General features: G+C 38.5%; 4 protein-coding genes across 18 annotated transcripts; 1 reads left to right on the plus strand and 3 right to left on the minus strand.

Annotated features, from left to right (window-relative positions):
- Positions 1–9,646: 9,646 nt before the first annotated feature.
- FANCF (FA complementation group F) lies at positions 9,647–11,388 on the minus strand. Its single transcript, XM_055581370.1, has one exon. It carries the CDS (start codon positions 11,349–11,351, stop codon positions 10,272–10,274), a length of 1,080 nt encoding a protein of 359 aa, XP_055437345.1. The 5' UTR covers positions 11,352–11,388; the 3' UTR covers positions 9,647–10,271.
- On the plus strand, positions 11,214–187,652 carry GAS2 (growth arrest specific 2). 14 transcript variants are annotated; one of them, XR_008714615.1, is made up of 11 exons: positions 44,751–44,905; positions 51,523–51,687; positions 63,467–63,588; positions 86,641–86,782; positions 99,358–99,421; positions 113,914–114,055; positions 121,685–121,792; positions 123,068–123,108; positions 136,085–136,129; positions 138,513–138,566; positions 138,873–138,943. XR_008714615.1 is itself a non-coding variant. In XM_055581372.1 (9 exons), the coding sequence occupies exons 2-9, from the start codon at positions 51,543–51,545 to the stop codon at positions 186,845–186,847; spliced, it is 996 nt and encodes a 331-aa protein (XP_055437347.1). In that variant the 5' UTR covers positions 11,214–11,705; positions 51,523–51,542; the 3' UTR covers positions 186,848–187,652. The 14 variants fall into 14 exon arrangements, 7 of the variants coding, with proteins under 7 accessions (XP_055437347.1, XP_055437349.1, XP_055437350.1 ...); XR_008714611.1 differs by lacking the exons at positions 123,068–123,108; positions 138,873–138,943 and adding an exon at positions 186,629–186,709 and having other exon boundaries at positions 44,750–44,905; positions 136,085–136,208; positions 138,510–138,566; XR_008714613.1 differs by lacking the exons at positions 123,068–123,108; positions 138,873–138,943 and adding an exon at positions 186,629–186,644 and having other exon boundaries at positions 44,750–44,905; positions 136,085–136,208.
- A 4,460-nt stretch (positions 187,653–192,112) lies between these two features.
- On the minus strand, positions 192,113–200,288 carry SVIP (small VCP interacting protein). The gene is made up of 4 exons (XM_055581379.1): positions 200,075–200,288; positions 197,972–198,022; positions 197,184–197,297; positions 192,113–193,629 (listed from the first exon to the last, which is right to left on the minus strand). Exons 1-4 carry the CDS (start codon positions 200,126–200,128, stop codon positions 193,615–193,617), a joined length of 234 nt encoding a protein of 77 aa, XP_055437354.1. The 5' UTR covers positions 200,129–200,288; the 3' UTR covers positions 192,113–193,614.
- Positions 200,289–205,361: 5,073 nt separating this feature from the next.
- On the minus strand, positions 205,362–216,950 carry CCDC179 (coiled-coil domain containing 179). 2 transcript variants are annotated; one of them, XM_055583500.1, is made up of 4 exons: positions 216,839–216,950; positions 216,194–216,238; positions 213,076–213,180; positions 210,562–211,023 (listed from the first exon to the last, which is right to left on the minus strand). In XM_055583500.1, the coding sequence occupies exons 1-4, from the start codon at positions 216,881–216,883 to the stop codon at positions 210,844–210,846; spliced, it is 375 nt and encodes a 124-aa protein (XP_055439475.1). In that variant the 5' UTR covers positions 216,884–216,950; the 3' UTR covers positions 210,562–210,843. The 2 variants fall into 2 exon arrangements, 1 of the variants encoding a protein (XP_055439475.1); XR_008715221.1 differs by lacking the exons at positions 210,562–211,023; positions 213,076–213,180 and adding an exon at positions 205,362–206,114 and having other exon boundaries at positions 216,839–216,904.
- Positions 216,951–288,358: the final 71,408 nt, after the last annotated feature.

Below are 288,358 nucleotides of genomic sequence, written 5' to 3' on the forward strand. Positions count from 1 at the left end.
ATAATACCTTTAACAAATTGCAGAAACTGCCGTTCTTCAAATCTCCTGCTTTAGCTAACGTCTATAATGACAAACAGTGAAAACATTCAAATCTACGGGGACCAATTTACTGGTGCAGTGCACAGGTCCAGTGCTTCTAGCTATAATTAGAGAATGGCGCCTGCTCTCCATTAGTTATGGTTACTATAGTAATTCTATATGCCTGCTGACTAGTGAACTAGATCGTGTATCTTCTGTAAATTGCTCTTGTTAGTCACTTGTAATTTATTTTATGTTTCCAACAACAATTTCAAAGCAGTAGTGTCAGGAACACATGTTTTTGCAATTATTGGAAAAACAAACCAGAGAACGTGTACCTTCAGCCTTATCCCTCTCTCGGCTATTAATGTTTACATACACTACTGAATATTTTTGAAGATCATCAAAGATTGTCAATATGATTTTTTTTTAAGCAAGAAAAGAAAACATACTCTCTTTCTGCCAAGAATGTTACTTACAAAATTTTGAGATCTCTCAAGACGATAAAAAAACTTATAGTCTTATAAGTTATAGTCTTACAAGTTCTGCATTGTTTTTCATATCTGCATTTTAGTAGTCAATTTATTAGTGATAGTTTATTTGAAATCTGATCTTAACATCTATTGTGGATTCAAATTCAGTTAACATTTTTTAAGGTATCTAATGTGTCTGAGATTAACAAAGAACGTTTATTCATTCTTGTCCATGACTACTTCTGTATTCAGTGAAAACTAACAATATGCTGTATTCTTATTCCACTGTGACATATTGTCAATGCTCATAAATACATGTATAGCTTCAAACAGAATATGTTACCAAATAAGTATTGATAATGTGTCAGATGCTTGGTATAATGATGATCATTTCAACAGCTGCCCTCAGAGCTTTGAACAATTAAGGAGGATAAAAGATCCATTATTGATCTATGCATATATCTATACCTTCACATTGTTTTCCAGATGTATTTTTTAAGAAATAAAAAATTTGGTTTATAACATCAAAACATATATTAAAATGGTTTATATCATTTTAGTGCATTAAATCATAGATATAAGTAGCTTATTGAATAAATAAGTACATTTTGCAACACAAATATCAAATTGAAAGGATACATATAAAAGAGGTGAGAAGCATTTTCATAGTGATAAACAAATTTAACTTTAGAAAAAATTTATTTTGAATATTGATGTATAAAACTCAAATATCAAATATATGCTTGACATCGAGATTATCGTAGACTTCATTGAGAACATGACAATCCTGTTTGTATTATATGTATAAATATAAAATATAAACTAATTATTCACATTTTATATCCCTATGGTTATACTTCTGAATTACTACATCTAAAAAATGTCTACGATTTAGTCCTGGTCCTTCATGACATAAAAGAATAAAAGCATAATAAGATTTTAAAACACTGAAAGCTCTTTTGAACTCAAACCTTTACCCCAATATTGAGAGTAATGAAGCTTCAAGAGACAGTTGTATGCACATTAATTATTGTAATTATTCAAGCTACTTTCCCTTAGGGCTACCGTATTTCTAAGCCAAAAGGGTATTCTAGGTCCACTATGACAATTAGCATCTGATAAATGATGCTACTGCCACACTACTAACACAGGGATTGATTATTTCCAATTAATTCCTGAGAGAAATCAATGGTTTCTTCCTAAAGCATATGCATTAACTAATTTATGTTAATATGAATACCTTATATCCACAATGTGCAAGGGAAGATGGGACATTCAATTTATAAACTAGTTACTATTTTAGAGCTTTGATACACTATTTCAGAGCTCAAAAATGCATAAAAGAGGTATAACTGGGCAGTTTAACCACAGCAACTAAATCTGACATTGATGAATGTTGATCCAACTCAAATGCAGCAAAGAAGCTTTTGGAGATTTTTCAGTTTGATTGGTTCTTGTTTGGAAACATTGCCATATATTGGGGGACCCCATTCTTGTTGTTTGGATTGATACTTCTCATAGCCAGCACTAAAATGGTTTATGGTTCTTAAAGATATGACCTACAGGGTGATCTGTAATCAAATGTTTGCTCCATTCCTATGTATTCATAAATAGGTATCAAATACATGTAGATCAGCTGGTAAAGAATCCACCTGCAATGCAGGAGACCCTGGTTCGATTTCTGGGTTGGGAAGATCTGCTGGGGAAGGGATAGGCTACCTACTCCAGTTTTCTTGGGCTTCCCTTGTGGCTCAGCTGGTAAAAAAAATCTGCCTGCAATGCTGGAGGCCTGGGTTCGATCCCTGGGTTGGGAAGATCCCCGGGAGAAGGGAAAGGCTACCCACTCCAGTATTCTGACCTGGAGAATTCCATGAACTGTGTAGTCCATGAGGTCACAAAGAGTTGAACATGACTGAGCTTTCACATATATATGCCAGTATAGTGTGAAAACCTTGAACATTCAAGCACAACAGTTTTGTCCTTACTAAACTAACACTCTAGTAGAAAAGACAGACACACATGAACAACACAACTATAGGAAAATGGGTGGTCTGAAGGAAAATAACAGGGTGAAACATGTCTAGATAGAGGCATCATGGTGAGAGAATGAAATTAAGCTGTGAAGTGAAGACTAGGTGAGAACATTCTTGGCTGAACTAACAATATAAGAAGTTTCTAAGACAGAATAAAGCTCAGCTTCTCTACTCCAAGAACTGGAAGAATTCCCATGAGGCTGAAGTGTATAGAAATTGGCTTAATATAGAATAGCTTATTACTGTCAACAGACAGAAGAAGAAGTGTGTGTGTACAGATGCTAGTATAGATAGACGTAGTAATTAAAGTCTGTGTAACTTTTCTCCCATTGACTTTAAATTTCTCAGTGAACATGACTGAAAATTGACTACTTGAGCTTTTCGGTGGAGAATGGACTGTAAAATATGCTAAAAAGCAAATAAATAAGCCAGCTCGTTGTGGTGATCTGGCGGAGATGTGATAGATGGGTGAGCATATGAGTAATCAGCCAAACAAGGGAATTTTGAGAATGAAAAAGCATACTGTACTTGTATCAATTATGCCAGGACAACAGGCATAACCCCCATCTGCCCTGGGAAAATAAGAATCTGTGGTCACCCTGTCCTATCCTAGAGTAATGAGTAGAAATTTAGATAAGGTGAAATATGTTAATAAATTGCCTATGAGGGCTAAGTGAGTGAAAGGATTCAAGAATAATTCCCAGGTTTCTGGCTATTTAGTGAGAAATGCATAGGGATAAGCAGGCTTCTGTGGGGATATGAAGAATTCTGTCTTGCATATATTTGGCTTGAGAGGCTTGTGAGACATTGAGGTGAGGACATTCACCTTGAAGTTCTGATGAGAGCTCTGGGTTGCAGATGTAAATTGGGTGGTTGGAAGCATACGGGTAGTATTTAAAGCCGTGGAAAAGGGATGAGATCACCTGGGATGAGAGCATGTACAAGAGAGGAAGCAGACACTTTGAGAAATCCTGGGGAAGATTGATTCAGGGAGAAGGAGCCAAAAAAAAAAAATCAGAATGAGAAAAATATAGCTAGAAATGTAAGAGGAAACCAGGATAGAGGAATGTCACACAAGTTTTGAGAGCAGAATTTCAAGCCTAGCTTCAAAAAGTAGAAAGGGGTCAAAACATCTAATGCTACTAAGTCAAATTACTTGAGATCAGAAAAAAGTCCTTTGAATTTGGGATGATAACGATGATGGGTGACCTTGACTTCTTTAAGAGGAGTACTGGGAAAATTCAGAGCGGCAAGAGTGAAAGCAAAAATGAGGCCTTCCGCTTTTGGCAAAGCTATGACTATATGTTCAGTAGGACTCAACTGCTGTAAACATTTAGATTCTCAATAATATATGCTTCGAATTCTTTGTTGAAATTTTAAGAAATAAAGGAAATTTCCAGAATATCTTTCTCCGTCAAATATATATATCTCCAAAAGCAAAGAGGCGTGAACAGTATGCAAATCAGATTTATAACTTATAGTTTGAGCAAGCCACAAGGTAGGGAAATTGAAGTCAAATTTCCTTGCTTTAAGCCAAAAACCTTGCCAAAGTGCCCCTACGTTACATGTGTTCACTACTGACAGAAACTATTGAAAATGCCCTCATGGGGAAAGAATACCCTATTTAGACATCTTGGTTTCCATAGATTAAACCAAACAAATGTGAACTCACAATATATGTAAAGAAATATGTAAAGAAACAAATTATCATGAGTGAGAATCATAGAAACAACAAACAGGATTAGATCCCCAGGGACTTGAGGTTTTGAAATTATTACACTGGCCTTACTACAGAATATAAAATAACAATGTAAAAAAAAAATGGAATCACAAAAAATAAGCATGTAACATCAGATTATACAAAATGACCAGACAGATTTGAGAGGGTAAAAAGCCAAAGAAAACTTATAGGAAAAAAAATGTTTGTTGAAGTTTAAAACATAATGGATTACTTAAACATCAGATAGATAAGAGTGGATTATAAGAATATACCAATATATTTACTGAGAATATAGGCAAAGTTGATGTGACAGCTACACCTCAAAGCAGTAATTTGGATAAAAGAAGGGTAAAAAGAAACGTATTTCTCTCTCTAATAACAAGATAAATGGGACAAGTGGGCTCTGGTCTGCCATCCTGAACACTGGCCTTATGTTTCTCAGCAGTTGTTCCAGTCTTTCTCAGGCTTGTGATTCAAGGTAGCTCACCAGGACCACATGACCCTTCAGCCAGTTTGACAAACAGAGCATTAAAGGCAAATGATTTCATATTTCTGGAGTGTGAACCTTCAGTTGTGCATATCAATTCTGCTTATACACAAGTGGTCAAAGTCTAGTGTTATGGCCACATGTAACTAATTGCAAGACAGACTGGGAAACTTACTTTCTGGCTGGGTGGCCACTTCTAGCAGAAACTTGGGGCTGAGCCGTGCCATGCTCAGTCGCTCAGTCGTGTCCAACTCTTTGTGACCCTTTGGACTGTAGCCCACCAGGCTCCTCTGTTTTCCAGGCAAGAATACTGGAGTGGGTTGCCATTTTCCTCCTCCAGGGGATCTTCCTGACCCAGGGATCGAACTCACATCTCCTGTGTCTCCTGCATTGCAGGTGAATTCATTACCACTGAGCCATCAGGGGCTGAGATAGGATTACCAAAATGAAGATAGGGAAATGTCTTCTAGGAGGTAACAGCAGTTTCCACATAAGCATAGAGTAGTAAGGAGATAAAAACTATGAAAGAGAGAGATTGTAGGAATAAGAGTAGTGTAAGAAGATTTAATATAGGCCTAATCAGAATCACAAGAGACATTAGAAAAAGTGCAGGAAAGGAAACATTGGGGGATAAAGCCAGATTTTACAGCAGAAAGTCTCACTACAAAACAAAAGGTTCAGGGCTTCCCTGGTGGCTCAGTGTAAGGAATCCACCTGCTAATGCAAGAGACACGGGTTTGATCCCTGGTCAGGGAAGATCCCACGTGCTGTGGGGCCACCAAGCTCATGTGCCACAACTATTAATTAAGCCTGTGCTCTAAAACCCAGAAACCACAACTACTGAGCCCATGTGCCAAACTACTGAAGCCCGAGCAGCCGAGAGCCCACGCGTGCCTCACAGCAAGAGAGGCCACTGCAGTAAGAAGCCCGAGAACCGCAACTAGAGAGGAGCCCTCCCTCGCCACAACCAGAGAAAAGCCTGTGCAGCAACGAAGACCCAGCACAGCCAGAAATAAATAAACGAAGACCTACTGTAGAGCACATGGAGCTCTGCTCAATGTTATGTGGCGCCCTGCATGGGAGGGGAGTTTGGGGAGAGTGGATACCTGTGTATGTATGGCTGACTCCTTTTGTTGTTCACATGAAACTGTCACAACATTGTTAATTGTCTATACCCCAGTACAAAATTAGAAGTTTAAAATTTAAGAAAATAAAAAATGAAATGTTATTTAAAAATTTTATAAATAAAAGTTTCAATTTATTATAACAATTCTGTATTTGTCTGCATGTCATAAACTCACTCAAAATATAATACAATAAAATACTAACTGATAAAATTTCTTGAACCAGGATCATATTGGGGAATTATTTTAATTGAAGTATAGTTGATTTAGTATTGTATAGCTGGAGAAGGAAATGGTAACCCACTCCAGTATTCTGGCCTGCGAAATTCCATGGATAGGAGGGCCTGGCAGGCTACAGTCCATGTGGTATCAAATAGTCAGACACAACTTAGCAACTAAACCACCACCACCATGGATGGTTTGGGAACTTCCCAGGTGGCTCTGTGGTAAAGAATCTGCCTGCCAATGCAGGAGACACAAGAGATGTAGGTTTGATCCCTGGGTCAGGAAGATCCCTTAGAGTAGGAAATGGCAACCCACTCCAGTATTCTTGCCTGGAAAACTCCATGGGCAAAGGAGCCTGGTGTGTTACAGTCTGTGGGGTCACAAAGAATCAGTCATGGCTGAGCATACACACACTTAGTTGATTAATAATACATTTATTAGTTTCTGGTATACAGCAAAGTGTTTAAGATATACACATATATTCATATTCTTTTCTATTATGACTTATTACAGAATATTGAATATACTTCCCTGTGCTATATGATAGGACCTTGCTGTTTGTCCATTCTAGTCCCAAATATCCCAATCCAACCTCCCTTGCCATTCTGCCAGACAACCACAAGCTAGAATTTTTCCATTTTATAGATGAGGAGACTCTGACTCTGAAAGTGAATAAACCAGGTTAAAGTTATAATAGTAGATAATAACCTGAATTTAAATAATATTTGATAAATATATTTTCTCCTATGTGCCAGTTCTGTATTGATTTTCACATCACCAATCTACCCCCCCCCCAAAAAAAAAATGATTTGTGGAGTGAATTTAAGTTAGAGGAGATCCAGATCCTTGTTGACTTTACCACTTAAAGAGTCATTATTTGTTGTTGCTATTCAGTCGGTAAGTTGTGTCTGACTCTTTGCAACCACATGGATTGCAGCATGCCAGGCTCCTCTATCATCCACTATCTCCCAAAGTTTGCTCAAATTCATGACAAATTGAACTGTAGTCTCAACTCTTTGATTAATAAAATTTGAAGTTCATAGCACATTCCCCTAACAGTTATATCAAGAGGTTCTGCTAAGATTATTTAACTGTAGAACTTTGTATACTATATGACAGCATACAAATGCAAAGCCTTATTTACTCAAATATTACACATTTTACACTCAAAGTCAAATATTACACATTTTCCATTAGAATCAGAACCTAAGTAAGTAGCCAGCTCTTAGACAACAGCATTTAGATTTAAAAATTTTAATATACTTAATAAATATACAGCCAGCCTGAGGGAAGTTCTAACAGAGCATTGATATTTGTCCTCCATAATAGTAACAAAAAACAACATACATATGCAGTCATTTTATCTGCTGTTTCATAAGTATCCTGAATTCATTTATTCAATTTCCCATTCCTTCCTTTCACTTTCTTCCTAGATATATCTGGAGTGATAATAAAATTCCTATATCAGTATCATCTTTTTAAGTCCTTAACTTTAAGTTCAACTTTGTTTGTTCAACATTCAGAAAACTAAGATCATGGCATCCAGTTCCATCACTTCAAGGCAAATAGATGGGGAAACAATGGAAACAGTGACAGACTTTATTTTTTTGGACTCCAAAATCACTGCAGATGGTGACTGCAGCCATGAAATTAAAAGACGCTTACTCCTTGGAAGAAAAGCTATGACCAACCTAGACAGCATACTAAAAAGTAGAGACATTACTTTGCTGACAAAGGCTTGTCTAGTCAAAGCTATGGTTTTTCCAGTAGTCATGTGTGGATGTGAGAGTTGGACTATAAAGAAAGTTGAGCACCAAAGAATTAATGCTTTTGAACTGTGGTGTTGAAGAAAACTCTTGAGAGTCCCTTGGACTGCAAGGAGATCCAACCAGTCAATCCTAAAGGAAATCAATCCTGAATATTTATTGTAAGGACTGATGCTAAAAGCTGAAACATCAATACTTTGGCCACCTGATGCGAAGACCTGACTCCTTGGAAAAGACCCTGGTGCTGGGAAAGATTGAAGGCAGGAGGAGAAGGGGACGACAGAGGATGAGATGGTTGGATGGCATCACTGACTCTACTGACATGAGTTTGAGTAAGCTCCCAGAGTTGGTGATGGACAGGGAAGCCTGACATGCTGCAGTCCATGGGGTCCCAGAGTTAGACATGACTGAACAACTGAACTTTGTTTGAAAATAAGATCAAGAATAGAAATTAAAGGGAATTCCCTGGATGCCCAGTAATAAGGACTTAGGGCTCTCACTGCCCTGCCGAAGTTCGATCCCTGGTCTGGGAACTAAGATCCCGCAAGCCATGCCAGGCACTGTTCTAGGCTCTAGGTGGGGGGAAATAACAGATTAGCTTCTACTTTCATGTTGCTTATTTTCTGTGTGCTTGGGTATTGTAGTTAATTTTCTTTAGCCTATATCTATATTTATAACAATACAATCTTGATGTGAAGACTAAATATGGTTACCTATGTAATGAACATAGCATGGAGACTAAAAATAAAAATAGATTTAAAATTTTTCTTTACTTTAGTCTATAACCATTTTTATCATTTTATCTTAAATAAAAGTGCAATGTAGCAGCAGAAATAGGGAAATAAATTTACAAAGTCTCACTCTTTAAAACTAAATTTTATGGTTATGAGTCAATATTACAAATTGTGTGAATAGAACTCTTCACTGAGTTGTTTCCTGAAAAAAGACCTTCAGGTAATGAACAGAAGGAATTGTCTTTACTATTGTATCATGGCAAATTAAATCTAAAATATGGCCTACATGGATTAGAGCTAGAAAAGTGAATCAAATTGCAGGAAATACAAACTTGTTTAGTGTTAACACAGGATTATCTATCTGGGAAAGTGTACTTGCTAGTGGGACAGTACTTTCTTCCAGATTTCACTACAGAACAAAAAAATTCTATATTATACAAATTTTTTTGCTCAAATCAACTTGCTGATTTTTTACATTTCCTGAAGAATCTTGCAACCAACTAACCTGGATATGGAAGAAAACATCTTGAACAGGAAGTAGTATCCTCCCTAATAAAAACGAATACATTATTCTTAAATTTGGTGATTGGGAATCACTCTGCCAGGTGTGGAGCATCTGGGTAAACTCACAAAATTAGGTTCCTACATATACTAAACAAATATTCTAAACTGCCCCCATAGGGCAATCACCAAGGGAAAAGTGCGAGAACTTTATTTTTATACTCAACACTTAACATAAGGCAATTCTAACACCAAGGTTGTGATGTATTAACCTCAATGGCAGAAGCAGTACTAATTTAGAAGTCTGTTTTGATTCTTTGGCTATCAAATCCAGAGGCATAGATTTGCATTTTCTATGCTTTAAAAACTTTTTTCCTTGTCTTTAAGGCAATGCTTTAAATAATTGGTCTTTCAATTTGCAGAAATGAAAAACAAAATTTCTGAATAACACATGTTCCAACTGCCAATGCAGGAAAATGTAGGTTTGATCCCTGGGTCGGGAAGATCCCCTCTGGTAGAAGTGGTAACCTACTCCAGTATTCTTGCCTGGAAAATTCCATGGTCAGAGAAGCCTGGAAGGGGGTCCCAAAGAGACAGAGGCAACTGAGCACGCAGGCACACAAGACTGGTTAACTTATTAGAATGTCAGGTTAACAAGGCCAAAATCCAGGGTTTAAAGTCCAACTGGGCCAGTTGGCTTTCCAAACCATTTCTGACAACACATGTTGTTGGTTAAAGAAATCTCTTCACTTCTGAGGACTTAAAAAAAACAACAACAAAAAACCTACAAAATTAAGGCATTAATAATGTAAAAACGGTGTCTTGTTGGTCACTGGAAAAGTACTTTTTCTGGGACAAGCACATATATTTTCAGGATTATTAGAAATGCACGTTTTAAACACTATTGTTAATTCTATGGTTTTAGGTAGGATACTTGCAATGTTACCTCCTCTATCCAGAAAATCCATGGCACTACAAGGCAGTTAGTTTACATATTTGTAATTAAGTTACAATTACTTTATTATATATTAGGACCTAAAATAATATTTTGGACACATGAAAGTACAGGAGATGTGGTGAGAAAACAGGAATTTTAATTTTGTAAACCATACATTCGAGTAATCAGTAACACAATGTTGCCCACAGAGAACTGGGGCCTGGGCTGAAAACTTCTCTTCCCCAGTGCAATATCATACACGACTCTCAAGAGCTAACAACAGGTCTGTCCAGATGCTAAGACCAGGGACTTCGAAATCTCCATCTTGAGCCTTATAGGACTTCAGGGCAGTTAGAACTTCATCTTTCAGAGGCGGAGGGGCCTGACAGAGGCTTTGAAACCTGCTGAACAGCTCCTCCCAGGGCACATCCTGGGGCTCAGTTCCAATCCAAAGGCCTTTCGGAAGGTCATAGTGCAGTTGGCGACCCCAGTTTGTGAGCAGACCCAGGTAGACAGGGGACAGCTCTGGATGGCGCCCCGCCACCGAAGTTAAAAGCTCGGCTGGGAGGTTGCGGCAAAAGGCAACCACGATATCTGATTTCCCCAGAAGCCAACGAAGCAGTTCTTGACGCTCGTCTCCCGGTGTTTTGGGGCTGCCTACTCCCAATTCCTCTTCTTGGAGCCGGGGGGATGCCTGCGGCAGCAGCAGCGCGGCCGCCACCACCTTCAGGAAGTTGTTCTGGGGCAAGCGCTCCCACAGGCGGCTGAGAAGCCTGCCAGGACCCTCAGCTTCGGCTTCCCCCACCTCCTGGAGACGCCTCAGAAGCAGCTCCGCCTGCGTCTTCATCACTGAGTCCTTCTGAAGGACCGGGTTCTCTCTGTAGGCGTGGGAGCGCAGCAAGTGGGCAGCGGCCCGGCAGCGGGCGAAGCGGGCCAGGCTGCCCTGGAGCGCCTCCTCCTCGGCTTCCGGAATGCCGGCGCCGGGAAAGAGCTGCTGGAGCAGGCAGTGAAAGGAGGCATCCCCGAGGGCCGGGTTCGCCAGCAGTCGCAGAGACAGCAGCTGGTCACAGTGCCCCAAGGCCTGAAAGTTCGCCAAGTTCGGGGCTGGAGCGGGCCCAGAGTCACCCTCCTGCTTCCACTGGTTTTGCAGTCGCTGCTCCAGAGCTTTGCGAATACGAGCATGGCGGCCAAAGCGCCTGTGGATGTGGCGCAGGTAGCCAGCCCACTGTAAAGCCCTGCGAACGGTTGCGGGGTCCCAAGTGCTGACGTGGGTTGTGCGGGAGACAGCCAGAACCTCAGAGAAACGATCCAATTGCTCCAGGAGTGAGTCCATGGGGCGCTGCAGGGCTTTACTTCCGTCTTCACCGTGGCGACGGAGACTCTGCGTGCTGATTGGTGCGTCGGCCAAATGATACGCCTCTCTGCAATGCTATTGGGTAAAATGCCTGTCAATCTCACAGCGGCCTTATCTCGGGTACCTGGAATCCGGGAAATTTAAGCCTGAGCAAAGGCCTGTATTTCACCATGGATGTTGAGGGGATTTTTAAGCAAGGAAGATTGAATGAAGGGCTAGGACTGGAGAATTACCGGATCCACGTGGGAGATGCTGCTGCTGCTATTTACGGAGGTCTCCGTGCTTCCTTTCGCTTTAGAAAAAAATCTCTAGTAGAAATTTCCTGAGTTTTGCGTGAGTAAAACTGTGTTAAGGTTTATCATAATTGGGGAAAGCCAGAGACGTGCTGTTACATATAAGAAAATGTTATTAAATGAAAATTTAAGTTCATTTCAGTTTAGTAAAAAGGTACTGACTCAAATAATTAATGCCAGACACTATGCTAAAGCCTGGGCCTTGACCTTACCTTTCATTATTAGAACTTGAATTCTAGGTTAAGTGAAACTTAAAGATTAACACTTTCTTAAAATGTTAAAGGAATTTAAAATTTTATTTCAAAGTTTCACTGTTGTTTTTGTTTTTGTAATTTCCAAGGCAGAATAGCTAAATTGACTCTTACTTCACCCAACTTATTGAACTAAGTGGCATTTAACTGTGGGAGTTAAGCATTTATAAACAAGCATCAGAAAAAGAGGCTTTCATAAAAAGCCTACCTCATATGATCCTGGTGAGGATTAAATAAAATGATAAATGTGAAATGCCATCTTTAGTATTTTGGCGGTCTTTTAGTATCCATTCTATCATTACCCTTACTCTCTTTGCATAATAAAGATGAAGTTTTGAGTACTGATTGAAGCTCACAGTGGAGGGGTAGGCCGCTTTGAGCTAATTGTGTTAATCCAGCCCTCTCTTAATTTAGTAATTAATTTAGGAAACCCAGTCTTAAGCGGACCAATGTTTAGTGGTTCCTAAGGACAGAAATTTGTTCAGAAATGGCCAGGTGAATCAATTCTAATCAGTGAGGCCTATATGATTACTTTTCTTACTCTTCAGAGTTGGTAGATCATGAACATTGACCAATATGAAGTGATAGTTGTATTGGACAATGCAGCTGTATACAAGCTGGGTATCAAGCATGCTTAAGAAATTGTTTCTTCCTCTTGATGCTGTTGAATATTTATATGAAGCCTAAAGCTACCAGATCCATCTCTTCCCTGAACCAATAGAATTTCAGAATCACAAGGAATACATTGGATTAAGACAACTCTCAAATTAACCCTGTTTAAGATTATAACACTATATATTCCCATTTCTTTGGCCAGTTTTATTTTCTGTTGCTTTCAACTAAATATACCGAAGTAATACCAGCTCTTCAGAACACTGGTGTATGGGGCATATAAACACTCTCTGAACACTGCTATTATTGTTAATGTTATATAAGCCTCCGAGTGAATATCTTCTCATGTCTGCTCCAAATTCTGTTCCTCCCTAATATAAAAGAGCAACCACCAACACTCTATGGTCAAAGGTGGAGAAAATTTTAGCGAAGAAACACACAGCTTGATATTGCCGTATTTACTGTTGGTCCTGAGAGATTTCTGATGCATTCTTTTCCTATGGACTATTAAGACTTGAAAAATCAAGTTGTGCCATGCTCTAGGGTAGGTTTCATATTTTTAGTTATTTTAAGATATGCATTACATCAGAAATTATAGGACACTATGGAACTGGGAGACCAGTGAAAACATAGGATTCTGATGCCCCTTTGTATTACTCTGAACAATATTATATTCACATATTGACACTTATTTCAGTCCTCTGCTTGTGGAAATAATGTTTTTTATAGGAACAAGCAGACCTGGACTCTACATCTTCAGGCAGAGCAGACTTAGAGGGTTTTTTTCTCTCATTCTGGAATCAGTTTCATGGAAGGAAAGTGCTTTGGCATTTTGCAATCACTCTGAGGGCAAATACTGTGGGCAGTGGTTACACCTGATCCTAACTCAGTTACTTGACTCAAGACTGAGTTTTGAGTAGGTCTCTTTATATTCTGTAGTAGCAACAATAAATAACAAGCTGACACAACTTTTGAAGACAGATTTCTTATGGAAACTTTACAAACATACTTGGCACTTTTTGTGACAATGCAAACTCTTTTTCTCAGAGGTGATTATATGTCTTAGTGGGAGTTATTTATATAAAATCAAAAATTTCTTTGTTTTACTTGCTTCCCTTTCAAAGGGGGAAAGTCATCAAATGAATTTTAATGGACAGAGGACATTAGATGTGTACAGGGTAATTTGACAATGAAGTCCAGGAACCAATGGCTTTATCTTGCATCCTATGTTCCTATACCTAGACTCTGATCAGATTGTAGAATATCGTACCAAATCTCAAAAATATTACATTTATATATCTTATAAAAAAAAAACAATGTTGATCTTTTTACTCTTTGGAATTGTTTTCAGAAAGGTAACTGACTATAACTAAGCGAGTGTTTTTCTGGATCTTAAACTTTTCGATCAGTGTACGGTGGGAAGGTTTATAATTGTATGTCAGAAACATTGATCTTCTTTGGCCTTGGGGAGTCTGAGTGGAGTTTGGGAGACTGGAGTCATTGCTTAGATCATGAGAGATCTGATAATCCACTCTTCAGTTCTTTGGACGTGGTCTGCCACCTGGGCATCTATTCAATGACTAGAGAGAGTGCACATCGCAGCCCATCAAGAAGTTAACAGTGGAGTTCTAAATGTCCAGAGAGACAGGGCAAACACTTGTGAGTTCAGAGGAAGGTGTTGGAGGAAGGATTAGAAGGTGAGATCTGTGGGCATGGATCTAGATGGTGGCCCTAAATCTCTGTTTTCACAAATTTGAGACACTTGCAGTGGATGTGATTTTAAGTGGCCTCAAAGCTAGCAGCATAAGGACTGCCCTGACAATGCATGTTTATTCTGAAATTTAGAACTTGATTAAAACTTTGGGACACCTGACTTGAAGTTTTTTTTGGACTTGACATTCACTTCCATCATTATAGTAATGTTTAACATATTCACAACATTTATTGCCTTTATAAGGAAAGGAAAAAAAGATCTTTTCTTTAAATACAACCACATTCCATATAAATTTTAAAAAGCTATAAAAATGGTTTTACCTATTTCATCAACAACATTTCTAGTCAGCTGTCTTAAGAATAAGAAGAGAACTTTGTTAAGGTCTTGTTCAGGAATTGTGACTGACCCTTTCAAGCATCAAAACCAAGACTAAAAAAATATGAAAGAAAGCATGATTAATTTTCCTATGTGAAAATTTTAGTCTTAAATATTGTTAGGAAGTTTTGTATAAACTTAATATGTAGAATCATCTCTATTTAAAATATCATATAAAGAGAATGCAAAAAGAATTTTTTTCACCAAGCCTTTTGTATGTAGATCTTTCTCAACTTATGGTGGGATTGTCTCATTAAACCAGTCATAAGCTTAAAAATATCTTAAGGCCATCCCCAAGAAAAAGAAATGCAAAAAGGCAAAATGGTTGTTTGAAGAGGCCTTACAAATAACCGAGAAAAAAGAGAAGCAAAAGGCAAAGGAGAAAAGGAAAAGTATACCCATCTGAATGCAGGGTTCCAAAGAATAGCAAGGAGAAATAAGAAAGCCTTCCTCAGTGATCAGTGTAAAGAAATAGAGGAAAACAATAGAATGGGAAAGACTAGAGATCTCTTCAAGAAACTTAGAGATACTAAGGGAACATTTCATGCAAAGATGGGCACAATAAAGGACAGAAATGGTATGGACCTAACAGAAGCAGAAGATACTAAGAATAGGTGGCAAGAATACACAGAAGAACTATACAAAAAAGATCTTAATGACCCAGATAACTGTGATGGTGTAATCACTCACCTAGAGCCAGACATCCTGGAGTGTGAAGTCGAGTGGGCCTTAGGAAGCATCACTACAAACAAAGCTAGTGGAGGTGATGGAATTCCAGTTGAGCTATTTCAAATCCTAAATGATGATGCTGTGAAAGTGCTGCACTCAATATGTCAGTGAATTTGGAAAACTGCGTTTAATACTCCTAACCTGCCAAACACTATAGCTTATCCTCACCTACCTTAAATGTGCTCAGAACACTTACAGTAGCCTACAGTTGAACAAAATCATGTAACACAAAGCCTCTTTTATAATAAAATGTCAGGTATCTCATGACATTTATTGAGCACTATATATAAAAAAAGAAAACATAATGGTTTTATGGGTACAGAGTGACTGTCAGAGTATTGATGGTTGACCCTCGTGATTGCATGGCTGACTGGGAGCTGTCACTCACTGCAGCTGCCCAGCATCAGGCGATGGAATCAGACCACATAGCTGTAGCCTGCAAAAAGATCAAAATTCAAAGTATGAGTCTACTGAATGCATATCACTTTTGCACCATTGTAAAGTTGAAAATTCTTAAGTGAAACCCTTGTAAACTGAGGACTGTTTGTATGCATACGAAATTCGCTTTGGTTGACTGATATGTGCCATAACACACAAAGATTTTGGATAGCACTGCTCCAATATAGGCTTTCTAACACAATTAGCTAAGGAAAGGGGGCAAAATAAAGACTACTGCAATTCAAATTAGCTTGCCTTAAATTTTCTGCAAATAAGCCAGGAAGAAAATTGGTTGATTAGATATTTTCCTTTTGCCTTTCCCATATTTCCCTAGCCATGTTCTTTTCTTTTCCCTGTTCTGTGCAGAGAACTGGCATGATCCTTTCTGAAACTGTCAGCCTTGTCCCCCTGGCCCTCTGGCTTGCTGCTGAGTTGACCAATGAGAGACATTGACCATCAGAAAAAGGCAAGGGATGTAGCTTTTTTCTTTCTTTGCTCTCTGCTAAGGGCTCAGGATTCTGGTTCTTTCATTTACATTTCCTTGAGGCCTCCCTTAGCTTCTGATACATTCTAGTATTCCATGCAGCCCCAGGGACTTCCTGCTGTTGCTAATCCCTGGATGCTCTAACAGACCTTGTTGATTTCCTTAACTCTGACCTTGCTTCTGCTCTGTTAAATTACCTTCAGAATCCCTGCTGACTGTGCTGGTTTCCTGCCAAGGTCTTGACTGATACAGTCATCTGTGTTTTCAACCATTCTCATAATTAATATAAGTCTGTGAGTCATAATATTATCAATCAGTGTGTGTTTAGGGAATGATGACTAGTCTACTGCAGTGATTCCCAAATACCTGTCAGTTGCCAGACACTCCTGCCAATCTATGACAAAGTCATCATTATTATAGTGATATATGAAAAATATCTAGATGACAGAACAAGGTGAAGTGTTTTCATAAGTATGCTAAATTTAAGTGAAGGGAAAAAGTATTTCTTAATAAAGTTGATGTCTTAAGGCAATTTTGTGTTTTCTTTATTTGAAAAAAAAATTAAAGTTTGCAGTTATTTTCTTAAACATCTACTTTAGAAAGTTTATATGTGTTTATAGGTATCCATTTGTAGATATATGCATATATCTATGGGCTTCCCTGGTGACTCAGTAGTAAAGAATCTGCCTGCAGTGCTGAAGCTGCAGGAGATGTGGGTTTGATCCCTGGGGCATGAAGATCTGGAGGATTGCATGGCAACCCACACCAGTATTCTTGCCTGGAGAATCCCATGGACAGAGGAGCCTGGCAGTCTACAGTCCATTGGATCTCAAAGAGTCAGATATGATTGAAACAACTTAGCATACATCCATATATCTATAGCTAGATAAAAGATAGATAGATTGTAAGCCTGTGAAATCTATAATTCTGAAAGTCTCCTGTCTGATGTGTGGAAAATGGAGGGTTTGCAGATGGACCCAGATTGTGAAGAACTTGGAATACTACAATAAGGAATAGGGTCTGTTCAATTGGCATTCAGATTCTGTTGACAAGTTTTAGAGCACAAGAATGACAATCATATCTGTTATAAAGCAACATGGAGAATTGGTTGTAGCCAGCTGGCACAAACGACTATAAATGGAGGTCCACTAGAGATACATTGCAGTAGTTCAGGTGTACAAAATGACAGTTTCACTAAGGAAGTAGCAGAGGAAACATTTAAGAAGGGGTGGGGAGTGAGTGGTGCTCAGACTTGAAAATTCCTTCTGAAGAAGAATCATTAGATCTTAATGGAGGGAAGAATCAAAATTACTCTGCATATTCAAGTGATTGAGTGAAATCCCTTTACCTTTGGAATGGAATGTGAATTGGTATTGATTTCAACTAAAGCCTATACATGGAAAAGAAGGGAAAAAAGAGTGAATCACGGCTCAGTGGAAACTCATATGAATTTGTTTTTTAATCTCAGATTGCTGTCTTTCCTCACACCTTCAGGATCCCCTGGGTTAGCGAATTAGGTAATAGAGTATTTTATTAGTGATTAGTGAATACTATGGTAACTCCAGAGGATATCTTGGTTGCATGAGAGTAATGAAAAATATGGATTGAATTATTCAAAAGGCAGAATTTAAACAAGAATTTCTCCCCTTCCTTAAATAATCTCTCATCCAATTCCTAGAATCTTAACATTTAACTTAATATCTCTTGGATTGCTAATATTCAGAAAGAAAGGAAATAATCCCACTGGAAGAAACTCATCTGACTTATCATTATTCTATTTTTTCCACTGCTTGGACACCCTATTGGAAAATATCGGTATCTAAGGGCCAATGGTGAGATTCATATTAACAAAAACTGATTCTATATAGTTTTAACATTATATGTCAATACACAGATTGTGCACCATCCTCTGTATGTGTGTTTATGTGTGTATTTGCATAGAAGTAATTCCTAAGAATTGCATAGAAGATGTAATTCCTAAGAAGATACTTGAACTAAATAATTGAACTAAATTTATTTTTAAGATTTAATTTTTCTTTTACAACTGGTAATTTTTTTCCCTAATGTTTAAACCAGAAAGATAAAATATGAATCTGATTCTCTCTTTACCTTTGAGTTAGAATTTTGATTTCATGGAGGAGAACTGTAATAATGTCTAGGTGCCTTTATTTTTATCCTACAGTTATCAGTGTATTGCTATATAGGTACCTGCCAGGAAGGCCTTTTTTTTTTTTCCTGGTTCAATAACTTTTTGTGTCTGTTGTTCCCATTTTCAAGTCTCCAAAACTTTTATGTGAATTCTTTCAGCACATTTTTTTCATTATTTCCCAGCCTTCTTTTTTTCTGGATGGCTGAAGTTTCCAGACATATAACCAGAAATGTCCTAAGAGAATTAATATATAAAAAAGAAAGCTAAGAAAAATAGGCCTTTTAGTACATGCAAATACACACCTCATTTTATACTTTCTTTAAAAAGGTAGTAAATGAATTGATCTTCATAATTAATATTCTCTCACTGGGTAGCAAATATGGTGGAAAAGTAATCAAGAAACTTTTTAATACCTTCCAGACTTAATCTAAGTTCTTAGATTGAGCTAGTCTGCTAATATCATTAGTGTCAAGGAGTATTTTACCCACAGGTTCCTAGCATTTCAAAACAAACTGGCTGAAGTAAGACAAATAAGTGATTAAAACAAAATTCACAATGTCACAGAGACATTTTATGGGTATGTAAAAATTCTTTCTGGTAATGCTTTTATCATTTAGTTACCAGATTTTAAGCATAAAGAAAGGCTTTAAAGGGAATATTCCCCTGGATTTGATGAAGCACTCCACTTAAGGGGCAAAAAGAATGTTTAAAGCAAAAGTGCCATAGTTAATATTTCTTTTCCCTTTTTTCTTTTGAGTGGATTAACGAATGGTGTTTTCTAGCAGTTTGCCTATCCCTATTTAAACAGATCCATTGGGTAAAACTCCCTATTTTTGGTTATCTTAGAATATGGTGTATCTTCACTTTTCCCCTACTTTTAGTAATTCTTGTATTCATATGTTTTTTTGATGCTGGACGTAGAGGAGGGAATGTATACAACCGAACATCATCTCTGTTACCAGGATGTTGGTAAAAGTCAGATCCTTTAGAAGACATTTCAGTATTCCATGGCTAATTCAGCATGTTAGAACACGCCAGAAGTTCAGGCAAAATTTACAGAGGATTCTAAAGCAGAAAGTGGAAGGTAGTAAAAATAATAAAGACAAGATTTAAAAAATAATATATATACACACATAAATATATATATGTAGTAGATTAAACTTGACTGTGTAATAGGAAGTATTGAGAAAATTTTCAGAGATACATTTTCCTAAATAATAATTAAAATATGATAAAGTTAGGGATGGCAAGCAACAATATAATTTAAGCAAATAAAGAATGCCAAACCTTATAGTAAGAAAAAAAGATGTTAGTAAATATTATGATTTTTAAAGCATAACATTCTTAGGAGAAAAACAGTTTGGTGTTCTTATCCTTCAGGCAACCAGAGTATCAGTTAATATCTGCAATTCTGTATAACAAGAAATGATTAACGTGAACATTATGTTCTTCTCCGGCTCTCTGATGTGATGATTTTACTTAGTTTGTTTACAGATTTTAATGAAAAGGGTGGGGGAGCTTAATTTAACAGGATGACTGAATACCTCTAACTGTGTGCTTTAAGATCCATTTACCTTTTATTGCCTGTAATGGCTGCCAAATTTCCCCTTTTTCTTCTCTACTTTTTAGAGCCCAAAGGACACTAAATCTAGCACTAAACTTCTAACAGTCCAAGTATTTTCTATTTTAAATCTATGCATTCCTGCCTTTTATAATCTCATTAGGTATATAGTTGAGGAACATAAACTATGAATACTAATCTGATACCCAGATGATAAAACATTGGAAGAATGGCCAGCACAGCATTAAAAGAAATAGGCAATTGAACTGCCAAAAGAAAATTCTATTTTGAGAAAAGTAGAGTATTTGGAAACAGAGTCATAAGACATTTGACTACGCTAAATTGTTTTTCTATGGCATCTCTTTTAGACAATAACCCCGAAATCAAAAAGCCTGCTTTATGCTCTACCCATGGTAAGTGGCTTAGTTAAGTAGTATTTGTACACTGCCAAGTTTGCTTTCTTATGCTAAAATTTCCTTCCTTCTTTTTGTCTTCCTTCTTTCTTTTTGACTTTTTTTTTTTCCATTTCTGCTCTCATTTGTTTCCATAGATGGTTAGAAGACTCACCAGCTGTGTTTAATACTAAGCACTCAGTGAAAGGGTGCTAATATTTTAAGTAGTATAGGAGCTCAAAAGGTTTTCCTAAGTGGTGTGCTGTGGTAAAGAATCTGCCTGACAGTGCAGGAGATGCAAGAGATGGGTTAGATCCATGAGTTGGGAAGATCCCATTGAGTAGGAAACAGTCCATGGGGTGACAAAGAGTCAGACATGACTGACAGCATAGCATAGCACATGAGCTCAAAAATAGTTAGAAACCTATGCAGGCTTTATTTTATAATGTTTCCTTTAAAATACACCTTACCTCTAATTTTACTAAACTAGCCTGTTTCTGTGCGTGTGTGCTAAGTTGTGTCATTCGTGTCCGACTCTGTGTGACCCTGTGGACAATAGCCTGCCAGGCTTCTCTGCCCATGGGAATTATCTAGGCAAGAATACTGGAGTGGGTTGCCATGCCTTCCTCCAGGGGATCTTCTCGACCCAGGGATTGAACCCATGTCTCTTATGTCTCCTGCATTGGCAGGTGGGTTCTTTACCACTAGCACCACCTGGGAATCCCCAGCCTTATTTCTAGCCCAGCACAGTCTTGTTCTTTCGTTTCTCAACTACTGTGGCTAGTGTTTCTTGCGTCTGGAATCATTGTCTTCTCTTCTGCTTCACATGAAACACTTCCTTTTATGCTCCAAAACCCAAACCAAATCCTCCCTCTTTTATGAGCCTTTCCAGGTAGTTCCAGCTGAAAGTAATCTGTTTCACTTCCAGATTCTTTTAACATTTGTAGTTGGATTGTTAATTTGTCATTTACCATTTACTGTCTTTCAGTAGAAGTTAGGTTTGTTTTATGATCCAAATGTTTAATGACATGAACCAACTGGATCCATCTCCATGCTGGTTGTATTGCGACCACCCGGATTGAATTCAGTAGTCATTCACTGTGCAGGTCCCTCTCCCACAAAAAGGGCAAGAATACATAGGCCAGTTACATTTTCAAGTGGATTTGTGCATCTCTGCTCCAGCTTAAACTTTTTGAATGAGATAAGTGTCTTTACTGGTATTTTTAATGTCCACAGTACTTTCTGTAGTACCTTACAGGACAGAGGAATGCAAGGTGATGGGATGGGAGAAATACGTACTTTCTATGATGGTTAGACTTCTTTTCATTAGACTTTGAGCTCCTATAAAGTAGGGGCTAAGTTTTATACCTTTGGTTCCTAACATAACCACTGATACATGGTGTTCAGTAAGTGTCAAGTTCAACAAAGTTGGATTCAGGGATTAACACCTGGGATTAATCCTTTTTTTGCTTTTACATTTACCTCAGGTAAGGGGTCGCACAGAGTCAGACACGACTGAAGCGACTTAGCTGCAGCAGCAGCAGCAGGCAAGTTACTTCAACTTTTGAGTCCATTCATTCACAAACAGGAGATGATAATATTTGTCACAAAGTTGTTTTGACTCAATACAATCATGTTTGCAGGGCACCTAGAACAGCTACTCAATACAATTGATACTAGAGAGTTCTCTTTCTTATTGAAATACTATATCTTTGTGACCCCATGGATTGTAGCCCACCAGGCTTCTCTGTCCATGGGATTCTCCAGGCAAGAATGCTGGAATGGGTTGCCATTCTCTTCTCCAGAAGAATCTTCCCGACCCAGAGATCGAACCCAGGTCTCCTGAATTGCAAGCATATTCTTTACCATCTTAGCCACCAGGAAAGCCCCATATATATTCATATATATATGAATTGGTAGACAGAGGAATGAAAAGGATATTCTACCCATCAGGACTGGCAAAACAAAAAAAATGAGGCAAGCAAAATCCTTTTGGGAAACAGTTTATTCATTTTTTTCAACTAATATTTTTTTAAACCTGTGCTATGTGCCAAATTATGCCCTCGGGTTAAAATAATGAATATAATAGAATCTGTTAATGATGTGACCGACAAGGGATGATGTGACCAAAATTTACAAACAGCTCAAGAGACTTAGTATAATCAAAACAAAAAACCGAGTCAAAATAGAACCTGCATCAGCAAGACCCAGTCTAAGAGAGAAGAAAATTTCAAATAACCAATTGTTTTTGCATGGACTTAACATTTTCAGTTTTTATGGATATGTACAAAAGAGTGACATTGCTGGATCATATGGCTACTCTATATTTAATTTTTGAGGTACTGACAAACCACTTTTCCAAAGTGGTTGTACCATTTTACAGCAATTGCATCAACAATATATGAAGATTCCTTTTCTCCACATCCTCTGCAGCACTTGTTATTATTCTTCTTTTTGATTATAGCCAACCTAATGGGTGTGAAGTAGTATCTCACTGAGACTGATTTACATTTTCCTAATCATGTTAAGCAGTACTTTTGTGATTGGCCATTTGTATATCATCTTTGGTGAAATGTCTATTCAAATTCTTTTCCTGGTTGTTAAATGTTGTTTTTTCTGTTGTTGTTGTAAAAAACATGTAACTTAAATTTTACCATTTTAACCATTTTCACATGCTAAGTATTTTACACACTTTCATCAGCCTTTTTGGAGAAGGAAATGGCAACGCACTCCAGTATTCTCGCCTGGAGAATTCCATGGACAGAGGAGCCTGGCAGGGTACGGTCAATGGGCTCTCAAAGAGTCGAACATGACGGAGGACTGTCACTCACTGAGTTAGGATTAAGATACTAGGTATGGCAGTTTTAAACATGGCCTGGAAATATTTGATGGTCTTCCATCCAAATATTTAAAGGATAAACTTGTGGCCAGTTTGACTAATAATGTATGATAGAAAGGATGCCATGTGACTCCTGGGGCTAGATCCTGAAAGGCCATGCATCTTCTTTCTGGTTCTCTTTGACTGCCTGCTCTCAGGACATTCCTCTAACGGCATTCCCTCTGGGAATCTGACCATCATGCTGTATAGAAGGCCAGTTTGCAAGGAGAACCCTTCATTCATTTAACCCCAGGCACCAGATATGAGAGTGCCAAAGCCTTCAGATTGTTCCAATCCTTAACTGTTTGAGTTTTCCTACTGTTGCATTGTTAGTCGCTCAGTCATGTCTGACTCTTTGTGACCCCCATGGACTGTAGCCTGGCTCTGTCCGTGGAATTCTCCAGCCTAGAGTACTGGAGTGGGTGGCCATTTCCTCTTTCAGCTGTTGCCAGGAGAAAGCCAATTCTGACTCCATGTTGGAAACTGTTTCTTTGACTTGCTTTTCTTTATAACTAATGGCTTGTCTAGAGGATCCTGCCCCTCTGCTTGACTGTAAACTAAACTTGACTGTAAAACTAAAGTGCTTTTGTCCAGCTTTTCTTCCCCACTGCCTCTCCCTCTCTGTTCTGCCTTTTGACGTTAGTTCCTCGTTCCTTCTTTCTCTCTGATCTCTGTGGGACAGAGATGAGCCATCTAGGCAGAGCTCTGTCTAATATTTTCCGTAGAATTCATTAGCAAAATTATATGGTAGTTATTCTACATCAGTAAATGTGGGGTGGTTTGTTATACAACAGTTGTAACTGGAGCCTTAGATGATACCCAGGTGAAGGTGCTTAAGTCAAAACCTGGCTGAACACTGTGAGGTCTGTGGTGAGCCAAGGACGAAAGAGCAGGTAAAACCAAGGAGGATCTTGGAAAGCAGGAATGGAAAACCCAGACCCTTATCGTCCTTCCCTCCCCCATGTTGTAACTATTAATGGAACAGTATAACCTGTCTCCCCTCCTATCCCTTAGGGAGAAGGTATTTGCCCTACTTTTCCCCCACCCAGCACATGTGGCTCTTCTAATCAAGAAATGACCCGCAAGACCCCATCCCACTCCTTGTACCCTGGGTATAAAAGTGGACTAAGGACCTCTGTTCAATGTCAGTTCTCCCTTGAGCTGGCCCGCTGTTCTAACAGCCTCTCCTATTCTAATAAACTTTATTTCCCTCTCATTCTGTCTCATGTCTGGAAATTCTTTTCCAACCCGTGCCTGGACCATGACAAGGTCATTATCACTTAATGGTCCAATAATATTTTAAACCCCTCTACTTGAAATTATTTAAGTGGTTTTCTTTCTAAGTAAGCGTAAAATAACCTGTAAGAATGCGTAGGTCAAAGTGATGAGAAGTAATTAATATAATTTTTACTTATTTTTTTTTCCTGCTAAAGCAGATTCCTTCTCAATGTGAAGTGCATTCCTCAATCTTTATATTATGAAACAAAAGAACAGACCATAAAGAGTTATGGTCAATGGAGAGTTTTATAACTCTTTCTAGTGGTTAGAAAACGGAAGTTTTCATCAGAGGGAAAAAATGTAGCTGTGTGATGTTTACCTCTGAATTAATAACCAAATCTGTTAGAAAATTAATTGAATTGAAACTTGAGTTACGCTATTAAGAGACCATCTAAAATCTGGGACTTCCTTGGTGGTCCAGTGGTTAAGACTATACCTTTCAATGCAGAGGGTGTGGCTTTGATCCCCGGATGGGGAGCTAAGATGCCACATGCCTTGTCCCTCCCCCCCCAAAAAACAACTTAAAACAGAAACAATATTGTAACAAAGTCAATACAAAACCTTTAAAAATGGTCCACATCAAAAAAAAAAAAAAATCACTATCAGAGCCTCATCTGCATTACTACCCTCTATCATCTGAATCCCCAGCCTCCCCAGACTGCCTCTCATTCCCTGAAGACTGTATATACTTCCACACCTCCATGCGTGGATTCAATTCCTCTACCTTATCCTCTAAGTGAAGTGAAGTCGCTCAGTCGTGTCCGACTCTTTGCGACCCCATGGACTGTAGGCTACCAGGTTCCACCGTCCATGGGATTTTCCAGGCCAGAATACTGGAGTGGTTGCCATTTCCTTCTCCAACGTTATCCTCTAGGGTCACTCTTATTACAACTACACTTACCCTGATTCCAGAGACAATGCTGATCTTGCTTCTGTTTGCTCTTCTCTAGAATCTGCCTTCGGAGAAGGCAATGGCACCCCACTCCAGTACTCTTGCCTGGAAAATCCCATGGATGGAGGAGCCTGGAAGGCTGCAGTCCATGGGGTCACTAGGAGTCGGACACAACTGAGCGACTTCACTTTCACTTTTCACTTTCATGCATTGGAGAAGGAAATGGCAACCCACTCCAGTGTTCTTGCCTGGAGAATCCCAGGGACCGGGGAGCCTGGTGGGCTGCCGTCTATGGGGTCGCACAGAGTCGGACACGACTGAAGCGACTTAGCAGCAGCAGCAGCAGAATCTGCCTTAACCTAAGTCTTCATTTGTCTGTTTCCTTCACCCAAGGAAAATTCTTCAAGGGAAATAGTTTGTCTGATTCATCTTTGTAGTCCCATAGTACCCAACTTAAGTACTTAATAAAGATTTTCCTAATAGTTAAAAAAGTATATAGGAAACCTTCTGAGATAAGTTTATAATATGGCAAGAAGCATTCCAAAAACATTACTAGAGTCTCCACCCATTCTTTAATTCCAAAATTGAAAGCAAGAATAAAAACAAAAATTACTGTATTTTGTTGAAATTATAAGCTCCCCAAATTGTGGAAATTGGCATTTGTTTTAGAAAAAATGACTGTCTCTATTTACAGAGACATCTGTATAGTTCTCATATATAATTTGGTTCCACTTATAAACTCCGCTTCATTGAAAAAATTAATGTATGTTCTGGCAGGTCTCATAAATGCCGCCTCTGCTGGTTCAGCAAAGAAACCAAACCATAAGATGTAAATCATATACTTTTTTTGGTACAGAGCCTAGCTGTATTTCCTTACCTTTCATGTCTCTTTAAGACTAACTACTGAAATTAGCAAAATTAGTGCAATACTTAAGACTGAGTATATGAGATTTTATAAATTAATAATTCTGAAGAAGAGTATTATGTAAACATGTCTCTAGTATATCTTTGTACTTCCTGTGCTCCTTGGATCATACTTTCCTCTTGTTTCATAGAAATATTTTTATTTACTAGACGGTAAAAATATCTTTACGAGGTGTTGATCTAGGGTGGCCTCGGCCTGCAGTGCCTTGGAGCGGGCTTGGGTTCCCAGCGGAGATTGGGCTGGGTTGTGGCGGTGAAAGCAAGGGATGGTAGCCATTAGACCAGTGGTCAGTGACAAGGGCTCTGGCCCTTCGGCTTTGCAGGAAAGAATTCCCACAAAGAGGGACAGGAGTGAAGCAAGTGAACTATTTATTAAGAGGGAAAAAGGTACAACACGTGGATAGACACGGGTGGACTCAGGGAGAGAGAGGTCATTGAGTTGCATCCTCCTAGTGGTTTGAATTGCTTTTATGGGGCATTTCTTCTGAATTTCCTTTGGCCAGTCATTCTGATTTTCCCATTTCACAGTCCATATTTGGCACACCTCAGGATCCTCCCACATGTGTGTATGCATCTCTTTAGCCAGGATGGATTTTACCCAAAAGACATACGGGCAGAGAACATCCTTTGACATCACTCCCCTTTGGTCTCTGAGGAGCCTTTCCGTGCACGTGTAGTCTAGGCGTTCTCCTGACTTTGAGAAGAAGAAATGTGTGATCTAGGCAGGGCCCAGCCTTTTCCCTTAATTGTCCTACCAGTCTCGTCATGGAGTTTAGATCCATAGGGAATGAGTCTCCAATTGCTTTACTCTGGCGTGGGTGGGGGTGGCAGTTACTCATCTACCTTCTGTCTCAGTGTCCTATTATCTGAATAAAACTGCGGATCAAATTTGTTCATGAACAAGAAACTAAAATATTTGAAAACAAATTAGAAATTTTTAATTTCAATCCCCATCTATACCTTCTATGAACTATAAAACCATAGCATATACTAGTTGCTGATGTCTCTTCTGATTCTGGGTTTAGGTTTTTGGGTCTTAAACTTGGCTGTATTTTATGAAACTTCAAGTTTCCCATCATCTTGTGAGTTGCAGCAACACGTCATTAATGAGAAGAGTTGGGTAACTGCCTTCGCTGTTGTTCTTAATTCAGTACATGACAGACAGTAGCACCAATTAAGAAGATCTGCCTTAGGCATAGAACACTGAAAATATTATCTGATGATGCAAAGAAGATTGATGTGGGGGGGGAAAAGGGAGGAAAAAATAAAACAGAGTTGTGTAAAGGAGAAATTGAATGTAAAAAGGGTATTCATATATTGGAGGAAAAAAAGAAACGTGTAAACCACGTAAACTATAAAAAATGACTGGAATTAAAAAAAAAAAACTTAAAAAGCATCTAGAAGTAAATTTTATGCTTTGACAAATCCACAACAAAGGGTAAAACAGTATTAACAAATGAAAACCATCTCCACGCTTTATTCATAAGCCATAAGATGTTATAAGCTAGAGAAAATTGATTTTGGTGGAAATAGGCCAAGGTAGTTCAAGTTACAGTGGATATCATGCAAAGGTATTGCTTATTACTCCCCCACTAATGATGTCTGTCACTATTGTATGTGTGTATATGTGTGCACGTGTGTGTTATAGCACTTTCAAGCTTTAATGCCCGACATCGTCATTTTTATTTTTACCCTAGTAAGGTTTTAATAATCTTTACTCATGTCTTCTCTTTTAGTTTTAACTTTGACAATGTATTCTGAAATAAATTACAGAAATTCATGAGCACAGGGGCTTATGATTGTTGTATTTCTATAGTGAGGAAATAGAGATAGGAGATAGACGGAAGGAACATTTTAAGAGAAAGGACAAGAAAGTAGAAAAAAATCTAGAAATTATTTAAGAGGAGAGTAATTCTAGGAGTGTAGATGTGAAGAAAGGGAAGTAGCGAGGATAAAAACAGAGTTCTCCATCCCTTTTTTCTTGTTTTTGTAAAACGTAAGGATTCTTTTCATGGCAGGACACATCAAAACACCTTGACCCTTGGATAGATGAAAGTCAGAATCCTTTGTTGCAGCTCCAAGCGAGAGAAGGCTGCCAGGCAGAGCCACAGAAGCAGTTTTATCCTGGCACAGGGTACCAGCAAGCTGGAGCTGTAGGGGGCAGCCTCTGTATGGCAAACTGCTGGGCTGAGTTAGTTTTTGCTCCCTGTGAACTGGCTCATTTGAAATCTTTTGTGGACCCCCAGGGTATTGGCGAGGGGATCTCCCGGGTTCTGATTCCTGGCCCCATGAAGATTAGGGCAAGTCCACTGTGGTTCAGAGTATGTGAGCCCAATAAGGGAAGTGGTCAGGGTGCAGACGTAATTGGCTGCTCAGAGGGGAACTGACCAGACTCTCAACCCAGAGCCTGGAAACTGGGTCAAGACAGCATAAAAACAGTCAATTGCAACTATGGTATATTTTCTTGGACCAGAAAGGGAAATGAGCATATCCATGTGTGTGCGTGCTCAGTCACTCAATCATGTCCGACTCTTTGTGACCCCATGGACTGTAGCCTGCCAGGCTCCTGTGTCACGTACACACACACATGCACACAGAGAGAGTAGATTAAATATAAAGAAGGGAAAGAAGAACAGAGAAAGCTGTAGGGAAGGAAAAAGCGGGTTATCTCCTGAATCACAAATTCTTTATGAGCTTATTTTCTTTCTTAACCTCTAGGTCACGACTACTGTTTCTTCACACTCTTTCTTCCCCAAGGCATTGGTTGTCAAATGCAGCAGCCAATTATGTGAGCCTTATACCTTGGTCCATAATCATCCATTATTCCTAAAACATTTTGTGAAGATTTAAAATCACAATGTAGGAATGAACTAGGTCTCCCCAAGAGTTCTAAAACAATTGGTAACTAAACAATTAGAAATGAGAATATTTTTACTTTTGTTCAGCAATTCCCCAGTTTTGTAGGTGAGAGCCTTTATATAATCTGATGTATTTGTGAGGAGGAGGAATAGAAACTGAATACTTGTGTGTATACATAACATTTGCCTTTAAAAGACTCCGTTGTTTTTGATTCACACTCTTACTGGGCTCCACTGACCACACAAGAGCTTCCTTTGAATATCAAATAGCAATATCAAATTTATGCAAAACTAGAAACCTAGTTTCCACCCCACTCAAAACAAGATAAGGCAAAACAAAACAAGATGACTTCTTCCAAAGTCTTTTCCACTTCAATAAACTACAGCATTCCTTACAGAAAAAATTTAGGGGTCCTCATCGTCTGTTTAGCACACTGCCTCGTCATCCATCATTGATAAAATTTAAGTCATAATATAAAATAAAATTCATAGTGGAATATGTCATACGTGATGTATTATAGACTGGGATTTGATGCTCACATAATTCATCTTCATTACAAAATGTTTAAACTGAGAGAAAAGTGTGAAGCAAAGAGAAAAGAAGAACCATTCAAAAGATATCCAGGATTCGATTCCTTACTCTAAGTCCACTGCTAACCTACTCATCCAAGTCACCATTACCTCTCACCTGGATTATTACAATAGATATTAAACCATTTTCCCTGAACTTAATCAAACTCTTCCTGCAGTCTGTTCTCTACCCAGGAGTGAGTGACAGCTTTAAACTGTAAATCTGATCAAGTCACTCTGTTCAAATGCTGAAAGGCGAGTTCTTTACAAGGCCCTATGGGATCTGGACCACTGCCCTCCCCCTAATCTCTCTGACTTTTCCTTCTACTCACCCTTTACTCATCTCTGCCATAGGAGCCTTTTTGATTTTCTGGAACATTTGATTTGCAGCATTCCCCTGCCTCAGTGACTTTGCATTGGCTATTCCTCTGTCTGCAGTGGTCCTTAGGGAATCTGCATAGTGCACTTACTTCCTTTGGGTTTCGGCTCAGATGTCACTTTACCAGTGAGGCCTTCCATGACCACCTATAACATCTGCCATCTCTCAGCAATTTCCATCACGTTTACCCCATACTTTATTTTTCTGCAGAGCCCATCCATTGTCACTTGATATGTTGTATATTAGTTTTATTGGATTATTTGTTTAATTTCTGTCTTACTTTGGGAAAATATAAGTTCTATGCAGTTAGGGACTTTGCCTCAGAAAAAAACAAGGCATGCCTCATTATTTGTTGCTAGCAGAATAAATGATACTTTAAAGGGAAAGATGTTTCAGAAAAAAGATTCTTCTTGATTTTCTATTCAACATATGTAAAGAGATACAAGATATAATATTGATTTTCTATTCAATGTATGTAAAGAGATAAAAATCCCAGTTAATATATGTAAATGAACAGTGGCTACATTTGTTATGTTGGAGAAGGAAATGCGACCTACTCCAGGATACTTGCCTGGAAAATTCCACGGACAGAGGAGTTTGGGGGGCTAGAGTTCATGCAACTGTAAAGAGTTGGACAGTGCTGAGCATATCCGCATGTATGCACATTTGTTATATTGCAAGATTAGTTGAATATTTACATTTATTTTGTATTCATTGACATCTTTTGGTGCTTAAACATGTACTGAAAGTATATGTCAGAACTCGTCATTATACTTCATTTCAATTAGAATATAGTGAAATATTGGCTTTCCTCATAGCTCAGTCTATAAAGAATCTGCCTGCAATGCAGGAGACCCGAGTTCAATTCCTGGGTCAGGAAGATCCCCTGGAGAAGGAAATGGCAACCCACTCCAGTATTCTTGCCTGGAGAATCCACGGGCAGAGGAGCCAGCAAGCTGTAGTAGATGAGGTCACAAGAGTTGGACATGACTTAGAAACTAAACCACCACAGTGAAATACTACTTTCATTTTGTTTCTTTTTATTTTCAAGCTAATACATGATTATTTTCATCCTAGCATCTTAATTTGCATGGAACATGATGAAATTTAGATTGCTGAGAATCAAGGATTAGAATATTTAAATCAGCACCAATGCTTCTTTCCATCTGTTTCCCCTGTGATAGTTAATTTTATGTGTCATTGTGACTGGGTCACAGGGTGCCCTGATATTTAGTCAGACATTATTCTGGTGGCTCTTTGAATGAGATCAACATTTCAATTGGTAGACTGAGTAAAGAAGATTGTCCTCCCTAATGTGGGTGGGCTTTATCCAATCAGTTGAAGGCATGAATAGAATTAAAAAGCCTGAATCTCCTCAGAGTAAGTGAGAATTTCTCCTACCTGACTGGACTTTGAACTGGAACATTACCCTTTTCCTGCCTTCAGAATCAAATTGAGACCTTGCTCTTCCTGGCTCTTGAAGAAACTGCTGGTCTTCACACTGGAACTACATCATTAGCTTTCCTGGGACTCCAGATTTGCCAGCTCACCCTGCAGATCTTGGGATGTCAGCATCCATAATCGTATAAGCCAATTCTATTTAATATGTGTCTTTCAGTCTCTAGGCTATTTAGTCTGTTTAGGTTGCAGGAGCCAATTAAATAGCTGCCTGCCTAGACTCCCATCTGTCTTCTCCTACAGCTAAATCCAAAAGATGAGATGATTTTGTCTAGAGTTTGAAACCTTCTCTTGACTTTTCTTACTCTGAAGCCTTTTCTCAGTGTCTCCTGCTGTGTTCTTTGTGTGAGTTCTTTCTCATACTGCTATAAGGGATTTGGCTTAATTCTATGTGATGTGGAACCTCTAGCTGAGTTAGGATACCTGACAGAAACAGTGTGAGTTAGTTGTTCAGTCGTGTCTGACTCTTTGTGATCCCATGATCTCAGGAGATCACGGGGGAGCCCGCCAGGTTCCTCTGTCCATGGAATTCTCCAGGCAAGAATACTAGAGTGGGTAGCCATTCCCTTTACCAGGGGATCTTCCTGACCCTGGGCTCAAACCCGGGTCACCTGTAACGCAGGCAAATTCTTTACCAACTGAGACACCAGGGAAGCCCAACAGAAACAGTACCCTCTTTTAAAAAATGATTCGACTTTTTTTTTCAGAGTATTTTATTATTACTTTCAAACATTTGAACATAAATTCATTTAATGTGTAGACTCTTCTCCCTCCTTATAAAGAACTAGAAAAGAAAACAAGGATAGAAGGAAGAAAGAAAGAAATGAAAAAAGGAAGGGAGGAAGGAGGGAAATGAACCCAGACCTTCAAACCAGTCAAACTCAGACATGAATCTGACTCCTACCTGTGTGGTTTAATGGCTCATTTTTCCTATTAACCTATGATCTGATCCTGCAACTTCATCTATATAGAAAAAATACACAGAGGAGATAGAAGAATGGATGATTAATGAATGTCAAAATATGGATTTCTAAAGGGTGTATAATGTAATGTCATATTCAGAGAAAGGATACATAAAATTCTCTGATCTTCCCTATTTTTAATGATGATAACTTCTTTATCCCAGAGAATTCTTTATAATGAGTCAATAAGATGATTTAGTTACTTGATTAATAATAAAATACCTAGCTTTTTTTTCTGAGCTTCTCACGTGACTCAGTGGTAAAGAATCCACCTGCCAATGCAGGAGATTCAGGAGACACAGGTTCAATTCCTGGGTTGGGAAGATACCCTGAAGGAGAAAATGGCAACCTACTCCCATAATCTTGCCTTAAGAATCCCATGGACAGAGGAACCTGGACCTGACAGGCTACAGTCCATAGGATCACAAAGAGATGGACATGACTGAGGACACAGCCTTAATGTCACACTTGCAATATGTCAGACAGTAAACTAAATATTTTTGGCTTCCCTGGTGGCTCAGTCAGTAAAGAATACAGCTGCATTGCAGGAGACCCAGGTTTGAGGTCTCCTTCAGGAGGAAATGGCAACCCATTCCACTATTCTTGCCTGGGAAATCCCATGGACAGAGGAGCTGTAGTCCATGGGGTCACTAGAGTCAGACATGACTTGGCGACTCAACTACCACTACCAAACTATTTTACATGTATTATTATTATTTTATATAATGTTCAAGAATGCTCAAACTACCACACAATTGCACTCATCTCACATGCTAGTAAAGTAATGCTCAAAATTCTCCAAGCCAGGCTTCAGCAATATGTGAACCGTGAACTTCCTGATGTTCAAGCTGGTTTTAGAAAAGGCAGAGGAACCAGAGATCAATTGCCAACATCTCCTGGATCATGGAAAAAGCAAGAGAGTTCCAGAAAAGCATCTATTTCTGCTTTATTGACTATGCCAAAGCCTTTGACTGTGTGGATCACAATAAACTGTGGAAAATTCTGCAAGAGATGGGAATACCAGACCACCTGATCTGCCTCTTGAGAAATTTGTATGCAGGTCAGGAAGCAACAGTTAGAACTGGACATGGAACAGCAGACTGGTTCCAAATAGGAAAAGGAGTTCGTCAAGGCTGTATATTGTCACCCTGTTTATTTAACTTCTATGCAGAGTACATCATGAGAAATGCTGGGCTGGAAGAAGCTCAAGCTGGAATCAAGATTGCCAGGAGAAATACCAGTCACCTCAGATATGCAGATGACACCACCCTTATGGCAGAAAGTGAAGAGGAACTAAAAAGCCTCTTGATGAAAGTGAAAGTGGAGAGTGAAAAAGTTGGCTTAAAGCTCAACATTCAGAAAACGAAGATCATGGCATCTGGTCCCACCACTTCATGGGAAACAGATGGGGAAACAGTGGAAACAGTGTCATACTTTATTTTTTGGGGCTCCAAAATCACTGCAGATGGTGACTGCAGCCATGAAATTAAAAGGCTCTTACTCCTTGGAAGGAAAGTTATGACCAACCTAGATAGCATATTGAAAAGCAGAGACATTACTTTGCCAACAAAGGTTCGTCTAGTCAAGGCTATGGTTTTTCCAGTGGTCATGTATGGATGTGAGAGTTGGACTGTGAAGAAGGCTGAACGCCGAAGAATTGATGCTTTTGAACTGTGGTGTTGGAGAAGACTCTTGAGAGTCCGTTGAACTGCAAGGAGATCCAACCAGTCCATTCTGAAGGAGATCAGCCCTGTGATTTCTTTGGAAGGAATGATGCTGAAGCTGAAACTCCAATACTTTGGCCACCTCATGCGAAGAGTTGACTCATTGGAAAAGACTCTGATGCTGGGAGGGATTGGGGGCAAGAGGAGAAGGGGGCGACAGAGGATGAGATGGCTGGATGGCATCACTGACTTGATGGACGTGAGTCTGAGTGAACTCTGGGAGTTGGTGATGAACAGGGAGGCCTGGTGTGCTGCGATTCATGGGGTCGCAAAGAGTCAGACAGGACTGAGCGACTGATCTGATCTGATCTGATCTGATATAATGTTTAACTGATGCCTATGAGAGGGGCTATTTGTTAACTCCACTTCACAGATGTGGAAATTGATAGAAAGGTTAAGTAATTTGCTATGGTTTTCAGCAAGTGAAGAAGTTAGAACCTGACCTGTCTGTCTCCAAATCTGGACTCGGTTATTATTTTAACTGCCGTGACAATTACTAGCATAATTAGTATGTCTGTTCCTCGGCAGCTTCAGTGGGAATAATGGTCACTGAAATCTCTTTGCAAATGGCTCGAGAGTCCATGTGGCTATGGTGGTAACAGCGGGAGGGCACCAGTTCCTAATGCCAAGAGAAGCCCCAGTGACCCTGACCCTTTCCTGCACAGTTCATTCACTTCGATTTAGATGTACTATTTTCTTGGCTTGTTGCTCACTCTACTCTTTGATACTAGGAAAGCCCTTTGATAAGTTTACGACTCATTTCTCTAAATGTTTCATATAAATCAGCAGTAGCAAAGATTCCATGTTTGTGTAAGTTACAGTCTCAGTAATGGAAGTTTCAGCAAGTTTTCTCATCTTTCAGCAAAATACAGATGGTCCTCAGCTTTGGATGGTTCAACTTATGATTTTTTGATTTTAAGATGGTGCCAAAGCAAAACACATTCAGTAGAAAGCAGGCTTCAAATTTTGAATTTTTATCTTTTCTCAGGCTGGTGATATTCTGTTACTCTCTGATGATGCGGGGCAGCCACAGCTCCTCATCAGTCATGTGACCATCCATGTAAACAACTGCTACAATCACAACCATCCTGTACCCATGCAACCATTCTATTTTTCACTTTTAGCACAGTCGTCGATAAATTTCATGAGATTTTCAATACTGCATTATAAAATAGGCTGTGTGTTAGATGAGTTTGTCCAACTATAAGCTAATGTAACTGTTCTGTGCGTGTTTAATATAGGTTAGGCTAAGCTATGACATTTGGTAGGTTAGGTATATTAAATTAACTTACAATATTTTCAGCTTAAATGACACAAGTAACCCCATTATAAGGGGAGGAAAACTTATCCTAAATTTATAATTATCAGGGTTAAAAACAAATGGATAACTGTACCAATGTCTACTTGCAGTAGAGTCCCAAGAAATGTGACAGTAAAATTTCACTTATAATGTAAATGTGTCTATCCACAATGATGCAAAATTAATAGCTGTTGCCATCTTTACAGAGGGATTTCCATTTAGTTCCCTTTTGATGGGCACAGTTCCCCCTTCTGTCTCATCAACCTGCTTGAACCTCGTCAACCTTAGGGAGTTCCTGCTCTCTAGAGACTTACAATTTAGTACAGGAGATAGATGCATAAGAAAACAATCACAATACTACATTCTCAATGAGGTATAAAAGAAATAGAAAATATCCCAGAGCCTTGGACCCAGAGGTACAGCAACGTTCTGCCAGGGAGATCAAGAAAACCACAAAGAGGGTGATGATTAAGCTGATCTTCATGGAAGAAGAAATCTGATTTCTTCAAAGGGAGAAAGTAAAAGGTAAAGATCATTCGAGTCAGCATGAGCAAAGGCATGGAGGTGTGAGGTGTACAGTGTTGGGGATATTGTGACGGACATTACATCATGTCATCTACTGCTGAGAATATATGTATGCACATCTGTTCTGTTCTTTATAATGAAACCATCTGTTCATTGATGTCCTACCTCAATTTTGATTGATTTTCTCCTCAGCTTAGTTTTTAAGTCACATATTTTTTTTTTTCAAATTGTGGGTTATGAAATAAATTTAGTAGCTCCACAGCAGCATTTCTTTTCAACTGAATGGCACAGAAAAGATTAAAACCAAACAGAAAAATATCAGAGTGCATTAATTGGGGAAGGTAAGTACTGTTTTGTGAAACATGTTTTGGTTGTGTTCTGAGTGTGGTTTCATATGTCTTTTCCATAATTTATTTCTTATTGTGGATCATGGTAAAAAAAAATTTTTTTTGAAAGCCCCTGAAGTAGTAATATTTTCTATTACTTTTTACTCACTCATAGTATTGGTTATGATTAAACCTTGAGTCCAAATCAACCTTGGTTTTTAATGAAGTGACAGGTGACATAGACTGACCTCATTTATAAACCTGGCACAGAGGCATGCATCTGTTTTACTGAAATCTACTTGCATTTAACCAGATGAAATGATTCGAACTTGGAAATGAAACCATCATTTATACTGTTATTTTAACGTTAGTTTTTTCTATTCCAGTTCCAAACTACTAAATTCAAAACAATATATAAAAATCTAACCAATTAAGTAGTAAGCCTCCTAATAGATTGGCTTCTTCTATAATGGTCATCTGTCCATTCAGCAGTTATTTATTGAGCGCCTACTCTAAGGCTTAATGGTATTTAAGATGCTGGAGATGAAAGCAGTGTTAAAAAAAACAAAGTTATAAAAATATTTCATTTAGACATTAAATTCAAACTTCTTTCAATTAGGATAGCATGATATTTTAATAAAAGATTTAATAAAAGAAACAAACCACACAAATTTTGGAAAAATAACACAACTCTGACCTACACAAGAAAATCACATAACTGTATATATTGCATAGGATATTTTTAAACTAGACAAGATAAATGATATATTTCATGAAATGATTTCAATCTATCCCCTGTGTAAAAATTAGAAGACATATGCTCATACATAACACACATTTTGCAAAAATATGGGTTTTGCCCAGTAGGGAACGGATATCTGTGCTACTGTTGTGTTATACTTACAAAGTTTAAAGTTCTCCATTGAGAGTAAGTTGCATATCAAACTGATAGTAAATCTTAAACTTTTCCTGAGAAATTTCTCCCATTTAATTTATCCTTTGTAGTTTTATATATGAACAATGATGAAAAGTAATAGCATTGACTTTTTATCCCTAACAGTATTTGTAATTTTCATAGTAGGACTTATAAAGTCCACTTTGTTTGTCTTACGACATTTGAAAAATTTTATTTCAATGTAAAGCAATTGAAGGCCTATATCACAGGCCAAGACACTAGCTAGGTAGGAAAATATATTTTGCATCCCTAATAAATTATTTCAATAAAACATAAATAAATGTTTTCACTTATTACATTGCTTTAAGTTAGTGAATCATCTAATTATTACATTTCTTCAGCACCATTGCTTGTCTTTATGCTGCTTTCTGTATCATTTTTCTTACATCTAAAGCTATCACTTGTCATCTTTACATGCCCTTTTGAAGCTATTCAGAGATGGAAGAACGTCTTGGTCACCTTTGGAAATTTATTTTACTTTAATCCAGTGTCTCTTCCCACATTATTTAACTTATTTCAAAATTCTCGGTAATCTCCATCATGTATTGAAGGTTTTTCCCACTTTTTAGAATAAGTGAGTGTAATTATTTACATGAGTGGGGAGTTGGGGTTGAGGAGTGAGGGGAAGTTAGCCTATAAATAAGGAAAAAAAAATAATTGTATTGATCACTTTAAACATATATGTATATATACACTCATATGTATATATACTTACATTTAGAGAAAAGGCATGGTTCCTGTTCAAGACAACATTGAAAGTTGAGACACCTGAAACACATAGTAACCCAGGAATTCTCAATATTAGAGTCTCCAAAACTGTGATAACTTAAAGAGGAAAAAAAAGTTTGTTTTCTTTAAATTTGGTTTGACTTTTTTTTTATTAACTAGATTGTCTTTAGTTTTTCTTATTAACTAGATTGTCTTTAGTTTTGATTATTAACTAGATTGTCTTTAGTTTTATTAACTAGATTGTCTTTAGGCAATGCCAAAGAGTGCTCAAACTACAGACAATTGCACTCATCTCCCATGCTAGTAAAGTAATGCTCAAAATTCTCCAAGCCAGGCTTCAGCAATACATGAACCGTGAACTTCCAGATGTTCAAGCTGGTTTTAGAAAAGGCAGAGGAACCAGAGATCAAATTGCCAACATCTACTAGATCATCGAAAAAGCAAGAGAGTTCCAGAAAAACATCTATTTCTGTTTTATTGACTATGCCAAAGCCTTTGACTGTGTGGATCACAATAAACTGTGGAAAATTCTGCAAGAGATGGGAATACCAGACCACCTGATCTGCCTCTTGAGAAATTTGTATGCAGGTCTGGAAGCAACAGTTAGAACTGGACATGGAACAACAGACTGGTTCCAAATAGGAAAAGGAGTACGTCAAGGCTGTATATTGTCACCCTGCTTATTTAACTTATATGCAGAGTACATCTTGAGAAACGCTGGGCTGGAAGAAGCTCAAGCTGGAATCAAGATTGCCAGGAGAAATATCAATAACCTCAGATATGCAGATGACACCACCCTTATGGCAGAAAGTGAGGAGGAACTAAAAAGCCTCCTGATGAAAGTGAAAGAGGAGAGTGAAAAAGTTGGCTTAAAACTCAACATTCAGAAAATGAAGATCATGGCATCTGGTCCCATCACTTCATGGGAAATAGATGTGGAAACAGTGGAAACAGTGTCAGACTTTATTTTTGGAGGCTCCAAAATCACTACAGATGGTGACTGCAGCCATGAAATTAAAAGACGCTTACTCCTTGGAAGAAAAGTTATGACCAACCTAGATAGCATATTGAAAAGCAGAGACAGTACTTGCCAACAAAGGTCCGTCTAGTCAAGGCTATGGTTTTTCCTGTGGTCATGTATGGGATGTGAGAGTTGGACTGTGAAGAAAGCTGAACACCGAAGAATTGGTGCTTTTGAACTGTGGTGTTGGAGAAGACTCCTGAGAGTCCCTTGGACTGCAAGGAGATCCAACCAGTCCATCCTAAAGGAGATCAGCCCTGGGATTTCTTTGGAAGGAATGATGCTAAAGCTGAAACTCCAGTACTTTGGCCACCTGATGCGAAGAGTTGACTCTTTGGAAAAGACTCTGATGCTGGGAGGGATTGGGGGCAGGAGGAGAAGGGGACGGCAGAGGATGAGATGGCTGGATGGCATCACTGACTCGATGTACGTGAGTCTGAGTGAACTCTGGGAGTTGGTGATGGACAGGGAAGCCTGGCGTGCTGAGATTCATGGGGTCGCAAAGAGTCGGACATGACTGAGCGACTGAACTGAACTGAACTAAGATTGTCTTTATTGTCTAGACAATAATTTACACTCACTGAACACTTTTTTTTTAATTTGTAGAAAATTGCCTTACAATTTTTTTGTTGGTTTCTGCTGTACAGCAGTGCTAGTCAGCCATAATTTTAAATATATATATATATATATGTAATTATGTGTGTGTGGGTGTATGTGTGTGTCTGTGTGTATAGATATGTATAAGTATAGTTTTATATATATCCCCTCCTGAGCCTCCCTTCCCTCCCCTCATCCCATCTCTCTAGATCATCACAGAGTGCCAGATGTTCCCAGTGTTATTTAGCAACTTCCTGCGAACAATCTGTTTTAAACATGATAATATATATGTGTCAATGCTACTTTCTCTATTCATCCCACCCTCCCCTTCCCACTCTGTGTCCAAAGTCCATTCTCTACTAGGTTCATCAGTAACATTTTTCTAGATTCCATAGATAGATGTTAATATATGATAGTTGTTTTTCTGACTGACTTCACTCTGTATAAAAGGCTCTAGGTTCATCCACCTTCATTACAACTGACTCAGATTTGTTCCTTTTTATGGCTGAGTCATATTCCATTGTATAAATGTACCACGACTTCTTTATCCATTCATCTGTCTATGGACATCTAGGATGCTTCCATGTGCTAGCTATTATAAACATTGCTGTGATGAACATTGGGGCACATGGGTCTTTTAGAATTATGGTTTTCTCAGTGTGTATGCCCAGTAGTGGGATTGCAGGTTCATATGGTAGATGTATTCCTAGTTTTTTAAAGAAAAGGCCATACTGTTTTCCATAGTGGTTGTATCAGTTTACATCCCAACTTATGCCATTATGTTTCAAGAATGTATTTAGACACTTTTCACTCCATTAGGTGAGACATTAGCTTCCTTGACCTTCACATGAGGGAAGTTATCATCGAGTCACTAGGATTTCCTAACACAAATGTGTTTAGGTCGAGAACAAGGCAAGACAATTCTCAGACAAAAAGGTTTTCTGAAAAATTTTTATAAGTAACTGATTGGAATACATAAGTAGAAATTTGATTTTCAAAAACACAAAATAAAGATCAAGTGGAAAAAATCAAATGAAAATCCATTTTGCTGCCTCTTCAGAAATCTTTTGTGTTACTTCTCTTTTGTCACCAGAAGAATATTCAGTATTCAGTATCAACTCTTAGATACTAAAAGAGAAAATACATATTTCTCCTAGTATTTTTCTTTTGGCTTTTGCTCAAAGGACAGAGGGTCTGATATAATGGAGAATTTAAAATGTAAAATACCTGGAAGAAAGAGGCATAAAAGGGAGTAATTTGAATGATGATCCTCTCCCAGTGCTTCTGGAAGACTCCTGATTGTCCCAAGTTGGGATTAACAAAATCCCTTAATCAACAAAATTATTGTCTTTGCACTTCACTTTTTAAAATATCAATATTGAATGATGTGACAAGAAAATTTAGATAGTAGAAGAGATTCTGAGCTTTGAAAATCTAGGTGTTAAACTTTTTAAACTTTTATTATATGCTTTGGATATACTTAATTTATTGGCTGGTGATATTTTGATCATGAAAAATTGTCAAGGATGTTTGATTTTACTTCCATTTTGTAGGTTTAGAAACTAACAGTTCTTTGTTGGGGCTCTAGGAACACTCATATCTATCTGGTTAAATTTTGAAAAAATGTTATTTTGACAGTGATTACTCAAATTCATCAGTAATCCATTCTGTATGTTTTGTTCTTATTGAGGCATATGTAAGCAGTAAGGTAGGCCTTTTTATGATGCCGTTTCTCCTTAAAATGAGGAATGGCTTCCCCACCCCCCCTTTTATGGGGACGCCCAAGGAGAAATATGGAGCTAACGGCAATACCCAATTGAACTAAAATAAAAAGCTTAGAGTTCAGTTTCACCAAACTTTTCCATCTGTTTTCTCCCCTTCTTCATGATTTGCCCTGCTACTACAACCAAAGAACTGATTAAGTTTCTAGATGTTTTAGAGCAAATAACCATTTCCAGATGAAAGCAACAATAAGTGCAAAATGCATTTTTCCAATTATATCTAAAATTATCCACATCACTTGGCTGGTGTCCACACACGGGTAGTTTCTTTTGTGTGTGTGAGGTGTGGGGGAGGTTGGGGTGGGCTGGTGGTACATTGTGCTTAGTCGCTCAGTTGTGTCGGACTCTCTGTGAAGCCATGGACTGTAGAATCCATGGGGGTTCTCCAGGCAAGAATACTGGAGTGGGTTGCCATGCCCTCCTCCAGGAGATCTTCCCAATCCAGGCATGGAACCCAGGTTTCCCGCATTGCAGGCAGATTCTTTACCGTCTGAGCCGCCAGGGAAGCCCAAGAACACTGGAGTGGATAACCTATCCCTTCTCCAGGAGATCTTCTCCACCCAGGAATCAAACAGGAGTCTCCTGCATTTGTAGGCACATCCCTTATCAGCTGAGCTTCACCGTTTTAAACATGGTATCCAAGACAAGATTAGAATACCTGTGCCATACCATCCTTGGATGGAGATGCTTGTGAAACTGATGAACAGATGAACAATAACAACAACAAAAAGTGATCCTTTTCAACAACATTCCAAGGAAAGGAGTAACTGGAGGGAATTAGGACCCTGAGTTCAAGAGGTCACATGCCTACTAGAGGTGAAGGAGACAGACAGTTGCACGTCTGTCTGCTTCACAGGAAGACTTTTCATCTCAGAATAGTGCCCTAATAAACAACAGTTGGAGAAAATTGTCTATGACATTCAACGTAATGCTGAGCCCAGACTGAGAGAAGGAAAGGTGGAATTGTATTTCCTTGTGTAAAGCAAAAACAGCCGCCATGAATAACAGCCTCTTATACAATCTGATATTTAAAGGGAATTGTAAGAAATCAAACTGTTCAATTTGGAACGAAGAGTGGCCGAAGTTACTGGAAAGCTCATGTCTCCGAGTCTGCAAAAATCACTGGCCAGGAAAGCAAAACTTTTCCAACACCCAATTTTAATATTGTGCTAAAGCCATTGCCTCTGTGAAAAACCCCGAGTTAAATATGATCTCCACCCGCCCCCCCCACACCCCCGCCTCTCCCGCCCCCTTCTCTCTTAGGTTAGTGTTTGGGGGACCTGGAGGGGGCTGGAGCTTGGCCCCAACCTCGGAATTGCTGCCAAGGGCTTGTAATACAATCTCTCCCCGTTTGAAGGGTAAATCAGTGTCAACTGCGTTTGCTGTCCACCAGAAAAAGTAAGCATTTGACTTCCGCTCGGTCTGCGTGGACTGATGAAATGTAGGAAATCTGTTTTCTGGCAGCGGGGCGGGGGTAAAAATCGTTTTCCCAAACAGCACCGAGAGGAGCCATCAGAGAAGTATGAAGAGGGGCCGTGCGGCTGGAGCTGCCGCCGCCGCCGCCGGGCTGCTTGGGTGCGGAGAGCTGCTGCAGCAGCACGCGCGCAGGGAGGGGGCCGGCCCCGAGACGCCGCGCGAGCCCAGCCTGCAGCCCCGGCGCCGCTGAGCGCCGCCAGCAGCCCAGCTCCGGACGTGGGGTGAGCAGGCGGGCGGGCCCCGCTCGCAGACGCCGCCGCCGCCACCCGCTTGCCGCCGCGGTGCGCGCACTCGGCATCCCAGCCCGGGGGACGGCGGGGGCGGTGGGGGCGTCCTGGCAAATAACCTCGGGGACGCGGCTGGGAAGGGTGGCGTGCTGCGGACTGCGGGACGGGCTCTGGCGCTGGGTGGGTGATCACTGCGGTGGGGGACCCTCTGACTCCCCGGAAGCAACCATGTGTTCCTCATCCCTATTGTGGAGGAGTCCCAGCGACCGCCGCCTAGAGAAGCCCCCGCTGGGGGCGGCTCAGCCAACCAGCTACCGAAGTAGGGACTTCTAATTAGCACGATCCAAAATGCACACTTAGGCAGTCGTGCAGAAGGGTCCGTGTCTGCTTGCTCAGCGTTGTCTCTCATGGAGGAGAGGAGGGCGGAGGGGGGATGGTATTAGTGGATTGATCCTGAGTGTTTTACTTGAGTCCGGGGGGGAGGACGGGATGGGAGGAAACAATGCGACACGCGCGATTTGGGGTGATGCTGTGTCCCATTGATGAATTTGACAGAGTTGAGCTTTTATTACATGGATAAACAAACGCTAGGTTAGCCTATGAATCAACCTCCTTTGGGGAGATTTTTGGATCCAAAGAGCAAGGTTTTGGAATCTGGAATTGTTTGGGGAGCCGAAGAGCCAGCTTGGCTTTGGAAGCATTAACTATCCTGGCAAGATTAAATTCTATAAGCAGAATAAACTGCCATTAGCCTAGCCCAGGGACTTCCTGGGGGATCAGATGGCAAGGCATCCGCCTGCAATGCGGGAGACCTGGGTTCCATTCCTGGGTTGGGAAGATCCCTTGCAGGAGGGCAGGGCAACCCACTCCAGTATTGTTGACTGGAGAATCTTCATAGACAGAGGAGACTGGAGGGCTACAGTCCATGGGGTCGCCAAGAGTCGGTCGTGACTGAGAGACTAAACACACACACACACACAGCCTAGCCCAGACATCCATAGAGGAGACAAAAGCAGAGGTTAACAGATTGTTTTCTACCTTATGGTATAATGGGGATTCTGTTTTCTACCTTATGGTGTAATGGGGTTAGGGAGAGGGAGTGGTTGTCCATTTTTCTCTCGTTAAACTTTTTGGAAATCAAAGCCTTTCCTCCCTACCACCCTTTTCATCTTCATCCTCTCAGCCCCTGCATCTTCATCCTCTTACAGTCAAGTGTTTGCAAAACTTTACCATCTCTCTTGTCATCTTCTTCCTCTCCCCAGGATCCCTCTCCAGGAAAGCCAGATCAACTCTGGGAGATCTTTGCCCAGGAAATAAGATCTGCATGTGTACAGGAACACCCATTAGGCTGCCTAGTGTTAAATAAAGGCTCAGACAGGTCGGAGGTGCCAGGCAGGCAGAGGAAGTCCACCTTCCCTCCCCACCTATCCCCTGAGATTCACAGAGGCCAGGCTGAGAACCATCCCATCTGCTCACTGCCTTTCTCTCCCAGCCTCTTAGCAGTGTGGACACTGATTAACTCCAGCTGGAATCTGGTTTGCCCAGCCTGTCTTTGAAATTGATCAATGAGTTCCTTCTCAAGGAATGCTCCCCCCTAACTGTGGAGGAGGAGGAGGTGGTGACTGTGGTGGTCCTCTCCAACATGGGCATCCTGGTTCTCAGTGCCTAAGACAAGGTAAGGGACAGATATCCGAGGCATGGGACAGGCAGCCTTTGCAATGCACACTGCAGGCTTTGCATACGCTCCCTGAGTGGGCTCTGAAAGCTTGCATTTCAGCTTGTGTGCTGCTAAACTTGGGGTTTAGTTCTTCATTTTAGCCCTAACCACCATACTTTGTGATGTGGGCTGTACTTTGCTGGGAAATAAATTTACAAGACACACTTTCATCTGGTACAAAAGGTTATGTGACTGCCACTGAGTTTCCTAGTATCTTGGTAGGAAATCTTAGTTAAACTTGCAGTTATGGCACAATGTCAGTTCTTCTATTTAAGTATCTTATGCATAATTTTAGGAAGGCCAAGGTTACCTTGGTTGAAGTCAAACAATGAGACTCTAACAAATTTGTTTGCAGAGGGAGTTAAAACTGGAGCCTGTGGTAAGGTTATTTTGGTATCTTTGTGGTTTTGATATGGTGGTACAGAGATCCTGCTGTTTCCTTTAATTTCTGCTAGACAGCTATCAAGATTTTCCACTCAGTGTTTTCTGACTAGAGAAAAGAACTGGAGAAAGGTAGAAAATATCTCTTGGCAAAAAGAGTAAGATGCTTGTGTAATGTTTCTGTCCTAAATCTTTTCAGAGTCAAGTCAGTTGAGTTTTTACTTACGCTCTCCCCTTACATGAGAGTACATATATATTCAACAGAATGTAGAACTCTGCTAACTCTCAACTACATTATAGTTATGGAAAACAGAAATCTTTTTTATTGCAAACAATGCACACACACACATACGTACACATACAACATCATCTTTTTATGAATTAAAGTTCAACTTAGATGAATTTGGATGTAAGTCCTTAAATATTCTAATTGATTAATGACTTTCAGATGGCTTTCTATTCAAATAAAGTCTGAAATTTATCTGGTAGGAGTCCAAGAACGAGCTAAATTGTTTGAAAAAATGGTTTAGTAGAATTTAAAAAAACAGCAAAGCTTTAAATATCTTTTATGCCAAGAAAATATAAGAAATTAATTCCCACTCAGTCTTAATTTTTTGGTTATGATTTGAGATGGAATTATTATTGCAGGTGTACCATCATTTGGTTCAAGGCAAATCATCATGGGGCTGAACGGTAAGAAAGAAACTCCTGAAAGAGAGTTAGCATTCTTTGAGTGTTAGCATATCCTAGCAGGAGGGCTTGGATAGGATACCTTTAATGACTGTGACTAAATAGACTTGTTACTTCGGCCAAAACATCTTAAGCCTACAGTCCCTTTTTAATTACCAGGAATTTGGCTGGTAAGTCTAAGATCCATTTGAGTTTAAAGATTTCATTACATAATTAGAAAAAGTAGTAACTAGTGTCATTTTGCCTTTATGCTTGGCACTTTTCAATTTCAGACAAGTTGCTCACTCCCCTTAGCCAGAAGCAAAGGTCCATTTACAAGATCTAAAATTACCTTCCTGGTTAAATTTTGGACTTTTATTCTCTGTAAAATTTTGCATTCCTGACATTGGTTGAGAATATATAGCTTTGTAGAGCTATTATTGGTCAGCCAAAATGAATCCCATAGATGTAAAGAACTCAGAATGATGAAAGAGCCATCTAGAGCCACCCTTGGTTGTTAATTTTTGAGTCTAACTTGAAAGATAGCATTTTCTACATTGGGAATTTTGAAGGGTGTTTGACTTAAGGTGTTTTTATTTATTTATTTTTCATTTCAAAAGAGTGTTATTGGCCTATTAAATTTGTTTTCTTCATGCTTTACTCCTATAGCACACAAAACTGACTAGATAAAAGTGAGGTCAATTCTCTAAATTAGAACAAAGGTAGCCTTTAGTGATAGGACCCTTGACTGTGGGTTCATTAGCACTCTGTTTTAAATGGCCACAGTTAGGCATCTGTGTGTGTGTGTGTCTGTTGGGGGGGGGGTGACATCTGTCACATTTAATTTAAAAGATACGGCATTCCTCGATCTTAATGGCTTATAAGTCTTTGCTGCTAAAATGAAGTGTAATATGTTACCAAAATTTGCTGTCAAAAACACATGTAAATTACCCATCTTGGAGCTCAACATTTCATTCATCATCTTGGGGTCTTCATACCTCTCAATATGAAGAAAAGTTGGGATTTTCAATTATTTATGGTTTTATTTCACCAATACTTTATCTTTTTTTTTGGCTGTACCATTCCTTTTCCAAAATCTTAGTTCCCTGACCGGGGATTGAACCCGCCCCTCAGTAGTGAAAGTGCAGAGTGCTAACCACTGGGACTGCCAGGAATTCTTCATCAATACTTTATCAGTTTTCATTTCTCCCCCTTATCCTTTGTCTTTTCTTAGTGATTTAGAGTTCTACAAAGTATCCCTATTTTGTTACAAAATTTCTTTTCTTTTAAAAATAAGTCAATGGAAGCTTTATTTTGGCATCTTTCCTATGGTGATGATTTCAATTTAGCAAGTATTTGTTGAATATAAAATATATGCCAAATACTAACACAAATATTTCATTTTCACAAGTATATGTGAGGTGTTAGCCTCCAATGTACATACTGGAGAACTCCAGTACAAAGAGAAAAAGTCACAGGGCTAGAATAGAACAACTACTAAATAGCAAGGTGGTACAGCTAGTATTTGACTTCAGAACTTCTGATTCCAGCTCTAATATTCTATTAATAAGGCTTCTTAACAGAATTAAATATCAGACAGTAGGGGTACATGTTTCACTTTGTTCTTATTTTTCTTTCTTTCCAATTTATTTTCCATGCAATAATGTGATTTTTTAAAATAACATCAACAAAGACTAGAGATAGATCAGAAACCATTTTGATTATAATCAAAGAACACCTCTAGGTGGCAAAAGTCTAGGTAACTTTTCTTCAGAGTCAAAACTGATGTCTTCAGCTGGGATTCTGAAACAACAGACTAAACCAAGTCTTTAAACATGTGATATTTTACTTACAGAGTCATTAATTTTTTCTTCTTCCCCCTGGGCTAGTTCAAGTCTCATCATATTCATAATGATTATTCCAGAATCACGTCTATGGAAAGAAAGAAAAAAAATACACACACACACATTCTTTGAAGAATTTTGTATTAAATTTCTGCATGTTTTTCCCTTTAAGTTTTATTTTTCTGAATTCCGAATCCTGAGGGTTGATTTATCCATTTTTCGATAGACCCATAAAGTTTGGAGAAGCCATAAAAGAAGCTTTTGAATCCTTACTCCTTTTTTTCAAAGCATAGATTTTGCTTTGTATTACCAAAGTTACTTACCAAGTTTTAAAATATTTAGATTATAGAAATTTTAATAGTAACATCTTCCAGTATTTAGATATGTTCTAGAAGAAAGTTTTTTCTTTCTTCAAAACCTATTTTTTTTCAAGTCAGTGTATCGTTCATCATTTCATTTCCTATCTTTAAAAGCTACCCCTTGGCATCTCTAGTGGTTTTCACATACTTTTGAATATATTCAAAAGATCAGAAATGACATTTTCCTTGTAATCTGTTCTTTGTGAGCTAATTCAACTCATTCAGATGGATTAAACATTTGTTGAAAATTATAAAACATTTATAATCCTGTAGTGATCTTTTTATCTGGATAATTTAAATTTATTTGAACTTTGCTCACCCCAATTTAATCCTTTCATTTGGAAACTGCTTCACCATGGGTAATTCTTTCACAGTCCAAATTTTGGTCCTGCTAGTTGGGTCCATGCCCATCGTTCCTGTTCATATCTCAGCTTCATTTAAATCCAAGACCACCAAGTAGTGACTCTCAGCTAAACCGTAGAGTCAAGCCAAGTTTGACGATGTTTTAAAATGTGAAAAAAGGATCAGAAGAATTTGGATGAAAATCCTAAGTTTTTTTCAAAAGGGACTTAAACAAGAAGAGTTCCTTAAACAAGAGTCCCTATCTATGAGTGACTTTGCTGCTGCTGCTGCTGCTAAGTCGCTTCAGTCGTGTCCGAATCTGTGTGACCCCATAGACGGCAGCCCACCAGGCTCCCCTGTACTTGGGATTCTCCAGGCAAGAACACTTAGATGTCTACATATTTGGCATATGTTTAATCGTTTAACTTCTATCAGATGCCAATTGCCCACTAAACTTTTCTCCACCTTTGTCACCTGGGAAAATATGATTCTGTTTTTTTTTTTTTATTTTTTAAATATAATTTTGATTATACACAAAGCAGTATAACAAGCATTGCTGAATTATTGTTTTGACTTAATAATCATCTGTAAATATTAGAAGATAGTTTGAATTACATTTCTGGCAAAATATGGGACAGACTACATGAGAAATAAATGTGCCACTGTCAAGGAAAATAAAAACTTCACTGTTTAGAAGTATTGAGGGGACAGATTGTGTCCCTCTGGCTCATTGAAACTGTTACATGCCATTAGGCTTACTGTAAACTATCCCTTGATGAATTCTCTGCTGGACAATGAGCTTAAGAATTTGAGGTGTCTTCTTGCTTTTACAAAGCAGAATAGGACTCTGATGCTTCAATGGAAGTTGCAGAGCCCATAATAGGATGTAGGTAAAGTTACTGAACTCCCACTTCTCACTTTCAGGAGAGTAGTGGGAGAGATTGTGTCTTGAGAAGAAAGGCATTTTAGAGGTAACCCTTTTAAGATTTCAATTAGTTATTTAAATGTATGAATCATGTGCTTAAATGTATTATTAAAATGCTTGTTTCTGAGGCTAGCTTAGCTTGTAGGGATCCTAAACACCTACTGGGAGGTGTTTTGTTTTACTGGTATTAGACCTATTTTTTAAAGAACTAGGGCAAAAATATTTTAGGCTTCTGGTTTAGTCACAGGTTTTGGAGAAAACTTTTAGGACTTTATATGAATAATCTCATGATAAATTGCAAAATAAAATAGACAATTGCAATATCCTGGCACCTATAATGACAATTTAGTAGAATAGGGCAAGGGGTGATAAAATATTGCACATTTTCACTAGTTACCACTTTAGAGATTTACAGAAGATATTTTCAAAGAAAATTTATAGTAATTCGTTTTGTGCAAAAAAAGAATTCAAAGCATAATTTGTTTGGAAATGAAATTGTGCTTTTAAATTATATATTGATGGCACTTTTTAGGTATTTATCGTGCTCCCTGCAGCCTTTTCTAAGGCTGCAGCAAAATGTTTGGAAGACCATCACATTTTACATTTTTGTGAATACCAATGTCTTATTTTTTTTTAAAGCTGTCTTTAAAAGACAAAAATTAACCTAGGCTGAGAAACGTTTGAGATTAATTCGAAAAGAATGCTATGTAAGGTTTCAAATTTTAAAACCAACAAGGCTATATACAACTTATACCAGTAAACTTAAAGTACCATTAGTAATAAATATAGCTGAAAACCCTATTATAGCATATAAACCTTACTTCTTGCCAGTTGCAAACATTTTCCTTTTATTCAGTCATAATACGTTTGGTTATTTTATAGGCACTATTTGCATATAGAATGGAGTTAAACACATAGTTAAACTTATGAGTTTATTACTTTACTGCCCCATTATTATATCTATAGTCTAAGGTCGTATAAATAATGCAAAAAATGAATGTAGTGTTACATTCAAGGCCAACTATATATTCATACATTTTTTCCCCCTGCAACCCACTTTGAGGACTGTGTTACTCATAGGTGAGTGAATTTATTTCTTGTTGTGTAGATATATGTAATTACTTTTATGCTAAAGATGATTACAAATAAACCCTGGTATGCAAAACTTATGAAGTGGGAAGGTACAAAGTAAGACAAAAGAAAGTCTGTGATGATATTTATTAGAATTAAGGTGTAATTCCTGAATTACAATATGGGTACTTGATGAAACTGTTATAAAATGTGTCATTCTGAAAACAGTAATGGTCTTAGAGTATGAAGACCCAAGTTCAAACCTGACTCTGCCATGATCTAACCCTATGATTTTGGTTGAGTCACCATTCCTCTTTGGGTTTTGTTTCCATTAACTATATATGCATACTTATAGCAGATCCATGTTTTTGCCGCAGAAATTAACACAACACTGTAAAGCAATTATTCTTCAATTAAAAATTTTTTAAAAAGTGCAAGCTCCCCTGTGTCCCACCCAACTCTTTTAAAGTGTAAGTACATGATCGCTTGGCCATCTCTAAAGAACCAAGTGCTATGCTTAATCTCATAGGTAATAGTTGGAAGAGTAGTGATCATATGTTGATAAGAAATTTTCTAAATACTGTCATTGCTAGTATTCAGTCCTAAAATTCTGTGGAAATTTATGGCTTCAAAAATTAACCCAAACAATGGAGGTTTACAATTTGGATACCAAAATTTTAATGGAATTTCTTGCTTTTAAAACTGACTTTTTTCCATATATGATGTTTTCTACAAGCATAGAGCTTACTGTTTGATTTTTCTATTTGACCTTTGATTGCTGCTGTTTCTGACCAAATAGTTGGTCAAAACTAACAAGGGCCAGTACTGATAGAGCAAACGGTTGTTTCCTGGGGGGTTAATAATTAATAACCTGACTTGTCATCCAAACGTCTGCAGATCGTGTTCCTTACTGTGCCATTTTTAGCAAGGTTTTAACAAGAGAAGTCTGTATAAAAAGCAATTGCTCTTTTGTTTCCAAAACAGGTATTACAAGTGGATAAATAATGTGCACTGCTCTGAGCCCAAAGGTACGCAGTGGACCTGGCCTTTCTGATATGCATCAGTATAGCCAGTGGCTGGCCAGCAGACATGAAGCTAATTTGCTGCCGATGAAAGAAGATCTGGCCTTGTGGTTAACCAATCTGTTAGGTAAGGTTATAAGACCTTGTTTTGTCAGCAAAGATAACAAGTTTATTCCCCCTGCTCCTGTAATATCCTTCTCCTAAGCATGTGACAGCACCTTAGAAAGAAAAACTTTCATCAGTTTCATTTTGCATCTGGGATACCTGAAGCACATGGAAAATTTAAATGGATTTCCCAATGTCTCTTACATTAACTGTGCTTAGTTATTCCAATATAATGCATTGGATTGTGGAACTATGTGGTCAAATTGCTTATTTTATCTACACGCTTGCTGATCTGATTTATTTTTACTTTTCTTTCATGCAACTGGCCAGTTTGGCCTATTCTTTCGACACTGCACAAGAGCCACAGTCTGTAAAATCTGGCTTCTAAAACTTGGTTTCTTTGCTCTCATTTTATAATACATCTTCTGTTGTTTAGTCGCTAAGTCATGTCCAACTCTCTAAAACTGCTGAAAACCCAGACTCTGGAACAATGACTCCTCTCCTTTGTCCAAATGAGCTGACTGGAGTCATCCAACCTTGAACTAAAATTTTTCTTTTCATTGCACTTTTATTTTTAAATACTTTTCCAAAAGGACTGTCTTTGAGAAAAATATTGCTTCCTGCTAAGGCTGCCTCTTTTTTTTTTGTTTTGTTTCTACTGTGCTGGCATAGTCATAGAATACAATTTCAACCATGTGCAGAGTAGAATCATACAGTTAAAGGATCATCATATAAAACAATACTATTTCACTAGTAATTTTTCACAGAGGACAAAAATGATTTAAGCCCTGAAAAAAGGATCCTTATAGAGTTCATAAAATATAAGATTTGAATATTGAATATACATAGGATTTGCATGGTGCTTTATCATTTACAGAAAGGATTTCACCAACATGATCTTATTATTGAAAGGATTCCTTCAAGGTAAATGTTGTTGTTCTCACTTTTTAGCCACTGAAATGAAAGAGTTTAAGAGAAGAGCACCCTGCGGATCTGAAATTTAACAAGGTTTGGTGAGGTTTGAGCACACTTTAGCAAGATTTTTGTTTTTGCTCACCATGGCCCTGGATTTTTATGTTGCTTTTCATTTTGTAAGCCTTTATCCTAGAGTTTCCTTTTTCTTCACGTTTTCAACAGTTTTATATCATCTAACCAGAGCTACCACATATATAAATGCAGGTGGTATCTTTTGTGAGGAAGCCTAATTAAGGGGTGAGAGGAGAAATGTAGAAGGCATCCTTAACATCCATCATGCCCCAGAAATAACCATCACTGTGCTATGGAACTGTATCCACCAGAAGGAAGGGCCATCTTTCATTTATTCAAGGGAAAAGCATTTATCTCCATTATACAGAGGAACTCAGTTTAACTTAAACAGATGGGTTTCCTCCCTCTTTTGTGTGTTCACTGATTATTGTTTTATTAGCATTTTATTGACTTCAAGCTGTTTTCATTTATGGGCTCTCACAAGCATGGCAGTGTATAAAGTAAGGCACAGACTTGGCATAAACTGCCTGTGTTTGAACCCCAGATCTGCCAATTACTAGCATTACAATCTTGGGCAAGTAATTTAATCTCTGTGCTTCAGTTTCCTCATTTATGAAGTGGTAATGAGAGTAGGGTTGCAGTGAGATTAAATAATTAAAATATGTACACTACTTAGAATAGTGCCTGACATAAACTCTATGTGTGGTGGTGTTATTCCATTTATTCAGCCTGGTGATACAATTAATTTGATTTGGTGAGTAAGTTTATTCATTTATTCAACAAATATTTGCATATGCAGCAGCATAATGTATTATTTGAATAAAATGGACTCTGGAATCAGAATGCTTGAATTCAAATCTCATTTCCATCACTTACTAGCTTTGTGATATCAGGTAAGTATCTGAATGTGCTTGGGTTTTGTCATCTGTTAAATAAGTGTAATACTAGTATTGGAAAAGACTCTGATGCTGGGAGGGATTGGGGGCAGGAGGAGAAGGGGGTGACAGAGGATGAGGTGGCTGGATGGCATCACTGACTCGATGGACGTGAGTCTGAGTGAACTGCGGGGGTTGGTGATGAACAGGGAGGCCTGGCGTGCTGCGATTCATGGGGTTGCAAAGAGTCGGACATGGCTGAGCGACTGAACTGAACTGAACTAGTACCAACCTCAGGAGGATTGTTGTAGAGTCAGCTGAGATCATCAGTTTTAGAACAACGTCTGGCATATAGTAATCAGCTAACTATGGTAAATACTAGCTTTTGTGTTTATTGTATTGCAGCACAGTCTTCTGAGTACTACAGGGTGGAGTGGTGATTAGGAATAGGCAGATTGCCTGTTCTTATAGAGCTTGGAGTAGATTGAATATGAAATTAATATTAAATAAGTGACAATGAATAATTAATTGGATTTGCTATAAACTGTATAAGATATAGATTGTAATAAGAATGTAAAAACAAGGAGGTGGGAGTGAGGCAAATAAACAAATAAGGGCTTGGGGGAAATCCTTTTTAAGGCCCTTCGTTGTTGGCTCAGATAGTAAAGAATCTGCCTGCAATGCCAGAGACCTGAGTTCGATCCCTGGGTTGGGAAGATCCCCTGGAGAAGGGAATGGCTACCCACTCCAGTGTTCTTGCCTGGAGAATCCCCATGGACAGGGGAGCCTTGCAGGCTACAGTCCAGGGAGTTGCAGAGTCAGACATGACTGAGTGACTTTTGCTTCACATATTGGAAACTGAGATCTAAAGAATAATTAATAGCTAAGCAGACAAATCATGGGAAAGAGCCTGGATAGAGAGAAAGGTATGTGTTGGATAGGAAGGAGTTTGGTGTGTTGTAAGAACAGAATGAAAGCTTGTGTCAACAGCATAGATTAAAGGAGAGGGGCAGGGAGATATATGAGATTTGTTGGACCTAGAGCATGTGCTGCTTTGAAGACCAGGTTGAGGAGCTTATAATTTATTGCGTGATCTATGAGGAGTCCCTGAAATGTTCTAGGCAGGGAGAAATCATGATTAATTAGAGTATAGCCTGATTACACAGGTATGTTTCAAAGTCCCATGATTTTTCATCAGAAGCATTTTATTTGGTGAATGTGATCTTTTACAAAGTAGCTTGATCAGTGTGAGCAGCCCACGACAGCCTCGAAGAATAGAGAGTCAGTGTATGTGTAATGGAAATATCCTTGGACTAAAAGTCAGGAGACCTGGCTTCTAACTGGGAGTCAGGAGACCTGGCTTCTGGTTCTGGCTCTGGCACTGGGTAGGAAACTTGCCCAAAGTCACTCAGCTATCTTTTCTGGGCTCAGTGTCCCCAACCATAAAATGAAGGGATTGGAGTAGACAATCTCTAATGTCCATTCCAGTTCCAAAAGTCTAGGTTTCCAAGAAATCCATCTCTTAAGACCCAGTTTAAAATCATCAATAGGCACAAACAAGGAGAAACCAATTTACATAAATGAATAATCGTTCTTTTAAAGAATAAGAAGGCTAATGTTTTCAATATTAGTTGTTGGTAACACAAATGCAACCAACAGCTTGTGAAATTTTCTCAGAAAAAAAAAAAATCTTAAAAGAATCTCAAAGTACCACCTTCTGTTAACTTGAATTTATAAGAGTAGAAAATAATAAATTTTAAGTAAATATCCTCATGGTGACCTGGAAAGTAGACCAATAGCTTGAGATTATTTAAAATGATAAAGCATTCAGAGGTAATAAAATACATTATGTTCTAGAATGGTGATAATAAGGAAGGGAGAAAAATATATGGCTATGATATATTTTTATTACACATGATAGATACAATTAACATTCGTATATTTTAGAAGGGAGCCATTAAAGCAAATTTTAAGATTATTTTTACTAGTCATTTTGTCACCCCAGAAATATTTGCAAATTTTATTATACAACCTTCTTTCAATTTTTAATTTTTATCTTCTTGAAGGTTAGGGATAGTTGGTTGAAGCCTAGAGACAAAAGGTTAAAAGTAGTTTCAAAATTCATCCAATCTCCCAATAAAGCATTTGAATTTTTTGGTGAGGTAGAAATTCACATACTAAATTAAAGCTTTTAATAAGATTTTACCATTGTAGTTTGGACCTTACTTGTAGAAAAATTTCTTATTTCTTTTTAGTAATACTTGACTAAACTGTAACTTTTTTTCTTCTATGTATTTCAATAAATATTAATGATATTCTGAATTCATATTTTTTGTTCCTACATATCAAGTGTCCATTAAAAGATGGAGCTTCTTAAAGAACACTCATTTTGCATTCAGGTTTTTGGGTGGATAAAAATTATTTGATAGAGAAGAAAGTTGTTTCACTGATTCATGCTGCTGCTGCCGCTAAGTCGCATCAGTCGTGTCCGACTCTGTGCGACCCCATAGACGAAAACCCACCAGGTTCCTCTGTCCCTGGGATTCTCCAGGCAAGAACACTGGAGTGGGTTGCCATTTCCTTCTCCAATGCATGAAAGTGAAGTGTAAGTGAAGTCGCTTAGTCAAGTTCGACTCTTAGCGACCCCATGGACTGTAGCCTACCAGGCCCCTCTGTCCATGGGATTTCCCAGGCAAGAGTACTGGAGTGGGGTGCCATTGCCTTCTCCTCACTGATTCATAGAGCAATATTAAAATTTATGCCCTAAAGTAACAATAGCAAATTTGTAATAGCTAATTTTTAGACTAAAATTTGGACTTCCCTGGTGGTGCGGTGGTAAAAGAATCTGCCTGTCAAATATGCACGAGACACAGGTTTGATCCCTGGGTTGGGAAGATCCCCTGGAACAGGAAATGGCAACCCACTCTAGTATTCTTGCCTGGAAAATTTCATGAAGAGAGGAGCCTAATGGGCTACAGTCCATGGAGTAGCAAAGAGTCAGACACAACTAACCACGCACGTATAGCAATGGCAGACTAAAAATTTTATATTATGATATAAACCTGTCTTACGATAAATAGTGAAGGTGAATAAATTGTCATAATAGTTAGGATTTGTTTATAGGGTAGCATACCAGTCTGATTCATGAGAAAATCACCAGGTGATATTTACTGACTACTCCTATATCTTTGTAGTCCAAGTATGGTTTCTAATAGCTGGCACTGTGGAGTTTTATGACCAATATTTAGAAAAGACAGCAAAATAAACCTGAAGCAAAAGAATCTTGCCTCTTAAACATTTATCTGACCATTATCCCTTGCTATATATTAAATATACACATTTGATTTCTGTTTTTGTTTTTGTTTTGGCTTTCTGTTTTTGTTATTTTTGTTCATGATTTGTTAATTATGTCCTTCAGACATATTTGAACATCAAATGATTATACAAATAAACCTTGGGGAGAGACTTGTCACTTTGAGTAAGCAGTATGTTATTAAATTAATAGTCCCAGATTATAGCAACTACTTATCATTTAAATAGATGAGACACATTCTATGTATTTCATGATTTTGGGGCTTAGGCTTCCCTGGTGACTCAGTGGTAAAGAATCTGCCTGCAATGCAGGAGACACAGGAGGCACGGGTTTGATCCCTGAGTGGGGAAGATGCCCTTGAGGAGGGCATGGCGACCCACTCCAGTATTCCTGCCAGAAAATCCTGTGGACAGAGGAGCCTGGCGGGCTGTGAATAGGACATAACTGAAGTGACTGAGCATACACGCACACATCATTGTTGATGGTCTACTGAAGACTGTTGTTGACTTAACTTTGAAATAAATATAGTAACATGCTGCTGCTGCTGCTATGTCTCTTCAGTCATGTCCGACTCTGTGCGACCCCATAGACGGCAGCCCACCAGGCTCCGCCGTCCCTGGGATTTTCCAGGCAAGAGTGCTGGAGTGGGTTGCCATTACCTTCTCCATATACTAACATAAATGTTCTCAAATTATTTATTTAATTTGTATTTCTTTAATCATTTGAAAATGATGGTCTACCTTTATCTTCAATTATTTGTTTAATAACACCACATAAATCACATGGGAGTATACTTTTGAAAAAAGATTGCAGGTGTTAAACATCACAGAAATTGATATTGTTCTTAAGGATTTTAATTTGTTAGAGTATAGGTGTATATGTTTGGATATATGCAGGGACTTTGAGTAAATCAAAAGATATATGACAAATCAAGCTAAGCTAAATTGATTTTACTTATAATTAGAAATGCATTATGACAGTTGATGTTATAGTGATTTCCCCTTTCTTAGACTTTCCTAGATGCACATAAAAGAAAATTCAGTTGTTATATGCTTACTGTGATCAATATATTGGGTTGGCCAACAAGTCTGTTTGTGTTTTTCTGTACCATCTTATGGAAAAACCTGAATGAACTTTTTGGCCAACCTATTTTAATATTTTTATTTTTTCAGTTATTTCTAAAAATCCCATTTTTAGCATTAAAAAGTTAAGCACCTATTTAGTGGAGTTGCTGCTGTCTAACAAGGTAGGAACAGCTCTCTTTTCTTTTTTCGTAAAACCATTTTACTAAGTACTTATCCTGCAGAGAGCTCATATTCTTGATGTAGTCAATAAAAATTCCTTAGGAAAGGTGGTATCTTATGCTAGTTCAGAAGTTTAAAGAATCAAGTTTATGTTCACAAGTTGACAGCTTTCAGAGCAGTTACTCCCTAATTCTTTTTACCCAACTTTTCCAGTGGAAGCGACTCTGTCTTTTCTTGATACAAATGAGGGGTAGACTCTGAATCTGTGTGGAGCAGGTGCTGATCTAGGGTTTCTGGGTATAATCCATCATTTCCTATCTTACAACCTTTGCATTTCAGTCTCAAGACACTAATTTGCATTGATAGCAGACAAGTTGCTTTGAGTTCTCTAATTGGATAAGTAGACCATGATTGAGAGGTGCAGTGGAGACTGGAGTAGAATTTGATCATATCTGGATCACTCTTAAGATAAAATATACCAGTTTTCTTATGCAATGAATCAGGCTACATATCAGGGCATGCGTGTGTTTGTGTTAAGTTGCTTCAGTCATGTCCGATTCTTTGTGACCCTGTGAACTGTAGCCTATCAGGCTTCTCTGTCCATAGGATTCTCTAGTCAAGAATACTGCAAGGTTGCTATTTCCTACTCCAGGGGATCTACCCAACTCGAGATGGAACCTGCATCTCTCATGTCTGCCCTGCAGCGGCCAGTGGGTTCTTTACCACTAGGGCCACATAAAAAGCCCTTGCATATCAGAGCATGCCTAAATGGTATTCTCCATCATTCACCAGTCTGAAAGCTGGACTGCTGTTCATTTCTTGGCACCACTATCTTCAACCCCATTCTGTCTTGTTTTGTTTCTGAGGGAGTTTCGTGAGAGAAAGATTCTGTGAAGTTTTCTACAAAGAAAAAGACAACTGCATTAGAGAGAATGCACTATTATAGGAAATAGTCATTTGTATATTTAGCAAATGCTAACCAAGCATGGTGGTTAAGAACATAGACTCTATAACTAGACTTTTTGGGTTAAAGAGCCAGATTCACTGTGTGAGCTTAAGCAAGTTATTTAATCTAAATACATCAATTTCATCATCTGTAAAATGGATACAATATAAATGCCCTGCGGTTTTGTGAGATTAAAAACATGAATTCATGTAAAGTGCTTGACATATAGTGAGAACTCAAATGTTAAATATCATTATTAGATTCTGTCATATTTTAGGAAACTGCTAACTTACTAGGAGGAAAACATTATTTCCTAGCAAAATAAAAGATAAAGGTGATAATCTTTATGGAAATGATGGCTAGCACACATTTCTGGGAGAAATACACTTGTATGTACAAGTATGTGCTGATTTTACTTACCTGACAAAATATTTCAGTAGATGATTATCTCATATCATTGTGCCCTCATATTTTAAGAGGAAGTGACTGATCATAATATTTAACCAACCTCCCTGATCTCTGTCTGCTGGCACTGGTCATGACTGAACTGATGGTATGAAGATCAAAGTCCAGAATTATGAACCCAGAAAATAAAGATATTTCTTCTAGACTTGGCTATTTTGAGTTAACCTTCAAGCCAATAATATAGACAACCCAGTGTGGGCTGGTACGCCACCATCATTTAATTGTATCTATTCATTACCCCTTCTTTCCCTAATTATGCAAAAAAAAAAAAAAAGGAAAGATAGGATTGGGGAAGAAATAAATCTATGATACTAGAATACTACTATTTCTAGCATGCATCATCTAATGTCTCAAGCCAGCTACACAATTTATATTAAAGATCTGGTTCTGCCTGACAGAGATTTTACCTTTGTATAGAGTTCCCTTGAGAAATTGTAATTAGTAATTCGTAGTCTATTCTGTTGGATTTGTTATGATTAAAATCAATCAACTTTATATTCTGTTTTTAATATATTTTTGGTAATATTAATGCAGAAAGTATGATAATATATCATCCCATATAAGGATTATAGTTGATTTCTTAAAATTATACACTATATTTAAAGTATATATTTTATGATTCTTAATTGTTGGATGGAAAATATGTTATATGTGAAGGTTTAAAAAAATTCTCTGCTTGCACTTTTCCTTCATTTGAGTCATACATTTCAGCCATGAAGTATGTAATAGTGTCTGCTTTAGCCAAAAGAAAAAGTCCCACCTTTTGGAGCTATAAAATTTACAGAATTGAAAGCTGGCACCTAATATATTTTTCATTAGGTACAGATGTTTAATGTAAAATTCCTCAAATATTCATGAAAAGCAGGATAACAAAAATTTTTTCAGGTATAATTCAGAAAAAATAAAAGTCATACCTTTTGGTAAATTGCTAATGACTTTTTAATGAATGTCATTTTTCTTTTTATGACTTAGAAGTTCTTTTAAATTTACTGTACCCTTGTCACTTAACATTATAATAGAATCTTTAAGTTTAGGTAAAGTTTACCTTCTTTACCTTGACATATTAAAAAAATATTTCTAATATTTATTTTTTATGCTTGTTTGTAAAATAACTTTCTTATTATTGTTAGAAAATACAATCCAATATGGTGAATATATAATAAAAATTCTGTTATGCTGGCTTTTTATATCTTGAGACTACTACTTTAATTCCTTAATTGAGTTGAACTGCATACAGTTTTGAAATAGTAATAGTTCTGTATAGACTATCTCTGTGGTGAGTACTTAGAGCTACTGATGTTTTGCCACCTGCAGAAATCATTATCCTAACTGAGGGCTAAAATGTGAACTATCCAGTAGGGAAAAAAGAACATAAAAAAAGTAATTCTTTTTCCTCTTTCACCTGCCCTTCCCCCCCAAACTATAAAAAAAATCATTTAAAACAGATGTTTCTTAAAGACCAAATGAATTAGATATTGTGAGTTTAACTTTAAGCCAGTAGTTTATCTCTTGTTCCAGTTGGTTTATATTTAAGTGTTTGCAGAATTGAACTACATACATTTTTCTCAAGATAAAATGTAATCCTATGACTCTCTGTGTAAAACTTTAAAATACCTCCTTTTTATTTTTTTGCCTTAACTACTTTTCACAAAAATAATGCCCAACATTTTCTCAGAGTTTTACAAGAGTTTGTTTCTTCATTTGTTAATTCACATGCCCACTGAACAAATTTACTAGGTTCATTCTATGTAAGTAACATTCTGCTTACCTCTCTAGGAACACACATGCAAAATGATATATACCTCTAAAGGTTTTTAATGTACTGATGATGACAGGAACTTTATGCAAAGCATATCAGCCATAAAGGAAGTTTGATGAGTGTCAGACTGAGTGATACTCATGAGTATGAACATACAGAAAGGCAATCAATTGTATGCTTGGAGAATCTCTCTGTATTTCTGATTAAAAGTAGAATTTGGCTAGGCAGATAAAAGATAAGGGGGTGTTGCAGGCAGAGGCCATGCCTAGAACAAAGGCATCAGAGTGGAAATGGCAAGGTCTGCTAATGGACCTGTGAAGGCAGGGTGCAGACCAGGAGCAAGGTATAAGGCCATTCAAATAGAAAGGTGGACTAGCAACATATGAGAAGACTTAGGATACTGGATTACAGTGTATATGTTTTATCTTTTAGGTAGAAGAGAAGATTAGGGACTATGCCACAAAGATGAAGATTGACTCAGTGAGGATTGTGTTTAGCAATATTAACTTTGGTGGTGATTATATGTTCTGGAGACAGAAGTTGAGGATTTGAAGACTAGTCATTGATCTTGTTGATTGAGTTTAGGTATCAGATTATGAATATTTTTTATTAAGATTATGGTTCTAGAAACAGAAGGAAACATGCATTCTGAGAATTACAAAACTAGGAAAAGTAAAGCGCATTGGGAAGGGAGTTTTGAGGAACATTTAAGGAAGAGATTAATGGTTTTATAGAGCTGAGGGGATGAAGCAATCAGGAGAGATAAAGAATACAGTTTCTTTGGGGGGTTGACAAAAATGTACTAACATTGAGTGTGATGATAATTGTACAATTCTGTGAATATATTCAAATTCATTGAATTATGTACTTTGACGGAGAAGGCAATGGCACCCCACTCTAGTACTCTTTCTTGGAAAATCCCATGGATGGAGGAGCCTGGTAGGCTGCAGTCCATGGTGTCGCTAAGAGTCGGACACGACTGAGCGACTTCCCTTTCACTTTTCACTTTCATGCATTGGAGGAGGAAATGGCAACCCACTCTGGTGTTCTTGCCTGGAGAATCCCAGGGACGGGGAAGCCTGGTGGGCTGCCGTCCATGGGGTCGCACAGAGTCGGACATGACTGAAGTGACTTAGCATGTACTTTGAATGTGTGAGTTGTAAGATATGTGAATCATATCCCAATAAAGCTTTTACAAAGTGAAAGAAAAACAGAAGAAAGAAAATATACTTTGGGAGCATGTAAGAAAGAAGGAAAATAACTTTTACCCATTGAAATGTCAGGGATGGATAACTGTGAATTATGTTCATAAGACTGGTAATTGAAGCTATGGATGTTTGTGAGGAGAGGCAAAAAAGCAGGGATATGAACTTGCTAATTCCACACTTGAAGCACTGGGTCAGAAAGGGGAGGAATGGTTAGAGGGATAGTGATTTCTTATAGAGAGTTTATTACTTGCATTAACTTTACCTGTATTATTGTGTCGACTTAAAAAAATGGACAAAGTGAGAGTTGTGAGTTAAGTTTTATGTGGGGCAAAATGAGGACTGCGGCCGAGAAGACAGCACCTCAGATAGCTCTGAGAGACTGCTCTGAAGAGGCAGGGAGGAAAGGTCAGTACATATGTGATTTTGGTGAAAGGGAAATACATGCAATCAAGTACATATTTTTCCAGAAGGTTTCTGCTAGTCTCATGAAACTTTTTGCTAGTCATGAGAAACAGTGGCCACTGTGAAGGATTTCAGTGTTTTTCTAGATATGAGGGGTTTTCCCTGGTGGCTCAGAGGGTAAACAATCTGCCTGCAATGAGGAAGACATGGGTTCGTTCCTTGGGTTGGGAAGATCCCCTGGAGAAGGAAATGGCAATCCACTCCAGTATTCTTGCCTGGAGAATCCCACGGATGGAGGAGCCTGATAGGCTACGGTCCATGGAGTCACAAAGAGTCAGACACAACTGAGTGACTTCACTTTCCTTTCCTAGATATGAGGAGATAAAAGAATTGGGCTCATAAAGAGATCAAATTGAGACCAAAGGAAAACATAAAATTCCAAAGAAGCCATTTTTTTTTTCAGTGATCTCTTATCCCAGATATGTAACTCAGCGGGAAATGGAATTTTGGTGATTAAAACTGCATCAAATATGTTGGCATGAATGTCACATTTGTGTTGGGGAATGATTGTGCTTTTATAAGACTTCTTTTTGTTATTGCAGGGAAGGAAATTACGGCAGAGACTTTTATGGAGAAGTTGGATAATGGTGCCTTGCTCTGTCAACTTGCAGAAACTGTGCAGGAGAAATTCAAAGAGAGCATGGACACTACCAAGCCCATCAAGGTAAAAGATCCCAAGGCAAAATCACTCACTGTCAGATGGCGGACTGCGTTTGCGATAGCTTACAAATTGAGTTTAATTGGAGGATTTTGTTGTGAATGGATGCATTAATTCCTCTATTAACAACAAAACATGGAGGGTGCTTTCTAATTAGGTAATATGTTATTTGCACTCTAATTACAGATGATCCTTTTGGTTAAGTTTAATTAAATAGAAGGTTATGGAAATTGGCATTAATAGGAAACAAATACTGTATAAAAACTGGTTGAATCTGATATATTGATTTAAAATGTAGCAGAGAAATAATATGTCATCAGTCAATGAACAAAATCTAGCTAAGAAAGACATCCTGAATAGGTCTTTGTTTCCAAATAGAATTATTATGGCTGTATATTGGAACAAAATATCTGGAATATGTAATTTTTTTGCTCTTTTTAAGTAAGCAGTAGATTGAACTAAGTAACTATGGACAAGTTATTTTCTTTCTGACTGTTCAGATTTCTTTTTTGCACATTGTTCTAATACTTTTCCTAGCTATTATAAACACATAATAAAAGTGTGTGTTAGATATTTTTGAAGGGAACAATGTAGATGAAACTTTTCTTAATTTTACACAGAGAAGGAAAAGAGGTAAGAAAAAATGAGGTTAAAATAATATTAAGACAGCTTAAAAGAAAAAGAAAAAAAACTTTCTGCAACTCTGGCAAAAGAAAAAGAAAAGCTGATTATGTAAAGTTTCTTTATGATTACTGAACTAAAAATCTAAACAAAAGATCAAGCTCCTTGAATTAATATATTTCTTTTTATAGCACTGTAGTTAGTTTGGGGATAAATTTTTCTTTAGTTTTTTATATCACTCTGTAAAGTATTACATAATATACAAAGCCCCTCCTTTTTTTTTTTTTTTCATCTTAAAAACAGCCCTGTGAAAGTGTTAGTTCAGTGGCTCCCAAACCTTGCTGGGCCAAGGAATCACTTGAAGATCCTTAAAAACTATGGGGCCTGGCTCCTTTACCTGAACATCCCGATTTAATCCGTATGGAGAGGGATCTGAGGGTTGGGGTATCTAAACAACTCTGCAGGTGATTCTGACGTGCAGCAAAGTTTGGGAACCACTGAGTTCATTTTTCTGCATTTAGATGCAGATTAGATGATTTGTGAAAGATCACCCTGCTAGTAAATGATGGAGCAAGAACTTGGCATAGCGGTCCTCTTTCCAAGTCAAGTGCTCTTTCATTTTGGTTCTCTGTGCATAGCTTAGACATGAAGAAATTGCTTATGAAAATACAAATTTAATGTTAGAACTGTTAGGACACCTATTTTTCTCTGTGGCTTCCATTATAACGTAATTGGCCTCTACTTCTGATCACTAATGAGAAAACATGATGCCTAGAAGGACAATGTGTATAGAAAATTTACTCTCAAATAATTAACAGAGGAAAAAAAAGTGTTGTGCCTAGACTTGTTTGAAAGCATAACCTTAGTGTTGGCTAGATCCTGCAACCTCTATTTGTATTATTTATTGTTGAGAAAAGAAAGCTCATTTTCTCCTTATTAAGATCGTGAACTCTTCCAATTAACAAAGTGTAAACAAGGTACAGTTTTCTGGTTTTATTTTGTAAATTTCTGATTTTTAAAACAGAAACTAAGATCCCTGAATAGAATTATAAGACTGTCAAGGGTAAGACAGCCCCCAAAGCATTACTCTATTGCACAAAGGCTTTGATATTGAACAGATTTTGCTTGGGTTCTAGTTTTATTATTTATTAAGTGGGTGTGTCTGAGCCTTGGCTTCATTATATGTAAAGTAGGATTAAAAAGCATGTATCTGTGCCTCCCAGAGAGTATGACACAAAAAAACTCATGATAAACATTACCTCTCTTCCCAATTTGAGAGAGTTAAAAGATCCTGATGAGAATTTTAGATTAACTAGAGGAAATCAGAAGAAAAAGTATTTTGTGAAAGTTTAGAGTTAGCATGTAGCTGTTATATCCAAATATAAGTATATTTGCCCCAAATCTCCATAAAAGTATGTGATATTGAGGATAGCTAGAGGTCAAGAATTTGTTAGCTATTTCCTTTGAAACATTTATTTCAAATTATATTATTTTTATAATAAAACTATAAAACATAAAAAGAAACAAAGGAAAATTTTCTTTCAAAGTGAGTAAAACTGCAACAAGATTTTATTAAACAACTTTCTTGACCCTAAGTCATTTAAGTGAATAAAAAACTCAAGTGTATTTTGATTATGATAAACATATTTTAGCATAAAAGCTCAATCGTCATAATTAAACAAGTGTAGATTTTTAAAAACCTATTATGACCTAACTTTCAATGCTTAGAAAGTCAAATTTATTCTGAGTTAGAAGTTAACACAATTGCTTTTGACTGAATTGCCTTCTGTGCCCTTGGCAAAATTCATATATTTCACAACTTACTTCCAAAGCAGCTTAAATCAAAATAGCATGTGCTTTATTTTATGAAAAATGCAAAGACAGCTAGTTTTTCTTTTTTTGAGTTTTACGAGAAATTTTCCAAAAGATGAAAAGCCAAATGGCTAATATCTTCATAGCTGTTATTGTTCATAAATATAATTTTGTCACAATTCATGGTTTTTCATTCCATCTTTGTCTATAAACAGAAATAGTTGTTATATGAAATTCTACAACATTTTGTTATTATTAAATCTAAATTTAAACTAGCATAGACTTACTAAAACCCAGGTAGTTGAGTTTAAATGGACTATTTCCCTTAGGAAAAAAAGGAGACTTTCAAATTGAAGGTTACAATATTAAGGTCACAATATTAAGTTTGCTTACATGTGTAAGTAATTATTTTCCACCTTGGCATTTTGAAATTTAAGAACAACTGTGGAAAAGATAGATGAGCTGACCAATTACTTTGCTGAATTAGTGAAACTATTATGTTTAGGAAGATGTTAAAACAGAATTACTTAAAAAAATCAACAACAAATTTGATCCCATCTGAAGTCACGTTGTAGGAAGTCCTTTGTAATTTTTTTACAGCAGCTTAAATCTCATGTTCTTATTCTCGTAGTAATATTTTTACTTTTCCTGATTGATAGTTAATTTGGGAATTTTACAGCTGTGTAAACACATTAGAGTGAGTAAGTTATGTCTGGTATGTGTGAAGCATGTCTGTGTTAAGAGTGATTTAAACACTATTAATATTTGCAAGTAAATTGAATAAATAGGTTAGACAGTTTACATATTCAATATTTTAGTTATAAATGCATGACTCATAGCCTATTCTGACTTAATAAAATACCCTGAATGAAAATAAATTATATCCTATGATTCTTTCCAAGCATTAGTGGATCAATTTAAAAAACAGCCACTCTATGTTTTTAGCTGTGAGTAGTTAATCTTAGCCTTTGGGTTTTCTCATTTTGCATGGGAGCAATGCAGAGATTTCACAAAATTAGGCCATAGTTGGGTAGAAGCATTTGAGTCCAGTGGGCTGCAAGTGAGTGTATAATTTGGTTTTGATTAGTTTAAATATACCATAATCTGATCAATTCATTATAAAAAATAAATTTTAATAATCCAAGAGCTGAGGAACTTTAACAGCAAAAATCTGAACAGAATTAACTTTCCAATACCCTACTGAGATGTGAAAACCAAAACAAGTGATAAGTCCAAGGTTACGTTTTATGCCTTTCGACCCTTAATTGCCTGACTCAACTTGGCATCTCCAATCAAAACAAAATAATCATTACATCTTCCATGTAATCATTATATTACATATGAACTTTCATGTCCTGGTCTAAAGAGTACAATTGCAGGAACGCTTTCTTATTGTATATTTACTGGTTTTCTTTCCAGTCATAACTTGCTGATTTGTGTACACGATTCTCTGAACCACTGGGGCATTGACATGGTGCAAAAATACTCAAAAGATTCAACCTCTCTTTTTCTCCTAACATTCCTTTCTGTTTGTCTCATTTATCTTAAGAGACTCTACCCCAGACATCAGAGTTCCCCTAGGTTCAGAGCTTCCTTTAACTTCAAAGAGCCCTGGGTGGTTAGATCAGGTTTGAAGTACATGAAGGGAAAAAGAAAAAAAAAAAGAAGTTCTGTTACTTGGTAAATGCTGCATTATGCTCCAAGGAAGGAACTGAGCTTTCAGTGTCTAAATGTGGAATCCAGCCCTTGTTTACCGCAAAGGGGAAAGAACATCCTAGTCAGATAGAATACCCAGAGTACATTTGCCCATCGAGAATACCTGAGATCGCAGTACCTGAGGATGTTGTATCATCCAGGAATTAAATACAACATAAATATTAGAGTTTTTCCCCTCAAAAATCAATAGCACATTTTGTTGAGAGAATATCTTATCAAGATTGAATTCAGAGAAATTGAGAAATTTGTGTGTATGGCTGATATCTCGGACAGAACAGGAAAATTTGGTAGAAGTGATAAAAGGTTTTTGAAAAGAAAATCTCAGCTGTGATTATTGTACAGGAATCCGTATCTAGCTATGCAACTAAAATAATTGAATATTTATTAATAAATCCATGATTTTGAAATGCCAATATATTGCCAGTATTAAACCAACAGAGTAAATCATGACAAGAAGAAGGAAATATAGATAGAATGATATAGAAATAAATGATTTTTGATGGGCTATCTTGCTGCCTGGGTTTAAGAAGAAAAAAATAGGAAAGTCAGTAATAAAGTCAAATTCCTTAGAGCTAAAGGAAATAAATATAAATATCTTCAAATTTGGAATAAAGTCAATTATTTCCTATTATAAAAGTTAAATTCTCTTGTCCTTATTTCTCTGAGTCCCTGAACACTGGACAAAATTTTCATTTCTAGCTTAGGGATAACGAAATGTCTTGCTTAAGGTTTTTATCTTTGTGAGTTTTTTCTGTTCTGTGCCTTCTTACAGGGCTCGCATGCTTAGTTGCTCAGTCATGTCTGACTCTCTGCGATGCTATAGGCTGTAGCCTGCCAGGCTTCTCTATTTATAGGGTTTTCCAGGCAAAAAGTGATACACATGAATGGGGCTTATGTGCTATAGCATAAATGATTGTTTTTTCACCCATTGCCAACTAGGCATAGAAGACTTGATGTGGATTTATATGTGCAGACTGAGGAAGAAAAGTAGTGTGAAAAGGTGGGTAGGATAGGAAGTGAATAATGTGCTAATGGAATTTACCTGGATCTTCAGGCCTGATTGAACTAATCCCATAGGTGACACTTTTACTCCATGGTAGAGTATTGCTGAGTACAACTGAAAATACCGCCAAGTTGATTATCTGGCACTAAGTTTGTTATAAACCATTCAAGTTTCATTGGCGTTAGTATCCTAAAACTGAGATTCAACCTCCATCAGACAACCATAGCTAGCTAGGAAGCCTTGAATGATGTCCTTTACAAACAAGGCAATTTTCCTACATTGTCTACTCTGCTGGACTCAGAAACTTTTTTTTGTTGGCAAAACTCCCTTCCTGGATACTCATGGAATTTATCTTACACCTGATAGAATGAATATATTTTATGAAGTCATCTAGATTTCCTTCTATTTCTGCTCTTCAGTATCAAATCAGTAAAATATCATGATAGTGGAAGAGCTGATATCTTGTGGGATGTTGAAATCCTCATGGTTCCTATAGGTTATGTCACAGAGCTGAAGCTGATGTGCAAGATCGTAAGTGCTCTGTTATTTTTGTCAAGTATATGTAAACTGCTTCTGGAGTTTTCTATTTGTCAGGATTTCCTTACCAATAGTTGCATGCCAAGTACCAGAATATTTATTCTTACATTTCAGTGAAAAGACCACATCTGGAGCAACTACATCTGGATAGTAGTATGAATTCCTGAATTTTTTTCAAAATTGTGATATCTTAATTGGTCCTTCTATCAAATATGAATTTATTCCCTGTCTCAAGGAATAAAAATTCTGAAAACTGCTAAGAATACCCATACCAAATACATGTTCAGGAAAAAAATAAATAAAATTAACCACTGATGTGTTCATAGGCACAGTAGTCATAGTGTAACATGACTTAGGTCAGGTACCTGTCTATCTCCTGATCCCCACAAGGCATATCTGTCTCCCTAAAGCATAGTAAACAGTTGAGGTCACTTTGATTATTAGAAGGAAGCTTTACAGTAAAGGCTTGAGATCGGCATTCCTTTCATTCACTGGGCTCAGGTCTACAAATTGGCTCTAGTCTGTTAGAGCACCTGCACCATATTATGATATTTAGCTATTGTCTTGTTTTGTTCTTTATTTATTCCTTTATTCCACTCTAAGATCCTTGAAAACATGGTTTGTGTTTCATTCATATATGGGTCCATTATAATAACTGGCATATAGGTGCTCAGTTGACATGTTTTGGATGAATAAATAAGTGAATGAGTGAATCAATGGACTAATGCAGACATTTACTTGTAGATCCAGATGTTATTATGAGATGATTTTTTAATCCTTAAGACTTAATTCTTATCAAGTTGGGAATTCCTTCCTCTGCTGCTTTTGCTTGGCTCAAAAGTCTTTGACCTATTAATACAAAATCATATGGAACAAAATTGACTTTCTAAGGAATGGACAAAGCAGGAGATTGGAGAATTTTAGGGTGGTGCAGTGGAAGAACAAGGGTCTAAGGACATTAAAAGTACTCACGAGTGATGGCCTGAGCAATAGACCACGGAGGTCTAGACTAGTTAGTAAGGGAATGGTGGAGGAGGTTGGTTCTTTAGTCAATTGTAGGTGTTATTTTATATTCACATGTCACATTTATTATTTGAGTTCAGAGTGTTAGCTACAACTAAAAATGATGATACAAAGAACATATTAATATCCAAATGTTTTATTCACTTTGAGGATTTTATTTCAATGCCTGTTTATAATGTTTGCCATAGTTCCTGAAAAATAAAATAAAGATGAGATGAGTGATAACCAATAGTTTTATGAGTTTGTTCACCATTGAGTATTAAGAAGAAGAATAATTGTAGGGCCTTTCATGTAGTAGGTTCTCAAGAGATAGTTTTGACCTGAAATGAAGTATTGTTATAGCAATTAAGGATTGTGTTTTTCAATCACAGAAGAAGCCATAAAGATGAAATTGCCATGTTTGTTTCTTATTTTTCTTTGCATCTTTTTCTCAATAACTGCCCCTCTAGTCCAATAAAACAGTTGGTGAGCGAAATGGCACTATAAGAACTATTGTTTCATCTCAGCCCTTAATTAGCTATCTACCAAAACACTATTTAACAACCAAGGTAAAAGTAAAGTTTCTGTAAAACTGTAAGAGGGAATCAGAGAATTTCATTGCTCAGGAATAACAAGCATTAAATATTGCTATTGGCTTTCCAAAATTGTGTTATTTTATTTACAATAGATAACTCAAAAAGAAAGATAAAAATGGTCATAAAGGGTAGCAAGTTCACATATTATCAGCCTTTAATAATATAGAATATTATAAACTGTAAATATTTCATAATAATTGAGTCCTACTTATGTATGTCATTTTAAAATTTGATAGATAATTGGTGAGTTTATGTTAGGAACAGGAGATAATATTATTCATTTGGATATTTATGTATATATGTGTTGTTGGTGAGAAAGAGTATGGCATAAAGATAGACCCAGGGAATTTACTCTCAAGGAATATAGTCTACTCCAGGAATTTACTCTCTGTTAGGGAGAATATAAAGGGCTTCCCAGGGGGCACTAGTGATAAACAACCTGCCTGCAAATGCAGGAAACGTAAAGAGACGGGTTTGATCCCTGGGTCTGGAAGATCCCCTGGGGGAGGGTATGGCAACCCACTCCTATATCCTTGCCCGGGAAATCCCATGGACAGAGGAACCTGGCAGGCTGCAGTCCATGGTGCCGCAAAGAGTCAAGACACTACTGAAGCGACCTAGCCTGCATGCAGGGAGAATATATGTATGTGGTAGTAGATAGATTTTCAGATCAAGTAAAATATAATTTATTATTGTTATGTTTACCTTCTTTCTTACTTACCTAGACCAGTAGGTGCTGACCTTTTTGTATGAGCAAAAACAAGTCATTCCCCCCCAAGTTCTAATGTTCCTTTTACATTGGAGTTTACGTCTGATGAGCTTTTTGTGCTAAGAGACGTTAGAGAGGATGTTTTTAGCCCCATTGTAAAACTCGACAGAATTCCCACAATCCAAAATGAGGGGGAGAAGAAAGGCCAGGTAAATTTGCCAAGTTTCAGAGGTTACAAGTTTATGTGGATCTGCTGATAAAGGCCTCTCCTTCAAATCTTTTTGGAAAACTATTTCAAAAGTTCCAAGTGTAAGATACTATTTAGTAGTGTGAATGAGGGTTGCATTAAAGATATGTGAAGCATAAGACAAAAAATAAAGCATGTTGAATTGAAATTCCGGAAAACGCAAAAAAAAAATTAAAACAAATCCTGGATTAGAAGGAAGCTCATACACACACACACACACACAAGCATAGACATACACATTTTTTCATCTGCATCAGAACACCAACAGAATGTTGCCCCCCTGAGCATAAAAGCAAACCTGATCAAAATTTTCCATGATGATATCATCTCTTCCACTTACGTGCTCACATCCTGCATTTTAACCGCATTCAGGCACATGGGCAAGACAAAATTGTAAAAAATAGTGTAATTGGGGAACTATTTTCATGATATTTGATAGCACTCATTGTGGTCACTGCTGTGTTTCAAAGCACTGTGGATATAGAATATTGTGTCAAGAAAAGTCACTCTCACCATATGGAAAGTAGAAAATTAATTAATTTAAAATGAGCTGTTACTAAATGCTTTGGAGAAATTCAGGTCATTTAACAAATCAGTAATGATTATGCATGCCATTTATTAATGGAGAACATACCCAGATTTTATAATAAGAACATTTTTAAGTGGCTGAAAATCAGGGGAAAAGGGTTTCTTTTTAATTTAAACATGTCTGGAGATTGCTAGGTGATTTAAAATATAAGTACTCACCATATTGACGTGTGTGTGGTCCAAGAGAGGTGGTACCGGTACATTACAGGCTAATGGCATAATGTTTTTTAGATGAGGTAACTGAGTTTACAGTATATAGGGTTTTTCAAATGTATCTTAAGCTTTTAGCGGCTGACTACATGAATGCCTTCTGTTGTTTCACTTAGTAGTTTGAAAATGCATTACATATCATGCATGAAGCTGTCCAGTATGTATTCAGTGTTTATATAACTTTGCCAGTCATGTCTAATTTCACACCAGCATAGGCTGCTTGTCCAATGAATAGCTTGCTAGCACCACTGCTCCATATAAGAAATAAGTAGCAATTTGTGTATATATTTATATATGTATAATTATATACATATAAACTATATTATCAATTATAAGAGAGGAACAATACTGCATTTTGTCCCATGTCGTCATATTTGCTTTATTGTTTATAAAGACTTAAAAGTAAATGTCTGGCCTTTTTCCCTCAGATTAAATGAATTCCCTGTGATAGGATAATGAAGCAAGCATTTGTTAAATTCTTACTCTGGGCCAAATAAGCTTTTTACATGGATTAAATCATCAGATAGTTTAAAACTTAAGTTACATCATTTCAACTCGTCGCTCAAAATTCTCCAATGGCACACTGACATACGTGGAGTAAAAGCTGAAATATTGCTAACAGTCAGTAAGGCACTATGCGCTCTCTTTCCCAGCTCCCTATCTGGTATGATTCCCTGTGACTTCCCCCTCACCCAACTTTGCTGCAGGCGTGCGAGCTTCCTTGATGTTCTCTGAACCCACTAAGCAGGTTCCACCCTCCACAGGGCCTTTGCACTTCCTTTTCTGTCTCCTTAGGGTTGTCCTCCTTCACACGTGTGTGTGACTTGCCCCTCACTCCCTTCACATCTCTGTTCAGATGTCATCTCTTGGCTGACACCTAACCACTCTATATAAAGTACCTTAAGGTTGAGCTTCTAGACTTTTCAACAAATAGTTATTGAACGGTAACTGTGTTCAAGATGTTCATAACTAAAGAGGAAAACAGTAAAGCATTACTGTCACCTCTCAAAGGGTTACCATCTAGTTATGAAAATAAAATAGGAATGTATAAAAATACAGGTATCAGTGGTAAGCACTCAATAAATGGCATGTGTCAATGGTTTTCAAACTTTGTTTCACCATAACATATATTGCATTGGTGAAACTTTATCAATTGCTCAATAAACATCTATTGAACACCTAAAATATGCTGGACAAGGTAACTTGTGGAGTGGCAGGGAAGGGAGAATAACTTTAAGCTAATAATTAAGCCAGCAGTAAATGATAGCTTTGTTACATCCAAGTATGGGAAAGTCCAAGTTATATGAGCAAGTAAGAAGACCTAACTTAGTCTTGTAGAAATATTTTTCTCTTATTCTGTAATAGGAATGGGCATTAGGCAGAGAGGGAATAGTGAATGTTTCAAGTAAAGAAAATAGCACTTATGAAAGCCCTTGAATATCAAAGAATAACTTTGAGGAACTAAAGGTAAATGACTATATGGATACTATAACTTAATAGTAGAGCATCAAGAGATGAGACCAGAGCTAAGTTTTGTTGGATGTTGTCCTCTATTTTAAGAACAAAACTATAGGAACATGATCACGTATTTAAAAAGATAACATTAGAGTGTGAAGAATGGATTAGAAGAGGTGAAAATGGGACTGAGGACCCACTTAGAAAGCTATTGTCCGTTTAGCCTAGGATGGTAGCAGAGATACTGGAAAGAAGTAGATGGTTTTGAGCTATACTCTTGGTGGGCTTGGCAGGATTTGGTGATGAATTAGATAGACTAGATAAGGGAGACTGGTTCAGGATTTCATAAATAAAGAAATGGATGACAGTGTTTTATTTTACAATTGAAAAGGCTGGGGAAGAGTTGTGTTGAGGGAAGATCATGGGTTTCTACATACTGTGCAATATGCCCCCATTGGTACCCAGGAAGTGCTGTGGGCTCTCTGCCATACCAATCCTTTAATTTCTGCTCAAGAAGAATATAAGCAAATGAGTAAGAGGGGGACTCTAGCATTAACCTTGAATATGCCTTAATTGCCATAGTCCTTAAAAGATATTCAGTTATAAACCATTAGATCAGTAGTTTTTTTGTTTGTTTGTTTGTTTGTTTTTAAATCACAAACATCTGTAGACTTAACCCTTAAATTGAAACACATCATTGTTCACCATCATCTACTGATACAGATAGGAGATTCTATAGGGGTTCAGGTAACAAGTCAATTTGTCAGTGTGCTCAGGAAGTTTCTGTGGAAGCAATGAAATTTGAATCTCCCAGACCTGGTGTTAACAGATGGATGGAGAGAAAAGGCAAATACAAAGTAACTTTGTGGTTAATGAACCAAATATTGAAGTTGGAAAGATATAAGCATATTCTAGGAGTAGTGAACACTTGATTGATGTGAAGAGTTCATGGAGAGAATTTGGCACATGGACTGATTAAGCTGATAAACCTCAAAGCTACAAGGCTTAAGCATTTGAATCATTTGCAGACAGTCTGGAGACTGAAAGCATTACATTTAGAAAAGTTTATATGACGATGATGTTCAGATTTTGTTAGAAGGATTGGGGTTAAAGATAGGAAGAATATTTTGTGAAGTTTCTGCCTTTGTTCATACATAAAATATTAGAGTGTTTAGAGTAAGAATGTCAATACTATATTGCACAGAGCAGGATATTTGAATACATATTTATTAGAAAATAGCAGTGAGTTGGATTGATTACTTATTGGCCACAGTAAGAAGGGATGAGGGATGACTCAAAGCAAAACTATGCTTTTTGAGGTTTGAAAAACTATGATGATGTGGGGACAAAACTAACAGAATTAAGTTCTGTTTGGGAGAGAAATATAATAATTTGATAGTTATCTTGGATGGCAAGATATATAAGTGGAAATGAGGAATATTTTTGAGACCATGTCTATATGTTTTAGTGATCATTAAAACCCCCAACAGTTCACTGAAGCCACAGGCTGAATTTTATATCATTTTTTAAAAAGGTTCCCTTTGTTTCAGTTTTCTGACAAGCATATATTTATACCTTACTACATGTCAGGCATTTCAAGAACTTTTCATATAAACTCATACATCCATCATAGCAACCCTATGATGTAGACACTATTATTAATGCCATTTAACATAAAGTGAAGTTGGTTTGCATATTTGAAGTTACATAAGTAGTAAATCAAGATTTCAGATTCAAATCCAGGCAGCCTAGCTCCAAAGTTTGTGCTTGTAACCATTCCATTCTGTTGCCTTTTGCTGGGCAAATGCTTTGGCTACACTCAGACTGGTATTTATCCAACAAATTTTCCATAAGCACCATTTGAGAGATGCTGAGGATAAGATGGTGAACAAAACCATACACTGTTCCCTTCCTCCTGGACTAAACCATCTGGGGGGAGACAGTTGCTTATCAGTTAATCTCACATGGGGACAGGGCAGCAAGAGCACTTGAACATTGTGGATTTTAAGAAATTATAAAGCGGAATTGAGGGGTGGTGTTTTGGAGTAAGTGATCCATCATCGGGGATTCGGAGGTAATTGGACAGAGATGTAGAAAGGCCAGAGAACAGTTCTGTGTAAGGGCTGTGTGGTTGGAGGGAGAATGGGGAGGATGGGAAGGTGGGAACAGAAGCTAGTGTGGCTGTGGAAGACTGAAGGACCATGGAAGCCACTATGTACCATGGAAGCCACTATGGAAGTGGAAGCCTAAGGAAGGCTGTGGAAGCCACTTTTCTATAGTGTGGCTATGGAAGAGTAAAGGACCACGGTCCTAAGGTCAGTAGGTGGAAGCCAAGCTAATACAAACCATGGAAGCCATATTATAAGCAGCTCTCTGTCTTTATAAGTGGGCTTCCTTGGTGGCTCAGACAGTAAAGAATCTGCCTGCAATGCAGGAGACCTGGGTTCAGTCCCTGGATTGGGAAGATCCCCTGGAGAAGGAAATGGCAACCCATTCCAGTATTCTTGCCTGGAGAATTCCATGGAGAGAGGAGCCTTGCGGCTGCAGTCCATAGGATCACAAAAAGTCCAAAATGACTAAGCGACTAACACTTCTCTTCATGAATGTAAAATCTCAAACTTTTCCTATGTATTTGTGGGCTTATTTTATTAATTACAGATGTGGTGATGTAACTGTTTTTCAACTCTCATCAGGGTATTTCGTGTAAATAGACTAAAAGTAGACATGTATTTGAAAAAAAATAACGTTAATTGGAGATAAACTATGGTCTAGGATTGGTATTAGGCATTTTCCAAAATATCTTGTTTAATTCTCATAAGAAATTACAAATGATGAACTTGAAGTTCCAAAGGTTAAATAGATTAAACAAGCATTCTTGATCACCATCTTATTGCTGATGATTTGCAGCCTTAAAACTTTCCTCTTTGAATTACTAAAATTTAAATCCCAGTGTTCCAAATTTACTGAGCATCTATGGAGATACCATTATGGGCATTTACAATGCCCCAACTCTGCAGTCCCATAAATTATTTTTAAAAAGTCTGCTCAAAAAATGTTTAGAAATCAGCACTAAAATAAAGAATTTCCTGGAATCCATCTATAAGGCAATCTTTGGACTTTTGAAAATGCTTTTCTTTATTGGATATCATATGGATGAGTACTAAAAAGCAGTTTTCACCAAAATATTAGAACCCTGTGAACTTCAAATCTGCTGCCAATAGTCATAAATTATCATACCTTAGAATGTACAAAATGTTGTTGGAAAGTTAAAATTTAAGATACATTTGGAAAGAGTTTTCCTGTCTATTTCCTTAAGGTAATTTCTTGATTGTAGAAAGGACACAGAAAACTGACATACACTCTCAAAAACATTTTCTGAAGTATCATCAATTTGTTTGAGTTTCTATAAGTAATACTTAACAACTACTGTTAATTTTGTTGAGACTCTGAGGGACTATCACACCTGATAGTCTAACACTCCTCTCTTTAAGAAATCTTTCATATTCACAGAATGTTTCTCTTCCTTCCATTCAGACCTTACTCTTTGAGTCTGAATACTATAGCTGTGATTTAGAGGTGTTCCAAGATGGAAGTGGCAAAAGAAAAGTGACTGTTTTTTACTTCTGTGGAAAAAAAAAGTCAAAGTGTTGGTCGCTCAGTTGTGTCTGACTCTTTGCGACTCCATGGACTATAACCCACTGGGCTCCTCTGTCCATAGAATTCTCCAGATAAAAATACTGGAGTGGGTATCCATTCCCTTCCCTGGGGGATCATCCTGACCCAGAGATAGAACCCAAGTCTCCTGCATTGCAGGCAGATCTGTTATGGTCTGAGCCATCAGGGAAGCCCAGACTTCTGTAGAATTGTCTAAAAAACCTTTTTTTATTCCTTCCTTCCACTTTGACAACAAAAGACCTAATTAATTTTCCAAAGTGTGCATATAATTGATTTAGTACTTCTTAATTTAAAATGTTATTTATTTCTTTATTTTTAAATTATTCCCCACTATGAACATGGAGATTTTAAACTGGAAACCACATATATTTGCCTATAGATCTGATTGTTTAAATCTGGAGTATTTTCATATTAAACTATCCAGATTTCCAAATTATTCTGAAAAAATTGGAAGATCTAACAAGAAATTGTGACTGCATTTCTTTGTGGAAGCAATGACTTAGAACTAAATAAATATGCCTGCTCCTCCTGGACATAGCATGAGCTCTTTCTTCAGTTTTCCACAGTCTCCACCACTTCCTATAGTCTCTTAGAGCTAGTCACTTCATTCTGTTATTTAATCTGCCTGACTTCTGGGTATTTGAGTTTATAACTTGCAGTTGAGAGTGAAAAAATTGGCTTAAAGCTCAACATTCAGAAAACTAAGATCATGGCATCTGGTCCCATCATTTCATGGGAAATAGGTGGGGAAACAGTGGAAACAGTGTCAGACTTTATTTTTTTGGGCTCCAAAATCACTGAAGATGGTGATTGCAGCCATGAAATTAAAAGACACTTACTCCTTGGAAGGAAAGTTATGACCACCCTAAATAGCATATTGAAAAGCAGAGACATTACTTTGCCAACAAGGTCCGTCTAGTCAAGGCTATGGTTTTTCCAGTGGTCATGTATGGATGTGAGAGTTGGACTGTGAAGAAGGCTGAGTGCCGAAGAATTGATGCTTTTGAACTGTGATGTTGGAGAAGACTCTTGAGAGTCCCTTGGACTGCAAGGAGATCCAACCAGTCCATTATAAAGGAGATCAGTCCCTGGGTGTTCGTTGGAAGGAATGATGCTAAAGCTGAAACTCCAGTACTTTGGCCCCCTCATGCGAGAAGTTGAGTCATTGGAAAAGACCCTCATGCTGGGAGAGGTTGGGGGCAGGAGGAGAAGGGGACGACAGAGGATGAGATGGCTGGATGGCATCACTGACTCGATGGACATGAGTCTGGGTGAACTCCGGGAGTTGGTGATGGACACGGAGGCCTGGCGTGCTGTGATTCATGGGGTTGTAAAGAGTCGGACACGACTGAGTGACTGAACTGAACTGAACTGAACTGAGATTACAATATTAGCAATTCTTGTTAGACATAAAATACCCTTGTGATCCTGGGCTAATTTACTTTTCTGGTCTCATTTTCTCCTCCACATGCATTCTATACTCATCATAACACCCATGTCTCTGTCAGATTTTCACTTTATGGAATGTATTGCTCTTCATTTTTTAGGTTTGGTGAGAACTTAAATCCTTCAATTTTGTAAAATGTTGCTTCTTTGTGAGGCTTTTTTATAATGATGTCTGATTAACCTCTCCCCAAAGTTAAAGACACATCCTAACATTTTCCAAAGAACTAAATTTAAGCTTCTGTTCAAATACTTAAACTTCTATTGTATTTCTTACCATATAATACTGTGGTTTTGAGTCCGTTCTCAAAGAACCTGAGAGTCTCCAGAAATGAACCTTGGCCTTGTCTGCCTCCAGTACCTAATGTTAGAACTGGAGTAGAGTTGTGATTTAATAATGATTGGTTGAATTGAATCAGATTAAATTTCTTTTTTTTTTTTTAATTTTATTTTATTTTTAAACTTTACATAATTGTATTAGTTTTGCTATTTAAAATTTTTAGAGAGCCTCACCAATTAACCGAATTTCCAAGTGTAGGACTAGATTTCAGGAATTTTTAAGCTAATCTCTGTCTAGTCATATGTAAGCCATTAGTTGGGAGAACAGAAGCTTTTTATAGTAACATGACATTTAGATAATGATTCCCACGTGGATGTATATGTAAAATTAGGCACAATGCAAATAAAAATGGAAAGAATCCATTTCTTGTTGAATTTCCTATATTTTCTCCACTGTAAAGCATCTGGTGCTTCTTAAATAACTGTCAATTAATAATAAATTTTTCATAGAATTTAATTTTGGGAATAGTTTTAGGTTCATAGCAAAATTGAGCAAAAAGTATAGAGGAACGGTACATTTGTTATAATCAGTGAATCCACACTGATGTGTCATTGTCATCCAAAGTCCACTGTGAACCCATTTAGGGTTCACTCTTGGTATTGTACATTCTATGGGGTCTGACAAATGTATAATGACATATACATGCCATTATAGTCTCATTCATAATAGTTTCACGGCCCTAAAAACCCAGTGTGATGAATCTCACGAGGAATCACTTGATCCTACCTCCCTCCTCTTAAACCCCTAATTATTTTAGGTCTCTATAGTGAAAGTCTCTCAATCTTGCCTGACTCTTTGCAACCTCATGGACTATACAACCCATGGAATTCTCTAGGCCAGAATACTGGAGTGAGTAACCTATCCCTTCTCCAGCGGATCTTCCTAACCCAGGAATCAAACCAGGGTCTCCTGCATTGCAGGAGGATTCTTTACAAACTGAGCTATCAGGGAAACCCGATGGTAACAAAGATAAAACTGTCTCTATAGTTTTACCTTTTTCAGAATGTCATATAGTTGGAATTATACAATATGAAATCTTTTTAGATTGGCTTCTTTTACTTAGTAATATACATTTAAGGTTCTACTGTGTCTTTTCATAGATCTTTTTTTTTTTTAAGCACTGAATATTATTCCATTTTCTACATATGTAGCAATTTTTTTCTCCACCTACTGAGGATATCTTGATTGCTTCCAAGTTTTGGCAATTATAAATAAAGCTGCTGTAAATATATGTGTGCAGGTTATAGTGTGGACAGAAGTTTTCAATTAATTAACATCTTAACATTTTATTGTCCATCTCATCTTTTAAACCTGAATTTTGAGCACTAGACCTTCATTTCCAGTATCATTTTATTTTATACCAGCAATACTTTCAAATAATTCAAGATACTTAACATCTTTTTCTAGCTTTTAATTTAAATAATTTCTTTATGATTTTACAGGGTGTATCAGGGGTACTTTACAGGGTGTACCAGCTGGCTCAGATGGTAACAAATCCACTTGCAATGCAGGAGATCTGGGCTCAGTCTCTAGTCTGGGAAGATCCCCTGGAGAAGGGAATGGCAACCCACTCCAGTATTCTTGCCTGGAGAATCCCATAGACAGAGGAGCCTGGTGGGCTACAGTCCATGGGGTCGCAAAGAGCTAGAAATGATTGAGTGACTAACAGTTTCACTTTCACCAGAATTTTACTGAGAAACCTTGTTTAATTATATTTTTTAATTTATGTAAATATTCCTATATTGTTACAGCACGAAATTTATACCAAATTTTGCTGTGGGACCTATTCTCTAGAGTGAAATGTATCTTGGAGAGAGAAAGGATAGGAAAGATTGATTTTGAATTCAATGCCAGTAAGTTCAGTTGCTATTGTCCTAAATCATAGCTCACTCTGTCTGAGGCATGAAGTCTATTGCGGAGTCCCCAGACGAAGTTGACAGTACTAGAAATAATTTTTCCCATTTTTAATTTCAGTAATTTGGTCTTGAAGAACATATTTTCATCCTTTCTAAAGCCACTGGGTAGTTATGTTCATATACCTTGGTACTGTGAATGTTCAATGAAATAATTTTATTGAGAGTTTGTTTTTTTTTCAATAAAATATATGGTAAAACTAAAAGGAGCAAGGGGATACAGTGGAAACTTTGATTCCATCATGGAAAGAGTGACTTTATTGCCTACATATTTGAAAGTACATTCTATACCCTTTGGAAAAGGAAAGATATTAGTTCTTGGCAATTTCCATTTCTTTTTTTATATATCTCTTCTGTTTTATATCTAAAATGTCTACTTGATGTAATCAAGGGGAATATTTTGTCTCAAACTTTTGTGAAAAATGGATTATTTAAACTACTAGTAAAGTTAAAAAAATAAACTACTAGTATTAAATTTTCAGTTCACTGCCTATGGAGAACTACAGATACCATTCTCTCCATTTTTTCTAGGTTTAATAGGTGAAAGAAAATACACAATTCTTTATTTTAATGCTACCTGGCTAAAACCTTGGGAAATAAATCAAGTGCTGAAATATATTAAATTCCAGGCAATAGTGAGCTTTCATGGAACAGTTAGAAGTGTATGGGTATAAGAGGCTGAATGATTTGATTTCAACTATGTATGAGCTCAGTTTTTCCATCTTAGAAAATGGAGATACTATTATATACCTAATTCATGGCATTACTTTTTGAGAATTAAAAAGGATTACATTATGAGAAATTACATTCTCATAATGTAATTCTCATTACATTATAAGAATTTCATAATCTGTATGAAAGTATAGGTTTTGTGTGCCTGGAGCATGGAGGCACTCACAATGCTAATTTGTTCCTTCCCCACCTACCACGTGTTTCAGAAAACAACAGTCAGGATTGCTTATGTGTGAAGCACTGTATTTGGCTCTGTGGCAGTAAAATGATGAAAAATATCCTGGTTCTGTAGGTGTAAATTATAAGTATTCTAAATATAGTTAATTACTATTGTCCTTCTGAAGCTGTAACACCCACAGTGTGGTAACTAGGGCAGGCACATATTGTACTCTGTAGCACCTAAGTCCACTCTTTCCAAATGAGAAACATAGTTGTGTATCTCAGTAACTGTATCCAGGGGAACTGCTGGATTTGAGGGGACTTGAAAGAAATGGGGACAATATTAGTTAGAGGGAAAGTAGTCAAGTGGTCAAATATTGGACTTTCTAAGCCTCCAAATAATGCATTTATTTTCCATATTATGAATTCCCTAATATGATAGCCACAAGTCACATGTGGCTATTTAAGTGTAAATTGATTAAAAAGAAATAAAATTTAGAAAGTAGTCACAATCAGCACAGCTCAAGTGCTCAGTGGCCACATGCCACTAGTAATTACAATGGGTAGCACAGGTATAGAACATTTCTACCAATATTATCACAGACAGTTCTACTGGAAAACTATTTAAAAGATGAAATTCAAGTTTAGGGGAATGATACAAATAAATTGTTTACCAATCTTTTCCTGAGTTCTTATACCTATAGTAGAAAAAAATCAAATGCTTGTAAGAAAATACAAGAGAAGGAAGTCATAGGCAATTCAATATATTTTTCCATGCATTGATGGCAGTGATAATAACCTTTATTGAACACTTATTCCTTCAATTCAGTTCAGTTCAGTTCAGTCGCTCAGTCGTGTCCGACTCTCTGCGACTCCATGAATCGCAGCACGCCAGGCCTCCCTGTCCATCACCAACTCCTGGAGTTCACCCAAACTCATGTGTATCGAGTCGGTGATGCCATCCAGCCATCTCATCCTCTGTCGTTCCCTTCTCCTCCTGCCCCCAATGCCTCCCAGCATCAGGGTCTTTTCCAGTGAGTCAACTCTTTGCATGAGGTGGCCAAAGTATGGAGTTTCAGCCTCAGCATCAGTCCTTCCAATGAACACCCAGGACTGGTCTCTTTTAGGATGGACTGGTTGGAACTCCTTGCAGTCCAAGGGACTCGCAAGAGTCTTCTCCAGCACCACACAGACCACAGCCTTGCTTAACTCATTCCTTCACTTGAATTATATTATTTAATTTGCACTCACACACACATAGTCAATGAGATGCACTTTTTTCCCCTATACATGTTGAATAGAAGAGGAGACTGAGGAACAGAAACATTAAGTAATCTTTCAAAAACTATTGTAGCAAGAAAGTGATACAACTGGGTTTGAACTCAGGTAATTGGACTCCCAATCCCTAGAAGGTGATTCACTTAAGAGGTAATCAGATCAGATCAGATCAATCACTCAGTTGTGTCTGACTCTGTGACGCCATGAATCGTAGCACGCCAGGCCTCCCTGTCCATCACCAACTCCCGGAGTTCACTCAGACTCACCTCCATCGAGTCAGTGATGCCATCCAGCCATCTCATCCTCTGCTGTCCGCTTCTTCTCCTGCCCCCAATCCCTCCCAGCATCAGAGTCTTTTCCAATGAGTCAACTCTTCGCATGAGGTGGCCAAGGGACTGGAGTTTCAGCTTTAGCATCATTCCTTCCAAAGAAATCCCAGGGCTGATCTCCTTCAGAATGGACTGGTTGGATCTCCTAATGGATTAAATTGAAAGACTTTAGAAGTGAATTTAATCAGAAAATATTGATAAAATGTAAAAGTCACTCAAAATCTTACTACATATTTTGGAATTATGTAAGATGTAAATGCATCTATGCATCAATCACCTTCCTCAAAGGTAATAACTATTAATTTATGGATATCCTACTTGAATTTTCCATAAATTAATGTTATATAAATAAACACAATGTTCATATTTATAATCCAACATATTTATATGCAATTTAACTGCATATATGGCCATCTATACTGTGTATGTGTGCATATACACACACATCATAAAATGAAATTGTGGTGTACATATGTGTTTGTATATTATCTACCTAAGAGTATGTACTGAACGTCTTATGGTTCAACAGATATACATTTATCTTATTTTTAAAAAATTATTGCACAGAGGTCCATTGTATTGTATTATGTGTTGTATTATGTACTATTCAACCATCGCTTTCTTGACACATTCATGTCTATTTTTTCTATTCAGTCAGCATTGCAACAAATATACTTGTTCATATATTTTTAAACACTATTATATTTTCAAGATATAGTACAAAATATAAAATACTATTATATTTGTAAGATATAGTCTTACGAGTAAATTGCTAGATTTAAGGATGTATGTATTTTAGTTTTAATAAATATTGACTAATTGATGTTCATGAATATTTTATAAAGGTGATATTATACTATGCTATTTTTTATTGCTTTTACAATTCATGTGGGAAAACATTTCTTTGAAAGCCACTACTTAACCAAATTGGTTAAGCGGTATTATTATATGTGGGCTTCCCAGGGAGCTTAGTAGTAAAGAATCTGCTTGCCAATGTAGGAGATACAAGAGAGGTGGGTTCAATCCCTGGGTCGAGAAGTCATTTCCTGAAGTAGGCTCCAGTATTCTTGCCTGGGAAATCCCATGGACAGAGGAGCCTGGAGGGCTACAGTCCATGGGGTTGCAGAGAGTCAGACACAACTGAGCAATTGAGCATGCATGCACATGGTTATATGTATCTGTATCAGTTCAGTTCAGTTCAGTCGCTCAGTCGTGTCTGACTCTTTGCGACCCCATGAATCGTAGCATGCCAGGTCTCCCTGTCCATCACCAACTCCCAGAGTTCACTCAGACTCACGTCCATCGAGTCAGTGATGCCATCCAGCCATCTCATCCTCTGTCGTCCCCTTCTCCTCAATATATGTATATTCATGCAAAAATTTTTTTATGTCTAAGCCTAAAACAAACTTAGCAACAAAGAGATGGATCTTGGATATTAGACAGACACACTCTTTGAGTGACTTAGTAACTGAATATATTAGTTATGTAACTATAATATCATTGGACAGGAAAAACCTAGTAATATTTTGATATTTGCAGGCTTCACCAATACACAAAGACCACATTTCATTTTTTATAACCATCTTTGTAAATGACCTCAACAGTCAACAACATTTTGTTTATATTTTCTTGTTCACAGAGAATAGAAGGAATAATCCTATATACAAATTTAAATCATAAAATGCTTCTCCCTTGATCTTTTTTGCTTTCAAAGGCAAAGCTCTGTCTAGCCCATATCATCAAATACTTGGCTCAGGCTTTCACATCATGTAGAATCAAACTCTGACTTCATGGAATGCCACGAAAACTGGTTATATTCTATTAAAGGAACAAAAAATACCTCACGCAATTCTTTATAACATTTGGTGTGGTAAGGGAGCTTTCTAGGGCTAAAATTTTTGAGGTTAATAATAGAAAAATCTGTCCAGGTTCACACGCTCCCTTATCTTAAGCGTTTTCTTATCCTGGAAGAGAAATGATGCAGAATGTAAATATGTTTTCAAGTTCAGATAGCAGAAATCCAACCAGAATTTTTTTTGTATTACATAATACGGCAATGATCTGTGATTTAAAAGGAAATAGTCTGAAAGAATGAAGGTAGAATGTTATTGTTGAAAGATAAAAATTTTTAATATTTCCTTTTCTTGGTATTGGTGATAGAGTCTTCTGGAGGTTAGATAATTCTGTTGCTCTCTTTTGACTTTATAATTCTTGTGTAATTCTTATTGTGTGTCTATGTATGCACACAAGAATGGAGCTGTGTATGTTACATTTTATATATGTTCATATTCATATTTGTGTTTCATTCTTCTTTCACAAATGATAAATACAATTATACATACTTTATGAGAAGTACTGAGAATACACAGATGAAAGATAAGTCCCTCCCCCACCCTTGCCCCCGCCATGAAAAACAGTAGAAGAGAAAGAGAGTGGCAGTCTGAACCAGGGAAAGGATTTATGTATATTTACTTCTAGATATTAAAAAGGCAAGTTTATGTTTACAGGCATAGGTTTTCATACTCTCTTGATTACCAACTGAGTTTCATTTGTGTTTCATATCCTTTCCTATAGCTATTCACAAATCTATTTACTGCTGTGAGGTCATACCAAAGCATTTTATTGAAAACATAAATGTGTCACTGTGATGACTGCCAGATATCCCGCCAGAGTGAGATTTCTTTGTTTTTCAGAATCTACCCTTGAAGAAGATTCCATGCAAAGCCAGTGCACCCTCAGGCTCCTTTTTTGCCAGAGACAATACAGCAAATTTCTTATCCTGGTGCCGAGATTTAGGAGTAGATGAAACATGTCTATTTGAATCGGAAGGTTTGGGTATGTATATTTCTTTTAGAATTTTAGTTGATATGATATTAAAATTATTGTTTGTTAGTATAACTCTCAAAATTAACTTCTTTGTATGATTCATTTCACAGTTTGTTAACTTAAAAAAAATGTAGTTTGTTGTAAACTTGTAGAGTTTTTGTAAACTTGTGTTTTTGAAGGTAGAAAAATTCACCCTCTTACGCTTGGTCACCTTGTGCATAAAATAACAGGAACATAAGTAGCAGAATTCTTTCCTGGCTAAAAATAAGCATATACAATACAAAATGGGGGGATTCTTGGAAAATGTAGGGTTAAATTTTACCATCAGGCTCTTACCTGGGCTAGAAGAATAGCTACATGTGTTCCTGCCATCGATCATGAGCACTTTTGTCTTTTCACCTCTAAAAAATTACGCAAACACTATCACTTATAAGCACTTTGTTGAAACATATTTTAGTTAAGCTTATTTGTAGTTAGTGAAATTTGTTTTTTGCTAGTTAAAAATTAGGCAAACAAGCAAGAGATTAGGGCAAATTGAAAAGGATGGAATTAAATTGAAAAGACAGGTGGGGTCTCAAAGAGTCAGGCTCACAGAGTCTTAGTACATACCTTAGTACTTAGGCTTACCCAGATAATTCTGGGGTTTTTGTTTTGTTTTATGATTGAATTTTGGCAAATGCACTTCCAGACCACAGAGCCTGGTATTGTATTTCCCTGGGAGAAAACATACATTGGACCATTTAGTGTTTTGACATTTCTTGGTACCCTTAAATGTTCAAATCTTTTATATAAGATCTACCCCAGTGGTACTCTATAATGGAAAATATTGGAATTAAAGACCAGTTTTAGTAAGGTGGAACTAAGTGAAGAAAGGAGACATTTAGGGGGTGGGGAAAATGCTTTGGTTCTTTTGCCTGAGGCTTTAAAAATCAATTTACATTGTAATTAACCTCCAATTAAAATAAATAAATTAAAAAAACAAACAAACAAAAAATCAATTTACAAAACCACATCATACCAAATGTTAACATCAAAGTAAGCTGAGCATCCTTCAGAGAGAACAAGTATACAAATTACCTTCCTAGCATTGAGAATATTCTTTGCCTTGAAGCCTCACAAAACAGAATTCCTTCCTCTGCTGAACCTAGGAAACGGATGGTATGGCAGCTAAAGTCTTACTCATTTTATGTACTTAAGGAAATTTGTATTTGTATAAAGAGGAGTTAATGTGGTACCGAAAAGACTGTCATCAAATTTCTGAGAAGTCTCTCAGCAGAGAAAAGAATAACATGAACTTAGACTAGGAGAACATTTTATACCTGAAAGAAAAAATAAGCCAGAATAATTGCACAGTAGCGTCCCCTATACAACAGTGTGCTAAGTGAATGCCCGTTGTATGAATGGACTTTGAATGTTCTTACCATTTCCTCACATCAAAGTAAAAAAAGAAAAAACTTGGTGGAAGATATATATGGATATAGTTCTTTTTCAGGGCTTTGGTAATTTTACAAATAGATTTTAACTTTTAGGTTTATAGGTTTATGTGAGTGGAGGATTATAGGAAGGGAGTGAGGCAAAGTTATTTTTGGGAAAAACCCATGAAAGAGCTATTAAATGTCTGTGGGTATACACACACACATATACCCATAAATTTTTAAAAAATCAGTTAGTTTTGTGTATTTAAAATACACTTAGTATTTTTAAACATGGAAAAGACTCTGATCCTGGGAGGGATTGGGGGCAGGAGGAAAAGGGGATGACAGAGGATGAGGTGGCTGAATGGCATCACCGACTCGATGGACGTGAGTTTGAGTGAACTCTGGAAGTTGGTGATGGACAGGGAGGCCTGGTGTGCTGCGATTCATGGGGTCACAAAGAGTCGGACATGACTGAGCTTCTGAACTGAACTGAACTGAAGTGTAAAAGAAGTACACTTTTCAGGTGTGAACAAATAACATCATGATTTAAAATCCTGGAGTCCTCCTACATTGCCACATGGGGAAACTGATTTATTGTCTGTTCCTTTGTTCATTGCACGGGTTTGCATTCAAGAAAGAATTTTTCAGTGACTTCTGTAGGCCAAATGGACTACTAGAAACTATGAATATAAATATGGTCTTGTCTCAATTTTCAGTTTTTTTTGTTACTTGAACTAGTAAAATTTTCAACTGGACTCCAAGAAGCTTGGATGACTTTTAAAAACCCCATTTGGGTAATAAATAGTACATTTTATCTTGAAACAATAAAGCATAATTGAGTTTATATGATAATTGTCTTCGTACATAAATACACACTGTGTAGCATATAAAATTATGTCAAGAAGAGTTTTTAAATGGTCGAGTTCTTCACCCTATTTGACTTCATAAAAAAGAAAACCCATGGTAATTTACATGCAATAACTGTTAAGTATTTTGTTAAAATATCTTTGATTCTGCTTATAGTATAGTATAGTAAAGTCTATAGTATAGCTTTGCTTATACCTTGCAATTAAAATGTATTTATATAGTCAAGAAAGTTTAATAAAACCAACTTTTCAAGGCTATAAAAATTTTAAAATAATTTTGAATCCTCTCAGTACCAAACTAGATCAGATAATTCAGCTTTCTAGTTTGTTCCTTAATGAAAAGGTAAATTTGAAATTTCTGCTGCTTAGAATAGGACATGAGGTGATGTATTATAGGTCTTGTGGAGATGGAAGAAAGGAGCCAATACGATAGTATTGACTTTAGGATTATTTAGAGAAAGGAAACAGCTGTGTCCATAGATGTTCATGATAATCACAAGGAAGGACAATGAGAAAATCCATTTCCCCAAGTAGAACCCATTCTCCTTGGATTTTTCTTATTATTCACTGTGGGTGAGGAAGTGATTGAGCCACGGCTGATGGCCTTGGATGCTGCAGCAGAACTGACTTTCTTGCAACAGTAACACTGTGTACTCTGCTTGATGTCTTTTCACACTTCACTTTTTGAAAGGGAATTTAGGACAAGGGTTTCTTCTTTTTTCCCTACCTCAAGATTTCATTTCAGTAGCACACAAGATGAAGAGCAGCCTTTGTGTCCTAGTGTTTTGACCAGCAAATAAAATGAAAAGATGCCCTGATTAAAGGGGAAAAATCTGTTTGAATGAATGATAAGGTAGATCACTGTACTGAGTGTGTACCAAGAGGCTTCTGTCTTTAGCTGTTCAAAGGTCTTTGCCTGCATAAAGCATTCTTATCTTTGTGGCAACTGATACGTTACCCTCTGTGGCAGTGCTTTTTTTTTTGGTACGATTATTTGTGAGAGGATCTTAATTCATGACTCACTCTGTCTGTTCTCTTTCCACGACAGCTAATGACAAGAAATCTCAGTGGGTGGGGAAAGATGCCAGGGATGAACTGGGGAGTATAGACAGCATCTGATTCCATATGCTTCTCTCATGCTTGTTGTTTTGATTCTTGGCAGATAACTCTCTACGCCACATGATACAATCATATACAGAGCATAACCTGCCGTTTATCTTCTAAGACATTCTTGAGAGAGAGCTTTTCCTCTGTCAAATGTCAGTTCTTAGATTATGAGTTAACTAATATCCCAGAATAGTATTTCAGAAATGAGTCAATAGCAAAATGGATACATGTCATAAAAACTTTTTCATAAAAGACTTATAAAAGCCCAAGAGAGAGATAAAAATGTTTGATACCTTAGTGATAAGTCAAATGCAAATAAAAACTATGATAAATTAGTGACGATTAAGAATTGTATATTTAATGTTGAGTATAGAGGAAAGTCAACACTAAATATTCAATTCTTAATCCTCGCTAATTTTTCACAGATTGAATTTGCATTTGACTTATTACTAAGGTATCAAACATTGAGGAAAGTGAGATCTTCTATATATTGCTGAAAAATAATTGGAAAATTTTTGCCCTTTTTTGTCTTCTTGGGCAATTTGACATTATGTATTAAAGACTTCAGAAGTGCTCATGTTCTTTCATCAAGTTGTTCTACCTCTAAAAGTTTATTTAAGGGAAGTAGAGATAGGTAATGTCTATGGAAACTTTGTTTATGAGTTAAAAAAAATGAATGAACTGAAGATATTTGGTGGTAGCTTAAACAGACTGTAGTCATTCATAGATACCAAGAAAAATAATATTCATAATATTTTGAGACTAATAATATGGGAAAATTATGATATAATATAAACATGAGGTCTCAGCATTTACATCTAGTAAATAACAATAAAATGCTATATTCAGAATTTGAAAGTAAGACAAATAGTAATTGAATTGTAAGTAATATTTTCTTCTTCAGTTCTCTATTAACACACTTTAGGCAGTAAACAGGTATGGCTTGTAGTATGAAACATAAACAATTTTACTCATATTAAGACAATTGCAATCTTAATTGCAATAAAATTGCATAGAGAATTATTTATTGACATCAGTGAATTTTCTACATCAGTGTATTATAAGGGCTGTTGTACATTAGGACCAGACATATATGACTTATTTTCAATTAAAAAAAATTGTTATGGGTCCTAAAATTGACGCTCTTGTATGATTTTTTTCTAAGATATTTTAAGTAGAAACTATTTCTTTAAATGAATGATATTCTTGCATGGAGGATTTGTTATTTGTAATTTACTTGAGCCCACTGATTAGAAATTGCTAAGTTACCTTAATTTTTCCCCCAGATCTGTTTATTTTTCTTTACTTATGTACATTCTGGTTGAACTGGAAAGTTGAGAAAAATAAAAGGATGGGGGAGGGAATATTTGAAAAATGCACAAATTCTGCTTGCTGTAATTGTGTCTATATCACTATGTTATTGGATAATTATAGGATCTGGAGGCCAATGACTATGCTTCATCTATTTCTCTGAGAAAGAATCTACTCAGCAGGAAAAGGGTTTGCTATCTGCTGTGCTAGCATGCAAATGTGTGTGATTTTTCATTTTTATCTTCTGTATTGGTGTTTGCTGTGTAGCACTGTCTTTTTTTGATGCATGACTCTGAAGAATAGGTTTTATACAGTTCTTTGTCCTATTGAACATTGGTCAAGCACTGACCTACCTACAGTATTGGGTTTGATCCCACTACACAAAAGTAAAAAGGATTGTGTGTGAATATTTAAGCATTAACATTTTCCATTTTGTACCTAGTGCATCAGAAAAAGAATTTATGCCTGCCTGCAAGTGTTTGATAAGTCATCCCATGTGGTAGTCGTTGTTGTTGTCTGTATTGAGGACTGGAAGAATATTTCTGTAGAAAGAAACCTACTTTTATTAATATTAATGTAGGATAACAATTTCAGGATACCAGATCAACTCTGGGTTATTTATATTCACATTGTTTCTTCCCAGGAACAATTTATTTTAGACTTTGGGTTTTGTAACACCTATCCTTATAAAGTACTTTATCAGCATCTCAATTCTGAATTTGAGCTCAGAAACTTTTTCCAAATTTAGCCATTTGCCCCTATGTCAGCACAAATGTAGTATGGTATCTGAGTGAGAAAACTAAAATATCTCCCAGGAGTAATAGGTATAGCAAGGATTTGATGGAGTCAGGGTTGAATCAGGAAAGTGACAGCCTTCTAGCTTTTCCAGAATCAAATTTTCACTGTGCAGTATTCAATAATAATAGCTATATGTTCAGTAATGATAATCAAGCAGTGGATATGTGCTACCATCTCTAATCTCCCAACAACCACTAATTTTATAAATGGAAATGCTAGTTTAGGACCAAGAGAATTAAATAAGTTGCCCAGTATTATACTGCTTCTCAGTGACACAGCTAGGATTGAAATTCAGCTTCATTTTCCTCTGAAGATCATGTCCCTCCAGTATTACAGAAAGTTATGTTTTGTATGAGATAATTTTAGAAGTTCATATGATGATTTAAAGTAAAAGGAAAAATAAAGTATAAATGAAAGGAAAATTAGAAGAGACTCTTACTTGCTGCTCTGAGTGATAGTGACTTAACCCGTTAATTTCACATCAAGTCTGGGTGTTGAGACAGAAAGGGCACTCCTTGCTCTGGGACATTTTTTTGACTTGGTGGCAGAGGCAATTAACTACATTTTATTCTATACATCTTCCATTACTGATGAGATCATGAATGAATTCTCCCTTTTATATGAATTATATGGATGCTGTATCCTGTTTTCACTGTGAACAGTGATTCTGAGAAATCTGGATACATACACACTCAGCATTCATGAGTTTGTGGGGTTTATGCTTTGTTGACTTTTCTTCTCTTTAGCCTCTCTCAGATCAGTTTTTAAGTCGCCTATGTTGCTAGCTGCTTCCCACATTTAAATGCAAAGGTCTCTGTGTGTGAGTTACAGGGAGTAACACGACTTAAGAGAGCCAGCCCTTCACTTTCTTGGCAGGCATCTTTTCTACCTTATAGATCCTGGAAGATGATAAATGCCATAAAACCCATTAAGGGCTAATCCAGTGCACAGATTATTTTTTTCTCCATTCATCATCATCATCACTGTCATCACCGTTATCCTAAACATTTCTAGAGCATGTTCCATGAATCAAATCACATTTGAATATTTTTAACCAGAATAGATATAGAATTATAACTGACATATATGGTAATAATCATAACATTGATTAGTGTAATGATTATCAAACTTTAATGCACATATTCATCACCTGGAGAGCCTGTTTAAATTTAAATTTTGCTCAATAAGTCAGGGATGGGACCCAATAATTTGCATTTTTAGCAAGCTCCCAGCTGATGCCAGTGCTACTGGTCTGCAGATCATCACTTAAGTACAAAGGTGTAAAATTTGTTGAGTGCTTGCCATATACCAAATGTGCTTACCCATAAAATTACCTCATAAGAAAGAGTAAGTAGAAGGCAAGTTTTAGAGATGAGATTATGTAGCCTGGATTAGAACCCAATTCTTCTGATATCTAGTTTACTGTGTCTTCTACTATGTCATTCTTTCTAAGTATAAGAACCTGTTCTCTTCTCTAGGACAGTGGGAAGCTATTAATTTATGATATTTTCACAATTTAATATTCACTCAAAAATATAATCTTTTCAAATTTCATCTTAAACATAAATCTGAAATATAGATTTCCTTCAAAACCAGCATGAATATTATTGCTTCTAATATATATTAAACCAAATAGATAATGATATTTTCATTTTTTGTCCATCTGTTAAAACCAAATAGCTATATAGCTAAACTCTACATTCATGGTTTAATGCATTTTATCCTTGCAGATTCTGTGACATTGAAACTCTACCCCTTGCTTTAGCAGAAGGTCTCATTTTCTATTCCTGGAGCTAGCAGCATTCCATTTGACATTTGATGCCCATGAGATTTTTATAGAATCTAGGTTATAAGATTGAGTCTCTTGCCACATATTTTTGAATAGAGATTTATGTTACTTTTCCCAGAGGGGTTCTGCGTTATACATTTTTTCAAAATGGTTTTGATTATTTTAAAAGAAGCCACCAGTGATAAAAACCTTTTGCATAAAAATCACCAGTGACTAAGACAGCTTTTATTTGTTTTAAAGAAAATTTGTTCAGAGGAGAGAAGGCAATAGTGATCCTCTCTTCTCATGAATGCATGGGTGCATGGTAAGTCGCTTCAGTCATGTCCAGCTCTTTGCGACCTCATGGACTGTAGCCCACCAGGCTCCTCTATCCATGTGATTCTCCAGTCAAGAATACTGGAGTGAGTTCCCTCTGGAGTCGGTTACCAGGGGAATTTTCCCAACCCAGTGATCAAACTCACGTCTCCTGTGGCTCCTGCATTGCAGGCAGATTCTTTACTGCTGAGCCACCAGGGAAGAACCCTTCTACTCAGAGCTCAAAGCAAAAGGCTATATTATTGATGTGGCAATAGAATGAAAAAAAATATTTTTTACCATAAGCCTCAGTATAACTAGAAATTTGCGTGTATTTTTGAAAAGACAAATCAATAAAGTATCAAAAATGAGTAGTACATGGGACAACATAAAGTCTTTAGTTCAAATGCAATATACTAAAAGTTTTCTTTCTAATCATCCAGATAAAGATATGCATCCATATATATATATAATATATATAATCAGCTTAGGTAATTTATTGAAAATGGGCTTATCTAAATTATTTTATTCCCAGACATGGAGGAAAATTGATGGTAAGATGTTTAGTGTTTCATAAAATGACATGTTCTAATATAATTTTTACTTAAGTTTTATACCTAGCAAAAATCCATAATAATAATAGGATATATGCTTGTTTGTCTGTCTATATATGCCAGCCAAGTTGACCTACTTAACCTTAGATTTGATTAAACTTAGAATTAGCTATTTATGATACAACATGACAGAATATTCAAAATATACTCATTATAATAACTTTTAAATTATATAGCTTAAATGATCAAAAGTAGTTTTTTTTTTTTTTAAATTCTGAGGTTTCTTCTACTGCTTAGTAAGCTGGCTTTCACATGATGGGTGCACAGAAAAAAATGCTTACAGGAAAAAATGTTATTAGTTATTAACATTAATATTAACTAAGCCAAATAAAGATAATCTTTAAGCTAATAATATACAACAAAAAGTAATAATAATGAAGAAAGAAAACTAACTTTGGGAAGTCTTTCCTATCTGCCAAGCACTGGCTAAGAATAACAATGAATAATATTTTGTTTAACTCACACAAAAATTTTGCAAGATACACACCATTATTTTCCCTCAGAAAACTGACATTTTATGATCTCCCCAAATTAGGAACTAGTAAATTTTAGAGCTCAAAGACAGAACCAGATTTCTGTGGCTCAAATCCTATGGCCACTATACTCTTTCTACCTGTTAATTTTGGTCTACAGTGCAAAAACCAAACATAATCTCTTCTTTGGTATAATGTAGAACAGGAGACCTGGGTTCGATCCCTGGGTTGGCAAGATGCCCTGGAGAAGGGAATGGCAACCCACGCCAGTATTCTTGCCTGGAGAATCCCACGGACAGAGGAGCCTGGTGGGCCACAGTCCATAGGGTTGCAAAGAATCGGACACAACTGAAGTGCCTTAGCACACAGCACATTGCACAGATGATACTTACAGACTTTTGAATTTAATTTTATAGAGTAAGGTCAGCGTGTTTGCTTTTACAATTGAATAAACATTAACATAATATAAATTCTTGCATTTTCTAAAGATGCTAGGCAAGATTTTAGCCTTTATTCAGCTTAACTGTCACAACTGCTATTATAACCACATGATACGCTCATGATCCATAAGGGTTACCATCCTTGATATTTTGGGACATAGTGTTTACTGAGTAACTAACTACTCTGTTCTTGTTATTGTGCTAGGTTAGCCCCTCTGCAGGTTTAACTCATTCATTGCTTACTATTTATCAAACATGATATTAGTATTTGTGGCCATTATGAACCAAGGCATGATAAGACAATATTATGGGTATGTTTTGAAGCAACTGCTTTATTAAAGATAACATTTCCAAGAAAACTGGGAAGTAAAACATAATCTTTCTATTATCATTTCCCTAAGATATGGTGCTGAGTGAGACATTTGTTCTAAGTTTTATAAGCTGGTTATATTAAGGATATAAAAAGGAGAACCATGCCATTACTTTTCAGTTTTCCAAATTGATTTTCTAATGAGTCCATGGTAGAACTGATATTTGAGTGTTGGCATGCAAAAGCTGTTTTACATGGATAGCTGGATATGCAATGGCAATGCATGCTACATACCACATTGTCATATTACCCACATGATTTTTTTCTTCAGAATTAATTGTATTTTCCATAGAATATGTCTGTTTATTTCCAATGCTTATAGAGTCCTCCAATTAAGCACAGTAATTTGGTTAAAGAATCATGATTGTTGGGTCAGATGTTGCTTTATGTGATTGGTATTGACTGCTCATGGGCACAGTTTGGTCCATTCACTAATAATTTTCATATTTTGTCACTGTTACCATCGCAAAATGCACGAGATTATATCCAAGTCTCCTGAAGCTTTAACTACTTGCTTCACACATTTCTCACTGAAGATGAGTGTGTTAGCAGGGCCTTAAACATCTTCCTCTCCTCAACTTTCATGTACTCCCTTTTCCTATTTGTTATTTTGTACCACTGACAGGGTGGCGGTGGCGGTGGTTTAGTCACTAAGTTGTGTATGACTCTTGCAACCCCATGGACTGTAGCCTGCCAGGGTCCTCTGTTCATGGGATTCTCCAGGCAAGAATACTGGAGTGGGTTGTCATTTCCTTCTCCAGGGAATCTTCCTGATCCAGGAATCGAACCCAAGTCTTCTGCATTGCAGGCAGATTCTTTACCAACTGAGCTACAAGGGAAGCCCACTGACAGGATAAAAAGTCCAAATCAGAAGAAACTGATGAACTAGACAGGAAGATTGATTTTCATTTATTTGCTTTTGTTTTGTGATGTTTGTTATTGTTCTCTGTTTGAAATTGATTTCCATGTGGTATTATAGTCCATATGTTTCATTGCACTGAAGTTGATTTAATATATCAAAAGTTGTATCATTCAGCCAGAGTCATCTAATGGTGCACTTAAATTAGAGGTACTAAATATCTTTTTTAAAAGCCCCTTTAGTTAGAAGTAATATTAGACTTCCCCAACCTGGGTTTTATGACAATTCACCAAATGTTAGCCGAAGCTCAAATTTATATTATCAAGAATGGAATTACTCTGTAATTCAGATTTCCCATAATCAGTTCTTTTCAATGAGTATTGCCGATGATATTAGAACATATTTTAAAAGTCTTTAAAAATTACATTTTATAGCAAGATAATAATTTTTGCTTGTTTAAAGCCAAGTAAAATCGTATACTTTCACAATCTAAGTAAATATGTTTTTCTGTTCACCACACAGCCCCAACAAATTCCATTCTGGTGTCAGTGGCAAATATTGCCATTGCCATAGCCTGTGGAGAGAAGAAATTAGATATTTAAGTTGGGGAGGAATAGAAATAATGCTGGGAAATTAAATTATTATAAAATTGTCTATTTAGGAATTGAAGCAGGGCTTCCCTGGTGGCTCGGTGGTGAAGAATCCACCTACCAATGCAGGAGACATGGATTTGATCCCTGATCTGGGAAGATCCCACGTGCTGTCAAGCAACTAAGCCTGTGTGCCGAAGCTATTGAGCCTGTGCTCTAGATCTCAGGAGCCACAACTAGCGGGTCCAAAGGCCACAACTACTGAAATCCGTGCGCTTGCTTAAAGCCCATGCTTTGCAACAAGAGAAGCCACTGCAATGGGAAGCCCACGCAATGCAACTGGAGAGTAGCCGCCACTTGCCACAACTAGAGAAAAGCCTGCCCAGCAATGAAGATCCAGCACTGCCCAAATAAATAAATAAATAAATAAAAGAATTGAAATAATATTGCTATTTATACTAAAGTTTATCAATGAGCTACTATTTTCTTTTATCAGTATATTGGGACCCAATGGACTGTAGCCCATCAGGCTCTTCTGCCCGTTGAATTCTCCAGGCAAGAATCCTGGAGTGGGTAGCCATTCCCTTCTCCAGGGGATCTTCCCAACCCAGAGACTGAACCTGGTTCTCCTGCACTGCAGGCAGACTCTTTGCCATCCAAGCCACCAGGGAAGGCTCCCCCCAACCCACAAAAAAAGATGAAGCAATATTGCTATTTTTCTTAAAGTTTATCAATAAACTCATATTTTCTTTTATCAGGATATTGTGTCTATATAAAGAGCATTCTCAATACAATCTTTTCCCCCTAATATCTTTGTCTTTATTAGGTATTGTATATAATAACATTAAAAAATTTTTCTAGTCTGGTTTAAAAAGAAAAAAAATAGTATGAGCAACACATACTCCTCTGGTAGCCTCAACAAATGCAAGTATGACTTGTCAGCATTACTGAATGTGTCCAAAGGAACTGGTAAAACAAATTTATTAAGTAATCAGATTATATTAGAAAATAAATGGTATTGCAAAGAACCATCTTCTGATTTGCTCATTTTATGGCCCAAAGTGACTGACGATATATATTTGTACATATTTACAAAATTCAGTCAGTTGAAAGTGTTTCCTTTTAAAATATAATCTAAATAGGAGAAGACATCAAGATTCAGAGAGCTCACCTTACATTATTGTTTGGAGGATAACAAAGGGCTGTGATATGTAATTTTTAATCCTTATTCATTGCATTATTTCTGCTAATATCACTGGTGAAGATAGAGTTAGGAGTTTTAAACAATCTTTGCTTCATAGTCTTCTGTTTGCTGTTTTTAAGTATTCATCAACTATTTATATCAGAATTATAACTACATATGTTTTCAATATTCACATACAAATATTGACTAATTGAAGAAAATATTTTCAGAGTGAGATTCCTGAGGCTCATGATTTTTGGTAGGGAAGCTGGGCAAAGAGTTTTGAAAACTGCTTTAGGACTTCAGTAGATCTAAGTGTACTGTGGGACAGGATGGTTTCTGTGAATATCAGAATGAAGACTAGCTCCCTTACTGGGACCCTGAGGGGTGAGGGGGGTCAAGCGTGTTCCCCATTGAGCTGCTGTCCAATCCCTTCTATTGTAAAAGTGTCCGCCTTCGTCTTCTTTTTCAGTCCTCCACAAGCAACCCAGAGAAGTGTGTCTCTGTTTGCTAGAGCTTGGCCGGATTGCAGCCAGGTAGGTCATACTACTGCTGCTATGTAAGATGTGGACCCTCTCAGTATCCAAGCAACTCAGAAGCTTGCTGGTTTTTCATTGCTGATATTTAACTTAGGTGTTGAGGAGCAACTTCTTCAAAGATGATCAGTATGAACATCTCGAGAACAACTATTCAAACTAAAAATGGATTACCAATATTCTTCACTTCGTGATCTTATTGTCCAACTCACTATGTCTAAACATTTTCTAAATATCTTTTAAATGAGTATATTTTCCCTGCAACTCTTTCTTGGGAAATTGGAGAGGATATTGTACGTGAAGTCGTATGTGACAATACACTTCCCTTAGTGGAAAGTTGATTCCCATTATTCTCTCTCTGTCTCCCAACTCCTTCACTGCTTTCTTGCTGTTTAGTCTTTAATAATTGTCAGACTCCTCTTTTGTTCCTTTTTCCTCACTTTCCCCATTTAGCAGCTGATCCCTCAGTTCTTTTTAGTCTCTACTCCTGAGTAGATGAATAGGTTTATCAGTTCAGTTCAGTTCAGTCACCCAGTCGTGTCCTCACTCTTTGCGACCCCATGAATCGCAGCATGCCAGGCCTCCCTGTCCATCACCAGCTCCCGGAGTTCACTCAGACTCATGTCCATTGAGTCAGTGATGCCATCAAGCCATCTCATCCTCTGTCGTCCCCTTCTCCTCCTGCCTCCAATCCCTCCCAGCATCAGAGTCTCTTCCAATGAGTTAACTCTTCACATGAGGTGGCCAAAGTACTGGAGTTTCAGTTTTAGCATCATTCCTTCTAAAGAAATCCCAGGGCTGATCTCCTTCAGAATGGACTGGTTGGATCTCTTTGCAGTCCAAGGGACTCTCAAGAGTCTTCTCCAACACCACAGTTCAAAAGCATCAATTAATAGGTTTATAGTTATCTCCATATTTTGATTGGAAAAAGGCATAGAATATAATCCTGCATATGTAGAGACATCTTTGGAATATTTTTCTTCTAGAAAAGAAAAACCAAAAGTACTTGTAGAAATCATAACCATAGCTAAATAATCAGAGGAAGGGACTTTATTAGCCCAGCTGACTTGATTTGGTTTCCTTTCATCAGACAAGGCTTCTGACAGTTTTACAGAGCCCAAAGAATTATAAAAGAAGATATAAATATTTGAATAAATCTTGATGCAAGATAAAACTTCAGAATTAATTAGGTGATGTTTTCTCATCCAGTCCAGGATATATTTGTAGTGTTAAGATAAGATGAATTAATAAGATAAAGTAAGAGCTTGCTCTCTGTGTTAATTCTCAAAGGGAAAGCTATAAAGAAAATCATGGAAAATAAAATACAAGGTGTGTACATCAGGAAATTACAGCAATGGGCAGAAAACTTGCTGTCAATGAATAGCCTCCCCTTTTTTTTTATCCAACAGATCAACTATAATCAGAAGTAATCCCATGTTCTTTAAAACATCATAGTCAACATAATCTTAACAAATTGTTCATAAGGTATGGATTGTACTTTGCCATAGTAATTGGATGAGAGAAGGATTGTTTTTATTTAAAAGCAATTCTAATTAAATAGAAATGAGGCTCCACTCAATAAGAAGTGAAAAAATCAATTTGAGATACTTAGGGATGTCCCTGTTCCCTGCTATAAGTTTCCCAGCATTGTTGTGTGACAGTCTTTAGAGAGGGTCCTCTAGTCTTCTATCCACTCAAGCCTCTACTACTCAGGCTTAGTTCATAGTGTCTGACAGTCCTTAGGACCCCACTCTCCTTCTGTCACCATCTTGGGTTCTGAGAGGGAGCAAGACAAAGGTACCTGTTGCTTCTAAGACTCTGCTAAACCACTCCTCCACCATGCTTAATCCTGCTGTCCTGCAGGACAAAGAGCTTTGAGTCAGAGGGCTCAGCCTTGAGTCTTTGGGTTCAGCAGATATCCCTGAGAAAGGTGATCTTACAAAATAGAAGTAGAGTCACAGATGTAGAAAAACTTATAGTTACCAGGGAATAAGGTGGGAGGGATAAATTGGGAGATTAGGACTGACATATATACTCTGAAAAGTGAAAGTGAAAGTGAAGTCTCTCAGTCCTGTCCAACTCTTTGCGACCCCATGGACTGTAGCCTACCAGGCTCCTCTGTCCATGGGATTTTCCAGGCAATAGTACTGGAGTGGATTGCCATTTCCTTCTCCAGGGGATCTTCCCGACCCAGGGATCAAACCCGGGTCTCCTGCATTGTAGACAGGCGCTTTACCGTCTGAGCCACCAGGGAAGCCCCATATATACTCTACTATATGTAAAATAGTTATCTAATAAGACGGAGACGGCACTGGTACCCCACTCCAGTACTCTTGCCTGGAAAATCCCATGGATGGAGGAGCCTGGTAGGCTGCAGTCCATGGTGTCGCTAGGAGTCGGACACGACTGAGTGACTTCACTTTCACTTTTCACTTTCATGCATTGGAGAAGGAAATGGCAACCCACTCCAGTGTTCTTGCCTGGAGAATCCCAGGGACAGGGGAGCCTGGTGGGCTGCCGTCTGTGGGGTTGCACAGAGTCGGACATGACTGAAGCGACTTAGCAGCAGCAGCAGCTAGTAAGAACCTACTGTACAGCACAGGGAACTCTACTCAATACTCTGTAATGGCCTATATGGGAAAAAAAAAATCTAAAAAGAATGGAGTTATATATATATATAAAACTGATTCACTTTTCTGCATGCCTGAAACTAATGCAACATTGTAAATCAACTATACTCCAATAACAAGTTCAAAAAATATAAGAGGGAGGAAGACACACAAAGTAGAATCTCAGTAAATGAGCTGCTAGCCCTGAAATGCGAGAGGAAAAGAGAGGTTGTCTAGAGTTCCTATGTATTAGATTAGGCAGAAAACTTTTTTGTATACTTGTTTATTTTAATTATATCATTAGAATATTCCAAAATGGCATATTCCATTTTGTTACTTTGATAACCTAAATATGTGGGTCAAATAGGCCTGACTCTGAAAGTTGTTATAGGGGTAAAACAAATAGCTGAGAAATAGCTTACAAATAGCTGAGAAAAGAAGAGAGGCTACAGGCAAAGGAGAAAAGGAAAGATATACCCATTTGAATGCAGAGTTCCAAAGAATAGCAAAGAGAGATAAGAAAGCCTTCCTCAGTGATCAATGCAAAGAAATAGAGGAAAATCATAGAATGGGAAAGACTAGAGATCTCTTCAAGAAAATTAGAGATACCAAGGGAACATTTCATGCAAAGATGGGCAAAATGAAGGAGAAAAGTGGCATGGACCTAATAGAAGCAGAAGATATTAAGAAAAGGTGGCAAGAATACACGGAAAAACTATACAAAAAAGATATTCATGACCCAGATAATCATGATGGTGTGCTCACTCACTTAGAGCCAGACATCCTGCAGTGGGAAGTCAAGTGAGTCTTAGGAAGCATCACTACAAACAAAGCTAGTGGAGGTAATGGAATTCCAGTTGAGCTATTTCAAATCCTAAAAGATGATGCTGTGAAAGAGCTGCACTCAATGTGCCAGCACATTTGGAAAACTCAGCAATGGCCACAGGACTGGAAAAGGGCAGTTTTCATTCCAATACCAAAGAAGGGCAATGCCAAAGAATGTTCAAAGTACCGCACAATTGTACTCATCTCATGCTAGCAAAGTAATGCCCAAAATTCTCCAAGCCAGTCTTCAACAGTACGTGACCTGTGAACTTCCAGATGTTCAAGCTGGATTTAGAAAAGGCAGAGGAACCAGAGATCAAATTGCCAACATCCATTGGATCATTGAAAAAGCAAGAGAATTCCAGAAAAACACTTACTTATGCTTTCTTGACTATACCAAAGCCTTTGACTGTGCAGATCACAGCAAACTGTGGACAATTCTTCAAGAGATGGGACTACCAGACCACCTTACCTGCCTGCTGAGAAATCTGTATGCAGGTCAAGAAGCAACAGTTAGAACCGGGTATGGAACAGCAGACTGGTTCCAAATTGGGAAAGGAGTATAGTGTCATATATGTCAAGGCTGTATATTGTCACCCTGCTTATTTAACTTACATGCAGAATACATCATGCAAAATGCTGAACTGGATGAAGCACAAACTGGAATCAAGATTGCCAGGAGAAATATCAATAACCTCAGATATGCAGGTGACACCACCCTATGGCAGAAAATGAAGATGAACTAAAGAGCCTTTTAATGAAAGTGAAAAGCTGGCTTAAAATTCAACATTCAAAAAACTAAGATCATGGCATCCCATCCCATCACTCTATGGTAAATAGATGGGGAAACAATGGAAACAGTGACAGATTGTATTTGGTATGTGGGGGGGGGGCTCAAAAATCACTGCAGATGATAACTGCAGCCATGAAATTAAAAGATGCTTGCTCCTTGAAAAAAGATCTATGACCAACCTAGACAGCATTTTATTTTTTTTTATTTTTATTTTTTAAATTTTATTTTATTTTTAAACCTGAAACACTGTATTAGTTTTGCCAAACATCAAAACGAATCCACCACAGGAGACATTACTTTGCGGACAAAGGTCTGTCTAGTCAAAGCTATGGCTTTTCCAGTAGTTGTGTATGAATGAGTTGGACTATAAAGAAAGCTGAGCACCAAAGAATTGATGCTTTTGAACTGTGGTGTTGGAGAAGACTCTTGAGAGTCTGTTGGACTGCAATCAAACCAGTCAGTCCATCCTACAGGAAATCAGTCCTGAATATTCATTTGAAGGACTGATGCTGAAGCTGAAACTCCAATACTTCGGCCACCTGAAGCAAAGAACTGACTCCTTGGAAAAGACCCTCATGCTGGGAAACATTGAAGACAGGAGGATAAGGGGATGACAGACGATGAGATGGTTGGATGGCATCACTTGCCTTGATGGACATGAGTTGGAGCAAGGTCCAGTAGTTGGTGATGGATAGGGAAGCCTGATGTGCTGCAGTTCATGGGGCTGCAAAGAGTTGGACATGACTGAGCAACTGAACTGATAGAGGTAAAAAGAAGGAGGACCATTTTCTGCAGAATTAGCTGGGAGTTTTCATTTTCCTGCTGCTTAGTGTACATCATTTACTTATTTTCTGGATTCACTTTTTGAATTTATGCTATTAACTGAATACTCTGTTAGAAATCCTGCTGAGCTAAACATTTTTAGTATGATCGAGTCACCAAAGGAAAAGTTTGCCACCCAATGACAAAATCCCGTTAGAAATCACTTTTCCTCTAGCTCTGAGTCTGGCGTGAAAAATGCCTTGCCATAGTATTTAAAACAACATCTTGGTTAAGGAAAGGGAATCATAATGGCCTGGTCAATTTGAAGGTGAAGTGTTTGTGTATGTTTTTCCTCAAATATTTTAAAATTGAGATTTTGGGTTGCTCCATTTATTTTTTAAAGCCATGTTATCGGTATATGATTAACATACAAAAAGCTGCACATATTTAAAGTAAACAACTTGATGAGTTTGGTTATAAGTATACATCTATGAAACTATCATCACAATCTATGCCATAAATGTAGTTTCACCTCCAAAAGTTTCCTCTGCCTTTATTATTATTATGTTCATTATCATTATTATTGACAAGAATGGGTGGCTACATTTCTAACCACACTAATGACCATGTGTACCAGTAAAAGCAGAGATTATTCGCATTATAAAAATTTTACTAATTTCACAAAGCAGCGATCGAAGGATTAAGACAACACATTACAGTGTTCAATTTGTAAATTTTGTTTTTTATCTTCCTTACCTACCTGAGTGCTATGAAATATTGTACACATACCATGAAAAAGAGAAAATAGGCTGAGAGATTATTCAGGTTGTTATTTTGTATGCAGCATAAAGTTAAACAGCTGAATACCCAAATGGATAGAACGAACATTTAAGTATAAATGTCTGTATAAGTTTCTCTTTAGACACATTTGAAGATTTTATTAAAATTTTAGTGGAAGTTCAATTGTACTTTAAAAATAGTCACCCAGTACACCCAAACAACACTAGCTTAGTCCTGTGTTGAAGCATAATAGTTGAAGGGAAAAAAAAGGAAAATTCATCATTCTCATCTTATTTTAGGCCAACATTTTTGTTTTGACATAGTAAACCTTTATCTAGATTATTGTACGGGTGCTTCCTTCCCCTTTTACTTTTCCATGATGTTGAATTAGGGCAGCATTATTGAATTAAGATAGCATTAACCAAAACTAGAAGTGATGTTTGGAGAACTCTCAAGAATCACAACATTAATTTGTACACACAACAGATGCTGTTTGACCCTGACAAAATCCCAACACAATGTTGTGAATTTTGTGTTTTCTACTGATAGATAATGCTTTTTTATGTTTGATCCTAAATATTTATTTCTCAGAATTACATAAATGTCATTTTAAAAGCATCAACATCACTTCAGAAATGATCAACTAAAAGTTTCTAATTCTCTGCCATATTCCTTGCCTGGGAACCCTCTGTGAAGCTCTCTTGAGAGCTGTGGGCTTCTCTGAGTTCTGAAATGGGAGAATGAGACCACTTATTTTTGCTCTCATGGGTAAAACTTCCCTTTATTTTTCAACTACAGAGAGGTATCATCACTGTGAAATCCCTCCATTAATATTTCAGAAACCATGTCAGTTTCTGCATCTAAAATATGCATGTTTGCCTTCTGCAAAGTAAAACACTCAGCAAAAACAGGTCAGTGAAACCTCAAAAATCTGTTTAATGAGAGTGTTTTGATATTCATTATTTTAAAACAGTTACTATGAATTCAGCCTTTTTTTAAGACTGAAAAATTAAGATTAGCTTTATGATAAAAGTAAAAAAGAACTTTTGTTAATTTTGTTTGGGGCTATGATAAATAGTCAACATCAGAGGGAAGCTTTTTATTTTTATTTTTGAGTGCTTCATTTTGAACAAAATTTATGACTGTTTAAAAGAAATATACTTTGTGAATATTTCCTCCTATTTTAATTTGTGACATAATGAAATGTTACTTAAAATATTCTTACACTGGAGTTATTAGTTAACTCATCCTATTTAAAGATCTTGACTCTTACTGCTAAGAATAAAATTTATTTTCATTTGAGTGAAACTTCCATCCAGACTTTAAAGCAGAATAAAGATGGGGCAAAAACTATCTTGAAGAATCTTTAAGTGATCTGTTATATGCCTTAAGAAAGGGGAATGTCTAAACTTTATCCCTCCAGGTCTAATCGGAAAAGGAAATGGCAACCCACTCCAGTATTCTTGCCTGGAGAATCCTGTGGACAGAGGAGCCTGGTGGGCTGCTGTCCATGGGGCCACATGGAATCGGACACGACTGAAGCGACTTAGCATGCATGCATGCGTTGGAGAAGGAAATGGCAACCCACTCCAGTATTCTTGCCTGGAGAATCCCAGGGACGGAGGAGCCTGGTGGACTGCTGTCTATGGGGTCGCATAGAGTCGGACACGACTGAAGCGACTTACCAGCAGCAGCAAGCCAGGTCTAATAAAATAGAACCCAGATGTTTTTTCTTTGAAAATTATCATCTAGTAAATAGTTTGAGTAAATTTTCTAGTTCAGGGCTTAGTTTGGGGACTCAATTATTTCATCTAGACCAATCTTAAAAGGTATATCCTATGTCAGAAAAATGTAAAGTCTATTTCTAAGATGTCATCATGAAGTTATTAACCACAAGACCCTGTCCCTAGAACTTTTTTAATGAGACCAAAAATGATAATATGACACTGCCCTTTCAATATTCTCCCTACTTTCATGTCACTGGGGTATACAAAGATTTGCTTTTAGCAGATCCAACCTTCTTGCTGTCTTTTGTTGACCCTTATTCAGTTTGAAAGCAACAGTTAAGTTTTGAAATCTTGTAGCTGGGCAAGAATAGACAACAGTGAAAGTGAGAGTGGAAGACACTCGGTCTTGTCTGACTCTTTGCGACCCCAAGGACTGATTATACAGTACATGGAATTCTCCAGACCAGAATACCTAGGTGGGTAACCTTTCACTTCTTCATGGGAGCTTCCTAAATCAGGGATCGAACCCAGGTCTCCCTCATTGCAGGCAGACTCTTTACCAGCTGAGCCACAAGGGAAACCCTAGACAACAGTAGTTGACCCTTATTCAGTTTGAAAGCAACAGTTGCTCCTTCTCCTACAAAGCTTTGAGATCTTGTAGTTGAATGAGAATAGGCAACAGTATACATTTTTGAAAACCGTTTAGACAAAATCAAAATGTAGCATGGGATAGGGTTAATCATGGAAACCAGAATGAAGCAGCTTTTTGGAGAGCCAAAAAAAGACCTTTTAGTGACTAAGTTGGCTTCAGGTGCAGGGCCCCAACCCAAGGGGAATTTCATGATTTACAGCCCGTTGACATCTCCAGACAGACAGGAAGCCAATGAGTCGTACTTAAGTGTATATTTCAGGATTGGCTGACTGTACCTTATGCAGCTTGAAGTATTCAAAAGCCAGTATAAGCAGAGATTTGGGGCTTAGTGCTGATTTTCTATGTTCAGTGGCATAGCTAATTTTCAGCATCCCCAGATAAAGAAAAATCTCCAGGGCACAGTTTTCCGTGTGTGGTGGTGTTTTCTACTTCATTGAAACTGTGTTTTGTTTTGGACATGGAGTGGAACCTGTTGGTACTTTAATAACATTTTTCATATTATTTCATTTTATGATTCGTTTTGATGTTTGGCAAAACTAATACAGTGTTTCAGGTTTAAAAATAAAATAAAATTAAAAAAAATATTAAAAGGAAAAAAAAATTGTTCAACCCAACCAACCTGTTTCTAAAAGGCGGCATGAATCCACTTACAATTACAAATGAAATCGTATTTTCCAATTGACCTAATTTATATTTTCCAATAAGATGTTTTCACTTATGATTGACTTTTAATTGGCTGTGAATTCTAGTGTGTTAAATTCCTCTAGCATCACTGCCCAGTTTATGTTATTCTCTTTAAAAGAGGAAAAAAAAAAAAAAAAAAAAAAAAAAAAAAAAAAGAACATTAAATATAACAAAATGTTATACCTTGCTGGAACTAAGAATTTAAATAAGTCTAGAGGGATTAAAAAGGATTGCCTGTTGAAGTTCATCCAGTGAGTTAGTAGCAAAAATTAATTTATAACTTCTGCTATGCTTCAGTACTGAGATATTCCTGCTATCCCACAATTCTGAGAAAATTAATTTAAAGGAAGCCTATGTGAGTTTTTGAACTGTGGTGTTGGAGAAGACTCTTGAGAGTCCCTTGGACTGCAAGGAGTTTCAACCAGTCCATCCTAAAGGAAATCAGTCCTGGGTGTTCATTGGAAGAACTGATGTTGAAGCTGAAACTTCAGTACTTTGGCCACCTGATGCTAAGAGCTGACTCATTTGAAAAGACCCTGATGCTGGGAAAGATTGAATGCAGGAGGAGAAGGGGACGACAGGGGATAAGATGGTTGGATGGCATCACCGACTCAATGGACATGGGTTTGGGTGGACTCTGGGAGTTGGTGATGGATAGGGAGGCCTGGCGTGCTGCAGTCCATGGGGTCATAAAGAGGCGGACACGACTGAGTGACTGAACTGAACTGATGTGAGTTTTTGGTAAAGGATACAAACAATAGTAACATAACAATATTGTAAATTTAAAAAGTATTCACAATCTAAAAGCTGAGAGTTATGTTTTATGTGATGGGAATTTTAGGATTTCATGGCTGGGAGACAGCATCTCAAGTGACTCTGAGAGAACTGCTCCAAGGAGGCATGGGGAGGAGCCAGGTTATATATAAGTTTTACCCCAAAGGGCAAGTAGTCTGAACATCATGGGCTTACCGGTGGCCCATGGTAAAGATCCAGTCTGCCAATGCAGGGGATGTAGGAGACACGGGTTCAATCCCTGGTTCAGGAGGAGGGCATGGCAACCTACTCCAGGATTCTTGTCTTGAGAATCCCATGGAGAGAGGAGTCTGACGAGTTACTGCCCATAGGGTCGCAAAGAATCTGACATGACTGAAGCGACTTAGCACACATGCACAGTCTGAACAGCAAAAGATTATTTTTAATTAAAGGAAGCCAGATATCTCAGGTTAAGGAATTTAGTGTTTTTCTTTTTTTATGGGAAGATGCAAAAGTCTGGGCTCACTGAAATGATTCCTTTCACATGCATCGCAGCTATCTGGGGCCAGTATCCTGTTTTTCACGTCCTGAACTTCCTTAGGGTTGCAGTCTAATGGATGTTGGCTCACAGGTAATCCTTTCCTTCCTGAGTGCCCTTAGGGCTCAGGAGCTCATATTAAAGGACTGGAATTGCTGATGATTGTGACATCCATGTTTACTGATACAGCAGGAGTATCCCATTTCTCATAATAAATACAACTACATCTTCATTATGAGACTGTTTCATTATATCATTGGATGGCATAATATATTTTAAAAAATTAAAACTTCGGCAAAAGGACCCCAATGTTGCAGTTTACTGGTTGTGCAAGCTTTGATACATCAGTTTTCAATAGCCATTTCAGAGGTGGTGCCCTGTGTCAGACACTGTACTGGGTATGTAATGGATACTGTTTTTATTCCTTCTAACTGTATTGAAACACAGGAATTAGAATTTTCACTTTTTAGTGAAATAAAACAGAGACTCAGCAATGACGTATATCAAGATTCCGCAATGGTCCAGACACATGGAAGATGTTCAATTTATAGTTATTCTTTTAACTTTCGTCTTCCTCCCTCCTTCCCGCCTCCCCCCTCTCTCCCCCTCTTCTGCTACATCTTAAGGTGATTTGCTAAATGTAAAGAGTAGGTTAATGGCACAGTTATCTCAAGTCTGCCTCAGGGAAGAATGATACCCAGATCTCTAAGTGAATATTGTTGGTACTTGTCAACAGTATGAGACACTGGGTTGAGTAAAGTGTAATTAGTGAGCTCTTGAAAGTTAAAAATGTATTTTAGTTTTGAATAAGGTTTAACGTCTTCTAGAAGAACACTTTTTAGGGGTAAGGTACCTATTTACATTTAATGTTGATATGTTTTATTAAAGTGATACACATTTAAAGATCCAAAACAATGAACTCTGATTCATTTCTGGAACCTGAACACATTGTTATAGGAGAATCCAGAGTTTTTTCCCCATTCAGACAGTAGCTATTAAGTACCTGTTGTGAGCCAGGATTCGTACGACCTGCTGAGGTGGCTGTGAATCACAGTGGTCTCTACTGTTACAGAATCTGCAGTCCATTGCATGTTTCTACAAACGTCCTATTAACTGGCTAATCTGTTTAAAAGGTTTGAAATGTGATAGTGCCTAAAGTCTTTTCGCTAATGATTTATGTAGCTAAAAATTACTCTGTTCACTAGAAGCAGTTATCAAAACGGCAATTATTATTTGAGTTGTGCCAGTTTAAACTGTTTTGTACCAAATTCTGATATGTTTTCCAGCTCTCAAAGAGCACTTGATGCGTGTGTAATGTAAGTTAAATGAACAAACCATTAGAACGGGAGAGTGATAATCTAAACTTTTACATTTAACAGTGTTTTTTTAATATACTATTCAGTCACTCTAAGGTACTGGACATATTGCCAACATATTTATTCTCTCTCTATAGATTATTTACTTTGTAGACAATCCATAGCCTATTTTTTTTAATTGCCAAGTGACTTTTTCCTCTTCTTTTTAACATGTGATCACCTGATTAAAATATCGGAGAAAACCTTAAGTCAAAAACCTGTATTGTGTCTTTGTCCTTTTCCTAGCTAGTTCTGTATTTTCTCTGGGTCTGTTTTATTTATTCTATAAAACTGAAAGGATATAACTACACGAACTCAAAGATCCTCTAGAATTATCTTTGGTCTCCCCCACCTAGGCATTATAATATACAATTGATATGTATTGAGGAAGTCAAATCAATTTCACATTTACTCTAAGGAAAATATGATTAGGAGAGAGGTGAATGCTCTTAAAAACTATATCTCTGTCTTTAAAGTGCTGTGACATTTATAATTTACAGCATATAATTTTACCATATTGTCATTTTAATTTTTGTCTGTATTCATTTTCTTTCTTGCTAACACTATAAATGCTTTCATTATGTTGTTCCTAAGAGAATAATCGATGATGCTGTGTAACCCATTCTACATTATTCTGAGTCCATAAAGATATACAATTAACAGTGAATTTCTTCTCTATAAATTCATTTAAGAATTTTTATTTGGAAAGTTTGCTGTTTTCAACTTGACTCTGACTTTATTTCCATCATTAAAAAATTTATATTCAAAATAGGAGTTCAGTTACAGCACTAATATCATTAAAGCTAATAAATCTGAAATTTGAAGACAAAATTAACATGGTAATTCATGTTATTGGCTCATCAATGTACTACATGGAGTCTTTTAATTTATTTTTGTAGGTTCTTATGAGTCTGTTCATATATATTTTCCTATATAGCTGTAACTAACTTAACTACAATGACATCTGCATTTTTTTTAATACCAAATGGACCTTTGTACATGAAAGTCTGGCCTTAATTTTGCTGTTTTCTCTTGGATCTTTTGGTCTGATTTTAGCCATGACTTTAAACAGACATAAGCATCCCCTTAACCCATACCTGCTTTTTGTATTTATACTGTTGGAAGCTGTGATTGTGGCCTTCATTGTGATTTTCTCTGATGTACATATTGTCCTGCAAGATTTTATACTGACCCATGCTGTATTTCCTGATTCAACTGTGTATGTGTGCTCAGAGCTCAGTTGTGTCCAGCTCTTTGCAACCCCAGGGACTGTAGCCTGCCAGGGTCCTCTGTTCATGGGCTTCTCCAGGCAAGAATACTGGAGTGGTTTGCCATTTCCTTCTCCAGGGGACCTTCCTAACCCAGGGACTGAAGCCCATGTACTCCTGCATCTCCTGCATTGGCAGGCAGATTGTTTATCATTGTGCCACCTGGGAAGCCCCTTGGCTGCTGTAGGAGCCCTTCTTTTCTGCAGATTCATCATCTGTGACACACACTTACTGATGCATAGGCTATCACCTGAAGAGTATGTATTAGCTGCTATCAGCCTCTACTTGGATATCCTCAACCTCTTTGACACCTTTGCAAGTTTTGGAAGCAATTAACAGAAAGTGATTGAAAGCACTATATAGAAACGAATTCATTAAGTACTAAATTTTGAGATATAATTAACTATTAAATACGTTTAAGATTTTATTTATATGCTGTATACTATATTATAAAGTATAAATCTCCTTTTACTATTAACAGATTTTAACCTTATTAGAAAAGAAAAAGTATAGAAGATAAATTCCAGAGAATTATTCAGTGTTGCAATAAAATTATGTTAAAATGTTAATGACATTTCATTATAAAATGATGTATTGAGAATTAAAAATCTGCTCAACAGATATTTTGACTTAAAATTTAACACTTTTGGTTTTCTGGAGTATAGGTTTCCTCTAAAAATTATAGCAGTATACCAGTGACTAATGAAACTTTGGCAAATTGTTGACTGCAGTAGTTTGCTAGGGTGCCTTAACAAAGTACCACAGATTTTATGGCTTAAACAGAAGTTTCTTTTCTTACAGTTCTGAGGTCAAGGTGTCAGCAGGGTTGGTTTCTTCTGAGGTGTCTCTTTTGGCTGGTAGATGGTCATGTCCCTGTATCTTCACGTGGACATCTCTCTGTATTTGTCTGTGTCCAAATTTCCTCTTCTTATAAAGATACCAGACATATTGGAATAGGCCCCACCCTAAAGACCTCATTTTATGTTAATTACCTCCTTGTAAAGATTCTATTTCCAAATACAGTCACATTCTGAGGTACTAGAAGTTAGGACTTTACACTGGGCTTAATGTTTGTGTCCCCCCAGATAGTTTGTTGAAACCTAATGCCTACTATGATGATATGAGGAAGCAGGGCTTTGGGGATGAGGATGGAGTTCTCATGAATGGGATTAGTGCTCTTATAAAAGAGACCCCACAGAGACCCCTTACCCTTTCTGCCACACGAGGTAACAGCGAAAAGACACAGTCTATGAACCAGGAGTGCTTCCAAGATGGTGCGGTGCTGAAGAATCTGCCTGCAGGGCAGGAACTGCAAGAGATATGGGTTCGAGCCCTGGGTTAGGAAGATCCCCTAGAGGAGGAAATGGCTACCCACTCCAGTATTCTTGCCTGGAAAACTCCATGGACAGAGGAGCCAGGCAGGCTACAGTCCACGGGGTCACAAAAGAGACACAACCAAGCAACTGAGGACACTGAGCACATATACCTGTAAACATGTAAACATATGTGTGTGTATATATATGTATGTATATTTATGTATGTGTGTATGTATGTATGTATATATATAAAAATTTTCTTCCTGCTTAAAAGGGTGACAATTTAAGTACCTACCAGAAAGCCAGAAAAAAATTAGTGTTATTTTGAAAAGTTAGCAGTTTGGTCTTGTGGTGTTCATAATTGAATGTATGTCAAGTGCATCATTATTATAAGTTATGCATGTTTACTTGTCTGGTGTCTTTTAAAAAGGTATGGTGTAGAGCCTCCTGGTTTGATAAAATTGGAAAAAGAGATAGAACAAGAAGAAACACTCTCTGCCCCTTCTCCTTCACCTTCTCCTTCATCAAAGTCTTCTGGAAAAAAGAGTACAGGAAACTTATTGGATGATGCAGTAAGTAAAATTCATTGGGTTTCTTACCAGTACTTGCTCCTTTTTGAACTTCAGAACTCATTCTATTCAGTCTCCTCTCTGTCTCACCTCTACCTATTCCAATGTTACTGCAATTTCTTTTAGAGTCCTATGAGAAAGTTTATATCCTGCAATTCAAGACTCAAAACTGAGCCACTTATCTTATTTAAAGTACAGCATCACTTAATTCTGCTGAGTAGTACCTTAAATTTTAGGATAGTAAGTCCAGCTCCTGAAAATTGTCTTTGAAAACACTTAAGCCTTGATACTATTGGTTCCTGCTCCCTTATTCATTGATAAGAAGTCTGAAGGCATGGGATCTTAAGGACTGTTAAAGAAGGAAAGGCAAAATGCAATGGAGAAGACAACTGTCCTTTACTGACTCTGCACCAGGGTAGGAGGTGGTCTGCCACAGTTCTTCAGGTGATCTTGTTAGGCAGGTTTCTTATTGAGGAACCTGAGACGTGAAGTTGAGTGACCTGCTGAGAGGAAGAGAGAAGCTTAGATTGCAGCCCAATTTTGTCTAACTCTGAGGTCACCCTCCCTCTACTTAACAGAGTTCTTGAGTCACCGTTGTTGGCAGATTAGGAAATATTTTCATTACCTCCTCATCCAGAAAACAGATTCTGGGTGTAACAGTAAACAGGATGAAGTAAAATTCCCTGGCTACTTCCGTTGTCTCTTAAGTCGTTCTTGGTCTTTAGTGGTGTGTCTAATTACATGTATGCACTTACTTCTCAGCACATATGTTTGGAGTGTGAATGTCAGACCTGCCTCTGGGTTTTGTGGAAAATGGAAACCTTGGGGATGTTAGACTGAAGTATGTCTCACATACACAGATAAGATCCTTTGGTACAATATGTACAGTATGTCTCACATACACGGGAGAGTTCTTAGAAGCTAGCACCAACCATGATGCCCATTCTGAGGAGTAGGCAGAACTGAAAAGGACAGCTGGCTCTTGGCTGAGAGTTTCTTTCCCTCGGGCCTGAACCAAAAAGATCTGGGGAAATGACTGATTGGTGCTGTTGGATATAGAAAGATTCCCCCACCTTTTATTCTCTTTTGTGTGACACTATAACCTATATTGCATATTTAGATGAACAGAAATATAACAATTTGTCTGACAGATTGAGAATTCCCATTTCTGCTAAGGGCAGCACATTATACACTTAGCCCATCAAGTTATCTTATCTGATACCAGTTTAATTTAGTTTTCCTATGTTCAGTCCACTCAGAAATGAAAGGATAGGCAGGGCATTTCAATATAATTAAGTCGTGTCTGACTCTGTGCGACCCCATAGACGGCAGCCCACCCACCAGGCTTCCCCGTCCCTGGGATTCTCCAGGCAAGAACACTGGAGTGGGTTGCCATTTCCTTCTCCAATGCATGAAAGTGAAAGTGGAGTTGCTCAGTCGTGTCCAACTCTTAGCGACCCCATGGACTGCAGCCCACCAGGGTCCTCCGTCCATGGGATTTTCCAGGCAAGAGTACTGGAGTGGGGTGCAATTGCCTTCTCCGATAATGCACCTAAAAGGATGTTAAAATCACAGGAATGTTTTTAAAGATCAGTCACATGCCTTGCATCCTACTATTCCATTTTTATTTTGTAAGGTAGTTGAGTAACTTGGTATTAATAGTATGTAATGGCACATTATATATTGGTAAGAACAACTTTTCTTTTTTCTCAATTATACTTTTTTGATTAGACTTCATTTAGAGTAAGATCTTCCTTTTAGTCTTTCTCTTATAAAAGTGTTTTTCTGTGGCTACTCTGATCTTAGTCCTTTTCCTCTAAGCTGTTACCTTCATTCACTTTCTTTTCTTTTTTTTTTTTTAATTTTATTTTATTTTTAAACTTTACATAATTGTATTAGTTTTGCCAAATATCAAAATGAATCAGCCACATATATACCTGTGGCTGATTCATTTTGATATTTGGCAAAACTAATACACTTTCTTTATTGCATTCTTTATTTAATTCACTTTCTTTAATGCATTATAGTCAGAGGTCTGGCCAGCATCACCCTTAACCTCCTTATGAATGAATTAGTGAATCAAATGAATATTTTAGTCCTCAAATTATGAGACCACTTTCCGGTGTGTCTGACCCTGTTGACGACTCTGTTCTCGTAATTCTCCACAAGTATTATTGCTACCAGAAAGATCAACCTAAAGGGAATTCAGAATTGATTAAATTTTTATGGGAGCTCTATAATGTCCAGGGTAAAGCCCACACTCATGTATGTGTCACATAAGGCCTCCATGTTGTGGCCCATTTTGTCTTTCCCAGCCCTTTTTACACTCTGGGTTCATTCTTGCATAGTAATGTATCTATTGTAAACCTGTCCTCTAAGCCCAAATGCCCAAGGATTATTTTATGCCCTGTATTTTTCCTCATTTGCTTTCCTCACCCTGCTCATTTTTGGTTTCTACTTTTAGACACCCTTTCATCTTCTAAAGCTCAAGTTGCACGGTCTTCTATAGAAAGTTTTCTTGGCATCTCTCATTCCCGGTAAAATTGACGAATGTGTCCTTGGTTCCTCAAGTGTTTTTATACATTTAGTGAAGTGTTTATCATGTTGGGCATAAATACCTGTTCTTCTCTAGGTACTGTCTTTGTTCTCAAAGACGAGGACCATATTTTATTCAGCTATATCTAGTGCCATGCTAATTGGATACATTGTTAATGTGAGTAATCAAAGCTTGAAAAAGATTCTCCCTTTTTCTGTTTGTCTGGAATGGCCCTGTGCTCTGGAGAAAATGTGCATTTCTCAGCTCTGCTGTAACTTAGCAGAAGGAGGAGGAGATGTTGCCCCTTGGGCTGTTTACCTGAGCCTGGGCAAAATAGCTAGAATGGTTCCCTTTCTTCACCAGCTTGTCTCCCATGTGGCCACCCCTCATCCTTGAGAAGGGGAGAAGGACAGGGGAAGAAGGTGGTGAAACAACTACGAAAGGGATTTTGGAAAAGTTTTACCAATAATCCAGTTCAGAGCACATACATGAGTTAGAGACTGTCTTCAAAATGGCAAGACTCATTCTGTGGTTGCTCTCGCTATGCCAGGTTCTGTTCTTGCAGCTGGAAACAAGGAAGGGGCTTTCGAGAAGCTTTAAACTCCCTTTACAGTTTTTCAGCGTTTGGGAACTTAACCGTCTGTATAGTTAGGGGGTTTTCATCGAATGTAGGAAATGTGCTAAGTGGATTCTTATCTATTGTTGCCAGCTAGAAAGCTGTGTGTGCAGTCCTCAAACCAGCATTTCTCAAAGAATGTTTAATCAAACACTCACACCACCAAGATGGCCCATGGCATGAATAATTCCATGGATAGGTTAGTTTAAGAAACACAGCTTACTATAGTCCCTACCTAGAGTTTGGCAATGCATTCTGGCATATGAAAGGCACTAATGAGTTCTATAATAAGATCTTGTTTAACCTGGAATTTTCCATGCTTCTTTGGCCACAGAAGCCTCTTAAAGTCTCCTTCATACTACACTGGGGAAACTGCACTGAAATATTTGCATTCTGTTTAAGTGAGAGTTTTTCACCAAAGTGTTTTATTTCAGGGACAGTAGAACAGAGAGAAAAACCATTTGGGTCTCACTAATGGTTTAAATCAGAGCTTCATATGTCAAATATGAAAAGGAAATAGTTCATATGGCAACTGCTTCCCTGCATATGAGGCATAGATAGCCATTGGGGAGTTGCAATTCACATACTCCAACATGTGCTTTAGAATGGGGGTATAAAAATATTGCTTGCAAAGTTCCTGTGTTTATTTAATAATATTGAATATTTATACTCTAGAGATATTATTTATATCAAAAAAGAGGGAAAGAAGAATAAAGAAGAATGGTGAAGAAGAAAAAGAAAAAAATGGAGAAAAGAGTAAAGAAAGAAGGAGGAAAAAAAAAAGAGACAGACCCGTGTTAAAACGTCATATTCCAGTGACTAGTTCCAACAATAACTGCCAGTTTAGAAACTTTCAATGCATCTTCACATTTCCTTGTTTGACTTAGGAGATTTGTGGAAAATTGGGGGAAAAAATAGGTGACCCTTAATGTGGGTAATACATCCCACCTTCTTTAATCAAGCAAGACATCCTAAGAGGAACAGAACACAGTGGAGTCATTCAGATTAATTTATTCCCCAGATGTCCTGATAAAGTGACTCAGCTGTGATAAAATGATGGGGTCAGGTTTAGTTCCCTTGTGTTGAGCCTGTTCCCACACAATGAGTTGAATACAGTTCTAAGAAACCAGTCTTACTTTCTTCCTCTTCTCCATCAACCTCCTCAGTCTGGGGATGAGAGATAGTATGATTCTGAGTAATCAGGCTCCTCTTGAAATCCCATTTCAGCAGAATACTGGCTGGGTTCCTGGCCAAAAACAGAACACCTGCCAGACTGACTTATCCCAAGGTAATGTAAGAAGCACAGGTGTCATCAGTCACTGTTTACTTAACAATATGTTTCCATTACCCACAGTCTGGCCTTGTCTCTTCCATTTCTGCCTCCAGCTCTCACACAACTACACAAAAGCCCTTGATTTAAAAAAAAGCAAGTGTATTTTCAAAGCTTAGGAAGACATTAGAGAAGGACAGACCACTTGAGAAAATGTTTCTTGTATTTTATTTCATTTGATACCAACAGTTTCTGTATTTTGTCTAAAAACACTTCAAGATGGAAATACTTTCCATACACACTTGTGACTGTCATTTCTTAGCAGAGGAACCACTTGAATAGCAATTTAATGTCTGCTCAATTACTAAGCTGCAGAAAAGCTATGCCAAATATGAGTTTCTTAAACTTTGGGCCATGTGCTTTTATGATGCTGATTGTTGGATATTTTTGGGGGGAAGTGGCCAAAGTCCTTCTCTTCTCCTCCCCCTCCTTTCCTTCTTTTCTCATGGAATTATTGTGGTGCTAAGAAAAGCTGTACTACTTCTAGCAATTGTTTTCAATAAACCCAATTTATTTACATATTTATTTATAGTTTTAAAACATGTTTATAAATACATAGAAAAAGAGATACACATATTGGAATACTTAAAATGTCTAAAACAGTACACATTCATTGGTCCTGTAACCTCACCTCCACCCCAGACTATGGTTCTGCATCATAGAAGGGAATGTCGTACTTTTTGTTCTGTTATCACCATCTTGTTCAAGAATATCTCTTAAAAAAAATTCCTAGGGATAGAATACTATTAATACTGGGGGAGTGGGTAGATGTATCTATTGCCCAAGTATCATGTGGTAGGAAAAACTCAGAACTCAAAAGACATGGGCCTAATCACTAACATAATTAGGTATGTCACTTTTTCCATGAAGGCCATCTCTAAAATTCTTTGAATCCAGTTGATCTGTCACACTAATTCACTCTTGTGTCCTGTCTAAGTCCCTGTGCTTATTTATGCAATGTGTATTTATTGAACACACATTATATGCCATTAAGGTATTGTGTTTTATTTCAAGGACTTAAAACTATAATGAAGTACTCTCTCAATCCTCAAGTAACTCACAATCTGGCAAAGAGACATGAAGGTGAACCAGCCACTGAGATGCAATGTGCTGTAACACAAATAAGGAACAAGAATTGTAGGTTTATATGTTGACAGAATTAGGAGTCTAGAAGGAGCTGATGAAAATATATATCCTGAAATTGGTTCTCTTTTTCCCAGCAGTAGTGTTGGTTCTCCTTTCTAGGCATCCATGAGACATAATTGTATAGTTCCTTTTTTTAAGATTTTTTTTTTAATGTGGACCATTTTTAAAGTCTTTACTAAATTTGTTACAGTATTGCTTCTGTTTTGTGTTTTGGTTTTTTTGGCCCTTGAGGCATGTGGGATCTTAGCTCTCTGACCAGGGATCGAACCCTCATTCCTTACCTTGGGAGTGCAGAGTTTTTAGCCACTGGACCACCAGCAAAGACCCCATAATTGTATAGCTCTTAAGATAAATTTTGCTTCAGGATTCCCCCACTTTTTCTAGCTTTCCCCTCTAATGTCTTATGCTTTCATACTTTCTGGAGCCTCACTTACTATAGGGAAAGCAAGTGGTGTAAGTTCTTTATTCCAGCATGCAAGTGAGTTCCTGTGTTATCCTTCCCACAGTTTTTGCTTAGTGGAGTGCTGATTGAAGTCAGACATCAAACTATTTGAAGAAATGATTGAATTTCTTTGATGACAAAATTCTAGGAATCATGTCTTTGTGGAAGTAAGGATTTGGATGAGGGGTATCCAAGCCAATTCCTTCAGAATCTAAATTTATTCTATGCAGCTTCTCAAATGTAGGTTGAGCATGATTTAGATCTGCCATCTATGGAAACTTTGACTCAATACACAAGGTATTATTTTGCATTGTCTGGTTGCGAAAGTGAAAGTCGCTCAGTTGTGTCCGACTCTTTGCGACCCCATGGGCGATGCAGTCCATGGAATTCTCCAGGACAGAATACTGGAGTGGGTAGCCTTTCCCTTCTCCAGGGGATCTTCCCAACCCATGGATCAAACCCAGGTCTCCTGCATTGCAGGTGGATTCTTTACCAGCTGAGCCGCCAGGGAAGCCCAAGAATACTGGAGTGGGTAGCCTATCCCTTTTCCAGAAGATCTTCCTGACCCAGGAATCAAACTGGGGTCTCCTGCATTGCAGGCAGATTCTTTACCAACTGAGCTATCAGGGAACCCTCTATTGTCTGGTTGGTTGGTTACTTTAAGAGAGGACAGGTATGAGACTCAACATGGCAGGTTCCCAACAAAGGAAAACATAAATAAACCTCATTCCTAAGACCATGGACTATATATTGTCTTTAGTAGTCACAACTATTTATAAGCATTTTGCATTTATCATTTAGTATTTGTATTTTTTAAAGAGTAGGGAGAACCCCATGGACAGAGAAGCCCTACAATCTATAGGGTCACAAAGAATCAGACATGACTGAAGTGACTTAGCATGCATGCACATGGAGATAAAACAGAAAATTTGATAGTCAGACATGGATTCTATAAAATACATGTAAGCTGTAAGATACTGCTATGAGAATAGGTCTTGGAAGATGGGAATTACTGAGGAGTGAATTGCCAGATTAGTCTGGATGAATTAAAGATGACAAAGAGAGTTCAAAATAGGGTGAAGCAATAGTCTCATTTTAAAATAATAATAAAATTTAAACTCTCATTTATTTTGAAAATGGGTAGAATTAATATTAAAATTATGATAGGGAAGCATATGCACTGTTAATACAGATGCTGTTATAGCCATCAGTAGACTTTCTTGGCAACACAATGTACACAATCTTCTTAATTCACTAAATATGAGACCCCAGCGCATCATCCCTACACTGCCAGTTGATTTGCTCCCGATTATCCTCCAGTATTATCATTGCCATCAGCTCGCTTAGGCCTTAGTGCAGTTACTGGCCTGCACAAAGTGCCTTCAGGGCCTGACCTTTACATAGTTAAGGTTTAATATATTTCTGTGCTCACATCATGTCCATAGGCTGATAGAGAACACATTCAAACGCGTTAATGGTTTAGGGGCCTTTGAACCCGTGAAACAAATTAATCTAAATGGATCTGATTAAGCAGAATGAACTTGCCAGCTCTTCTATTTCAGGTGAAGCGGATTTCTGAAGATCCTCCTTGCAAATGCCCAAGCAAGTTCTGCGTGGAGAGGCTTTCTCAAGGAAGATACCGCGTTGGAGAGAAGATCCTTTTTATTAGGGTAAATTTTCACTTTTCACTTGACAGCTTGTTCTCCTGAGCATGTACATAACTTGAGTTGGGGGTTACAGGGAAAATATGACCAGTAACTAAGCAGGAATTTCCCAGGTGGTGCTTACAATTGGGTTTGAACATAAGATATGGAAATTTTTATTATCATACATAATTACTGCTGAGGGCTAAATAAATACAACTTTATCTTTTTACATATACACCAAACAGATCATAGAATCAAATTGAATGAGGAAAAGAAGAGAAAACAAATTCCTTTTTGGTCTAGGCATTTAGTTTCAAAGGAACTAAATCTGCTTCAATGGGTAATAAGAAACACTATTCTGCCCTGGTTTTCCATATCTTAAGTTTGGGAAATGATCAATCCATAGGTCCTGATAACTTTCAAATTATTTGAATATGACTTTTGAAAAAGTTTGGGTTATGAACCAGGGTGAGGAAAGTCAAAACTCATTACAATAGAGTGATTAAATGATGACTGCCATTATCTTACTAGTTTTCTGGGTTAGAATAAAGAAATAGGGGGCCGGTGCCAATGAATGATTTGTAGAAACCAATGTATGATTGGATACTTTGCATACATGGCTATCTAATGTTTACTTATGTAAATGCATCTATATGCTTATGTAGATATGTTGATATATATGCACAAGTCTCTAAAGGTGAGGGAGAAATCTCTACCCAATATAAAGGATTCTTTAGTACAAGGGGATATCTCCAAGGTTTTTAACTGTCACTTTTAGGCAAATATGCTAATAATGCCCTGACAGTGGGAATTCTCTTGTTTCTAGTTTATCAAAAACAATTTCTCAAAGCCCCAGATTTGGCATTGTACCTTCCAATGAGCAGCACTGTTTTTGAACTATCTAATAACCCTGATGCTAGGAGGGATTGGGGGCAGGAGGAGAAGGGGATGACAGAGGATGAGATGGCTGGATGGTATCACCGACTCAATGGACATAAGTTTGGGTAAACTCCAGGAGTTGGTGATGGACAGGGAGGCCTGGCGTGCTGCAATTCACAGGGTCGCAAAGAGTCGGACACGACTAACTGACTGAACTGAACCGAATAGACCAACAAAGTTAAATGCAGTCAATTTCTGTCTATGGTACAGAAACCAATTTGCTTTCTTCCAAGGTTTAAATATATCAATTATTTTTCACTGTCTTTGGAGTGATGATGAAACCTCCTTGTTGACTTCTGTAATAACAGAGATTTAGGTATTTCTATTTAGCCATGCTGTGTATCTTTGAAATGTAAACAGGTGGCTTTCAGCCTAATGTCATGACCTTGTGGAGGAGAGAGGTAAGAATTTTCCTTTGTTCTTTGTTTATTCACTTAGTTGGTAACTACCCAGGTCTCAAGTACTGAAAAATCACTTGGCAATATAAAGCTGTATAAGCTTGTAGGAAGATTTTCAGAAATATGTCTTAGATGCCATGAAAATGTCTATACTATTTGATTTGTCAACCTCAATGCAACTCCATGTAAATATTTTAACGATGCTATTCCATGTAAACAATCTAACAATAATTTTAAAAACTGGTCCTCAGATATGCAACAGTATCATCTGGGAAATGGTTAGAAATGCAAATTCTTGAGCCTGTCTCTGGACTATTGAATCAGAAGCTCTGAGGATGGGGCCCAGACACCTGTGCTTTAACAAGCCTTCTAGATGATTCTGATGCATCCTAAGGTTTGAAACCACTAATCTAAAAGAGAGAACTAACTGTATGAATGAAAAGATCTGGTTTTTAACAGTATAATTAGAAATCACTTGCATATCTGATCATGGAAGTATATAACCATTGAGGTACTAGGAATGATTATTTTAAAGACTTCTCTGTATCATGAGAAAAAACTGAAGATACAATGTTAAGTGGGAAAACAGACTTTGAAATTGTATTTACATATAAAAATATCTGTGTATAAATCCAATATGATTAAGACTTAAAGGGAATAGGAATAATTGAAAATATTTTTTTAATTTTCAGAAGGCATTAAGTTATGAGTGAATAATTTTTTTCTGTTCTACATTTATTTCTGATGATATTAAAAATAAGGATTCTTTAAAAGAAGAGAAGTCAGCAACCTGATACAGTTGCAAATGTGAGAATAAATAAATGGACTTCTAAAATGTATCAGATTAATTAGCTCAGTGCTCATTTTTCTGATCTTTTATCTAAGCTTTTTATCTTCTGAACAAGAGTAGAGAGGTTTATTGGCACCATGGTGTTGTTTAGACCAGGGAGGGCTTTGCATTTTGTTGTGAACTTGTAGCATATTTTTCCTTGGATGAAGCTCTCATCTTTCCTTATTGTTCTTTACTATTTTATTTTTCCATTGTGAAAACTCACACAAATTGTTTGCAGTTAGCCCTAGGAAATGTATAAACATATTAATATAAATGCCCTTCTCTTTTCAGACCCCATCAGTGAGCCATATGCTCAGTTTTCTCCCTGCTGAAGTTTTAATGACTAAAAACTTTATAGTCATTAAGGTTTTTATCATTTGATATCCCTTTCCTTCCAGGCTCAGTTTTTAGTGACATGCAAATAATCTAATACAATAAACTGACCTGTGCTAATGCATGAATTGGATGTAAATGACTCCAGTGAATAGAACTTCCATGGGGCGTAAGATCTTTACACTTAACACAGTTGTTCTCGTGTTCTGATAGTGGAGCATGAGGGCAAGCCAGTGGGCTAACATTTGGTGAAATAGCTGACTTTTTTCGTGCTTTGGGTACTAATACAATGAATAATTTTTTTGTTTAATTACAGTTTACCACTACCCTAAATTTAGAGTTGTTCAAAATGTGTTTCAAGGATTTATAGTTCTAGAAGATGTTAAAAAATATTATTCATAAAGAAGAAGGGTATGACCATGGGTTTAAACAGATTTTTTTAATAACTCTTATTACTGATAATTGACTCTATTAGCCTCTATCTTAGCACCTGTGATATATCTCACTTTAACTTCTCAGTGCAATGTTGCCATTCTCATTGTACAGCTGAGAAACACAGAGGTTGAGTAACTTCCCAGATTATAAGTAAATAGGTGATGAAGCTCAGTTCAGTTCTATCACTCAGTCATGTCTGACTCTTTGCGACCCCATAAGTGATGAAAGTAGGGAAAACCAAGAGATTATTCATGTATGACCTAAATAAAATCCCTTACAATTATACAGTGGGAGTGACAAATAGATTCAAGCGATTAGATCTGATAGATGGGGTGCCTAAAGAACTATGGACAGAGGTTTGTGATATTGTACAGGAGGCAGTGATCAAGACCATCCCCAAGAAAAATAAATGGAAAAGGCAAAATGGTTGTCTGACGAGGCCTTAAAAATAGTTGTGAAAAGAAGAGAAGCAAAAGGCAAAGGAAGAAAGGAAAGATAACCCATTTGAATGCAGAGTTCCAAAGAATAGCAAGGAGAGATAAGAAAGCCTTCCTCAGTGATCAGTGCAAAGATATAGAGGAAAATAATAGAATGGGAAAGACTAGAGATCTCTTCAAGAAAATTAGAGATACCAAGGGAACTTTTCATGCAAATATGGGCACAATAAAGGACAGAAATGGTATGAACCTAACAGAAACAGAAGATATTAAGAAGAGGTGGCAAGAATACACAGAACTATACGAAAAAAATCTTCATGACCCAGATAAACACGGTGGTGTGATCACTCACCTAGAACCAGAAATCCTGGAATGCAAAGTCAAGTGGGCCTTAGGAAGCATCACTGTGAACAAAACTAGTGGAGGTGATGGAATTCCAGTTGAGCTATTTCAAAGCTGAAAAGATGATGCTGTGAAAGAGCTGCACTCAATATGCCAGCACATTTGGAAAACTCAGCAGTGGCCAGAGGACTGGAAAAGGTCAGCTTTCATTCTAGTTCCAAAGATAGGCAATGCCAAAGAATATTCAAACTACCACACAATTGCACTCATCTCACAAGCTAGCAAAGTAATGCTCAAAATTCTCCAAGCCAGGCTTCAACAGTATGTGAACTGTGAACTTTCAGATATTCAAGCTGGATTTAGAAAAGGCAGAGGAACCAGAGATCAAATTGCCAACATATGTTGGATCTTCGAAAAAGCAAGAGAGTTCCAGAAAAACATCTACTTCTGCTTTATTCACTATGCCAAATCCTTTGTGTTTATCACAATAAACTGTGAATAATTCTTAAAGAGATGGAAATACCAGACCACCTGACCTCTCTTCTGAGAAATCTGTATGCAGGTCAAGAAGCAACAGTTAGAACTGGCCATGGAACAACAGACAGGTTCCAAATTGGGAAAGGAGTACGTCAAGGCTGTATATTGTCACCCTGCTTATCTAACTTATATGCAGCGTACATCATGAGAAATGCTGGGCTGGGTGAAGCACAAGCTGGAATCAAGACTGCCGGGAGAAATATCAATAACCTCAGATATGCAGATGACACCACTTATGGGCAGAAAGTGAAGAAGAACTAAAAAGCTTCTTGATGAAAGTGAAAGAGAAGAGTGAAAAATTGGCTTAAAACTCAACATTCAGAAAACCAATCATGGCATCCGTCCCATCACTTCATGGGAAATAGATGGGGAAACAGTGAGAGACTTTATTTTCTTGGGCTACAAAGTCACTGCAGATAGTGACTGTAGCCATGAAATTAAAAGACACTTGCTCCTTGGAAGAAAATCTATGACCAACCTAGACAGTATATTAAAAAGCAGAGACATTACTTTACCAACAAAGTTTCATCTAGTCAAAGCTATGGTTATCCAGTAGTCATATATGGATGTGAGAGTTGGACTACAAACAAAGCTGAGTGCCAAAAAATTGATTCTTTTGAACTGTGGTGTTGGAGAAGACTCTTGAGAGTCCCTTGGACTTTAGGATGGCCTGGTTGGATCTCTTGAAGGAAATCAGTCCTGAGTATTCCTTAGAAGGACTGATGCTGAAGCTGAAACACCAGAGCTTTGACCACCTGATGTGAAGAACTGACTCATTTGAAAAGGCCCTGGTGCTGGGAAAGATTGAAGGCAGGAGGAGAAACGGACGACAGAGGATGAGATGGTTGGATGGCTTCACCAACTCAAAGGACATGAGTTTGAGTAAGCTCTGGGAGTTGGTGATGGACAGGGAGGCCTGGTGTGCTGCGGTACATGGGGTCACAAAGAGTTGGACACGACTGAGCAACTGAGCTGAAGTGATGAAAGTAAGATTCAAAGGTCCAACTCCTGAATTTATACTCTTTAGCATGAAATAACAGAGAAGGCAATGGCACCCCACTCCAGTACTCTTGCCTAGCAAATTCCATGGACGGAGGAGCCTGGTAGGGTGCAGTCCATGAGGTCGCTAAGAGTCGGACACAACTGAGCGGCTTCACTTTCACTTTTCACTTTCATGCATTGGAGAAGGAAATGGCAACCCACTCCAGTGTTCTTGCCTGGAGAATCCCAGGGATGGCAGAGCCTGGTGGGCTGGCATCTATGGGGTTGCACAGAGTCGGGCACGACTGAAGCGACTTAGTAGTAGTAGTAACACTAAATAATACTGATTTATTTATCTGGGATTATCTGAGATTTCCTGGAGGGCTGAACATATTAATGTGATATATTAATCATGAGAATGAGATGTATTATGTACCATTTTCTGAATGTATCTGAACATGGAAATGGTCCCTATGCCACCTGTTTTCCCCAGAGCATTATCCTAGGCTAGGAGGTCATGAAAACATACTTTGGGAAAGACATTATCAATCAAATCAATTAAAAAATAATGTGTAACATAAAATTATATGAAAGTTTTCTGCAGTTTGCCACAGTTAAAATCTATTTATATCAAAGTGTGGCTTCCCAGGTGGCATAGTGGTAAAGAATATGTCTGCCAATGCAGAAGTAGGAGACATGAGTTTGATCTTTAGGTTGGGAAGATCCCCTGGAGTAGGAAATGGCAGCTCACTCCAGTATTCTTGCCTGGAAACGTCCCATGGACAGAGGAGCCTGGCGGGCTATACAGCCCATGGAGTTGCAAAAAGTTGGACAAGACTGAGTACACATGCATACACATATCAAAGTATTTCTAAGAAATGTTGAAGTTATACTGTTTTATATATAAATTCCATTTGGAAATTATGATTCAAGGAAATGCCTGGAAAACTTTAAAGGAAAGGCAGCTAAAATTGAATAAACATCATTTGCACCAGGCATTATAACAGGTGCTTTATGTACATCATCTCACTGACTTCTCTACCACTGAGCTGGGAAAATGTTTTTATCCTTTTGTTATACATGAAAAGACAAAGACTTAATTATGGTTAGGGTCTTAAGTAAATAGTATGATGCACAAAATCTAAGTTTTGACTCCCACATCCATAACATACTCCATTCTAAGCTACCTGCCTATGACATGTCCATTAGATGCAGATTTTTATTCACAAGATTAGTCCTGTAAAAAGGTTGCTATAGCAACCCAACTTGGCACTGTCTTCTGGGACTTGCTCTAAGGGAAGGTCCAGTGATAGGGAGTAATGTGACTTTCTTTTCTGCTCTTATGACATATATTGACATATATTGCACACTTTTTCCAATAAGTTTAAGGCTCAACTATATAGTAGTGTAGTCCCTGTATCATTTTTACTTTACAAATATTTAGATACAAAAGGTATTACAATTGCACAATCAATAGTACTATGCAGTGTAAGGCAAAGGATTTAATTTGTTTGCCTGACTGTATTGTGGTAGTAATAAAAATTATAATAATTATTAGGTGTTTACCTGTATGTCAGACACTATTCAAAATGGTTTATATGGCCTATATAAGACAGTAGGATATCTTACTTTCCACCATTATATCTTATTTATTTATTTATTTTAATTGAAGTATAATTGCTTTACAGAATTTTTGATGGGAGGGAGGTTCAAGAGGGAAGGGACCTATGGATTCCCATGTTCATACCTATGGATGATTCATGTTGATATTTGGAAGAAAACATCATTATATCTTATATCTTTTTAGAGGAAGTCAAAAGATAAATTTTTACATTGCTAATATAGTTTTCTTATCTTTTTACTAATTATTGATATTTTAAGTGGATTAATATTATTATTATTATTTTAATTTTATTTTATTTTTAAACTTTACATAATTGTATTAGTTTTGCCAAATATCAAAATGAAAATTTTAAGACATTTTAATAGCAGATTTTTATAATTGGGTAAACCATATCAGTTTTCATTCTAACACTCTGAAGAGTCTGAATATTTTTTTCTTCATATTTTAAGAAATCTGACTACTTAGGAAGCCTAAAGAAAAGGCAATGAATAATTTCATTGGAACTCAGCAAAGGGATTTGAAATGTTATGCAGTCACCTTCATTATACTAGTTTTGAATTAAGTCATCACAAATCAATGGAAAAGCCACACACATTATTATTGATTCTTTGTATTTTCTTCTTTACTATAAAAAATCTTCAGGGTTATACCTCTGTGTAGAAAACAACTCACTATAAGAAGCCCAGCAAAAGAGGTACCAGAGCTCTGTTGCTATAGCAACCCAACTTGGCACTGTCTTCTGGGACTTGCTCTAAGGGAAGGTCCAGTGATAGGGAGTAATGTGACTTTCTTTTCTGCTCTTATGACATATATTGATTTACTGTGAATAAAAAGTAACATGGTTCAAATTGCATACCTTTCCTGGTAATGAAAAATGGGTTCTTGTGTAAAAATGACAAGGAGTTTTAAACAAGTAGCAAGGAGTAAAACTTTCATTTATCTTAGTGGAAACATTGCATAAACAGCCCTTCCTCAGTAGCTGAATGTTGAAAATTCATTTTCTTGAATAGCTAGGATATAAATATTTCATATAATTTAGCAATTTATGGGAGCACGATTATGATTTCAAAACTGTCTAATGGGTTATATTAGTTTTAGGGAAAAAATGGTCAGGTTTGCCTCTGATACACGTATAAAATCTCAAAGCATTTATAATGTTCTGATCCATGATGAGAGAAACATGGCTGCTATTAGGGCATGAATATTTCCAGACTGAGTACCTTTCTTTGCCCAACTGCCTCAAAACTGAACACTAATTCAGGTAAAGCAAGCAAGAACATTTAAAATGTATTCAAACACTTTAAGATTTCTTCTTAATAATGTCCTTGCTCCATTAAAGACACTCTCATTTCTTTGTAATTTATTCATGTTCAATGAGGCTGGCCCAATAGGATATAATTTACACTTCGGTAACACATCTCTCAAAGGACTTTGCAAATGTTAATGTCTTCTTAACCTCTTCTTTCAGAGAAAAGTATATATCTTAGATGAATGCAAAATAAATAGTGATTGACCACAGCTATTAAAAAAATCAGCTGAATGGATGTTAACCTTTCTGAGATTTATTCCTTGAGAATGAAAACCTTTAAACATAGAAAAACTATGTTCTAATCATAGACTTTGTCCATGATTGCACCCAATACTACATTTGACACTAAATTGGAAAACAATAAAAAAAATACAACTTGATATCCCTTAAAAGAATTGAAAGAGTAATATATCTGGGCCATTCTCTATATTCCTATTTAAGTTAGAGAAGTATATCAAGTGTGAAGAACAATAAATAAATAAGAGCTCAAAACCAAAAACTCTTTTCCTTGAGAATTTGCCAATATTTGCCACTTAGCAGTGAGTAGATTAAAAAAAAAATATTATGTCTACCTTTTAACTGAACTGATAAGCATTTTTACTTATATCCAACTGGATCAGCAAAGTTTACCATGCCTTTAAGTTGTACAATACATGCATGACTCTATTTCACCTTGAATCATTTTCTTTTGCCATTCCACTACATCTAGAATAAATGGATAATATTTTTTACTAGCCACAAATAAAATTATTTAAACTTACAAAAACACTGGAAAAGTAAGCAGCTTCAATTGAGGAAATACATAGGACCTATGATTTTTATTCCCACTTTCTGCATTGCTGTACCTTCCTGCCATTGAGATAAATTCATTGTACCAAATTTATCATGGATTCTTTTGTATATATATAGACAATAAGGAAACCAAGTATTAGGAAGTTAATTACTCCCCAAATGTCACACAGCTATAGGAGTTGAAATCTTTCTTTGAATTCAGCATATCTGATTTCAGAGCCTATGTTTTTAACTATACGCTTTCATTCTGTTTCAGACTATCTAGTCTTTGGCATGTTGTGCTGTGAGTATTCTGCTCAGCTTTCAACATCCACTGATAATTGACCTGTTCTTAATGGTAGTTCCTAATTTGCTTATTCCTTTGCTGCTGTGGTTTGGTAAAGCATGGAATTTAATAGCCAATGCCTGTTAGAAGAGATTACCCAAGAAACAATCTTAGAAAACAATAACACCCCAACACACACACACGCAAAATCAGAAAAACCAGGATGGTTTTCACATTGTTCAACATAGTTATTGATTTTTTCCCCAATATATTGACCAGATTTGAAAGATATTTCCCAAAAAATGATTTATTTGGTGAGTGAACAAAGGGATATTCTCATATTACTACAGTTATGTATTTCCATTTCCAGTTTGCTTTTATGTTATCAATATTAAATCCCATTAATTTTGTTATATATGAAAGGATTTTCTGACCATGATATGGTGGGTTGGAGAGATGAAATTGCCTTTTCTACCTTTTAGTATTTTTAATAAAGGGTCTAAATTAGACCCTTTATTAAAAAGTACAAAGTGCTTTTTATGTACAGATTGTGACAAAGTACAATCTGAAAACTTTTGGCATAGCAGTTAATCCTTTTGAAATCATTTTCCCTAAACATAAGTTCTGAGTAATTTTGTATAATACGTTTTCCTAATTGTGTTACTTGATGGAGGGTAGAGTGTTTCTTTTGTATGGTTTGTAAGGTATACTTGTGCCGTGTGTGCTATGCTAAGACACTTCAGTTGTGTCTGACTCTTTGTGACCCTGTGGACCATAGCACACCAGGCTCCTCTGTCCATGGTATTCTCCAGGCAGGAATACTGGAGTGGGTTGCTGTGCCTTCCTCCAGGGGATCTTACCAACCCAGGGATCCAACCACTGTCTCCTATGTCTCCTGCACTGGCATTCTTTACCACTAGTGCCACTTGGAAAGCCAAATTGCACTTACTTATACATTATGTCATATTTTCACTGGGGCTTCTCTGCTGGCTCAAAGAATGGTAAAGAACCTGCCTGCAATGCAGGAGACCCAGGTTCAGTCCCTGGCTTGCAAAGATCCCCTGGAGGAAGGCATGGGAACCCATTCCAGTATTCTTGCCTAGAGAACCTAATGGATGGAGGAGCCTGGCAGGCTACAGTCCATGGGGTCCAAAGGGTCAGACACACAACTGAAGCAACTTGGCACACATATTTTTCATTAATACTTTTTGAAAAAATCAGTGTGATTGTTAATTTATACATTTTCTTGATGATGAAGCTACAGATAACAGATATTTAACAATTTTCCCATCAGCTAGTAAGTGGCTGATCCAGGATTAAATTATATTTCTTTAAATATTAAATACCATACATTTAAAACATCACTGCATTTTGGACTATTTTCTTGACTATGATGGCTACTCCATTTCTTCTAAGGGATTTCTGCACTCAGTAGTAAATATAATGGTCATCTGAGTTAAATTCACGCATCCCAGTCTGTTTTAGTTCACTGATTCCTAAAATGTCGACGTTCACTCTTACCATCTCCTATGTGACTACTTCCAATTTGCCTTGATTCATGGACCTAACATTCCAGGTTCCTATGCAAAATTGCTCTTTACAGGATCAGACTTTACTTCCATCACCAGTCATATCCACAGCTGGGTGTTGTTTTTGGTTTGGCTTCACCTCTTCATTCTTTCTGGAGCTATTTCTCCACTCTTCTCCAGTAGCATATTGGGCACCTCCTGACCTGGGAAGTTTATCTTTCATGTCATACCTCTTTGCCTTTTCATACTGTTCATGGGATTCTCAAGGCAAGAATACTGAAGTGGTTTGCCATTCCCTTCTCCAGTAGACCACGTTTTGTCAGAATGCTTGGCCAATAGACAAATCTCAAAATTTCAAAAATGACAGAATGATCTCTGTTCATTTCCAAGGCAAACCATTCAGTATCACAGTAATCCAAGTCTGTGCCCCAACCAGTAATGCTGAAGAAGCTGAAGTTGAACGGCTCTATAAAGACCTACAAGACTGTCTAGAACTAACACACAAAAAAAGATATTCTCTTCATTATAGGGGACGGGAATGCAAAAGTAGGAAGTCAAGAGATACATGGAGTAACAACCAAATTTGGCCTTGGGATACAAAACAAAGCAGGTCAAAGGCTAACAGAGTTTTGCCAAGAGAACCAACTGGTCATAGCAAGCACCCTCTTCCAACAACACAAGAGAAGACTCTACACATGGACATCACCAGATGGTCAACACCAGAATCAGATTGATTATATTCTTTGCAGCCAAAGATGGAGAAGCTGTATACAGTCAGCAAAAACAAGACCAGGAGCTGACTGTGGCTCAGATCATGAATGCCTTATTGCCAATTTCAGACGGAAGAAAGTAGGGAAAACCACTAGACCATTCAGGGATGACCTGAATGAAATCCCTTATGATTATACAGTGGAAATGACAAATAGATTCAAGGGATTAGATCTGATAGACAGAGTCCCTGAAGACCTATGGACAGAGGTTTGTGACATTGTACAGGAGGCAGTGATCAAGACCATCCCCAAGAAAAAGAAATGTAAAAAGGCAAAATGGTTGTCTGATGAGGCCTTAAAAATAGCTGAGAAAAGAAGAGAAGTGAAAGGCAAAGGAGAAAAGGAAAGATATACCCAATTGATTTACATTTCCAAAGAATAGCAAGGAGAGATAAGAAAGCCTTCTTCAGCTATCAGTGCAAAGAAATAGAAGAAAACAATAGAATGGGAAAGACTAGAGATTGCTTCAAGAAAATTAGAGATACCAAGGAGACTTTTCATCCAAAGATGAGCACAGTAAAGGACAGAAATGGTTTGGACCTAACAGAAGCAGAAGATATGAAGAAGTGGCAAGAATACACAGGAGAACTATACAAAAAAGATCTTCATGACCCAGATAACCATGATAGTGTGATCACTCACCTAGAACCAGAAATCCTGGAATGCAAAGTCAAGTGAGCCTTAGAAAGCATGACTACGAACAAAGCTAGTGGAGGTGATGGAATTCCAGTTGAGCTATTTCAAATCCTAAAAGATGATGCTATGAAAGAGATGCACTCAATATGCCAGCACATTTGGAAAACTCAGCAGTGGCCACAGGACGGGAAAAGGTCAGCTTTCATTCCAGTCCCAAAGAAAGGCAATGCCAAAGAATATTCAAACTACCACACAATTGTACTCATCTCACATGCTAGCAAAGTAAAGCTCAAAATTCTCCAAGCCAGGCTTCAACAGTACATGAACCAAGAACTTCCAGATGTTCAAGCTGGATTTAGAAAAGTCAGAGGAACCAGAGATCAAATTGCCAACCTCTGCCGAATCATCGAAAAAGCAAGAGAGTTCCAGAAAAACATCTACTTCTTTGTTATTGACTACGCCAAAGCCTTTGACTGTGTGAATCACCAACAAACTGTGGACAATTCTTAAAGAGATGGGAATACCAGACCACCTGACCTGCCTCCTAAGAAATCTGTATGCAGGTCAAGAGGCAACAGTTAGAACCGGATATGGAACAACAGTCTGATTCCAAATTGGGAAAGGAGTATGTCAAGGCTGTATGTAGTCACCCTGCTTATTTAACTCATATGCAGAGTACATCATGTGAAATGCTGGGCTAGATGAAGCACAAGCTGGTATCAAGATTGGTGGAAGAAATATCAATAACCTAAAGATATGCAGACGACACCACCCTGATGGCAGAAAGTGAACTCAAGAACCTCTTGATGAAAGAGAAATAGGAGAGTGAAAAATTGGCTTAAAACTCAACATTCAGAAAACCGATCATGGCATTTGGTCCCATCACCTCATGGCAAATAGATGGGGAAACAATGGAAACAGTGAGAGACTTTATTTTGGCGGGGGCACTCCAAAATCACTGTAGATGGTTTCTGCAAGCCATGAAACTAAATGATGCTTGCTCCTTGGAAGAAAATCTATGACCAACCTAGACAGTATATTAAAAAGCAGAGACATTACTTTACCAACAAAGGTCCATCTAGTCAAAGCTTTGGTTTTTCCAGTTGTCATATATGGATGTGAGAGTTGGACTATAAAGACAGCAGAGTGCTGAAGAATTGATGCTTTTGAACTGTGGTGTTGAAGAAGACTCTTGAGAGTCCCTTGGACTGCAAGGAGATCCAACCAGTCCATCCTAAAGGAGATCAGTCCTGGGTGTTCATTGGAAGGACTGATGCTGAAGCTGAAACTCCAATACTTTGGCCACCTGATGCGAAGAACCGATTCATTGGAAAAGACCCTGATGCTGGTAAAGATTGAAGGTGGGAGGAGAAGAGGATGACAGAGGATGAGATGGTTGGATGGCATCACTGAATCAATGGACCGGAGTTTGAGTAAGCTCTGGGAGTGGGTGATGGACAGGGAAGCCTGGCGTACTACAGTCCGTGGGGTCACAAAGAGTCGAACACAAGTGAGTGACTGAATTTAACTGAACTGAAAATATCACACAGTAAAATTCCCCTTTGAAGTAGTAAATTTTTGGAATAAATGAAACCCTTTGTTTTTTCTTCTGTTTTTGATTTAAGAATCATTTCCCTTGCATTACATAATAATGTGAAATTGTAAAGTTTATGAGTTTTCTTTCTTTCTTTTTTAGTCTTCCCAACAAGAACATTTCTTGGTTGGTTTACATGTTCTATGCTGATATAAATATGAATAATTTTTAAAATGAGTTTTTCTAAGTGAAAGTATATGAAACAATTTTACAGAAAGGGTGTCATGTTGTTAAATTATTGATGAGTCTTCTAGGAGACAAAGAACAAACCTATGAAATATCTGTCATTATAAATTGTGTATCATCCTTCCAAGGGCCAAGTTGCATAAACAGGATGCAGCCAGATTCATTAAGAAACATACTTTATAACTTAGCTATCTTGAGTTTGCACCGAACATAGCATGGTAGCAATTTTACCATTACAACATTGACTATAATAAATTAGGACTCATTTATTTTGTGGTATCTTTTTCATAAAGTCAGTGAGTTAAGTTTCTGCAGTCTCAGTCATGATAGACCTTGCCTTGTCTTTCCCTTCTAATAGTTGACATTTTGCATTTCAGTTCCTCAGTAAATCATGGAATCTTGCTTGGTTCTGGACCCAGAAGGTACCTTCATCATCTAACTGTCAAGACTTTTAGTGAAGAAACCTTACTGATTCATTTCAAATTTTTATTCACTAGAATGGTGTGTTCCACTTATAGTAGTAGTAACATTTTCATTTGAAGCTTGGTTGTATGTTGTTTAGGATATATTCTGTCATTTCCTGCCATCTTGTTAGAGGCATACTAAGACCTTGAGGAGATTCCTTATGTAGATTTGGGGAGGAACAAGATATAAGAATTTGGGTTTAATATTAACATTAGGATATGTACTCGATTTGTTTTACTCTAATGAAAGTCCTAATGTTACCAAAAAAATAAATAAATCACAGTGAGTTATTTAGAGATATTTACCCCATTTCCCTAAAAGAACACCAGCAAGAAATCACTACATTATATGACTTTTCTCCTAGCTGTAGCTTTCTCTCACTTTCATTTCCTTTTATATACCAGCTTCTCTTGCCAACTTCTAATCTTCCTTCACGGTTCTCACACCTTGTCCTTCCAGCACTCTTGGCTGTTATGGAGAAGTGCCTTCTCTCTTGCCCAGAGGTTTTATAATCTAGCTTGTATTACAGACATCACATTTTAGGGGGCTATAAACTCCATGGAAAAATTATAATTATTTGAAATATCACCATGTAAAGGACTTTCTCATGCCTTCTCTTTTTTAACTAGCTCTACAATTTTTTTTTTCATTTTCACAGAAACTGACACCTGAGTTAAGTCTCTAACTTTCACTCTAAACATGGTCATTTGTTCATATTTTTCTTGAAACCCAGCCCCATAAAGTATGTGGGGCAGAGATAATTGGATAGTACCTCCAAGGCCTCATTTGAAGGCAGGTAAAGGGCAGACCTGGGATTTCAAATTCTCTTCTAACTTTGGCATTAGGCATAATGTCCCTAAGGACTCCATTCTAAATTGCAACATCCAGATAAATAGTAACGCAGTAATTTGTCATCATCCACCAATGTGTAAGCCAATGATAATGTTACCCATCTGGTACTCTTCTTTTGATAATCATGGTCTTTTGAAGTCCTCGATTAATAGAGAAATTATGAAAACATATGGCACACAGAGCTTTAGGAGTGTTATTGGCCTGTCCACCTACAGCTAAAGTAGGCTTCAGCCTTGCACAGAGGCACTTTGGACCACAATGAAAATATCACAAAATCCTGTTCCCATGGTGATATTTACAAAGTATCTTTCTACCTTCTTCTAATTTCCCTATCAACCTGCAACCAACATGAAAAGGAGCCGAAAGTGTTCTCAGACGCCAAGAGAGGAATGAGCTCTTATCCAGTCTTGGGCAGCTCATCTATCTCCTGTATTTATTCAACATCTTATAACAAAAAGAAATCCCACAATGAGCTGGCAGCAAGGATTGAGTGGGATCTTTCTTCATGTATAACATCCATAGATCTGATGGATAACACACACACACACACACACACACACACACACACACACACATATATGGTAGAGATGAAATATTCTAAGGACAAAACGGAAGATAACCTTGAATAGTAAGTTACAGCCATAATAACATCTAATCATGGAAGGGAAATTAATGTTTCCCAAGGATAACTTTACTTTGAAACCCTGATGCTTAGGCAAAGAATCTGGGACGTGTCCTTCAATTATAACTGAAGGGCTTTCAACCAATCACCTTTCAGATAAACTGGGCATCTCCTGGTGAATATGTGACCATTGTGAGATTTCTAATCTGCATAAATACACTACCTACGTACATTTTAAATTTCAACAGAAGGAAGTATTAATATACTCACATGTCACACAATTTTTTGAGTGGAAATATAATGGTGAAACCTTGAATAAGTGCAAGAGGTCAAGTAAGTAGGGAAGTCAGAACAAGATGGCAGGATATACACCTAAAATAGGAAATTTCATAGAGAAAAGAAAGACTGCATTTACATAACAATTTTCTCTACAGTTTCATGAAACCTTCTCTAGAGCCTGGTATATTTCAGTTGTGGAATCGAGACACAGACTTGATGTCTGTTTTGGGGAAAAATTATTTCCTTATGTGTATCTCTTGTTGTTAAAGTAAGAATTCAGCAAGGAACAGGAGACCGAAGGACCCCAAAAAATGGATAGTTCTAAACATTTATGTTTTAAAGTGTCTACCAATTCTCAGATTGTGTATGCCTTAGTTATCACTTAATGTGGATTATTAGGCATTAAAATTTCCTTTGACTCTAGGATATGAAGAAATGTAAGAATAGTCATTATAACTTGAAAGTAAAGATTTTCTTTAATCTTGTCAAAAAAGATGACAGTTTGCATTTTCAGGTAACATTCATGCGCCTTTCTGCTGTTGAGACAGAGAGCATTTTATGAACTTCATATCTTCTTGTTTCAGTAGGGTCTTCATGGTTGTGCCTATGTCTCCATAGCCAAAGCAAAGCAGACGTTGAAGGTAATCACTTAGATAGTTTAAGTAATGATTTAGTAATTTAAAAACTTAGGGGAAAACTTCTCCACATTGCTTTCGCGGTGGACTCTTGGCCTCCCATCAAGTGAGGGAAGTTGAGCATCCAAACGTGAATTTTGTACCTGTTGTTTTTTCCTTTTTCAGTGAGAGTTTTAAAATGCTGCTTCTCCTTTGGTATTCCCATAACAGTTTATAAAAATGGCAACCTAGGGCTTATGGTGGGTGGGTGGCAGGCGCCTGCTGCTGCTGCTTAGTCGCTTCAGTCGTGTCCGACTCTGTGTGACCCCATAGATGGCAGCCCACGAGGCTCCCGCATCCCTGGGATTCTCCAGGCAAGAACACTGGAGTGGTTTGCCATTGCCTTCTCCAATGCATGAAAGTGAAAAGTGAAAGTGAAGTCACTCAGTCTTGTCCGACTCTTAGCGACCCCATGGACTGCGGCCCACCAGGCTCCTCCATCCATGGGATTTTCCAGGCAAGAGTACTGGAGTGGGGTGCCATCAGTAACCTAGTAATTTTTGTCTTTTCTTAGTGCAATTTCCTTGCTCCAGTGTGTTCCTTTACTGAGCTTGATATCAAAATTATTTGAAAGTGTAAACCTGTGTTTAGTTTCTGTATGCAATGTCATTTTAGCCTTTGCCTGAAAATATTTAAAATAATATACTTGTGGAATAAAAATGAAATGCCATGTGATTTCAGAATATTTCCATTATATTCCCATTGTACAAATTGCCTTTTGTGACTTAACTCATGAACCCCATGGATCTTTGCCAAATTTTGGTTCCTGACACCATATCCAACCTCCAGATCTATCAGCAGGGTTTTAACTAATACATGTGATTTATTAGTTTATTATAAGAAAAATGACAGAGATAGAAATGGAGTAAGTCTCAAATTTGAAGCCCTGAGGCTATCAGTGTAGGTATAAATATTGGCTCATTTTTAGTTTTTAAATATTAATAATTATGATCCACAAATAATAGCTTACTTGAGTAAATCTTATCAATTTCACATAAATAACGGTTAGAAAAGTCCCATTTTGTCAATTTTTCTTTAAACAGGATGGGTATATCTTGAAACTACATTATGAGAACTAGATTAGATCTCAAAAATGTATTGTTAAATGCATTTATTGATTTGTAATTTATTTCTGCACTCATTCATCAAATACATGAGTATGTTGCATATGCAGAGAACTTTTAGAAATCTCAAGGATATTGTTTGTAAGCTGTGTTTCTTTGTAAAGATCATGCTTAACTATATAAGTAATTGGTCACACATTAGTGATAATTCTATCAATGACATATAACTTAATTGGTTATCCACATTAATAACTGGCAAGAAGGAGAAGGAAATGAATTTCCTTAGATCACTTCTAAAATCTCTTCAATGAACCTGAAAATATTCTAGAATATTAGGGTGCATGATCATGTTGGGTGGTAGAAAAACAGCAGCCATAACTTTCCTTGGACCTGTTGAAAGTCATTGTATAATGACTTGTGAAGCAAGTTAGTACTGAATATGAAACCTAAATCCACTGCTCTGACCTGGCTATGATAGCCTTGACTGCCATCTATCACCATAATCAATTGAACCACTCTTGCTTGCTGGATGTTAAATTTCCCTTTTCATTCTTTAGATGTCTTGAAGAAGAAGATGTTCCTGACAAGTTTTCTCTGTGTTCTTTGTTCTTTTCATGACTTAAATTGCCACACCTCTCTCTGCTTCTCTCTCAAAAAAAAAAACAAAGCAAAAACTTTTCATAAGTGTTTTTTAAAAAGGCATGAGTACATCATGAATGTAGTTATCTGATAACCTTCATCACGGTGCTTCCTATTTTAGGGTGCATCTCTATAGAAAATATTTCAAGTTGGTATGATTTCAATAGGCAGTGTCTATTTTATAGGAGGTTTGTAAAGGAGCTCACAGGTTAGTTCTTTGGGAGGCAGTTTACATCTCTTTTTGGGGGTGTTAGAGCAGTACAGAATTCTCTTTTCTTTTCTTTACCTTCCCATTTTCCCTTGGGAAGAGGAGTAGGGGAAGAAAGCAGATTTTGTCAAATTTTGGAAGTGAGTCCTCATCTTGGTCTCTCATTTTTCTTGCAATCTAAATACAAACATAGGATGACAACACTGACATTTTCTTAATCGAAGTGAAATGCACTGTAATCAAGATCAAGACGCTTCCTGGAGTCATTCCTCAGAGACCCAGTTCAGTTCAGTTCAGTCCCTCTGTCTTGTCCGACTCTTTGTGACCCCATGAATCACAGCACGCCAGGCCTCCCTGTCCATCAACAGCTCCTCGAGTTGGTGATGCCATCCAGCCATCTCATCCTCTGTCGTCCCCTTCTCCTCCTGCCCCCAATCCCTCCCAGCATCAGAGTCTTTTCCAATGAGTCAACTCTTCGCATGAGGTGGCCAAAGTATTGGAGTTTCATCTTCAGCATCAGTCCTTCCAATGAACACCCAGGACTGATCTCCTTTAGGATGGACTGGTTGGATCTCCTTGCAGTCCAAGGGACTCTCAAGAGTCTTCTCCAACACCACAGTTCAAAAGCATCAATTCTTCAGCGCTCAGCTTTCTTCACAGTCCAACACTCACATCCATACATGACCCCTGGAAAAACCATAGCCTTGACCAGATGGACCTTTGTTGGCAAAGTAATGTCTCTGCTTTTGAATATGCTATCTAGGTTTGTCATAACTTTGCTTCCAAGGAGTAAGCGTATTTTAATTTCATGGCTGCAGTCACCATCTGCAGTGATTTTGGAGCCCCAAAAAACAGTCAGCCACTGTTTCCACTGTTTCCCCATCTATTTCCCATGTAGTGATGGGACCAGATGCCATGATCTTCATTTTATGAATGTTGTGCTTTAAGCCAACTTTTTCACTCTCTTCTTTCACTTTCATCAAGAGGCTTTCTAGTTCCTCTTCACTTTCTGCCTTAAGGGTGGTGTCATCTGCATATCTGAGGTTATTGATATTTATCCTGGCAATCTTGATTCCAGCTTGTGCTTCTTCCAGCCCAGCTTTTCTCATGATGTACTCTGCATAGAAGTTAAATACACAGAGTGACAATATACAGCCTTGACATACTCCTTTTCCTATTTGGAACCAGTCTGTTGTCCCATGTCCAGTTCTAACTGTTGCTTCCTGACCTGCATATAGGTTTCTCAAGAGACCCTCTAGTGCCCAAAGCAAATGTTTGGAGCTGAGCTTTACATTTGGTGGGTACAGACCCTCTTGGGAGTTATCTGTTCTTTCACCCTTGAACACAGGCAGTTCTGAGAAAACAGGAAGAGCTTGCTAGGCTGTGACAAGCACAGTTTAGAAAGCTTGGACCCCAGGGCTGAAATACCGGGAGCCCAACAGATGCCAGGCTCCTAGTTCTTCCTCCTGGGTGCTGCAGTCACTGCTTGAGGTCCCATTTTGCTCTCACACTATTCCCTGCAGAATCTCAGCCCTGTCGCCCTTCCAACTCTTGCTAGGGAGGCTTGCCAAACTATTTTCATTTCTGAGTCTCATCATCTGATTCTTTTCCCAGTTTTCAGTTCTCTTTGCCTCATTCTGACCCCTTTCCACAGGTGGGACTTACGCTCTAGTCATCTTTGCTCTTTATACCTAATGCCATACCTTGATCTCAGTCTCAGATATCTACGCCACCTTCAGATCTTGCTGGGTATGTACAGGCCTGGCGTTAGGCACCAACTTTGGGACTTGTTTGGTGTAAATTATTGTCCTCTCTGAAGCAAAATCACCTTTCCTGCCTCCTATTATTGGCACTTTTTAGATTGATTTTCTTTACTCCCAAGATACCATGTTTTTGACCCTCTACCCATAGCAGATTACAAAATATGTGGCAAGCATCATTTTAGGTTATGGCACTTAAATTTTAGCAACATCTGGATAACCAGAGCTAGTGAGGGATGGGCTGATGTGCTTAACATGCCTCCACCCAGTGTTTGCTGCCCAGACATTTCTAGCTAAACACATGAATGCTCCATTTTTATTTTAATGCAACTTCTTATTGTTATCTCCAATCCTATTTACTCTAGTACAAGTATATCTCCAGAAAAACAGGTGTTTTCTCGTATTCCTAGGCATTGGAGCTATTTATTACAAGTGGCTTGCCTTCATCCTCTTTGATTTCCTTAAGGTGAAGGGCTTTCAAAACAAATCTTATGTCTTTAATTAAGATACATTTAGTGTGCCATTTTTTTTATTAAAAATTTTTTTTTATGTTGATCATTTTTAAAGTTTTTTTCATTGAATTTGTTGCAATATCATTTCTGTTTTATGTTTTGGTTTTGGGTATGTGGGTTCTTCACTCCTTGACCAGGGATCAAACCCACAGTCCCTGCATTGGAAGGTGCAGCTTTAACCACTGGACTGCCAGGGAAGTCTCTATAGTGTGTCATTTTAAACAGAGCAGTTTTGCCATATTTTAAAAGAACAATTCCTGTAATTTTTTTTGATAGTGACACAATTATAGATTTATCTAAGAGACAAATAATTGCTTGGGAGACTTGGGAGAATACTTAAATCTGTACTTAATCTATTGATTTGAAGAATTTAGATTACGTTGGGGAAGACATCACAGTTAAGTTAGAGCTCTACGTTTCATGCGTCTTTCATGTGATACATTTTAGGGAGTTAGATATGGGGATGGTGTTCCCAATAGTACGTTATTTACCACAGGGTTTTTCTATCTAATCTGGACTTCAGAAATCCAGAAAAGCTATAAGGAGAAAGGAAAGTCTGAGATGAGACTCAAATAATAAGCAAAGGTTAGCCAAAAAAGGGAAGGGAAAGTGTTTCAATCAGAATCAGAAAGGAAACAGCATGCACAGGGGCTCAGAAGCACCAGAGAAAAGAGATAGGGAGGAAATAGAAAGTGATGAAGGGGGTGCTAGAGAGAATAAGACATTACCAAAATTCTTAGACATTCGGCCTTCAGAGGAGGACAAGGGGAGGAGGGAGAGATGAGAGGCTTGTGGCAAGGCGAGACATGTGAGCAGACACACAGAGCCATCTCAGACTACATGTATTATGAAGGCTTTGGCTTTCTCCTGAAGGAAATGTAGAGATTCTGGGGAATTTTTAGAAAGGAAGAGATAGGACTAGATTATATTTTAAATCGCTTAGGCTATAGTGTGGAGAATGAACTGAAATGATATAAAATTAGTGGAATACATCCAACCATATTGGCTTGGGGAATGTATGGGTCATGACAATGTCAGCTCAACCTGGAGACCGTCTGATAAAACTTCCAGAAATAATACATATTATGACCTCCCAGACAAAGCTCTCTATCTAGGTATGTAGTTATTTAACACTGAGACACTATTAAGTTCATCTTTGTACCTCAAACAGAATATTGGAAAATTGACATGTTGACATTGGTTTATTCTGACACGTCTGCCTAGCGTAGAGGCATTGGCTGTGTTTCAGTAGGTCAGAATTCCCACTTGTTAATAAAGTTTCTTTGGTGAGAAGTTTACGTAGAATAAAATTCTAAGCTATATCTAGAAACTAAAAGAGACTCTTGGGAAATTGGTGTTTTCATAACTGTTGTGGTTTTTTTTTTCTTTAAAACCTCTGGGTAATATCAATTGACAAGAATACAATAAATTAATAAAAAGGTACAGGCTGGTGTTCTTATCAACAAGTTTGTTTAGGAATTTGTTACCCTAAACTCTTACTCTCCAGATGTTACCCAGATTCTCAGTTCCAGGCCTGCCTGGTGATTTAGTGCATGTTTCATTTAGCATAGCAGTGCTATAAAAAATACCCTGCCCCCAGTAAGCCCAGCAGTGAGACCAAGGTATTTTCTATGAAAACTGTTCTTTGGGCCAAGAATCCTCCCTAGAGTATTCTTTGGCCATTTACACATTTCTTTATATGAGTTTATTACATGCATACCCAGAAAGCAGTGATTCCAGATGCACAGCTGAATTCACATGGATCTATGTTAACACTATTTACCCACCTCCTATTAAGACCCCAAGAATGGTCAGCAACAGCAATGAACCACCTATTAGGTCCCAGGTACAAATGTCACAGTTAAAGCAGTAAACAAAAACTCTCTTTTCATGTTCTGAGAGTGAGGAAATGAACAAGAAACTTATAAGCCAAGGGTAAGATCGTAAAAAGCTAGATATCAATAATTTAGGCTTTGGGGGCCATACGGTTTCTGTCACAGCTACTCAGCTCTGTTGTGTTAGCACAAAAGCAGCCTTAGCCAATATGTAATGAGTGAACATGATGGCGTTCCAATAAAACTTTATAAAAGTAGAATGAGGTTCATATTTGTTGTATTTTGGTGACTCTTGACATAGGTCAATAAATAAATTTAACTATTCTCATGGACTAGTAAGAAATGAGACAGAACACTGTAATGTGGGAGAGAGGTACTGTGTGTTGCCGTTTTGGTGACAGTAGTTGGGAAGGCCTCTTTGTGATTGGGTTAAATCAATGTCCAAGTGATTAAAGAGAAAATTGTCAATATCATCTATTTATCTTTCTCTTAAAAGCATAGGTAAAGCTATTAAAGTTAAATCACAGATTACATATTTATAGCAGGTAGGGACCATATAGACCAGATTTACATGTACATAGACTCAATAATCGGAGAAGGCGATGGCACCCTACTCCAGTACTCTTGGCTGGAAAATCCCATGGATGGAGGAGCCTGGTAGGCTCCAGTCCATGGGACCGCTAAGAGTCGGACACGACTGAGTGACTTCACTTTCACTTTTCACTTTCATGCATTGGAGACGGAAATGGCAACCCACTTCAGTGTTCTTGCCTGGAGAATCCCAAGGACAGAGGAGCCTGGTGGGCTTCCGTCTATGGGGTCACACAGAGTCAGACACGACTGACGTGACTTAGCAGCAGCAGCAGACTCAATAATTATTACACTGTTGTTGAAGAGAGTTGCAGGTATCTTCCTGTAATGCCCCAGCCTTCATTAATTTATACTTCCTCTGAATTTCCATGACGTTTATTAACTGATAATACTCACATAGTATTGAGAAGAAATGACATCGGTTGGTATGTCTTTTGTATGTGCTGCCCTGAAGTGTATGGACCCTATTATATACTAGTTTCTATGGCTAGCTTGTTGTCTTTACATTATTGGCACACCATAACTATTAGGGGATTATTTCATGAGGATCACAAAAGTTAGAAAAAATTGCAGCTAGAATTTGAAGAAGAAATAGCTCAGATTGGTAATTTGTTTTCACAGTATATTAATGATGGTGAAATATTTACAGAAGAAAAAGGAGGGATATACTTTGAATCTCCAGTGTCTCCTCTCTGTAGGGTCAGTTGTTATGTGTGTAGTAGTTGTTAAATCCTGAGCCATAAAGCACATCAGAGAGTGTAAGTTTATCAATAATACAGTGTGACATTAGGCTCACTTGGTTAAAGCATGACGGGTAATCTGTCAGATAAGAGGCATTGCTTCCTGTGTATGAGGATCTGGATAGGAGTCTATGATCTCAGACCTCAAAGATCCAGTTGGAAAGGGACCCAAGAGTTAATAGCATAGATAAAATAAGACACAATAAAAGGTACCATAAGACAGAGCACAGTTTCTGCTACGTGTTCAGTAATTCACTGGACAAAAATTTTCTAAGCACCCACAATGAGCTTGGCACTGTTCTAGGTACTAATGAACTTGGAGACAGGTGGACCCATGTACACTGGAGTTATCTGGATAACATTCTAAAAGAAGGTGGAAATTCTCCAGTGATTTGATACATGAATGCAATTTGAATGTGGAAAGGCATGTTTTTGGAGAATAATAGGGTAAGAATGGTTGAAGAATAGGAAGAACTCGAGAGATGTTTGAATAGTGAGTGGGGCTATCTAACTGGAGATCATGTAGAGAGTTTAAGGAGAGAATAACGTGAGAAAGGCTGGGGACAGCTAGGGAGGGCCTTGAATGTAAAAGCCAAAAAATGTGCAACTTAAGCTAATAGCAACAGATAGGAACTGGAGATATGACTCAATAGCATGATGAAGTCAAAGTTTAAGGCAGTTAATCTGGGAGAGACATATGTAGAGGTAGAGATTGGAGCAGAATGAATGAAACTAAGTAGGGAGGCAACGAAAGGCAATGAAACTAAGTAGGAGGCTATTCCAATAGTTCCCAGAATGTGACCAGTAATAAAAATGGTGCAGAGAGAATCGAAAGAAAAAGGATGGACAGTATAGATAGCAGTTTAAGAGTGGACTTGATTGGATGTTGACAGAACAGAGGGAAGAGTCAAAGAAGAAACTAGAATTTTGAAAATGATGATTTTCTTAATATACATTACTTCCCCCCCACACACACACACAAAAATTAAAAGAAGAAACATATATAGCTTAAAAGATTTTCTGAGGTCAAGTGATTCTTCCATCAACTGGCTGTAAAACCTTGATCAAGTTATTTGATAAAATCTCTGTGAGTCATCTGTAATATAAATTATGATCATACCCATTTTAAAGAACTGACCACTCTTCCATTCATTCACCAGATACTCCACAAATTCTTTTTTAGCTCCTGACTTGAGTAGTAAGACAAGGTCACTGCCTTTAAGGAGTATACTTTCTAGAAGAGACAGATACATTTTACATTATTGACCAGAGATGTATCAATACATTTTTAAACCAGGTAATGCTTGTGGTAAAGAATCTTTCTAATTTGCCTGCTAATGTAGGAGACGTAAGAGAGGCAGATTTGATCCCTGGGTCGGGAAGATTCACCTGGAGTAGGAAATGGCAACCCACTCCAGTATTCTTGCCTGGAAAATTCCATGGAGAGAGGAACCTGGTAGGCTACAGCTCATAGGGTGGCAAAGAGTCAAACAGAACTGAGCACACACACACAACAACACAACACAACACAATTAACATCACCACGTTATGTTGTTAGAGCTTAGAATTGATCAGGGCTTCATTATACAACTTATGATTGTAATCATTCACATTTTGCTCCACTAGGTTCTATTATATTGTATTGTACTTGATTATATTGTAAACATAATATTTTCAAAAATGACACTTGGCAAAATTTTAAGTGAAGAGTAATTTTTCTTTGAATTTTATGCAGGTGTTTTCTCTGATTATCTGAGCAACATATATACTAGTTTCTCAGAAGATGATAGTTCTTCAGAATATAGTTTGATTCAGACAGTGTGAATATTAGACCAACAAAGAGACATGAAAAATCTTAGTGCTTGATTCTGATATGAAAAGTGAAAATGAAAGTCCTGGTGCTAGAGAATGCTCCATCTTTTGCTTATAGAGAAGAGTGGATTGAAAACCACATTTCATGAAAATTAGAGGACTATATAGGTGTGTCAGGTGTAACTATCGAATGTAATAACCTGCGAAGTGTTAGTGAAATAGCAGAATTAATTTTGGGCCAGCCAAAATAAAAATTGCCAGCCACAAGTATTCAGTTCAGTTCAGTTCAGTCGCTCAGTCATGTCTGACTCTTTGCAACCTCATGAATCACAGCACACTAGGCCTCCCTGTCCATCACCAACTCCCGAAGTTCACCCAAACTCTTGTCCATCGAGTCAGTGATGCCATCCAGCCATCCCATCCTCTGTCGTCCCCTTCTTCTCCTGCCCCCAATCCCTCCCAGCATCAAGGTCTTTTCCAATAAGTCAACTCTTCGCATGAGGTGGCCAAAGTATGGGAGTTTCAGCCTTAGCATCAGTCCTTCCAGTGAACATCCAGGACTGGTCTCCTTTAGGATGGACTGGTTGGATCTCCTTGCAGTCTAAGGGACTCTCAAGAGTCTTCTCCAACACCACAGTTCAAAAGCATCAATTCTTCGGTACTCAGCTTTCTTCACAGTCCAACTCTCACACCCATACAAGACCACTGGAAAAACCATAGCCTTGAATGGATGGACCTTTGTTGGCAAAGTAATGCCTCTGCTTTTGAAGATGCTATCTAGGTTGGTCATAACTTTCCTTCCAAGGAGTAAACGTCTTTTAATTTCATGGCTGCAGTCACCATCTGCAGTGATGCTGGAGCCCAGAAAAATAAAGTCTGACACTGTTTCCCCATCTATTTGCCATGAAGTGATGGGACCGGATGCCATGATCTTCGTTTTCTGAATGTTGAGCTTTAAGCCAACTTTTCACTCTCCTCTTTCACTTTCATCAAGAGGCTTTTTAGTTCCTCTTCACTTTTTGCCACAAGTATTAGTTTCTGCAAAAATCCCCTGGTCAACAATCAATTGTATGCTTAGTCATGTCCAACTATTTGTGGCCCCATGGGCTGTAGCCCATCGGGCTCTTCTGCCCATGGAATTTTCCAGGCTAGTGTACTGGAGTGAGTTGCCGTTTCCTACTCCAAGGGATCTTCCCGACCCAGGGGTTGAACCTGGGTCTCCTGCATTGTAGGTAGATTCTTTGCCACTAGCACCACCTGGGAAGCCCAAGTAAGCACATATAACAAGATAATTTGGGGTTTAATGAATGTAGAAGGAATCACTTGATGTAACATAAAGCAATGGGATTCAGGAGAGCTTCTTTTAGGAAAAGCTCTAAGGGATGACCTCTCCTAGGAGATGATACTGGGAGTGAGACTTAAACATTAAGGAGGAGCCAGACTTGAGAAATAACAGGGAAAGCTGTTTAGAGGTGAAAGGAAAAGCAAATACAAAGCTTGGCTTATTTGAGAAGCAGGATAGCAATTTTTTTTTTTTTTTTTTACCTTATGTTTGAACAGTTCTGGGAAATGGGAACACCCTGGATGTGCCTACTTACTGTGGTCCTGGTTGGCTGTTAGTCTATGGGCAGACATCACGGCAAATTCAAATGAGACACCCGCCCTCTAGTGTCCTCTGTGGATTATTTAATCATTTTAATAAGCTTTCTCTATTCTCAGTACTGTGAAAGATGGTAAATGTATGTCGGCCCACACTGGCTCAGTGAAATGCATTAATATTTTCTGAAGTAGGAAACCAAAAATTCTGAGAAGCCAGATTCTGTCAAAGAAGAGAGTTTCGTTTATTTATTTATCTTTGTAAATGAGAAGGACTGGAAGCGGAGGGGAACAAGCAGAGTTCTGTTGAGAGGGATGACTTGCATATTTTAGTTGGGTCTGTTCATTCTTATATAAACCAGGGCAAAACAATGATCCCATTAAGTGTTATCTTTTCTTACTTCAGTGCTTATCCTTTTTTGGGGGGAAAAGAAAAAAACAAAAAACTAAAATCAGGGAATACTTTGATTCTATGGTGTGGGTTTAAATTCTGTCTCCTCACCCACAAGAAAATTGTGAAAAGCAGGACCTAGAATTTTCTTCTTTATGAAGTCTAGTCATTTTTCTCATTTTGGGGCCCATCCTTGTAGCTTAGAAGGTGATGGAGAGACAACGAGGAATAGAATGAGAAGTTTTTGACCTTGACTCTCTTTTCATCGGTGTTGCCATTCTGTTCTAACTAAACTGACTTCCCTTTTTTCAACATTCTCTGCTGTTTCCTGCTCAAAGGCCTTTGGAAATATGGTTCCACTTTCTGAAATGCACCTGCTCTCTCTGTCCATCGCTTAACATCTCATTTTTTAGTTGTTATTGCTAATGTCTCATCCCCCAACAAACCTTCCTTCCTCCCCACACTGGGCCCGGATAGATTAAGTTTTTCTGTTAAGCACGCTGGAACGTCCCCTTCTTTCACTATTAAGCATCTTAGGTGTGACGTGTGTTGGAGCTGCTCACTGGTTCCTCAATGCAACATACTCTCCTATACTTATTCTTGCATATCAAAGTTGCCTAATCGATAGTTATCAAATGTATTGCACTAAAATAAACAGATAATCATTAAGGCATAATGCAGATTTTTTGAAAGTTGAGGGACTCTGAAAATGAATCTGTGGAAAAGTAATTTTTGTAAATTGGCTGTAACAGAAACAAGCAAAACATCAATGACTTAAAGATAGTTTATTTCTCCATCATAAGAATCCAGCCCTAGTTTGATGACTCTGCTCCTCCAAGTTCTCAGGGACCCAGTTTTTCCAGCTCAACGCCGCTGTCGCTACTGGTGGGTCTCAGGTATATGGTCCCAGGTAGCTCTGTGTTTCCAGCAGAATCATGGAGGGGAGGATGAAGAAGGGACATTTACAGAAAATCCCTGACTCACTTGAGTCTTCTGCTTACATCTCATTGGCTGTAACTTAGATATGTAGTCATATCTACCTGCCCGAGAAACTGAGAAATTAGTCTTTATTCCAGGCAGTGGTGTGTCCAATTTAGATTTCTACTGCCTTAGAGGAAAGTAGGAGAAGGGCATGGCAACCCACTCCAGTATTGTTGCCTGAAGCATTCCACGGACAGAGGAGCCTGGTGGGCTATGGTCAGTAGGTTTGCAAAGAGTCGGACACGACAAGTGACTAACACACAGAGGAAAATAAGAGTGTCGAGGGATCCACCATGTCTTTCCCAGGAAATTGGGATACACAACACAGAGATCGGGCATATCTGAATGACCACCTAGCATGTCATCAAGCATTAACTTGGCCTTGAAATTAAGGCTTTGATTCAGTAATTTGTTGTGAAAATTAAAGGCACAAGAGTTACTTCATACTGATACTAAAATGATCTGTTCTTCTGAGTATGGTTTTTATTTTTGTTATGCTATTTTAGTGGGATCCATACAGGAGACTCTCATAACAAAGATGGTTGCAATAAAGTATAGCATGCTTTTTCATGAAATGTATTGACTTGCAAGCACTTTAATTCTAATTTAGAGCCAGATTAAATTCAATCAGCCATATAAAAGTATTTAACTTTCAGTACATATGGTAAAGGAGAGCAAGTGTGGTTTAGAAATAAAGGAAAAATTACTTACAGCACTTTATATTTATTTAATGCTTGGCTATTTACCAAGCACTTTGAATTAAGGGCAGTTTGACCTTATCACAAACAATCCCCAAGGCTAGCTAGATGAAGAGATTAACAGACTAGAGTCAGACAGCTAATAAGTGATGGAGTCAAGATGGAACCATGTTCATGTCATATCAAGTCCAAGTTCTTCCTCCTGTCCCCCAGAGCATGTCAAAACCTGGGAGTGAACATGTGGAAGTATGGATAAGAAAGCATGCATCTCCTAAATGCCTTGTTGGTAAAGCCTGCCGTAGAAGAGGAGCATTTATTATAATATTTATGTGGATAGCCTGTATTTTTTAATCCTAGTTCTTTGAGAAGTTTCAGATGGAAACTTCCATGGTCAGGGCTTTTAATTACTTAATTACTGCAGTGAGCAGTGCAGAGTGACAGGGCATCCTGTCTTCTGACAAACAAGGACCAGCACACACACACTAAAGACACGCTGTGGTCCATACTCTCCTGTCACTAAGCAACCAAGAGCCGATTTCTTTGTATTCTGACTTGTTCTGTGAGCTAGGGAGGTCTCCCTCAAGGCCCTTCAAAGCTGGACCTTATGGAGAGCCAGGTGAAATGAAACTCAAGGGCACTGTGACTGTTCTCTCGGGATGTCTGTTTCCTGACACGTGTCCCCGCCTCTGCTGTGGTAGCAGGTCATGTCTGAGTGCAGCTGCCACTGGCCTGATTCACAATTTTTCAGTCACAGAGCTTTAATTAAAATTTCTAGCAAGGCTCATCTATCATTCCTCTTTTGTAATTTTTTTTTTTCTCTAAGAGACTAAAGCTCTTGAGGATTTATAGAGCCTTTGTTTCTATAGAAAGAAATTCGTAAGCCTTCAGCATCTCAGAGATTTTTATTGGGAACCTTAATGGAAAGCAAATCACAAATGCTGGTCTGTGCTTTCAGCTAAAAATGTGTGAATAAACTCCTTGAGGTTTATAATTTAATTCAGTGTGATGTAAAGTCCGAGAATATAAAATCAGCAAGAATTATTTTCAATAATATATAATGAAGTAGTTCTCACCTTGAGTTATCATGATTTCTCATGTCTTGTGCTTTCAGAAATGGGAGTTCATAGGCTAAATTCAGTATCTCAAAAAGCAGATGGAACTTGTACTTTCACCAATGTCAAGGGTACATAAGCTCACCAAAACATAGACGTTAGGTCAAATTATTATAATAATCTAATAATTATATAAAAGTGAAGTCGCTCAGTCTTGTCTGACTCTTTGCGACCCCATGGACTGTAGCCTACCAGGCTTCTCAGTCCATGGGATTTTCCAGGCAAGAGTACTGGAGTGGGTTGTCATTTCCTTATCCAGGGGATCTTCCTGACCTAGGGATTGAACCCAGGTCTCCTGCATTGTAGCCAGACACTTTACCCTCTGAGCCAGAATGGGAAGAATAATTATTATATAAATATTATTTACATAAAAATATATAAAAAAATTATTATACAAATAATAATTTGACCTAAATTAACTGTAATTTCAGTTTAGTTCAGCTGAGTCACTTAGTCATGTCCAACTCTGTGACCCCATGGAGTGCAGCACACCAGGCTTCCCTCTCCATCACTAAATCCCAGGGCTTGCTCAAGCTCATGTCCATCGAGTCAGTGATGCCATCCAACCACCTCATCCTCTGTCATACCCTTCTCCTCCTGAATTCAATCTTTCCTAGCATCAGGGTCTTTTCTAGTGAGTTGATTCTTTGGATCAGGTGGCCAAAGTATTGGAGCTTCAGCTTCAACATCAGTCCTTCCAATGAATATTCAGGACTGATTTCCCTTAGGATGGACTGGTTGGATCTCCTTGCAGTCCAAGGAACTCTCAATAGTCTTCTCCAACACCACAGTTCAAAAGCATCAATTCTTCAGTGTTCAGCTTTCTTTAAGGTCTGACTCTCACATCCATATGTGACTACTGGAAAAACCATAGCTTTGACTAGACAGATCTTTGTAGGCAAAGTAATATCTCTGCTTTTTAATATGCTGTCTAGATTTGTCACAGCTTTTCTTCCAAGGTGCAAGCGTCTTTTAATTTCATGGCTGCAGTCACCATCTGCAGTGATTTTGGAGCCCTCCAAAAATAAAGTCTCTCACTGCTTCCATTGTTTTCCCATCTATTTGCCATGAAGTGATGGGACTGGATGCCATGATCTTCGTTTTTTGGATGTTGAGTTTTAAGCCAACTTTTTCACTCTCGTCTTTCACTTTTGTCAAGAGGCTCAGCAATTCCTCTTCGCTTTCTGCCGTAAGCGTGGTGTCCTCTGCATATGTGAGGTTATTATTGATATTTCTTCTGGAAATCTTGATACCAACTTGTGCTTCCTCCAACCCAGCATTTCTCATGATGTACTCTGCATATAAGTTAAATAAGCGGGGTGATAATATACAGCCTTGACACAGTCCTTTCCCAATTTGGAACCAGTCAGTTGTTCCACGTCCTGTTCAAAGTGTTGCTTCTTGACCTGCATACAAATTTCTCAGGAGGCAAGTCAGGTGGTCTGGTATTCACATCTCCTGAAGAATTTTCCACAGTTTATTGTGATCCACACAGTCAAAGGCTTTGGCATAGTCAATAAATCAGAAGTAGATGTTTTTCTGGAACTCTTTTGCATTTTCAATGATCCAACAGATGTTGGCAGTTTGATCTCTGGTTCCTCTACCTTTTCTAAATCCAGCTTGAACATCTGGAAGTTCTTGGTTCATGTATTGCTGAAGCCTGGCTTGGAGAATTTTGAGCATTACTTCACTAGCGTGTGAGATGCGTGCAATTGTGCGGTAGTTTGAATATTCTTTGGCATTGCCTTTCTTTGTAATTTAGGTTTCTTTATACCAGTCAATGGATATTCTAAATAGGACTTTTGTTTGTTTCTGCTTAGTTAAAATGGGGACTAAGTTATTTCTTAATGAATAAGTTTTGCAGATAAATTCTTTTTAGCACGATATGGGAAACGTATGCAGATTTTAGAATAAAATATAAGATGGAGCCCTGGTCCTGTTTTGTCACTTTAAGGCATGCAACTATTGTGAGAATGAATTTTCTCCTCTGTACACAGGGGATTAATGATATTTATGACAGATTCGTTGTGAGAGGTAGAGGGGGCTGTTAGCCTAGTGGTGGGTACTAGTAGTCACTTAATAAAGAATAGTTATTTATCATCACCACCATCATCATCAAAATTGTCTTATTCCACCAAAACATGAGGGTTTAAAAGAAAAATTAAGTAAAACAGTTCCTTAGTTGAAAACCAATTGGGTAGCACTGTTTGAAGACTCAACAAAGATGAGACTCAGGTGATCTGGGCAAAACCATCTTGAGCAAGTCCTGGTATTGTTAAACCCTTCTTGTCAGCATCTGTGTAAAAGAAAGCATGGGATACTGATCTGTAAGGTACTTTGCAGCTTAGGTAGTTTACTTTCCTCACCACCCAACCAAGACTTCTCCTTCCCAGCTCTCTGCCTTACACAGAGAGTCTGTCTTGCAAGTTCCTGCTCTTCAGTGAGCCTAAGTTGCCTTGTCTACAAAATGGATATAGACATATCTGCCTTCTGGACTGTTGCACCTTAAGAGCCTGGCATATAGCAGAACTTGCTTAAACTGTAAGTGGCTTCCCTGCTGGCTCAGATGGTAAAGAATCCATCTGCAATGAAGGAGACACAGGTTCAATCTCTGGTTTGGGAAGATCCCCTGGAGAAGGAAATGGCAACCCACTCCAGGATTCTTGCCTTGAGAATCCTATGGACAGAGGAGCCTGGCGGGCTACAGTCTTTGGAGTTGCAGAGTTGGACACGACTGAATGACTAACACACACACAAACTGTAAGTGGCAGCTGACCACTCTATGGAGTCCACTCCGCCCTTCTCACAACCACAGTTTGCTAGGTTCTTCGCCATCCTGGCCATGCCCTCTGGGTGCTCTAGAAGCTGGCGCTGTCCTTCCTCCACTAGGCCTGGGGATCAAGCCTAGTCCTGCACACATGTTCTCACAATGGGTCTTTTCCTCCTCTCTCTCCCATCTTCACCCTCCTTTAAGGGCGTGTAACCTTCATTACTGGGGCATCTCTCTTGACACTCTTTCTCAATTAGTTGTTGCCTCTGAAATCACGGCTTAGAGTCGTTTGCAGACCATATTTCATCTCCTGGCCTGGCCACGGAAGGCTCCAGTAAACCTGAGACAGGCAAAAGCCTGGGGTTAAATTGCCAGAACAGCCTTACTCTTGGAGAACGAAAAGGTGGAGGGATATTTAAAACTCCAAAATCCTCCTGTTATGCCGTGAATGCTTCATCTTCAGGATTCTGAATGCCAAGGACAGCTTGTTTGGCCTGCGTGAGTTGTGGCTGCTTTGTCATCTCAGTCCAACCTGCTCTGTGTATCACAGACTCGCACTTCACAATATCTTTGCTGCTGACAGAAAAAAGCAGAAGTCAAACAACCCACACACTCAGAAAATACATCCTTGCAGGCTGCGTGGATAAAGACGATCAGTGGCACAAGGTATCTAGTGCCCTCTCACTCTTCTTTATCCACCTTCTGGGTGGGAGGGTACTCCGTCCCCTCTCACACACTCACTCAGTCTCCCTGATTCACTCTGACATAGTATCCTCATTGGAAACTGCTTTTCCTTACTCCTGACACATTCCTGCTGTATCAGAGCTATTCATAACAGGGCCTGCCAGAAGGTACTGAATCACCACCTGCTTAATATTTAAGAATAGTATTACATACAGAACAGAATAATATACGGGCTGAGTAAAGGATTTTGCCGATGTCTTGCAGAATAATATACGTGCTGAGTAAAGGCCTTTGCTGATGTCTTGGGAATTGGGGAATGCCCCCGTCACCTCCACAGCTGTGCCTTGATACATTGTATGGATTACCAGATTCTTTGGGGACTCTGCTAAGGGTGTCTCCACCTTTAGTTTCGTTACTCTGGGGCAGCTCTTGCAGTTTTCGCCCTGAGCTCTCTGCCATTCAAAGTACTGGATGTTATGCCACGTTCATTGGAAGAACTGTTAGCTTCCTGAGTGCCACTATTCAGGATGAGGAGTCTACAGGAATATAAATGACAAAACAAAGAAACAATTAACATGGATGGTTTTACTTTTATGTGGGAATTGGCATTATAATTCTGGAAGATGTCAACATGTTAACAAGTCTAGAAATTGCTGTCATGCTGACATTGACTATGAGTTAGTTATATGTAGTTCAGAATAGATTCTTAACATAATGAGCACAATACATAGGAGTCAGTCTTCTTAAATAAGGCCTGCAGAATGACATAGTTTTTCATAGTTTGGCCAAGGCAAACCAAAGCAAACAAATGAACAAAAAAAACCCCATTCTCTCATCTTCCCAGAGGCAAGCCACCTTTGTTGAGCCACCTCAGAAGAGCTTGGAATGTTCTTCATTATATCTCATAGTTATGTTAAAACAATCACAAAGCTTCTCAGACCTTTATTTCTGAGTTCAGTTCTACATTTACATCAGTGGCGTTTAAAAAAAAAAAATGGGGAACGGAGAAGTTTATCTGAGCTGTCAAATCAATCTTTATTTTTAAACAACTGGTTAGATAGAAATATTGGTAGAGATAACTAAATAGTCTTGAGGTGGGTTTTTGAAGATTAACTAAAAGACCAGTCAGGGATTTCTTCACTCAATAAGTCACTCTAAGTCCATTCGTCCGCTTACTCATTCTCCAAAAGGTTATTGCTTATTCATTATTTGTGAGGATCTGTGTTCAATAATAGTAATTTGGAGTTAGTATTAATAATTAATCATATCTAAAGATGTACCTTGGACTTGTTGCTGAGGTCCTAGAATATAATCAGTGATGTAGGGCAGAAATGATTCTAACTGTGTCTACCACTCTGCATGTATGTGCGCTCAGTTATATCCAACTCTTTGCGACCCCTGGCTTTCCTGGTGGCTCAGCTGGTAAAGAATCCACCTGCAATGCAGGAGACCTGGGTTCCATCCCTGGGTTGGGAACATCCTCTGGAGAGGGCCATGGTAACCCGTCCGGTATTTTTGCCTGGAGAATCCCCATGCACAGAGGAGCCTGGCGGGCTATAGTCCATGGGGTTGCAAAGAGTCAAACATGACTGAGCAACTAAGCATAGCACAGAACTGTAACCAGTGAGGCTCCTCTCTCCATGGAATTTTCTAGGCAAGAATACTGGACTGAACTGCCATTTTCTACTCCAGAGGATCTTCCTGACCTAGGGATTGAACCTGTATATCTTTTTATATGTTAAAATTAATTAATTAATTTTAATTGGAGGCTAATTACTTTGCAGTATTGTGGTGGTTTCTGCCATATATTGACATGAATCAGCCATGGGTGTACATGTGTCCCGCATCCTGAACCCCTCTCCCACTTCCCTCCCCATCCCATCCCTCTGCGTCGTCCCAGTGCACCGGCTTTGAGTGCCCGGTTTCATGCATCAGACTTGGACTGGTGATCTGTTTCACATATGGTAATATACATGTTTCAAAGCTATTCTCTCAAATCATCCCACCCTTGCCTTCTCCCACAGAGTCCAAAAGTATGTTATTTACATCTGTGTCTCTTTTGCTGTCTTGAATATAGGGTCGTCTTTACCATCTTTCTAAGTTCCATGAATATGTGTTAATATACTGTATTGGTATTTTTCTTTCTGACTTACTTCACTCTGTATAATAGGCTCCAGTTTCATCCACCTCATTAGAACTGATTCAAATGTATTCTTTTTAATGGCTGAATAATACTCCATTGTGTATATGTACCACAGCTTTCTTATCCATTCATCTGCTGATGGACATCTAGGTTGTTTCCATGTCCTGGCTATTGTAAACAGTGCTGCGATGAACATTGGGGCACACGTGTCTCTTTCAATTCTGGTTTCCTCGGTGTGTATGCCCAGCAGTGGGACTGCTGTGTCATATGGCAGTTCTATTTCCAGTTTTTAAGGAATCTCCACTCTGTTCTCCATAGTGGCTGTTCTAGTTTGCAATCCCACCAACAGTGTAAGAGGGTTCCCTTTTCTCCACACCCTCTCCAGGATTTATTTGAGCCCATGTATCTTGTGTCTCCTGTATTGGCAGGCAGATACTTTACCACCGCACCAAACTTCTATGAATGTCACCCTTGCATGGATATGCTGTTTATGGAAATAGACAAAAATAGGTTGCTGCCTCTGTCACTGAAGTCACAAAATCACAAAAGGAATAGACCACAGATTGGATGGGGTGTTAATGGCTTTAGTGGGCTGCAAACTTGTGTCTCCTTCAGTGGCAAACATCACCTTCATAACCTTTTCCACAGCTATTTGGCATTTTCAGTTCTGTCTTTGAGAACATATCAAAAACTGAGAAAAGGCATCTCAAACTACTGAAAGTTTGACTCTCATAGTCACTACCCTATAGATTCTCAACACTTGCTGCATGTTAGAATAACCTGGAGACCTTTAAGAAAACTCACCTTCATGAGAAATGCTTGATTTAATTAGTCTGGGGTGGGGCCTGGTAATCTTTTTAACATGCATCCTAGTATTTGCCTTCATTTTCCCATATGAATTTATTTTTCCCTAACACCAGGAAATGGGCACAAACTGTTTTTGCAACTGATGCAATACATTTGTAGCACTTATCTATGTTTGGTGAGGAAGAATAGAAATTAAGATAAAATCCCTAACCTCAAAAAGCTCACAGACTTTGGGCTCTCTGAAATGTATAATATGAATCTCACTTCTGGTGCTCATTATGCTGTCTGACCCTGGCCAGGCTCTTTGATCTTTTTCATCCTTGGAAATTAAACTACAAAAGGAAAAAGCTAATACATTCCACATAAGATGATTAAAAGTATTAAGTGAGAAAATGCTCAACAAAGAGTGACAAATATTATTGGATTATGTTCAACATCACTATAATAAATGGCAGATGTATAATTTTATATAATTACATATAATATATGCAATTTATGTTCATATATATAATTATATGTATGCATACTCATGTGTACACTTAATATTTGTTATATAGGGAAACAACTATTCAAGAATACAAAAGATTTATTCAGAAAACAGGGGGCTTCCCTGTGGCTCAGATGTAAGGAATCTGCCTGCAATGCAGGAGACCCAGGTTTGATGCCTGGGTTAGAAAGATTCCCCAGAGAAGGAAATGGCAACCCACTCCAGTCTTCTTGCCTGGAGAATTCCATGGACAGAGGAGACTGGCAGGCTACACTGTTCAGAAAACAAAGGCAGCTTAATAATTTTCAGTCCAGTAAAAGAAACACAAGGCATTGGTGAGAATTGTTGGGGGAAATCATGTTTACTTCTTTTGTTCCAAGAGAATTTAAACAATGCAGCACTAAATATTTCTTCAGGGGTGAAGCCACACGCTTATGTGCTGCTGCCACCTAGAGTCTAGATCTAACAACTGCAGTCTTGCTATGCCTTCCTTTCGTTGTCTGGTATTCAGGGTTGGAAACCGGCTTGGTACCTTGTTAATCATTTTGAAACAGATGTTAAAGAACATTGACGTGTATCTGTAGGAATTTGTTTCCCTTCCCTTTTCAAGTATGTAATAGTGAATACCTGCCAACCCAAGCAGAATGGGTTACTGGCTCCTTACTGGGCAGGTGACTTGTCTGTCGTTAAGGTGTCAGGGCATATCTACAACACGAAACGGTGACTATTTCCTCATCAGTTTTGCATTTTAGCAAAGCATTGCTGATCTACAGGAAGAAGGAATGTTGTCACCACTTGTCCTCTGTTACCACTCTTATTGTTTCTATGTTGTTGTTCAGGCACTAAGTTGTGTCCAACTCTTTGCGACCCCGTGGACTGTAGCATGCCAGGCTCCTCTGCACACTGTCTCCCAGGGTTTGCTCAAATTCATATGCAGTTATTTCTGTAGGAAAGTGTTATTTAGTGAGTTTTGCATGTTGTGTGATCTGATGAGGATTTTTTTTTTCTTAAACAGGAGTGGTTTCAATATGATTTGGCTTCATATGAAGAGCCATATGATAGAGAACAAGGTCTCAAATTTGACGCAACTGACATAGTGGACCAGACAGTTCCTTATTGTGGGGGGCTGTCCTGTGCTGCTGCTGCCAAGTCACGTCTGTAGGAGGAGGTTTAGAAGCGTCTGTGGCCTCTGCCCCCTAGATGCCAGTGCAACTCCCCCTCCTAGTGGAGAAAACCAAAAATGTCTCCAGAAATTACCAAATGTCCCTGGGTTAAGAAACAAATGCGAAACCATATTATGGTAATTACTTACAAATAGGTGATTTTTATGCTTCTTAGTTTTTAAAATATTTTTTAAACTGGAGTACAACTGCTTTACAATGCTATGCTAGTTTCTGTTATACAATAAAATGAATCACACACACACACACACACACACACATATTATCCCCTCCTTCTTGGACTTCTTTTCCACCCCCTCCATCCCACCCGTCAAGGTCATCACAGAGCACTGAACTGAGCTTCCTGTGCTTTAAAGTGGGTTCCCACTAGCTATCTATTTTATGATAACTTATATATGTCAATCCCAATCTCCCAATTTGTCACTCCCCCACCCCCCACTGCCCCACACACATGTCCATTCTCTACGTCTGTGTCTCTACTCACGTCTTGGCAATAGGCTCATCTATACCATTTTTCTAGAGTTGACATGTATGCCTTAATGTACAGTATTTGCTCTTTCTGACTCCACTCTGACAAACTCCAGGTTCATCCATATCTCTACAAATGACCCAATTTCATTAAGTCTAGTGTTTGCACTAGTTGAAGACAGATTATATGGTGCCTGGTGAATTGTCAATTCATTCCATCTATTCATTGATTTTTTTCATTCACTCATATATTCAAGAGAGACAGTATCATATATTAATAAGTGGTCTGAATTTGAATCCCAGTTCTGCTACTTTCTAAATTTTGTGATTAAATAACTTAACATCTCTAGGTTTAATTTTCTTCTACTGTAAACTGAAGAGAGTAGCTATACCTACTTCAAGAAATTAGTATGAAAATAAATGAGATGTCACATTTAAATTCCTTAGCACAGTGTCTGCTAATTAGTAAGTACTCAATAATTATATGTTATTGTTTAATAGATGTTTTTAGTTAGTGCTCTGTGCTGGGGATCATGCCAGTCACTAGAGAGGTAATGCTAGTTGACCTGTTTTTCCAAAATAGATTAAAGTTGTGATGGAGAAAGAAGTTAAATAAAGCTTTACATAACTATTTTGACTACAATTGTGATAGATGAAGAAGAGGGACGTGAACCTATTAGGTGTCATGTTATCAGGAATGACGCTAATATGACAGATGTTTTTAGAAAATCGACTGCTAGTCAATAATCAGTCAGCTGCAGTAGAGAAAAACCCTACTTCCTGAGGCCATATGATCACCCCCTAGACTAGAAAATTATCCCACTCTATACTGGGTTGGCCAAAAAGCTCATTTGGGTTTTTCTGCATGCTGTCATGGAAAATCCTGAATGAACTTTTTGGCCAACCCATTACACCCAATTGCATACTGAGTTATAAACTAAGCGACAGTTTAGAGTGAAGGTTGATTATAACACGTTACTTATGACGAAGTGTTTTTCTAACTTGGCATGATATAAAAGCACGGACCACAGAACTTCTCCCGGAAGTTGCTCTAAAGGAGTGAAATATTTGGCAAGGCAGTTTGCCTCCTGTCTCTCACTTTTTTCCTCTGTCAATGGGGAATGTATAGCATCCGCATTTCGCCTGGCTTGCATCATATCAGAGAGGAAGACGATTCGCATCTGTGCATCTGTGGTGTATTCTGGAAAAGGATAACATGAGTCCTGGCGGGGAGGGGTGTAGGGGGGAGGCAAGTTGAGAATGAGGTAACTGGGACATGAAGATAACTTTTCTAGCAGGTGCACCCCTCCAGCCCAGGCAACCAGCTTCAACTTGGACCATGCAATAGCTTCCAAACTGGCCTACTTCATCTACTCTGTCCTCCTTTCTATGTAGTCATCACAGGGCAGCTACAGTGAGCTTGTAAAAAATGAGAACATATTATCCCACCCCCAACTCAGAGTTTGTAAAAATCCTCCCTTTCTCTTCAGCTCAGTCCAAGCCTCAGTCATTTCAGCTCCTTCCTAAATACTGTAAAAATCTCTTACCCAATTTCTTTTACTCCAAGACTTTACTGTTCTGTGGATCTGCTGGAAGTCTTCAGGTGAGAGAAATTTTGTCATGCCAGTAGCTTGCTTTAGACCCATCAGTCAGTCAGTCAATTCAGTCGCTTAGTTGTGTCCAACTCTTTGCAAACTCATGAATCGCAGCATGTCAGGACTCCCTGTCCATCATTAACTCCCAGAGTTTACTCAAACTCATGTCCATGGAGTCAGTGATGCCATCCAGCCATCTCATCCTCTGTCGTCCCCTTATCCTCCTGCCCCCAATCCCTCCCAGCATCAGGGTCTTTTCCAATGAGTCAACTTTTCGCATGAGGTGGCCAAAGTATTGGAGTTTCAGCTTCAGCATCAGTCCTTCCAATGAACACCCAGGACTGATCTCCTTCAGAATGGACTGGTTGTATCTCCTTGCAGTCCAAGGGACTCTCAAGAGTCTTCTCCAACACCACAGTTCAAAAGCATCAATTCTTCAGCCCTCAGCTTTCTTCATAGTCCAACTCTCACATCCATACATGACCACTGGAAAAACCATAGCCTTGACTAGATGACCTTTGTTGGCAAAATAATGTCTCTGCTTTTGAATATGCTGTCTAGGTTGGTCATAACTTTGCTTCCAAGGAGTAAGCATCTTTTAATTTCATGGCTGCAATCACCATCTGCAGTGATTTTGGAGCCCCCAAAAATAAAGTCTGACACTGTTTCCCCATCTATTTGCCATGAAGTGATGGGACCAGATGCCATGATCTTTGTTTTCTGAATGTTGAGCTTTAAGCCAACTTTTTCAGTCTCCTCTTTCACTTTCATCAAGAGGCTCTTTAGTTCCTCTTCACTTTCTGCCATAAGGGTGGTATCATCTGCATATCTGAGGTGATTGATATTTCTCCTGGCAATCTTGATTCCAGCTTGTGCTTCTTCCAGTCCAGTATTTCTCATGATGTACTCTGCATATAAGTTAAATAAGCAGGGTGACAATATACAGCCTTGACGTACTCCTTTTCCTATTTGAAACCAGTCTGTTGTTCCATGTCCAGTTCTAACTGTTGCTTCCTGACCTCCATATAGGTTTCTCAAGAGGCAGGTCAGGTGGTCTGGTATTCCCATCTCTTTCAGAATTGTCCACAGTTTATTGTGATCCACACAGTCAAAGGCTTTGGCATAGTCAATAAAGCAGAAATAGATGTTTTTCTGGAACTCTCTTGCTTTTTCCATGATCCAGCAGATGTTGGCAATTTGATCTCTGGTTCCTCTGCCTTTTCTAAAACCAGCTTGAACATCAGGAAGTTCACGGTTCACATATTGCTGAAGCCTGTCTTGGAGAATTTTGAGCATTACTTTACTAGCGTGTGAGATGAGTGCAATTGTGCAGTAGTTTGAGCATTCTTTGGCATTGCCTTTCTTTGGGATTGGAATGAAAACTGACTTTTGCCAGTCCTGTGGCCACTGCTGAGATTTCCAAATTTGCTGGCATATTGAGTACAGCACTTTCACAGCATCATCTTTCAGGATTTGAAATAGCTCAACTGGAATTCCATCCCCTCTACTAGCTTTGTTCGTAGTGATGCTTTCTAAGGCCCACTTGACTTCACATTGCAGGATGTCTGGCTCTAGGTCAGTGATCACACCATCGTGATTATCTGGGTCGTGAAGATCTTTTTTGTACAGTCCTTCTGTGTATTCTTGCTGTCTCTTCTTAATATCTTCTGCTTCTGTTAGGTCCATACCATTTATGTCCTTTATCGGGCCCATCTTTGCATGAAATGTGCCCTTGGCATCTCTAATTTTCTTGAAGAGATCCCTAGTCTTTCCCATTCTGTTATTTTCCTCTATTTCTTTGCATTGATAGCTGAAGAAGGCTTTCTTATCTCTCCTTGCTATTCTTTGGGACTCTGCATTCAGATGCTTATATCTTTCCTTTTCTCCTTTGCTTTTTGCTTCTCTTCTTTTCACAGCTATTTGTAAGGCCTCCTCAGACAGCCATTTTGCTTTTTTGCATTTCTTTTTCTTGGGGATGGTCTTGATCCCTGTCTCCTGTACAATGTCACGAACCTCATTCCATAGTTCATCAGGCACTCTATCTATCAGATCTAGTCCCTTAAATCTATTTCTCACTTCCACTGTATAATCATAAGGGATTTGACTTAGGTCATACTGAATGGTCTAATGGTTTTCCCTACTTTCTTCAATTTAAGTCTAAATTTGGCAATAAGGAGTTCATGATCTGAGCCACAGTCAGCTCCTGGTCTTGTTTTTGCTGACTGTATAGAGCTTCTCCATCTTTGGCTGCAAAGAAAGTAATCAATCTGATTTTGGTGTTGACCATCTGGTAATGTCCATATGTAGAGTCTTCTCTTGTTTTGTTGGAAGAGGGTGTTTGCTATGACCAGTGCGTTCTCTTGGCAAAACTCTATTAGTCTTTGCCCTGCTTCATTCCATCTCCAAGGCCAAATTTGCCTATTACTCCAGGTGTTAAACCCATCAGTGATCCACTTTGTCCCATGTGCATATAATTCAAGGTCATGTTACACTTGGTCACTCTACCTCACTAGCTTAATCTCCTAACAGTCTACCCCTGATCCCTCTCACATTTTAGCCATGGTAACAGTGAACTGGCTTCCCTGGTGATTTAGTGATAAAGAACCCATTTGCCAATGCTGGGTGGGCTTCCCTTGTGGCTCAGCTGGTAAAGAATCTGCCTGCAGTACAGGAGACCTGGGTTCAATCCCTGGGTTGGGAAGATCCCCTGGAGAAGAAAAAGGCTACCCACTCCAGTATTCTGGCCTGGAGAATTCCCTGGACTTTATAGTCCATGGGATCACAAAGAATTGGGTATATGAATGCTAGAGATGTGATTTGATCCCTGGGTCAGTAAGATCCCTTGGAGGAGGAAATGGCACCCTGCTCCAGGATTCTTGCCAGGGAAATCCGATGGACAGGAACCTGGTGGGCTACAGTCCATGATGTTGCAAAGAGTCAGACAGAACTTATGGACTAACAACAGTGAACGACTCAGTGTCGTGTTCAGACTCTGCTGCTTTGTGTTTCTCTCCCTTTGCGCATGCTTTTCCCTTAGCCTGAGATGCTCTTCTGCCCCTTCTTTATCCAGCAAAATTCCACGTTTCTTCAAGACTCAGATCATTTCCTGCAACAAATACTTGCAAGAACTCTTGCCCCTCAAGACTAGGCTGAAAGTATATATCTCCAATATGCTTTCATAACATCCTCTGCAAACCTTTATCAGAACAAGCCTGACAAAGGGATGTGGGAGATGATTAAAATTAAGTTAAATTAAAAAGATCAAATGGATTCAACATGAAAAGAAAAGAAAGATAGGTCAGGCAAGATTAAATTCCCTTCCTGAACAGCTCTTAGGATATGGGAGAGACAGGTAAGAAAGGGAAGTAGGTTTGAGAGTTAAGAATTAATAGATGGTGAAGGTGCTGAGGCTGGTTAATGGAGTTTTATGAAATTGTACAAAGAGCTTGTAAAGGTATAGTGGGCACGGAGAGTTCTCTAAATGGAGAACTAGGCAAAGAGGGTAGAGGAGGGCATTAGGTGAAGATGTCACACTTCAAAGACCACTGCCAAAGAAAGTCCATCTCAACTTGTAGGTCTCAGGGCTGAGGTCTTAAGGCCTTCAGACAGTCATGCTTTTAATAACTAGTTAGTGGGCAAAATATGAGGCATCCATTTCTGAAGGCCACTGAGTGGCCTTAAAAGATATTAGAACAAACCAAAGAGGGCATTTAAGACAGAAGACAGAGCAGAATCACAACGAGTTATATCATCGCTGGCTTTGCCTCCCTTAGACCTAAACTGCAGATAAGGGAATGGCTGCAAGCTGTCTACAGTGGTGACATTTTTGCTAACAAGTTAAGGACAGAGTCTGTATCTGAGGCCCTTATGTTAACACATACATTCCTGGAGAAGGAAATGACAACCCACTCCAGTGTTCTTGCTGGAAAGTCCCATGGACAGAGGAGCTTGGTGGGCTACAATTCGCAAAAGAGTCAGACAAGACTTAGCAACTGAATAATGTTACTGGAGGTGTGGGTGAATTTGAAGCAAAGCATTGGGAAGGATAACCTAGTCACTGAGAAACAGGTATAACTGCTCCTTCAACATCATAATTTAACTTGGAATAAAAGGACACAGGAAAGGGTTTAATCAGAAAAATCAAGGTTCCTTATTGACATGCAGAGAGAGGTAAAGCTGTGCAGGTAAGTTCTTGAGGTGTGGGAAGATACTTGTATTGGGTTGACCAAAAAAGTTTACTTGGGTTTTCTCCATAAGATGATACAGAAAAACCTGAATGAATATTTTGGCCAACCCAATACAACAGGAACATGTCATCACATGGCCATGGGTTGTTGAGGAGAGAGAAGGAAGTAGCCAAGGAACCCACATGGCTGAGGAATTGTTCTGTGGGTTCTGTGATGAGAAAATTCACATTATTTAAGAGCGATGGACTAAACTAGATGGAAAGTATTCCATTGTGTCAGCCAGGCCCTAGTTAGACAAACAATGTCTTTCTTACAATAGTTGAAGAAAAAAAAGACAGGGTAATGGATGTATATATATATATTCATATCAGATGGGATAAATGTGTTAAAATCATTGTTCTACCTTTTATTGCTGTAACACAGCTGTACACACATCTCTCATACACATACATGCATGTATGAAAGACTTTTCAAAATCATGAGAAAATTATATAACAGAGAAGAGAGATATAAAATTATGGAAATGTGCAAAGAAAGATGGACTGGTGAAAAATGTCATGTAAACTGTAAGAGAAAAAGAGATACCTGAATTCTTGAAGGCAAATGAATTTGAGGGCAAAGAAAATATGCATGCTTTGGAAGTTCTTGTCTGAAAATGATGAATTTGAGCACTGTCAGGTAATCCTTTCCTAGGGTATTAGTTATGTGTGACTTTTATCAAGAGAGTTTGCATCATTCTCCCTATGGGGATCTTGGGGTGGCCCTAGGGAACAGTAGGCTCATTTATAAGTTAACATGTGACCAGTCCCTGAAGCAAGGATGGATAGACCCAGTCAGTGATGAATTGATTAATTGTTCTGCACTTGGTCTATAGGAAGACTGAATAATTTGGAAGTGATCTCTAACTTTCACCTCCTCCTATTGGAAAATGAAGGCTGAAAATAGAATATTCAGTAAAGAGAGATTTTTGAGTTCAGAATAACACAGTCTATTTAAAACATGTAGCAAGGAGTGTAACTGCGTGGAAGGGAAAGATGAAGGGTTTTTAAAATACCATATTCACAGGGAGCTCAGCTTGGTGCTTTGTGATGACCTAGAGGGGTGGAATAGGGGGGTGCATGGGAGGCTCAAGAGGGATGGGATATATATATATATATATATATATATATATATATATATACACATACATATATATATATACACACACACACATACATACCTATGTCTGATTCATGATGTTGTACAACAGAAACTAACACAACGCTGTAAAGCAATTGCAATCCAATAAAAAAGAAAAGGAAAGGTAAAAAGGAGCCCACCAGGCTCCTCTGTCCATGGGATCTCCAGGCAAGAATACTGGAGTGGGGTGCCATTTCCTTCTCCAGGGGATCTTCCCAATCGAGGGATCGAACCCGGGTCTCTTCAGCTCCTGTATTGCGAGGCGGGTTCTTTACCACTGAGTCACCCGGGAAGTCCCTATATATTGATGAGATCAGTGTGTATTTTTCTTCTCTGCTCTTGAATAGTTTAAATAGCATGAAAAACTGAAAGGAAGAGCAATGCCTCTGTGTCTCTGTGCCTCAGAGAAGATTTTGGAGATAGTGAGGGTCACAGGCAAGGAAAAGTGAAAGTTGCACGGTCATGTCCAACTATTTTGCCACCCAATGGACTGTACAGTCCATGGAATTCTCCAGGCCAGAATACTGGAGTGCGTAGCCTTTTGCTTCTCCAGCGATCTTCCCAATCCAGGGATCGAACCTAGGTCTCCCACATCACAAGCAGATTCTTTACCAGCTGAGCCACCAGGGAAGCCCCAAAATACTGGAGTGGGTAGCCTATTCCTTCTCCAGGAGATCTTCCTGACCCAGGAATTGGACCGGGGTCTCCTGTGTTGTAGGCAGATTCTTTACCAACTGAGCTATCAGGGAAGCCCACAGGCAAGGCAGTGATTGGCATCTTATCAGAGTGGAGGGAGAAGCAGGAAGGATCAGGGATCATGGAGAGAAGAGAGAAAGCTTCTGGAAGAGAAATGCTAAGGCTTATACATGTAGACTTACAATAGTTCAAGAGTCAGCAGGAACAGGATAGGATAAAACAAACGATAGGGAAACAATGTGAATGTCAGAGCTTTTCCTTCCCGAGTTCACGTCACCATCTTATCTGAGGATATTATGATGTTGTTTAATGTTGGGAGAAATCCAAATATGAATAATATGAAAATAATTTTTAATGGAACATTGGAGAATCAAATGAAATGGTGGTGCAAAAGATTTTGCAAGTGGAAAAGTCCTAATGAAATGTTAGTAAACATTTGCAATTAGGTAGCCAGGTTGGACCTCAACTCTGAATCGTCTTCCATTACCTAGTACTCCTGAAGTATGTCAAAAGGGAAAAAAAAATCACAATTAAATGTGCAGTAATTTCAGGTAAAACTGCATCTGTTTATAGTGAAGTATATGAGCCTGTCAGCGAGTTTGCAAGAGTATAAAGGTTTCATAGCATTATAATAATGTGTGGATATTTTTCCTATGTTGGTGTTCTAGAAATTCTATGTTTCCCTTTTTGTTTTTGTTTCCTAAGTAGCAGAACTGAGGGTTTTAAATGAAATTTTAATTTTTTTGAAGAAACACACACACACACACACACACACACACACACACATATATATATATATATATATATAGTTAATAAAAGGGTGCTGAGTTATGACAGAAAACAGCAAAACTGCCCCATCCCTCTTCAGCCTTTCCACTCTTTTCTTCCCCTGAGTTCTCCCTATGGGCAACTAGCTTCACCTCTGGAAGCTGTTTCTTCTTTTCATTTGTCTCCAAATTTCTAAACTATGTAATTAAGCTGTTCTTTCTTAGTTTTTAAATGTTAGACATTTTCTGTGGTCTACCCATAAATACCAAGGTAGCAAGAGTGGGAAGATGGCAATTTAGCAATTTTATGCTCCCCTTAACCCCACTGCACACATCTTACTTTCCTCCTATTTGCTGAGATGATACCACACTGATGGTCAAATCAGTACTGTATTCGGTATTTGCTTCATAACTGTCACATAAATACTGTAGTGTCACGATTACTTTTCCTTTTTTTAACCATTTTTATTTTGCTTGAAGTTGATAATGTCTTATTTTTTGGCCTAAGTATAATTAAAAACCCCTATAAGATCCCTTGAGAGAACTGGGAAGCCCATTACCATGATAATGTCACAGGCAGACACACCAGTTCATCTATTGGTTTCATTTCTGGCCCCTCCATGTATATCCTCCCACTGCAGGTCAGCCTCACAGCATCATCTGAGACATTTTAAAAACTTGTTTTGGTGTTGGGTTCCTGTTTCCTGCATCACACATCTTCTGAGGATTACTCTCTTGTTTTCTAAGCATACATCCTGAGAAATATGTAATCATTCATTCATCCAGCATATATTTAATCAACATATACTCTGAAACCTGCAGTGTTTTGGGCCTTGAGAATATATCAGAGAACAAAGCAGAGGATCCCTGGCTTCCTTGAGGACCTTATATTCCTGTGAGTGTGCGTGCGTGCATGTGTGTGTATGTGTGTGTGTATGTGTGTGTGTGTGTGTGTGTAGAGTCACCAGATCAATTACAGGATGCTCAGTTTCATTTGAATTTCAGATAAACCACAATACCTTTTAGTATGAATATGTGCTAAACATTGCAGGGGACATACTTAGATTGAGAGGTTGCTCTTTTGAAATTCAGATTTAACTGAGTGTCCTGTTTTTTTTATATTCTAGCAATCCTAGTTGAGATGGATCCAATAAACACAATAAACATGTGAGTTCTAGAGCTTGCTATAAAGTGACAAATGTCCTGCTGGGGCAGGAAAGGAAAACTAGGGCAAGGTAAGGCAAGCCGGGAGTGCTGAGAGTAGAGACTGCAGGAGTTTTTATTTTTATTTGGGCTTTTTTGATTTTTCAGTATCTTGGCCCAATTCATTTATTTATTTTTTACTTTGGCCTTGTGCCATGTGGGATCTTTGTCCCCTGACCAGGGATCCAACCTGCATCCCTCTGGAGTGAAAGCACAGTCTTCAGCACCAAAAGCATTTTGTATTGAGGTATAGCCAACAATATTGTGATATTTAAGGTGAATAGCAAAGGGACTCAGCCATATGTATACACGTACCCATTTTCCCCCAAACTCCCCGCCCCTCCAGGCTACCACATACCATTGAGCAGAGTTCCCTGTGCTATGCAGTATGACCTCACTGGTTATCCATTTTAAATACAGCAGTGTGTTCATGTCCATCCCAAACTCCCCAATTCTCCCTTTCCCTTAAGAGTAATTGGCTTCCCTGTTGGCTCAGATGGTAAGGAATCTACCTGCAATGCAGGGGACCCAGGTTCAATCCCTGGTTTTGGAACATCCCCTGGAGAAGGAAATGGCAACCCATTCCAGGATTCTTGCCTGAGAAATCCCATGGACAGAGGAACCTGGTGAGGTAGTCTGTGGGATCGCAAAGAGCTGGACATGACTGAGCAACTAACACTTTCACTTTCATTGCTTTTCACTGAGTATTAGGGTAGGCTCATTGAGCAGATGAGAGATTAGCAAGGTCATAGAGGTGCAGAGCTAGCCCACCAGTCATCCAGTGAGAGTGTCTGTTAGACAGGAGGAACACTAAGTCAAGAGCGTGCCTGGAGAGGCCTGTAGTGTCTGAGAAATAGCAAGGAGGCCAGATGGCTGCCTCATAGCGTGTGAAGGGCCCAGTGGTAGCACATGAAGTCGGAGCAGTAACAGGAGTCCAGGTCACACAGGAACTGGGAGGCATTTGGAAGGACTCTCTAGTGTGTTCCCAGTGAAATGGAGAGCCGCACAGGGTTCTGAGTGGAGGTGTGGCCTGAGCTGACTTCTGTTTGAATAAGATCCCTCTAATTTCTCTGCTGAGAATGTACCGACAAGGCGGAACAGGAGCAGGAAGAGCAGTTGGAAGGTTATTGCAGAGATCCAGATGAGATGAAGGAGACTTGGGATGAGGGAGACTTGGCAGCGGCGATGCTGAAAACAGATTGGATTCAGATTCAGGATGAATTTTTCCTTTCACATTTTATTGTGAAAAAAATTTGAAGCAATACCGAGAAGTCTATACCCATCAAACTACCATCTGGTTCTACAGTGAACACTTTGCTGATTTGGCTTTATCGTCTATCTGTCCCTCTCTCCATCCTGTGCCTGAGTCATCCCCTAGTTCTTTCTGATTCAGTTCCTACAAAAATGAACCTGCAGTCCCCTGCTGTGATGATGTGGTCATTGGTACCAGGGGAATAGTCATAGCATAGCACATCTTGCGTGGGATGCAGTAAATCTGGGATCAGTTCAGTTCAATCCTTCAGTCATGTCTGACTCTTTGCAACCCCATGAATGGCAGCACACCAGGCCTCCCTGTCCATCAACAATGCCTGGAGTTTACTCAAACTCATGTCCATCGAGTCAGTGATGTCATCCAACCATCTCATCCTCAGTCATCCCCTTCTCCTCCCACCTTCAATCTTTCCCAGCATCAGGGTCTTTTCAAATGAGTCAGTTCTTCACATCAGGTGGCCAAAGTATTGGAGTTTCAGCTTCAGCATCAGTCTTTCCAATGAATACTCAGAACTGATTTCATTTAGGATGGAATGGTTGGATCTCCTTGCTGTCCAAGGGACTCTCAGGAGTCTTCACCAACACTACAGTTCAAAAGCATCAATTCTTAAATGATCCTTACACTGATTTTCAGCCGATTCTCCCCTTTCTTTTAGCTACATTTCTCTCCTCACCTGATGGAAGTACCTGATGATTTTAAACCCTGAGTTTGCTATAGTTTCAAGGCATGATCTGACTTGCTTCTTTTTGTCAGCTGTCATTTCGGGTTTTTAGTTTCAGCTCTCTCCGCCTTTAGTCAGTTATGATTCACTTACCTTTTTTCCATCTTCTAAAACTGTCTTTGACCTTTCTTGTCTTCTGTTACATCCTCTCAATGTCCTTTGCCCTGATGGCTTCAAAACATTTTTATGCCTTGCCTTTCATTTCAATGGGGCTTTTAGAGAAAGGAGACTTGTGTTTTCAAGTATTTTGTCGATATAAAAGATCTGAATGTATTTAGTAATACTTTGTTTTCTGTTTTAATACCAAAAATGCTAAAGATACATTAAAACCAGTGGTAAAGTAGTCATTTTTCCAGCGTCTCGATTCCAGACACGGTTGTTCCTTTTCAGGACCTGGAGGACACCAGGCTGGAAACCAGTGTTGTACATCATTGTCAGCAAATGTTAACCTTTGGCTCTCCCAGCACTGGTTCTAGTCTGTTGGCTTTTGGTAAAGGTGTTTAGAAGAGAGAATGCGAGTTCAGACTGAGTCACACATGACCTCGTTTGGTTAATGGAAGGGGTGGGTTTTCATTGCCTCTTGGAGCCCACGTCTCCTTCCTGAATAGCTGTTGCATCCTTTGGGTGGATGAAGTCTAGTTTCAGTTGGAGACATCCCAGCCACAAATCCTCCCTCTAGACAACTGTGCATTTCCAGTGCCAGCATTTTCCAGCTCGTTGCTTTCACTGTGCTGAGTGTTCTATTAAATATTTATCATAACTTTGCCTTCCATGTCTGAAATGGTGCCACAGACTGGTAATTAGATTGTGGCTAAGGATTCTCAATTTCATTCGGTGCAGAAGTGGGAAAATGGAGACCTTACATGATGAGGAGATGAGACCTGACAGGCAATTGGCAGTCAGTGCTCCTACACATATTTCCAGACAGACGCAGAGGGAACTTTTTGCCAGTCGATCATTACACTCATCTGCTAGTTGCTCTTCTCACGTTTGCTTCTAGAAAGAAGTTACTGAGAGTCATTTGCCCATATTGAGTCTGAGGATTAAACTTTTTACCCCTCCAGAAGGAAATCACAGAAGTAGGCCAGGGATTTTTTTTCTGGTCAGCCTTAAGAGCCAGAGGGTTTCAGATTCAAGGCCCTGTTCATGCTGGATGATTGGTTCTTACCATTTAGGATACTGCAACAGTTCACCCTTCAAATAAGGGTTTGAGGATTATATTCCCCCGATATATGTTATTACCGAAGACAAAAAAAATCGCAAAACTGGGAATCAGAAGACTAGGTCTGTGTTCTTGCTGTGTACCCATGAGCTACCCACCTAACCTCTCTGAAAGTGAAAGTGTTAGTCTCTCAGTTGTGTCTGACTCTTTGTGACCCCATAGTCTGTCCATGGAATTCTCCAGGCAAGAATACTGGAGTGGGTTGCCATTCCCATCTCCAGGGGATCTTCCTGCCTCGGGGATCAAACCTGGGTCTCTTGCATTGCAGGGAGATTTTTTTACCATCTGAGCTACCAGGGGAGAACCTTTCTCCATTTGTGCAATGGAAACAGTAATATTAACCTCTCAAACCACTGGGGCAGGTGTGATAACAAAATGAAATGGTTTAATTGAAAGTATTTTGCAAGCTGTCAGAGGTTTCCGCTCTGCAGTTTCCTTTCAGAGTATGGGGCCCAGAACAAAGCCCTAAGTGTACAGTGTACCTAAGTTTCAGTATTTTTGTATGGGTTAAACATCAGGTTCAACTTTAAATAAATTCCTGCAAGCATGTATTAAGTTCCTTATTCTGTTCTGGGTCTTGATATGATCATGAATGGAGACATTATAAAATGGCAACAGCTATTCCTAAAGAAAAGAGGTATTGTCCAAGGGAAGAGTCTAGGTAAGAACCCAGACAATCATGACTCCTGGTGAAGCAACTTTAGAGGGTATAGTTTAGTGGTAATGAGTATTGCCTTTGAGGTAAGAGAAAGCCAAGTTCAAATCTAAACTTTGTCACTTTCTAGCTAAGTGACTTTGAGCAATTCACATGACTTTTCTGAGCTATCATTTTCTCATTTGTAAATATCAATAATAATACAAGATGCTTAGGGTAGCTCCAAGAACTAACTGAAATAAAATCCATAAGAAGTTTATCATCATCATCATCACTATTACAGTATTATTCTTTTGATAATAATTATAATAATAGCAGGTTGCTATTGAGTGTCACGCCCCAGGCAATGTGGCTACATGCTTACACATATTAATATCTTTATACAAAACACTCTAAATTATAATCATTTCACAGATAAGAAACTGAAGCACAGAGAGATTAAATAATGTCTTAGGGTTGTACAGCTAGTTAGTGGTATCCATACCTAGGCAGTCTGGTAAAGATGAAACAGAGCTTCTGCTCTGGTGACTGTTGTTCAGATCTCAAGTGTTATCTAAGAAAACAGCATAATAAACCAAAGGACGATTAGGTAGATAAAAATGAGACGACAAACATGACAAATGCTTTGTAAACAATAAAGAGATAATTCCAGAAGCTTGTTGATTGGGTAGTATTTAACCATTTCTAATTTCAAATAGCCAGAGAAGTTGAGATGAACCCCACACCTTTGACAAAAAGGAGCCTTCATGTGTCACCTGAGGTTAGGAAAGCCTCTGTTGCCCTATTCCTAGGTCACGTCATCACTTATCTTGAAGATGGAGGTTTCGACCTTTCATCATGACACATGAGGGATTGCACACCTGCCATTTCACTCCTCCAGGTGTCAGCGTACCTTAGGCAGAGAACTGAATTCCCAGTTGTCCAATTTTCACCATATGCCATTTCAGTAGAATATTAGATGAAGACAGAGTCTGTTGTCCTATAAATTAATTTAACACTCTTTCTCTGGAGAGCAAATGACTGCATTCTAAAAACAATATTTTCACTCAAGTTATGATGGCTTGTAAAAACACACCATGAACAGGGTTGACAAGGACGTTTAGGAAGCATATAACGTCCCAGGAAGCCAAACTGATCTAAATTCAGGAGGATTGTCTCCTCTCCTCAGTCAGCATCAGAGATGGTTGCCTCTTAAAAGGATGGCTCAGATGGAGAGCAGTTCACAGACTGGGCAGAGATATGAGCCTCTCTGGTCAGTTGATTAGGGAAGGGCTTAATGAGAGTGACCTCAAGCAAGTAAGCATTGAAAGAGAAAGAGGAGGGGGTGAAAATTTTATCAAGCAGTTTGTTACTGTAGTGAAAAATACTTTTAAAATATGCATTTCCAGTGTTATCAGAACTTGTTAAGGGAGGTAATGAAGAGAATCACATGCTTCTGGATTCATTCAGGACACTTCCTTCTTCTCTCCATCTTTCCCTTTCTGCTTTCTGTCCTCTTCATTGCTCTATTGACTCTCAGCACAATATCCCCTTTTCAAATATGATCCCTGTTAACCAACCAGGACCTAGTGTATAGCATACGAAGCTCTCCTTAATGTTATGTGGCAGCCTGGATGGGAGGGAAGTTTGGGGGAGAATGGATACATGAATATGTATGGCTGAGTCACTTTGCTGTCCACCCAAAACTATCACAGCATGGTTAATCATCTATTTATTGTTGTTCAGTCACTCAGTTGTGTCCAGCTCTTTGCGACCCCATGGACTACAGCACACCAAGCTTCCCTGTCCTTCACTGTCTCCGGAGTTTCCTCAAATTCATGCCCACTGAGTCAGTGATGCCACCAACCATCTCTATGCGTGCATGCTCAAGTTTCTTCTGTCATGTCCAACTCTCTGCAACCCAGTGGACAGTAGCCCATCAGGCTCCTCTGTCCATGGGATTCTCCAGGCAAGAATACTGGAGTGGTTTCTCCAGATCTCCAGGGATCTTCCCGACACAGGGTTCAAACCCATGTCTCTTATGTTTCCTGCATTGGCAGACAGGTTCTTTATCACTAACACTACCTAGGAAGCCCAACCATCTCTATATTCCAGTATAAAATAAAAAGTTTAAATAATAATAGCAACTAAGAATTTGGGAAAAATAAAAGGGTTAATGAATATGTAAAAAAAAAAATATGATCCCTGTTAAAGCTTCATACTCTTACCCCCAAATCTGTCTCTCTCAAAGGAATTCTCTAAGCAATATTTGATGTGGATTATCATTCACAACCTGTTTTTTGACTCTTTCTGTTAAAGACAAAGCATTTTGTCTTTTCTTATCTTTCCATGAATAACTCATGTCTTTTACATATTACATATGATAATAGTTGCCATATATACAAAGCTGAGGGCTTCCCTGGTGGCTCAGACTGTAAAGAATCCGCCTGCAATGCAGGAGACCCCAGTTCAATCCCTGGGTCAGGAAGATCCCCTGGAGAATGAAGTGGCAACCCACTCCAGTATTCTTGCTTGGAGAATTCCACAAACAGAGGAGCCTGACAGGCTACAGTCCATGGGGTTGCAAAGAGCTGGACACGACTGAGTGACTGAGCACAAAGCTAAATAGGATGTGACCCTTTAGGGTGGTCAGAAAGAAGGTTAAGAAATAAGACAATAAAGTATTCTAGGTACTTTGCTTGAGGTCTGTGCAGGAAAATCTCAAGATCCAAAGAAGATAATCTAAAGGTCAGAAAATGCAAAAATATTGCATAAAGGCAGCAACACCTGGGTGGAGCATTAGCAGGTGTTAACATTGTTCATTCATCCACTTAACAAGCATTTATTGAGTGCCCTTTGTGTATTTTCCCCTGTCCTAGGTCCTCAGGGTATAAAATTTAGCAAGGAATAAACTTGTCTGGCACTCAACAAATATTTGTTGAATGGTCAACTGAAGAGACCTACTTTGATTCTCCTGGTGAATCTGGAACAGTCCTCTACATGTAGAAAGGCATGAACCTTTCAGGGTATTCTAAGGCGTTCAGAATATTTGCTGGGTAAATAATTTGGAGGGTGGTTGTGGACACAGAAAAATAGGGCCACAGTATAGCTGCAGAGTTGTGCAGTGTGCAACCGGCACAACAGTATGTGATTGTGCAGGCACAGTGAGAAAGAAGGCGGGAAAAAAGTAATAGCAGGACTATAAAGTGCTTGGTAACTCAGGCCAGTTGTTCTCATGGGGGCAGGAGAGGGACAGAGGTAAGGGAGGCAGGTCTCAGACTCATTCACAAATTGTCTCTCAAATTATGTGTAGTTCTGCCCATCCTAGATATGCAAGATTCTGTTCCGGCCCTACACACACAAACACACTCGCTCAGGCCTGCTCGTACACTCACACCCTTGCTTGCCCAGAATTGTTCCCACAGCCTTTTGCGATGATGAGAATGAGTCATATTCCTCAGGGGGACTGGACCTGAACATAGCTGAGAAACACTGGAGATGGTGCAGAACCACCCCAGGACCTTGGCAGGGCAGGTGCTTGGCCAGGTTTTCCTCTTACAAAGCTCTCTGTGGCCCTAGACTGGAGGGGGGATTGGTGAAGTGTGAGCGATGGTGAGGGCATTGTGCTGGAACGCTTTCACATCCTTCAGGCCTAAGGACATTGGCATTCAGACACAGACACTCCTGCTTCCCTGGGTCTTCAAGGTCACGGACACAAGACTCAAATCAGAATGAAAGAGATATGTTGGTGTTTCCCCATGAGGTGGTGCCACCTGAAGTGTTTCACAGGAATGGTGATTTAGGACAGAGGGGAACACACAAGCAGATCTGTGCTGGGGAATTTATGAAATGAAGCTATCAGATAGGACAGAAAGCATTTAACTTTTTTTTTTAATTTTATTTTATTTTTAAAACTTTACATAATTGTATTAGTTTTGCCAAATATCAAAATGAATCCGCCACCGGTATACATGTGTTCCCCACCCTGAACCCTCCTCCCTCCTCCCTCCCCATACCGTCCCTCTGGGTCATTTAACTTTGAACTCTGCTTACCTAAAAGACATTTTCTATTAGTTCTTTTTGTTGATGGTGTTTTTCTTGTTTTCTGTTTGTATAATATAACAGCTCTATGTAGCCCAGTCACCTTTAACACAAATACATTACCAATAAATCCACAATATTTTCTGACTGTTTTATCGGGCCATTGTTTTTTCATTTAGTAAAACATATGATTTTCTGTGATCCATACATAAATATCAACTGTGCCTTGTCATCAAAAAGTGAGTTGATGTAATTGTTTTTGATGACTAATTAATGTCCCTAAGAAAAAAGAAATATACATATTTTTTCTTGCTTTAAGTTCTTAATACTACACATTATATGATTCCAGTCTGTTGTTCCAATAATTAGAAAGGAAAAATAATTTTCCTGAAGTCCTGTTATCACACATCATAAGAACCAGACCACTAGACCCCCTGCCATGAACTCAAAATTTGTAGGAAGCTTTTGATTAATCATTTGTACAACATTTGAATTTTCTATTATGTTGTATGTTGATATAGGAGAATTAACCTACTTCCTTTCAACCCATTTTTTTTCTCTTTAAGTATCTGGATGAGCTACAGAAGTTGTTGTTTATGGGATAATTTGTTACCTGACTGTGTTGGGAAAATAAGATTGAAAGGTGGTACTAGAAAGTGGGCTGTAGGTTAACATAGTATAGTCTAACAAGATGTGCACTGAATCCAGTAAATCAAAAGACTTAACTGAGAGTGTTATAAACCACTGCTGGGTCAATATATTAAGTGATTCTCCCACCTTTAAAGATTGGATTCATTTTTAGAATATTAATTTTTGGAAGAATAGATTGGGAGTAAAGGAGGTGTGATTTCTAGCCTGGCTCTCAGGAACCACTTGTGTGACCCTCACTCTGCCAGTTGGTACATCTGTGAAATGAGACCATTGCCAATGACCTCGGAGAAGGCAATGGCACCCCACTCCAGTACTCTTGGCTGGAAAATCCCATGGACGGAGGAGCCTGGAAGGCTGCAGTCCATGGGGTCGCTGAGGGTCGGGCACGACTGAGCGACTTCACTTTCACTTTTCACTTTCATGCATTGGAGAAGGACATGGCAACCCCCTCCAGTGTTCTTGCCTGGAGAATCCCAGGGACGGGGGAGCCTGGTGGGCTGCCGTCTATGGGGTCACACAGAGTCAGAGACGACTGAAGTGACTTAGCAGTAGCAGCCAATGACCTCAATGTCTTTTATCCTCCTTATTTCAGGAAGGTATATTTGTAGATTATCTGGCACAGAGTAGGTGCTGTAATACTGTGACTCTGTGTCATCCAAGAAAAAGTTCCCCTTTCGCTGGGAGATGGCAAGAGGCCTCCTAAGAAAATGATACATAATTAAACATCTTACAAGGACAAAGGCATAAAGCAAGATGTCCTTGATAAGAACAGGTGATCTTTTTCTCATTACTGGAAGAAAATATTTAAAAAACAAAAACATAACTTTGAGGCCCACTGATTATTTTCCCTGGGCAAGGTATGTATGTCACTCATAGACATCAAAAACTAAAATGTTTTACAATAACCCAGCTCTGCTTATAAAACTTGATTAAGGCCTTTGGGAAAAGGTGGAGACAAGATTTTTGTTGTTTTGTTCTTCTTCCCTTCAGCATTGAGAGATGTTGCTAAGTTGATAATGAATCATCTTACCTTTGTTAGAATCAAGGGCACAGTGAGGAATGAGGCTGATGGTAGAAAACAGCAACGTTAGAATAGGCCTAGTGTGCAAAAACAGCTGCTTGGCAACATGCAGTTTTGCAGGATATTTGTAGCAGCTCTATTTTTCTTTACTCAAGAGAAATGTAGTAACAGACAACTAGACTGAATATTCAATCCACACGTGCATTGGCACTGTTAATCAAAAGGAGTTATCTTTTGGAATGGGGAATGCAAAAGTGTTCAACAGTATGAAGCATCAGAAATAAAGGAACTGTAATATGTACATTGAACAGAGAATCAAAGCCCAGTTCTTCTTATGCCAACAGATACATATCTATAAATATATTTTATCCTATTACCTGTACTTGACACATATTTATTTCTTAGGACTACTAAAGGCTAATTTTCTGAAATTAAATGCAATATTTATTTAGAGTTTATTACAGCAAAACTATAAATCATATTACATAAGCATTTAATCCACTTAAGTGACTTATAACTATTTCTGGCATTGATAATTCCTTGCTTGTGCTAAATTAGTGACTTGGAAGTCACTAAGTAGCTTGAAAATCCAAATCTAGAAGCTTCACACAGAAAGTGGATAGTGGATATGGTATAACAGATAAAAGGGTTCTTGTTCCCGTGTTGCCACTGATTTGTTTGTGATCTTGCATAAGAGTATCAGTTCTTCTAAGAGCATCAGTTTTACTAACTGTAAAGCGGCAGTAATACTGATACTGATATCTTATGTTAGACAAGGCGAGTAGTATGGAAGGACACATGAAAAGTAGCCAACTCTATGATTGCAGTGGTGAGAGTACTCTGAGCTCACACCTGTGCGAGTCCAGACATGGGAGATATATCTACATCATCACTGTTTGCTTTTAGGTTAAACAATAATGAATTTGTTTATGGACACCAGGTGGGCATTCATTTCTTGAGACTGACCATGTTATAAAGAAAGGCATGGGATTCAAATCTCTATAATCAGGCTATAACCACCTATAGCTCTGTTATTTTCATCCCATGCTTAAAACTTGCCCACTTTGACCACTGGCTTTCTTTAGCAAAACGTAGGTTTGCTGATTAGCTATAGGAAGAGTATGGAAGATGAGGTGGGCAGAAATTTAATTCCTGTGTTATTCATATTCAGAATGACTCTGTCTCATGTTGGATCCACTCTCTATGGTCCTATGGATTCATGAAAGAATCTGCAAGCAGTTTGTACCAAATCTTATACTCTAGGCTGAAAAGCATTTCTGTCTCTATTTTCCGGAATTCACTGATAGTTTAAAAATCCTTCTGACTGGTTGTTTCTTTCTGGTGAAACAGACTGCTGATAGTCAAGTGAACTTGGGCATTCTGCCAGGGGCACTCATGCCAATGATGTTTAGAGGTAGTTTGCAAGGATAGGTGCCAGGACTTCAACAATAAGCAAAAGCAGCTATGTTGGAACAACTCGGGTCAAAGTGCTATTTTGAAACTGGCCTTTTCTGTTTTTCTCTCAGGAACTCCAAGTTTTAAAATCAGGAAGTAGAGACAAAGCCAGGAACTTGTGAAATGAAAATAGGCCAGTAAAATTACAAATGCCCTGATGGATTTTATAAGGAGGAACCCTTGTGGGAAGAGCACTAGACTGGGAGTCAGGAAATCATAGTCAAAGATCCGGGTCTCACTATCTTCATCCTACACAACAGGAACATGGTGTGACTGGTGGGACCTGGGGAGGCACTGTAAGTGAAGTGAAAGTCACGCAGGCGTGTCTGACTCTTTGGGACCCCATAGACCGTAGCCTGCCAGGCTCCTTTGTCCATGGAATTACCCAGACAAGAATAGTGGTGTGGGAGGCCTTTCCCTCCTCCAGGGGATCTTCCCAACCCAGGATCAAACCCAGGTCTCCCGCATTGCAGGAGGATTCTTTACTGTCTGAGCCACCAGGGAAGCCTGACCTGGAAAACTGCTTCCCAAATCCCCTCCCAAACCTATACCCCCTTCCCAAGATTATATTGCCATTGTTGTAATATTCTGGGCAGGAGACAAGTCAGCAGGGTCTTTGGTGAACGTGTGGTACGCCCTCTTATTCTTACTAAGATCAAATCTTTGGTTCACTGTGCCAATCCTCCACAACTCAGATATGTTAAATAACCACATGTTTCACCTTTTCAATCTGTAGTCTTGTTAATCTGGAGCTCTAAATGGTTCATGCAGCTGAAAGTAAGGTTTTTATTTGTTTTTGTTTTGAGGAGGTATTCTATGCTAACTAGGAAGAATGAGAAAAAGACAAACATAACTATTTGGCCACTCCATAAAATCTTTCCTCAAAAGCCTCAACAGTGGGTGACTGGGGAAGATTTCAGTTTTTCTGAGTGCATCTTCAATTCCATTTTCCATTGAGTATTTGTGGGATCATTAACATTATATTCCAAAAGCAGATAACAAGGATTGACTATATAGCATAGAGAACTATGTTCAATATCTTAAAATAAACTATAATGGGATAGAATAGGAAAAAAGAATACAGGTATGTACATATATATGTATAATTGAATCACTATGAAATGTATGCATATATATTTATAATATGTGTGTGTGTGTGTGTGTATATATATATATATATATATATATAAGAAGTCAAGTCAAGTCACAGAGTCGTGTCTGACTCTTGGCTATCCCATGGACTGAGGCCTGCCAGGCTCCTCTGTCCATGGGATTTTCCAGGCAAGAATACTGGAGTGGGTTGCCATTTCCTTCTCCAGGGGATCTTCCCAACCCAGGGCTTGAACCCAGGTCTCCAGCAGTGCAGGCAGACTCCTTACAGTCTGAGCCACCAAAGAAGTCATCAGATAAGATCAGTCGCTCAGTCATGTCCGAGTCTTTGTGACCCCATGAATCGCAGCACGCCAGGCCTCCCTGTCCATCACCAACTCCCAGAGTTCACTGAGACTCACCTCCATTGAGTCAGTGATGCCATCCAGCCATCTCATCCTCTGTCATCCCCTTCTCCTCCTGCCCCCAATCCCTCCCAGCATCAGAGTCTTTTCCAATGAGTCAACTCTTCGCATGAGGTGGCCAAAGTACTGGAGTTTCAGCTTTAGCATCATTCCTTCCAAAGAACACCCAGGGCTGATCTCCTTCAGAATGGACTGGTTGGATCTCCTTGTAGTCCAAGGGACTCTCAAGAGTCTTCTCCAACACCACAGTTCAAAAGCATCAATTCTTTGGCGCTCAGCCTTCTTCACAATCCAACTCTCACATCCATACATGACCACAGGGAAAACCATAGCCTTGACTAGACGAACCTTTGTTGGTAAAGTAATGTCTCTGTTTTTGAATATGCTATCTAGGTTGGTCATAACTTTCCTTCCAAGGAGTAAGAGTCTTTTAAGTTCATGGCTGCAGTCACCATCAGCAGTGATTTTGGAGCCCCCCAAAATAAAGTCTGACATTGTTTCCACTGTTTCCCCAACTATTTCCCATGAAGTGATGGGACTGGATGCCATGATCTTCATTTTCTGAATGTTGAGCTTTAAGCCAACTTTGTCACTCTCCTCTTTCACTTTCATCAAGACGCTTTTCAGTTCCTCTTCACTTTCTGCCATAAGGGTGGTGTCATCTGCATATCTGAGGTGATTGATATTTCTCCTGGCAATCTTGATTCCAGCTTGTGTTTCTTCCAGTCCAGCGTTTCTCATGATGTACTCTGCATAGAAGTTAAATAAACAGGGTGACAATATACAGCCTTGACGAACTCCTTTTCCTATTTGGAACCAGTCTGTTGTTCCATGTCCAGTTCTAACTGTTGCTTCCTGACCTGCATACAAATTTCTCAAGAGGCAGATCAGGTGGTCTGGTATTCCCATCTCTTTCAGAATTTTCCACAGTTTATTGTGATCCACACAGTCAAAGGCTTTGGCATAGTCAATAAAGCAGAAACAGATGTTTTTCTGGAACTCTCTTGCTTTTTCCATGATCCAGCAGATGTTGGCAATTTGATCTCTGGTTCCTCTGCCTTTTCTAAAACCAGCTTGAACATCGGGAAGCTCATGGTTCACATATTGCTGAAGCCTGGCTTGGAGAATTTTGAGCATTACTTTACTAGCCCGTGAGATGAGTGCAATTGTGCAGTAGTTTGAGCATTCTTTGGCATTGCCTTTCTTTGGGATTGGAATGAAAACTGACCTTTTCCAGTCCTGTGGCCACTGCTGAGTTTTCCAAATTTGCTGGCATATTGAGTGCAGCTCTTTCACAGCATCATCTTTCAGGGTTTGGAATAGTTCAACTGGAATTCCATCACCTCCACTAGCTTTGTTCGTAGTGATGCTTTCTAAGGCCCACTTGACTTCACATTCCAGGATGTCTGGCTCTAGGTCAGTGATCACACCATCATGATTATCTGGGTCGTGAAGATCTTTTTTGTACAGTTCTTCTTTGTATTCTTGCCATCTCTTCTTAATATCTTCTGCTTCTGTTAGGTCCATACCATTTCTGTCCTTTATCGAGCCCATCTTTGCATGAAATGTTCCTTTGGTATCTCTGATTTTCTTGAAGTGATACCTAGTCTTTCCCATTCTGTTGTTTTCCTCTATTTCTTTGCATTGATCGCTGAAGAAGGTTTTCTTATCTCTTCTTGCTATTTTTTTGAACTCTGCATTCAGATGTTTATATCTTTCCTTTTCTCCTTTGCTTTTCGCTTCTCTTCTTTTCACAGCTATTTGTAAGGCCTCCCCAGACAGCCATTTTGCTTTTTTGCATTTCTTTTCTATGGGAATGGTCTTGATCCCTATCTCCTGTACAATGTCACGAACCTCATTCCATAGTTCATCAGGCACTCTCTCTATCAGATCTAGGCCCTTAAATCTATTTCTCACTTCCACTGTATAATCATAAGGGATTCGATTTAGGTCATACCTTAATAGTCTAGTGGTTTTCCCTACTTTCTGCAATTTAAGTCTGAATTTGATGATAAGGAGTTCATGGTCTGAGCCACAGTCAGCTCCTGGTCTTGTTTTTGCTTCTCCATCTTTGGCTGCAAAGAATATAATCAATCTGATTTCGGTGTTGACCATCTGGTGATGTCCATGTATAGAGTCTTCTCTTGTGTTGTTGGAAGAGGGTGTTTGTTATGACCAGTGCATTTTCTTGGCAAAACTCTATTAGTCTTTGCCCTGCTTCATTCCTTATTCCAAGGCCAAATTTGCCTGTTACTCCAGGTGTTTCTTGACTTCCTACTTTTGCATTCCAGTCCCCTATAATGAAAAGGACATCTTTTTTGGGTGTTAGTTCTAAAAGGTCTTGTAGGTCTTCATAGAACCATTCAACTTCAGCTTCTTCAGCGTTACTGGTTGGGGCATAGACTTGGATTACTATGTTATTGAATGGATTGCCTTGGAAATGAACAGAGATCATTCTGTTGTTTTTGAGATTGCATCCAAGTACTGCATTTATATATATATATTTGTGCATACCTGTGTGCTCAGTCACTCAGTTGTGTCTGATTCTTTGTGACCCTATGGACGGTAGCCCACAAGGCTCCTCTGTCTATGGAATTTTCCAGGCAAGAATACTGGAGTGGGTAGCCATTTCCTCCTCCAGGGAATCTTCCTGACCCAGGGATCGAACCCATGCCTCCTACATCCCCTCCACTGGCAGGTGAATTGAGCCACTGAGCCACCCGGGAATCCATATAGATCTGTAAATATACACACATATATTTACATATATAAATACATACATATATGCATAGATCTTGGAGAAGGTAATGGCAATTCATTCCAGAATTCTTGTCTGGAGAATCCCATGGACAGCACAGCCTGGTGAACTACAGTCCATGGGGTTGCAAAGAGTCGGTCACGACTCACACACACACACACACACACATGTATATATCTGTATTCTTTATTCCAATTCTATATTGTATATATTTTACAGCAGGCATTTCCATGGTCTTGAAAGTCCTGGTTCAGGGGGGAATAACCAAGTGGGGAGAAAGGAGCTCTTATCTGAGGCAGCAAGCAGGAAATGGGACAATGAGGAGGCTATGATGCAGCCTCAGGTGTCAGCGAGGAGCCTCTAGACTCACTGAACCAACAGGGGATTGTACCTACAGATTCCCACAGCAGGGCAAAGCTGCAACCCAGGGATGTGAACCATGCATGATCCACTTGCCTGGAAAAGACAAAGCTTCTCTCATAAACTCTATGCTGACTCAGACAAGAAGTGGAAGAACAATGGGGGCTTGAAAAACAAAACAGAAAACAGTAACAGCGCTAGAGCTGGAAGCTGATTTGAGATACTGCAGGAATTCTCAGAATTTCACTCATTCGCTCTCTTTTCATTCCCCAGATGCTGCACAACAAGCATGTTATGGTCCGCGTGGGAGGAGGATGGGAAACTTTTGCAGGGTATTTGTTGAAACACGACCCCTGCCGGATGCTGCAGATATCCCGTGTGGATGGCAAGACATCCCCCGTCCAGAGCAAATCTCCAACCCTTAAGGACATGAATCCAGACAATTACCTGGTGGTCTCTGCCAATTATAAGGCTAAGAAGGAAATTAAGTGAAACTAGGTGGTCACTACAAGGGGACTCTCATAATGGCCTGTATCTACATCTCCAGTAGTCAGTTTAGTTCACATGCTCTACAAATTACTTTGGAAAAAGACAGAAAAATGTCATCATGCTGAAACATGCTCAAAGAGTAGCACTATTTATTTTGAATGCTTCTGTAGAAAATGACCTCTAAAAAGAAATTTTCAACTTAGATTTAAATTAGACAAATTGTAGGCAAATTATTATTTCTCAATATATGAACACAGTATTTAGAACACAATCTTAGCAATACAATTCTAGCTAAAGATAAAAATTAGAATAGGATTTACAGTAAAATCAACAGAAAGTGCCTGCCCAAAGTCTACAGAATAAAAGCACCCCAGACATTTTTTTAAAAATTATAATTGCAGGATTTTAAAGCTGATTTTTAAAAAGTGACAATTAGTGTGATGACATGCTACTAAAAATATCCAACAGCACTATAAAGTAAAGACTATTCACGACAGTAATCCTTTACTGGAAAGGCCACTTTAGAAAAGTTTACATTTACTTGCAAGATTGCCTTAAAGTTTATCCCTTAGCTCTGACCAAATATCCGGGGTACTTTTGGAAGTTTTCACAACACCCCTTAGAGAATGGCTTATGAGTTGTTTCACACAATCCTAGGCACGTGGCTGTGTTGAAACTGACTGTGTAATTCACACACATAAGCTGACATACATTTATATTTTGACAGAATAAACTGTACAGTCAAATGTCCATTGACTTCATGTTATTTCAAAGCATTTTCTTATTAAAATGTATCTTTAGTTAACCCTACTTTGCTGTGCTGTCTAGTAATTTTACTGTAGCTAATGATGTTACAGACTTATGTATACCCTTGTATACCAAGGACAGGGCTGTTTTGTACTCATAAACAGCAAGATATTGTCCTCACTGATTCAAGAATTAAAAAGATAAATGTTGAAACATTGCCCCTGTCTCTATTATCAATGCTTCACTCTGAAATAAAGATCATCTGCAAATAGCAACTTCCCCTGGGAATTACAGGAAGCGTTTAATTACGGTTACCTAGTACTTTTTCACTTTGGGCAGCTGAGTGGTGGTCGTGTTTGTTCTCTTAGCAGAAAGTCTAGATTTTATAAACAGTCCTTTGAGTGCTGCCCTGAATAGGCAGAGTTAATTTGTCATTTCTTCATTTTTTTCAGCAACAACAGAATCCACCTTTCTTGCTTCAGAAAGCCAGGGAAGAAGTTCTGTCACATGAATGATTTAATCAAAGCAGACACAAACTTTTTAAAACAACAGACTGTAAAGAATCTGCTTGCAATGCAGGGGACCTGGGTTTGTCCCTGGATCCGGAAGACCCCCTGGAGAAGGGAACAGTATTCTTGCCTGGAGAACGCCATAGACACAGGAGCCTGGTAGGCTACAGTCCATGGGGTCACAGAGACCTGGACACAACTGAGCACGCAGACATGGTTAGATTGGGTCCACCTGAATAGTCCAGTATCCTCTCCCCGTTTAGTATCGTTAACCGAATCACAGCTACAAAATACCTTTTGCTGTGTTATGTAACACAGACCCAGATTCCAGGAATTAGGGTGGGTCCCATCTTCTGGGGAAGTGGCATTATTCTGTCTACACATCTACAATGGTCTTTTTAAGTGAACTAAGAACACAGTCCCAACTGACATTGGGGTCTAGTTGCTAGCTGAATGGCACTGAAAAAGAATCTGGAGAAATAAGACTATATTCAGAAGGAAATGACTAAATGTAGATGGCCCTTACTCATTGACTTCTTAGTGAAAATCACTAGATCCTTTTATCAAAATTGTCTTGACTATCCTAAATCTTGCATTTTCCATGAGTTTTAGATCGATTCATTAATTTCTCTGAAAGAGCTTGCTGGGGTGTTTCATTTATTGATCACTTTGAGACTATCTTGACAGAACTGCCATTCAATCCATGAACATGCAATGCTCTCACCATTCATATATTTTTTTAAAAAAAATCTCAGCAGTGTTTGTAGTTTTCTATTTCAGATCTTTTCGTTTTCTTTTTCCTAAGTATTTTTATCCTATGTGATGATATTGTATGATTTACAGTGTTTGAAGATTCAGATGGCTCATTGTTCTTGTGTGCTAAGTTGCTTCAGTCCTGTCTGACTCTTTACAACCCTATGGACCGTAGCCTGCCAGGCTCCTCTGTCCATGGGATTCTCTAGGCAAGAATACTGGAGTGGTTTGCCAGCCCCTCCTCCAGGGGAATCTTCCCTACCCAGGGATCAAACATCCTCTCATTATTCCTGTATTGCAGCGAGTTCTTTACCACTAGCGCCACCTGGGAAGCCTCATGATTATTCATTACTTGTATTATAAAGACAGAATTGACTTTTTCTATATAATGATTTGGACTTTGCTGGTAGCTTAGCTGGTAAAGAATCTGCCTGCAATGTAGGAGATGCGGGTTTGTCCGCTGGGTCAAGAAGATTCCCTGGAGAAGAAATAGGCTACCCACTCCAGTATTCTTGGGCTTCCCTGGTGGCTGACAGTAAAGAATCTGCCTGCAATGCGGGAGGCCTGGGCTCGATACCTGGGTTTGGAAGGTCCCCTGGAGGAGGGCATGGCAACCCACTCCAGTATTCCTGCCTGGAGAATCACCATGGACAGAGGAGCCCAGTGGGCTACAGTCCATGGGGTTGCAAAGTCAGACACAACCGAAGTGACTTAGCACAGCACAGCATAGAATGATTTGCATTTTGCTACCCCACTAAACAAGGAGATCCAACCAGTCCATTCTGAAGGAGATCAGCCCTGAGATTTCTTTGGAAGGAATGATGTTAAAGCTGAAACTCCAGTACTTTGGCCACCTCATGTGAAGAGTTGACTCATTAGAAAAGACTCTGATGCTGGGAGGGATTGGGGGCAGGAGAAGAAGGGGACCACAGAGGATGAGATGGCTGGATGGCATCACTGACTCGATGGATGAGAGTCTCAGTGAACTCAGGAGTTAGTGATGGACAGGGAGGCCTGGCGTGCTGCGATTCATGGGGTCGCAAAGAGTCGGACATGACTGAGTGAGTGATCTGATCTGATCTGATCTGAAACACATTGGTTTCAAAGTCTGCTATAAATGCAAATTGATTGTGTCAGTGGCTTTTGAAAAAATCAGAGAAAACTGTACTACTCAATCAACTTAAAGCAAATACACTTATCTTGGGAATTTGAGATGCTTGCTTGGAGATGTCCAAGGAATCACCTTAAATATCAACTCGGATAGGCATGCATGTTTACTTACCTCTTACTGATCTGTTTATGCAGATAGTGTTTAAATCTAAAACCAACACAAGTTACCTTTTCTTCTAAGGGCACAGCACAATTCTTATCAGTGAAAATAACTTGAATTGTTGGAGCAGAAAAGGAAAATTCATAGCTTATGGCCAAGTCTTTTGAAGTACCAAAGATGATAGCTAGAACATTTACTCTCTTTTTTAGAAAATACTATATTCCATTATTAAAAATGCTGCTGATAAGTTTATACATATGTGTCAGCCATATATATCTTCTATCTTTACTTAACACAAAATAAAAAACAAAATCACAAAATAATAATCTGAGAAACCATTAAACTCTGCATGCCAGAGTGAAGTTCAAGAATAAAAGACTAGGAAAGCTTTTTTTTTTAACTTTTTTTTTCTCATTTTTCTCTCTTTTATAAATAGTAAGTATATTTTATTCTCATAAAACTCTATGAAGATTCTATAACTACTTTCCATGTAGAAATAAGATATCATTTAAGGTGTTATTAAATTGCTTTTGGTCATAATCCTCTATAAATGCTAAAGTTATTCATATAACAGGAACTCTTTTTTCCTCCTTATCTAAATGCCACAAGACTTTGCATACAAGACTTTGCATATTGCTAGCAGAATACTATTGGAAATACTAAACAAATATTGGAATTCACATTACAAACATACTGTGCCCATATTGTTGCCAAGCATCACTTCCTCTGTAATTTAAAGTCTGTTTGTCCTGGCTTAGGTGGGATAATAGATCCATAGCTTGCAGAAATGGCCTGACAGTAGCATTAAAAAATGATGAACAAAAATCTCACCCATGCTACCTCTTCGCTGCAGGGGTGTTGCTTCACTCTGTGCAAAGTCGGGATTACAATTCATATATGTATATACACAGACTCACTATGAAGTTTATTATAGTATTTCTCTAAAAAACAGGAGACAAATAATAGCATTTCTTTTTTAGAGTATAGGAAAAGAAACATGCCAACCTATAAATGATTTAAGATGTAGTAAAAATAAAAAAATTTGTTCAACAGAAATGGCCAAAGCCAGTTTTTTTGTATAGGAAAATGTATATTTGTACCCTGTAAGCCAATACGGCATTGATAACAAATCCATGTGTGGGAAAATTACATTCCAAATACAATCAGTGAAACAAAAAAATCACATACAGATGTTTTAAAAAACATGCAGCACGTCAACACAGGGGCTGTGTGGTAATACACAACTTTTTGTTATCAGCCATAGTAACAGTTTGATGATTAGAATCAACAAGCAGTGGTTTAAGCACTTAATGTGATAGATAGTCAATACATATAAGCATTTTACTGTTTAGTTTTATTTTAGTAATTTGGTTGGGGAGTTTAGGTGACATATTGAGAATTATAATGCTTTCCTATTTAAATTATCAATTATGGGAAATTAGCTCTAAGCTAAGGTTTCATCAGAAACTGATTTATAACTTTGAGGAAGATTCCTTGAGAATGTGTGTGCGTGTGTACATTTTTTTTTAAGTAGTCACTTACTGGTTTCCTATCAGGCATCCAGTCTCCCCTTTTTCCTTCTCCTTCCTAACACTATTCCTAACATGAGTATCACCCCTTAAAAGCCATGCAACCCATGTGGTTCTGGGGACAGTCGATTACACCCAAGGAGGCAGGCCATGGTTGACTGGAAGGGCATATCCACTGTTACTAGAAGGCAATTCGCCAGCACAGCATTCTTGGTTCAACAGTAAATAAGCATGGTATTTGGATATAAACTGCTATTAGAAATAGGGCATTATCCCCAAGATGTAAGCCTTTTGTCTACACTAACCCCAACTATAAGCTGTTAACACTGATAAAACTGTCTTTTCTATATTAAAACAGAAGGAAGGATGCACACATTCTAGGAATGGTATATTCTGGTTCCATACCCATTCATCTATTAATGTTCTTTTCTCCTTTCTGCCTTGAAAAAAATTAATCATGTTCATAGAGTCAAGAATTTTATTTCTAAAATACAATCCAATGACTTCACTATCCTTTCTGAACAAACATACCACCAATTCTCTAAAGGATAAAGAAAATTGAACCTGTCTATAACTACATATCTTGCCTGGACAGTCACAGAATATTTCATTCCATAATCAAAGAAAGTGATGTTTTCCAATTGAGGAGTCAAGAGATCTATATTATAGTTCAAAGTCTTTAAAATACATCATATACTGCAATATAACACAAGATTTGTGGGAGGGATGAGCGAGATAGTAGTTCAGTTTCCTTTCTGTAGGTTAGGTGAGTTGGTCTCTTTAATTTACAATCCTTATTTCATTTAATACCTGAAAATTGTAATTTAGGGCTCAGACCGTGGCCTTGTCATCCAAAAGAGCAACCAAATTAAAACATATAGTAATTCTTCTGTTTTAGCTTATTATATATCAAGAAACTCAAAAAACTAAAATTGTTATAATAAATATTACCAGTGAACAAAAATCTAAAAAAGTTTATGGCAATGCATCACACAGAATTACCCTGCAATATTTTTATGTTTAAAGTAGACCTTTTTAAATACAATACTTACATACTTCTTTCATACATTCATACTGGCCTTGGCAATTTCACATCTGTAAAAATCTTATAAGCATTCTTTAATAAATAAAAAATAAAAACACCTATAAAATTTGGACAAACACATTCACACTAAGTATAACCCATCCATTCTTAATTTAATTCATTCAATTACTGCAAAAATCTTTATAGAGTTGAATCCAATACTGTATATTGTACATCGCTGCCCTCTGATGGCATCACTAATATATAATTTTAAATTCAGCAAGCAAAAAAAAAACTTTATTATAAAGAGAGTATGTTAATTTTATAAGCTACAGAAATAGAAATTAGGAGATATTTTATGTTCTCTAGAAATAAATATTCATTTCTTAGTAAGTTATAAAAATTTACAGTGTTCCTTCATATAAGCCCTTCAAATGATTTTTCAAGATTTTCCCTGATGATCAGTTTAAAAGGCACTAAGTCCACAAGTTTAAGCTAAAGTCTTCACATATAATGAAATAATGAGATATAAGGTTATGCAGCAACTTATAAAGAGCTAGATCATTTCATAAAGGAGGGAAAATGCAAGTGCAACTTTAAATATCTGAGACATATGCAGAATTTTTCCATGCAATATACAAATATATATTCACTATTTAGGTCCATGTTTTAACTACTAAAAAGTGGCAAATCACCCACCATCTACAGAAGAGCAAAGGCAGGGAAAATAAGAATTTAATGAAAGGTCTGGCCATTTTCTAACTCTCACAATCAAAAGCATTTTCAGTATTCAATTTTGAAAAAGCACTGCACTTGAGAGCACTAAAATTACAAAGTCTGAATCTTCATTTATTCAAAGAGAAGAAATTAAATTGAGGATGTCCACTTGATTGTAGATATTAGTTACTGGCAGTAGACTCTTCCATTCATGCTGTGCTTTATGAAACTGTCCACTAGAAAAGATAAAAATATAGAGGAAAGTAAATTTTGTTTAAAAAGTGAACAAACAGGTAAAAGAGGAATCTGGGCTATACAAATGTAAAATGATCTTTGTGAGGGCCAGTGACTAGTAAAATTTTATATTATAGTCAAAAGTCTGAAATAAAATATAAGAGGGTGTACACAGAGAAAGAAAGAAAATATCTGGACAGGTTAACGAGGGGCAGCAGCTAGGTTCCAAATACCTGATAATCAGTCAAACAAAACATCACAAGACAAAATAAAAACAATGAAACTACAAAGTAAAAATAAAGGAACTGGAATTCTTGTTTGAGGCAGGGGAGTGAAGAAGTGGTAGAAATTATTAAATAATGGTCTGGCAGAGTCTTTGCCTGGAGAAGGAAATGGCAACCTGTACTCCAGTATTCTTGCCTTGAGAATCCTATGGGCAGAGGAGTCCATGGGGTTGCAAAGAGTTGGACACAACTGAGCGACTAATACACACAAAGTCTTTGACTGTCTCAACTTGAGAAACTATTACACGTGGTATTCTGCTTAATCCAGTTTATTAAATTTTGCAATAGTAAGTTCTGAAAAAGCCATTGGGATAATACCAGACGTATTTACCAGTCTCTACTGTTCCAAGTATATTAAGAAACATTATTGGGTGTAACATACTTTTAAAAAATGTTTATTTAAATAAAGTTTAAAAATTAAAGATGAATTCAAGTAAATTTACTTCCCTTTATTTTAGGACTTTTTACGGATTTAAATATTGTGCTTTTTTTAATCTCCAAGGAAGGTATTCAATATATAACATAATATTCAGTGTTTTGGGGCTTCCCTTGTGGCTCAGCTGGTAAAGAATCTGCCTGCAATGTAGGAGACCTGGGTTCAATCCCTGGGTTGGGAAGATCCCCTGGAGAAGGGAAAGGCTGTAAAGTCCATGTTTTATACAGTCCAAAGAGTCTGTAAAGAGTCGCAAAGAGTTGGACACGACTGAGCAACTCTTCACTTTTACTTCATTCAGTATTTTTAAACGTTTTTTACCATGGCACTCTATTTTCAACAAAATAGCCTTTAGGACTAGTATTACAAACACTAGAGCAGTGATTCTCAATCTGGTTTGACATCAGACTCCTTGCGGAGTTTAAAAGTCCTGAGGGCCAAGCGCCATCTCAGAGATCATGATTGGTACAAGGTCAGATCCAAGGTCCAGCCTTTTGTGAAAGTCCCCCATAAGCCAATGGCATCTGCCAGAACGCCTCTGCTGGTATGTCCTGAACTGATGCTAGTCTGTATCCTGAGGCCATCGTCACACTGACTTCATAAAATAAGGCTGCCTTTCCAGAACACAGTAAGCATTACCAATGCCAACTGTCCTTGTAAGAGGCAGTTAGTCAGCAGATGAATATGTGGAGCGTGTGAAGACAGAGAGGGTCCTGTTTTCCTCATACTATGGAGTCAGGTTAGGAAGAATCAGGCTATACCACAGGACACTCAAGGCCTGAGAACAGGATAGAAGTAGCTCAGTTGTGTCCGACTCTTTGTAACCCCGGGGACTGTAGCCTACCAGGCTCCTCTGTCCATGGGATTTTCCACGCAAGAATACTGAAGTCGGTTGCCATTTCCTTCTTCAGGGGATCTTCCCAACCCAGGGATCTGAGAGCGGCCCTTAAATGGCCCCAGGCCAAAGGGTTTGAGGATTAAAGTTACTGTCTATCTCATATTTTCCCTTCTGTTATCCCTGAAAGTGAAAGTTGCTCAGTGGTGTTCAACTCTCTGAGATCCCACAGACTATACCACCCATGGAATTCTCCAGGACAGAATAGTGGAGTGGGTAGCCTTTCCCTTCTCCAGGGGACCTTCCCAACCCAGGGATTGAACCCAGGTCTCCCTCATTGCAGGCTGATTCTGATTGCAGCTGTTAAGCTGAGCCACCAGGGAAGCTCTGAGCCGCCAAAAGTTTTGAACTTCACTGTATGCTGTGAGCAATGCAGGTGGTCGAAGAAAAAAAAGGTACTGAATTTAATACTGATAATGTCTCTCATTTTGCGCACTTCTGAAGGGACCAGAAGAAATCTAAGACCTAACTTATTTTTAATCTATAGGCTTCATTGCATGAAAACTTCAGCTTTAATTACAGAAGCTCCTTTCTCTCTCTCTTTTTTTTTTTTTGCTTTTTATTTTTATTTTTTTTTAATTTTATTTTATTTTTAAACTTTACAAAATTGTATTAGTTTTGCCAAATATCAAAATGAATCCGCCACAGGTATACATGTGTTCCCCATACTGAACTCTCCTCCCTCCTCCCTCCCCATACCATCCCTCTGGGTCGTCCCAAAGAGTTCAAAAGCTGATGTAAAATTTGTTAGGTTGAAAGTGCAAGTCGCTCCATAGTGTCTGACTCTTTGCAACCCCATGGACAATACAGTCCATGGAATTCTCCAGGTCAGAATACTGGAGTGGGTAGCCTTTCCCTTCTTCTGGGGATCTTCTCAACATAGGGATTGAACCCAGGTCTCCTACATTGCAGGTAGATTCTTTACCAGCTGAGCCACAAGGGAAGCCCAAAAGTACTGGAGTGGGTACCCTATCCCTTCTCCAGGGGATCTTCCCGACCCAGGAATCAAATTGTGGTCTTCTGCATTGCAGGCAGATTCTTTACCAACTGAGCTATCAGGGAAGCCCTTTGTTAGGTTGCTGCTGCTGCTGCTGCTAAGTCGCTTCAGTCGTGTCCGACTCTGTGTGACCCCATAGACAGCAGCCCACCAGGCTCCCCTGTCCCTGGGATTCTCCAGGCAAGAACACTGGAGTGGGCTGCGAAAGAAGTACCTTCTGACTATAGAAAAAAATATCCATTTTTGTAACATTATATGTGACTTCAAGTCATTCAGAAATTTGTGTTTCATTTAGTGAAAAAAACTAAGAGTTTGAAGCAGGTTATAGTACAATCCAATTTTATAAAATTGACATATAAAATGAGATTAGAAATGATGTCAAAATGATACTGAATTTGGGTGATTTTTACTTTCTTCTTTGTACCCTTCCATATTGCTTAAGTTTTCTACACAGTTAAGATTGTCATTAATTATGTAAGTAGGCTTTCCAGGTGGCAAAGAACCCACCGGCCAATGCAAGAGACGCAAGTTCAGTCCCTGGGTTGGCAAGATCCCCTAGAGGAGGAAATGGCAACCCACTCCAGTGTTCTTGCCTGGAATATTCCATTGACAGAGGAGCCTGGTGGGCTACAGTCTGTGGGGTTGCAAAGAGTTGGACATGACTGAGCACACATATACACACACACACGTACGTATGAAGTATTAAGATATAGGGTTAAGATAAACAAGAAAAATCTATTTTCATTTTGGGAAAAAGAAAACAAATCTATTCCAATGAATGTTGAAATGTTCAAATAAACTGACACTTCTTCCAATCTATATTGTTCATGCTTTTAAATTCACATTTCTTTGATAATCATTTTCTGGAGGAAATTATTGAATGGATTACTACTCAAGTTTTCAAAAATTCCAGGTAAATCAAATCTTCAATAAATTTTAACACTTACTCTAAGTCCACCTTCTGGTGGGGGTCCAGATGTAGCCATTTCTTTTTCTATTTTTTCCTTTTTCTTTCTCTTTTCTTCCACAGACCGAACATTCAGAATACCCCGAGATGCAGCCTTCAGGAAAATTGTTGATAAACAACAAAATTGTAGAAAAACAACAAAAATTAGTTTTCTGTGTCTGGAAGGTGTCTTTTGCTTTTTGCCTTTCAGGTTTTTCTTTCGATGTGGGGGCAGGGGAGGGGTTGGTCTATTTTTCTGGCAACAAAGAATTAAGACTATTTCTAAAACAGCTTTACATAAAACATACTACAATTTCTTCACTGAGTATTTTGCAACCATACACATTTCGCCCCTAAAATTACTTCACAACTGTCAGTGCTTTACAAGGCTCAGTCAGTTCATCTCAAGGAACAATGTTATTAAAGGGGCATCTCACATAACGGAAGACACGTGTATGGTAATTGTCATACATTAAATAACAAATCCCTGGAGGAGGCCATGGCGACCCACTCTAGGATTCTTGTGGAGACAATCTCATGGACAGAGGAGACTGGCTGGCTACAGTCCGTGGGATCACAGAAAAGTGGACATGACTGAGCACACACACAAATGACATTAATGCATTAAATGAATTTACTGAAACACAGAAATCATTCTGAAAAATGTTTACTTTAAATTTGTAAGATATCAGATATCATTTTCATTACAGAATACTACTAGTAATAGACATTTACAGAGAACAAAGCACAAATTTAACCATCTAAGGTCGAATTTTATTTTACTGTTACCTCCTTCTGTCTTCTCTCCGCAGCCTCTGCAAGCTTTGCTCTTTTTTCTTCCTAGAAAAAATGTGTAAGAAATATGGTTTTAAATAAAACCAAACATGATCCTTGATATTTTATACTTTATCTTACCAGTAATATAATAGTTTATAAAAATAGTACTGGCCTCAACTGTCCCACTAGGAATGCCATTACTTATAACATTTATAAAATACTCAACTTTCTGAATTTCATTTTCCCAATCAGTGTACCTTTAAGTAAGCACAAGGTGAGACATATATCTATATATACACATTTTATATCTCATACATACATACACAGATTGGCCTGTGAAATAATCTATTTGCGCTTTTTTTTTTAAGCGCTAACAAACTAGTCAGGGCAATAATAAAACAAATGACATTGAACAATACAAGCAAGGAAATACATGGTTGATACTGCCAATTAAAAAGGAGTTTGAGGCAGCCTGGTATTTTCAGAAAAAGTTCATGAATGAAGAGAATGAATCTCATTGTGTAGGACAAGAAGGACTGAAGGATATTTGAGATGTACTGTTCCATGTTGAGACACCATGAATATTATTTTTCTACCTAGATTAATCACAAGTTATAAGTTATTTAAATATATACGACAGTAAACAGCATTCTCTTGGGAGCTGTGTTAATAATTTCATTTTCCACAAAACATTCATTCACTTATTCATTCTTTGGATACTTACTGAGCAACAATCATACCTAGGAACTATTCCCGGTGCTGAGAACACAGCAGTGAAATAATACAGAGAAATATTTCCACCCACATAGAATTTACATTCCAATGAGGACAGTCATATATAATCAAATAAATGTACATTTATTAGACTGAAGGAAGTGCTTCTGGGAAATACAAAGAGTATGGTCAAAATGGAAGGATGGGTTGATGGTAGAGTGGAGGATCTATTTTATTTAGAGTGGTGAAGAAAAGCCTCAAAGATAAAGTGGCATTCAAGTATTCTGCCATGTGGTTATCTCTGGGGGTGACAGGGAGGGCTTAACAACTGCTGGCACATTAGTTTTTTTTATCAACAGCCAGATAAAGAAAATTAAGAACATTTAAAAGCAACAGTAGCAAGGAAGACAAGGTGAATTTTCTCATATTAACTTCCAGGTCGTTTTTAGCACTTAAGATCAAATAGCTGAAGAGTTAATGTACTTCCCTAAACAATTCATTTCCTTCAAAGAATTTTTAGCTAAATATTAATAAACCTAAAATTTAGGTTTTCTGTTAACAATTCCCTGTAAGGATTATTAAGGTAAAAAGGCTGTTAAAAATAGAAAGCTACAAAAAGTATAAATGTACTATACCACAAACCACCTAGATACATCTGCAATTATCCAGATAAATAACGACTACTTTCTAGTACAAGTATGCCCCCAATATTGCATGGGGACAAATCGACATATTTTTAAGATGCATTTCTCGTTAAACTGAAAATTCAAATTTCAGGATGCCTTGTATTTTTATTCGCTAAACGTGGCAACCTTATAAATTGTATATTCTCTACTACATAAAATGCTTTTTAAAATAGAACGTAGATAAATACTAAAGAGAGATTCACTAATACAATATCTAATAAAACGCAGAAATAGACAAGACTTTATTCAGCACCTTCTTTAAACAGCTGGTACAGACACATAAAAATGCACATCTCCTACAAGATGAAACTCCTCAGTTCACGGAGAAAGAGGGATGTCTTTTCACATATTAACTTCATCTACCGCATCTCCAGGAGTGGTCCCCACAGCGCACCGTCCGCGTGCGCCTGCGTCCTACGAATTCCCGATTTTGCCGGCGGCGAAAGGTAAAGAGACACCGGAGCCGCCTTCAGAGGGAGAGAGACGGACGCGGAGACAGCCCCCAAATCCCGCAGGCAGGACGTCGAGGTCCCTCGGGGCGCAGCCACCCGTCTCTGCTAGCTGGGTCCCCACCGGCGGCTCTCCGGCCCGCGCCGCCGCGTCCAACGGCCCGTCTCGTGGCCGAAGCTCCGGCCTCCCGGCGCGCCCCTCCGGGAACAGGTGCGCGCGGCGCCGGCGGGCTGACGCGGGGAAGCGGGCAGGCAGCCTTACTCACCAGGTCCGGCGAGGGAGGCGCGGCCTCGGTGGGACAGGGAAAACACAGCCCCATGGGGATCGCGGCCGGGGGTCTGCTCCGCGGTCCGCCTAAACCAGGCCGTGAGAACTGCGCGATCAAACGCGGGTCCCAGGTCTGCGGCGCTCGCTCCGCCCCCGCCGGGCGGCTTGGTGACCGGGTCGCTCCGCCCCGCCGCTCCTCTCTGCCCCGCCCCTCTCCCGCAACGCCCCATCCCGCCCCGCGACACCGCCCACATTCACGCCCCGTCCCCGCGGCTCCGCCCACCCCCACCATTCCTCCTGGGCTCGGCTCCGCCCCACTGTTGCCGGGCTCCACTCCGGCCCCGCCTCGACCCCGCCCCTGCAGCTAAGCCCCGCCCCCCCTGAGGCAACTCCCCACCAATACCTCCAGAGGCTCCGCTAGGACCAGGCCTTGGACTCAGGAAACACCTGCTGAGGGCAGCACGCGGAAAAGGGATGGAAAAGTTCGGCTACAGCCTGCAAAACTCTTTGTAGCTTCCAGTTGGCTGACCCTGTATAAATGAGTGACATGACTCGGGATAGTTTATGTTATCTCTTTTGTGAGAAGGGACTCTGACTTCCAAGAATTTAAAGCCAAGATTTCAAGTTGATGTCAGCACGCATTTCTGTAAGTGCCTCTCAGTACTACTCCAGTTGAGAGGGCAGAACATGAAATTTATCACTATGTTTTAGAATTTAGCCGCTTGAATGCAGCATTAGTTGAGATGCCCATTATTGTTTGGTGCGTTGGATGCATTTTTCCATCCAAGAGTAGCAGTAATATTTGAAATATTCAGAAATATTTAGAGTGAATGCTTTTCAAATTTAATAGGTATAAGAATCACTTGAGCATCTACTTTAATGAATTAAGATGGGTTAACAATATCACAGCCAAATGGACATATCGTTGGAAACTTGATGCCAGCATACTGGGTTCTTGATGTTAATCTTCTGTTCACAGCTTTATGAAGTCACCAAGTAAAACTATTTAATTTTTTTACCCAGTCTAAAAGTTATCAGAAAACTGCACTTGTCAAAAAATCCTTTCTATGAATCCTTTTGAATATGAAGCGCTTATTGCAAGAGCATCAGAGTAAAACAGTGACCGTCTATAAATGACAAAAGAGTTTGAAAGACATGATTGAAGAGCTGATTACAATGCAGTTGACAAAGAAAATTGGTTACTACTGTGAGTTACAAAATTCAGTATGATTACTAGAATTATGGCTGTTAATATTTTACTTAGACATATTAGATGTTTAGGAGGGCCATAATTTCCAGAATATCTATATTAATAACATTTACCCTTACAAAATAAACTAAGTTTTATCACGACTCATTTGATAATGCTTACATATAATTTCATGTACAAAGTAACCCTAATTTGTTTAATATTTCTCTTCATCAGATTTTTCAGGTGTTCTCTCTGAAGCATCCCAAAGTTAAAAGAGGTCAAAAGAACTTTGATTAGAATTTGAAATTTGGAGAGTTTGTCAAAAATATAAAAAATGTTTCAAAACATTTGATCAAATATTATAGGGTCATATGTCACTGTGGAACAATACTTATTCACTTAACCAAAGTGACAAAGATTTCAAGAAGCAAATGTTGCAAGTCATAACAGATTACTGGTTGAAGGTAAAGAAATTTTACAATTAGTTATCAAAAGAAGATCAATATTTTCCAAAAACTTTGTCTCCTTAATAGAGAGAAAGCCAAATTCAGGTTTTGTACCATTTTATCTTTCAACTTAAAATTCATTTACTCAGTTAAATTTATTCTACTCTTTATCAGCCCTGACCAACACATAGAATGCCTTTCTAAGGCATTGTCTAAAGATAACTTTCTATATCCATATTAATTTGTCCCTTATTTTCTTTTCCTTTTAGAAATAAACAGCTTTAGGACAAAAATCCTTTCTTTTCCCATGCGTTTCCATTCTTTATACCTTCTTTTTCCTGCATACAAAGATGTTTTCCTTATTAATTTTTAGTAGTTTTAATTAGATATTTTAATTGTAATTCTTAACCTTAAAAACCTTAGTTTCTAATGAAAACTAAGTAAGCAATTATGAACATGTACATTAGCAATTTGTAGATAGGCAAACTTGTGAATATCAATTGTAATTTCTAAAACAGGTGTTCCGTAAAGAAAATATCTCAGTGTGGCACCAAATATATTTATTAATAATTCTGAATATTTTTAGTTTCTCTGTAAAAGGAAGCTTTTGTTCAGTAATGTTGTAGTTTCTTATTTGGAAATGATCTGGATATTCAATGAATTCCCATCATTGAATTTAACTAAGCAGTTTCAAGTTACAAATAAATCTGGAGAAACGATTTTAGACAAATATACTCAGAACATAATTATTCCTAAAGAGTTCACTTAAACTATCTCATTTACTTTATTTATTTAAAACTTTCATATCAAGTTGTTTTTCTTGCTGACAAATTTTGTAGCAGGAATAATATGGTCTTATTTGATTTTGAGTAAACCTAGGTACAACAAAAGTATCATACTTAATGTTGATGACCCTAAAGAGATGTCTGTATTAATTACACTGACAAACTGAAATTTTTCATCCATTAAAATGGAATCTAGTTCATTTAATTTATTAACTCTAGATCATGTGATTCAGAAGTTCATGTGGATTAGTTTCTTTGTATTTATGAGTATTTATATGTGCTTAATTTCCTTTAAGCCAATTAAATAGAGCTCTTTTACAAATTAATATTGGCAATGCCACACCTCTACAATACAAACACACAGACACAAACACACACCTCATAGTTTGCACTCTAAAATTTTAGCCGTGAATAAGTTACAATAATATAAAACCCATCAGTTACAAGACTTTGGATTCAAATTGAATTTCTGGTGGATGGAACAAATCAAGGTCACCTGTTTAGATGACTAATCCTTTTACTAATATTTATAGAAAAGACACTTAAATGTCTTACAAACCTCAAGATTTGTATTTGTCCTGACAAGTCAAGTTCCAAGTTATTTTTTCCTGTTTTGTTTTTTCTTTCAGTAAGAATTACCTTCCTGAAATTTGCATTTTAAAAAGATGACTATGATTAGAGTAACTGACCAGGTAGACGATATGAAACTCAGAAGTAAAGGAGAAATTCAACTTCCTCCTAGAAGGAACTTATTTATTGTCATACATTTTAATCCTGCATGTTATTATTGCCACAATACCTTGATTTTTTTCTTAAAACAATTATTTTTTAAAAACTAAAAGAAGTTTAAATGATTTTGTATTCATTCATGTGTATCATTTCCAGAGCTATTCAGTTTGTGAAGGTCCAAGAATCTGACAATTTTTCTTCTACTTAAAGAATTTGCCCTGCAAGTCTGCTAGTGATAGATATTTTGGGGGCTTTCCTTTTCTGGGGAAAAAATAAAAAAAACAACAACTGTATTTTGCTTCAAATAACACATAAGGTTGACAAGATTTTTAAAAAATGTTTTAAATCAGTTTTTTAAAGATGTCATTTTGGTTACATGATTTATAATGACCTTTGTGATTTTGTTATGCTTATTTCTCAGCATTTAATATGCTCCATGTCCCTGTTGTTTTCTTTTTTCAATGTTTTTCAGCAATTGGATTATGAGATAATTTGGTAAGGTTTGGAATTCATTTTGCTTGGTGTCCATTACACTTTTTGAATCTGTCGGGTTCAGTTCAGTTCAGTTCAGTCACTCAGTTGTGTCCGACTCTTTGCAACCCCATGAATTGCAGCACACCAGGCCTCCCTGTCCATCACCAACTCCCGGAATTCACTCAGACTCACGTCCATCGAGTCAGTGATGCCATCCAGCCATCTCATCCTCTGTCGTCCCCTTCTCCTCCTGCCCCCAATCCCTCCCAGCATCAGAGTCTTTTCCAATGAGTCAACTCTTCGCATGAGGTGGCCAAAGTACTGGAGTTTCAGCTTTATCATCATTCCTTCCAAAGAAATCCCAGGGCTGATCTCCTTCAGAATGGACTGGTTGGATCTCTGTGGGGTTAGTTTTCATCAAATTTGGAGACATTTTGGGCATATTTTTTTTTTTTTGCTTCCATCCTTCCCCACTCACATATCTCTAGTTATTCATGTCTTAGACCTCATGATATTGTCTCACAGATCAGTGAGCATCTAATCATTTTCCCAGTCTTTTTCTCGTTGCTTTAGTTTGAATTGTTTCTGTTGCTTTATCTGCTGTATCTTCAATTTCAATGTCTTTCATACGTAGTCTCTCAGTAGTGTCTGACTCTTTGCAACCCTAGGACTATAGCCCATCAGGCTCCTCTGTCCAATGGATTCTCCAGGCAAGAATACTGGCATGATCTTCAATGTCTTTTATTTACATCTAATATACTGTTAATATCATTTAGTGAATTTTTAAAATTTCAGATATTTTCAGTGTTAAAAGTTCCATCTTTTTAGTCTTCCATTCCTCTCCTTGCTGTGTTCACATTTTTCTTTAAACTGCTGAACATAGTCAACATATTTATAATATATGATTAAACTGAGTCTTCTGATTCCATCCTTTTTTCATTTTGGCATCTCTATTAAGTTGATTCCCTCCTTTTTAATGTTTTATAATTTTTCACTCCTTGGCATGCCTAGTAATGGACTGCACACTAGATATCGCACATGGATGGTACAAAAAGAGTAAACAATCTGACCTTGTTGAGTTCACCCTATACACATGCAGCTTAGCATTTAACACAGACTAAATGCAGGTCATAATACAGATCTGCCAATTACTTTCAGCAGTTTCTTACTTCCTGGATTTCTGCCCTACAGTTTCCAGTTACTCCAGACTGCCTGAACCCTTATCCCTGTTTCTCAATCAGGAAAACTCCTGTGTTCTGCTTATGATCCTCTTCCCTGCATAAAGGACTGCTCTGGAATGCTCCTCAGGCAGTAAATGGAGTTAATTTGGTTCTCTCCTCTTAGGGATCACAACCTGTTTTTGACTTTTGTCTATTTTCTGAAACCATTGTTTTTAGAATTTTGTCTTATTTTTTAGTTGTTTACTATGGAAACATAATTCTGGTACTTCCATTATGCCCAGAAGCAGAATTTCCTGTATTTCACTTTAAATTTTATTTAAGAAACCACATATCAGTCATTGAATATAATATTCATGTTCATTCTATAGTTGGTTATTCTTTTATCAGAAAATAATTGTGATAATTCCTTTTTCATGTTAGAAATTACTTATATAAGTAAGTAAGCATTTTACAGACAGATATGGTAATGATTTATTTCTTGCATAAAAGTAAAAATTCAGTATTCAAATTTTACTAATACCTTAAATGAAAATTTTAATTACACTATGGCTTATTTGCAATATCAATATATGATACAGACATTAGTTATATTAAAACTCTTTCCTAGGTACAACCTATGAAGTATAAAATAAATAAGATACAGGGTTATAATGTACAGCGCATGGAAAACAGCCAATATTTTATAGTATCTTTAAATGAAGTATAAGCTTCAAAAATATTGAATCACTACATTGTGCACCTGAATCTAATAGTTAGTCAACTACACTTCAATACGTCATACTTCAATAAAAAACAAACCGAAACAAAACTCTCTACTAGGACTTATTTAAAGATTTTAAACATCTTGTTTAAACACAAGTCATTATAAATATACAGGAGAGGAAATGTATTTTCCCCTATTATTAAAGCATAATGCTAAATCTCTAAATAAGTTGTAAATCCAGTTGCAAAAACATAAGTATGAATACATCACTTACAAAAGCATATGCATATTATTATTTGTTGAAAAGAAGCACTCTCAAATTACCAAAGTGGTAGTAAGATATCGTATTTAATAAAATTCTAGACCCTGTAGCTTAGGTGTTAAATGTTTGCACTGTGTTTATTTTGCTGAACTGGAAGAGCACTCTCTTTACTTTTTCGAATGACATCACATCACAAAATGCCACTTGATGTTAGAAATCTGTGGTCCAGCATGATTTCTTCCACACAGACTTCAACTTTATGTCCACTAGAAGAGATTAAAATACACAGAGAAAAATAAATTCAGTCAAAACGTACAAAACAAAGATTTATACAAACTATAAATTCTCTTGGAAAAGTCTTAAAAGACTTTCTTACAAAAAATAATTGTATAAAGAATTAGAAATAATATTCTAAATTAAAACAGTCACATAGAAGCCAGATATGAGTTATGATAATAGCAAACTATTATCAAATAAATCACATGCAATGTGTGCTGTGCTAGGTCGTGTCAGTCATGCCCGACTCTGTGCGACCCCATGGACTGTGGCCCACCAGGCTCCTCTGTCCCTGGAATTCTCTAGGCAAGAACACTGGAGTGCATTGCCATGCCCTCCTCCAGGGGATCTTCCTGACCCAGGGATCCAACCTGCATCTCTTAAGTCTCCTGCATTGGCAGGCAGGTTCTTTATCACTGGTGACACCTGGGAAGCCCCAAATAAATCATATCTGGATAAATATGATATAAACATTTTTTTCTATAAGTCAAGCAACAAATGCTATAAATAGAAAAAAACTGTAAAAACCAAAAATAACAATTTAGAGAGAGGGCAGAGGAATTTCTGAATATAATGGATGTGACAGAGATGTTAAACAAGGATTTTTCTTTCCAAGTTTTATGGTCTGTGATTGACTGAAAAAGTATATTAATTTACCTGTTGAGTGTTTTAAGTCTTGAAATGTCCCAAAATGAAGTGAATAAGAGTGACAAATAAGTGGAAATGGAAAGCTTATGTATATCATTATCAGCAGGAATTTAATCTTAATACTTCAGGATAATTTTAATATGTATGAATATTATAATTAATGATATAATTAGAAGATAAGTTTTGTTACAGAGATAAAAAGACAAAAAATTTTTTCGAACATTTTCCAATTGGATCCTCTGGTGTCATCATGCATCTTCTGTTCTACTGGGCACAATCCGTGTTTACGTAAAGCACTTATATGTATGGACTCAGGCCTTTATTTTCATCTCAAATCATTTAAGTTGTACAAATACTGTTGATATACTTTTTTCTGAGGCCAAAGATTAAGTAGAAAGAAAAAGAGAAGAGAAGATGGTATTAGTAGGGGTTCTGCTTATAAGACAACAATTTGCAAAAGATAAAGGAGAAGAAAAAGTGAAAAATGATATGCTCAGTTGGTAAAGAATCCACCTGCAATGCAGGAGACCCCAGTTCGATTCCTGGGTCAGGAAGATCTGCTGGAGAAGGGATAGGCTACCCACTCCAGGATTCTTGGGCCTCCCTTGTGGCTTAGCTGGTAAAGAATCCACCTGCAATGCAGGAGACCTGGGTTTGATCCCTGGGTTGGGAAGATCCCCTGGAGAAGGGAAAGGCTACCCAGTCTAGTGTTCTTGCCTGGTGAATCCCATGGACAATCCATGGGGTTGCAAAGAATTGGACACGACTGAGTGACTTTCACTTTTCAAAGCAGTATTATTCTGTACAGTCAGGTTTTGGTGCTAGTTTTCCATTCATTACAATTTTGCAATAATATCAGTAGAGAAATTGAGAATAAGCATTTGTGTTCATTTATAAAAATTGGAGACTGCTACAGCATTTTGATTGTATGTTACAAAGTGATCAGTCCACATTGGTTTGGAAATTAAACCAAACAAAATTTTAGTGTATACTTTGGAACATTGAGCCCCCTCATGTTCTTTTTGCGGAAAAAGGAAACATTGATAATGGCCTACTGCCGCCAAAAGAAAATAACTGGATGTTCTGAAGATAATTTCCGAAATTTTGTATTAAGGACAATGAATACTAAGTGCCAGATTGAACTCAGGCTTTTCATGGATCATGCATTTTATTTTTTATATTTGTATTTGTGAGAGATATCAGTTATCTCTGGAAGCTCTCTGGCTGGTAGGATAATTGATAAAGAACATTCTGCAGACATTTCTATAAGACACATCTGGCAGCTCAAGAAAGAAAAGGGAATTTTTTAACAGAAAGCCATAATGATTTGGAATTGAGGACAAGTCACAAAAAGAGGAAACCAATGGCACGAGACATCTGCACTGGAAAAGGGATGGAAAGGTTAACCAAACTAATTGTATGAAAATGAATCAAGAGTTAAAGGGCTCAGAAATCATGCCCTGTAGCAAGGTGGTCTCAGGAATCATTGCTCCCTTCTCCCCCACATCCCACATCATTAAACTTTGCTATGGAATAACTGCAGATGTGAAGAGATGACTCCTGGGAAAAGACCTTGATGCTAGGAAAGACTGATGGCAAAGGAGAAGAGGGAGGCAGAGGATGAGATGGTTAGGTAGCCATCACTCACTCAATGGACATGAATCTGAGCAAACTCCGGAGACAGTGAATAACAGGGAAGACTGGCATACTGCAGTCCATGGGGTCTCACAGAGACACGACTGAGTGACTGAATAACAACAAAGGTATGCTGTGCAAGCATATTTTAATGCATATCAGAGAGATCATGACCACGGAGATGGGATTACAAACACAGGTATATCAGCAAGAGAGGAGCTAAGTAGATATTTAAGACAGTGGGGTTACTATATAAAGTTGCATATCCTGGGATCCCATGTGGCAATACATAAACTCCCATGACTATGGAAATACAAAGGAAAGCAAAGCTAATGGGCTGAATTTATATTCATAATATGCATTTACTCGAAAAACTAGGAAGAGGATGAGTTTCAGGAGGATCAGCCTGAAAAGGAAATGAAGGTATTTTCTTTCACACTAATTGTGCTCAGTTGGTCTGACTCTGCGACCTTGTGGACTGTAGCCAAGCCAAGCTCCTCTGTCTATGGCTTTCCCAGGCAAGAATACTGGAGTGGGTTGCCTTCTCCCAGGGATCTTCCTGACACAGGGATGGAACCTGCATCTCCTTCATTGGCAAGCAGATTGTTTGCCACTGAGCCACCTGAGAAGTCCTTTTTCCCACTAATAGAACCTCAATTCTCTAGAGCAGAAAGAAATCAACTTCAATTTTTCTCTTTTTTTGCCACTTTAGACTTTCTTGCAGCTAAGGGTGGCCAGTTTTGATCAAGGAAAAATAAGTGGGAGTTTCCAGTCTGACATGTACAGAGTTTGGAAATCATCACTCACATTCTCATAACCAGAAAAATGCTGAACACACTGAAAATCAACAACTTTTCTTAGATCCATCAGAGAATTGAGGTCCCAGGGTGAACTGCTCTGCTGACACCATACTGGAAGGAACACTTAAATTTTAACGGACAAGTTGCTGTGGCTCAGTATGGATTAGCTTGAAAGTTAAAAAACTCAGGTTGGTGGGGAGTCTTAGGGAGGCCCTCTTAGGGAAGCCTTCATAGTTCACTGAGTGAAGATCAGAACTTTAGTTGGGTATTTTCCATACCTTATGTAGAAGGGTCTGGATTTGGGCATTTCCCCAGGTCAACTAGAGTTTGATAAAAGCTAAATTAGATACAAGGTAAATTAGATCCTGATAAATCAGTTCCCTTGAGTATGCCCTGTTAGGAGAACAAAGAGCCCTAAGTATTTCAAAATGGCAGTTCCCCCTTCCACTCTGGAAGCAAAGAGATTTTTCCCTGATCTTCTATTATGTGATCATATCACTAGATGCAGAATGAGCATTTGACAAAATCCAACACCCCTTTATGATTTAAAAAAAAAAAATCCAGCAAAGTAGGAATAGAGAGGGATTGTCTCAAACTTAAGAAAGAACATTTATAAAACACCTACAGCTAACCTCATATTTAATGATGAGTAACTAGATGTTTTCCAGCTAAGATCAGGAACTCTGATGAAAAAAAATTATCAAAGATGACCTAAATAAATCTGATAAACAAGGCTCATTTATAAAAAGACTCAATATTATTAAGATGTCAGTTTTTCCCAAAGAGATCTACAGATCTAGCACAATACAATCAAAATTACAGCAAGTTACTTTGTGGATTTTAATAAACTGTTTCTAAGTTTTATATGAATAAACAAAAAGACCAAGGATTACTGACACAACACTGAAGGAGAAGAACAAAGTTAGAAGGCTGACACTTATGTTATTGATGTTACTAATCTAACTCCCGGATTTACTATAAAGCTACAGTAATCAAGAGTGTGGAATTGGCAAAAGAACAGATAAATGCTCTATTTAATGGAACAGAATAGATAGCCCAGAAATAGACCCACACAGATACAAATAGCCAACAGGACTTTGACAAAGGAGCAAAGGCAATACAATATAGATAGGATAGCTTCATCAGGAAATGGTGCTGTAAAAATCCGAACGACAGCCACATGCAAAAAAAAAAAAAAAAAAAAGTCAGTTTATACCTTTCATTGAAAGGAACTCAAAATGTAGCATAGACCTAATGTAAAGTATAAAATTATAAAAATTCTAGAAAATAACACAGGAGAAATGCTATAAGACCTTGGATTTCACAATGAGTTTTTAGATACACTAAAAGCATGATCCATGAAAGAAATAATTGATAAGGTTCATTAAAATTAAAAACTTCGGCTCTGGGAAAATACTACTAAAAAAATGAAAACACAAAGGACAGATTGGTAGAAAATATTTGCAAAATACATATGAAAAGCTGGCATCCAAAATACACAAATGGCTCAAAACACAACTATAAAAAATAAACAATTAAAAAGTGGGCAAAATGCCTGAATAGACACCTTATCAAAGAAGTTATACAGTTGGCAGATAAACATATAAAATGATTGTCAACATGCTGAGTCGCTGAGTCATGTTTGACTCTTTTTGACCCCATGGACTGTAGCCCACCAGGCTCCTCTGTCCATGGGGAGGATCTCCAGACAAGGATACTGGAGTGGTTTGCCATGCCCTCCTCCAAGGGATCTTCCCAACTCAGGGGTTGAATCCAGGTATCCCACATTGCAGGTGGATTCTGACCCACCATGGAACTGCAAATTAAAATAATGAAATATCACTACACAACTATCTACATGGCTAAAATCCGCAAACACTGATGACATCAAATGTGGGCAACGGTGAGGAGCAACAGAGAACTGTTATTCATTGCTGCTGCTGCTGCTGCTAAGTCGCTTCACTCGTGTCTGACTCTGCGACCCCATAGACGGCAGCCCACCAGGCTCCCCAGTCCCTGGGATTCTCCAGGCAAGAACACTGGAATGGGTTGCCATTTCCTTCTCCAATGCAGGAAAGTGAAAAGTGAAAGTGAAGTTGCTCAGTCGTGTCCGACTCTTGGAAGACAGTTTTGCCAGTTTTTTTTTTTTCCCCTCAAAGCTAAACACAGTTTTACCATATGATCCAGCAATTGTGTTTCTAGGTATTTCATGTAAAAAAATTTTACACATTTTTTATGTGTAAAAAAAATTTTCCCATGAATGTTTAAAGCAATTTTATTGATGATTGCTAAAACTGCAAGTGCCCACGATGTTTTTCAGTAGGTGAATGGATCCATGCAATGGGTAAAGAGAAATGACTTATCAAATCATGAAAAGATATGAAGGAAACTTAAGTGTCTATTACTAAGTAAAAGAAATCAGTATGAAAGACTGCATACTCTATGATTCCAACCATATGACATTCTGGAAAAAGGCAAAACTATAGAGATAGCAAAAATATCAGTGATTGCCAGGAGTTTGAGACAGGAGAGGGAAGAGGGAAAGGAAGGCAATGGCACCCCACTCCAGTACTCTTGCCTGGAAAATCCCATAGACGGAGGAGACTGGTAGGCTGCAATCCATGGGGTCGCTAAGAGTCGGACATGACTGAGCGACTTCACTTTCACTTTTCACTTTCGTGCATTGCAGAAGGAAATGGCAACCCACTCCAGTGGTCTTGCCTGGAGAATCCCAGGGACTGGGGAGCCTGGTGGGCTGCCGTCTATGGGGTCACACAGAGTCAGACACGACTGTAAAAGATTCTGATGCTGGGAGAGATTGGGAGCAGGAGAAGAAGGGGACAACAGAGGATGAGATGGCTGGATGGCATCACTGACTCGATGGATGTGAGTCTGAGTGAACTCCAGGAGTTGGTGATGGACAGGGAGGCCTGGCGTGCTGCGATTCATGGGGTTGCAAAGAGTCGGACACGACTGAGTGACTGAACTGAACTGATTAGGTAGACAATTGGTACTACATGTAAAAAGCTCATGGAGGCAATATAAAGTGTTACATGGAAGAACTTTCATTTTTTAAAAGATTTTTTAAAAAATGTGGACCATTTTAAAAGTCTTTCTTGAACTTGTTACAATATTCCTTCTACTGTTTATGTTCTGGATTTTTGGCCATGAGGCATGTGGGATCTCAGCTCCCTGACCAGGGATTGAACCTGCAGCCCCTGTGTTGGAAGGCTATGTCTTAACCACTGGACCATCAGATAAGTCCCTGGAAGAACTTTCAAATGTATATCAAAGGTATGAAGAAAGATGGAATAAGCTGTGGTTGGTGTAGAGTTTTCTGATGTTACAAGTGCTCAAGTCTAGATTGAAAAACTATTTGGCAGGAGATTTTGTGACTTATTCTGCAAATAATATAATCAAGAAGATTTAAGTGGATAACTTTGTGCAGTTAATAATACATGCAAAGGAATTCAGAACATCAAGGTTTCAAAGATCACACTCTTTCCATTAGACCACATTATCTTCAAGAGACAACTACAAAGAAGACTTAAATAACAGATGAGAATTTGATTAGAGGAGTTTTGGGGGTTTTCACCCTAAAAAATCTGCCTAAGACGGGAGGTAATAGTTTTCTTCAAATATCTAAAGGACTTTCCAGTGGAAGGAAAGTCATTGGATTTATGACTGGTTATTAGGCATACAATTGGTACTACATGTAAAAAGCTCATGGAGGCTCAACTGCAGCCAGACTACAGTTACCAATTTCTCAAAGGAAAGGGGAAAAACAAAATTTAGAGTGTTATATAAATGAAAAAAATGATGATGTGTTTTGCATTTAAGGATCTGTTAATTTCAATGGCGCACTTACTAGGAGTCCAGGTTCTGGAACAGGTGCAGGCCTTGAAAACCGTTTATTAAATTTCCTCTTCTGTTTCCATAGGTTTCTCATATGCTCAATACGTTTAGCTGTGGACTTTAGGAAAAAATTAAAAGGAAAGAAAACTTTTACAGTATTAACAGAGCATGCCAACATTTTTGGTTTGTATTCACAAAAAAAGATAAACATAATCAGTGGATATGGCTTACACAGCTACATAGAAATAGGGGAAAAACTTTTGCAAATGTGTGGTTTATAGATGAAGAAAACACTTTGGAGCTTCAGTAGAGTTTTCAAATGAAACTCTGTATTTTGATTTCTATTTCACTAACTGTAGCACTATTAGACAGAAGGAAAGATATACCCATTTGAATGCAGAGTTCCAAAGAATAGCAAGGAGATAAGAAAGGCTTCCTCAGTGATCATTTGATTTCCATTTCACTAACTGGCACTATTAGACAGAAGGAAAGATATACCCATTTGAATGCAGAGTTCCAAAGAATAGCAAGGAGATAAGAAAGGCTTCCTCAGTGATCAATGCAAAGAAATAGAGGAAAACAATAGAATGGGAGACTAGAGATCTCTTCAAGAAAATTAGAGATACCAAGGGAACATTTCATACAAAGATGGGCTCGATAAAGGACATAAATGGTATGGACCTAACAGAAGCAGAAGATATTAAGAAGAGGTGGCAGGAATACACAGAAGAACTGTACAAAAAAGATCTTCATGACCCAGAAAATCATGATGGTGTGATCACTCACCTAGAGCCAGACATCCTGGAATGTGAAGACAAGTGGGCCTTAGAAAGCATCACTACGAACAAAGCTAGTGGAGGTGATGGAACCAGAGATCAGATTGCCAACATCCACTGGATCATTGAAAAAGCAAGAGAGTTCCAGAAAAACATCTTCTGCTTTATTGACTACACCAAAGCCTTTGACCGTGTGGATCACAACAAATGGTAGAAAACTCTGAAAGAGATGGGAGTATCAGACTACCTGACCTGCCTCCAAAGAAATCTGTATGCAGGTCAAGAAGCAACAGTTAAAACTGGACATGGAACAACAGACTGGTTCCAAAATGGGAAAGGAGTACATCAAGGCTGCATATTGTCACTCTGCTTATTTAACTTATATGCAGAGTACATCATGAGAAATGCTGGGCTGGATGAAGCACAAGCTGGAATCAAGATTGCTGGGAGAAATATTTATAACCTCAGATATGCAGATGATACCACCCTTATGGCAGAAATCGAAGAACTAAAGAGCCTCTTGATGAAAGTGAAAGAGTAGAGTGAAAAAGTTGGCTTAAAACTCAACATTCAGAAAACTAAGATCATGGCATCTGGTCCAATCACTTCATGGCAATTAGATGGGGAAACAGTGGAAACAATGTGATACTTTATTTTGGGGGGCTCCAAAATCACTGCAAATGGTGACTGCAAGCCATGAAATTAAAATACGCTTGCTTCTTGGAAGGAAAGCTATGATCAACCTAGAGAGCATATTAAAAAGCAGAGATGTTACTTTGCCAACAAAGTTCTGTCTAGTCAAAGCTATGGTTTTTTTCAGTAGTCATGTATGCATGTGAGAGTTGTACTATAAAGAAAGCTGAGCACTGAAGAATTAATGCTTTTGAACTGTGGCGTGGGGGAAGACTCTTGAGAGTCCTTTGGACTGCAAGGAGATCAAACCAGTCAATCCTAAAGGGAAATCAGTCCTGAATATTCATTGGAAGGGCTGATGCTGAAGCTGAAACTCCAATATTTTGGCCACCTGATGCTAAGAACTGGCTCACTAGAAAAGACCCCAATGCTGGAAAAGACTGAAGGCAGAGGAGAAGGGGCTGACAGAGGATGAGATAGTTGGATGGCATCACTGACTTGACGGACATGAGTTTGAGTAAGTTCTGGGCATTGGTGATGGACAGGGAAGCCTGGCGTGCTGCAGTCTATGGGGTTGCAAAGTGTTGGACATGACTTAAAGACTGAACTGAACTGAACTGAGACAGATCTAAGACTCATGGATATATGTGTTTACTTTTATTTTAAAGGTAATGTTCATTTTAAAATCCCAAAGGGCTTTTCTTTATAGAAGTAAGAATACAAAATACATGCACATTCTTTAGTTCTCTTAAATGATGAACGTCACACAGAGTTTTATATCCCCATTGCATGGCTGTCATCTATAAGTAGCAGAGACCTCGGAGATGCAACTAGAATGCTTGGAAGACAAGGTAACAGAGTAGTAGGGTGGAAAAGACAGGAATAATAGGAACTTTTCCACTGCCAATGTGAAATTGGTACAATTGCTTTGAAAAACATATGGCATTATTTTTCATAACAATGGTAAGGTCCAATCCTTTTATTCTTGCCCAAATAATCAAGATAAACCCTTGATTATGGGGAGGGGGGTGGGAAAGCATGTACTCTAAAGTTCACAGTAGCACTGGTCATCATTGGAAAATTTGGAAACAACCCAATATTCATCAACAGGAGAAAGGATCAATGAACTGTTATATGTGCCACAATGAATATTAATAGCAGTGAAAACAAAGGAATTATAACTATATACCACATTATGAGCAAATCTTTGAAAACAATATCAAGAAGAAAGGATAAATCATACAATGAATTTTGTGTGATTCTATGCTTATGAAGTTCAAAACCAAGAAGACAATATACTTTTAAGAGCATTAAAGGAAAAGATTAGATTGATAAAAATAAAATTCAAGGTAGTGGTTACCTCTGGGAGAGATGCTAGGCTCAGGTTGAGCACAGAAGCAGCCTCTAGACAAGTTCAAGGATACTCATATGTTTTCTTAAATTGGAGGTATATTTTATAATTTCATATGCTGTATAAATATATATATATATACCCTGTCCACATACAAAATGTTACATTAAAAAAAGGAGAAAAATATACCATTTAGGTTATCCTAGTTAAGACTCATTCTGATACTAGTCACAAGATCCCAGAGTCTCAACAAAGATAACACAGAAGGGTCTAGCTAGTAAAATTTCTGTCCTATTAGGGATCAGCACACAGAAAGGAATGTGATAAAGTCACATTTTTGAAATAACCAGGATTATTTATTTAAATATTACCTGCCTTTCAGTGACTTCTGCAGGATGCCGCCAGCTTGAGCTTTCCTACATAACATGTAAGATTAAAAAAAATTTTAAAAAGGGCATGAACAAAGGAAAAATTAAGTTATTATGATAGGAAGCCTGTGCTACTATTTTCTGTTTATGTAATAGATGCCTACTATCTCAACTGCAAGAGGCAGGATCAGAATAAGAATAGCAAAGTGAACACTGGGTGGAAGATGAGATTGTATTATGAGAAAAAGAAAAAAAAAAAACATCCATGAACCACACTACCGGGACTACTGAGATTTATTCTGGAAGGAGAGGGTGTACAAGAAAAACCAAACAAGCATGTTTCAGTTGGTACTGAACATTGCCACGCTGGGTCAGTGTCATTCAACCAACAGAAGACAGCACGTGCTTGGCCCCGGAAGGCAGGAGGCGGGGCTTTTCCACCTCCCTGTAGGTCCTGTAGCCCAGGATCCAGTCGGCCTTCTCCCACTACCACCCCTCCCAACTCCCCGCTGGATTTCCCAACCCCAAACCACCAGTCGTCTTGCAAGGGCAAGCAGCGCGAGGGGCCAAGGCAGCCTCCGAGAAGGGGGAGGGCAGGCGCAGAGCCCGGGGCTGCAGAGGCGGCGCTGAGGGCTTGGGAGGACTCACGGGGTTGACTTGGACAGAGTCGTCCTCCCTACAGCACAGGCACATGCTGCAGAGCCTTGCAGCGCCGCAGCGCCCACCGCCGGCCCCCCGTCCCAGTCCTCAGAGGGGCGCCCCCGGTGGCCCCCTGTGGCCCCCGCGAGCCCCGCCCTGTTCCATCACAATCCTCTTTATCCTACCCGCTGGGGGCCCGCCCTTTCCCTTAGCGGTCTTCCAATCGCAGTGCAAGGAAGCTGAAGTCAGTAGCTCACCCGAGATGGGCTAGCCTTCCGGTTCCTTTGCTTTGACATCCTTTGCGTAACACCCTCCGGTTTTCCATCTTTTCCAGACCTCATCGCTCTACTCTTGCCTCCAGGGAGTTCCCCTCCCTTCTTAACACATCTAGCTTATATTCCATGGTCCCTGGGTTTCTTAGTTCCGTCACCTCATGATTCTTCTGTCACAGCTTCCCGTTGGATACATCCAAGTACTTGTCTTCTCCTGGTCAGTACCCAGGCAGAAGGGAGAAAACTTGAAGATAGCTGCAATGCACATTCACTGTCTCTGGCTTAAACTGGGTCCTCACCGCTGCTTACCACTTCTTTTATGTTGCACCACTTCTTCGGGGGGCTTTGCAGCGTTTCCTTCAAACTGTTTGTCCTCTATTAAAATCTCAGAACCCACTATTTCCAGGTCACTTTTAGAAGAAGCAAAACAAGTCTTGCTTCGTACCCTGATAATGGCTAACACTTCTGTAGAGGTTATGCTCAGTGCTCTTAGATGAACTTATGCATATGTAACTCATTAACTCTTTATAGCAACCCAACAGGGGCATCTATGCTGATTATCCTCTTGGAAACAAGGCTCTAGTATGTTAAATAACTTGCCCACGTAATTAGCAGCGTCAGTCCTGTCCAACTCTGTGCGACCCTATGGACTTATGGCCCGCCAGGCTTCTCTGTCCAAGGGATTCTCCAGGCAAGAATACTGGAGTGGGTTGCCATGCCCTCCTCAATACATAACTTGAACTTGCCCAAGATTATATAATTGGAGAGGGAGCTGGAATTTATATCCACGATCAGCCTCCAGAGCCTGTGCTCTAAATACTGTGCTGGGCCATCAACTACTTTTAAAAGATTAGACTGCCCAATAAATTCTGGGTACGCAGAGATTATTTAGAGACTGGGGATGACTGCTGATGGGTCAACTGTCCCTGCCAGATGAAGTGTCACTGCTAGGGTGACAGGAGACCAAGAGGACAGGTCTGAGTCCCATCCTTCTGCGCTCCCACCTGCTTCCCAGTCTCTGTCCGGTACCCACTATTAGCTGAACGTACAAGGATCCAGCTGAATAAATTTCCAGATCTTTTCTTTCTTTTTTTTAAATTTGTTTTTTAATTGGGGGAAATTGCTTTACAATGTCGTGTTAGTTTCTGCTGTGCAACAATGCAAATCAGCTATCATTATACATATATCCTCTCCATCTTGAGCCTCTCTCTCCTCTCCCCATCCCACCCCTCAGCTCTTTTATTTCTAAAGAGAAAAATAAATATGTGAAGTCCCAACCTTGGCTTTACAAAGTAGAGTATGGAAGAGTGGGTTTAGAGCTGAAAGATAAGGGACCAGTAAGTAGCACAACAGCCATCATGCCCTAAATCACTTTGCAGTCCTTCAACTCCCCACTATTCGTATTGAGAATCTGCATCACACTACAGACAGCCAATGCTCTGCACCTCACTCAAATCTCAAAATGTGATATTGTTGTTGTTGTTCAGTCTCAGTCATGTGCAACTCTTTGCCATCCCTTGGACTGCAGCATGCCAGGCTTCCCTGTCCTTCACCATCTTCCGGAGCTTTCTCAAACTTATGTCCATTAAGTCAGTGATATGACCAAGAGCAAAGGGGCAAAGAATATACTGTCTGAATCTGGGCAGTATATTTGCATAAAAATTGCCTTTGCCAAAAATCTATGCAATTTAACTGTAAAATAAATTATTAACACACCTGAATATTAAATGTCAGCAGTCTTCCTACATGCTCATATTTGATTGGTACAGAGCTGCAATTCTCAAAATAAACTCCAGAAATACTTGTAATTTTACATGAAAAAACAAAACAAGTAAACAAACCACACAACCTTTCTACCTAAAAATGAGTGCTGAGTTCAAGTATGTTTTGGACATAATGGTAAATGTAAGAGTCAAAAGGTTAAAAAAAAAGATAAATAAGTATCTTTATTGTTGGACTACTTTAAAACTTCTAATATGCTAGTGATTATGAATTACAGGTTCTTTACCACTAGTGCCGTCTGGGAAGCCCCAATATATTATACAGTGTTTGTCTAATTTATTGCTTGTGGGATCACTTTGTGCCATCTACATATATATATATAGTGCCATGTATATGCATATAAAATCTTCCTCACTTATATGTGGGGGATTCTTCATTAAATACAGTAGTTATTTCTGAATAACTTAATATTATTTTATATTACTTTAAGCATGACATACTTGAGTATGTCAAGGCTGTATGTTTTCAGAGTACATCATGCAAAATGCCAGACTGGATGAAGCACAAGCTGGAATCAAGATTGCCAGGAGAAATATCAATAACTTCACATATGCAGGTGGTGACACCACCCTATGGCAGAAAGCGAAGAAGAACTAAAGAATCTCGATGAAAGTGAAAGAGGAGACTGAAAAAGCTGGCTTGAAACCAAACATTCATAAAACAAATATCATGGCATCAGTTCAGTTCAGTTCAGTCCCTCAGTCGTGTCCGACTCTTTGCGACCCCATGAATCGCAGCACCCCAGGCCTCCCTGTCCATCACCAACTCCCGGAGTTCACTCAGACTCACATCCATCGAGTCAGTGATGCCATCCAGTCATCTCATCCTCTGTCGTCCCCTTCTCCTCCTGCTCCCAATCCCTCCCAACATCAGAGTCTTTTCCAATGAGTCAACTCTTCACATGAGGTGGCCAAAGTACTGGAGTTTCAACTTTAGCATCATTCCTTCCAAAGAAATCCCAGAGCTGATCTCCTTCAGAAGGGACTGGTTGGATCTCCTTGCAGTCCAAGGGACTCTCAAGAGTCTTCTCCAACACCACAGTTGAAAAGCATCAATTCTCTGGCACTTAGCTTTCTTCACAGTCCAACTCTCACATCCATACATGACCACAGGAAAAACCATAGCCTTGACTAGACAGACCTTTGTTGGCAAAGTAATGTCTCTGCTTTTGAATATGCTACCTAGGTTGGTCATAACTTTTCTTCCAAGGAGTAAGTATCTTTTAATTTCATGGCTGCAGTCACCATCTGCAGTGATTTTGGAGCCCAAAAAAATAAAGTCTGACACTGTTTCCACTGTTTCCCCATCTATTTCCCATGAAGTGATAGGACCAGATGCAAGCCAACTTTTTCACTCTCCTCTTTCACTTTCATCAAGAGGCTTTTTAGTTTCTCTTCACTTTCTGCCAAGGGTGGTGTCATCTGCACGTCTGAGGTTATTGATATTTCTCCCAGCAATCTTGATTCCAGCTTGTGCTTTTTCCAGCCCAGTGTTTCTCATGATGTACTCTGCATATAAGTTAAATAAGCAGGGTGACAATATACAGCTTTGATATACTTCTTTTCCTATTCAGAACCAGTCTGTTGTTCTATGTCCAGTTCTAACTATTGCTTCCTGACCTTCATATAGGTTTATCAAGAGGCAGTTCAGGTGGTCTGGTATTCCCATCTCTTGAAGAATTGTCCACAGTTTATTGTGATCCACACAGTCAAAGGCTTTGGCATAGTCAATAAAGCAGAAATAGATGTTTTTCTGGAACTCTCTTGCTTTTTCCATGATCCAGCAGATGTTGGCAATTTGATCTCTGGTTCCTTTGCCTTTTCTAAAACCAGCTTGAATATCTGGTAGTTCATGGTTCACGTATTGCTGAAGCTTGGCTTGGAGAATTTTGAGCGTTACTTTACTAGCCCGTGAGATGAGTGCAATTGTGCGGTAGTTTGAGCATTCTTTGGCATTGCCTTTCTTTGGGATTGGAATGAAAACTGACCTTTTCCAGTCCTGTGGCCACTGCTGAGTTTTCCAAATTTGCTGGCATATTGAGTGCAGCACTTTCACAGCATCATCTTCCAGGATTTGAAATAGCTCAACTGGAATTCCATCACCTCCACTAGCTTTGTTTGTAGTGATGCTTTCTAAGGCCCACTTGACTTCACATTCCAGGATGTCTCTGGTCCCATCAACTCATGGCAAATGGATAGGGAAACAATGGAAACAGTGAGAGACTTTATTTTGTGGGGGAGCTCCAAAATCACTGCAGATGTTGACTGCAGCCATGAAATTAAAAGATGCTTGCTTCTTGGAAGAAAATCTATGACAAACCTAGATAGCATAATAAAAAGCGGAGACATTACTTTACCGACAAAGGTCTGTCTTGTCAAAGCTATGGTTTTTCTAGTAGTCAGGTATGGATGTGAGAGTTGAACTTTTATAAAGAAAGCTGAGCACTGAAGAATAGATGCTTTTGAACTGTGGTATTGGAGATTCTTGAGAGTCCCTTGGACTTTAAGGAGATCAAACCAGTCCATCCTAAAGGAAATCAGTCTCCTGAAGATTCATTGGAAGGACTGATGCTGAAGCTAAAACTCCAATATTTTGGCAACCTGATGTGAAGAACTGACTCCTTGGAAAAGGCTCTGATGCTGGGAAAGATTGAGGGCAGGAAGAGAAGGTGTTGACAGAGGATGAGATGGTTGGATGGCATCACTGACTTGATGGACATGAGTTTGAGCAAGCTCAGGGAGTTGGTTATGGACAGGGAAGCCTGGCGTACTGCAGTCCATGGCATCACAAAAAGTCGGACATGACTAAGTGACTAAACTGAACTGAAGCATGACCTTGCAATGTCATAAATTATATCATTAACTCTTAATATCAATATTTCAGCTTTTTCCCACATGCAATTATTTGTCTCATTTTCTAAGAAAAATATGCTGATCTTTGTTTTATATCTTTTTTTTTAATTTTATTTTTAAACTTTACATAATTGTATTAGTTTTGCCAAATATCAAAATGAATCTGCCACAGGTATACATGTGTTCCCCATCCTGAACCCTCCTCCCTCCTCCCTCCCCATTCCACCCCTCTGGCTGTTTCATAATGCAAGTGCGATTAGCTTGTGAGAGTATTTCTGCACTGCAGCTGGTATTTTTAATTAGCTTTCTCTGGATATTTAATAAATATATACTGATAAATCAGTTAAAGTAATATGGCACTAATCAATGCTACATATATATCACCTAAAACAGGATAATATTTATAAAATAGAATGCCTACATAATTTCCTTTGCTTAAATATTAAGCATATTCTTTCATGTCTTTCAAATGAAATCATTTCAGGTTTGTGTCTTTGCAGCTTTCTTTGCTATCATCCCAAGTATTTCCAAGCTTGTTAGTTAGAAACTGAATTTATGGAAGAATTTAAATATTTCATTCACATTTTTAAAAAGCTTATCATGTTTGATGTTTCCATAATTAGATTTTACTTTGTAAGTTTATACAAATACAGTACAAATTCTTAAGAATATTAGCTCATAAGCTTTTCCACATAAATGCAACAACTTATGCAGAAATACAAATGGATTGTCCACATTGGACTATCTTGTCCTGTTATTCAAAGATTTTCTGTTTTGTTAGTTTTCTGGGATTCCAAGAGAGGATGGAATCTATTTTGGGGCATGAAGAAACTTTATTATTTACTTTGATTTCAATATAACTACTTTTCAATTTGAGACTATTTTCCAAAGTACATAGGAGGATTTTGACTAATTCATATACATTAAAATTTCCCTGTGACTTTATTTTTTCAAATAACTTTAAGGAAACAAAACTTTTTTAGGTCTTAAGATTGTTTAAACCCTGGAAATTTTTCTTACGATTAAAGTCTGTTACCATTCTGGGATAAAATGCTAAAGTAAATCAGGTGTTGACAGATTCATTGCTCTTTCTTTTGACCCTTCTTCCATCCTACATATATTTATATCCACTGAATGATTCTTCTGTTCCAGTGTCTATGCTTCATGCTGGAGTTTTAGTACCAAACAAGCCAGATTCCTGTATGATGAGTCCCATGTTAAATAATACTAGTGTAGGGGTGACTCCATGGTGTACAATCTGTGTAGTCACACACTGGGACTCAGTGCTTAGAAAGATTGATGCTCGGTTCTTACTGTCTTAAAATTCTTAATTTTTAAGCAAGTGGCTCTGAATTTTCATTCGTCAATTTGTTGTTCTTTAGTCACTTAGTCCTGTTTGACTCTTTTGTGACCCTAAGGACTATAGGCTCCTCTGTTCATAAGATTTCTCAGGCTAGAGTACTGAAGTTGGTTGCTATTTCCTTCTCCAGGGAATCTTCCAGATCCAGGGATCAAAACTGCTTCTCCTTTATTTCAGGTGGATTCTTTACTGCTGAGCCACCAGGGAAGCGCTGCTGCTGCTGCTCCGCTGCTAAGTCCCTTCAGTCATGTCTGACTCTGTGCGACCCCATAGATGGCAGCCCACCAGGCTCCCCTGTCCCTGGGATTCTCCAGGCAAGAACACTGGAGTGGGTTGCCATTTCCTTCTCCAATGCATGAAAGTAAAAAGTAAAAGTGAAGTCGCTCAGTCCTGTCTGACTCTTAGCGACCCCATGGACTACAGCCCACCAGGCTGTTCCATCCATGGGATTTTCCAGGCAAGAGTACTGGAGTGGGGTGCCACTGCCTTTTCCAAGGGAAGCCCTAGGACCTGCAAATTGTATAGGTTGTCTTGAGCCTACTCTACAAAGTGGGAGAAATATCTATCAATTATCTATCTATCATCAAATATCTGGGACATAGTAGCACTTAATATCATTTTTATTATTATTTTATGAGTGAAGTTTATAGTAGATTTTTCCTTTTCTGTACCTGTGTGTAGTGAACCTGTGAAATTAAGACTGTAAATATGTCTATATTAAGTTACATCTTTTAAAATCCAGCCTATCGCTTCATCCTATCCAGAGTCCTTTTGTTCTCTACAGTACAGCTCCTCTGTGTCATCTGCTCACTTGGTCACTGTGTTACATCATCATCCAAATTTTAATAAAAACTTTGCATGGCACAGGGTCGAGAAGGATACTGCACATCTCAGCACAGAAAGCTGCACTGATATTTTATCAGTAAGTATTCACCAGTACCTTTTGGTAGAATTTATTCAGTTATATATTCACTCAAATACTAGCTAGTTCTGATTATATTCATCTTGTTGGCATCAATATCATGAAATTTTTTTAATATATTATTGGAATCTGAATGTGCTTTATGCTGCAAGTCCATATAGTTTGCTTGTTCAGCAAACTTCTCCCCAATTTAGAAATTGACTTATCAAATTCTAGAGTTAATATTGCATAAATAGATCAATAAAAGAGTTAAACTAGGGAGAAGAAAAACCCCAACATTTTTGTTGGACTGTTTTTTATTTATTTCATAGTTTATTGTATTAATTTTCTATGTGCTATAAAAATTACCACAGACTTGGTAGCTTAGAGCAACAGAAGTTTATTCTAGAGGTCAGAAGTCTGAAATCAGGGTGTCAGTAGGGCTTTACTCTCTCAAGGGGCTCAAGGGTAGACTCTGATCCTTGGCTTTTCTGGCTTCCAGTGGCTGCCTGCACTCACTGGCTTGAAGGCACAACATCCCAGTCTTTGTGCTCATCTCACTCAGCCTTATTTTCTATGTGTGTCTAATGTTTGCCTCTTAGAGGATGCTTGTGATGGTATCTGGAGCCCACCTAGATAACCCAGGACAATCTCATCTCAAAATTCTTAATTTAATCACATCTGCAAAGACCCCTTTTCCAAATAAAGCATTGTTCATTAGGTTCCAACCCCCATTGGTGGCTCAGAAGGTAAAGAATCTGCCTGCAGTGCAGGAGACTCAGGTTCAATCCGTGGGTCAGCAAGATACCCCCAAAAAGGGAATGGCTACCCACTCCAGTATTCTTGGGCTTCATTGGTGGCTCAGATGGTAAGGGATCTGCCTGCAGTGTAGGAGACCCAGGTTCAATCCCTGGGTGGGGAAGATCCCCTGGAGAAGGGAATGGCAACCCACTCCAGTATTCTTGTGTGGGAAATCCCATGGACAGAGGAGCCTGGAGGGCTAGTCCATGGGATTGCAAAGAGTCAGACACAACTGAGCAACTAACACTTTCACTTCACTTTCCAGGGATTCTAAAGTTCCCTGGAAGGTTCCAAGGAATAGTGCATTGGCATATCTTTGAGAACAATTTTTAGCCTACCACAGATAAAGTTTTGCCTTTTGATTTCAAATTACATATAGAATGGGTATCATATATCTTCATCCTTAGGGCTACCGTATATGTTAACCTGACCCTGGGTAGGGGTTGATTTTACTTGCTTCTCCTTTGTCTCATGAGGACTTGCTTGTCCTTTCCACCATCTAGAGCTGGGGCTCCTCACCTCTGTGGTGCAGAGCTAGGGTCATACCTATTGAGTCTCCAGGTCACCAGGCCATTGCAAGGAAAGCAATTAATCAGTTACTACAGTTGGAATGCTGGAAGGAGCAAGTGACACTTTTTGTCATTACTAGCTGTGAGAAATTCTCTTTAGTAATTTCTTTATGACAGTCTTAACCACATATCCCATTTGGTATGACATAGATCATATGTTACTATTTCTGGTCTCTGAATTCCTTCTGGACCAAAAGATAAGACAGGTCTCTCTGACTGAGCCTGTGCACAGGGATGCACTAGCAGAGTTAGTGAGCTGCTACCTGGTGATGGCACTGAATGAAGCTTGGGCCTAGCAGAGATGGCTACCAGGAAAAAAATAAAAAACAAGGCAGAACGAGCACCTGCAGGAGAGGAGGTAAGGGTCTTGGACTAGAGAAATTTCACAAGGCATCAGAAATCAGAGGTTGGCAGGCACCTTCTCCTTATTTACTTTTAAATTAATGTGTAGGTAATGAGTGAATAGAAGAGAAAGAAGAGAGAAGTCAGAATCTACAAGATACTCACTATAGGCGGGGAGGGACCTTATAAGGAGTCACCTTTACATTAGCTTGGGTGATAAGAAAGCTATGGGTGGAATCTGGTGCTTTTAAAAGGTGAGGTTAAATGAAGGGCTTCCTTTGTGGCTCAGTTGATAAAGAATCTGCCTGCGATGCAGGAGACCCCAATTCTATCCCTGAGTCGGGAAGATCCCTTGGAGAAGGGAAAGGCTACCCAGTCCAGTATTCTGGCCTGGAGAATTCCATGGGCATACAGTCCATGGGGTCGCAAAGGTTTGGACATGACTGAGCGACTTTCACTTTTTCACTAAATGAAGAGAGATGGAATTGCACATTGAGGTTAGAAAGGGGGAAGTAAATCAACTGGAAGACCCCAAACCAGTGATGACTGCTCCTTTTGTCACAGTTTGTCTCTCTCCTCCTTTCTCCACTTAACCCTCTAGGTTCTAGAGCTTTCAGGAGCGGATATGCCATGTACCCTGCTTCCATCTAGTCATACTTTCTTGTAAATTAAGCACTTGATCTGCAGCTCAGTCTCTTACCTTTGCTGGTTCTTTTGCACCTCTCATGCCTGCCCTAATGTTAAGGTCAGAAACAATGAGTTATCTTATGTCAGAATGCTTATGAAGTCTATTTCAGACCTCCTTCTCACTAACTTTATTTTGAAAAACAAAGTGTTTTAGGAAAATGCATTAGTGAGAAATTGGCCTTAATGAATTCCAGCTTTAGATACTTACTGAGATCACCTAGCCAAATGAGTAAAAACACAGAGATTTAGTGATGATCTCTTTCTTGAAGTCTTGAAGTACAACTTCAAATTTTGAAGTTCTGAAAGTCTTGTTAACAAAGCTTTTTTTAAAAAATCACTTTAAAAACTAACAGAATAAATGGCTATATTTTGGAGATTTTTAACACACATAAGAAGAACAAACGAAAAGAAAAAAAAATGACTATTGTAATGTTATATGAAAAAGCACTTAGGCTTTTGTAATGTTATATGAGGCTTTAGATAAATTTGCAGTAACTTGTAATAGCATCAAACCAGGTTTTTTAAATTGCTGTATTTTGAGGCACTGAGATGAAAGTAAAAACGAGTAAAAAAAAGTTATTGAAAATTGCTCCAAAAAAGGCTCTTGCGACAGTGAAGACAGTGATGCTGAAAATGCATGTGAAGAAGTTGAATAAAATAGTTTAATAAAATGTGGGTATGGAAATTAGCAGTATTTCTAACTAATATATTTTCTATGTAGTGTGGTTTTAAACATGGATGTATAAGAAAATTAACATTAAGCAAGAGGAGCTTGGCAGGCTATAGTCCGTGGGGTCACAAAAATTGGACACGACTGAGTGACTCAACACCACCAGTACTACAAGTAGACATTGGGCTATGACAGCTGAATTTAAAAAATGGTTAAATTGATTTTCAAAAAGCTGATGGGGATATCTGCCCTCCTAAATGGTCTCTTTCTTTACTTTAGTTTTTTGGCCACGCCATGTGGCATGTGGATCTTAGTTCCCAGAGTGGGAATCAAGCTTCTGCCCTCTGCATTGGATGTCTGGAATCTTAACCACTGGACCTCCAGGGATGTCCCTCTTTCTTTCTTAATGGAAATGTTTAACCTTTTATCAATTGTATATTACAATGCAAATTGTTTGGCAAGAACTGAAAACATAATTTCTTACCAGAAATAAACCAGTCTTTATTATGAAATCACCAGGAACATGCACATGTGCACACACACACACTTCAGAGGATCATGCTGTTAAATGATAAACTGAGGCATATTGAAATTTTTATGAGTTTATTAAAGCAGTAATTGATTTTAATGGGGCAATGCCAAACCAGAAGTGTTTAAAGAGCCCTGGTTGATAGTAGCTAAGGGGCTAGGCTTACACAGAGAAAGTGAAGAAGCAAACAAAGATTATTTGATTGTCTACAGTTTAAAGTCTAGTTGGCTGTATGAGAGTGGTTGTCTTTAGCCTCTTGATTGTGTAACCCTGTGGTATTTACAAGCTTAGATTTTGGGTTGCTTACATGGGCTTCAGTGGCATTAGAGCCTCATCCAGCTATGGCCTCCTTGTTTGATTAACATTTTCTCATCTCTTAAAAATCTGCCTTTCATTACAATACAGTCAGCCTAGAGAAACATGTAGGGACCCGCTTTTCTCAGTTTCTCATTTTTTTTCTGATTTACAGAAGTCTAGGTTATATGACCCTTTTTTCTGGCTTCATCCTAAAAAGCAGATCTTTGCACATAAGAGTGTTCTGGATCTTTAGAGCATCAACAGCACACAACACACAGAAAAAGACATCATGCTGATGTGATCAACTTTCACGTGTATGCATACTCAGTCTCTCAACCCTGTCTGACTCATCGTAACCCCTGAACTGTAGGGTTAGTCTCTTAGTTGTGTCTGACTCTTTGCAACCTCATGGATTATAGCCCACTGGCTCCTCTGTCCATGGGATTTCCCAGGCAAGAATGCTGGAGTGGGTTGCCATTTTCTTCTCCGGGCTGCCCTTTTCTCCTCCTGGAGATTGAAACTGTATCTCCTGCATTGGCAGGTGGATTCTTTACCACTGAGCCACCTGGGAAGCTTGATCAGCATTCCCAGCCCTACCTAAATGATTACCTCCCCATCAGGGGTGTTCTTCACAGACTGAGAGAAAAACTTCTGTTGCTGTCTCCCAGGCTCTCTCTGTCAATGAGACCCTGAAGAAAATTCAATTTTCAGCTTTTATATTGTGTGTTTAATTTTCAGTTGGTTTATTTATTGGGAAAAAAAGCACAAATAATTTAATTTTAGAACAAAATTAACAGTTAAGTTTTACAGATGGAAAGAGCTCTGCTTAAGTACTTGAAAGTCTTAACATCGTAAATCCTAAGGAGGTTGGGATGAGAAAGATAATGCTAACACTGTTATCTGTGTTAAGAACAATTGTATTCATATTCATGAGGATTACAAATCTTTTTCTTCATGTATTCTCTAGTTCTGACTAATGTCAAGTACAAATTGGCACTTGCCATCTACTTCACAAGGGTTAAATCATGTGTTTCTATAGCTGCAGACCTTCAGCACCCCCTGAAAGGAGTTCGGGGTGAAGAGCAGAAATGAGGCACTCTGTGCTCAGGAGAAAACTGCCAGCACTGGTCTTTAGATAGACACTTTCAGGAGCTGGTTTATGAGCCCAATTCTTATGTCTCCTTATATCTGCTGCTGCTGCTAAGTCATTTCAGTCATGTCCGACTCTGTGCAACTCCATAGACGGCAGCCCACCAGGCTCCCACATCCCTGTTCTTCTCCAGGCAAGAACACTGGAGTGGGTTGGGGTCTCAGAGTCGGACATGACTGAATGATTAACACTTCCTAACTTATGCTGATCACATCTATTGATTTGTTCAACAGTATGGCATATTTGGATACCATGATTTTGACATTTACATAGCACTTTTATAGAAGTTTCTAAATCTTTCATTTACAAATCATTTATTTCATATGGTGCTCATGTCATATGAGCTTCATAAGCCTTGGGAGGAAAGAAAAGTGCATAATTCCCTTTATTTTAAACTTAAATTTTTAAAAAATATGAAGCTCTGAGAACTTAAGAGAACTAACCTAAGTGATTTAACATTTATTAATTCTGTGTGTATTTTTTAAGTGCTGTATTAGTATTCCTTTAGTTGCAAAAACAGAAGTACTGATGAAAGTATAAAAGCTGAAAGGTTTTATTATTTTGGTTTACATGATGGAAATATACAAAAGGAAATTTGGTTCAATCAAATCATAATGATTCATTTCCAATGGCTTTGTTTCCCTCTGTGGGCTGCCCTTATTTTGTCTTGCTGTGAATAATGGGAATCCCTTCTTCTAACTGCATCCTACTATGATTTGTCCCAGTACCTAAGAGAGAATCCTCACTTCCAGCCTTTGAGGAGGATTCTAGCTAGTTTACATATCAGATCAGATCAGATCAGTCACTCAGTCGCGTCCGACTCTTTGCAACCCCGTGAATCACAGCACACCAGGCCTCCCTGTCCATCACCAATTCCCGGAGTTCACCCAGACTCACGTCCATCGAGTCAGTGATGCCATCCAGCCATCTCATCCTCTGTCGTCCCCTTCTCCTCCTGCCCCCAATCCCTCCCAGCATCAGAGTCTTTTCCAGTGAGTCAACTCTTCGCATGAGGTGGCCAAAGTACTGGAGTTTGAGCTTTAGCATCATTCCTTCCAAAGAAATCCCAGGGCTGATCTCTTTCAGAATGGACTGGTTGCATCTCCTTTCAGTCCAGAGTCCTCTCCAAACACCACAGTTCAAAAGCATCAATTCTTCGGCACTCAGCCTTCTTCACAGTCCAAATCTAACATCCATACATGACCACAGGAAAAACCATAGCCTTGACTAGACAGACCTTTGTTGGCAAAGTAATGTCTCTGCTTCAATATGCTATCTAGGTTGGTCATAACTTTTCTTTCAAGGAGTAAGCGTCTTTTAATTTCATGGCTGCAGTCACCATCTGCAGTGATATTGGAACCCCAAAAAATAAAGTCTGACACTGTTTCCACTGTTTCCCCATCTATTTCCCATTAAGGTTAAAACACATTAAATATGATTAGTATGAATAAATTAACAGAGCATCTGTTCTTTAACTCAGAAGTTTTAGCATTCTTGTTTATAGGTTGAATCTAATCAAGACTTTAAAACAGTGTCAACTTATTATTCCTTTCCTTTTGACTTTTGTGTCCAAGTATAATGAGTGAAATGTGGATCTCATGGTTGGTTTTAGAGATACTCACATAGAAAGAAGCACAGGGTGACAAACAGGAAGTGTGGCATTCAGTCTGTGGGTTATTAATGAAGGAAATAAAGTAAGCTCTACTAAGAAGTATAAAGTTTTGACAAAAAAAACATATTTATGGAGATTAGAAAACTTTTTGCTGCCGCTAAGTTGCTTCAGTCGTGTCTGACTCTGTGCGACCCTGAGAGAGTCATTTCCTAGGCAGGTTGATAAGAAGTCTATGGGTCCCCAAGGCGAGAGGGGTCTAGAATTCTCAAGGAGGAAGAAAGGAGAAATTTTTTCCCCTCTACATTCCTTAGGGTTATATAACAATAATGTATCCTGCTTGAGGACAGTCTCTGGAAAAACCTTCTGGCTAATCCTGTTATCTTAAGATATAAGTTATGCAAGTAGGTCTAGTGAGGTCTTTACAACCTCCAGACATTCTTTTGATTCACTGTAATAACTAATTAGAGAGTCTGTAACTCCTTGCTAACACTAGCAAGGGGGTAGTCTTTCTACTCCCTTCTGATGCCTATGTCAGAAGCTTTCTCTATCTCCTTTATACTTTAATAAAACTTCATTACACAAAAGCTCTGAGTGATCAAGCCTCGTCTCTGGCCCCGGATTGAATTCTTCTCCTCTGGAAGGCAAGAATCCCGGCATCTTTCCGTGGTTCAGCAACAACCTTTCATCTTGGGGGCTCATCCGGGATTCTTCAGGACAAGGTAAGGATGCTTGGAGATCTAGTTCTTTGTTCTCCTAGCAAACATATTTTCTGCTGTACTTTACTAACTCTTTGGTGTGCTTGCGTGAATGAATGAAACGCCTTGCGCTAAGCAAGTGAGGAGCCCTGCTCTGTGGTCCCTCTCGACCTCATATGGCTATGGCATAAACCTGTCGAGGGTTTATACCGACCTGCCAATGACAAGAGGCACCCAGTGTCCCTTTTGGGGACCGACCAGAAATGGCAAAGCGTGTGGACCAAACTCTCCTTTCTTGGTCAAACTTTTTGGTCTCTTTGACCATTTCATAACTCCTTGAAAATTAGAAGTACTAACCTAACCTGTAAGATCATAGACTTTCAAGGGACTTGTGATCTATGCTGTTACTGTGTACTGTTACTTAGATCCCAAGCTTGGATTGGTAGTCAGGAAGTGCTTAGACTCACTAGGCATGGAAAGTTTGGAAGCTAGATGGAGTTCTATCTCCAAGAGCATCTCTGAGGTTAAAGGTTACTCAGATTGGAACTATAACGGGTTTTTTCCTTTGGTAACGCTGGCTCTTAGTGGACCAGAGGAGGCTCTTATACTTGTGTGGTTACGCTTGGAAGGAACATCTCAGTTTTATGTTTGTATCGATCTTATTGTGGTCAGGAATATACTCAGGGTCATGCACAGGCACTCAGGTGACGAATGTTTTCCCCAGCAGTTTAGCCTGGGAGGCATTCCAGAAGGTTACTCTGTTCGCACCCCTGGTGGCATCAGAGGCAAGCAAAGTTTTAATGGTGAGGAGCTAGACGTCAGTCAGGGATGCCATTAGGTCTACCCCGGTGCATCTCCACCCCGTTTTGTTGGTAGAACCAGGAGGGACAGGAGTATGTCACCTGTGTCGGTAAGGGACAGACTAAGTCTGACCAGGAAAAAAAAGCTTTGGTGTAGTCTGTCTATACCCCCATCTAGAGCAGGGAGGGACGCCTCCAGTAGAAAGAGGGCACTGGTCGCTTTTTTTCTCTCTTACAGATGGTAGCTAACAATTCCAGCCTCACTCCTTTAAACTGTATCCTATAGATTTGATCCCCAGGGCTTAAAGAAGACACACCTGGTCTTCCTATGTGATACTGCATGGCCGTGATACCCACTGGAGGATGGCAAATGGTGGCCAGTTGGAGGGTCTCTTAAGTATAATACTGTTTTACAATTAGACCGGTTCTGTAGAAAACAAGGGAAATGGGTAGAAGTAGCCTATGTGTTGCCCTTTTTTCTCTCTGTGAAATATGCCAGACTTGAGTCCTAAGGGTATAGATTTGGGTGTGAAACCTTCAGCTCCCTCCTCTCCTCCTACTTTGCTAGATGAGATGGAGGACAGGAGACAAAGAAATAAAGAAAAGCTCTAATCTATCCCTGGGATCATATGTGCAGAGCAGCCAGAGAGACTAAGGAACAGCCACACAAGCTGTTGCCTCTTCATGAAGCACCCACCAGGAGAAATTATCAGTCTATGAGAGTTAATAAACATTTTTATTATCAAGAAATACAAAGAATCAAGGAGGATCTGGGAAACTATTTAGAGGACCCCCAAAAATAGAGCTTTTAAAGGTGTTACTTTGCTTTATGACCTTACTTGGAAGGATGTGATGTATATCTTGGGACAAAAGCTGACTCCCGACTCAAAGACTCGAGTTTTGGGAAAAGCGGTTGCTTATGGAGATGATGGACAGGGAGGCCTGGTGTGCTGCGATTCATGGGGTCGCAAAGAGTCAGACACAACTGAGTGACTGAACTGAACTGAACTGATGGAGATGAATGGTTTGGTAACGAATCAGTAGGGAAGAGGGAGGACAAGATAACCGCCCTCCCCACTGGGAATCAGGCAGTCCCAATTATAGAACCAGACTGAGACTACAACACAGCTAAAGGAAGATGGGATCAGAGTCATTTTGTCAGATGTATTCTTGAAGGATTCAGGCAGGCGCATGTTAAGCCTTTCAGTTCAGTTCAGTTCAGTTGCTTAGTCATGTCCGACTCTTCGCAACCCCATGAATCGCAGCACGCCAGGCCTCCGTGTCCATCACCAACTCCTGGAGTTCACCCAGACTCACGTCCATCAAGTCAGTGATGCCATCCAGCCATCTCATCCTCTGTTGTCCCCTTATCCTCCTGCCCTCAATCCCTCCCAGCATCAGAGTCTTTTCCAGGGAGTCAACTCTTCGCATGAGGTGGCCAAAGTACTGGAGTTTCAGCTTTAGCATCATTCCTTCCAAAGAAATCCCAGGGCTGATCTCCTTCAGAATGGACTGGTTGGATCTCCTTGCAGTCCAAGGGACTCTCAAGAGTCTTCTCCAACACCACAGTTCAAAAGCATCAATTCTTCGGTGCTCAGCCTTCTTCACAGTCCAACTCTCACATCCATACATGACCACAGGAAAAACCATAGCGTTGACTAGTCGGACCTTTGTTGGCAAAGTAATGTCTCTGCTTTTGAATATGCTATCTAGGTTGGTCATAACTTTTATTCCAAGGAGTAAGCATCTTTAATTTCATGGAGGCAGTCACCATCTGCAGTGATTTTGGAGCCCCAAAAAATAAAGTCAGCCACTGTTTCCCCATCTATTTCCCATGAAGTGATGGGACCGGATGCCATGATCTTCATTTTCTGAATGTTGTGCTTTAAGCCAAGTTTTTCACTCTCCACTTTCAATTTCATCAAGAGGCTTTTTAGTTCCTCTTCTCTTTCTGCCATAAGGGTGGTGTCATCTGCATATCTGAGGTTATTGATATTTATCCCGGCAGTCTTGATTCCAGCTTGTGTTTCTTCCAGCCCAGCGTTTCTCATGATGTAGTCTGCATATAAGTTAAATAAACAGGGTGACAATATATAGCCTTGAGGAACTCCTTTTCCTATTTGGAACCAGTCTGTTGTTCCATGTCCAGTTCTAACTGTTGCTTCCTGACCTGCATACAAATTTCTCAAGGGGCAGATTAGGTGGTCTGGTATTCCCATCTCTTGAAGAATTTTCCACAGTTTATCGTGATCCACACAGTCAAAGGCTTTGGCATAGTCAATAAAGCAGAAATAGATATTTTTCTGGAACTCTCTTGCTTTTTCCATGATCCAGCGGATGTTGGCAATTTGATCTCTGGTTCCTCTGCCTTTTCTAAAACCAGCTTGAACATCAGGAAGTTCACGGTTCACATATTGCTGAAGCCTGGCTTGCAGAATTTTGAGCATTACTTTACTAGTGTGTGAGATGAATGCAATTGTGCGGTAGTTTGAGCATTCTTTGACATTGCCTTTCTTTGGGATTGGAATGAAAACTGACCTTTTCCAGTCCTGTGGCCACTGCTGAGTTTTCCAAATTTGCTGGCATATTGAGTGCAGCACTTTCACAGCATCATCCTTCAGGATTTGAAATAGCTCAACTGGAATTCCATCACCTCCACTAGCTTTGTTTGTAGTGATGCTTCCTAAGGCCCACTTGACTTCACAGTCCAGGATGTCTGGCTCTTGGTGAGTGATCACACCATCGTGATTATCTGGGTCGTGAAGATCTTTTTTGCACAGTTCTTCTGTGTATTCTTGCTGTCTCTTCTTAATATCTTCTGCTTCTGTTAGGTCCATACCATTTCTGTCCTTTATAGAGCCCATCTTTGCATGAAATGTCCCCTTGGTATCTCTAATTTTCTTGAAGAGATCTCTAGTCTTTCCCATTCTGTTGTTTTCCTCTATTTCTTTGCATTGATCGCTGAAGAAGGCTTTCTTATCTCTTCTTGCTATTCTTTGGAACTCTGCATTCAGATGCTTATATCTTACCTTTTCTCCTTTGCTTTTAGCTTCTCTTTTCACAGGTATTTGTAAGGCCTCCCCAGACAGCCATTTTGCTTTTTTTCATTTCTTTTCCATGGGGATGGTCTTGATCCCTGTCTCCTGTACAATGTCACTAACCTCCGTCCATAGTTCATCAGACACTCTCTCTATCAGATCTAGGCCCTTAAATCTATTTCTCACTTCCACTGTATAATCATAAGGGATTTGATTTAGGTCATACCTGAATGGTCTGCGATTCATGGGGTCGCAGAGTCGGACATGACTGAGCGACTGAACTGAACTGAACTGAACTGAATGGTCTAGTGATTTCCCCTACTTTCTTCCATTTAAGTCTGAATTTGGCAATAAGGAGTTCATGATCTGAGCCACAGTCAGCTCCTGGTCTTGTTTTTGCTGACTGTATAGAGCTTTTCCTTCTTTGGCTGCAAAGAATATAATCAATCTGATTTTGGTGTTGACCATCTGGTGATGTCCATGTATAGAGTCTTCACTTTTGTTGTTGGAAGAGGGTGTTTGTTATTACCAGTGCATTTTCTTGGCAAAACTCTATTAGTCTTTGCCCTGCTTCATTCCGTATTCCAAGGCCAAATTTGCCTGTTACTCCAGGGTTTCTTGACTTCCTACTTTTGCATTCCAGTCCCCTATAATGAAAAGGACATCTTTTTTGGGTGTTAGTTCTAAAAGGTCTTGTAGGTCTTCATAGACCCATTCAACTTCAGCTTCTTCAGCATTACTGGTTGGGGCACAGACTTGGATTACTGTGATAGTGAATGGTTTGCCTTGGAAACGAACAGAGATTATTCTATCATTTTTGAGATTGCATCCAAGTACTGCATTTCGGACTCTTTTGTTGACCATTATGGCTACTCCATTTCTTCTGAGGGATTCCTGTCCGCATTAGTAGATATAATGGTCATCTGAGTTAAATTCACCCATTCCAGTCCATTTGAGTTTGCTGATTCCTAGAATGTCGACATTCACTCTTGCCATCTCTTGTTTGACCACTTCCAATTTGCCTTGATTCATGTACCTGACATTCCAGGTTCCTATGCAATATTGCTCTTACAGCATCGAACCTTGCTTCTATCACCAGTCACATCCACAGCTGGGTATTCTTTTTGCTTTTGCTCCATCCCTTCATTCTCTCTGGAGTTATTTTTCCACTCATCTCCAGTAGCATATTGGGCACCTACTGACCTGGGGAGTTCCTCTTTCAGTATCCTATTATTTTGCCTTTTCATACTGTTCATGGGGTTCTCAAGGCAAGAATACGGAAGTGGTTTGCCATTCCCTTCTCCAGTGGACCACGTTCTGTCAGACCTCTCCACTTTGACCTGCCCATCTTGGGTTGCCCCATGGGCATGGCTTAGTTTCATTGAGTTAGAGAAGGCTGTGGTCCTCGTGTGATTAGATTTACTAGTTTTCTGTGAGTATGGTTTCAGTGTGTCTGCCCTCTGATGCCCTCTTAGAACACCTACTGTCTTACTTGGGTTTCTCTTACCTTGGGCGTGGGGTATCTCTTCACGGCTGCCCCAGCAAAGTGCAGCCGCTGCTCCTTACTTTGGACAAGGGGTATATCCTCGTCCTTCCTGACCTTCAACGTGGGATAGCTCCTCTAGGCCCTCCTGCGCTCATGCAGCCACGGCTCCTTGGACGTGGGGCTAAGCCTTTAAACTATGGCAAATTGGCAGACATAGAACAGGAGGAGAAGGAAGCTCCTGGTAAATTCCTAGATAGATTGAGAGACTGAGATTGATTCTGAAAGTGAAGAGGGAAAAGTGATCTTAAAGGATAGATTTCTCCCTCAGTTGGCTCCAGATATCTGCCATAAGCTATTAAAATGGACATATGGACCAAATCAGTCTTTAGATACTCTGTTACAACTGGCTCAGACAGTCTATTATGGTAGGGAATATGAGGAAAAGAAAGAAAGGCAGAAAAAGACAAAGTAAAAGGCAGAAGCCTTCGCAATGACTATGAAAACCGTTCTTAAACAGCCTGAGAAAAATGTCCAGAGGGACCCAGGTGAAAGGGATGGGCTTGCTATTACTGTGGAAAGGAGGGGCACCTCAAGTGGGATTGCCCTCAGGCATCTAAGCTGCCTCCCAGCTCCACGTCTGGTCTGCAAAGGACCACACTGGAAGAGAGATTGCCCCCAGAGGCGTAGGTCTCCGGGGTTGGACTCTCAAGACAATCAGGACTGAAGGTGCCCCGGGGGTCTCCACACAAGCTCCCGTCCTAATTACGCCTGAGGAACCCCGGGTATTAATAACTGTGAGGGGGCGGGGGCAATCCATCGATTTCCTTTTAGATACTGGAGCAACTTACTCCGTGCTTACTGAAGCCCCTGGCCCACTTTCTTCTGGATCTGCTTCCGTAATGGGACTGTCTGGACGAGCAAAAACGTATTACTCCAGCGTTTCTGTCAGTTGTGACTGCGATTCGGTGCTATTTTTACATGAGTTTCTGATCGTGCCAGAGTCTCCCTCACCGCTTTTGGGAAGGGATATACTGAGCAAGGTCCATGCCTCTGTTTTCATAAATATGGAGCCTTCCCTTTCTCTCCCTTTAATTGAGCAAAATGTAAATCCTAGAGGATGGGCTGATGGAAAATCTGTGGCTTGAACACAAAATGCTATTCCTTTAGTTGTCAAGCTCAAAGACCCGCACTTATTTCCACATTAGAAGCAGTATCCACTGAAACCCGAGGTTAAGGAAGGGTTAAAACCCATCATAGAAAATTTAAAGGAGCAGGGCCTATTAATTCCCTGTAACAGTCCATGCAACACTCCTATTTTGGGTATAAAGAATTCAAATGGCAAATGGAGACTACTTCAAGATTTACGAATAATAAATGAGGCTGTAGTTCCCTTACACCAGTGGTGCCTAATCCTTATACTCTATTGTCTGAAATCCAGAACGAGCCAAATATTTCTCAGTCGTTGATTTAAAAGGTGCCTTCTATTCAGTGCCTTTGGTGGAGGAAAGTCAATTTCTATTTGCCTTTGAGGACCCTACGCATCCAGCTTCTCAGTTAACCTGGACAGTTTTGCCCCAGGGATTTCGTGACAGTCCTCACTTATTTGGACAAAGTTTGTCATGGGATCTACAAAACTTTAATAGCTCCAAAGGGGTGGTGTTGCAATATGTAGATGATATTTTGCTCTGTGCTGAGACAGAGGAAGCTTGTTTGCGAGCCTCAGAAGATTTCTTAAACTTTCTGGCAGGCTGTGGTTACAAGGCATCAAGAGAAAAGGCTCAGCTTTGTCAACAATCTGTTAGATATATGGGCCTAATCATATCAGAAGGGACTAGGGCCATAGGCCCCGAGAGAATTAAGCCTATATTAAATCATCCCCTACCTATGACTTTAAGACAATTAAGAGGATTTTGGGGAATCACAGGTTACTGTCGCATTTGGATTCTGGGTTATGGGGAACTTGCCCGGCCTTTATATAAACTTATAGCTGAAACTCAGCAGGCCCAAACCGACAAACTGGTTTGGTCTCCAGATACTCAAAAGGCTTTTAAGGTTCTTCAGACTGCTGTTCTGCAAGCTCCTGCTCTGAGCTTGCCCACAGGGTTAGAATTTAATTTGTTTGTCACTGAAAGAAAAGATGTAGCCTTGGGAATTTTGACACAACCCCGAGGGCTGCACCAGCAACCTATTGCTTATCTAAGCAGAGAATTAGATGTAGTTTCACGTGGGTGGCCCCACTGCCTAAGAGTAATTGGGGCAGCAGCTTTATTAGCACCTGAAGCTTTAAAAATAATTAATGGACGAAAGCTTACTGTACTGACTTCTCATGATGTGAGTGGAATCTTAAATTCTAAGGTTACTATTTGGATGACAGACAGTAGGCTTCTTAAATATCAGTCATTGTTGTTAGAAGGAGCAGTTAACTAAGCTTAAAGTTTGTGGAAATTTAAATCCTGCCACTTTCCTTACTGAGAAGGAAAATGAAACACCTGATCACGATTGTTCCCAATTCCAAACTTTAAACTATGCCACTCAGGAGGATCTAACGGATACCCCACTAGACAATCCTGACATGGAAATATTTACTGATGGCAGTTCTTTTGTTCGGGATGGAAAGTGTAAAGCAGGTTACGCGGTGGTGACTGCTGAACAGGTTTTAGAAACAAAATCTCTCCCCCAGGGAACCAGTGCTCAGATAGCGGAGCTTGTGGCCCTGACCCGAGCTCTAGAGTGAAGCAAAGGGCAGCGGGTAAATATCTACATGGATTCTAAGTGTGCTTATTTGACTTTACACGCTCATGCTGCAGTATGGAAAGAGACAGTTTAAAACAGCAACAGGAGAACCTATTAAGCATTTCAGAGAGATCGAGAGACTTTTAACTGCTGTATATTGTCCTAAAGAAGTAGCTGTTATGCATTGCCAAGGACACAACGGGGATGGGGGTAAAGTAGCTGAAGGTAATCAGCTGGCTGATTGTCAAGCCAGAAAAGCAGCACTTTACAAAACCCCTTCACTACAGACGCCTTTGATCTGGACAGGTCCTGTGAAACAGAAAAAAACACAATGTACTGAGGAAGAATTAGAAAGATATGAGAAAAGAGGAGCAAAGATTACTGATAAAGGATGGTTACAGTCTGAGGATGGACGATTAATAATTCCTGAAAGTGCTTAATAGAAAATTCTTAAGGGTTTACACCAGAGTTTTCATTTGGGTGCAGAGAGTACTTACCAGATGGCTTCTCGTTTGTTTGAAGGTAAAAATGTAACGAAAACTTTAAGGAATATTATCAAAAGGTGTGAGGTTCGTCAGAAAAATAGCCTAAAGACTGAAAAGCTAGCAAAATCTGGATTACAATGAAGTGAAAAGTATCCTGGAGAGGACTGGGAAATTGATTTTACTCATGTGCCAAAAGCTAATGGGTATTCTTGCTTACAAGTTTGGGTGTATACTTTTACTGGTTGGATTGAGGCTTTTCCCTGTTGTAGTGAACGGGCTAAGGAGGTTATAAAGATTCTAATCCATGAAATTATCCCCAGGTTTGGGCTGCCACGGAGCCTTCAGAGTGACAATGGCTCCGCCTTTAAAGCTGCTGTAACTCAGGGGGTGTCTAAAGCTCTAGGAATAGAATATCACTTACACTGTTCCTGGAGACCCCAATCCTCAGGAAAGGTTGAAAAAGCTAATGACATTATCAAAAGACATCTGTGCAAATTAACTCAAGAGACGCAGGACAATTGGATTAAAGTCCTACCCATAGCTTTAATGAGGGCTCGAACTGCCCCCCAAAAGGAGGGACTGTCCCCCTTTGAATATATTTATGGAAGGCCTTTCTTATGCACAGAAATTGTTATAGACCCTGAAGCCTTGGAATTAACTAGTTATATAACTCAGCTCTCAGCTTTTCAACAGACATTAACAGAACTCCGGGAGACAGCTCCTGACCCAGACTCTGAGTCAAGCAAGCCTCTATTTGAGCCAGGAACCAAGGTCCTCATAAAAACATTAGTGTCTGGGGGCCCATCCCTTGAGCCCCTCTGGGAAGGCCCTTACGAGGTTATTCTTTCTTCTCCCACAGCTGTCAAAGGGCCAGAAATTGATTCATAGGTACATCACACTCGAGTTAAGAGGTGGCACCCTGACCAGAACTAAGTGACTTCATTTTATGTCTTTACTTTCTATGCTCTGACTTTGTACTTTTCAGATGGGCCTGATAATCTATGTGAGCCTACTTCTGCTGACTCCAAAAAATCTTGAGTCTGCTGTTTGATCCTCAAGACAATGCCTTCCTGTCCTGAGCTCACTCCTATGCTGAATTCCACAATCAGTCTAACTGCTGGGTCTGTGGAGCGCTCCCCTTTTCATCAGTGGAAGGCTTCCTGTGATGGAATCTCCACTTCAAAGAAAAGACTTTCTCCAAGTCTGCGAACAGCTTCGACAACAATCACATGCGATGCCTCTTCTTCATCTGATGACATCTAACAGCCTTAGGATGGACTGATGTAACTATGGACATAATGTGACTTTTCATTTTGATTTTAAGTTGGTTTAATGACTCTTTTGCCTTACTTCTGTAACTGTATAATGGGGTTTTCTAACCGTCTAAAAGCTTTTAAGTTACAAATGGTTGTTCAAGCTCCTACGAGTGTCACACCCTCCTCCAACTATTACTTGGGGCCCCTGGATCAGAGACCCTCAATATGCAGGTTAGGAGAATATGTTGCTTCAACAATTTAAGGGCCATGCCCCTAAACAGCAGGAAGTAGTTATGGAACGAAAACGACGCCCCTTTCCCTTGGCATAATTCTCATTAAAGAAAAGGACGGAATGAGAGAGTAATTTCCTAGGCAGGTTGATAAGAAGTCTATGGGTCCCCAAGGAGAGAGGAGTCTGGAATGCTCAAGGAGGAAGAAAGGACAAACTTTTTTCCCCTCTATATTCCTTAGGATTATATAACAATAATGTATCCTGCTTGAGGACAGTCTCTGGAAAAAACCCTTCTGGCTAATCCTGTTATCTTAAGGTGTAAATTATGGAGTAGGTCTAGTGAGGACTTAACAATCTCCAGGCATTCTTTTAATTCACTGTAATAACTAATTAGAGAGTATGTAACTCCATGGCTAACACTAGCAAGGGGCACTCTTTTTACCCCCTTCTGATGCCTATGTCAGAAGATTTCTCTATCTCCTTTATACTTCAATAAAACTTTATTACACAAAAGCTCTGAGTGATCAAGCCTCATCTCTGGCCCCGGATTGAATTCTCCTCTGGAAGCCAAGAATCCCGGTGTCTTTGTGTGGTTCAGCAACAACCTTTCAACCCCATAGACGGCAGCCCTCCAGGCTCCCCCGCCCCTGGGATTCTCCAGGCAAGAACACTGGAGTGGGCTGCCATTTCCTGCTCCAATGCATGAAAGTGAAAGTGAAGTTGCTCAGTCGTGTCTGACTCTTGGCGACCCCATGGACTGCAGCCTACCAGGCTCCTCCATCCATGGGATTTTCCAGGCAAGACTACTGGAGTGGGGTGCCATTGCCTTCTCCGAGAAAACTTTTTACAAGATACTAAAAATCATATTTGTATAATACAATCCACATTTACTCAAATCTCATTAAGTAGCAATGAAAAAACCACCTCACTCTTCTCCAGTCCATAAGATGGGGCTAATTATTTATTTCTTAGAGTTGTAATATTTAAGAAACTGTATAAAGCATGCTCAAGTATTATTTTACTTTTCTTTCAAATTATTTTGGGATAATTTCTTATGTGGCTGAAGTTTGCACAGGGACAGCAAAAGAGGAAATAGAGAATGGCTTACCAAAGGGACATAAAGCTTCTTTCTCCATCAGAATCAATCATTAGAATACATCATAATTTTCTTTATAATATTAAAATAGTATGCTGAATAACTCAGAATAAGTTTTAGAAGGTCTAGCTACTTTGCAAATATCATTATTTTTTTCTAGAGTGGCTAGAAGTCATACCGGGGTAGTATAGCATCAAATTTCTGAGTGCGCTCTTCAGAATGTGTTCATGTTTAGAAAAAGAATGTCCAGCAGGTGGCGCCACAATCATATACGTTACACAATGACAATTTTGTAGTGAGGGAGAAAGCAAAAAAATTATTATATAGCCAGAAGATGGTGCTAGGTGACCAATCTTTAAAAACTAAGATCTGCATTTGAAATCGGCAACTTCGTTTTAGTGAACTCCAGGGTTTGAATCAGGACGTGGTTAACAATACTGTTTGAAATTCTTTAATTTTAAACTTCAAATTTATTATTTTTATGATAAAGGAATCCTCACCAGCTCATGAAAGGAAGAAATACTTTTCTACTCTACTTTTATAACTCACGGTATTGCAAAGAAAAGAGATTCTATGTAAATTTTAAAAATTTGACTGTTTCTCTAATTTCATATGTTTCAAAATTATATATATATATATTTTTAAATATAAGGACTTATCCACTTCTAAATCCCTTGCTCCTTTTCTTCCACTCTTCCACTAAGACTCCCTCAGCAAGATGAAGCACTGAATTAGAAGATCTAGATTAGCAGATATATTTTATGGCATGCCCAAATTAGGGGAAAAAATGTTTTGAAACATTTCATCTATTGTTTTTTGAGAACCCTTTTCTGAAATACTATTTAACTTTTTTGTACATTCTGTTGTCAATGTTCAAGTTCCTAATCACTTTAAAATGATAGAAAATAAAAATTAAACTGCTTCATAAAGTTTAAACTTATAGATTATATTTTTTGAGAACTCTTTTCTGAAATACTTTTTAACTTTTTTGTTCATTCTGTTGTCAATGTTCAAGTCTCTAATCACTTTAAAATGATAGAAAATAAAAATTAAACTGCTTCATAAAGTTTAAACTTTTATATTCTAAAAATTGGTGTTGGTTCTTTTTGGAATTCTCACCATTTGCCTACTAAATATCTTTCACATGCATCTATTACTTCCCAGTCACCCCTTCTCCTTCATCCTCTGGCCTCAGCTATTGTACTGTTCGAATGGAGAAGGCAATTCTAGTGAGTGAGAATGTCATACTTGGCATATGGGAGGCTCTCAATAAATATTAGTTGATTGATGGAATGAATGCCCAAAGAAAAATATCAGAGGACTCTGGAAAGTGTAATTGATTTTATGGGTTCAGAAAATCTTCCACTGGCAAGATGGTGACCCTTAAGAGAAACCTTAGGGTGCAGATGAGAGCCATCTTCAGACATCTACAAGACTGTCAGGGGAAAGAAGGGTGAAGCTTATTCTTTGTGGACCCAAAGTGGTGATCTAAGACCAAAAGTTTTCAGAGAAAATGAAATCCAAAATTTATAAAACTGAGTGTCTGAAATAGGACAAATTTTTACAATAGGTGGAGGCTTGCCTATAGCTAACACACATTTGATCATAAGCTAGTAGTCAACTTGGTGAAGGGCAAAAAAGTGAAGTCAAGGACCAGCAGGGTAATTAAATGGCCTTTGAAGTCCCTTTGAGCTTTGAGATGCTGCTGCTGAGATGCTATGAAGGTATAATTTGTTCAAAAGATTATTTCTGTCTTTGCCATGCTGATTGTATCCTGAGACCAACGTTGAATGGAGTATGGGTGTACACTAAGTGTACACTTCCTCCTTAGAGTTTTGGGGAATAAGTTTCATTGTGATTAGGACTTGAGAGAATATGTGACTTCCTAACATGTACCACTCATTTCAGCTTAAATTTACACTGTCAACCTCTTCTCAGAATATACCTGAAAGAAAATGTAACTAGAATTGCTTCAGATGTATTATTTTCCCTGATAACTGAAATTATCTGTTTCAAATTACATTTTTTTTGTTTAACATTTACTGGCTCACTGATAACATTTACTGATAAATTTTTGAGAATACATTTGGTTTTGGGAACAATAAAACTTTTAAAGTTTGTTTTTGAGGGGTGATCTAAATTCTGCATTTCACATATCTTCTCAAGTTCATCCATAAATGTAAATGGTTAATCAGTTCTTTGTTTCATGAAGCTAATTTCAGTCAGATGTAGAAAAGTGATCAAGATGTTTACACTTAATATACAAGCTCCTAACTTTTATGTCTCAACCCAGATTTTATATTAAACTACAAACAAAAATATTAATTTACCCTCAGGCCTCATGATACTATATACAGGAAACAATTCTTAACTGTTTTTGGTAGATTGAAAGCAAAACCTGCATTTGAAGAGTTTTCCTCACAGCAATTTAATTCCAAGTATACTGAGGTATAATAATAACATTTTCATGAACCAAAATAAGGAAACAGTCTCTAAGTTGATTAATAGGATATAGGTTAAATACACTACATATATAAAATGGGCCACAATACAGGCTTTTAAAAGAATAAAGTAGTGTAATATACACTGAGATGGAAATATATCCAGGATATATTGTTAAGAAAAATTATTGATTAGCAAAGAGTATGGATATTTGTGTTCAAATAGTCCTTGAATTCCCTTTTCTGTCCCTCATCAAATTGACTACTAGCTTATGATTAAACATGTGGAAGTTATAGACATTTCTCCACCCATTGTAAAAATTTGTCATATTTTCAGATACTTGGCTTTTTAAATCTTGGATTTCATTCTTTTGAACAAATTTATGTTCACTATTTGTGAATAAATAGTGTTCCCATTTTTAAAAAATGATGTGAATACATCAAAAGATATCAGAAAGTCTTTATCCAATCTGGTAGTAGCAGTTTTCTCTGTGCATATTGGAACAGCTGCAAACATGAAAATTGGAGTCTCCTTTTTGATACACTTTATTGTGGGTCAAATTTTTCCCACATGCATTTATCTTTAAAAAGAAAATCTAAGAAGGACACAGAATGATACAATCTATTGTTCACTTTCTTCTATAAGAATAAAGAGGAGGAAATGAATCATGGCCAAACAGAGTCTAAGATGATATTCATTTCCAGTGCACTCTGTCAAAATGCAGAGCTCTGTTGTGAGAAGAATACTAATGAAATCACACATAGGGATCAGAATAAGTAAACATAGACTTCCAAATCATCCTGGATCTTGATCTTACCAGCTCCAGCAGAAACTCTAGCCTTCTACAAAGTCTCTTTTTACCTAGAATTTTCTTTAGGCCCAAGGGATTGTTCACAGCTCCATTTCACTGTGTTTCGTCCTGCCAGGTTGGACGCCACCATTTCCCCTAGGACTGCTGTTACTTTACTGGTGGGTATGGCAGAAATATTACAACTCTTTGCTCTTACCTATATGCCATGATTTCTCTCAGCAAGCTTGAGTAGACAGAGGGACCGTGCCTGTAATGATGAACAAAGGGCATTTCTGGGAAGAGTAAAGAGACCATCTTATTTTAAATAAAGAATTTGTATTGGAGAGAAATGGCATGAAATTTAAAAGGAATATTTTTGTTACACAAGATATAATACTTATTGTTGTTGTTGAGTCACTAAGTTGTGCCTGACTCTTTGTTACCCCATGGACTGCAGCATTCCAGGTTTCCCCATCCTTCACTATCTGCTGGAGTTTGCTCAAACTCATGTCCATTGATGTCCAGTGATGCCATCCAACCATCTCATCCTCTCTTGTTCCCTTCTGTTGTCCTCAATCTTTCCCAGCATCAAGGTCTTTTCCAATGAGTCATCTCTTCACATCAGGTGGCCAAAGTATTAGAGCTTTAGCATCAGTCCTTCCACTGAATATTTAGGGCTGCTTTCCTTTAGGACTGATTGGTTTGATTGCCTTGCTGTCCAAGGGACTCTCAAGAGTCTTCTCCAGCACCACAATTTGAAAGCATCAATTCTTCAGCACTCAGCCTTCTTTATGGTCCACCTCTCACATCCATTCATGACCACTGGAAAACCATAGCTTTGACTATTCTTATAGTCACAATATAATAAAATACAGGTGAATCAATAAAGCTTAATTTAGAAAACAGAAGTTACTCCAAGTATTTTAAGGAGAAAAGAATTTAATACAAGATATTATGTGCTTACACAATTTTGAGAGGGTAGAAAGAACAGGTGCTGGGCCAGGCTTTCTGGACTGGCTCCCAGAGTATTGCAGAGCTAAACCACAAGGCGAGCTACAGTCTCAGAGGTGGCCGCTACTCCTTGCTTTGACAACTGCCACTTACTCTGGAGAAAGAGCAGGGCGAAGCTGTGACTTGGATAACAGAAATCCAGACTAGGAAGTCACTCTGTGTTTTAATATCCACAGACCTGTAACACAGACACTGGAGTGCAGCTATGGGAAAGTTTTGCATTTCTAAATTGTCAGCAGCAAGAGCCAAGAGTGATAGCGAAATGGCCGTTTCTTCTTTCTGCCTTCCAAATCTCTCTGAAATATTGGTGGTGGTGCTTTGGTTGCTAAGTCGTGTCCAACTCTTGCGACCCCATAGACTGTAGCTTTCAAGGCTCCTCTGTCCATGGGATTCTCCAGGCAAAAATATTGGAGTGGGTTGCCATTTCCTTCTCTAGGGTATCTTCCCAACCCAGGAATCAAACCTGGGTCTCCCCTCTAGCAGGCAGATTCTTTACTGACTGAGCTACAAGGAAAGCCTGCTTACCCTAATTATTCCTTTTAATTGTACAAGTAAAGATGCAGTTTCAACCTTCCCTGAGTGTCTGCGGAGGACTGGTTCCAAGACCAGCACTCCACCCATACCAAAAGCCAGGGATATTCAAGGCCCTCCTGGAACACGGTGTGGTTTACATCCTGCCTTTGGATTACTGGTGGTAAGTAGTTTGCATCCAGAACACTGGCTACAAAAGTATTTTGAGGATTTAGATGATAACTTTCCAAACCCTCCAAAATGAAGAAGAGTGCACCTGAAACTAACACAACATTGTAAATCAACTGCAATCCAACAAAAATTAGAAAAAAAATATTATAAACAAACAAAATAAGTGAAGAAGAGTGGAATGGCAGTTGAGAATCAAAGTATCCACCACACATGGGGAAGCTCCAAAAAACTACTAATAATATGATCATCCAGATAAAGTAGCTATTGACATTCTGTCACACTTTTATTTTCTTTCTATGAGTTAGCTTCTCTCACTTTCATCTACCAATCTATAGCTCATCTACTTAATTCAAAATAGTTATTATTTTTCTAGCTGGTTCAGCAGACCTTTTTACCCTTCTTCAGGTAAAAACAATATCTGTTTTCCTTTAAGGAAACTCGGTCTCAATTCATATCCGTGTTGCCTGAGCTGACAAGCTTTATCCCCTTCAACCCCAGCACCCGAAAGTGCTACTTATAGGTTAAACGTGAACCCTACTCATGGTTGACTTCAGTTTTTAATCAGTGTTTTTTATCACTTTTTTTTATCAGTTTTTATCACTGGATCATGCTGCTGCTAAGTCGCTTCAGTGGTGTCCAACTCTGTGCGACCCCAAAGATGGAAGCCCACCAGGCTCCCCCATCCCTGGGATTCTCCAGGCAAGAACACTGGAGTGGGTTGCCATTTCCTTCTCCAATGCATGAAAGTGAAACGTGAAAGTGAAATGGCTCAGTTATGTCCGACTCTTCACGACCCCATGGACTGGAGCCTACCAGGCTCCTCCGCCCATGGGATTTTCCAGGCAAGAGTACTGGAGTAGGGTGCCATCGCCTTCTCCAATCTGGATCATAGACTAGAAAATACTTTGTAACCTGTGATTTTCATGGATCAATATGGACTGAGACACACAGAGAGAAAGGTTTATTATTAAGAATTGGCTCATATGATGAAGGAAGCTGTGAAGTTCTATGATCTGTGATCTGCAAACTGTAGACCCAAGAAAGTCAGTGGTATAAATCAGGGTAAATCTGAAGGCCTAAGAACCAGGGGTGAAGTGAAAGTTGCTCATTTGTGTCCTACTCTTTGCCACTCCATGGACCAAACAGTCCATGGAATTCTCCAGGCCAGAATACTGGAGTGGGTAGCCTTTCCCTTCTGCATGGGATCTTCCCAACCTAGGGATCAAACCCAGATCTCCTGCATTACAGGCAGATTCTTTACCAGCTGAGCCACAAAGGAAGCCCAAGAACCAGGGGAGTGATGCTTTAAATCCTAGTCTGGAGGGCCAGATAAGATGCCCCATTAAGCAGGGAAACAAGAAAGGTGAATTCCAAGTTTCTCTACCTGGTCTATTCGGCCCTCAACAGATTGAATGATACTCATCTGTTGTGGGGAGGCCAATCTACTTTCCTGGATGGACTGATTCAAGTGTTAATCTCATCTGAAAACACACTTACAGACACATCCAGACATATTTTGAAGATGTTTCTATTAGTTAGTTGGATTGAGAAAAATTTAGAAATTCAAGGTAATGCTGTGAGTTGTGTTGTGAATGTTATCAATATTAAGATTCATCAGTGAAAACAGTAGCTGCTGCTTTAATTCCCTTGGTTTACTTTTGTCCACTGTTTAGAGCAGTGTTTCTCAATAGTTAGCCCTCAAGTTATGAAGACAACTTTTTATCAGTCTTCCGCCCCATCCTTTTCTGTGCCTTTCATGAGAAAAGAGGCAACTCATCTCTGTGACTCTTCCTTCTATCCTTCTTCTTCATGTTTGACATTTTTAGATGGGCCTGAAGTCTAAGTGGTTTTATGGGAAAGAGTATATCAGGAAATATCAAATATAAGGGCTTTAAAGTCAGACAAGCTTGCATTTGAAGACCAGCTCCTTCTCTTAACTGTTGCGTGTGGTGGTTTAGTCATGTTGCATAGTCATGGGAAGATCACTTGGAGCCTCAGATTAGTTATTTCCAAGATAGGAGTTTTAAAACCACTAGAGGTGGCCCTAGTGGTTAAGGACCTGGCTACCAATGCAGGAGACAGAAGAGAAGCAGGTTTGAGCCCCTGAAAAAGGGAATGGCAAGCCACTCTGGTATCCTTGCCTGGAGAATCCCATGGGCAGAGGAGCCTGGTGAGCTATGGTCCAGAGGGTTGTAAAGAGTCAGATATGGCTGAAGCAACTGAGCACACACACAAAGATAAAGCATAAAAGTAACATGTTTAGCACACCAGAGAATATTGTTCAAGAAACAAATGATTAATACTATTATCATCTATTTTATTCAATCTGATGAATAGAACAATAATTATGGTGTTTCCTGTACATTTTTACATTATTACAATTGCCATCCTTATCTATTTTAAAATCAATCACTACTAACAATGTTGTACTCTTCTTTTAACATAAAGATTAAAGAAATCAACTTATTTCAGATGAAATAAGCCTGATGACTCAGGTTCAAAATTGTTTTCTCCAGCAGGTGAAACCAAGAAAGTGAAACTTCACAAAGAAGTTTCTCTGGTGTGGGGATTATTTCAACCCACCCAGTCCATTCACACTGGCAGTTGCAAAGTATGTTACAGGGCCACAGGTATTGACTGAGGACTTTGTGCTCTGTGATAAATTCTACCTTAGATGTCTATCCTAAAGGCTTTTATTTTAGCAAATATCCCAGAAAGTCAGCAGTGTTTCCTATAGTCAGAATGGTTTCAGCTGAATTCTTTCTTCTTCGACATGTATCACCCCGGCTCCTCGGGGTTGCATGGCTCATAAGAAGCAAGGTTTCCATCAGCCTTTGACTCATTCCTCTCCACCGTAGGGCTCACCCCATCTTGGGTTGTGCTCCAGGGTCCTGCAGGAAAAAAAGCCCTGGCCTGATTCATCTCCTTCCTGTGGACGGCCCAGCTCTGCTGCAGCTGTTGTCTCTCCTGCCTTCTATTGCAGCACAACTATGATGAAAGAAAGCAAGAGCAGAGATGCTGGTCTTAGTAAGAGGATTTCTTGTGGGACTTTATCCAAAAGGATCTTCTTACAAGCAGGAGATTCCTTTTTTTTTTTTTTTTTTTTTCAAAGATGAAAGCCCCATCCCCATGCTTCCCCACCTTTTTAAAAATTTCTGGCCAAGCCACACAGCCAGTGGTGTCCAAGTTCTCTGACCAGGGATTGAACCCATCTGCATCAAAGTACTCTGCGCTGGAAGCACGGAGCCTTCATAATCAGACTGCCAAGGAAGTCTCCGGGAGATTCCAGTTTGGGACTGCATACTACAATTTATACAAGCGCTAATATTGAATATTCCATCTTGGAATAAAACTCAAATTCTGTTTCCAAACTTCTGACTCTCTTCTGGTTGTTTTTTTTTTTTTTTTGAGAAAAATATATGAAGAACAAGGATAGCACATCCCCTGCCATGCCTTTCTCTACTCCTGCTGAATGCGAGGCTGGCAGACGTTTTTGATAGAACACCTAAAGGCATCTCTTCCTTTCTTGCTAACAGGATTCTGAATGGGTTTGAGTGATAAGATGCCCAGCAACATGATATCCATTGTCTTGGAGTTGGAGGGCAATGAGGGAAATTTGAGAGGGGTATCCTGGGAATAATCTCCCTTCCGGATAACCACACAAGTAGAAACCCCTCCATTTTGCTGTTTTTTTTTTTTTTTTTTTTTTTTTCTGATCAGAATGCTGTTGTGCCCCGGCTGTGGCAGCAACCTCGCGGTCAAGTTGAGAGTAAGTGCCGATGCAGCAATGGCTGCAGAGATGGGAGGCATCTTGGGTGTCACTGCTGAATGGCCACTTCTATGCTGGCTTCTCCTACCTCCAGTCTTCGGATCTGAGGAGATGGTAAGTGCCTGTGTCATTTAGTTCACTTATATTATTTATTTTAAAAAATACAAAAGAAATTTATTTCTCAAAATTCTGGAGCCTGAAAGTCAGATCAGGGTGCCAGTGTCATCAGATGAGGGCCCTCTTCTGGGTTGCTGACGTCTCACTGTATCTTTACATAGTGGAAGGGGCTGGGAAGTCCTACCGGGGTCTCTTATAGGAATACTAATATATTCATCCCTGGGTTGGGAAGATCTCCTGGAGAAGGAAATGGCAACCCACTCCAGTATTCCTGCCAGGAGAATCCCAGGGACGGAGGAGCCTGGTAGGCTACAGTCCATGGGGTTGCGAAGAGTCGGACACGAGTGAGCGACTTCACTCCACTTCTTCAATATATTCAGGAGGGCTCCACCCTCAAGATCTAAGCACCTATCAAAGGCCCTAACTCCTAATACCATCACATTGGTCATCGGGTTTTATTTTTTTTTAAACTTTTAAATTTTATATTGAAATTTAGTTCATTAGCAAGTTGTGTGATTATTGAAGCCTTTGTTTTTTCAGGAGCAGGACTTCTCACTGATAAATTTGGTGTTTGATACTCTTTTTGATTTGGGGGATGGGCTGTAACATTATTTTGGTGGATTTATGCCGGAATGTAGCAGGCTAGAGCTGGATTAAGGAGAAGTAGGCGTCTGAATCACCCAGAGGAGAAAAAATTCTCTGCATGAGAATTTAATTTCCAGGAAGCTTAGGGATTCAAAGACAAGGAAAAACCATAACATTCAAGTACACCTGAGGCTAGAATGAAAGATAAAACATGAAAGATCATAAGTTCCTGATGGGAGAGCAGAAGCAAGAGTATGGGTCAAGTGAGAGAATTAAGTGTATTTCCATGAAAAGGATAGGGTGCCCAAGGCTGGTGGTTATTGGATGCCTTCCTACCCCCTAAGGAGTGTGTGATCCTGGCTTAAAAGCACAACTTCAGAGAGATAAATGAGTCCTTTTTCTAATATCCCAGCATCTTTTCAATTCCCCTTTCCCTAAGCTCTGAACCACAGAAGGTATCTTGTGTTAAGAAGTGGATTTATAGGCCTCTGAATACAAAGTTCTGCTATGTGATTTTCTACAGAATAGTTTCTATTCTAAAATCACCAGTGAAAGCAACATTCTGTTCAGAAAGTGGTAAAAATATGATTAGGAAATTTTCATATACAGTGCTTCCTATAGTCAAGTTAAATAAGCCTTTTCTGAGAGAGAGCCTTTTAGTGCTTGGCACTGGACCAGTTATCATCTTTTAGGAATAGTGGTGTTACATTGTACAGAAACCCATAAAATCCATGCAAAAATATAGCAAAGGGCACACTTCTTCTTTCAAACTAGCTTTTCCCTTAAAAAGTCATCTTTGTCTATCAGAATCAGAAGAATCCGTTTCTCTAATACAACATGAAATATCTATGATGTTTCTCTTCTAATATGCAGACATCCGTAAGGGTTTGAACAGCCACTCTAAAGGAAAGTATAAGAACATCTACTTGGAAACAGATTATAGATATTTCATAGCCATTGTCAGAGTTTTCTGAAACATTTGAATCTATGCAATAGTGACTGTATCAGTCAGGATTATTAAGTGCAAGCAACAGCAATAATAACAGTAATTTGAGCATAAAACTTGTTGAAAGAACTCTCAGAGTCTCTAAAAAGGGTTAGAAACTGTTATCCAAGAACATTGCTCCAAATGACACTGAAGAACTTGTCTGGTATAGACTTCATTGTACTCTCTTGGTCATGGGAACCACAGTATACTATGCAGAAACCATCAACACTGGTCCATGGCACTATCTTTAGATATATGGTGTAGCTTATCACTGATACCACCCTCTGTAGAATGGATCTTATGCAGTCACTGGTTTTTGCATTACTAACATATGATTCAAAGACCAGCATGGGTGCATGTAATTGAGGAGACTGGATTATATCCCTGAACTTCAACTGCAAAGAAAGACAGGAAAATGAGAATTTGGAATTCCCTGATAGCTCATGGCAAATAGATGGGGAAACAATGGAAACAGTGGCTGACTTTATTTTTTTGGGCTCCAAAATCACTGCAGATGGTGACTGCAGCCATGAAATTAAAAGACACATACTCCTTGGAAGGAAAGTTATGACCAACCTAGACAGCATATTAAAAAGCAGAGACATTACTTTGTCAACAAAGGTCCGTCTAGTCAAGGCTATGGTTTTTCCAGTAGTCATGTATGGATGTGAGAGTTGGACTGTAAAGAAAGCTAAGCGCTGAAGAATTGATGCTTTTGAACTGTGGTGTTGGAGAAGACTCTTGAGAGTCCCTTGGACTACAAGGAGATCCAACCAGTCCATCCTAAAGGAAATCAGTCCTGGGTGTTCATTGGAAGGACTGATGTTGAAGCTGAAACTCCAATACTTTGGCCACCTGATGTGAAAAGCTGACTCATTTGAAAAGACCCTGATGCTGGGAAAGATTGAGGGCAGGAGGAGAATGGGACGACAGAGGATGAGATGGTTGGATGGCATCACTAACTCAATGGACATGGGTTTGCGTGGACTCCGGCAGTTGGTGTTGGATAGGGAGGCCTGGCATGCTGTGGTTCATGGGGTTGCAAAGAGTTGAACACGACTGAGCCACTGAACTGAACTGAACTGATAGCTCAGTTGGAAAAGAATCCAACTGCCATGCAGGAGACCCTGGTTCAATTCCTGGGTCAGGAAGATCTGCTGCAGAAGGGATAGGCTACCCACTCCAGTATTCTTGGCCTTCCCTTGTGGCTCAGCTGGTTAAAGAATCTTCCTGCAATGTGGGAGACCTGGGTTCAATCCCTGGGTTGGGAAGATCCCCTGGAGAAGGGAAAGGCTACCCATTCCAGTGTTCTGGCCTGGAGAATTCCAGGGACTATAGTTCATGGGGTCATAAAGTGTCGGACACAACTGAGCGACTTTCACTTAGTAGGAAATTATATTTGCCTCATTAAGTAGGAATTTCTCTCTCTCTCTCTTTTTCTTTTTTGACTGCCCTGAGTCTTCGTTGCTGCATGCAAGCTTTCTTTAGTTGCAGTGAGTGAGGGCTACTCTCTAGTTGTGGTGCAGGCTTCTCACTGCAGTGGCTTCTCTTGTTGCAGAATGTGGGCTCTTGGGCACTCAGGCTTCAGTTGTTGTGGCTCATGGACTTAGCTTCCCCGAGGCATATGGAATCTTCCTGGACCAGGGATCAAACCTATGTCCCCTGCATTGGCAGGCAGATTCTCAACCACTAGATCATCAGGGAAGTCCAGGTAGAGATTTCTTAAATGAATATTTAAGGAAGCATTTGGTCATGTCTGTAGATAATTTTTTACTGTTATGCTTCGGCTGGACTGTGCGGTTACTTCTGACATCCAGTGGATAGAGGCCAGAGATGCTGCTAAACATCCCCACAGTACATAGAACAGGTCATGACAACAGAGAATTATCAGTAGTGTCTTTGTTGAGAAATATTGTCCTTAATAAGGAAGGATTGCAAATACATGTGGCCAAATGAATGACAGATAATCAGGCAGTTGATGGTTTGCAACCTTGGGGATTTGATTCAAAGTCTGGGTAAAATTTGCAGCTGACCTCTGTACAGAGAGGGGAAGGAAAGGTCAAAGAGAGAGGCAGAACACTCCTGATTTGCAGGTGGCAGGTTTAATAATCAAGGGAACTTACATACAAGACTTGGCTTGGATGGCCACAAGATGAATAGATCTCAGCATACACCCAAATAGAAACTTGAAAGTTTATGTGCATGCATGCTCAGTCCTGTCTGAATCTTTGCCACTCTATGGACTGTAGCCTGCCAGGCTCCTCTCCATGGAATTTTCCAGGCAAGAATACTGGGGCAAGTTCCCCTTTCCTGCTTCAGGGGATCTTCTCGACCCAGTGATTGAACCCGTGTCTCTTGCATTGGCATACAGATAGATTCTTTATATACAGAAGCGTTAGTAGGGTTCATGGAAAAGGCATTGGCACCCACCCCATTCCAGTACTCTTGCCTGGAAAATCCCATGGATCGAGGAGCCTGGTAGGCTGCAGTCCATGGGGTTGCTGAGTCAGACACGACTGAGCAATTTCACTTTCAGTTTTCACTTTCATGCCTTGGAGAAGGAAATGGCAACCCACTCCAGTGTTCTTGCCTGGAGAATCCCAGGAATGGGGGAGTCTGGTGGGCTGCCGAATATGGGGTCGCACAGAGTCAGACACGACTGAAGTGACTTAACAGCAGCAGTAGGATTCAGTCATGTATTTGGTCTAGATGGTGTCAATGTCACATCACTCTCTCAAGGCTGTGTCTTTGAAATGGCTCCACTATGGGAACAGTGGGAAGAATGTGTATTTCAAGGAAAGGAGAGCGGGTAAGGAGCTTCTTATTGCCCAGATCCAGCTTGTGGGTCAACCAGCAGTTATGTTCTTTGGATGAACTCCTCCAACAGCTCAAACTAAAGATATTTTCTTTTTTTTCATATTTGGTTTGTTTTTGTAGTTTCTACGCTTTGCTTCGATTATAGTTTGCTATATTTTTTCAATCCTAAAGGAAATCAACCCTGAATATTCATTGGAAGGACTGATGCTGAAGCTCATTGGAAAAGACCTTAATGCTGGCAGAGACTGCGGGCAGGAGGAGAAGGGGTCAACGGAGGATGAGATGGTTGGATGGCATCACCAACTCAATGGACATGAGTTTGAACAAACTCCTGGAGATAGTGAAGGACAGGGAAGTCTAGTGTGCAGCATTCCATGGGGTCAGAAAGAGTTGGACACGACTTAGTGACTGAACAACAACAATTTTGTGATAGACACATATGAAGATGTAATGGATTCACTATCAGATGTAGGCAAACATTTCAGAGAGGTCAATAGCTTACAAAGATAGTGACAGAATCATAATTTTTTTTATTGTTATCTGGGACCACAGACAACCCATTTATGATATTATTTTTATACTTTTGTATAATGTGTAGATATAGCAAACAACAAATTGGGCCTAAGTCCTAATTTCATTGATGCATTATAACCACTAGAGTTTAATGTTAATGTACTCAACCTGCATCCCACTCCCCCAGATCAGTCAGGATCTTTCCAAACTGCCTCCAGAGGAACTCAAACCAAATGGAACTGAGGGTGATATATGTTGAATTAAGTGAATAGTTTTTACTGTCTCCTTAGGACAGGGCCCAGAAAACAAAGGGATGCTAAAGCAGCAGTGCCATTCCTGAATGGGGGTGTGGGAATATTATCTTCTCTCCTCTCTCCGCATTATGCTGCATCCACTCCAAACTGGGTTTCAAGGCAGTACTTTTTTCTGCTGAGCACAGCCCTGGGGGTAGAGGAAGTTCTTTCCAGCTCCAGAGAAATCCACTGTGGCTTGGGGCAAGCACTTGCATTAGTCCTTGTGGCAAGGTCTGGAGCAGGGAATTCAGACCTAGCCACACACTTCAGATGTGACTGCAGAAGCAAGCAGAGGATCCCTTTGGAATTTTTGTCTTATATCATTTGTGTTAATCAGCCTTTGGCTTTGACACTAGCTGTGCAGTTCACATAGCATAGTGTTTTGTTTTAGAGGAACCATCTTCACGTGGCGGAAGCAGTTTTACGATCCCCCCAGCCTTCACAGGGCATATCTGAGCTCTGGAAAATGAAAGAGTTAGGTGCTCAGTAGTGTCTGTCTCTTTGCAACCCCATGGACTGTGTAACCTGCCAGGCTCCTCTGTCCATGGGATTCTCCAGGCAAGAATACTGGAGCGAGTTGCCATTTCCTTCTCCAGGGGATCGTTCCAACCTGGGGACTGAACCCAGCTGTCCTGCATTGCAGGAAGATTCTTTACCATTTGAGCTACCAGGGAAGCTCTAGTTCCAGAGATAAGGAAAGAAAACATAAACTTTGGAGAAGAGTAAGCACTTGGATTTTTGATCATATCTGGGGAAGGCATTAGCAAGGAACAGACACTGGACTCTTTGATAAGCTGAGAATGTATAAATGCAAAGGTTGTGTTTTAGGAAATTTATTTATATACTAAATTATATGGTAAGTTACTTCTGTTCTTATATGTCAATGCATTTAATTATCAAAAAATCTTATGAGAAAGATACTGGCTTATTCTGATTTCCAGTTTATAGAAGATAATGACTGAGGACTGGAGACATTAAATAATATAGCATTATTACACAGTACCCAAGTCTACATAATTCCAAATCTTGGAGTCTTCAATATGACATTTATGGTGCAAGGAAGCCCTTGTTGTTCTTTCTATGAATGAGTGTATTCCCAAGTTGTTGTCTCTCCACTTTTTGTCATTTTATCAGTGGATTTGGGAAATGATCAATGGCATGAGCTTCACAGCTTCTCCAACTACAGAGGACACTTAAAACTCTGGGAAAGGACTCAATAAAATTAATACAGGGACAAAGTCAAATAAGATCTTTGTCTTGATAGGAGCAAACATCTTTGACCAAAAGACACAGATTACTTGAAAACAGACAGCTAGTGGAATCAATACCATGATCTTATGTTCTTGTTCCTTTTGAGCAACTGTTGGGACTACCCATTGGGTAAATCCAAGTAGAAGCCAAGGAAAAGCTTTGATGCAGTAGAACAAGTCAGCTTCTGAAGGCAGAGGTCAAGAAGGAGATGGGTGAAGAAATGAAGAAACAGTGGCTGTCTACTGCATGTGTGACTACACACACACACACACACACACACGCAAATTAATGAAAATCCACTCTCTACCAGCCATTAGTGCAAAATTGACTCCTTAGTTGCACTAAAGGAATTTTTTAATTACTAGTGGATTTAGTCTAGGTGAAGTTTCCTTTATTAAAATTTTATGCTCATTGCAATTAGTTATAACTAAATCAGTCAGGTAGAAAAATTGATAGGTAAGCTAATTTACTGCTAGAAGTTTGCAAATAATTGTACCAGATGAGTTTGCAGAACAAAAATCCCAGTAGTCTCCCAGGAGACAATTTTTGTAATGACATTATTAGGGCTGGCAGTCCCTGGGACCAAGAGACTGGAGGAAATGATCAGAAATATAATAGCTCTCTAGTCTTTCAGCATAGATGCTTTTCAGAGCAAAACATACCTTTGGCAGAGCCTGACACTACATTTCTCTTCTACGTATTGACTTTAATGATCTACAGTGGGTCTAGCTGTATAGTGAATTATTGAATTCTTATCATGAGGAGCAGTCTAGCTAATTTAAATTCACTTCCAAGGAATTCAAGCACATAATCCTTAAGGCTGGGAAAAATGGGTTCCTTTGTGGACGTTATATACATACATACATATATATATATATATATATATATATCTGCAGGTTATATATACATATGCATTGGACTAAGTTTTCCACAATTTTGCTAAAGGGACTTAAGTTTCAGAAGTCATATAATTTCAGTGAATTTGGTTTCATCCCTGAAGGTTTTTAACATTTTCAAGTTTTGAAAATGCTCATTAATAGATGTACAACAAGTGGATTGTGAAAGAAGTGAAATAATTGACTGCCCCTGTGTTTTAGGCTGCCAGGGGCAGTTTGGTGACTTGTTTGAAGTGACTGTAATGTAGGGCATCAACTTCCCTGAAACCATGCCCTGGGTGCCTCTTAGGGGGAGACTGCACTGAGGATAAGAAGGACTTTCAGGATTGCCGCCTAGCACAGATGTCAGCTCTCAGGTAATAACGAACATCTCTTCTGACTCTAGTCCCTGAAGGACATAACCTTTTTTTGTTAAAATCAAGAGCACAATTAGAGACAGGGAAAGAACTGTTTGACCCTAGGGGGCATGGTAGGAAAGTTCAAAAGGGATGAAACAGCTATTTGTTAGAATAGCACCCCAACTTCCCAAGATCAATTTTCTTAATCCATTCAGGCTGACATAACAAAATAACACAGACTGGATAGCTTAGAAACAATACAAATTTATTTCTCTCAGTTCTGGAGACTAGAAGTCTGAGATCAAACATCTATTAAGTCATTATTTGTTGGGGTTTCATCTGTTTATAGCTAAGTAAATGCTTAACTTTGCATCAGTCTCTTAAGAGAGCAAGATCATTCAAGTGATGATGTGATTTTAAAATTCACAAAAGGATGGTCATGCACCCCAAACGTAAGAGATATTCTTTTACAAACTGTAAGAAACATTTCATTGATAAATATGAATAAAATTGGCAATCCCTACTAAAGGTTGTATATGTATGTTCACACACATTGAAGGCTATCTCATCCTCTCCCAGCTGATAAAAGATGACTATCATAAGATGCTTGCCCAGGCACGTTTTGGAAATTTCATTGATATGTGCACTGTTTTGAATTAATGAGGTAGTAATAACGATAAGTAGAATTTACTGAAACAACTTAGAAATATCCAAGAAACCAGTTAGATTGCTGGTGAGGAAGTGAGTAAAGGCATAATCCCTAGGTTTCTGGGAATGGAGAGAAAAAAATCCAAAAATAATTTGATATTAACCATGGATTTGAGGATATACCCATGAATACCCCTGTATCATGCACTTGACCATTGTCTACATTACACAGTGAGGGACTTACTTTGGTTGGTCTATATTTGAGTAACATAGTTTTAATTAATCATATGTAAAAGTGCATAATTAATTATTCCATTTCACTGACCTCTGCTAATAACAAAAACACCATTTCCCAGCTAATAAATTAGTAAAATGAATGATTGGATTTTTCCTTTTAAAATTTTTATTTTATATTGGAGTACATTTGATCTAAAACGTGATTAGACTATTTCAATCATTGTGCATGTGGCATGCTAAATTGCTTTGGTCACGTCTGATTCTGCAGAAGGCAATGGCACACCACTCCAGTACCCTTGCCTGGAAAATCCCATGGACGGAGGAGCCTGGTAGGCTACAGTCCAAGGGGTCGAGAAGAGTCGGACACGACTGAGCAACTTCACTTTCACTTTTCACTTTCACGCATTGGAGAAGGCAATGGCCACTCACTCCAGTGTTCTTGCCTGAAGAATCCCAGGGACGGGGGAGCCTGGTGGGCTGCCGTCTCAGGGGTCTCACAGAGTCAGACATGACTGAAGCGACTTAGCAGCAGCAGCAGCAGCATGTCTGATTCTGTGCAACCCCATGGGCTGTAGCCTGCCAGGCTTCTTTGTCCATGGGATTCTCCAGGCAAGAATCCTGGAGTGGGTTGCCATGCCCTCCTCTAGGGGATCTTCCTGACCCAGGGATCAGACTTGCTTCTTTTACATCCCCTGCATTAGCAGACAGTTTTTTTTTTTTTTTTTTTTTTTTTTTTTTTTTTACCACTGGTGCCACCTGGAAGCCCATTTCAATCATTTGTGTATTTCAAATTATTTCTCTAACCTTTGTTTACATTTTTGTTTATTAATTAACAAACAAGGAATAACATATCTGTCAACAAGGAATAACATATCTGTCAAGGATGTCTTAATTCTGTGTAGCCCAGATACTGCTAAGATTCACTGGGAATATGGGGAGAATGATTCTCTTTCAGTATAATTTATGCCTTTCTTCTATTTCCAAACATGAATATGTTAACAGGGAAGTGTGCTTGTTCTCCAGAACAAGTATGCTGAAACCTGCATGCCATGGCTCATGCAGTCTTTACTCTGCCATTTTCCACCAAACCTGTACTGAAAGGGTGACTGTTTGGTTTTGACCAGTAGAAACTCAGGTACAGCCTTCTGGTATATATTGGTATTCTGGTAACAAATGACTAATGGAAATTAAATGTTTTAAAGATGGTCACATAATTGTTCACATCTTCAGTGTTTTAATGTAAAGCAGGAGAACAAAAAAAAAAGAAAGAAGGAGAGAAAAATGAATTATTCAGGAGGGAGAGAACCAGTTTTATTCCTTGATGAGTAAATAAACTTGGGAATCATCAGAAACTGAGCTTCAATATCCTCCTCTGAGAAATGAAGAATACAATACTTACTTCAGAGAGAGGGATTGTCTAGAAGCATTGATATCGTGTGTGCAAGATGGAAAACTCACAATGGGCATTCAATAGTCATGTCCTTTCTCTTAAGGAGATCAAAGCTAACAAAATACTTAACCTCTGGTTTCAGTTTCCTCAACTATAGGAGGACATATTTTAGGGGACCTAAAGTGATCCCATGCTCAGACTCACCAGGTAATATATGATCAGGCCTGAGACTGTGGGACTGCTTCTCCTCTAGACCTAAAGTTTCTTCTAAAGCTTTCCCATTTCTTGGTTTGCATGACTAATACAGCTTCTGGGAATGTAAATGATTAAAGTGAAAGTCATGGTGGTAACCTATGTCAGCAGCTGCAGCAGAAATAGCTAAAGAGAGAGAGGGAGAGAAAATGATTCTAACTGGACCTTAGAAAGGGGATTCTGAAATTTTCATTGAGTCCTCATGTTCTTTCTTAATGAATGTACAGATATATTTAATTGCAGTCTTCTCTGTATTTTAATCTTTCTTATTTCAGAAAGCTTGGCAAATCATATGTCATTTTCTACTTGCACAGGTATAAGAGTCTCTTCCCAAAGCTGTGGGAATGGATAATCTTTAATCTCAGTTTAAAATATATCCAGATAAGAACTTGGATAAAAGTAGCTAAAATCAATTTTTATTCATTCATTCATTTATTTAGGCTACTAGCATTCCATTGCCTACTTTATTTGTTGTCAGGTACACTATTGACTGTAACTCTCATGGGCAGATATTTCTTTAAACTGAGTCTATTTTGTATAAAATGCTGTTGGGAATTTTCTTTCCGGGACTTGGAAACAGCAAACCTGAAAGAACAACACTCGGACAGTCTCTGCAAGGACTGACAACTTTATTTCTGCAGTCAAGCCCTTTTATAGGAGCAAGGAACAAAGAGCTTAGAGCATACGGCCAGCAGAGCACGTACAAGGCTAAGATATAATCAGTAAAAGATACTTCAAGGAATAGCGCATTCTTAACGACCCATGTGTTTATCCATGACCCATTTTCTTCAGATCAGATCAGATCAGTCGCTCAGTTGTGTCCGACGCTTTGCGACCCCATGAATTACAGCACGCCAGGCCTCCCTGTCCATCACCAACTCCCGGAGTTCACTCAGACTCACGTCCTTCGAGTCGGTGATGCCATCCAGCCATCTCATCCTCTGTCGTCCCTTTCTCCTCCTGCCCCCAATCCCTCCCAGCATCAGAGTCTTTTCCAATGAGTCAACTCTCCACATGAGGTGGCCAAAGTACTGGAGTTTCAGCTTTAGCATCATTCCTTCCAAAGAAATCCCAGAGCTGATCTCCTTCAGAATGGACTGGTTGGATCTCCTTGCAGTCCAAGGGACTCTCAAGAGTCTTCTCCAATACCACAGTTCAAAAACATCAATTCTTCAGCGCTCAGCCTTCTTCACAGTCCAACTCTCACATCTATACATGACCACAGGAAAAACCATAACCTTGACTAAACGGACCTTTGTTGGCAAAGTAATGTCTCTGTTTTTGAACATGCTATCTAGGTTGGTCATAACTTTCCTTCCAAGGAGTAAGCGTCTTTTAATTTCATGGCTGCAGTCACCATCTGTAGTGATTTTGGAGCCCAGAAAAATAAAGTCTGACACTGTTTCCACTGTTTCCCCATCTATTTCCCATGAAGTGGTGGGACCGGATGCCATGATCTTCGTTTTCTGAATGTTGAGCTTTAAGCCAACTTTTTCACTCTCCACTTTCACTTTCATCAAGAGGCTTTTGTGTTCCTCTTCACTTTCTGCCATAAGGGTGGTATAGTTTTCATGATAAAGAATAACTTAGCTTGTATAAAATTATAAATTAGTTCACTATATGTACCCTAAATTGAAGCATTGTTTTATTCATTAAACATGCAAATGTAGCAAATTAAAGAATATTTTTAAAGGAAGAAAATAGCTCCCATAATTTTGCTTTCCTAATGACAGTCTCACAAATGAAAGTTGGTTGGTTTCCAATCTGTTTGCATGTGCATTTTAAATAGTTACAGTCATTATGTCCTAATATTTCTGATTGTAAAGTTATACTGTCTCCTTTGTTGTAAAACACTTCATAATTTTGAATGATTTTGTTATATTGCACTCTTGATTTAGCATATCAAGCTTCCCTTTTCATTCAGTGTTTACCTGGCTTTCTATTTTCTTTCTCATTTCTTCTTCCCTCCCTCCCTTCTTTCCTTCCTCTTTTTACTTTTTTACAGCCTATAATTTTAGCAATAATTACTTAATTAAATATTCTTTTTTTAATGCTTCTATTATTTTTTCCCAATATGCTTTAGTCCATTCAGAGTGCTATAACAAAATACCATAGACTGGGTGGCTTAAAAACATCAGTAATTTATTTCTCATAGTTCTTGTTGTTCAGTTGCTAATTCATCTCCAACCCTTTGTAATCCCATGGGCTGCAGTGCACCAGACTTCCCTGTCCTTCACTATCTCCTGGAGTTTGCTCAACCTCTTCCAATGAGTTGGTGATGCCATCCAACCATCTAATCCTCTGTTGCCCCCTTCTCCTCCTGCTTTCAATCTTTCCCAGCATCAGGATCTTTTCCAATGAGTTGGTTCTTTGCATCAGGTGGCCAAAGTACTGGAGCTTCAGCTTTGGCATCAGTCCTTCCAATGGATATTCAGGGTTGATTTCCATTAGAGTTGACTGATGTGATCTCCTGCCATCCAAGGGACTTTCAAAAATCTTCTCTAGCAATCCAGTTCAAAAACATCAATTCTTCGGTGTTCAGCCTTCTTTATGGTCCAACTCACACATCCGTACATGACTACTTGAAAAGCCAGTAGTAATAATAATAATAATGAATAGTAAATGAATCATTTGTATTTTATAATCCCATTGAAGATGGAGTTCTGAAGAAGGCAGCACTGATCACTAATAGCTCCTTTCTTTTTCATAAGTGTTGATAACTAGCTCTGCCATTCTTAGAGCTGTAACTCAAATGCTATTTCTTAGCAGCTTAAGTTTAGTCAAAGCCATATTAACATTAGTGTCTTAATTTTAAGTTTTTAGCTCACTCTAGGACACTACTTTCTGATATAGATTATAAAACCGAGTGAGTGTATTTAGGAAATCTGTCGGATTCTATAAGGTACTCAAATGACAAGTGGTGCTACTGGCCTTGGGTTGGTGGGTTTAGGAACTCTAGAAGGTCTACAATGTGAAGGACAAACCCAGACAAGAAAGAACATTCTTATTATCAGCAGAACTTTAACATTTGGTTAACGAAGATCATGGCATCCGGTCCCACCACTTCATGGGAAATAGATGGGGAAACAGTGGAAACAGTGTCAGACTTTATTTTTCTGGGCTCCAAAATCACTACAGATGGTGACTGCAGCCATGAAATTAAAAGACGCTTACTCCTTGGAAGGAAAGTTATGACCAACCTAGATAGCATGTTCAAAAACAGAGACATTACTTTGCCAACAAAGGTTCGTCTAGTCAAGGCTATGGTTTTTTCTGTGGTCATGTATAGATGTGAGAGTTGGACTGTGAAGAAGGCTGAGCGCCGAAGAATTGATGCTTTTGAACTGTGGTGTTGGAGAAGACTTTTGAGAGTCCCTTGGACTGCAAGGAGATCCAAGAAGTCCATTCTGAAGGAGATCAGCTCTGGGATTTCTTTGGAAGGAATGATGCTAAAGCTGAAACTCCAGTACTTTGGCCACCTCATGCGGAAAGTTGACTCATTGGAAAAGACTCTGATGCTGGGAGGGATTGGGGGCAGGAGGAGAAAGGGACGACAGAGGATGAGATGGCTGGATGGCATCACTGACTCAATGGACGTGAGTCTGAGTGAACTCAGGGAGTTGGTGATGGACAGGGAGGCCTGGCGTGCTGTGATTCATGGGGTCACAAAGAGTCGGACAGGACTGAGCAACTGATCTGATCTGAAAGAAAATTTGCAGACACTCTTAAATTGGAACAAGAGGTGCTTAGGTGCCAGACACTGGTAGATAACTCTGTCTGGGCCCTACATGCTCTGTCTTCAGTCATGTCCAACTCTTTGTGACCCCATGGACTGTAGACCACTGGATCCTCTATCCATGGAAATTTTCCAGGCAAGAATACTAAAGTGGATTGCCATGTCCTTCTCCAGGTTAATCTTCCCAACCCAGGCATCAAAACTGCATCTCCTGCATTGGCAGATGGGTTCTTTACCACTGTGCCACCTGGGAAGCCCATCTGAGCCCAAGGGAAATAGTTTTCTGTATTATTTGCCTTGTGTCTTTGGAATAAGATAATAGCACTCACACTATGAAGACACACAGCTTGTGCCACTGCTGATGTTAAGAGCACATTGTTTTAGAAGACAAGGATGATTTGAGAGGCAGAAATGCTTGCTTAAGAGAAATGACACATTAATTGTTCTGCTAAATTATTTCTCAAGATAGGATGAATGCAAATGATTCTTTGACTCATTAGTACACTTTTATATAGTAGTATTGTGTCCTTTTTTTTTTTTTTTGCTTTTCTTTCTGTTACAGTTTATAAATACTCACTATATACCACAATGTTTACAACCATAGTATATGGAAACTAAGGAATATTTTATAATATATTACAATTCATACCACACTTAAATTAGCATGTATAGATATCAAAAAAAGTAGTATATATATTCTTTACATTGACAACAAGGCAGACAATTAATGCTAAAAGTGTGAATAATTTTATTTAAAAAACAATTTTAATAAGGCTTACTTATTAAAGTTAAGCCTTATTAATATTATTATAATTATTTATAATTAATACATTTTAAAACTAATAAGGCTTACTTTAAATTAAAAAAATAAAAATTTTTACCTATACTCAGATAATTTTTGTTTAGAATTTTGGTTGTTAGTCATGCTTGGTGTAATTTCAATTTCAATAATTAGTTTGAATATTTTAGAAAAATAAATTTTTATCCTAAACCTATTTATAGATTTCCTTCACCATGATTTTTTTTCTAAATTACTGGTTTTTCAAACTTTTATAAGAATTTACTTGAAAAGCCAGTAATTTAGAAAAAGATCATTATTAAGAAGGAAACCTTGTAGAATATATATATTAGTTGCTCACTTGTGTCCGACTCTTTGTGACCCTGTGGATTATAGCCCACCAGGCTCCTCTGTCCAGGGAATTCGCTAGGTAAGAATACGGGAGTAAGTAGCCATTCCCTTCTCCAGGACATCTTGACCAAGGGATTGAACCCAGGTCTCTTGCATTGCAGGCAAATTCTTTACTGTTTGAGCCACCATATATCACAGTACTCGTTTTTATTTGTAGTCAGACCTCCCAAAGAACAGAACAAAACAATGCACCTGGTATAATGATGCAACTTCAAATCTTTTCTGCTAGTTCTCTATCTCCTATGTCTAACCAGATTGCCACTCCCAGACCACTCTGATAAGGAAATTCTGGGGCCACCAATAGACCTCAAATATTATAAGCCACTGTAGCCGCATCTTAGAGTAGCAAATTATCTGGAGTGTTATATTTCGAACAACCCAGGAAAAAAGAAAATAATTTGAATCCAGATCGCTGTATGGGCTTTTCTTTTGTGAAATTTTGGAAATGGACTTATATATTTGGGGTTGAAATATTTAAGTAGAGAGAAGTGAAGAAAATTTACTGTAATAAAGATTCATTGAGCTAGGATACCAAGTTGCCCTGTGAATATAGAGAAATCAGATAGAGCCCTTGCCCTTGAAGATCATCTGGTCTAGTGTTTTGCATCTAAAATTTTTCTGCTTTTTTTTTTTTTCTGTAGAGAAAAGTAAATGTGTGACTCCAGGAATTATGGGAGCAGAGATTTATCCAGAATGTCTATATATAACTTAGGACTTGGGGGAAATAATCCAGTTGGGAAAAAGGGTGGAAGATATTTCTAGTTTCTACTTCAGTTGTATGTTAAAGACAGGAAAGATAGAGGTTTTCTTTTATCTTTAATCTATATTTTTTTGTCAATAGGAGCATTATTTATCGCCTCTGGCTTGGGTGTGGGGAAAGGATATTATGCTATATGGAAAGATCTCAGTCCTCAAGGATCATTCTCAAGGCTGTCACTTTCTGAGCTGCCCCATCACTGGCACAGTCATACTTTGAGTTTTAGAATTTTACTTTAAAAAATAATGCAGATTTTAAAATTCTATACTAAAATTCATCTCATTTTAATACAAGATTAGCTGCTCTAAAATCTTCCAGGGAAGTTTATAGTCCAGGTGTATTTCATGGTTATCTTGTTGCTTCATGTATTATATCTTGTGAGGTATTCATGCACTAGCTTGAGAAACTCAGGCAGTGGAACATGGAAATAAAGGGTATTCAATGATATATGTGAACATGAAATTATCTTTCCTTTCTTCATTAAATATACTAAAATATTTTATTATAATTTTTTGATGTAAAAAAACCACAGGAAGTATGTTTTTCAGTGCTTTTATTTTTTTTTATTACATTATGCAAAAATTTTGGAGAAGGAAATGGCAACCCACTCCAGTATTCTTGCCTGGAGAATCCCATGGACAGAGGAGCCTGGTGGGCTATGGTCCATGGGGTTGCAAAGAGTTGGACATGACTGAGTGACTAAACACACACACACAAGCAATATTTTAATAAACAATAAATACTTTTACCAAAGGAAGGTGGAAATGGATTTGCCTTATAGAATTTTTTTTTTTCCGTTATAGTACAATTTTACTAATCAGGATTTTTCCATCTGGATTTGACTTCCCTGGTGTCTCAGAAGGTAAAGAATCTGCCTGCAATGCAGGAGACCCTGATTCGATCCCTGGGTCAGGAAGATCCCCTGGAGAAGGGAACGGCTACCCATTCCAGTATTCTTGCCTGGAGAATTCCACGGATCGAGGAACCTGGTGGGTTTTTTGTACAGAGTTGGACATGACTGAACAACTAACATTTTTCACTTTCTTTTTCACTTTCTTCTAGACTAGCGATCTAACCTGTTAGTATTTCAGATGTATGTATATATTTTTTAAAAGCTGACTTTGGCAAAGTGTTTTTGGCAAAATGAAAGAGAGAATAGAAATCCTTAAAATATAGATGGACATTTCCCAGCTTATTATATCTGTATGTAGTGTCCTTAGATATTTCAAATGATAGAGGCTAAATATTTATGCCAAAAATAATTTTATATACAGGCAATTTCTAACATTAATTATAAAATAAGAAAAACTTCCAAACTCTGTCAATGAATCTTACCATATTTCACTGAAGCATAGCTATATCTATAGTTTTTGTCTTGATTAATTGCAAGGTCATAGTTAAATTTTTGCACTCAATTACTTTTCTCAGAGGAAAGAAATTAATATTGCCTTTCTCCAGTCTTCCCACTCCCATTTTATACTTTTTACATGTATTTTTTATGTCCAACATGACTGCTTTTATTATGTGCATCAATCTCTTTTGGAGTTGAGCAGGATAAAAATTATTGTGTTGTTAAGTAATTTTCTAACTATATGTGTTATTTCACATCTCATGCTTGTGAAATAGGGAACACACGTGTATAGAGAATCTGGCAGGACAATAGATAGCACCCATTACAGAACTACACTCTTCAAATCTGCCTACACTGGAATTAGAGGTTTAGCTGCAGAATCAAGAAAGGTTTTGCACGAGTGAAATAAATAAAGATTCAACTCAGGCTTTACTGCAGTGTCACTCAACTTTCACTATAGATTGAGGATATTATGTGAGTTACTAGAGAGTTAACTTAGAAATATTCACGCATTCAAAACTATAACATATAGAATAAGTTAGTGATTTTAATTTTCAATTATTTTTCTCCTCTGAAAAATTGATGAAATTCATTTACCAAAGTAGTTAAGAAAATCAGTTTTCCTTCAGTTTTCTAGATTTTGCTAACCGGCTTGTGGGCATCCTTTGCTATGGTTGGGGAGGATGAAATTTTCCTCTACCCTTTTAGGTTCTTCTGCCTGATCTAATAATTAAATTGACATGAGATAGACAAACAGGAGAAAGACAAACAAAAGGTTAATAATGTATATACATGGGAAGGACCCAGGAAAACTGAGTAATGCCCCCAAATGGCAAGAAATCCTCACCTTAAATACTATATTCAGCTAAAGACAAATGAGGATGTTGGTGGTGGTGGTTTAGGACATCAAAAGAATGGGAGGCAATTCCTATGGGGGTGGAAAAGCAAATGTTTGGTAGATAAATCTTTGTGGGGACATGAGGTGACAAATGGAACACAGAGAGAAATCTTCACAAATAGACTTTGCCAGGTTCCTCCTTGTCCACACACCTAGTTCATTCCTGGGGCAAATCCTCTATCTAAATTCTTTTAGGCAGTTAGGGGGAAGGTCAATGTTTCTTCCTGAGTCTTTTCAGCCTTGATAATTTCCAGCTCAAAATAATTCACATGCCCAAGAGACATTTTTAGATGGCAAATTTTGCTTACTATGCTGATCCTAGACTGTTATCTGCACTTGCTATGAGTCCATTTAAGATGAGAATATTTTTCTGTTTTTTTGGACAAGGGAGTTTAAGTTTCTTCCAAACTTTAAATAGCTATTTCTCATGGGAGAATGACTTTATTTTCTATTTACAGGGCCCTGGAGATTTCCTATATCTCTGTAACTTAAATGTTCTGTGTTTTATGGTCAGCCAATTTTCTGTCTCAAGGTGGTATGCTTTCATGAACCCGTATCCACAATTTTGAAATCTAAAAGTGTCAGAATATTAAAAGATTTCATAACTTATTTTGTGGCAACACCTAAAATGAACTGATCTGAATCTATTAATGGCCTTTATTTCTCCCACTTACTGGGAATAGTCTCATTTCATTGTGGTAATATTAATATGTTACATTAGAGGATATTGCTTCAGAGCCCTCTGGGGTATAGCATAATACCCAGATTATGCACTTACTCCTTTTCTAAAAATCATAAAAGTTCTGAACTCCAAAACAATCTGCCCTCAAGGATTTCAGATAAGGGATTATGAATCTATAAAAGCAAGAACCTCCATTTTTCAAATTGGATTATACTTCTTGTTTAGAAGCAATAGAATTTTAAATGTCTTAGTAGCTATAGTTTTATGGTTTAACTATCTCAGTATCACTGTTAGCTGACTTATGATTACTTTAAATAACATGGACTACTCTTCACTAAAAACTATTACAAGACAATCTTAACAAAATTATAATAAGAGGAAAAAATAGATTCCTAGTTCTCTTCCTGATCTATGACCTTCCTGTAAATGTGCTTTCACTTTATAAATTTCTCTTTCAATTGATTTCAAATGATAATTTTTCATATCTTTTTCATCCTACTGGGAACAAAATAGTGGTCTAGAACCCAGTGCTGATATTTAAATAATTGTTGTTGTTGTTCAGTCACCATGTCATGTCCAATTCCTTGTGACCCCAGAGAGGGAGGCCCTCACCATCTCCTGAAGTTTGCCCAAGTTCATGTCCATTAACAAAAGCAATAGAGACAAACTGCTCTGCAACAAAGAACCCCTTTACTCACTTCTAACATTTTAAAGAAGTCTAAAGGGCAGAGGTTATTTGCGATGAACTTCTTCTCTGGAGAGCTGTGGTTGTACAATAAGTGTGCTCATGGTTATGGGTGGGAGTACCCAAAGATGGGTCAGCTGTTTTCTGACCCAAGTTTGATTAAAATTTCCTCTTGGAGTACTTTAAAATGTGTTCTTTACAGTCAGAGTCATGGAGAACAAATTTTAGACTGACCTGACCTCAGTCTTGAGAAAGCGAGCAAGAGAGAGGGTTACCAAGAGTTTTGTGTGTATGGGTGTGTGGCTTATGAAGAGAGCTACTGTATTGAGATTAGCCTACACTCCCTGAATGAGTTGGAATAAGGTCTCTCTGATCAATCCTGAACACTGTGCTATAATATGGTTAGTCCTTATTCCATGTGATCCAATACTTGTTAATAAACGAAGTAAGTCCCCGGTGGCTCAGATGGTAAAGAATCTCTCTGCAATGCGGGATACTTGAGTTTGATCCCTGGGTCAGGATGATCCCCTGGAGAAGGAAATGACTACCCACTCCATTATTCTTGCCTGGAGAATCCTATGCACAGAGAAACTTGGAGGGCTATAGTCCATGTTGTCACAAATAGTCAGACACGACTGAGTGGCTAACACTACTACACTAATGCAAATACAAAATAATCTGATTTATCTGTATAAGAATGAGGCATATCTATATATGCTGTTGGTAACAAGAGACAGAAAAAGGAATCATTTATTCCAACTAGAGTAGGAAATAGAAACCTAGTATTTTTGCTTGAAAAATTCCATGGGCACAGGAGCCTGGCAGGCTACTGTCCATGGGGTCACAAGAGTCAGTCACAATTAAGCTACTGAGCACACACATATTCAAAATAGAGCCAACTGCATCCTGAGAAGCTAGTAGTTTAGAAAAGAGAGCTTATACTCAATAAGAACCTCCAAAATGAGTACATTGGATGACCTTTATGCATTCTCAATTCAGAAATAATTGCAAAGCTTCCTATCTTTCTCTAGGATCTATTTCTAAATCCCTCACTATCTCTCCTTTTTTATTTCCAGGATGTTTATTCACTAAATCAATACTCTTACTTTTTATTGTTAAAAGTTATTGCAAAATGTATTTTTATTTTATAGTGAAATTTGTGATTAACTAGATAAGTACAGGCAAAAATAACATCTTTGAAATATGAGTGCTGGGCAGTAAGCTGGGCTTTGCCAGTATCTCAGTAATCTCCAAGTCTTTACTCCCTGCACCCTTGCCTTACTTCCTGCCTTTCCATTCCACACATTCCACCAGCTTTATGAAGAAAAGTTTCTCATCAAAATTATATTTTTCCACAGCTCAAAATTTTGCTTGCAAGTAATCAAAATCATTACTATACATACTGCTTCCTTTGCCTGGAATGCCACCTGCTATACACACCATACACACACACACACACACACACTACTATTAGTAGTAAATGAGCTATTACTAGGGGCTTTCTGGGTGGCTGGTCAGAAGTAAAGAATCTGCCACCAATGCAGGAGCCACAGGAGACTTGGGTTCGATCCCTGGGTTGGGAAGATCCCCTGGAGAAGGGTATGGTAACCCACTCTGGTATTCTTGCCTGGAGAATCCCATGGACAGAGAAACCTGGTGGGCAAAGAGTTGGATACAACTGAAGTGACTTAGCACACACATGTAGCTATTACTGTTGGCAGTTAAGTTAGTGATTTGGGACATTAAAAACACCACAGCACCCAAATTTAGATATAATAATTGGGGAATTAAAATTGAGGATGCTGGTGGGTGGCAGGGGCTAACTTTCAGGAATGGAGGTAAGAATATAACCTTTCTACTTCTGTGATCTTTGTATCAAGCTTAATCTAAGGTGTTCTGGAATCAATGGAGTGCTAATATTGGATACCACAATAAAGCTGTTAACTTTAATAAATGTGAATATAAAAGCAAAATTGAAATCAGTGGGCCCAGGTCCAGGGATCACTCTCAAACTCAACAACTGGAACCTTCCCAATAGAATAGAAATGAGCCATGACCCTTAGTTGCAAAGACCGAGACTTAGACAGACAGGTGTCAATGCAATTGTCTCTAACCAGGCAGCTGAATTGGACCATGAAATAGCAGGACGCCAGAAAAGGAGACTATAAGGAGAGAAAGAACTGAAATCTGGTTTAACATTCTATCTAGTTGACCTCTCCCTATATAATTTGGAACAATTTTATATAACTAGATATGACCAGCCTTCCATTTCACTTTCATAAAATAAAAATCTTTCAATTGAAAAGCTATTAATAATGATCAGTTAGAAAACTTTTTAATGGAATACTAAAAGTTTTTTAACTTTTTCGATAATCATTCTCTTTTCTCCTAGCGTGTTTGGCTTTAATATACTGTATTGGTTATGAACATCATTTTTACTCAAAGTGTGACTAGGCTTTTCAAAACCCATTTTTCAAAATGGGGGTATGTAAACCTTAATGAAAATATTATTTTTAATTGAGAATTCTCTCTCTAATAAGAAAGTTTGACCTTTTGTAATTGTCTTTTCTTCTGAATTCTTTGTGGCTAGTCTTAGTATCTTAGACTCCATATATTCTTGCTAAACACTGAGCTAATTTAATATTGATTTTTTTTCTCTGAAGTTATATTTTGCTGCAAAGTGTAAACATTTTTTCAGATTAAATGGTGTACAGTTTCTTTACTATTACTCAAAATGTTTTAAATAAGATGGATTGCTAACATAATGGAATACCTAGGAAAAATTCTGAGACCATCTATAAAAACACAGAGTCACAGAAATTTGTATTAAAGGCATTCAGGCTGCCAAATTTACAAATATACAAGAAATATATTGTACAATATACAAGAAATATGTTGTATAAAATTGTGGAAGAAGTCAAATAGCTAAGAATTACACATGAGTGTTTATTGGAATTAAATGAATAGGTCCACTCCTAACATCTGTGGGGCCCAGCAAGAGTTCAAATGGAGGCCACAGATCTAAATGGATGAATGTTACAAAATTTAAAAAAATGATATAATATGTTCTATCTTCTAACCTTCCTAAATAGAATTCATAATTACCTAGAAGGCTATATTCAAATTTAGAATGCTCAAATTCTTTGAAGTTTTACACTGAAACATGGCATCCTGGAGAGAGGAGACTGCTGTCCTTTGAACCATGCCCCACCCCCTTTTCTTCTCATTCCTGATATGTCCTGAATCACAGGGTGACTCTTGTACACATATGTGTGTGAGAATCCTGTGCTTGCGTGTCCAAACTCTGCCCAGATTCCTCTCACACCTGGGGTGTCACATCTAATGATGCTCCAAGATCTTAAGAGACACCTAAGCAGCAGAAACAGGATCAAGTGTTATGGCTGGAAAGAGCAATTGCAGGTGATACGTGCTAGTGATATAGTTCTGAAAGCAGGGATATGATCCAGGGGCATGGAATGGGGGTTGATGAGAGGAGAGCCTGAGAGTGGCCCTGTAAAGAAAACAGCCTGGGACAGGGACAGCTCTTACTTGAGTCTAAATGGGGATACTGCAATTAGACTTTGGTTTAGATCTTGTTCATCAATTTTTAGCTGTGCATTCTTAGACAACTAACTGAACAATTCTTGCTCCACCAGTAACTCAGAGTTTGACCTTGTGTGAAATAGTTAACCTCCCTGCTTCTCAGTTTTCTCATCTGAAAATTATAAGTAATCATAGCACCTATCTCAGAGGATCGATATGAAGGTCAAGAAAGTTAATATTTGTAAGATGTTTAATGTAATTTTTAGCAATAAAAGGCACTGTGTATTTGTTTAAAAAATAAAATAAACAGCTTCCTCATTTGTAAAATGAACAGCTTCCTCATTTGTAATAATAGTGTCTATGCATAGACTTGTTGCAATGATTAAATAAAATAATGATGACAAAGTACTTATTTAGTGTCTTGTACCTGGTAGCAGCAAGAGTAGCAAAGTATTAAAGAATACAAAAAGGTTATGAGAATGAAACAACTGGATATCCACCTACAAAAAATGAATCTAGACACAGACCTTACATCCTTCATAAAAATTAATTCAAAATGGATCACAAAACTAAATATAAAAAGTAAAACTGTAGATGTCTTAGAAGATAGCATAGGAGAATACCAATAGGACAATGGACATAGTAATAACTTTTTAGATACAAAAAATTGGCATAAATAAAAGAAAGAAAGAATAAGCTAGATTTAAATAAAATAAAAACTTCTGCTCTGTGAAAGATAATGTAAGGGAATGAGAAAACAAGCCACAGACTGGAAGAAAACATCTGCAAAAGGTGCATCTGCTAAAGAACTACTATCCAAAATATGGGCTTCCCAGGTGGTGTTAATAGTAAAGAATCCACCTGCCAATGCAGGAGACACAAGAGATGCGGGTTCAATCCCTAAGCTGGGACAATTCCCTGGAGTAGGGAAAGGCAACCCACTCCAGTATTCTTGCCTGGAAAATTCCATAGACAGAGGAGCCTGGCAGGCTGCAGTCCATGGGGTCTCAAAGAATTGGACATGACTGAGGGACTGAGCACAGACACACATGTCCAAAATATACACACAACTCTTAATTAACAACAAGAAAGCAAACAACCAAAGACTTTAGTAGCTACCCCACCAAAGAAGATATATAGATGGTAAAGAAGTGCATGAAAAGATGCTCTATATTATATGCCATCAGGAGAATGTAAATTAAACCAGCAATGAGATGCCACTATTCATCTATTAGAATGGCCATTAAACTGGAACATTGAAAACATCAAACGCTGGTGATGATGTGGAGTGGCAGGAACTCTCATTTATTGATGCTAGGAATGCAAAATAGTACAACTACTTTGGAAGACAGATTGACAGTTTCTTATAAAACTAAACATGCTCTTACCATATAATCCAGAAATTGTGCTGCTAAATCACGTCAGTTGTGTCCGACTCTGTGCGACCCCATACACGGCAGCCCACCAGGCTCCCCGTCCCTGGGATTCTCCAGGCAAGAATACTGGAGTGGGTTGCCATTTCCTTCTCCAATGCATGAAAGTGAAAAGTGAAAGTGAAGTCGCTCAGTCGTGTCCGACTCTTAGCGACCCCATGGACTACAGCCTACCAGGCTCCTCCATCCATGGGATTTTTCAGGCAAGTGTACTGGGGTGGGTTGCCAGTGCCTTCTCCGTCAGAAATTGTGGCCCTTGGTATTTACTCAAAGGAAATGAAAACTTAAAAACCTTCAAACAGTTCTAGTCTTACTCATAATTGGCAAACTCTGGAAGCAACCAAGATGTCTTTCAGCAGGTGAATGGATAAATAAACTATGGTACTTATAGACAGTAGAGTATTATTTAACACTAAAAAGAAATGAGCTATCAAATCATGAGAAGATGTGAAGAAGACAAATGTATTTTATTACTAAGTGAAAGACAATCTGGAAAAGGTTTTGTAATGTATAGTTCCAACTATGTGATATCCTGGAAAAGGTAAAACTATGTACACAGTAAAAAGATAAATGATTACTAGAGATTAGTGGAGAGGGAGGTATAAAGAGGTTGCTCATGAAGACTTTTTAGGGCAGTGAAGCTACTCTGTAAAATACAAGAGTGTTGGACACATGTTATCATACATTTTTCAAACTCATAGCCTATATAACACTGAGTGAACCCTAGGGTAAACTATGGATTTTGCATGATGATAGTGCGTTCATGTGTGCTCAGAATTGTAACAGATGTACTACGCTGGTGGGAGATGTTAACAGTGGGTGAGGTTATACATGAGTTGGAACAAGGGTTATATGGGAAATTTTTACCTTTCACTCAATTTCGTTGTGAAACTAAAACTGCTCTAAAAAATAAAGCCTATCAAAATTAATGAGAACATAGCTCCAGAAATATGTATTGAAGTATTAAAAATAAATTTTCAGATTTCCACTATGTATTAACATGTACATGTTGCCTTTCTATTGATAAGCAGTACTATTGCAAGCAAATTTTTATCTAGTTTTGCTTAAAAGTTTAAACAATGGAATTTCTCTTTTTAAGAACTTTTTAACTTCACAGTCTTATTGGCAATTATTTTTCTGTAGATTATTTATACGATTTTTCATTAACAACAATCTTAATTACTGTAAAGCCTATTTTATTCTTAACACTGGGAACTAACCCATTCAATTAGTCTGTAGACATTTGCTATATGTCCAGTATGCTGAGAATATATCAGATGTGTTGCTTTATGATGAATGCAAGGGGCTGGCAAAAGGGCACCAGTGAAATACAGGAGCCTGTATAGTTTCTCTTCAAAGCAGTCTTCCACCCACTAGGACAAATATGCTAAGTCATTAATTTCATCTTTCCAGAAAAGGAGCCAAATGTGGTTAAAACGTACATGAGAATATTTCCCTTGGAAAGTTGTTTTATAGAAGCTTGAGAACTGATCATTTTCTTGTCTCCGCCATGTATTTATTTTTCTTACAAACAAAGAAAATCACATACTTTGACATGCATTTGGTGTTCAGAAATAGCAGATGAAGGCAGATGTAATTTTAATTTTAGATGATGGACATTGGCAACCTGTCTTTCTGAAGTTTCCAACATATCTTTATACCAGGCTAATGTATATGATAATTCATCAAGTCATACGCAGTCTTGAAAATACCTATTCTTGTTTTGTGTACAAGTTTAGATTAAAATATCGTTTATAATTTATTACATGGAGTTAGAAATACTATGCAATCTTTTAAAAGCTATTTTTTTTGAAAACCCAACTCTGAAAATAAATTATTTAGATTTGCAGTGTATGCTGATGTGTTTAAATGATTCAAACCTTCCGCCTTGTAAGACATTAGTAAGATTATTTTAAGTTATATAACTATATATACTTATGTCTTTAAGCATTTAAATGTCTAACTCTTCTGAACTTCACAGTCTTATTGGCAATTATTTTTCTGTAGATTATTACCTCACTGTCTCGAAAAAGAAAATATCAGTATATTTTAAACTAAACTCCAGCGTTTTCAAAATTCCATCTGCCAAAAATCACATCCACAGCACATTAAAATAAAAAGCTGTGTAAAGCTGAGATAGATCCATTTGGGGCAAAGAATCCATTTCTCATACCAAGGGTTAACTTGACTTTAAATTCTATAATATATGAAAATTTACTCTTTCAAAGATTTGGACATATACTTTAAAAATTTTAATGTTTTTGGCATCTTGAGGCTTATAATAGCTCCCAAATCTTCAGTTTTGTGTTGTATAATGTTTCAGCCCAGAATGGAATCAACATTTGACATTTCCCTATCAAAAAAATCACTGCTTTCATTTGTAATAACATGTACTCCCAAATCTGTTTTTTTTTTCCTGGCTTTGTTTTTAATTTTACCTGAATGGGTAAAGCCATTGTATTGATGATATCAGGAAAAAAAAATTGAAACTAAACTTTATATTATGTGTGTACAAATCTGTGTTAGGAATAACACACATAGACACAAAAGATACTTAATAATTTTGTTTGCTTTTAATGAGAAACACTTAAAACACTTGGGATATACTTATACTAAAAATTATTCATTGTTAATTTTATTTGCTGAATCTGATAACCCTAAGCAAAAAGAAATTTGTGATTTTAAAATTAATGAATGAACAATCTCTTTTAGTAAGTTCAGATATTTGATATTTAAATATACAAATTAAACCAACCGTTCTATATTTTAATTATAATTTCTTACAATTCTTCCTCCCCTCTCCCTACTGCTCAGTGAAGAGTTAAAACCAATTATGTTGAAGAAGAGCATGTTTTTGCAAGAGTATTTAATAGCTAAGAAAAGCAAATAATTTGAGGCCACATGGCATTTACAATGTAAAAGCTAAACATCTGTTGCTGTCCAGTGAATAGCAAATATCTCTAAAAATATGAAAAATATTCTTTCACATTCATTTTAAACATATGCATGTTTTCAGAAGCAATATCATGGCATCATCTTTAATTTCATTCTGTAATTTTGTAAATGTAAAGTATATTTATACTTCCTTTAAAATGTATCCCTTCATAACTACTTTCTTTTTCTTCCTCTTTGCTCTATTCATGAATACTTTTCCTTTATTTGGATTGGCCTTCCTTCCTACCTTTATGCTTTTAGGCTCTTCTTTCTCAAGTATTTGCTTTTAAACTACTGCAGGTAACTTTCCTGAAGACTTATATTTCTTATTCTCCTTCTCCAACTCATAATCTTCAGTGGTTTCCTAGGTCCTTAGCTTCTCTTCTAATCATACTGCCTTCTAAACAATTTTGACTTTCTAGTAGTTGACTGATATTATTTCCAGTTGCTCTGCAGGATGTATTATTCTCTTCCTTCCTGCACTGCTGGTTTTAACCTCCATTCAGTACAGACGCTATGGTTCTGCAGTCCTATGAAGGACCGTTTGAGATACTGCAGTATCTGTTGAACAACACAAATAAAAGCTATTAGGAACAAGGAGAAATCTATGAGATGAGAATCTATTTCTGCTCTTTTAAATCTACTTATTACAGGTAAATAGACTTGTCTCTTTGTTTTCAGTAGGGCTTTTGTTCATTTCTTCTATGACCACTCTTGTCACCTTTCTAGACCTCTACTGATAATGTCCTCTATGGATATTCATTGGAAGGATTGATGCTAAAGCTGAAACTCCAATCCTTTGACCACCTGATGCGAAGAGCTGACTCATTGGAAAAGACATGATGCTGGGAAAGATTGAAGGCAGGAGGAGAAGGGGACAACAGAGGATGAGATGGTTGGATGGGATCACCGACTCAATGGATATGAGTTTGATTAAACTCTGGGAGTTGATGACAGACAGGGAAGCCTGGCGTGCTGCAGTCCATGGGGTCGCAAAGAGTTGGACATGACTGAGCGACTGAACTGAACTGATATGATAATATCCTAGAACAGAGTTTAGGTTTTCACTTTTCCTTTCCTAGCACTCCTTCCTTTTCAATAAATCCCAACTAGGCTTGCAGTTTGTACCAAACAACTCAACATTTAATAGTGTCAAATCCTTCCCTCTTGTCTGTCTCCACCTACTACTCTCTCCCTTGATAATTTCCTTTGTCCTTTGTTTTAGCTTCTATCATTTTTCTTGTTGTCCACCTAAACAGAACAGGACTTCGTTTTTGTTTTGTTTTTATGGAATCAATCTACAAAACTTAAAGACAAATATGACACTTACATGACACTCTTAGAGCATAGAGTTGTGCTGTGGTCCCTCAGGCAGTCTGAGATTTCTGAGATGGTGACTAGAAGGTAACTAGATAACTGAACTTCTGGTGACACACACTTTAATTTATTCTTTAAGAAATATTTATTAATTATCTTCTATTGTCAGACTCTGGATTTATCATGGAAGAAAACAGACAAACTACCTGCCCTTTGGCGGTTAAAGGTAGTGAAGCTCACCCACCAGGTATGGGTCTCCCCCCAGTGCTCTCATTTCTAATACTTAATCAGGGAATAAAATTGAAGCCCCGTTGATACAGATAGATTTGTGTATCTGAAGGTTACAAGAGTGGATGGTATAAACTTTCCATGTCTTGTTCCCTATACATCAATGCTCAATGTGTATTTCAAGATAAAGTCCAATGAAATATGCAGTAGTAACATTATCTCTTTTGTATCAAAGAGGAAAGGCTACTCAGAGAGGTTAATTAGCTCAAGTTCATTCTGCCATTTCCCCCATATTGGATATCCCAGCTCTTCTAACTCAAAATTTTATACAGTCTTTCCTCAATTATTTACCCTTTGCAAAAAACAATATTTGAGCTGTTCATTTTTAAAGTTAGCTATTTAGTTTTATCTTTCTAAATACAAAGCTGTCAAGGACAGGGGTTGTGTCTCATATTTTTACATGATTCATAGATAATTTTTGAAGAATGAGAATATAGTAGCTAGCTTCTCATGAATACATATGATTATCCTTTCTCACTTTTTAAAAGAGAGAATGCTTTTAGGGCATAGAGATTATGCTTAGATGGCAGTGTAAGTTTGTGTACTGTGTGTTAAATATCAAAGGTAAATCTTCAAAAGACAGATGCTACCATTTCTCTACTCTCTCCCTTTCCATTAGCCAAGCACATGTAGATTGCAAACAGATGTTCACTGAACAAAAAGCTACTTATATGTACAATTACCAATTTTGTATGCACCAATGGATGCTCCAACTACACAAAATGTTGGCTAAATATGTTCAATTTCAATGAACTGTATTTTTTTTTTTAAGGGACAGGGTGCCTTGATCTTTCTGGCATGTATTAAATAGATAAAGTACTTCTAATTTGTCTCTTGGATTGACCCATAGCTGTAACCTCTTTGCTGAAAAAGGGGATGAATCTGCTGAAGAATTTTGGACACACATTCATTGCTTCTCACAGGTAGACACGGAACTTCCTCTCTGTATTAAGAAGGGACTACAATCATAGTCGGGTATAATTTCATTTGCACCTCTTACCTACTGTGGTGTTTTTCCTTAATGAATAGAACAGTGTTAGGACAATAAAAACCGAAAGTAGAAAGCATCGGTTCCTCTATTAATTCTGAGTCTCTTAACCTAGCCAAAGAGTCACTGGAAAACAATCAGGCTCTGGTAGTCATTTTACCACAACAATTGTGTAAGATCTAAAATTTAATACAACTTATAATGTCTAACCATTTTTTATAAGATTTCAGATTTTAACAATTTAGAGAAAACCTAGTTATAATATACATCAGTAAGCTTTAGGGAAGGAGTGAACATAAATTCAATATTGTAAAAATTGGACTCATATCTGTTAGTGTTAAATTAGTTTATATTTAACAATTTAAAAATACTTTCAGTTCAGTTCAGTAGCTCAATTGTGTCTGACTCTTTGCGACCCCATGAACCGCAGCATGCCAGGGCTCCCTGTCAATCACCAACTCCCAGAGTTTACTCAAACTCGTGTCCATCGAGTTGGTGATGCCATCCAATCATCTCATCCTCTGTTGTCCCCTTCTCCTCCTGCCCTCAATCTTTCCCAGCATCAGGGTCTTTTCCAATGAGTCAGCTCTTTGCATCAGGTGGCCAAATTATTGGAGTTTCAGCTTCAACATCAGTCCTACAAAACAGTTTATTCAGAGCTGACCAATTATAGGCAGACCTCCAAGAAATACTTTCAAGACACCTAGACTGAAAACCATTGAACACAGTCATGTTTTCTGAGTCAGTCTTGATATTGACTTGATATTTTTGAACCAATTTGTATATGACACTGTGTCAGAATGTTATCATCTTCCTGAAAGAAATCTAAGGAATTTCCCCCCCATCCAGTAAATGAGCTAATGAATTTTCCTGACTACAATAATTGCAAAGTTATTACCTGAAAATAGCCAATTACTGTAAAATTTAAGCTCTCAGGAAATATCAAGCTTTGGTTGTATTTTAGCTTGACATGAAGCAATACACAGCTCAGTTGGTAATTGATAAGATCTAGAGAAAAATTTGGAATATTCTAAATAAAAATTGACTAGTAGACACATAGCTGCTTTAAACAAGAATCTGATAGAGTAGGAATGGTGGTTATCAGGGACTAAGGAGTAGGGCAAATGGGGAGATGTAGGTCAAAGAGATGTAGGCAAACTTTCAAGTATAAGATGAATAAGTTGGGGAATCTAATGCACAGTATAGTGACCATAGTTAGCAATACTATTTTATATATATATACACACACACATATATATATACGTGTGTGTGTGTGTAACTGTATCTACTGTTATACACCTAAAAGTTGCTAAAAGGGCAGATTTTAAATATTCTCACCACACAAAAGAAATGATAATTATGTGAAGTGACAGAAGTATTAGCTAATGGTATGTCCTGCTAAGTCACTTCAGTCATGTCCAACTCTTGGTGATCCTATGGATCGTAGCCAGTCAGGCTCCCCTGTCCGTGGAATTTTCAGGCGGGAATAATGGAGCAGGTTGCCATGCTCCATCCAGGGGACATTCCTGACCCAGGGATCAAATTCTCATCTGTTATGGTCTCCTGCATTGGCAAGTGGGTTCTTTACCACCAGTACCACCTGGGAAGTACACCTGGGAAGCTAATGCTATGGTAATCAATTCACATTATGTAAATGCATCAAGTTAATATGCTGTCTAGTGTGTGTGAGTTGCTCAGTCGTGTCTGACTCTTTGTGACCCTATGGACTCTAGCTGACCAGGCTCCTCTGTTGATGGAATTATCCAGGCGAGAATACTGGAGTTGGTTGCCATGCCCTACTCCAGGGGATTTTCCCAACTCAGGGATTGAACCCAGGTCTCCTGCACTGCAGCCTTACAATAAATGAGTGAAGAAAGCCACTGATAAAAATGTTTCCTTAGAAATGATAACACTAAAAAATACAAATTATCTATGAGATCACTGTTTTTGTTTAGAAATGTAGAATCAAATACCTCCTTTTTAAAAAAAAATTTAGAATTTGTTTGTATTTACAGAAAAATTACAAAGACAGTACAGATAGTACATGTATCATACCTAGTCTCTCTTATTATTAAGACTTTATATGGAGTACATACTATAAGTAATAACATGAAACATACCATATACCATAATGGGCACCCCAGGTGGCACTGATGATAAAGAATCTGCCTGCAAATGCAGGAGAAGCAAGAGATGTGTGTTTGATTCCTAGGTTAGGAAGGGAATGGTGACCCACTCTAGTAATCTTGCCTGGAATATTCCATGGACAGGGGAACCTGGTGGGCTGCAGTCCTTGGAGTCTCAAAAAGTCAGACATGAATGAGCATGCACACACATACCATAATATGGTACTTTGCCAAATTAATAAACCAATATTGATGCATCACTATTAACTAAAGTCTATGTATATATTTCTTTATTGTTTTACTGATATTCCCCTTATGCCTCAGGATACAATCTGGGACACCATATTACATTTAGTTTTTATTTCTTCTTAGGCTCCTCTTGACTGGGACAGTTTCTCAAACTTTGTTTTTAATGATCTTGATTATATTGAGGAATACTGGCCAGGTATACTGTAGAGTGGTAAACTACGTTCTATCTTTTTGAGGGTAGATAATCTAATGAATTATTTGGAATATGCACAGGAGAATATGTCTATTCTCTCTTCCTTATTTTGTTTCTTAATCATTGTCAAAATCTGTAGCACAGGTCAGCAAACTGGAGATCTAGGAAAGTATTGATATTGTCACTTGAGTCTGGATGAAGTATCCCCTTTTTTTTGAGAGGACCTCAGTCTTTCTCCATTAATGCCTTCAACTGATTAGATAATAAGTGTTAATCCCTCAGTCATGTCCAACTCTTTGCAACCCCAAGGACTGTAGCTTGCCAGGCTCCTCTGTCCATGTAATTCTCCAGGCAAGAATACTGGAGTGGGTTGCCATTCCCTTCTCCAGGGGGTCTTCCTGACCCAGGGATTGAACCTGAATTTTCTGCATTGCAAGCAGATTCTTCACCATCTGAGCCACTAGGGATAATATCCATCCACATTAGGAAGGGTAATTTGCTTTGCTCATTGTACTGATTTAAATGTAAGACTCATCTAAAAATACCATCTTCATAGCAAAATCCACATTTGCTCTCCAACCTGCTGGAGATACTCTCATGCTAGTTCACACTCAGCTTCCAGTAATTTCTCAAAATTACACTCTAAGTGATCTGACAAGTTGAGGGTTCTAGTAGCTTCTGCTCCGTTTAAATAGATGTTGGCTTTGTCCCGTGGATGAACACATCTCTCCATATTTTGAGTGGCAATTTGCCCCATAACTCAGTTCTTGGATGGATCCAAGTAAAATCACGCATATTCCGCTTGTTCAGATTTGTTATTGTTGTTGTTAAACTTCTAAAATATTTTTAGGTTGAAAATTAAACTGAATGTGTATGGCCATCTTTTCTTTGCAAAACTCTTCAGATAGTTTGTAGTCACCACTATAAAAGTAAATTATGTTTTCAAGTTGATTCTTCAGAATGCCAAGTTAATTGCAGAAATACAGTAGAAAAAATATCCTTTTGAATGGGAATAAAAAAGCTGTTGGGTTGTGTAAAACAGACATCTATGCCTGAAGATGAATAAAACAGTGAGTATCTTTGTTAATATATAAATTAGATATAAAATTAGCTACAACAATAACAATGATAAAATTTCTGAGAATGCAAATCTCATAAGCAGTCAAAAACAAAACAAAGTGCTTTGTATTTGTATTTTGATCAGACAAAACAACTTAAGGCAAAAAGCATAATTAGGGATAAAGAGGAATACTGCATAATGATAAAATGGAAAAATATTAATTTGAAACTGCATTTATAAGCATATACAAAGTCCTGTGGGGGAGGAACAAGCAGAACTGGAAACTCAGGATCAGGGCCAGCTTTATGGGTTTATGATCTGTGCACGTGTCCAGGACCCCACATTCAGAAGAGCAGCACGCCAATCAAGCACTAAATCACAGTGCTCTGCTGTCTCCACTTTGAAATTCCTGTAATTTTTGAATTAAGGCCTTCTCATATCCATTCAGCACTGGGCCCTGAACATTTTGTAGCTGGTCCTGTTTAGAATGCCTCTCCCAAGATCAAGAATATCTTCTTCCTCAAAGGGAGGTACTGTACTGAACTTAAATTCTCAAGAAGCCTAGTAATCACTTTGCCCTAAGAGCCTAAGTCCATTTTCCTTTAAAGTTGCCAGCTCCTGTTACTGGTCTTCTCATTCAGTTCCCTTTGTTATCTTCCACGCTCATGCAGCTTGCAACCTTACTCCTGATTGTTTATATCTCACGTCCAAGTCTGTGTTTAACTACCTTGTACAATGGTAGAGTAGTGGAGGGGCCAGATTCTTCATGTAGAGAACATCTCCTTCACGTGTCTAGCTGCACACTAAGCCTCACATCCCTCTCAAACGAAAGACGAAAAATCTGGTACCACACGCCTCCTCAAGCTGATCCTTGACTTTTATACTTCCTCAGTGGCCCCTACCTCTATACTCATTTCATGAGATGCCATAAAATTCACCATCTGATAGCTCTCAACAATCTTAGAAATCTATAAAGTAATATTGACAGAATTATAAGAAGAAAATTAGAAACTCACATCAGATATGTATTACCTCTCCCATTAATGAATGGTTATAGCAGATTGAACATTTGTTAATTGAACAACCTAATTAACAAATCTTAAAGAGATGGGAATACCAGACCACCTGACCTGCCTCCTGAGAAATCTATATGCAGGTCAGGATGCAACAGTTAGAACTAGACTTGGAACAACAGACTGGTTCCAAATTGGGAAAGGAGTATGTCAAGGCTATATATTGTCACCCTGCTTATTTAACTTATATGCAGAGTACATCATGAGAAATGGTGGCTGGATGAAGCACAAGCTGGAATCAAGATTGCCCGGAGAAATATCAATAACCTCAGGTATGTGGATGACACCACCCTTATGGCAGAAAGTGAAGAAGAACTAAAGAGCCTCTTGATGAAAGTGAAAGAGGAGAGTGAAAAAGTTGGCTTAAAACTCAACATTCAGAAAACTGAGATTATGGCATTTGGTCCCATCACTTTACGGCAAATAGATGGGGAAACAGTGGAAACAGTGAGAGACTTTATTTTGGGGGGCTCCAAAATTACTGCAGATGGTGTCTGCAGTCATGAAATTAAAAGATGCTTGCTCCTTGGAAGAAAAGTTATGACCAACCTAGACAGCATATTAAAAAGCAGAGACATTACTTTGCCAACATATGTCGTCTAGTCAAAGCTATGGTTTTTCCAGTAGTCATGTATGGATGTGAGAGTTGGACTATAAAGAAGGCTGAACACTGAAGAATTGATGCTTTTGAACTAGTTGGAGAAGACTCTTGAGAGTCCCTTGGACTGCAAGGGGATCCAACCAGCCCATCCTAAAGGAAATCAATCCTGAATATTCATTGGAAGGACTGATGTTGAAGCTGAAATTCCAATACTTTGGCCACCTAATGCAAAGGACTGACTCCTTTGAAAAGACCCTGATGCTGGGAAAGATTAAAAGCAGGAGGAGAAGGAGATGGCAGAGGATGAGATGGTTGGATGGCATCACCGACTCAATGGACATGGGTTTGAGTAAACTCCAGTAGCTGGGGATGGCCAGGGAGGCCTGGCGTGCTGCAGTCCATGGTGTTACAAAGAGTCGGATACAACTGAGCGACTGACTGAACTGAACTGAATTAGTAAAACTTACATATGGCACACTCACACCACATTTCCCTAAAACTGTCCATCAATTTAACCACTCCTCTTTACAAAAAGAGGAGTATCTTTACAGTATCTTTTCTAAAGACTTGCCTATATATACTTCCCTTTACCTCTGCTTTTCATTCTCTCCTCACTCCAGTTCATCATAACATCTCTACATTCCACTAAAAAAATCTTTTCACTGTCAAATAATAAACAACTGTGTTGCCAAAACTTGGAGATTCCTTTCCTGTCTCCATCTATCTGGACCTCAGAGTTAACCATCCCTTATTGACACACTCCCCACTCATGGTTTCACTGGTAGAACTGGTCCTCAGATCTCTTTTCTTCTCTATCCATGCATGGATGCATGCTAAGTTGCTTCAGTCATGTCCAACTCTTTGCGACCTTTTGTATGGACTATAGCCCATCAGGTTCCTCTGTCCATGGGTTTTTCCAGCCAAGAATACTGGAGTGGATTGCCGTTCCCTCCTGCAGGGGATCTTCCCAACTCAGGGATCGAACCTGTGTCTCTTGCAACTCTTTCATAGCAGGCAGTCTTTACTGCTGAGCCACTGGGGAAGCCCATCTCTATCCATAGTCTCTACCAAAGCACTCTCATTAATTCTTATGGCCTTAAAACCTGGCTATTTGTCATCTCTAAAATAATTGGATATGGAAGTCAAAAAGAAAACTATGGAGCTGGATTGCCTGGATTAAAATCCCAGTTCTGTTACTTAAAGCCCATATGAACTTTGGCAAATTATTTCATATCTTTGTGCCTCATTTTCTTCATCTGTAAAATGGGAATAATATTAACTACCTCATTGTATTTTGAAAATGATTAAACTTGTCAGTAGATGTAAAGTGCTTAAAATAGGGCCGAACACATAATGAAAAAAAGTTTTAAAAGATATTTAAATTGTAAAATTATAATTCTAATACAAAAAGAAAATGAAAATGTGTCAAACATTTTCTTCAACTCATCAGTCAATGAAGGAACTAGTAGGATACTATAATGATTCAAAGAAAAAGAAAACATCTAAGCCAACTAATTAGTAGGCCAGTAAAAATATCTCTCTTATCTAAATATTGAGAAGGAACTAGCCATGTGAAAATCCAGGAAAATGATATTTTTCAGGCACAGGGAATGGAAAATATAAAGGACCAGAGTTGGGAATGAGTTTAGAGGATTCAATGATCAGAAAAAAGGGGTAGTATCTTTAGAGTGTAGTAAGTGAGGAGAGAATGCGAAGGAGATAATGTTGAATATAGCCAGGCG

This window comes from Bubalus kerabau, chromosome 5, assembly GCF_029407905.1.
Source record: "Bubalus kerabau isolate K-KA32 ecotype Philippines breed swamp buffalo chromosome 5, PCC_UOA_SB_1v2, whole genome shotgun sequence".
In the NCBI taxonomy this organism is placed as follows: domain Eukaryota; kingdom Metazoa; phylum Chordata; class Mammalia; order Artiodactyla; family Bovidae; genus Bubalus; species Bubalus kerabau.

Bases quoted from the DNA above. Each gene is read 5' to 3' on its own strand.
- FANCF (XM_055581370.1), bottom strand. From the start codon at position 11,351: ATGGACTCACTCCTGGAGCAATTGGATCGTTTCTCTGAGGTTCTGGCT.
- GAS2 (XM_055581372.1), top strand. From the start codon at position 51,543: ATGTGCACTGCTCTGAGCCCAAAGGTACGCAGTGGACCTGGCCTTTCT. The intron at 86,783-99,357 runs GTATGTATATTT...CTTCTTTTTCAG, and splicing joins ATTTGAATCGGAAGGTTTGG to TCCTCCACAAGCAACCCAGA. The intron at 121,793-138,512 runs GTAAATTTTCAC...TTGTTTCAGTAG, and splicing joins AGAAGATCCTTTTTATTAGG to GGTCTTCATGGTTGTGCCTA.
- SVIP (XM_055581379.1), bottom strand. From the start codon at position 200,128: ATGGGGCTGTGTTTTCCCTGTCCCACCGAGGCCGCGCCTCCCTCGCCG. The intron at 198,023-200,074 runs GTGAGTAAGGCT...CATTTTTTCTAG, and splicing joins CGCCTCCCTCGCCGGACCTG to GAAGAAAAAAGAGCAAAGCT. The intron at 197,298-197,971 runs GTAACAGTAAAA...ATTTTCCTGAAG, and splicing joins CGGAGAGAAGACAGAAGGAG to GCTGCATCTCGGGGTATTCT.
- CCDC179 (XM_055583500.1), bottom strand. From the start codon at position 216,883: ATGTGCCTGTGCTGTAGGGAGGACGACTCTGTCCAAGTCAACCCC. The intron at 216,239-216,838 runs GTGAGTCCTCCC...CATGTTATGTAG, and splicing joins ACTCTGTCCAAGTCAACCCC to GAAAGCTCAAGCTGGCGGCA. The intron at 213,181-216,193 runs GTAATATTTAAA...TTTTTCCTAAAG, and splicing joins CAGAAGTCACTGAAAGGCAG to TCCACAGCTAAACGTATTGA.